Genomic DNA, 243,793 nt, shown 5'->3' on the forward strand with positions numbered 1-243,793 from the left:
GGCTTCCAGATTGACTGGTGCTGGAGGAGGGATAGGTGGAGTGCTGCAAAAGGGAGAGAGTGTCATCAAAGGGCCTGTTTTTACAAACACAACCCCTTGACACATCAAACCGGGGCACCGGCTGCCCCTGGCCCCCAGCTCAGCTGCACCAACAACAGCGACCTGTGTGGGACCTGGTTCCACTCATAAAGCAGGACGCCATGGTGTTTTACCACGCTCGGCCAGCCAGCAACACGACCCCACTGCACTTTCTCTCCCCAAGCGCCACAGTCACGTCACATGTTTGGAACCATAAATACTTCACCCCAATTCTCCTGACCCCCCAACCCCCTTGCATCGACTTGAAGGAATGCTATTAAATGCCTGTTGACTTGCAGTGATAAACGGTGTGGTGGGTGGAATGTGTGTCAGGAAAAATGTGATAATGGTACTCCAGGTGAACATCTTACTGTCGTATGAGATTTAATAGGTTGGTTTTTGAATCTGATACCAATAACATGGAATGGTGCTGCCAACAAATGATATACATGTTATGTATTGTTATAAATAAGTGGATTGTTCTTGCCACGGAGGAATGTCCTCTGAAACAGCAGTTATATCGACATGAGATGCCCAAGTATCCAAAATAGCCTCTAAAGCTCCGAGCAGTCACATAATATAATTTATAATATAAATTATATTATTTATAATATAAATTATATTATTTATTTTATATTATATATATAGTTTACTCAGACTTCTCTCAGACACACACTGAACTCTGGATGATAAACACTTTTCTAGTCTTGATGACCACTCAAACTCTCCATACATTGCACTGCATCTATGTGCAGCAGTTTCTCTAGCCCTGCACTGAGCCGGTTTTAGAATGACAGCAAGACTTTAGCTTTTCCACTAAAACTGCCTGAAAAGTCCTAGCCACAAAAACAGCTGGAGAATGTTCAAATTAGGACAGGGGGAGATAACTTGCATTCTTTGTAATATTTTGGATGGAATTGGTGTCCGATTATATCCACTGAGGGTGTGAAAAATTATATATAAATTCTCAAAGCCATGCAGCAGTGTGGAGACAAGATTGTTCAGGACCCTCAACATGTTTTGTACCAATTTCCATTTTACTGTATTTTAGTGCATCTTACTGTTTTTACTGTAAGTATGAATATCGTGCATCTAGTTCCAACACGTTGCAAGAGAGCAGTCATCTCTCACAAGTACATCTCAGCATTAACAAAATAATTTATTATTTTAACAGACAAGTTAGCAAGCATCATGTTAGGGGCTGCTCAATAGGGGATTTTTAACAAAAGGCCAATACAGGAAAGGTCTTATTTCATTTAAACTATACTGCATATAAATACCTAAATAAATAGTCATGCATTAATGCTGCATTGTCTCCTTTCTGGGAAACTTTTGCAGTCAGATAACTTGACTCATTGGGAACAGCTGCAGCGGAGAGAAGAGAACCTCCTCCTGACAGCCAGCTGCAGTCTGCTGCAGAGGCCTCTTATTATTAACTTTTGTTTGTGCGAGTTAGTGCTTTATTAGATGGAGCAGAACAAGCTGGTTAAGTTTGTATATTGTAGACAAGTTGAATGCTTAATGAATGCTTAATGAACATGAAACCAATGACCAATGAATGGGCAAACTGTGGTTTCTGTATTTTTCACAATCTATATTATTTTATGTATTAATTTAATTTACTTTCCCCTAACTGACCACTTTATAAGGAACCACTGCGCACCTGCTTATTCATGCAATTATCGAATCATCCAATCATGTGGTGGCAGTGCTGTAAATATAATCCTGCACATACAGGTCAGGAACATCAGCTAATGTTCACATCAAACATCAGAAAGTATTTTTGAGAGAGCTGATCTCCAGAGGTTTTCACACACAACAGTCTCTGCAGAATTGAGCCAAAAACAAACCAAAACAATCCAGTGAGCAGCAGCTCTGTGGACAGAAAGACCTTGTTGACAATTTACAGTTCACAGACCCAGTTTGTGACCTTTGACCCACTCGACTCGCTGTGCTAAGAACCATGTCTTAAGAACCTAATGGTTTCTTTCTTAAAGATATGTAAGTGAAGAGCTCATAAGTTTTGTATCAAACTTAATCTTGCTTTTTTCTATAAAGACAATGGAAATATGTTGTTAATTTAGATATTTAGAAAGTCGCAAATAACAGGGTAAAAATACGTAGAAACCTCAGAGAGAGCCACATGTGAGGGATCCCTCTCCCAGGACGGACAGACGTGCAATAGATGTCAGGTGTAGGAAAACATCATCAAGATTAAAGTTTTTAGCAGCATTGATGATGGTAAACATTTTGAAGGACAACTTCAATACTAAATGTCAAGCAGTCCTGCTGCAATCATAGTCTATGATCAGCCACCGCCTCGGCCGTGGTACACCACCCGTATCTGATGCCAACGCGACACAGGATCCTCCATTACCACTAAGATCAGCCCGCACGATATAGAATCCGCCATACTGGATCCTCCATTGCGACCTCTGATGCGCGATCCACAAATTGTAATCCATGGTCCGGCCACAGCGGACCCGGATCTGCGGGCGATAAAGCAAAGGGTCTCTGGGAAGGGGTCAAGTCAGTAACTACTGATGAGATATGACTTACTTCAATGTGATAGGGATGGAGAAGAGGAAGGAGAAGCTGGAAAGAGAAGCTCTGTGTGTCGTGTGTCATGAATTCTTTTTGCGTCTTAGCGTCATCAGGGGTTTTTGCCTTATTGATCAGCCATCAATACCTCTATGCCTTTTTAAACTAAACGCTTCCTATTTTAGAACATAGGACAAGTTACGTTCTGCCGCACTAATTAGCTCTTAGAGACTTTAGGGACAACAAGTAAGCCTGAGTTCTGGGAGCGGAGTGCTCTAAGGTACTAACAGCTCTTTAAGGTAAAATGGCGCCATATTATTCAGCTAGTGAACCAGACAGCTTCAGAGGTAAATTAGTTGACCCTTATCTTCCAGAGAAAAGCTACTGTAACCCCCCCCTTCCCAGACTGGTAGCAACAGTATTATCTTTCATGTGACCCTAAGTGTGACCTCTAGATAAGACCTGCTCGTCTTCCTCCCATCCCACCGCCCTCCTCCCCATTTTTGCCCTCCTGAGGACCCTGATCGTCTTTCACTGCTACAGACAGTTTGAGGAACCAGGACAGGTGGAGTGATGTGTCAAGAGAAGTTCAACAAATGGTCCCCAGTCACATCCGGCTTTGGTCTCACCTCTTATAATGAAGACGATATAGAAATAACTTTGCTAATTATTCATTCGAAGATTCCTATTTGTCTTTACAAATGAAATGGCACCCCATCCTGATGTTGGACATTCATTCCACCTGGAAAATAAACTCCCTGAGGCTACATAGAATTAATATTAAAAAGAAGCAGTTGATTCTTGATGTAGGGGGCTGATGAGCTGGTGTATCATCATCTCCCATGGGATCCTCGAAGCCCCCCAAACAGGCCAAACATGAAGTCAGCCCCTGTAATACAGGAAGTCGACTCACACGCGATGATTCTTTTGGAGAAGCCCTCTGCAGTCTTTAATGTCTACCGTGCTGAGCACCAACCCATGTCTGTCAACTTCCTTCTGAGTTACATGGGACCTCCAAGCCACGGTCGCCGGAGCTCAGTGTAGCTTATCGCGCCGGAGAAATCTTAAAGTCGCCCATAAAACCTTGTCTGACATGATGTAACAGATGAGGCTAATTGTCTGGTAATGAGGACTATAAAAAGACTCATCCGTTTTAGCCTTAATGTCATTTTTCGTGTTCTGGACATATCCTCTGTGTTCATTGGCACGCGTTGTTGACCTGCTCCTTTGTCTGTGGTGGATGTTTTATGTTAACTGAAGAAGTAAAGTAGAGCCTGATTCCTCGTTTTTATGACTATATCCTTCTACAAGGGTGAGCATAGGACATAGAGGGGGCAGGTTATTCAAAACGCTGAAACTAGTAATCATTTTAATTATTCATTCATCAATTTTTTTACTTATCAAGTAAACTATTAATAATAAGATAATAATAATGTTCGGCCATGCGCTGGGCGATGACTCGAAATTCCATGTTTTCTTTTACAAACACCCCAAAACCCAAAGATTTTCATATTAGAACAACAGAAGTTAAGAATTTTCACATTTATGAAGCTGAAGATACTGAGGGCTCAATTACTGCTAGATTACTTAAAATACGATTATATAATTTATGATCACTTGAGTGAGATTTTCAGCAGAAAAAACTCTAAAGACACTGTCACCTTACAACATGAGCATTTATTTGGAGTCATGTGTATCACATATTAAGACCAATATTTATTTAATCGGTAGAGCTCCTTAACTGTGCCAGTTGTACGGCTGTGTGCTATTTGCAGTACTTGCTCTCATCATTGATCTTTTTTAAACTATCCATGCAGACAGTCAGACCTCCTAGTTTCAGCTACAGTTGTATACATCCCTACAAGTGGTATGTAATGCAGTTGTCTCTCATGCGCTAAATTGTCTTTCACTCTTTAGGGAACAGTCACACATACGCAAATGCAAAGCTAATATTGCAGGTTCACGTTCCCCAAAGTTAAACTCCACCGAAAGAGATATATAGAGATATGAACTGTAACCAAGGCTAAGTTAACTGTTCGTGAACAGTAAACACCTCTGAGGAAGTGGTTTGAAGACATATTCTGACGTTGCTGAGCTGCTGTTCTCCCCAGATGCATAAATACTGGCATGAATGTGTGTTTCGAATGGTGGCTATTGTGTCTGAAAATAGCCATCCCCAGTCTGTGGTCTATTGAGACACATTACTTTACTTACATATCCCGTGAGAGGTCAACAGCTCCCGGGCTCAGCCCTGTCTGGTCTGGACCAGCAGTCCAGTTCTCATGACACCTGACCCAGAGCATATCCTGTGGTCAAACCAGTATCTGCTCATAAGGAATCTGTAAATATACGGTACGTTATTAGCACTGTTCACACTACCCACTGTTACATATGAGACATATCAATCAAGTGCTTTACACCCTGTGAGAACTCATAATGGATCACTATAAACACGTGTAGCCATGGACATTATGCAGCAATATTACCCAAAATAGCTGAAATAAAATAATATATTATTAAAATAAAATGCATCCAATTAAAAACATTATAAAACCAAATAACTGTCTATTCTTAAAGCAGCAGAGAGGGGGATATGTATAAACAAGTCAAACTCCACAACAGCTGCACCCGACAAACAGAGCCAAAACAAAACAATGTTAGGAAATGCACTTCAGTAGTAATAAAAGCTATCCTGAATGTCTGAACGTCAGGCGTCTGCAGCAAAAGACCTCCACAATCTGCAGTGAATACAGCTTCTCTGCTCGTGAATGCTCAATGCAAAATATAACCAATTTTAAATCAAAAGCCAGTCCACTCAGAGTCTCGGTCTCACTGTAGAATAAAACCAGTCCACTCATTGTCCGTGTCTCAATGTAAAATATAACCAGTCCACTCATTGTCCCGGTCTCAATGTAAAATATAACCAGTCTACTCAGTGCCTCTGTCTCACTGTAGAATATATAACCAGTCCATTTAGCCCCTACAGGCAACTGAAATAGTGCGTAGTGATATGTGGATTACTCTCCCATAAAGGACACAGCACTTTCATCCAACAATCTCTGAAATGTAACAGGCCTCTTAGGTCAATATGACTTATCTATAGGATTAAAGTAGTAGACCATGAAATGCTAAAAAAATATACTGCTCCAAACAAGCTTTGTTGCCATGATTATTCAGTCAGCACAGCCAGCCTCCTTCTTTATATATCAGCTTTGTGATAGATCAACAAAGCATGCAAGCAGTTAATACATTTTGAGGTTTCCCCCTGCTGGACCTCGTGGGAAACTACTTCCGTCTGTTTAGCTTGATCAGGTTTACAGATTGAAATAAAGATTGAATTTGAAGCCAAAAAAAGGTGTAATATTAATTATTACTAACATTACTGGTGAGGCAGAAAGGTGTACGAATAGAACAATGATAATTTTACAAGGTTTTTGATACATCATTCATGAAATAAAGTATTGTTGTAAAAGCGTTCAAATGTGTGTTTCATTTTTGTATATGGTATATCTTTCAGACATGAGTAAATGGGGACTTTCAGCAATAATTCCTTTTCATAATTTTTTATTGTCATCACCAAATTGATCAGACAGAGAAATATAGTGTGTCAGAATATCTTTTGGCCTTTGTTCTCAACAAATCCAATTCATGATTTCTAATAATTCCATATTAAATTCACAGATAAATCAACCAATGATAAATTATAAATATTAAATATTGGCAGATAAATAATTAAATAAGTTAATTCATAAATATACAAATACATAATTTAACAAATCAGAAATGTTTCCGTTAACTTAAGAGCTAGTTGGCATTTAAAGTAATACTGATATGTAAATTATTGCAATTTAATTCATAAAAAACAATATAAATATATAACATTTCTGATCAACACTGAGATTTTTAGGAATTTCATACACACTTCCTGAATTGTTTAAAATGAGGTTACTGCTCATATCAAAGGGCAGGATTATGATGCATGCATGTGACAAGCCTGAGAAGCTGCAACTTTTCTCTGAATTATAAAAAAATTGCGGGAGGAGAAATGAAAAAGAGGAATATTGAAGATCAGTCGTCAGCGCTGCCGTCATCCTCTGCCTGGTGCTCTTTGAAGCAGGCTGACTCGTAGTGCTTATTCAGGTAGGACTTTAGTGCAAAGCTTTTGTGACAGCGCTTGCAGGAGTAGTGCTTGAAGGCCGAGTGTGTCTGCATGTGGGCGCGCAGGTTGGAGCGATCGGCAAAGGCTTTGCCACAGTGGGCACAGGCGAACGGTTTCTCTCCTGTGTGGGACCTCATGTGGCCCTGTAGCAGCCAGGGCCGACTGAAGGCTTTGCTGCACATAGTGCACTCATGCTTCAGGTCGTGGGTCAGCATGTGCATGGCCAGCGCCGGCATGGACACGTACACCTTGTGGCATGTGGGACACTTCCTGGCCTGTTGGCTGTCCAGACTGCGGTGAGTCTGCTTGTGTCTGCTCAGATTGGAGGACGTGGCATAAGACTTGCCACACTCACAGCACATGTAGTGCCCTTTGGCTTTCCCTTTGGCAGGGCTGCAGTCTGCTGACCCAGTCTCCTTGCTACTGTCTGACTGTCTGCCTCCCTTGCGTGGACACCGCCGGCTGGGTCTCCGGCGGGAGCGGCCGTCAGAGATGAGGAGGTCATTGATGGTGCACGCCTCCAACTCAGGGCCGCTACTGTCTGACTCCACTGTGGCAGTGGAGACGGGGCTGTCCGGGTGCTCCATGTCATGGTCGGAGAACTCTTCCCCACTGCTGCCACCTGGGGAGTACAGGGGCCCTGAGGAGAACCCGGTCAGCTCCCGACCTGGCTCTTTTGTGCTCTGCAACATGGAGGGGATGATGTAATCATGGATGTAGCCTGAAAAGGAAAACAAAGATATATAAATGAAGATGGAAAATATATTTCCATTTGGAACAAATGAAAACCTCTGATGACACTTGTTCTCTTGCTTATCCATCTAATCAATACGAAACCTGTACAGAAAGCTATTTGTAAGTGCCAGCTTCAGCCGACCTTGAAAGGAAATCTTGACTCTTTGGTCGATGGCTCTGCTTGGATCAATTCTACAAGTGCTGTAATTAAAAGAAACTAAATGGAAGGCCATTGTCGCTATATATAAGTCATACTCAATGTGCTGTCATTGACAAAACAGTCACAGAGCAACAGTTTGGCTCCCACGTGTTACCAGGCCGCAGCAGCAGCAGCAGCTGAGAGTGTCTCAACAGTGAAATCCCCTCAATCACTAAATTATTTTAATCAGATCATTTCCCATCTGTGGCGTTTCTGAGAGTGTTCATGAGTATGGTAATGGGAGAGTGAGTGACAGGTGTGGGGCTGCGACTTAGCAAAGAGAGACAGGAGGGCCAAGGGGTGTGTTTGTGTGTGTGAGAGAGAGACTGGTGGTGTTAGGGGGCGCACACACGCATACACACACACACACACACACACACACACACACAGTTTGGAACACAAAGGGAAGCAGACAGCTGGCATCCTAAATCTGGGGAACAAATGATTCAACTCAAGCAGAAGATCTGTGATGCTGGTGGTGGGTGGGTGAATCCGCTCAAAGCACACATTTCTTTGGATGTCTCTCAAAGCCAAACACACACACACACACACACACACACACACACACACACACACACACAAACACACACCACTTTTGTAGTGCAGGGTTGCTCTGGCAGCCTCTGAAGAAATCCCACAGATGAAACTCTAATGTCTGCCAATGTACTGCTCATGTTGCACTTTATTGAATTACCTGCAGCACTCTCTATTTTCCAGTCAATACCCATCCACTAAAAACCCTGTCCCATCACCTCTCACTGCTCCACATATGGATTGTGTTGCTGCAATCCTACTCCCGGTAGCTATCTAACATCCTGCAGGATCAGATGGAGAGAGATGGAGCGATGAGCGAAGGGGGTGGAGGGGTGGGCAGATGATAAGAGGAGAGAGACTCAAGGGCAACTGCACCATCTAAGGACAACATGGTCCCAAGCGGCTATCTGCTTTCTGCTGAGCTTTTTTCCCCCTTCTATCTAGTTCGACCTGACAAAAGGTTGAAGCAGATTTTGTGCTTAATGCCCGCGTACATGTATATCTCGTCATTCATGCACACAATAGTATTAAAGCCAAACGCTGCTGTGCGATCTGGTTTGATTATTAAGCTGATTGAGCCAGCGTGACCTGAATACTATTTAGCATCCGCCGATTTAGAAAACAAAAGTCCTGAGACATACGGGAGGGGGGTGGGTGCTGCCTGTGGAAGGCTTTGTGGGGGTTTGTGGGGTTTCTGAGAGCGATTAGGTAGGAAAGACAACAACATAAACACCACTACAGGAAATCCCTATCTGTTGTTTTAGCTTTTGGTTGCTGCATGTCTGTGAGAAAGACCATGTGGAGCATCTGTAAACAAAGACATACATACATCCATACCAGCAGGAATGCACAAGTCAAAGCAAAGTGGAAATCACAGCACAGGTCAACTCACCATTTTCAGTCAAACGCACCGCCAAGTTGGTGGCTGACTCAGTGATGGCATGTGTCACAGAAAAAGAGCTGTCCCAGTGCTGCTGGTGCTGATGGTAGTAGTTGGAGGATGAGACATCGTGGACCTTCGGCTGCTTCACCAAAAAGGAGCGAGGCATTTTCTTGTTGAAACACTGATGCTACAACCTCATAGAAAAATGTGAACAGACATGTGATCTAAAAAAATTAAAACATAGAAATACACTGAGCTTCCAGGCGGAAAAGGCCAAACAGAGGATGAGTTGAAGAAAAAGAAAAAAAAGCTTAAAAAGTCTGTCCTGGAAATGCTTCAAAGCCAGAGGGAAAGAGAAAGAGAAAATATAGTGAGAGCTGAGAGAGAGAAATCAGAGGACAGGGTGGATGGAGAAAGAAAGTGACATGGGAGAGACAGAGGTAGAAAGATATAGACAGAGAGAAAGCAAGAGAGACAGAGGGAGAGAGAGAGATGGCTGGACTAGCTGAGCTCAGCACTACTGCAGCCTTTTATATGTGGGGCACGAGCCCCAAAGATCAGGTGGGGAGCGAGCTGCTTAGCATTAATCCATCAAACATCCCCAGGGACACACATCAAATTACCACGAGCCGTCTGTGCCTCTCCCTGCAAGCACACACACACACACACACACACACACACACACACACACACACACACAGAAATATGCACACACAGCAGTCATCCACCACCACCTCCTCCTCCTCCTCCTCCTCCTCCTCCTCCTCCTCCTCCTCCTCCCATATCCTCTTCCTCCTTTCACCCCTCTCCCAGGGAAGGAGAGAAGACAATAGTGGTGCAGAAGCACGTGGGTTAGACTACACACAACACCTTGTCCTCCTTTGTTTTTCAATGAAGTAGCTCACACAGTTTATGTTGCTCCCAAAACCCCCCCCCCCCACCCCCAACCCTTCTTTCCTATTGACACCTCCTTTGATATTTCACTATCATCAGATTATTATTAAAATATTAAACTACAGGAACAGGGCATTTGTATACAAGTCAGAATACAGTGCAGGTTCTTTGTATTAAATCCAGTTCTGAGTCTGTTCACTTCAATCTGTTTTCAGATTTCTTCATGTGTCTCTGACAGGCTATGTTAGTGTCTGTGATTTTAGAAGTAACCAAACAGTGTGTGTCAAAACCTTTGGACCAAAAGACGACAACAAGTTCAGATTCTTCTTAAGTGACATGTATTCTCTGATTGAGTGATATTTAAATTTGTATTCATTTCAAATCCTTCCATCCAGCTCCTTTTCCCTCCAACAATCAAACATTTTACAATGTATGATACTAAAGTGTTTCACTCTCCTTATGCAAGATCCAATTCGGAGAGGAAACCCTGCCAGATTATTTGTTCTTATTCATTTCTACCCATCTGGACAGTTCTATAATTTTATAATCTAAAATTTTATAATTTGGTTTAGGTTTACATGAAATCTTCTATAAAGTCGTACAACCCATGTTTTAAAAAATAACATTTAAATAGTTTTCATGCAATTGACTATTCTACCTTTAGAAGACCTTTATAATACTTGCAATTTTCTGAATGATTTGGGTAGAGAGGGGGCTGGCCAGCTGCTAGTTGGCATGACTAGCAATGTTAGCATAGCGAAAGTGATGATCTCCTCCAAGGTGTCGAATTAACATCACTGCTGATTGGATTTGGATCCAATGGCCAATGGTTTCACAGGAAGGGACTCACATGCACTAACGTGTACATCTCGGTTACAAAACACACTGATTTCATTCTTTCCTCTCAACGCCATTACTTAGTAACCTAAGGTAGTTTGTGTTGAACAAATTAGTATTGTGCTCCTGTAACACAACAAGTAGCCGAACCAGAGATATTATCTTTTATTCGCTCCATTGTTCTTCCTTGTTAAAACCTAACTCCTCCGCTATGGAATTTTTTTTTATAACTCCACATCCACAGATTTATTCTCATTTTCAAAGTATTAATAATGTTCGAAAGTTTCATAGAGCTATAAAGTATTTTATGGCTTGTATTTCTTTTTATCACATATACGTTTTTTTTTGCCAAAAATAAACAACAATATAAACAACCAGTTTCACCCATTCTAGAGACAAAATCTTGAACCAATCTTAATTTCTGTATTTGTTGTTTCTTCTTCGGAACAGACAAGAGACAAGACACCAGTCCTATAAAGACACCCTACTGTGGTGCTGATGTGCCAAAAATATCAAGTATCACCTTATTTATAAAACCAATGCTAAAGTGTCACTAAACAAGATGCTCAATATTCTTCATTTTAATGCAGGCAACACAGATATGCTCATGTTGATATATTTTTGCTTGTTATACTACAACTTTATTCTCAACAATATTGACATAATATTGTATTTTTAGGATCTTAGGTTCTTCTAGAAAGGAACTGATGTCATTGAAAATTCTTAGGAATGTTTGTGAAAGGGAAATTGGTATTTTGTGCAAATATTGAGAGAGAATACTGTGGGTGTGTGGTGAGTGTGTACACTTAAAGAACTGTCTCTGTGGAAGAAGAGTTTCCAGTAGTAAAATGGGTTTAAGTGCATCAATGTTACTTTTTCCACTCATTGAGATTTTGCAGTTCCTCAGAACATTATGTCTATTTCCCCTGTAATCAGTAAGATGTTGCAAAATGTTTCTTCCGAAAATTCGTGAAAAAGTAGAAATAACAATACAAATAAGAACAAAAGAAGTAACAAACCCCTATAAAACACTGCAAGCATAATTTTTGTTAAACTCTTAAACAATTAATCAAAAATATTAATTTGCCCATTTTACTGATTCTGTCCGTTTATGTAATGACAGCCTGAAGGTCTATTTTTCACTTCCACCCTCTGTATGGTCCCTGGCAGTTTTATGTCCCTCTGAAGACCCCAGCCTGCCAAACTAACCATATAACCCTCATCTGGATAAAAAGCCTCCCCCCGTTGACTTCCAGTCCATCGGCTGTGACAGACTGACCTCTGTGTGCATGTAGGGTCATGGGGTCAAACTCTGGTTAGCAGCTGCAGCTTAATACAACCTAGACAACTCACTCACAGATGGCTCTGGAAAACACGTTCAGTATGAGTGGATCATGGAATAGTATCACCGCACACACAGCAGACAGTAATCTCCACAATAAAGTATGACCTTGTGATATTATGTATTCTTATTAATGTCAATAAATCCCATGAAAAGGCTCAAAACAACAACTATTCTGTGCACACCCACACTATGTTTATCTCATACTATAAATTAGTACAATAAACATCATTTTGGCAAAGTCTCACATACACCACCCTGCAGCCTCACATTCTCACTAGAATTCTCAAAGTTTATTAATCTACAGTTAAAATGGTCCCCGACAAATTCCTCCTGTTTGAGCCGAACCAGCATTAGTTATGGACATCCCTGACAGTCGCCTAGAGCGCCACCAGCTGGTGTGGCACCAAAGATGAGGAAGAAATATTTTGTAGATACTCATGCCCTACTTTTAAAAGTTTTATTCTGACGTCTACATTTTTGTTCACATTGCACTTCACAGCTGTAACTTGCAAGAGACTCCAGACTGACTCTGTAGCCGAACTGGTTCACTGTTCACCGCTATTACAGAACTAAAAGCAAGAATTATACATTTAGCTTGTAATTGTATTACATTGATCACTGATCACCAATTAGTCCTCAAAATTGTATCTTCTAAAAATAAGTCTTAAAATGTGCCACTGGGGTAAATAATATAAAGCAAATGAGTCTCTCAGCAGCAGTGACAGTGAGCATTGCGCATGTGAGGTTCTGGTATGATATCATCAAACTAACTAACAACACTAAGCATATTCTGACTCCATAAATCTTTAGTTTTTTTTGTAATTATATTTGTTTTGAAGGCACAGGGGGAAATGATCCAATCACAAACTGAATATTTCTTCTAGATAAATCTAGTTATTGCGTTTTTTGTGTAATCTGATTAAATGCATGTTGAGTAGCGCTGCACAGAATGAACCCAGAGACCGTCTGTCTAAGAATGTTGAGCTGTGATAAGTGAGCTAATTTGTGTTAATCACATCCAGTCATTAGAAAGCCATCTGAAAAACAAACGCAGGTCCTTTTCAGCACCTCCACAGAAATCTCCACTCGGCCATCTGACAACGAGGGCAGCTGCACACCAGTGAATGAGAGTGATTGTCTCTTTTCTTTTTATCAGCACTCAGTGAGTGAGGAAAAGGAGAATTTCCCCTCTTCACTCTGTATGTTTCTCAAGGGTTTATTGTGGTTCGCTGCAGAGAACGACTTGTGATTTATTTTCCAACATGTTTCATACTTTGTCTTTTAACCAACCAGGTTTGTGCAAATGGTGTTAGGAAGGAATATCTCTGCAGAGGCAATTGACAAAACACCTCTAGAGTCAATTTGGAAGTGACTGTTTAAAGTCTAACACAGTCGGCCATATCCGCACCATGTCACCTCGTGCAGGCAGGCAGGATGAGGGGTCAGCAGGGAGATGAGGAGAGGACTCCCAGCTGTCAGGTGAGGAGACTGACAGGGGAAGGAGTGGGGATGCCAAGGAGGCCAACAGGGGATGCCAAAAAAAGCAGGGAGGAGGCGTTGTACAACTGCATTTTAATCTAGTCAGACCCCAAAACTGATAAAAGGAATCTATCCATCTCTCTCCTCGCTATTGTGTTGGTCCTCAATCCCACGTGTCACTAGCCTCTGCTCTTGTAGACGTCAGAGTCTCAGGGGAGAAGCCGGGTGCAGGCTACAGATGCTTTCCGAGATGGAAAACCCAGAGCAATGAAGAGGGTGCAGTATGATGACATGCCTGGTGGTAGATGAAGATGCACAGTAAAACAACAGGTGTATCATATGTAGTACACATATTCTAAATTATAAAACAGTCCAAGCCTTTTTAATCTGACAAAATTATATTGTGCAACATTTTGGGTATATATATGTGTATGTAGACATGCTTCTTTAATTGAAAGTTTTTTTCTGCCAATAAACAGACAGTGATGGTTGCCAAGACCTTCATCCATCATATACAAGCCAAGATGATATATCAGTGTTTCTCATTATAATCGCGATTGTGGCCTGTTATATTTTAATACCATGAGCTATAGTATCATACTGAACCAAAAAATTTTAACACAGTCACTCTGAATCTGTTGCGAGTGAGAATGACCTCCATGCACATGCACATGCACCCCCGATGCTGCCATCGATTGAATTAATTCTGTGGGAAATGCTGGGCTGTCCATAGGGCAGACTGTATTGTTAGTACCAAAGCAGAACATTTGTTTGGTTGCTGCAATGCTTTATATTGAGTTGAATTGCAGAGCTTTTGATTTGAAGTTGTGAATTTAGGTCGGACAATTGTGTTGTTTCCTTATCAGACCTCTCAAATAGCCATAATGATATGTATGAAAAAATAACAGTAGCTCAAAAATATCATGCAAGCTTACATATAAGCCACACATTCGAAATGTAATAAACCAAATTAAAAAACGCTTCATGCTGGCATGGTTAGAACAGACACCATAGTTTCCCCTAAATGCAAAACCCTTTAAAGGAAACCCCATGTTTTAGATACTACATCTGGAACATTATTATGTTTTATGACACAATGCTAAAAGTGTAATTTGGGTGATTGAATGCATTTTTTGATGTTTCTTTTCCTGTGCTCCTTTACAGGAGCTCAATCTGTACAAGGACATCGTCTTGGCATGTTGAGATCATTTCTACAGAATGTGGGTGTACCCTGTTGCAGGCTGTAAAAAATGATCATGCGGCACACATTAGTGAAATAAGCCAGTTTATCACCTCACAGTCCCTGTCCTGGTGTCCTTGGCACCTGGTATTGACAGAGACCTCCACAGCGCACTCTTGAATTCACTCTTCCCCAGACACTTGCCTTGGACTTTGCTCTGCCAATAATGCTGCATATTTCTGGCCGGAGGCCTACACTGCTCACCCATTTCTGTTCAATACACAATCAACTGATGGTGTCAGTGGGGGTGACATTGTCTCTACAAGTGTCATTTGCTGGCCTTGAGAGCACTTACATTAAATGGCTCTTCACCAAATAGCCCTTTAGCGCTGGCCGGTTCAATTGCACTGTCAAAAGGAGAATTACCTGCAGCAGGGCCCCAAATGGGAGCTCTTGTCTGATAAAGGACACAAGGAATCATTTAGGCTAACGTCTCCACATTAAAGGAGTTCGTCTCGCTAGTGAGAAATCAAGGCTAAATCACCATATCTGCATGAATAAGGGATGGCATCGTAAGCACTGTCAATTTGTCGTAATTGAGAGGCACGCGCAAGGAAGTGTACGAGAGCTTTAGGGTCAGGGAGGGTGGGTAAGAAAGAAGTTTCATAGGGCTCCAGCTGTAACACTATAGCAACAGACTGTGGGGCTCACTCGAAAAATGAGGGGGTGTGCGAAGAGGTGGAGGCCTCTCACACTCACACACCTTTTGTCTCTTGGCCATCTGCTGGGGTTTCATAATGGCCGTGAGGGAGAGTGCATATGTGTGAGGAAGGGAGTGGAGGGGGTGGAGGATTCTATTGGGGGGGGGGGGGGGGGGGGGGGGGCATTCCGTCACCTTACAACCATCCATGCTGCACAGCCATAATGGGCCAGGCCAGGCCAGGCCACAGGAGGCTGCAGACACACACTGGTAGAGAAATTTACAGCCCCAGTGACCCCCACTCAGATAACTCCTTTTCCCAAACTGACCCTGGTTATATGGCTCATTTTGTTAAGGCTGTGAAAGGTTATTAACAACAACACCAATAAGAAGAGTAGATGTGTTTTGAGCAAGGAACAAAAACGTGAATAAAGTTTACAGAGTTTGGAATGGGCTTTCTTTTTTTATAATTTTTTTTTTAATTATCCTGTATACACACAATAGTTGACCAGGGTTCCTATCCTGTGTTTAATGCGTGGTTGTGAGAGGGAGGATGACTTCTTTAATATTTATTCTCTCAACCTTCTTCAGGTTGCGTTTTTTTGTTTTATACACACAGAACTGTCAAAAATGTGTCTCAGCTGCCATGAGAAATTATTATATAATATTGATATATATGATATATTATTCATATATAATTAACATAAAACAATGAACGTTGACAGTAAATGTTTATGCAGATTTCTTCACAACAATGTGAAATCACATATACTCTTGTCTTAGTAGTATCAAATTGTAACTTAGAGGAGACTTGGAATTATCAGTTCAAAGCTCATCTTCGATTCGGTGATCAGCGTCTGATAGATGTCCAAGCTACCAAAATGATGACATCATCCAAAGCATGTTAGTTCATATCAACTTGTTGATGTGTGTAAAAATATGTAATATCTCTCTAAAATATTGAATATCTCTTTTTTTTCTAAAATGACATAAAGTTAATTTGCTGTAACTTGTATTTAAGCTGTTATACTGTGTATTTCAACCAGGCAATCTGCAAACATGTTACAACAATTAGATAAAAAATTGTTAATCAGAAAAAGCTCAAACTTAAGACTGTGTTTTTGTAGTGACCAACTTACAGCCTCTTTACAGTACATGTTAAGCTAGCTCATAAGCTAGCTCGTAAGCAACATATTCTATTATTATCTGGTGTATAAAGTGACAAAAAATATTACAGCAACTTTCTCTCATTATACCAAAGTGTTATATTACTGCTGCTGTTTTAAGTGTTTTAAGTGTTTGGACAGTGTTAGTTCTACAGGATCTCAGCTTCAGCTAATTTCATGTGAAGATGATGAACATTAAGTCTCAACTTTGATTAAAGTAGGTTGAATTTAGAACCGTGCTGGAGATAAATCCCTAATATAATGCAGTTCTACATTTCGAACCGTCTATATTTTCTCCTCCTGCTTCAGCTGCCATTGTATTATACATTAGAGAATGTATATGAATCACAATCAGATGAACTAGATATAGGCCTATATAGAAACCCCAAAGGAAAGAGGGACAGATAAAGAGGAAAGGAGATGTGGGCAGTAGAAGAGAGCATATTGATGGATAACTTCACTGCAGTAATGGGGGCCACCTTTTTATAAATTTGGCCCTTTGGAGCCTTAATGGTTTTATTATTTGTCTCTTACAGTTTCTATATTCTTTGTGATTCAAATTTGTACATTACAGTGCAGCATACCACATAACAGATAGAGAACGGAGGACGACTCACATTTAACATAAAGTGAGAAGAAATTAAATAAAACTGTGAACACCTTGGATGTATAGCCAATAATTCATATGCTGAGATCTTAATCATTTTATTATTCCATTCTTTAGCTATGGGAAATCTAGGGTCTTGCAGCCATGATAAGACCATTTTTTTAAATTATGAATTTGCTGTATGTTTTATTGGATATACATTTTCTGTCGCCAAGGAGACGAAATCATACACTGTAAGAAAAATCCATTAAATACAGGGAATTTGCTACAGTAAAGTACAGTTTTTCTTAGATACAGGTGAATACTGTAAATGATGAGGGAACATTTTACAATATAATACATCATTTTTTGTTCTCCCACCCATAATTCATTTTGACACCTCATGCTGATCAAGTCTGATTGCCTTATTTAGCAATGTCAATGTATAGGAAAAAATTATACATAAATACTCAAGATTGATTTTTATACAAGAAGGAATATTAAAAAGAGAAAGAATTGAAGAATTGATTTCCATTTACTAGGCCGATCTACTGGTGCTCATCCATCCTACTCCTGGTTTACTTAACAGGGTCAATCCAATCTTATTTATAGCACACAGCAAACAACATCACAGACAGCATTTCCCTCTTTTGTCCTTTTTGTTGAATTTTCATTGTATTGACTGTTTTTGCTGAAATTATACAAGTCAAATTACTGCTTGATATTGACATATCCTACTCTTCTCTGTATGTCTACACAGAACAGCAATCCTATCAACATACGTTGGAATGTAAGCAGACATAGTGGCATCATCAATTTATCCCATTACGCAGCTGTCAATCTGCAAAGAAAACCAAGCAATAAATTAAAACGTGTTAGTTATCTTAAATCTAAACGATGGCTTGGCTTCAAATATTCATACTGTATATTATCCAAAAAAATAGTTTTTTCAATGCTGAAATTGTGCTAAAATGAAAAGAGCATTTATAGCAATGCAAAAATGTGATAGGCAATAAAAACTATTTCTGCTAAACTAATGCCACAACAACAGTACTTTAACCACTTAATCCACAGGTTGTAGTTACTTAGAACTCAATTGGCCTTTTCATTTTACAGTACACTCACACTGTTGTAGTTTATTCAGATGCCTTGTCTCTTTTCCATTGGAATGAAAAGGAGAGCAATTTAAAAGTATTTTAGAAATAAAGAAATCTGTCCTTAAATGTCTTTAGAACCAGAACAATCATGTCTGACAGTGGAATGCTTTTATTTTACATCAGGCAGGGGCCTTAAATACCTTTGTTTCATCCTCTTTTATTATACAAGCCTTTACCAAGCCAATTGAACGTAAAACACTCCTCCCCAGTCCCCAAATATTATTGCATTTAGCCTATCATATCGTTAATATTGCTTTGGCTCATTGACTCCTGACTTCAGACCAACACCAAGGCCTGTGCTAGCCTTGCCATCCTTCCTCATTTATGACAGAACCTACAGTTGCTACAACTCCTTGTTACACTGGTACACTGGATGGTTGCAGCACATGGGGTAACTCCTTATGAATAGGATTCTGCATGGTACGTTGTATTGCTGTTAGTTTAGCATGGTATACTGTAAGTCTTGTTCCACCTGTACTTATATATAATGCTCAATGGGTGTTTCATGTATTCACTGTCCTACTGTCATGAAGTCAGTAGTGTTGAGTAATACTATTATTACTATTACTCATGTACCTGTAATTCAGTGCATAAGAAAAAGTGATTTTTGCTAAAAAATACTGATTGCTTTATAAACGTTTCTGTTTCTAGAGTATTAGAGAAATCAAGTGCACAGGCTACTGGAATATAACAATGTACTCTTTTTTAAATATTAAAAAACTCCGGACTGGGGCATTACAGCGTAAGGTGCAACAAGCACATTGCACTTTGGAAAAACGAATTCATGGGCAGAAAACATGATAGATATGAAAACTGCAAAACCGTGACTTATCTCTCCGTGACAGTTGGATGTTGCAGGCATTCTTATCAAATAAATCACAGAACCCTGCAAAGGTAACAATATACTGTACATCCATGATGTGGCTAGTACACTATCCTGATAGCTCTTTCCTCTCATTTGTATTTTTGGCTGAAAAGTCCCCCTGTGCTTGTTTGTCCTCTGACTGTTTGGTCCCTGACAGTATTTAGTAGCGGGGAGGAAATGGTTAAATCTTGAAGAAATCGTCAGTAGTGCAGCGCTGGCTGAGCTTGTCAGACTGGGTGAGCAGGCTGTCCCTCCACTGAGATTTACAAAACTGAGCTCCACCTGTTGCTGTAGTTGCTCTGCAGCTACTCCTCAGATAAAGTCAAACAGTCATTACTACTTACTTAGATATAAACTAAAGTTACAAATGAGAGCCACGTTGTTTGTATATTACATTAGGCAGGGAAACTAAATTATAAATTCTCTGTGGGTCAGTGTTTAAGACTTTTGTAAGCACGATTTTTTCATTTCAGCCCAATAATGTAAGATTTCAAACCATGTGCCCTCAATAAACAAAATGCAAATCAGAACAGAGCAAAAAAGGATGTCTCATTTAGCTAATTGGAACACTCAGCATGTGTGTGTGTGTGAGAGGAGAAAGTGTATTGACCCTGTGAGCAGATGGCCTCCTGCACACTGCTCTACTCAGGCCTAAACACACAACGGGTCAAGCCGGAGAATGGATGTGGGAGTGTGTGTGTGTGTGTGTGTGTGTGTGTGTGTGTGTGTGTGTGTGTGTGTGTGTGTGTGTCAGCAACCATCTGACACCTCCCACAACTGCATTACACTCCAACTAATGCTTTACATGTGAATGTAACAAATTGAGTGCAATCAGGGCAATGGAGTTAATTACAGCGACGGTGTGTGAATGCAGATTTTCACTTGATAATCAGTCACATGGTCAAACTGCAGGAATTCAGCCTAAGGAAACTAATGGTGAATATTCGGCATCAGTGTACAAATACTACATTCAATAAAAGGTGTAAAATTACCAGCGTAACAAAGACATTCTCTATCAGGTCCTCTTACACAGTTTCATCGGACTTCTGTCACTTAGATGATTCCATAAAGGAGCCTCGAGGCCTCAGCTGAGAGGAAAACATCTGATATGAGATCTGTCTTGTGGGTGGAGTGTGTTCTGGACTGGTGGAAAAACTGCTCTCACTGCCTCTCCATTACAGGCTTCTCTGTGACTCATGACTCCACTGCTGAACACTGAATGAAGTGAGTGTTGGCAAAACCGGTCAGTGTTGCCAACTCCTCAGTAAGGAAAGTAGCTATTGGCTGTCCTAAAAGTCACTAGATGTCGCTAAATGACGTCATCGCCTAATTTGCATAATGTAATGGTCGCTATAGGACGTCCACCATAGATATATATAAAGACTAGATGTCTTCCGGCGGAGCCTAGAATGTCATCACTGGCGGCCATCTTGCCACAGGCAGGCTTTCTGGAAGGATCTGTGGTACCTGAGGTAGGGTCAGTGATCTGCTCAAACACTTACACTCTTATCTCGCTGAAATCTTGACGGATTTACAAATGGTTTGGTTTCTTACAAACGTTATTAATGTGGTTATAATTCTGGAAGCTTGAACATTTCTCCGAAAAACGACTTAATCGTTCAGCTTAGTTGTGTACCACGGCTAGGCTAGGCTAGTACCGAGTAATTTTACATTTATGGGAGAGGCAGAATTGTTCTTTCTTTTCAATATAACTTAAGCTGCACATGATTTAACTGAGGTTTCACATGATTTCCAATGGCAATGAAGTGAATTGTTTGAAATGTGGATTTGTGTCTGCCTTGAGAAGTGCTGCACTGGGAGCATTCACTATTTTCAGCCTATACTATTAGTTTGCATCCCTGCTTTCTTGTGTCCTGTTTTGGCAAAATCATCATAGTAATACAATATTTGCCTTTGAAGGTTCCTCTCTGTCCTGGGCTACATCATAAACATTGACACGTTGCTGGCGATGGTTCCTGTGCTAATTGAAGGACAGCGATATGTCTTGACCTACAGATTCAGCCAGGACCACTTGGAACTTCTCCATCAGAGCATCTGGTAGTGTTAATAATTTTTATTTACCAACCGCAACACTTGATTGATTTTATTTTATTTGGACATGGACATGACAATGTCATTGGACGAACCAGATGCTTTGTTTACAGTGTATTAGCATAAATGCTAGTTTACAACACCTGTCCACAGGTGGTGACCACAGGTGGTGACCACAGGTGGTGACCACAGGTGGTGACCACAGGTGGTGACCACAGGTGGTGACCACAGGTGGTGACCACAGGTGGTGACCACAGGTGGTGACCACAGGTGGTGACAAGCTTTGTGTCACTTGGTGACACAAAGCTTGTATTGTTTTCAGTTGGTTGGTCCATATGTTTTTTTTTTTTCTGAATTGTTGGATAATGTCATTCCACTTAATTTATTTGGAAAGATCATTCAGGGGTGGCTAGTTGTCTTTTTTTTTAAGCATCAAACATTTTATATTCATATATTGAATATCTGTGTAATATACTTGAATATCTTGGTTTTTTTTTAAGGTGGCTGGAATAACAACCCTAATGCCAGCCAGTTCAAGTACATCTTTAGGAAGCTGATGGCCCGGTGTGGAGTTGTTAAACCATGCCGAGGCAATGTGACAGCGCAGGATGAGACAGAGTCCCTACCAGCGGTCATCGACACCTCTACAAGCCTATCGGCTGTAGATATGTCCTTTGCAGCAGGAGGAGAAGAAGATCTTCCATCCCCGTTTGCTGACATTCCTGACCTAGTACATGGTAAATGGTAAATGGATTTGTATTTATATAGCGCTTTTCTAGTCTTGATGACCACTCAAAGCGCTTTACACTACAGTTTCACATTCACCCAATCACACACACATTCATACAGTGCATCTATCCCAGCACTTTGTTATTCTATGGGGGCCATTCAGGGTTCAGCATCTTGCCCAAGGACCCTTCAGCATGCAGATTGTTCAGACTGGGGATCGAACTGCCGACCTTCAGGTTGGAGGACGACCACTCTACCCCTCATCCACAGCCATGACCACAGCTACCTTCCTGTCCGCTTCGATGGTCTTGTGGACAACGCTCTTGTGTACATTTCAGGTAAAGGCTGACTGAATGTCAATTTCGCCTATAACCGATAGAGCCAATAGTCAAATCTGTGGGAAAACAATCTGACGATAGTCCAAAAAGAGAAATGTCCCCTTTATTTCTCCACGCTTATTATAAGTTATGATATTATTATACCAACTCAAATTTCAGGATTTGTTGTGCGACGGGCTCTGAAGAAGCTGTCTTTTGATGTCCGCCGTGCCAGCCTGGTGACAGACGCTGCATCTGCCATCAAGGACCAGAGCTACCACCTGTTGTCTCTAAGAAACAATGGAGGCCTGGTGATTCCATCAGAGGGCACAGTGAAGGTCGTCAGGGCAGCAGAGTGGGTCCTTCGCCAGGCTTCATCGAGTTTCGGACGATCACAGCCCATCAAACTGCTGTAGGTCATGTGCGGAAGAGGATCGGGTCAGAGGATGTGTTTGTGCTTGGGGAGCACATCGCCGACACGCAGTATGGCATAGACAGCCACCACCATACGCTGCTGACATTGGTTGTGTCACTGTTTTTTAAAATAAGGCTACACCACATCGCTTAAATTGCTACACTGAACTTACAGAGCAACAACATGGGACAGCAGCTCAATAAAACAGTCCTTTTCAAAGGGCATTAGCCAAATGTTACCACGGTTTTACAGAACTGATCTTTGCACCACACTTTTGGTTCCCTGCGCTGTTTTACCGATCAGCGTCAAACAAAGTTATTTACAGACGTAAATAAATCCTTTACCAGTACAGCCAGGTACTAAAGCAACATATCGTTAAAGCTATGATTTTTCTGATTTCACTGATGTAAACCATTTCAAGATCCGATCACCACAGCCGGTACAATCAACGTCTCAGTCAGACCGCAAATAGAAAAAATAACGTTTACAAAGTCGATGCGACTCACCTAAGAATCACCATTATCATATCATATCAGCGTTTTAGGCGTATATCACCAGCCTCTTCAGAGGTTAGTAAATATTATAGATTTCCATTGATTTCACTATCTGGGTCATTTTTTATGTCTGTCCTCCATCTGTATACCTCCCCAGTAGTCTAGTTCTCTCTAAAGGGGAGGATTTTCAACATGCAGCATCTCTTTATGTACATTTGTAAATGGAAATCTTACACCTTTTTTTTACTGCAAATAAATGTCACTTTTATAAAAAGAATGTTACTAATATAATACAATAATTTGAATTATTACTTATTTTAACTAAACATGTGATAATTCAAATTATTTTATTATATTAGTAATATTGCTATTATAAAAGTATACATATATCTCATGTTGCCATTCTGTATGTTGAGTTTTAGTAGCCTATATATTTATTTAACATAAAAACCTTGTGCATGTGTGTATTTATTGCCCCTATCTGTTCTGTTTAATGATATTTCCATATGAAAACCCATGGTTATAATTATTATTATTCATAATTATACATCTCATTTGTAGAGGGAAATCTTGTACCAATTTTTAAGAACATTATTCAATTTTTTAGAACATAACATAATTTTTAATAAGTATGCAGTGTCATAACTACATCTCCAGCATTTATAACAAACCAATTCGTTTAAAAATCGGTTGAAAATTGAGCAAGTTATAGTTAATTAAAAAGTACCAACACAATGTTATGGGTGAGCGAGCTGCCTGTGGCAAGATGGCCGCCATGTGCGGACGTTCGACTCCATTGGCTGGCAACGCGGACGAGACATCTAGTGTTTATATATATCTATGACGTCCACAAAGTGAGAAAAAAACACCCTAAATATGTTTAGAACTTAAAATAAGCTTTCTTCTACAGAAGCTTATTACATTCACTTTTCAATTATTCTGTTTTTCTGGGATAATTATCTCGGAAATTCCGAGACAAATGCCCCAAAAAATGAAAAATAAAAGTGAATGCAATACGCTTCCTTATTCTTCTGTTGATTCTTTTTTTATTTTTTATCTTGCCATTGAAATAGGCCATCACTTCTCAAAATAACTTCATGACTTTAATGCTGTATCTAGACCGACATACATAAATTGATTTCGTCCTGTATTGTTAAATGTTAGAATAACAAATTTAATCAAAAGGCTGTTATGTGGGGTGGAACTTCTAGCTATAGTTCCAACCCTCCTCCTTTGATGTGCGGGGCAGGATGATGTGGGCCGCAGGATGATGTGGGCCGCAGGACAATGTGCGCCGATGTGTGCCCCTGGACAACCCAGTCTCATCAGAAAACGTTCAGTGGCAACATTGGTCCACTTGGAACGACGTTACCATCTCACAATCTGACCTCTCAGAGTGTGAGATGGTAACAATTTGTCCGCCCATTGTTTTGCATTGGTGTGTTCTCACGTCACGTGACTCACAAGCTCCCGTCTGCGGAGAGGAAAACATGGCGGAGATTCCTTGTTTTTTCAGCTAAAAATATAATTTTGTAACTTAGTTTGGGCATAAAAATACATTCTGACACCATTTCTAGCGAGAAATGTGCTCTTTGCTTCCACAGTCTTCAGCCAGTTCATGCTTATGATAAATATTTTAATAGTTATCACGAATGTTTTTATCGTTGCTATGATGGTTGCTATGACGCTGCCATGCGGAAGACCAGGTCACAGCCTGCTGTTTAAATCACCGTCCCTTCGTGGTGTCGTTCAGTGATCTCGAATGTTATTCACGTTATATAATATTAATATTTGAGGCTAGATTACACCTCTAATGCGAAGGACCCTGCGGGACTGTTCATACCGAGAGCTCCACGGACCGAGAGCTCCACGGACCGGGAGTTCGCGAGCGGACATGACGTGTGGGTTGTAAACATCCGGTCCATTTAACTCAGTGCTGAGCCGAATAGCTGGTGCGCTTGGAAGAACACGGTGGCATCTTCCTTCTGTCAGGTAAGTAGTTTATTGTTTTTAAAGATCGTTACGATCTAGGTTTACAGTCCGAGTGCTGAGACAGCGGATGCGGAGTCCGTTGATACACACAATGGATGCTATTCTTCAGCTAATACGCCATTGATAGCCACATGCTACAGCCCACCGTATTGAAAACCGTGTTGAAACCAGTTCAAGACGCTTAGCTCATCATTGAGGGACATTACAATATAAATATAAACATGAATTTGATTTATGAATGCTTTAGATTAATAAGGAGTGTATTTCTCTACCATTACTCCACAATATCGGATCAATTTAGTTTAATTTATAGTATGCAGTATGACAATAATGTTTCCATGTTATGGAGTTGCGATTCATTTTATAAAACAATTGCTATGTTATGTTTTTTAATCAAGGAGGATCCAAGTGAAGCTACAGGAGTTTCATTAACGTCAATAACTTGGACCGAACACTTTGTTTTGCTTGATGAAGAGCAGGAAGGGCAGCCTGGAGAGAAAGAGAAGCCGGGTTGAGCCCACTACCATCATCCACGTACCACGAGGAAGATGAGGGAGAGAAATGATCCTACCATGAAAGAGGTACTTTTAAGTTGCATACCAGAAACACCATTTTATATAATGTGCCAAATATACATTTTTATTAAATCCCCAAAGTACGCTTGCTGAAATACAAGTTAATATCACACTGAAAGAATTTTGATCAATCATGCTTCCCTGCTGTGATTGTTGAACTGGGAAAACAACTTTTTCCACAGGAAGGCAAGTAAACTTAAGGAATACATGTGCAAAGTTTTCCTCTGTTATGTATAATGATGACCCCCATCAAACATAATGTTAGCAATCTTTACACCTTTTAATTTATATGATTATTTCTTTCTACATGTGTGAATTTGCCTTCATTAGTTTCAGAAAAGAGCAATGATGTATCGGTCAGTGGGCGGCAGCAAGAGACTCCGCAAACTCGTCTGTAAGCAAAGTAGACGAAGGCATTGAGGTTGCGGCCTGCCATCATTGTTATTTTGCTTAAGGGACTGAATATGTTTCATGCAGAAATATTAGCATTTCCCTTATATCTACCAAAACTGCTTGTTTCACAGACTGCAGTTTTGTTTTGATCCGATGTGGTGTGCAAATACAACCGTATCTGCAATGGGTTGTGGGGCATTAACATTTGTAACTCTAATTTTGTTTTGACAGACTGTGAAAAGAACGTTGAGAACATCACCACTCTACAGGAAGACACAGTCCAGTAATGGGTGTCAGAAGTTCAATAGTGAATGACAGGTACTGTGGAACAATGTACGTTGACTCTGTTTACACAAGGTCAACACAAAAAGGTTTGATTGTAAACTGATATTGGTATGAATTCATGTTATTCTCCTCTTCACAAGAAACAAACAATCAAAATTACCTGCAGAACGCCCTTGATGGACGCTTCAGCTGCATCGTCAGACTGGCGAGACAGCAAGATGCCAACTTTAATGCCAATTTATTTGTGTAACATTCTGTGACCAAATGTATAGATAACTTTTTGTAGATTGTAAAAAAAGATAACCCATTTATTTAAAAAAAACTACACTAGAATTACCGCACTGCGTTGTATGACTCCGCTAACCAGTGCAGTGGCCGTCTACATATTTCTACATATTTTCTCTCATATAAATGACACTGTATCTCTTGACAACTGAAACCATAAGATGAGGTCAGTGTGGCATTGACCTTTTGACTTTAAGACAAATACACAGTTAGACAATCCGAAAACATGCAGTAATTAGTGTAGTAGATTGGATTTTATTGGTATTACATTGGACATCTTGTATTGGTACACCAAAAAAATATATTTGGTTTCACATTCAAGATGGCAATAAGCAGAGACATCAACTCAGGAAAAATATTTCTGTAGAAAAGAAAGCCCTATATGTGTGTATGTATACGCACTATTGAGACGTTTTGTTTTTTATCATATATTCTCAGGAAGCACTGAGGTATCGACTGAGCCGGGACGTGAGGGCCTACTCTGCATGCTCAGAGTTCAAGCCCAGCAGGCTGCAGCAGGCCTGACATATTCTGGAACAGCAGCACAGTCTTTGGATGACTCCTCTGAAGAGGGAAACATGGCGAGGTACTTCTCCACTGATGAAGAACTGTGAGGGCTGTGATTAGCTACACTCTGTTGCTACAGGGCTACTCTTGCTACTCCCTGGCAGCCTTAGGAAGGCATTAGCTTGCTGTTGGGTAGCTGTTAGCTTCAGCATTTTTAGTTTTTGGCAGCCTGTCTGACGTTTATGTGTAAAAAAAAAAAAATCAGAGGGAACCATCTTCATGATTTAACCCAATGGTTTGTTTCTGTCCTTCAGTTATTCTCAAGAGAAGCAGTACAGGCGTGCCTCAGCTCCACGGTCCCTACTGCAGCGTCCGCTGCTGATGCTAACCTCATGTCTCCATCACACCAAGCAGCAGACCTGGATTGACAGACCTTTCTCCAGAGCTGCCCCCTCCCTCTGAAACCCCCCTCTCCAAAACACTATTTGTGTAGTTTTTAAAGTCTTATTTGCATGAGAATTGTTGATCATAACATTTCCAGCAGATGCCTTCATGTAATGTTTGTGCACAATAAATGACATTGATCATAACATAATGGTATTTCCTTGCACTTCTACTCCATGATATTGGCAGATAAGATGCTGATTAAATTAAAGCAGTGAATGCTCTGCTTTAAGCAACATAAACACAAAATGATCCAATGGATCTGAAGTAGAATGGGCCCATTACATTCTTTTTAGAGAATGCCTCAGTTATTGAAGTCAGAAAATAACTTTCTTCATCTGAGGTTCCAGTCATTTATAGTCACAGCAAAGCACACAGGTCGGGTTGTCTAGGGACACCCATATCATTGTTTAAGATGTGTAACATCAAGTTTGTGTATCAGTGCAAAATACACTAAAATTAGGTGACCCAGATGTTTCACAATGCAATCTGATAAGGTCTTGAAAAAACATTCTTAACATTAAAGAAATGAACACAGAGGATAGCAATAGATGTTTGACTCAAATCAGTAGCTGGTATTCGGCAGCCTGACTTCTTCAAACACATTAATACAATGAATGAGGCGGGGGGGTTTTCTATCTGAAATCAACTATATCGTCACATTAGGTTTCTCTTGAGCTCAGTGAAATGACCTTCACATTCAACTCACTGTCACCTGAACCATACTGTTTCTGTATCTACATTGACTTTTAGGAAAACATATACTAGTGGGCAATGTATAAACATTAATACAACTTATTTATATAGAGCTTTTCAAGAAGTGCAAGTACTTCACTGAGGGAAAGCTAATACAAACAATATATACATATATCTTATTTCCATGTACTAGGACAGCCTCACACTTGGATGTAAACCAATTTTAGAACACATTTGCTTATACTGGAGATCTTTTAAATGAATGATCCAGAAATGATTTCTGATAGAAAACCCCTGCCTCATTCATTGTAGTATTAGAAGCCAGATTGTGAGATGGTAACGTCGTTCCAAGTGGACCAACGTTGCCACTGAACGTTTTCTGATGAGACTGGGTTGCCCTGGATGATGTGCGCAGCAGGATGATGTGCGCTGCAAGATGATGTGCGCTGCACGATGATGTGTGCTGCAGGATGAAGTGCGCCACAGGACGATGATGTGCGCTGCAGAATGACGTGCGTCGCAGGATGATGTGTGCCAGGACGATGTCGCTGCAGGACGACTTGCGCCGATGTGCGCCCCAGGATGATGTGCGCCGCAGGACTACGTGCACTGCAGGACGACCTGCGCCGATGTGCGCCCCAGGATGATGTGCCCCGCAGGATGATGTGCTGCAGGATGATGTGCTCCGCAGGATGATTTGCGCCACAGGATGATGTGCACTGCAGGATGATGTGGGCCGCAAGACGATGTGCACCAATGTGCGCCCCAGGATGATGTGCGCAGCAGGATGATGTGCGCTGCAGGATGATGTGCGGCGCAGGATGAAGTGCGCCACAGGACGATGTGCGCAGCAGGATGATGTGTGCCGCAGGACGATGTGCGCTGCAGGACGACATGCGCCGATGTGCGCCCCAGGATGATGTGCACCGTGTGCGGCGCAGGACGATGTGCTGTGATGATGTGCGCCGCAGGATGATGTGAGCCGCAGGATGATGTGCGGTGATGATGTGCGCCCCTCGATGATGTGCGCCACAGGATGATGTGCGCCCCAGGATGAAGTGCGTCCCAGGATGATGTGCGCTGCACGATGTAAGGAGAGTAGCTATTGGCTGTCCTAAAAGTCGCTAGATGTTGCTAAATGACGTCATCGCCTAATTTGCATTATGTAATGGTCGCTATAGGACGTACAGAAAGTGAGAAAAAAAACACCCTAAATATGTTTAGAACTTAAAATAAGCTTTCTCTACAGTAGAGTATTACATTTCTACATACAGTATGAAATTCCGAGACAAATGCCCAAAAAAGTAAAAAATAAAAGTGAATGCAATACGCTTCCGTATTCTTCTGTTGATTTTTTACACTAAGTTGTCAGGGGACGTTTGTTGTTCAGTTGAATCTTGCCCAAGGTCACTTAAGCGTCAGGGAGACCAAATTTTTAAAGATTATTTTTAATGAGACATATTATAGAAATTAGGCCGCATGTGCATGTGTGTACATGTGAAAAGGTTGTTATTTTGAGGGGACCACACCCTTCTCCAAGTTAACATTATTTGTGGTAATTTGTTAGATATTTCGTGTTTAAAATAAGCTTCTGTATTCAAAATATTTGTATATATACGCACATTTTAATAATCCTGCTCTATATCAGAAACTAGATAAAGGTACTGTAGGTGATGTGACAGAAGGGAACCACTACTTGTTAGCCCTTTGTACCCAGAGTGAGTCACGTGGACCCAAGGGTGAATGGCAGCTGTTCTCATATGATTATGCTGATTGAGTGAGACACCATGTTGTCTCTTGCTTTGTCACTCTTTGATAGTGGACTTGATGGGAGAGCTTGTCCATCAAATCAGATACAATTAGAGTGATTGAAGGCTTGTCCTTTTATTATTGCCTCTGCCCCCCACACACAAACACAGCTGACATTATGGCCATTAGAGGGATTGGATGTGAAAGTTTTTTTGTTGGCTTTACTATAAAAGTGACATATGATAAATCTTTTATAAAAAGCCATTACTTGTTTATTGTTTATCCAGTATTGATTTCATTCAGTATAGATTTCAGTAGAAGTTGTATTGTATAAACATATGGAAAACACTGAAGAAAATCAAGAAACAAACGCATGCAAAAAGTAATAATGTTTAATTCAAATAAAACCATGCAACAGGTCATTAACACCCTGATTAGATTCAACCTGTTATAAAACGAACATCCAAAGCCATACATTGTGTTCAGTGGGCATACACTGTATTAGAGGAGGTGACTCCCTAAAGTATACATGGATCAGCCCAGAGACTAAAACAAAAAAAACAAAAAAAAGAAACCCCCGCCACCACCCTCCCCCTGCTAATAATCAATCACCATCACAAAGAGCTATGAACCATATGGCACACTGAAGACAAGTCTGAGAACATGAGTGATGAGACAGCAGTGCCCTGTTGATAAATACGTAGCTGAATATCTAGTAGCAGTTTATTCCCATGTACCAGACATGCACTCGCTTAAAATAGGCGAGTGCATGTGAAATTCACATTGTTGGGATTGCAGAAACTGGGGGATTTGAGACTATAGCGTCGCCTGGAAGACCAAGCACTGTGGTGTTTTGAGTCATTATCTTTGTTTTTTCTATGTGAAGGAAATCTTGATTCAGCATACAGGAAGATATGTTGGTGCCAGCTGTTTGAAAATATAATCCAAAGTATTGTTACAATCAACATCCACATTTCATTCGGGATTATAGCAGTATTTTTGTGTTGCTGTGCGAGTTGATTCAAATCCCTTACCACAATACCCCATGTAACAAGCACTTACTGTCCTCAGTTGACATGAAGAATCCAGTGTGCACACACACATAATTGATACACCTAATCTGGTCATTGTTATTTTACAATCTGTATGTAGAACACAAAGGTAATACAAAAATAACAATATTAAGATGTACAGTATTTTTGTTTCATAATGTTGGGTCTGCTTCGTGAGTTTTCATGGATTACTGGGCACTGGGTTAGGAGGTCTGGTTCACCTGCACCTCCCTCTCTGTCCAATCAGAGGCTCCAGAGGAGAAAGCAGAGTCGAGAGTCTTGGGTAACATGAGTCAGCATAAAATGTTAAGGATTCTCTTTGTGTGTGTCTCTTTGCGCGTGCGCGTGTGTGTGTGTGTGTGTGTGTGTGTGTTTGTGAGAGAGAGAGAGAGAGAGAGCACAAGGAGCCTCAGTTGTTGTACACCTGGCTCTCCGGCGGCTGCGAGAGCCTGTTGTTCTCTTTCATCATCATGTGCTGTCGCAGCTCCTGCAGCACCATGCGGATAGTGTAGGTGGTCTTCCACCTGGACAGCAAAGTCATCGATTTTGTCTCCACCTGCAGGGAGAACAAGTGGCCGAGGAAGGAGAGGATGGGGTTATTTAATGTTGCCCTTCCCCCAAAAAACACTTTGCAAGCCCATGTCAAAGTAACATACTTAGAATGGACAAGATTTATCTTATTTTTTAATTACAATTGGGTAAAAAAAAAGTTTATAAATAGTGAGCAGAAACGCCTAAAAATACAGGTAGTGTCAGCACTCAATTTAAGATCAAAGACCTGTTCAGACCTGGTATTAATATCTGTCCTGAGTGAACTGATCACAAATGGACAACCCTAAGTACAGGTGTGAATATTCGATCTGTCAGATAACATCCGGTCTGTGATGCATGTTCTTTGTCTTTGCTCTTTTCGCTGTGTCCTTGGCCACATTGAAAAACCGCCATAATGAAACTGTAGTACTTTTACGGCTACTCACTGCCCCTACATAGATTTTTTTTAGGCTAAATTAGGTGGTCAACACTGACCAACAAATACTGTTTTTTTTTTCCTATTTTTTTATTTGCTCTACTATTCTATAGTAGAGCTGCGCACAGCACTTTCATTGATTTACTCCTTCTGAATCTGCACTCTTTCCCACTGGTCAAAAACCCCAATAACATCCACCATGATCTGGCTTTTGTCAGCAATGGGAATGGAACCAATCATTATTCACCTTAATGACTCTGCAGTAGACACAGGTTTTTATGGCTCTGATGGAAACCTCCTATACGAACACACTAATTTGGCAAGACAGCGAGACCATAGAGCTTAACGCTGTCTGTGCATTCCTAACATCACACATGACCCACCAGGGGGAAATAATTGAGAGGCGAACTGGTAATTCAACTGGCAATTAGAGAGGAATCAAATCCCTTTTTAGCACTCAAACTGCATTTTTTTTAAACTGTGTATAATCTGTTTCGGTGTCAAATAGGGTTATCTCTCGCTTATGCCAACATACTGACACACACATTGACATTGGACACATCTGTAAAGTCATACTAGGTAAACAACATTATTTGATCTTTGTAAACAGAAATGATGAATGTGTTTATTTCCATGTAAAGCAGGAACATGAGATCTGATGTTCATATCAGGTGTGCGTAGGAAGTAAATTCTTTCACTGAGACTGAAGGTAGAGGTCGAGTTAAATTAAACAGGCAACAGAAGATTTATGTTTTTGTTTTGGTAAATGGGAGTACTTTCAAAATCTTATTCAATTCATAACATATCAAAGAACACTTACACTGATCCAAGTGTTGATTAAATGGAACATATATGTAATGAAGCTCTGATACTCACCGCACCAGTGGAACTGTTTATACCGGTCAGGTTGATCTTGTTCACAAAGCGGACCACAGGGGCATGCTCTGGGTATCTGGATCCACATTCTATTTTCAGACAGTATATCCTGTTTTCATAGACGGTCTGCAAGTTAGAAAACGAGGGCCAGGTTAGTCCAGGACCTCCTGTGGTGTGTAGTGCCCATCACTTCTCCACCGATATAATTCACTTTGGCTACATCCGTTTTAGTTTTCAGATTATAAGGATCTCTGTCCAAACAAGGGTTTTGGCTCCATATCAGTTATAAACCCCATCCATACTTACACCTGAAAAAATATCATGTGAACACTCTTTTTTCACATGTTATTACTGTCTTTAACTCCTTCTTTCTTTTGCATTTGACAACAGACTAGAAAACATGACAGGTTGTTATGCTGCCCATGTAAATCACATTTCCAGTATCTAGAACATCTACCATGCCATTTGATCCCACAGCACTGTAGAAAAAGGGTTAGCCATTGAGTATTCAGAACTTTGTCATTAACCTTGTACCAAAGTATCAGATACATTTTTCATAGCATTCACAGTTGACATACTTGCCCTGTGCTGTACTAACAGCAACACCACAATAAGAGATCATGTTGACCTTGTTGATTTGCAAATACTTAACTGTAGCAGTAAGATTACACCTCCTCATGTTCTTCATCAATGACGAGTGAGTACAAAGAGCTGCTACTTAATTGTAAGCTAAACCTAAGTGAAAGCGTTTTTTAAGCACACACCACTTGAAAGAAGTCGTCTTACCTGATGGTAACTGTTCGCTAAAGTATAGCTCAGTACAGGTCGTAAGTGGACAGTGATTCAGTGGCACACCTGCAACTAGGCGAGGATTTCCTTGCCCTGGTTTATTTTACAGAGAGCAGCACACCCACAGAGCTTAACACACTTAGCCTCTGTTTGATATACTGTTGGCAATGCAGTGATTCACTAGAACGTGGTAACACACACCTTCCTACACTGTTTGAAATAGAGAGAGCTTTATTCATTGAGGACAAAACCCATACTGCAGCATTTGGGGAGCATCCAAAATTTCCTATTTTTCATGGTCCCGTCTGTCTTTGTTTCAAAGGCGACAAATGGACACTACAGTTTTTGACCGATTTTCTCTCTGGTTGATTTCTTCAGTAAAGTCGTCAGCAGAGAACTCGTTTTTACTCGTCATGAGTTAACTTCCTCTGTGGCAGCAGAACATGTTGGAGCAGCATAAAGACACTCCTGCAGGCTATGCTGGACTAACCAAAGACTTTGACGTCTGATTAACACTGAAAAAGTCAGGATAGACAAAAAAAACGTGATCGCCTAGGAACACTACAATTAAAAATAACCATGATGCACCACTCTGTAAAAGACAATAGTTACAGTGGTATTTGTTATCTGTTGCAATTAATGAATACTTGCGTTGTCCTGAAATCAACCCAATTATTTTAACCCTAACTTTGGTTTAAACAAATATTTTTCTTATATGTGGGATTGTTTCTCCACAGAATAGTAAAGACTGTTAAGTTTAGGCACTGTGCATAAGTCATGAAATACAGATAGAGAAAACCCTTCATTTGTTCCGGTTCTTCAATTAAATATAATGCAAAGCTGCATGCTCTCTTTCCAACTGGAGATTAGTATCATTATGGATTATCATAACACTTACTCTAAGAACTATGGTGGCTCACCTTGGGAGGGCCAATGATCATGCCATCCCAGTATGTCAGCGACATGTCGCCATCATCCACAAGGCCCCAGCTCACTGTGCCATCTCCACCTCCCTTCTGACCTTCCTCCAGTTCCTCCAGCAGACGGAAACTGCGAGGAACTGCGACGCCTTCACACAGGCAGACACACACAAAGAAACACAACAGCAGGGTTAAATTACTTATATCTGATTGCACCCAGAGGAAATGTCCCTGAACATTATGCTTGCCAAGCCAAGCTAAAGTTATGTGTTAATAAAACAGCACTGGAATGATAAGGCTGTATTATTTTCATATAATATTTGTCAGTGAATTTCCCAGTGACAAAGAATAATTTACCAATCTTTTAAAAATAGGATGGAATGCATTTATTGTTGTAGATTTAAAACGTTATAATATATATAAATAAAATTATAAGAAAGTTAATATACTCTACAAAAATAAATACAAGATAGTACTTGAGTTGACACAGTAGGTTATTATTATTCATAGTTCAGTTTATTCAAATTGTTGACATTAATGTGTGGATGGGATCTGAGATGTATTTGTTCTTGAAGGCTGAAAACAGCAGCTGGTCAACAAATGTGAGCGACAAAATAACAATAACTTACAAGGCTCAATACATTTTCACACTATGACAGTTGTGACAAAACACAACGTTTGACATTGATGGCCAAACACACAAGCTCTTCCTGTTTGACAGCATGTTTAATGACCTGGTCGACCAAGCTTAAAGCGATACCGTTAGCTTTGGGCTAACAAGGGTGAGGAACTACGGCTGGCTGATTAGGAAGTTTCAACTACTTAGCATTTAGATGTAAAACATAAAGCTGAAGATGTTAAATACGCAGAACGAATGTGTTTGTGTTGTCAAACAGCATGTTGACAAAAACACAGACTGACGAGTTAAACAGGAGCATTTCCTCCTGAGAATCTGGGCTCCACCGGACAGCTAACGTCCCCTAAGCAGTCAGCTCCTCCACTCGTCGAGCTGGTGGCGGCTGAGCACAACAACACAGCGGAGGAACATGACCTCTGGTGCGGCCTCGGTCCCTGCACCTTGATTCTCTGGCGGGGAGGCTACACACTGGTCAACGGAGGCTGCCGCAGATTGTCCACTGTGGGCCAGCCTCAGCCACAGCCTCAGCTAGCTGCCGTCATTAATGGCAGCACTTTGTGTTCCTGATCCAGACACAGCCGCACTACAGCTGCTCTCTTGTACATTATAAAACCAGCGAGCAGCTAACGTGACATTTAAGAAAAGCTCATTCTTCAGAACTATGGAAGAAAAGCTCCTAACTCAACTGTGATGAAGTACTCTTACCTGATCCGGCGGCGGCCGCCATCTTTGTCATTAGTTTACGGAAGCGCGCGTGTGACGTCTTTTTTCACTCACGCGCATGTTCTTCATCTACGCGGTCGTGTTTATCTTCTTCGATTTGCATAGCGGTACCAAAACCAACGTGAGCGGTGCTACCGCCATCTACCGTCTAATTTTGAACAAAACATGACTGAGCAAACTCAATCTAAATATACACAAAATAAGAACTAACACAAAAATCTGAGATTTGAGACAATTCCAAATAAAAATGTATTGGTTATTTTTTTTCAAATAAATAAAATATAAATTGAATCTGAATCATCCTCTGTCTGGGGACTAACTACATTATGTTTCTGTGAAATATCTATATAATAGTAGGGCTTCCCCCGTTTCAAAGAATCTGAATATAGTGATTGTTTTAAAATACTGTGTTTTGTGTAGCGTATCAAATATGGACAGATTATTTATTTATTTTCTTCTCAATATTTCTACAATAAGAACTAGACAATGGTGTGTTGGATTGTTTGGACTTTGTGGAGGTATGCTCTCTATGAACCTTAGACATTTAGTCTTCTTCTCATACCTGGCACTTTGTCATTCAGTCTTTCTCAGTCACTCATTTACATCCTACAACCCATCTGAAACTATCATGTCTAGTAGTATGTTGCAGCAACATTTTCTTCTCAGCCTTTTTTTTTAAATATTGCAAACCAAGATTTGGTTCACTGGTGTCATTATTCTGTGATGAAAAAACTATCATCTTTCTTCTGATCTCCTAAAAATAAATTCTAAAAAGTTGTTATTTTATTGGTTTAGAGCTTTTTTAGCCAGTTTCACAACAACCACATATTCTCTGACAACTACTGTACACTCTGAAAAAAGAGGTTCTAGTTAAAACCAAAAGTGGAGTTAGGTGTGTTTTGAAGAACTCTTGTTTTGAACTCAGTTCCCCAAAGATCCATAAACAGAATAATAAAAAGGTTCTTGAGCGAGAAAAGGTTCCCGTGTGAAGAGCCCGTCTTTCTTCGAGTGCACTTGGTATGTAATGTAATCTAGATTACTGGAGGAGTTTTTCCTGGACTAGATTACCATGGTGGAATCTGAACAAATCACAGGTTTAACTGTGATCAAAACGAGTTTCTACCAACTTAGAGTGATTTCACGCCTCAAAACCTTCCTCATAAAGACCTGGAGATAGTAATTCATGCCTTTATTACATCACGGCTGGACTATTGCAATTCGCTCTACCTCGGCCTCCCCCAATCCTCACTCAGACGTCTACAGCTGGTTCAAAATGCAGCTGCACGTCTTTTAACTGGCCTCCTTGCACTGGCTCCCCATTCTTTTTAGGATACAGTTTAAAGTTTTATTATATGTTTTTAAGGCACTCAATGGGCTGGCCCCAGCCTACATCACTGACCTTGTACAGCCCCAGTCAGTCCAAAGGTCCCTCAGATCCTCTAGCAAGGGTTTTCTGCACGTGCCACGCTCACGGCTCAAGCAGAAAGGTGACAGGGCCTTTGCTGTCGCCGCTCCACGTCTGTGGGGCCAGCTCCCTCAGAACATTAGATCCGCCCCCTCCATTTCTGCCTTCAAATCTAGGCTAAAAACCCACTTTTACTCCCTGGCCTTCCTTTCCCCCTAACTGTTCGCCTCCTGTTATTGAATGTTATTGAATGTTATTGCACTTTGTATCGGTTTTTAGTACTTATGGTTAATTTGTATTGTTATATTGTATTATTTGCCTTTTATTGTCATTGTACAGCACTTTGGTCAGTTATGCTGTATTTAAATGTGCTCTATAAATAAATTTTACTTACTTACTTACTTAACTTCAATTCCGTTAAGTATCCTTGTAAACTGTTTGAAATTTGTTAAACAGTTCCTTTGTCCAACCCTGGAAAACAGTATATGCCTTCTCCTTCAAAGTCAACATTTGGGTCGTTTGATCCATCCAGCTATTTCCTTGACCTCACGATGTTCTCTTCTACCCAGGCCCTGCATAGACAATATGGACTTTGGAGTCCGCTTAAATAAGCAGTTATTTATAATGTAGTTAATTCGAAATCAGAATCTCTGATGTGAAACTACATATTAAAAACAGTCATCTTATGTGAAGAGACAAACTGCATTTATTTATGTTAAGTTGCTACTACATGAAAGGCTGGATGGACTTTGATTGATCACAATGTTTTATATGAAACATTAAACATATTCTGTAAGAAGCTGTCTCATTAGATAACCTGTTTTGATCAATAACATGATTATGAGTTATATGTTCTACAAATGCCACTAGGGGGCAATGTTGGATTTGGAATCTCACCAAAATACAGTTAATTTCATCATTGGCCCCTGGGTGAACTTATCACCCAATTTCATTACATCTTTAGGGAGATACCCTGCTGACAATAGGGTGGGCCTCTAATAGTTTACAGGATGTCTAAAAGCCATTTAGCAGAGTTCAGTTAAATTCAATGGCTCAGCACCTGATTTATTCACAGTAAGCACAGAGATTCCCTTCAAAGGCTGTATTCTTTTAAATATATGGCCCATATTTCAGAGACACCATGCATACACACAGTATCAATAATTAATAATAACAATGATGTTTTCATCGATTGAACTGATTATTTATCACTCCCCACTAAATATGGTTTGACTTTCTTTATTATGGACGTTGATTTTGTTCTGACCACTTTTTCAAGAAAAACTACATATCATACATCACATCAGTCACAATTTAAATAAAATCCTTTGCAATTAAATAGTTAGTAAAGCTGTTACCTTTGATTTTCTATGAATTCATCAATATGGAAGCTGCTGACTGATGTGTGTTTGCTAATCAAGTGTCAAACACACATCAGTAAAGCTGTTACCTTAGATTTCCTATGAATTCATCAATATGGAAGCTGCTGACTGATGTGTGTTTGCTAATCAAGTGTCTAGCAATGGCATATTCCATGTTACGGACTTCACGTGTCATTTATACACTCTATAAGAGTCACTGAAATACACAATTAAATAAATGAATAAATCATCTGTACAGCTGACAATGAATTGAGTAATAATGTCAGCTGCACTCTAGCAATATTCTTGTCTCGGTCCCTTGTCTGTTTGTAGGATTCTTGAATCATTCAGCTGTGGAATAAAATGCTATGCTTCAAACATGAATTTAACCAGCACCTTGCTTGTTCCTCCATGAACCTACAGTGATGGAAGAAAACCGAAAGGTTTTTTTAAGTAAAGTTGATGTTTTAATCCAATCAGTTTGCATTAAATCACATTCGAGCAGAGACTGAAGGGTCCGTCTGTGTTTCGCTATTTGATAATAAACATAGGAAAGTAGTCCTGCACCTCCCCCCAACCATCCATTCACTAATAGAGCCAGCATGCCCAGCTCCCCTCTGAAGACAAGTTGGTTCTCAGAATAACCAAGAGCAGTGTGTGTGTGTGTGTGTGTGTGTGAACTCTGTGGATGAATGGCTCAGTGTTTCTCACAGGAACATGAATGCAGTGTGTTGCTGATGACAGACAGGCATGCTCATTCACACCCTGCTTTTCCACTTTCCAACTCACTTCTTTGTCACCCTACTATGAATTCAGGCCTGTGCTCTGAAAGATACACACAAACAGCACCACAGAGAACTGAGGGGTGCCACTAGAATTCCTGGATGTGATGGTATCAACTTCAAAAGATACTCCACGCATATACTATGTTTTTAGCATGTCGGAAGTATGCACATAGTGGATTTAAGTTGGAGTTCTTACAACTTCTAATTTGTTGCCACTCAAATGCAATGTCCATTATTTTCTGTCTTGTATTCTTGGTTCATATGCTTAAGCCAGCTGTTGACCTATGCCAAACATCCCCTTTATTTTCTTAATTCCCTGAAAAGTTGTTGAAAAGAATCATTTGAATTTGTTTTAGAATTTTCAGCCAGGATTTAAAGAACCCTAAAGCTTTGGTGAAAGTTACCAACAATTCCCACATGGCCTCAGACAATGGACTTGTCGTTCTGCTGGATCTCAGATTTGATCACAGAGACTGGAACATGTTATTGGGATTTAAGCAAACATCAAACAGGTTGATTTGGGTCATACTTATCAGATATATTCCAGTTTGTTCATGTTAACAATGACGATTTCATACACACAATAAATATCCATGGGGTTCCACAAGGTTCTATGCTTGGGCTGATAGTTTTCACCATAAATATGCTTACTTTAGCCAAAATTATCATAAAGCACCATATACATCTCTATTGCTATGCAGATGACTCACAGTTGAACTTATCTATTTAGCCAGGTGAATGTAATAACTTATCTCCAGGAATATCTATTAAGGCCTAGATGCGCTGTAATTTTTGTAACTTTTAAATTCATACAAGACTGAGGTCAGTCTTGGCCATAAACACCTCAGAGAAACATTAACTGATCAGATAGTTTCTATGGACGGTATTACCTTTGTCAATAATTACTGTGAGGAACCTTGGAGGTATATTTGACCACAACCTGTTCTTCGACTCACACATTTAACAAGTCTCAAAAGAACCCACCAGCACAATTTTTATTATTAAAATGTACCTTTTTGATAAAGCTTGCAGTTAGGGCTGGATTCAGATGAGTCCTGAACCATATGCTGCTATAGATCCTGACTGCTGGGGGAGCTCCCATCATGCACTGAGCATCTGGACTTTTATCATTGTATGCTGTAATTATTTACATAATAACAACCAGTCAGACAAGGCTTAAAGAGTATATACAGGTGTTACGCGTCATCCTCTCTTCTCCTCTTACTCTACCCTCCCCCACTTCTTTCCTCTAAACCCGACTGGTTAAGGCTCAATCAAGTGGTTGTTTATTGTAGGAACCATCTAACTTCTCTACATGAAATGTTACAGTCGTATTGTACTTTGTTAAGTGCATTGATGTAATGTATGTTGTTATTTAGCTCTAAATACTGTTGATTAAACTGAACTGAACTGAATCAAAAAATAATAAACTGGTGCTGTGGCATAATTCCCCCCTTTCCGGTCAAAGGTTTTTCAAACACGGTATTTTTCCTTTTTTAAATGGGTTATAAAAGACCAGCAGGTAAGGTATGTAAAACAGGTAGGCTATTATAAAAACTGCTGGCTTAATGTTGTGTGAATTACATAGAAATTCACCATAATAAATGATTTTAGAGACATAACAAGTGAGACAGACAGATCAGTACTAGACATAGCAGCTCATTAAATAATTCGATGAGCATGAATCATATGCTATAGCCATTACAGTGACCCCAACCTGTGTGGGCGGCTGTGGCTGAGGGGTAGAGCGATCATCCATCAACCTGAAGGTCGGCAATCCCCAGTCTTCCCCCTCTGCATGCCGAAGTCTCCTTTGGAAAGATACTGAACCCCAAATTAGCCCTCATAGAACAACAAAGTTCTGCTAATAGATGCACTGTATGAATGTATGGGTGAATGGGTGAATGTAGAACTGTACTGTTAAGAGCTTTGACTGGTCATCAAGACTAGAAAAGCACTATATAAATACAAAACCATTTACCATCCAAGCATTAATAACAGATTTCGGGGCAATGTGTTGGCATAGCTCTCCAGCCCCTTATCAACTGTTTGATCTTCAGACTCCTGTCCCCTCCCGTGGAGTTTGATACGTCATTGCCAAGGAGCATTGAAGGTGCTTTTAGGAGGATCATGTTCCAACACACCACAAGAATGGCAGCTATAGTTCTACTTGACTCAATTTCAGTCTGGTGCTCTGTCTTGAATAAACCACTGAATATGATGTGTATGTAAAATTTTTGGAAAAGATGCAGTCAAGTATTAAACAAAGAATTCATGTCTTTTCTTATCACAACTCAAAATAGCTTTAAATGTTGATTGCAGTAAATACTGATATGTATCAATGTATAAAGGAGTATATTGTGATAGACGAAATAACCGTTGTGGTCTTGTCTTTGAACTGGGAAGGGGGTAGGTGTAGGTGTTTGAAGTGGGTGAAGTTTATCTAGCTTCTGTTCTACAGGAGAATTAAAAGGCCCTCTCTCCCCCTCTATCTTTGTCCCCTCTTGTTAGGAGAGGGAAATGAGGTAGAGGAGGAGAACAGAGGCTTGATGCATTCACTTGTGAAAAAAAGGTTTTGTTTTGCTTCTCCAAAATAATAACTTTAGTCTCAGAGTTCCAACAAAAGTTTTCTTTCCAACAACAGCTATACTTTACTGAGTTAACAATGAATAAATAATAAAGAAGCAGGATTTTCTTTATTCATGAAGTTGTTTCTCAGATAATAAACAAATTCAGACAAATTTAGCTAAACATAAATTTGTCTCAATCGAATGCCTCACTCTTCCAAAAGAGAGAGCTTCTTTAAAGAGAACAATTGTGTGCAGCATTTTTTGTGATCTGTGTGTGGCCTCCATTGAAATGCAGCTGATGTCTCAGAACAGGAGATGTTCCCTGTAAATGGAAACGTGCAAGTAGTCTGGGCCCTGAACAACATCACTGAGCACAGGAAGTACACAGAGCTTCAGTTCCATCAGTTCCAGTCATACTAGCTTAATTCTTTATGGATGCTTATTTCATGCTAAATTATAGTTAAAGACTGCTTCTCACTTTAAAATAGCAACGAAATCGCGCTGCCTATTAACTTATGTATTAGGTGACTGCAGTTTGCATACAGTGTAGCATTGTAAACCTCATCTCTTGGTTGGTAGATTGCTCCAGTTTCTCTGGATTGTGGGTAAGCGGGCTACAACTTCTCTTTAAAAACTGGGTTTTATTCTTATTCTGTCAGTAACAGTACATAACTCTAGCAACACTACTTACAATCATTCCTGTACTATGTGAAACAATTCCGGTAGACACCAATTAACTTCTTAACAAGGGAACATGCAACAGCAACTTAAGTGTTACACTTGAAAATATATATATACAATACTAATTAAAGTGCTCTAAATGACTGTATTCTGCATTTGTGCAAAAATGTTGTGGAAAACATAATTTACTTTCTAAATGACACAGCTGTATAAGAAACATACAAATTACTTTCACCACCATTGGACTGCACTTCAACATTTTTTAATCTCAACTTTACAATATTACATTACATTTCATTTAGCTGACGCTTTTATCCAAAGTGACTTACAATAAGTGCATTCAAACCCGAGGGTACATACCAAGGACGACAAGAATCAAGAAAGTACAATTTCTTCAAATAAAGCAAAACTACAAAGTGCTATAAGTAAGTGCCATTTAAGTGCTACTAAAGTGTTAGTTTCAAAAAGTTGTTAGTGTTTTTTTTTAATTTTTTTATTCAAGGTAAAGTCGGAAGAGGTATGTTTTTAGTTTTCGGCGGAAGATGTGTAGACTTTCTGATGTCCGGATGTCAATGGGGAGCTCATTCCACCATTTAGGAGCCAGGACGGAAAACAGTCGTGTTTTTGATGAGTTTTTAGCTCGCAGTGAGGGAGCAACGAGCTGATTGGCCGAAGCAGAGCGGAGTGAACGGGGTGGGGTGTAACGTTTGACCATGTCCTGGATGTAGACTGGACCGGATCCGTTCACAGCATGGTACGCAAGCACTAGTGTTTTGAACTGGATGCGAGCAGCCACTGGTAACCAGTGAAGGGAGCGGAGGAGAGGAGTAGTGTGAGTGAATTTAGGTTGGTTAAAAACCAGTCGAGCTGCTGCATTCTGGATGAGCTGCAAAGGTCGGATGGCAGTAGCAGGTAGACCTGCCAGGAGGGAGTTACAGTAATCTAGACGTGAGATGACCAGAGCCTGGACCAGAACCTGCACCGCCTTCTGAGTGAGAAGGGGGCGTATTCTCCTGATGTTGTACAGCATGAATCTACAGGACCGTGATGTTGCAGTAATGTTGGCAGTGAGGGAGAGTTGGCTGTCGAGTGTTACGCCCAGGTTCCTAGCTGCTGAGTGGGGGTTAACACAGAGTTGTCAAAGTTAATAGTCAGGTCGTGGATGGGAGAGTCTTTCCCTGGAAGGAAAAGAAGTTCAGTTTTGTCAAGGTTAATCTTCAGGTGGTGTTGAGACATCCACTGAGAGATGTCGGTCAGACAGGCAGTGATTCGTGCTGCTACCTGTGTTTCTGATCGGGGAAAAGACAGGATTAGTTGGGTGTCATCGGCATAGCTATGGTAGGAAAAGCCGTGTGAGTGAATGACAGAGCCGAGGGAGTTGGTGTACAAAGAGAAGAGGAGAGGACCTAGGACAGAACCTTGAGGGACCCCAGTAGTGAGGGGACAAGGTTCAGACACAGACCCTCTCCAAGTTACCCTATAAGTGCGTTCATTGAGGTAGGAAGAGAGCCGGTAGAGAGCAGAGCCTGAGACACCGAGGTCCTGAAGGGAGGAAATAAGGATCTGGTGGTTCACTGTGTCGAATGCAGCAGAGAGGTCTAGAAGGATGAGGACAGAGGAGAGAGAGGCTGCTCTAGCAGTGTGAAGCTGCTGAGAGACAGCAAGGAGGGCAGTCTCAGTTGAGTGACCTGCCTTGAAACCAGACTGGTGAGGGTCAAGAAGATTATTGTGGTTAAGATAGGAGGAAAGTTGATTAAAGATAGCTCGCTCAAGAATTTTGGAAACAAAGGGAAGGAGAGAGACAGGTCTGTAGTTATTTACTTCAGACGGGTCCAGGGTGGATTTCTTCAGGAGAGGATTTACTCTTGCCTCCTTCAGAGAATTAGGGAAACAGCCAGTTGACAGGGAAGTGTTGATTAGATGGGTAAGAAAAGGAAGAAGGTCAGGGGCAATAGACTGGAGAATGTGAGAAGGGGTGGGGTCAAGGGGGCAGGTGGTCGGGCGGGCGGAGGTTACCAAGGTCAGAACTTGATTGGGAGACAGGGGGGTGAAAGAGGAGAGCGAAGGGGATGAAGAAAAATCTTTACTGTGCTATATTCATCTTTCTGTGCAATATCAACGGTTCATGTAGAATCCATACATTCTGTAAATATTCTCAAACTGCATCTATTTCTTCCTGTATTTACACTGTATATACTAGTTTAATTACATTAATATTTTTCTGTATTTCTATATATTATATTATATTCCTAATACTGAAGTATTTCATGTTACCTATTGGTTGCTGATGCCTTCTTGACTGCTGTAACACTGCAAATGCACCCATTGTGGGACTAATAAGAGACTTATTATTCTTATGTCATTAAAAAAAAAAAAATGCGATGTGTACTAATGTACCATTAATATGGTTGAAGTATGTAGGGTTTGAAAACTCTAAAGTATGGACTGTGCTCTTCCAACATTAGTTTCTAAGATGAATAAAATCTTAAAGTAATACATTTTTAGATCATAGAGTTTGCACCTTCAATTGAAACTAAAATCTCCACTTGGCCAGAAGGGGTCTCCCATTCACCACTCATTTTATACAGTGGTAATGCCAGCTTAATGTGAGGACACGGTTTCAGTGAATACTTACTGTAACAGTCTGTGATCTTTAATAGTCTATTCGATCCACTTGAGAGTCCAGCTCTCTCTGCATATATTATTCACTTGCTGCTGTTTAATTTATAATTTGCCGCTATAATTTTGTGTATCATGAAACGGAAATCTTTCACTGGCCCTGAGATACGGCTGTTGTAGTTTGTTGAACACAATAACCACTGCAGTTTTTGAACAGTCATAACTGCACAGTGTGTAGCATTGTATTGCATAACATAGAAATACATTTATAAATGAGCATACAACGAGCATCATCCCTCTCTCTAAATCCAGAGCAGCACGATCCAGACCTGCACAACTGAACAACCACAATTTATTTTAATAACATCTAAAAACACTTTTCCTCCTCTCCTCTCTCTTATTCCCAGTTATCCCCGCTCACCACAACCGGTCACACCAGATTCTAGTTTAGATTCAGCTCGAGGTTTCTTCCATTGAATGAGTTTATTTATCTTCCCAGAGCAAAGTGCTGCTCGTTGTGGGAACTGTGTTGTCCCTGTATCATTTTATAAGGTTATTAGATAATCTATGTTACGATTTAGCGCTACACTAAATAAACTGAACTGGATGGAAACTGAATCCCAGTAGTAACAATTGGTACCTACATTTTGCTTTACGATATGGAATGCATAACTTTTTCGGTTATAAACATATATAGGCTGTTGTGGGTGTCTGGAAGTGTCGGGTTTAAAGATTTTCTTGCTTTATGTATATATTTATGTTCTCTGCAGGCTTTGCTCTTTGGTTTTATTTCACAAACAGCCACCACACATGCATAGTGGTATAAAGTCTGAGCAGCGCTTGAAGGCAGCATTGTGTTCCGACTGTGAAGGGTCAGTGAACGCAGCAGTGAGCCAGTGAGCGGCCACATGTGGAGACACCGACACCTCCTGCTGCTGCTGAGAGGAGCCGAGCGGAGCTGAGCGGAGGAAACTAGCCAAACCTCCTCGTTACTGACCGGATAACTACCCTGCTGGATTTCCAACAGGCAGTGCGGAGGGTGCACCACTGAAAGTTTGATGCCCCAGAGGAACATTCTCAAGTTTGTGCTGAGCGACAGAGGAATGTGTGATCCCCTGACCTCCAGGAATAACGTTATATTGTCGCCGGAGTCGGGACTAAGTGCAGGCGCTGAATGAAACCAGTGAAAACCGGCTTGCTTCGCTTGGACCGAGGAGCAGCGTTTTCTTCGCCTGGCTGAGGAATCGTAAACCGGGTAAGGTGAGTGGCACTGCGGGCTGTGTGGTCCTCCGGTTATCCCACTTTAAAGTACTTGTCCCCACTTGTTTACCCTCAGTCCCCCCGCCTCTGCTGCTGGTCTTCACTCCCAGCACATTTTGTGCGCGTGTTCAACCCTCAACCACTTCCACGGTGTTTTCACTCTGACTTGTGTTTTATTAGAAAGTGTTGATGCGCAGGTTGATATTAGCCACTTTATAGCTAACGCAGAGTTAGCCCCACCAGTGGCTCAGTGTCTGGAATTTGCTCACTTTTGCCTGAACAAATCCCCCAGGCGTCGTCCACACTAATAACTATTTCCAACCATTAAGTGGTATTTAAATAAACTTTTTTCAAGAGTGGCCCTCTCAGAAACCACAGTGTTGCTTAGCTTTCACAAATAATTCAGAAAATAGTTAAAAGTTAACTCATTGCTCTAGTGCATCGCGTCAGTGGGACTCACCTGTATTTCTGTCTTGCTTTATTTCTTTAATTGTATCATTGGCAAAAACAATATATTTTCGACTTTTTTTCTATTATTCGTTGTAACCCCCAGCACGGTTTACGTAATGGGTGGGTCGTTATTCTCTTATTGAGAATCAATCAGTATTAAAAATGTGTCTTCAATGTATTTAAGTTTATATTTCCGTATCCCTTGGGCGCCAAATTTACCAGTAAAACCCAAGAACCCAGAAAAATGTGCATTTATTTCCAGTCTGTATTTGTACTTTTTTGTACTAAATAACCAGTAATTGGTCTTTTTAGTGGATGTTCTGTTCATGGAACATAACTGTGCAATATGAGTCAGAAACAGCAGCCGAGGACCGAAACTATGTGATGATGGTGTCAGCACATTCAAAAGTCTTATTTGTTCAGCTGCATTACCGCATGTCAGATAGTTAGTTAGTATGATCAATGGTAAGTCACCAGAAGAGAGTCACACTGACTGATGAGGGGAGCTCTTCTGTTGTTTTATTTTCTCCTCAGCTGTTCATATATATATTTAGATATACATACATTATTTCCTATTTTGATATTCCATTTTATACTATTTCTCTTATTTTATTGTATAGTGTGTAATTACTTGAGCATTGTTAGAAGTGAGCCTGAGACTCAAGCATTTCACTGCCAGCGACTGCTTAATGTTATTGTTGTGCATTTGACAAATAAAATCTTGAATTTTGAATCTTAAATCTTGAATCTACGAGGTTAGAGGTCAAACAAGGGTCTTCATGCCACTTCTATTACCCCAGTAACTTGTTAAATATTTTTAATGACAGAGTGTGTGTGGAAATCTTGACCACACCTCACTGTTGTGCCGTCTTCACCCACGGCCATCTGCTCCCATTGTCTCATAACGTAATTGATGGCTTAGTGTAAGCCAGGAAATTAGATTGAATATCCCCTCCTGATGATGATGATTGCTCATTTATTTGGATTCACTCAAATGATCGTCTGCACTTATTATTGGAATTTGTTTTTCAGGTTTGCTCTTAATTATTTATATTCCCAACATTGAAGAAAACATGTAAGGCTAACGAAACATACATTAAAGCAGTGGAAAGGGAAAAGCAGAGGTCCTTTTGGAGCATTGTAACATGTTTACATTTGTTGTGGACACAATTCAAATGTTTTCTTCAAGTTAAAGTTGTGGTTCATGTCAGATTACAAGTGAATGCAAGTATAAAGAATGTTTAAGTGGAGTTGCTGAGACTTAATGTTTTCATTGCCACCGCAAAGTGAATGACTGTTTTTTATTAGTAGAATAGTAGCCAGCATGTTCTTGTACTTGTGCTTGGATAAAGTCAGACACCAGGACCCGAACTGTCTGGACTTGTAGATTGACCTTTGACACTGTGAATAAATGCCATCATTACGGTTGGCTCATTTGACCTTAAAAGGCTTGGCCTGCTGTTATGTGAATGGGATTAAAAATAAACTTTTTCAGGTTAGGATATTTCTTGTTTCTGTCATTTACGTTTAGAAAAAGCATTTCAAGGAAATTGATCATTACTCACATGAATTTCAGGGTCAGTTACTTATTTTGTCCTCTGTTTTGTTATATCAGTGAGGTCAGCAAACTTAAGGGGAAAGTTAAAAGGTAGTCATGATTCAATTTCTATAGATATTTCAACATATGAACTGATTACTTGCATGAACTAATTATTTCACTAAGCTAATAATCAGCAGACGTTTCACGGAGAGGACTTGTGACCACAGAGGTGTTAAAGTACTTCTCCAATAAACAAGATTCACCTCACAAATTCTGTTGGAGTCAAGGTGCCAAAGGTCAAAAGGTTAAGGAGTGGGTGTAGGCCGGCCTTGTGTAGTGTTTGTGTGTGTGTGGCAGCTGTGGAGGGACTGCAGGGGGCATGTGGTGTTAAAGTCTTCAATCATCACACAGCTCTCAGATAAACAAATGTTCTAAAAAAGCCAACTAATTCAACTCCAACAACATCCACCAAAGTGAGGCTGTGAAATTAGGGATCACTCATGATTTGTGATACTCAGCGTTGGCTATAACATCAAGGACAGACTGTGGGTTTGATAAACCATGACAGGAGGGTTGTGGCACTAGATCATCAGCTTGGGTGTTGATAAAGTGTCTGCATGCTGTACAATCGGCTCAGCAAAAAGGCTCTACCATATTGTGTTAGTGACGCCAGAGTTGGCACTGTAGTGATCATTGAGAGGAGCTGTGGTATCGAGGTGCAGCTGATACAATTGTCTGACCATTCACGAATCAGTTTCAACCGTCAGTCATGACGTCTCCTATTGTTTTTTCCCCCCATCTTTATTAGCAGAAGTACTTGATCTCATGTTCAGATTTTGCTCTCACTCAAAATCCTGCACTCACACTCGAATAGCCCCTTCTTGTGCTTAGATTAGCTCTGCTTGTGCTCAGACTCATATTTTGTTGCATAGATTCTTTCTATTCTTCACTCCTCTACTTCTGGTACTTTTTGTACGACACCTTAATGGCCTTCAAAGGGAGACTTTTGGAAAGTGTGAAACCTATGAGCGATATGGAGATTTTCTGTTCTCATGGGAACCTTTAGTATCCCACGTTCAAGTGTCACATTTATAATGGCTATTCATATATTTGACTTTACTCAGGGTTGTATGTCAAATGTATTTGATTCTCTTTTCAACCATACAACAACCTTTTTCACACATTATCTTAAGCCTTTCAAAGCGCTTCATTTGCTTTGTTGATAATGAAATACTCAGAGGTGGAGTCACCTGACAGGAAGTTGGGTCAGTGGACATTTTCTACAACTAGTCTTTTTTTATTTTTATCTTGTCTCTTGAACAGGATGATTGCCCATCAAGGGATCAAATAACAAATTGTTGGGAAGGTCAGGATTGATATTTGAATGCTTGCCATGCCCGGCGGGGGTCCTGGTCTATTCCACTACCATTGCCAGATTAAATTCCCAATTTAATTATGTCACTAAGCATTAAGTCAGTAACCTCATCATAGCTGTTTATTGGGGTTTGTTTTGTGAGCCAGCTGACGCACCAAGATTAGTGACAGTGTACTGCTGGTACAAACCCTGAGCTGAGGGATAATAGATGAGCACAGAAACTGATACCGCTCCTACTACATACTGCCACCACACTTTGGGACACCTCTCGATAGCAGACATTAAATATAGCCTCAAGCCTCTACAGTGTATATTCCCTGTACACTGAAAGTGTGGCTGGGAAATGATTTGAATTGTTGTAGTGCACCAAATTGGTAGTTTCAAGCTCTTCTGTTGGCATAACATATTCTATGGCATGTCCGTGCACTGATTTAGCAAATTTTTACAGACAAACATTTTCTTGGATAACAAGATAAGCAATAGCACTCCTTCAGGATTCCCAGAGGATTTCATTAGACAGTGTAGCCAGTTCATTATTCAGATATGTAAATGGAGACCCAGATACATGCAGTGCTGTAGAATGTTAAACAGTTTGTGTTGAAATCTCTTTGAAACTGCAAGTGAAGTACTCGTTAAGAGTGTGTATTATTAACTCATCATGGTGCGCTGCTGCGTACCTCCACCACATGCCGCTCACGGTATGTATGTGTGCTCTACAATTGTTCCCTCATGAATGAAGCTGGTGTGTTTGCCTAAGGTCAATGTTGAAGCCAGAGTACACGTGATGCTGATGGTTTACCCGAGCACAGTCTGCCTCCTTAGCCTGAACTGGACTGAGAAACAGAAAAACATTATTGACATACATAATGCTTGCATGGATTTTCTACGTCGAACTTTGAACTGAACATGATTTACCATTAGAAGCTGCAACTTTATGATTGAATATATTATCGAATTTAGGCTAAAGTATACAGGACCTTCTTTAGTCAAAGGGTTGCTCTTTGTTAGGATATTACTGATTGTTAAAAAGTCCCTAAATTATTTGTCGGAAAAAAATGTACGAGAGTGTAGAAACCGCTTACTTGGTGGGCATATTCGGAAATATATGGTGGATCCTGATAGTGGTGGTGGATCGTGATGGTGTTGGCGGCTGATCACGGACTATGACTGGTTGATATACAATATGCCTACTCACATATTCTACCATTACTGGCAATAACTCCACCATTTCAATTGACATCTCTGCTCCCTTCATCTCAATCAGACATTTTCTTAAACATTGATACACCGTTCCATTATGCTAACATTTTTTTGTTTTTCCTCACTCTTGTTTAGGGTTAAGGGCAGAGGATGTGGCACCTTGTTAAGCCCTAGAGACAATTGTGTTGCGCGAATGTTGGCTATACAGATAAATTTGATTGAATTTGCCAATGTGTTCCCCAACCCTGTGTCTGCATGTACCAAACTTTAGGCCCAATGTTATTGTTGTGTTTTAGAGTCAGCTATCATAACAAACTAAAAAAAGTGGAGGGGTAATTAAGTCTGTGCCATAAACAGAAAAAGAAACTCCCTTCAGGGAAACCTTTTGAAATGGTAATTTACAGTTAGGAAATGTACGTTCAGAACCTAGAGCTCACTCTGATCTTAGCACAACCTGTTCGGTTTTGTTCTTCACATTCTGCGTATATGCTGTTTTTCTTTCTCACTTAGCTCTAACTTAACTTCCCCTTCCTTATAGCACGCTTTATCGGAGAACTGAAGCAATTTCCTCTCTCCCTTCCTCTCCATAATTCAACTCTTCTAATTTAACACTGTCCGCAGCTCTCATTTCTGTGTTCCCTTGCACCTGCATTCATGCATACCTGCGCTCCCGTATCATTTCCAATCTTTCTGTGGGGCTGAGGTAGCTGTTTGTGGAGGGCCCTCGGAGAAAGAGGCCCGGCTAGCGAGATAGGGTGACATGGATGAGAAGGGCTTTGTCATTGCACTTGCAGTGAGAAGATGAGCCCTTAACCTGGGGTGGTTGAGGGTGGAGGGAGTGCTGAACACACACAAACATGCATACACCATTGTTCTTCTTTCCTTATGAGGTATTTCACAGGAAGGCATGAATTTCTCTACCCCTAACCTGAACCATAATCAACTCTACTGTCATAGTTTAATCTAAATTTGATCCTAATGATAATCCAAGATAAATGCTATTAGATAAGGGGCTTATATTCATGTTATGTTTTTCTTGACCCAATATTTGATTCATCTCACACTCACATAAAATATGAATGAGAAAACTATGTAGTTTTTAATTTTTTTGGTATTTGTGTCTATGAACAGCTGAACAATTGAGATTCAATACTCACATATCACACAGAGTTTATTTGTTTCACTCACTGTTTTCTCTGTGTAAAACCCCTATGAACAACAGGTCCAGACTTGTTTGCCTTGTGAGGCTGAATGTCTCAGTATAACTCAGAACAGATGGACAAGCAAATTTAAAGCTCTGAACACAGAAAGGAAAATTGCAGCATTTAAGCATAAGCCTTCCGTTGCTGTGATCGACACTAACTCATGATATCTAATAGTGTTAGTGGATCGCAGGTTGAAATAAAATACTTAAAAGTCCTACTCCTTAGGTCCCTGCCTTTACTTCTGACCTTCATTTTTAACAATTAACTTAAAATGCCTTAAATTAAAGGGCCTTTGATTAAAGAGTTACAAGGTGCTGGACCAGAAAAAACAGTGAAGACACCAGAAAGTTGAAAAGAGCAAAGCTGAAAATTACACTGTCAAGCTGCAAAACTGTTCTAGAGACTTTAAGGTTCAGTCATGTTTTTGTGTTGTTTTTAGTGCAACTGGAAGGTCTATATCAGAAGACCTGCCTTGACGTATAGATAATTAACACGGTTTTTAAATCAATTCTGCGCTCAGTCTGTGTACAATGTAGAGGCTTATGCTGGTGTAATGAATAAACTGTGTCAGGTCTTGGATAAAAGCGTAGAGCTTTAAGCGAGTGAGTGTCTCAGAACAGTGAACAGTGCATCACAATAATTAAGACCTGGAAACAAAAACAAAAATATAATTTGCATCAGGAGTGGATTACTTGTGTGACTGTCACTACAACCGAGTAAGAGTCTGTGCTGATCAACAGCCAGGACTACAACATAAGGGTACGTGTTCGCACTCGCATTCTACACATGCTTAAGAGAGAACATGATGGTGACTCCCTCGGGCAGGAAGATGAGCTCCTTGGTTGGTTGTATTCACCTGTCAGTCGGTCTCCAACATATGACCTTGACCTGCAACACTTCATGTAGCCACTGTCACGGCTTCTACCTTGGTTTCCATTGTTCCCCACTTGTTGTGATGATGAGTCAGACATTGCTCAGGAGATGATGCCAAGTGCAAGGTGCATTCTCCAACTGATGATATTGCTATGTCACACATCAAGGATGACTACAACAAACACAAAAGAAGAGAGGTCGACTGATGTGGTTATTCAGGACTGAGATTTATAATTGATATTTGGACCAGCTATGCATGGATGTAGTAACAATTTTAATACTGGTGTCAGAATATAGAAAACACAGAACTACTGCTACATAGGGTGTACAGACACCTGCTGTTGTCTACAGATTTGTATTATTCTGTCCAACACAGTTGTAGCAATGTGGGCTAAACAACAAATAACTCTCTGTACACACACAATATAATCACAATATCTTCCAAAATGACGACAATTAAATCAACAACTCTTTTAAAATAATTTTAATAGAAACTGAACATCGCAACCATTATGACATTGAACCTTTGGATGGGTCATAGCTCGAGACTCCATACTTGGATCTGTTATTCAGTCGACCCCTTTAAGAGAGATCATGATCTGTAACGTTGCATCAGAATCCATAAAAGAGAACTCTTGGCTTACAGATCTTCATTAGTATTTGGGCAGAGAAGGCCAATCAGGGCTGCAGAAAATAAAAAATAAAAAGAGGGGTACACCACAAGATGTGACAAGATTATAGAAAAATTAATGTTTATAGTGTGTGTGTGCATAATGGAGCAAACTGCAGTGCTACAGAATATGTCATGTTATTTTGCGGCAGCCCAAGCTACTATGGTTTCCTGCTGACTCTTTTGCTGTGCTTAGTCTCTGCAGCTTTGAAAGGGACGGTCTGTAGGTCTTGAACCCCCCCTTTTGCTGGTCTCTGTAAAGGGGAAAAAGAGGGAAAGTGGCCCTGCCTCCTTTGTTTCTTTTGTTGAAGAGGAGGCTGTAAAGACCAGCCAACCAGAGAGAGTGATTTTGTGGGGAAAAAGTGGAGGTTCGAGATGTAAGGCGTACCTTGAGGAGAGCGGGGGAAGGGGAGAGGACAGCGAGAGGTGGGGAGAGTGTCTACTCCAATGTGTCAGTTGGAAAACAGCTGGTGTTGACTGCAGACTCCTCTTCTGTCTCCTCAGATGAAGGACAGGTGAGTGGGTTTGGCGTAGGAGGGAGTGTCCACCATCTGGAAGATATCCCAGAGCATGCAGGCTACGGCTTCCAAACATTTCCTTTGAAAATAAACCTTGTGAAGTAAGCCTGTAAGTTAAGCAGATGTGTTAGTTTTGCAACGTGAAGATTTTTTGGCCATTTTGTTTGCAATTCATAGCTGTAGTCAGACAGGTGGCCATTCATCCTGGCTCACAACCTGAAATGGAATATCATCTGCATGACGTCAGGCAGCTAGCTCATGGATTTTTGACTTAAGAGGCAACAATACAAGAAGCATCTGTTATGGTGACACCAACCAGGCTCATTTTCCTCATTTCATGTGCATGTGTACGGCTTTCTGTGGCACGCTGACTTGCGTGAAAAGCAGCGTTCTGAAATGCCGACAGCATGCTGTTGCTAAGTGGCAACAATGAAAGCTCTTGGAGAACAGTGAGCTCTCAGTCTCCCCAGAAACGCCCTTTTTCTCAGGACAGCTCTCCCTAAATTGACTCACCCCTCCCCTTAACTCCCCTTTAACACCCTAGGTTGTGGGACCCTCTGTCCTGGGAAAAAGGAAGAGGGGGTGGGTTGCCATGGCAAACTAAAGATGAATGTTGGATAGGCATGTTAAAAGTTCAGGACCTTGTCCAGCTGCTGGTGGACTCCACAAGTTCAGAACAATGTTCCCTGGAAACTACCTTACCTCGCTGTGGGTATGCAAGCCAAAGCTCACTGTTAGTACCTGAAAACAAGCTGTGCCCTTTGCAACATTTTCATAAGCTTAAGTCATAAATTTGTCGAAGTCCACAAAGCTGTGTAACCTTAAATGTAAAGTTATAACAAAAGTCGTTGTTAAAAGTCAGAATCATCAGTTAACAGCATTTAAGCCTGCATTCTTCCAAAGAGATTCTTAATCCACATCTGTGTATTTTTGGGTTTATCAACAGGAATACATTTTGGATCCAGGGAATTGTCACATTCACATGATTTTTTTAGGTCAAGGTTGGATACTAATGACATACATCAGACATATGCAGGTGCTGGTACAATATCTAGTTTGTATTTTCTAATGTGAATGCGGACAGAAAGATTTATGATTGTTTGGCCTTGGTAAAGGTGCATGCCGTACTAGTTTAGCATTGCAGTCATTTAGGTCATCAAATGTTTTATTTAACTTGTTATTTTTCATTTAAAAATCAACATGCATAACACAAGTTACGAGAGCTTACTCATCTCACTGTAGTGCGAGGAATCTCTTTCCGTCTGTTTGCATGTATGTAATTCACAATCTCATGATCTCTATATCTGTTCCACCTCAAACTAGAATTTGGTGCCATTTGGACACACCCCATTCAATATCAATATACTTTAAAAAAAAGCACCTTGACTTTGATTTAAGGGATATTACACCCAAAAATGAAAATTCACTCTGTCTGATCCCCATTATCATGATATTCTGTGATCCAGGCATGGACACGGTTCCAGAGTAGGAAAACAGCAAACATTTAGGCTTAAAGCATAGTGTAAATGACGCCGTTGGGAGTCAAATTCTAATGCTGGGGCTTACAGACAGCTTTTTTTTTTCTTTTTCCTCATTTTGTTTTTTATGTCTGAAAATGGGATCCCATTGACTTAAATTGTATCTGATTTAGCTGCAACGCTGTTGACCAGTGAAAATCCAAAAGTTTTCAGTTTTAAGTCAAAATCATCACAATTTGTAGTTATTATTACTGTTATCACCTGGCTGTAAGAGATACTGTAACCATGTGTTGTCAATGGTGTATCAATTACAGACAATTTACTTTGCCCGAGCAGTATTTTTACAAACTGCCCATAATGTGTATTTTTACCATGACACCTCCTTTGGGTTCACGTTCCAAAAGGGGTCACGGGGCTCCTGATATACTTGCATATACACCAAACTCCCTGAACAGAGCCTCCTTTTCTACCCAATGAAGCATCAAACACCACTGAGCTCATCTTAGACTTATGTCTGTGACAATTACAATACTGTCATACTACCAAACTACATTTGTGTTTGAAACCAGTGTTTTGAGCATGACAAGTCAGCAAAGGCTACGTCTTGAAAAGACCCAATCCTCAAGAGGTTTTGAGTGTCTACGTCATAATTTCCAAACACTTCAGTTTCTCCGTGTCCAGACTAAAACGCAGACCCAGAGTTTTCAGACTCAAACAGGTCCTAAACTGGTCTGTTTTACTGGCTCTAAAGAAGTAGTGAAAACCCCAGGCGTATCTATAGCAGCTTTGATGCATTTTCAAATGAAAACATACAAGTGTAACCTGTCAATGCATTTGTTTTTGTGTCTACATTTGTGAATATGAACTCCTGATGACACCTATTTTTGTACACCATTAAAGTATACTCAGTATGGACATATTGAGTATTATTATGCAACACAATTAGTGAACGTAACAAAAAAGTGATTAAAGAACCAACAATTGCCACTTGCTGGTAAGATGAGCAGCAGTATATGACCTGATTAAGATTAGATTAAGATTAGTTTATTTATACCAAACACATGCACAGACATGCACAACACACTCATGCAATGGTAGGTAAATTTATCCTCTGCATTGAACCTGGTGCAGGACACACAGAGCAGTGAGCAGCCATGTACAGCGCCCGGGGAGCAGATGTTGGGGGAGTAAGGTGCCTTGCTCAGGGGCACTAGACAGGGTAGGGAGAATTCTCCTGGATTTTTTGGACAGATCAATCCAGGTTCGTCTTTTGTTGTCTCTCCGTGGAGTCGAACCAGAGACGAACCAGAGACCTTCTCTGACCATAGTCCAAGTTTCTACCACTAGACCACCGCCTCTCCAGCCTGACTATTCCCCTTGGATTTGCTCAGCTTTCATTTAAACATTTCTTAAGCTGATTGGAAATTTTGGTTCTATCTCTCATTTGGTGAACTGTTATCCTAGTGAGTAAAACTAGAACCACGTTGTGCGATATATTCTCAGTTGAGAATGTGTACTGTGCGTCTGCACACAGAGAGCACTGGGCTTGTGTCGGTGAGGAGTTGCAATGTAATCGCTCAGCTTACAACACACTAGACTTCTGTGTAGCAATGAGCCTCGAGGTAGCTTTCATAAATAACACTCCCCTCATTGTTATTAATGGAGAACTTACAGGTTTTTTGTTTTTTTTTCCCACCAGGAATAATCTTTTCCACCCGCTCCACCTCAGTAGCTTTAATCTGGCTGCAAAGGAACCAGGCCTCTGTTTCTACAGTTATGGTGCATCAGAGGGGGTTGGGGCTTTTGTGAGTGTGCTTAGTGTGCTGTGCACCCCTCCTTCAGAGTTCATGTAATTAAACGGCAGTTCATTCTTTTAATTTGTTGTTTCTCCGTGAGAGCAATTGTGACAAAAACAATTATATGCCCAGTTTATTTACACCAAACTGCATTAAACTATTATCCTGCTGCTTCACTCTGTAAAAAAAAAAAGTACTGAATCTATAGTAAGATCGGACAAAGAACAATTATTGTGACTGTTCTAATGTTAACCAAACAGACTGCCTCAGTAAGCTCCTCCACTGTGTGTTTGTTTGGTTTCACTACTGTACCCAGCTAGCATATTAGCATAGAATAACATAGCCTGGGGTACTAAATGTTAGCAAGCCTGCTCTGTTTGTCTCTGTATTTCCATTCATACTTTTTTTGTGCATACGTGAACGTAGCTCCTAATAGCCTATCAGAGGACATTTAGGCTAAAACAAAGTATAAATGACCATGTTCGAGTAGAATAGGACTGTCTAGGCTTGTGGACATTAGGATGACACCACAGGAGCAATATGAAGTCATTTTGTGTTTTATTTGTTTTGTTATGTCTAGCCAATTCTTCCGATTTTACCTGCAGGTCTGAAAACGGCTTTAGACACAACCGTTACTTGGAATTATGAATTATTGAGTAAAAAATAAGTAGTTTAAACAACTAGTAATTATTGCACCAATAGAGAACAACAGATTGCAGTTAGAATGGCTCTAGGTCTGGAAGAAATGTTCTCATTAAACGCCATTGTCGTTTCTGAAAATAATAATTTAATCCTCGAACAGGTTGTAACGGATACAAGATGAATCCTGGCCTTAAAATTTGATTTAAAGCAAATTAATATTGGTAAACAGTAAAAAGACAAAAGCACAGTTAAGTAACTATGCCTCCTATAAACAATTACAAATGATCTCTTTACAGATTGTTACCTTATTGTTAGTACAGTGATGCAACATATTGTTCCAGCATATGTTTGGAATGCTCCACACGCTACACGTTGAATTTCAACCCTGCACTGTGCATTTCTCCATCACATGTGCAGTGCATTCTTCCATCAAATGCACAGATAATTCCCAGCATCCTGCACACTACAGCAGAGCTATTGAGCCAAACTACTGCATTAGCACAAGGACTAGTTAAGGAAGTTTTGATGATATTACTGGGAAAATATATTAGCATGCCGATTGAGGATTGTTAATCTGTTCATCTAGCCCAGTGGTTCCCAAACTTTTTACAGTCTCGTACCCCTTCAGACATTCAATCTCCAGCTACGTACCCCCCGACGCACGTATACAGCATATAACACTTGAAACTTTGAAATTGTCAGGGATTTCAGGACTCGGATGGAAGTTTAGATCAAACAGAGTTTATCTATCAATTGTCAGTTATCAATCAGTTGTTAACCATGATTGTCAGTTCCTAATCGATTGTTGGGAGAATTAACGACCCAGTCAGAGCCAGCTCTGTCTGGGTCCGAAGGGGCTAGCTTTGGAGCTAGACCTACTTGAAGAGAGCAGTGGACTCCTCAGGCGCTCATGGAGACGTATAGCTTCGCAGTGTTGGCAGTGAACGCAACAGAATTAAGTCTATGACAAAATGTCATCTAGGAAATTCTTAAGGATCAATTAATCGATTGTTGATTAATTATGCCCATCCCTCGTTTTTACTAACAGTCACTAACCTACCTGTAACTTTTATTGGCAGTGTAATTATTTAGCTGAATATGGGTATAAATGAGTATTTTTTTGGCAATGCGACTTGGCTATTTAGACTATTTAATATTGCATGATTATTTATAAATCAGTTTGAAAATGGGCTTTTTCACTTTGAAAACGCAAATAAAATGTTCTCCCCATGTACCCCCTGAACCACTTCGCGTACCCCTGGGGGTTCATGTACCCCAGTTTGGGAACCGAGGATCTAGCCTATTTCTATTCATTTATCCAAAAGACGATTCCAATTGTTTAGCTAACTATTTATATCTTTAGCATTGCATTAGTGTTTTTTTACAAGCTTTGTTCTCATCTTATTCTACAGAACAATGCCAAGTGCCCTATCTCATGTGTTGGGACATTTCAACCCAGCCAATGTAGAAGGAAAAGTTGTGTACATTTGCAAAGACCTACGTTAAGAATGCCACAAAGATACAGAAGCATATAGCCAAGTGCCCAAAGCTTCCTCAGGGCTCAAATCAGCTTATGATAAAACAAAATGTTTATATTTATGTCTGTGTATGACAAGGTAAATACAGTTAGTATGAATTAAGGTGTGTAAAAGAGCGAGCGGGAAGGCTGATGAATGCATGCACTGCTCTGAAGAAAGATTCAACTTATTAAAAACATACTTTTTTAAGAGTGAAGTAACTATGCATCCTATAAACAATTACAAATAATCTTTTTCCAGATTGTTACCTTATTGTTAGTACAGTGATGCAACATATTGTTGCTGGCATCTTGTATCCTATATATGTAGCCTTCCATAGAGTGTATAGTGTTACATTGAGCCATTCAATCTTAGCCAATAGTTGTAAACATTTCCATGGAAACCGTGTGGTCCACCAATCAGGAGGATTATCGGTAGTATAGTACTTCTCCTTGACTTTGGGAATGAAACAGGTTTTTCTCAAAAAGCACTATTTTTGTTCATCCGAGGACATAGAAGTAGATTCGAATAGGTCTGCTTTTTTTAATCAATATAGAATGTATTATGTGTCCAAAATCGCCATTAACAATTCACATGCCAAGTGTGAAGTTGATGAGATAAACGGTTCGCGAGATATGTTTTCCAAATACCGCCAACCAATGTGGAATTAGAAGGTAGATAAGGTCTTAAGACCCAGCATTGTAAATCTGTTCTTGGATGTCAACACATGGAGTTAAAAAAAACAGTGTGACAGCATAAATGCAGACAGATGCGTTTTTTAATGTATTAAACACAACATTATGCTCAACACCATCAACTCTATGCAACAGTTGTATGTAAAATTGATAACTGTTGTTATTTGAGTCTGCAAATTAAAGCAAAGATTTGAAGGAATCATCGGCTGAAGTCAAGAATATAAATGCTCTGCCAAATTAACATTTATTATGCAATTTGATATGTGTTTGCATTTCTTGTGCATTGCAGACATCTAGAAATATTGCAGTGTTTAGGGACACGTACAATTCAACAGCATTGGTAATTAAACTTTGTCCACATAGAAACTCTGGCAGAGGAAACAAAACGCATGTTGCTGCTACCATTATCATATTATTGGTTGAAATAATGAGTAAACAGTTGCACTCGTTTTCCACTCATTTGTTTGTCCTTCTGCACACAAAGAACAAGGCTGTAAAGTGTGTAACTCAGCAGGAGGGAGGATCAGTGATGGGAGCTGTAAAAAGTTTTACAGCTCTATAACGACTCCTCTTGTTTTGACATTGACGCTGTGTTTTACAGAAACACATTAGACATTGTTTCCACTGGAGGAGTTCAGACTCATTGTCAATTATCATGTGCCTTAACTTTCCCTTATTTTGAGAATGAGCTCATTTTACAGTCATTGGCACATTGTCTGCTATTGTTATCCTGGTTTTCTAAAGGTCTCTTGTTTCAGGTCACAGGGTTGGATAGAGTTAAGTCTCAAGCATTGATATGAGCGATATTTTCAATTTCATTACATTTGGTACAGCCTTTCAAAACTTCAAAGCATCCCTTCCACATAAGTACTTTATTATTTTAATGACCCATCATATGCCCATTTTACCACAGTTGATATGGTTCCTTGGGGTCTTAATGAAATGTCTGTAACATACTTTGGTCAAAATACCACAAGGATAATTTAAAACGGCTACCTTTTTACCCTGTCTAAAACAGGCCTCCTCAGATTGCCTGCAGGCGAGGCTAGCGGGATCGTACAGAGTCATTGACCCGACATGAACCGACATGATCCGGTCCACCCAGCAGGGAGAAGCGTTAGAGTTGATGAGGATGAGTGTGTTTTGAGAATAAGTTCCTCCACTTAAGATATCTAATGGTATGTAAAGTTGTTTCACTCGCCAACCCATTTGACTTGACAACGTTGCACAGCTTATTATTCTGCAGAAACAGATTTACTGTGATCAACTGAAACGTGGGTATTTAAAGTCATATCTGCATTTTAATAGTAGCTGTTACTGTTAGTAACATAACGTCTCCTAAAGCTCTTTATTCAGAGTATTGATGTTGATGTTGATGTGAATCTATGTGTCTGTCTAACCTTTTTACTTTGTTGCAATCATTTTACTTTAATGCTGTATTATAGGCAACATCTTTGTGTCGCACTATGAAATATGATTTCTGCTCCCTGCTGGCACTCAAAATGCAGCCGTAGTATATCTTACTGGTCTTTATAGGCCTACTGCTTATGATAATCAAGTACCTCCATTTTTGTGACGGTGACATGACATCATGCAAAATTGCCCCACCAGAAATTTCAGGCTAAAATCGCCACAGTTTTCCGGGAACTCTCCATGGGAAGTTAAGCTCTGGAATTTTGAAAGAAAAAATTACACAAACTGAACCCTGAGCAATAAAAATGTCATTCAGAAATCTATATTAAAGATGTTTGGAATGCTCCACGCGCTACACGTTGAATTTCAACCCTGCACTGTGCATTTCTCCATCACATGTGCAGTGCATTCTTCCATCAAATGCACAGATAATTCCCAGCATCCTGCACACCACAGGAGGGCTATTGAAGCAAAACTACTGCATTAGCACAAGGACTAGTTAAGGAAGTTTTGATGATATTAATGGGAAAATATATTAGCATGCCGATTGAGGATTGTTAATCTGTTCATCTAGCCTATTTCTATTAATTTATCCCAAAGACGATTCCAACTGTTTAGCTAACTATTTATATCTTTAGCATTGCATTAGTGTTTTTTGCAAGCTTTTTTCTCATCTTATTCTACAGAACAATGCCAAGTGCCCTATCTCATGTGTTGGGACATTTCACCCCAGCCAATGTAGAAGGAAAAGCTGTGTACATTTGCAAAGACCTACGTTAAGAATGCCACAAAGATACAGACGCATATAGCCAAGTATCCAAAGCTTCTTCAGGGCTCAAATCAGCTTATGATAAAACAAAATGTTTATATTTATGTCTGTATATGACAAGGTAAATACAGTTAGTATGAATTACGGTGTGTAAAAGAGCGAGCGGGAAGGCTGAATGCACGCACTGCTCTGAAGAAAGATTCCACTCATTAAGAAAGTCATTGATCGTTATATGATGATCGGTGTTGGTATTATGGGGTCATTTCAAACAAATCAATAGTTAAACTCTAGCAAGTCAGCTAAAAACTTTATCACTAGAAGTTTCCACGGTAGAACTTTGTCAGAGGCGCCTCGCAGTTCTCTATTGGCCAAATATATTGAAATCAAAACGTGAATGCATGGCGCATGGAACACCTTTTATCGCAGTTTATGCCATCTTTTGCGATGCGTATATCTCGCATATTGATATCACAATGACCTATGTTCGATATATCTTGCAGCCATATTTTTAAATATAATACCCTAACTCTAAATGTATAGAAATCCAAGCTGAATGACCTTTAATTCAGACTGGGATGTCTCATGAAAATCCCAAAACCCCTCTGGCTGCTTTGTCTGTAGTCTATACCAGCCCCCCCAAGGCTCTTATTGATCATGCATATTCATTCTGCTGCCTATTGATCATGAGTATCCATAATCCATTGTCCTGATTAGTAGAAGGCAGTTAATGTGGTACAACTTCATTAAAATAAATACTGCTCATTTTTTGTTTTTTTATATAGAGAAAATCTGTGTTAAAATTTGCAGTCCTGTGGTGAAATTGCTTTTTATGCTGCTAAACTTTAATTTACAGTGCTTTGATGTTCCTCCAGAAAGTTACTTATATTTTACTTTGGTTTTCCTTTATTTTGTTGTTGGACAGCTTAATCTAGATATAGATTTTTATTTTAGATAGATTTTGTATGGGATGACAGATTAGCAGTTCACACCTGGCTATTTTTTGTTGTGGAATAATGCCTTGCAGTGCATACTTTGTGTGTTGTCAGTTTATTTAAACATTTTTATTTTTGATAAATTCATTATTATGTCATAATAAAAATAATCGTTAGATGCAGCCCTTATTTATATATAGATATTATATAATCGTTTTGTCTCTTTGAGTCACTTTACATCACAATTTGAAATGTTGAGCTTCTTCTTCTGAAGTGGTTGTGCTACTCTGCTGAATGAATTTTGTGGAAATACAGAATGGACGTGATTTGATTTTCTCCACATAATTTGAAGGAAATGAAAATTAAACAACCATATTCCCTTTATTGGATTAGGTGAAGGCCAAGCTCTGTGTTTCCAAATCCCACAGATAAACATGCAAGTCATCCATGGAGAGATTTTAGTGTAGTTTGGCTGTGTTTTAAACTATAGATCTCTTATAGAGTGTTGGTCAATGGAAGTGCGACAACTGAACTAAATAAAATGGGTTTGCCGCGCTGGCATTGGGTGACATCTTAATTAATTACCCCTGGGCAACCGCCGCTGCACATCCGATTCATTTTCTAGCTTCATCTTAAAGCAAAGCACAACTTCACATTTAACCTGTGTGCCACTTTGCATGACAGTCAAAAAGAGTTTCTACAATAGTGCATCTGTTGCTGCAGATGAAGATTTGTCTGGCGCCTGTTCTGTGAGCTCTACAGATGTGTGAAAGTGCTTGGCAGGACACACCAGGCTGGTGAGCCCGAGGAGGGGAAAAAGCCATGAGGCGTTAAGGATACGCACAGGTCATAGCCAGAGGGAATGTGACCCTATCCACTGATGCCCCCCCTCAAACAGCAGATAGGCTGCCATTCAGCCCACATGCTGTTACAGCAACATGAAGGCAAAAAAAAATAATTGTGAAGGCCAGTGAACATGATTCAGACGAGGCTTGTATACAAAGGTTTGATACGGACCAGAAAACTGAACTTCCAAGACTGGTCCCCACTACAGACTCAAACACCACTAACCTCTTACCATCTTAACAAAAATCATGTCAAACTATATATATATATCCTTATTTTCACGGCTTTTTTTTGACAATGATTCAGATTTAAACTCCTGAGTGGATTTAAAGTATATGAGACAAATATCTTAATTGCTAAATAATTTGCCATTGAGGTGTATTAATTTGTATGAGGAGAAATGTGCATATGGATATATATGATTAACACATTTGAGACTTCTAATCTTTTAAGAAATGTCTTTGTCACATGGTTTAAAAAATCTCACTGAGGAGGAAAGCATTGGTAATTAATGTTGGCCTATGAGACGTAGCTTATGACCCCACTGAGTGTTTAACCCACTGACTTAAAAAAATCAATCACTGCTAATACGAGCTGGGGGAATTGGCCCACATGCTATGTGTGCCATGTGTTGTTGTCTGATTACGAAAATGTTTTTACCCTGTTTTGCAGGCCATTAGAAATCAGTCCAATTTAAAGACTCAGCACATGTTCATCCTCTATCTCATTAAGGATTAGAGTCTGTCATTGCTTCAAAATCAAGTCGAAAGATTAAACCTTGTTCTTACATGGCTGTAGAAAGCCTCCGAGGAAGTTGTTAGATCACTTGATTCAGTAACACATTTACCTCTGGCTCTCAGGAATTCAACCACAACATCTGCCATGTTTATGATGGCATTTGTTGGTCAAACTTTAGTTCACTGTGAAGTGGAATGACCAGCTGTGGGTAAAGGAATGAAGCAGGATGGCAGCAGTGCCAGTGATTTTTAATTACAGAGTGGCCGTGACCAAAGGCACACTGACAATAGTAGTTTCAGGACCAACAGCTTAACAACCTCAGGAATGGTGGCACTGTTGGTTTGGGTGATGCTGCCTCATTTCCTCCTGTGAAGAACCAAGTTTTTTGTTGTGTTTTTGACCAGCTCCACAGAATTGACAAAATTACGGGGCCAAAAAGGAAAAGAAGAACATTATGGTGCCATCTCGTGAACCAAAATATGCTACCATTGCCAAGTCAATGGTGAATGCTCACACTATTTTTAGGATTTTATAATGACTGGAAATGGTCTCTTTTTGAAGTCTGTTTTCTCACGAGAATCTGCTTTGTGACCATTTTAGTTGCGATGAATGAAATGTCTCTTGTTTTATAGGAATAATGCCTTCCTGCCTCCACTGTGCTGTGGCAGTGGAATTTGTCTTTCTCAGGTTAATCTGACCTAATTTGAATTGAGCCAGGTCCCTCTTGTCATTGTCAAAAGATCCTTATGCATTTGTAGGATTGGGCAGTTTCAGAGGATTCCTGGGTGTTAGGTCCCTCCCCATAGAGTTTGTCAAGGGAGGGGGGCTGTCTGACTGCCCTTTTTGGCTGGTGACTCAAAGGGTTTTGGCACGGGTGAGCGAACATGCCATGTTACTAGTTGAGTCTCTGTAAAATGTTTAACAATGAGAGGCCTGGCTTAAATTGGCAAAGTCTCTTAACGACCATAAAGGGATCCATGGAGGCCTTACTATATCCGGATTCAGCTCACTCCCTTCATGCCAGGGAGTGCTTCTTAGTGAGTGCTCCTACACAAGGCTTCTTTATTTTGCCTTGCCTTGAAAAAAGCCGTTTGCTGAGGGACACAGCTTCCCTGGTTCTTATCTCCATAAATGGAACATCTCCACAAATTCTCTAAGAAAAAGTGCTCTCGGCTCTGTGATAACTCATCTGCAGCCGTTTTTGTTTGCTCAACACGAAAAATCACTGTCATACAGGTCAGCTTAAATCCTTGAACAAGGAGTCTCTGAAGGGGGCACTGATTGGAGCACAGAGTGAAATCTTCCTGTTCCCGTCACATCAATTATTTCAGCCCAGATTGGAAACTAGACCAATCAATGATCTTGTGTTTTGCCCCCTGCCCATTCATACCAGTTTCCACATGTCCTGAAGCTGGTTGGGAAAATCTTAACCATTAATTTGAGATGGGGCAGGCTTGATACAGTGACTGTCAGAGGAGCGCTGCTGAAACATAAATCGTCACGTCTGGGGAGTCTGCTACTGTCCTTCTCTGATTGGTTGTATTTCTGCAATTGTAGATAATAGGCATTGGAATTTAAAAATGAATCGAGAGGTTGGAAACCATCTACAAAAGTGACACCAGGCTACTATCAATCTTGCCCAGATTTACACCAGATTTCACTGTACTCACAGGCTCAAAGTTGTCACTCTCTCATATTCGTTCTATTCATCATTGACCAAGTGTTTTGTGTCTGAGCTAGCTTCCGACCTGTGGGAAGCATCACACAAAAAAGACGCAACACATCCTGGGCAGAGGAGTTGCTGGAACAGTTGGTAGAGGGCTATAGAGCGTAAAACTTGTTATTTTTTCCGCAATCTTGATACTTGATTTGAGAAACTCCTGGTTTGACCAAGTTTCATCCAGGTTGAGGCAGAGTTCCTTGATAATGGATTATCATTTATCTCTCCTGTGTGAAGGAGATCAGACAGCCTTTTTATGCTTCAGGACACCTGGACCTCAAAATACGCATACAATTAGAAATGAGAATTGAAAGTAGTGAAATCTGATGAATTTTCAGGCATTCATTAAATCCGTTTTCCAGAATTTGGTCCAGCAGCTTGTGTTTGAGCCTGTTGATAAACTGAATTCAATTTAATTGATTTCAACCAATGGTTTATTAAATATTAGTTTATTTATTACTTCAATAAAAATTTTAACTTGAGCTGTGAACAGTTACACTCAACTCTCTGAGAGGTAAACACAAGTTATATAAAAGCGGAAGTTGAGCGTGAAATTAGTCTTTTTGCCACTGCCTTTAAGTGTCTCGAATAATCTTTTGGTACACCACATTCATATTTTCATTTCCATATAGTTTCACTTCAAATGCTAGATGTATTGCTAAGCTGTAAGCTTGCGAAAAAAAATCTGGGGAAGTTGAGGAATGCTGTTTGAAGTAATTGTTTTTGTGTCAATTGATTAGATTGATTCATTTCAGTTCTAATCATACTAAACTCATGTTGTTAAGGTATTTGTTCTTTGTTAAGGTGCATGAAGTGTGTAACTTTCCCTTCCTTTTGAATGGTAGAGTTGGTAAATTGTTTCTGAAACACTTTTTGTCTTAATGTTGTCTTCACATACACCTATGAAACAGAGATGATAGCCAGAAGTGGGGTGGGGTTTGATTCAGATATTTTTGACAGTCAAATTGATGTGAGACAAATTTCATTTGACAAACATTTAATTTGAATGTGTGGTTGCATATTTAATGAACCATATCTGTGAATCCTTTTTTCATACAATACATTTCAGATATTACCTCACAGAGCAAACTTCATAATCCAACAGTTTTTTTATTTGCTTTGGTAGATTATGATTGCTGTGTTTTCAAAGTGTTAGAGCAAAGTAATGTTTAATGGTGTTTAATGTCTTTTTAAAAGGTCACTTCTGTTGCAGCTCTTCTCTCACTATGTTCAGCGAACAGTACTTGCCTTTTACAAAGAATGGACACTGTCACCTGCATAACATGTATTAAGAAAACATGACAGGCGTTACAAATGGCTTAAGCTGAACTTTTAACCGAATACATTACAGCCACTGGCTCCTGCTCTCATTATCTTTTACCACGTTTCCTCATTCCTCATAGACCATTTTGTGTTGTACTATGTGACATTCTTTTGGCTTTTAAGAGAGAAGGCTGTACAAATATGCTGTATTTGACTTTCCATCCATCTTCCTCCAGGTTTTGAAAGATCCTCATTGGAACCATGGAAAGTTTGGAAATGGCAATAAAAGAGCAGTAGACTTCCACAGGTAGGAAACTAAATTTCTCTAATGCTTCACTAATGATTCCTGGAAACATGATGCACAGTTCACACAAATGATATCGTTAACTCATTTTTATTCTCATGTAATCACTGTAAATTTGATTTATGTTTGGCTGTTGCCAATGCTTTACAATGGAATAGGCAGATATGTCTTTAGGGAGTGATCCCTCAAATGTTATTTCTTTCAGTTTGACTGAATAATACAATAGCTTTTAGGATTTTAGTTTCTTCATACTGCTGTCTGAAGTCCACACACACCCCAAACCACATCCCATCACTCTCCGCAGCTATTTAAAGAACCAGTGGCAGCTCCCAATTACTCCTCCCCATGCCAAACCAGAAGCTCAGGCCATGCAAAAGGAGGCCTCCCCACTGCGACTTCTGTTTGTTTTCTTATTCCATTTCCCTCTGTCAGCCCTCCTCCTTTGTGCTCTTACTGTTTTTGCCTTCACCAAGGATTATTGTGTTTTTACTGCAGCTGAACTTGGTTATATAAACTAACGCCTGATCCCCCTTCCTTGATTCTCCTCCCTGTCCCACTGCTCTGCCATGCTCCTGTCTTTTTGGCACTCCCACAAAGCCCAGTGTTTTGATTACATTGTGAAATTGGAGCCAAGACTATTTATTCCCATGCTGGGGTAGTGCTGAGGACCTGGCTGGAGGAAAAGCCAGAGAGGGGGAGGCCAGGAAGCTGTTGTGGTTGAATCAGGCGGATGGTGATGGTGGATGAACCGCTTGTGTCTTCTCATAACCTCCTTATGTGGCCGTGTGTCCAGCCAGCTGTTTTAGATAAAGCCAGGGTCGCATCATACTCTCAGCAGTTTCTGCACATAGCCCTAACCCCTTCTCCCTGCTTCTGCCAGGGCAGGGTGGCAGATTAGCTAAGAGAAGTTTAGTTTGAGAAGTGTCATTTAAACTGACAGCAGATCCCCACTTTGAGCTTTACAGCCAAAATACTAGTCAGTGAATACACTCACTGACAACAGGCTAATCGTGTCTACTGAGTGTAGATGTGACCTGCTGATCCTCAGTGTGTGTTGTCAAATATTATTTAGGCACAGCAGTGAGTAACTCTGAGTTCACGCACTGAGGTTGGATAAACATGATTTGAGGCAGAGGGCGTAACCCCAGCTCTAAAATGTAAAGTTGTCTCCCCAGGCTCCAAATCTAGCTTGGCAGTTTCGCAGAGAATCATCTTATCCCTGCTCATAAAGTTTGTTTAGCAAAATTACTTTTTATTCACATTTTACAGTTCACATGCATGTAGTTTTAGTCGCACATGCAAGCGAAATGCATGTACTGACGACCTCAAAATTCACCGCAACACTAAACTGTAACACTAATATCATAAGTTTGATGATGAATGACACCTACATTTGATGTGGTAGGGCCAGTTGGGTGAAATGTGACGGTAACTAACCTTAGACTGCTATCAGACATTCACTAGACTCTGTGAACGCAAATATCTGAGTGAGATGCTTCCAAGTTTCAATGGACTTTATCTGCATGGCCCCCTAGTATAAAGTCCAGAGAAATCAATTTGTGACCAGCTGGATTGATGATGCTTCTTACACGGGCAAGCAGGCAAGCAGCGGATCAAGTCCGTACTAAATTTTCCTGATTTTCCCGGGGGCCATGTCGGAAAACAGTAACTCCTATGTCATGCATAAATACATTTTTAGGCTTCTTTTCCCCTGCAGCTTTTTTTTTGATATTTTTTTTTAAACGCTGCTCCTATAAATTCTTCTTTTCTTTTTTTTTTTGTGCATGTTTGCACCCCACTGGATGATATCAGGAGATTATCTGTTCAGTCGACATCTGAAAGCAGCTTGAATGACTTGAGTACCTGGTAAATAACTTCCCAACCCATATATGCCTTTTGACTGCAGCAAAGAAATTTAAGAGCTTTTGCTAAATGCAAATGTGGCTTGTGAAATATGTCAAAGCTTTTATTTTTGCACCAGGCCTCCTGCAGAACCAGTATTCTGCACAGACAGAGCAGTGGTCCCTGCACAGACCTCTGTTGGGGGTGGGTTAGGCTGTGGCTATGCAGATTAGTGTGCATTTAAGCCTATCAGACATCTTAACCATCATTGACTTGATAAAGAATTTGGATGGATACCAAATAAACCTGCTTAAATGAGCTCATACTGTGCCAAGAGATTAGCTGAAGTCACAGACGAGAACTGTCCAAATATTCTGTTTGGTGTTGAGTTTACAAAACTCAGTGTCACAAGACTGGTCCACAGGAGGAAGGGAGGGAAGCACAGCATGCACATAATGTGAAAAACAAAGTTAAACTGTTGTTGCATGGATTCAGATCTACCACTTCAATCATGTAAACACAGTTGTTGTAAGCTTGAGTCCAGTTTTATTATAACTAGCTAACTATATTATATCCAGGTTATATTTTCCAAAGGGATTCTAATGGTTTCTTACTTATCTGTTCATTACATCAATATGTGCTCTTTATTAATTATATAAACGGTTTTCGTCTAACATATGCTAATTAGTTGCACCAAAGTTGCATAATGTAACAAAACATTTTACACTTCTCAATTGCTGCTTTGTGTAGCTGTGTGCATTGCTGTATGCTTGCACTTTTGTCACTCCAGGCCTCATAGATTAACTCCAGCTATGCGCGTACCTGCACGTATGTTGTCTACCCCAAAAGAAACAGATATGACAAAGTGCAACTGTCTTCTCAGACTGATGTTAAACTGAGCTGCCAGCGAATGTGAGTGTACTGAGTTTGACTCTAAGCAGAGTGAGACCTGCTAATGATGACAGTAATGACGAGAACCCCATGTCTCAGTGCCAGAGTAAAAACTAATTTCTTCCCTTTTATAAAGAGGTTTTTGGTTCATGAGGTAAATTCTCTCTTTGACTCCACTAATGCACTAACACGGTGGAGTGATTATTTATTTCACTCATTCCACCATTTTTATATTTTCTCTGATATTGACTGTTTTTCATGGAAAAACCTTTTTGGTAATATTCTGTACCAGGAACCCACTTAAACAACCAGAGAAGATGATTAAATCCACTTGGTGCAAATATTTACACAGTCATCACACAAGTTTTGAGATTGTGTTGCTGATAGGGCTGGGCGATAAACCGATTTTATCGATTAACTCGAGTGTGTAGCTCACGTCGACTTGTTTAAATGAAAATCGGTTTTCTCTTCAACATCCGCGAACGCCCTCTCAGCTCCCGTAGTTCGGAATGAGCTCACCCCTCCCCCCGCACAGAGCGCGCATTTACCAAAGTGATACGCGAACATGGCAGCGAGTAGGGAAGAATATGTTCCTAAGAAAGGCACGGTGTCATCCGTCATTTGGAATTGGTTCGCGTTCGAAAGGTCAGATTTAGAGCAGACAACACCCCGCTGCAAAGTCTGTTTGAAGTCTGTTGCTAGCAAAGGCAGCAGTACGACAAATTTACTGCAGCACCTCAGGCAAAAACATCCCGGCGAATGGGAGAAATGTTGCGCGCAGCGGAATGAGAGAGACCGCGGCACCACAAGCACCACACGCACAGCTAGTAAAATACAGACAACCCTCACACAAACCCTTGCCCACTGCATCCCATATGAGAAGAATTCGCCCCGCTGGAAAGCCATTACTGATGCGATTGCTATGTATATAGCAAAGGATATGGTGCCGATGTATACGGTGGAAAAGCCAGGCTTCATTAATATGCAAAAAGTTTTGGACCCCAAATATGTGCTACCAAGCCGAAAATATTTCTCCGACGTTGCCTTGCCCCAACTATACAATAGCACGAGAGAACGGATTGCAAAGGAGTTGGAAGAGGTGTCCTTTTATTCTGCCACCACAGATTTATGGTCAAGTCGGATGATGCAACCATACATGAGTCTTACTGTGCACTTTATCAGAACAACCTCTTATTGTTATTAATATTTCATGTTTACAGAAATATTTTATTTGATATTTTATGTATTTTACATTTTATGTTATGTTACATGTTACACTGTTTACAAGGGCAGGGCCTGCCATAATGCCAGCTTGGCTAGTTGTTTGTGATTGCACTTAAACCCCAAGGGGGGAAATCAAAATAATAAAAGGAAATATATTATTTTGGAACAACTAATTATTTGTCCTCTGCATATGATTTTGGGGGGGGGGGGGGGGGGGTAAATCGATTTAAATCGGAAATCGGATTTTTTGGGAGAAAATCAGGGATTTTTTTTTAGGCCATATCGCCCAGCCCTAGTTGCTGACTGTCAATTTGCTTCTTTCATGACTAAATGCTGATTTTAGTCTCCTAGTTGAAATCATATATTTCAGTATGTGAAAGGGTGTGGTTCAATAAAGCTTTTCTGTTCAAACCGTTGCCGCTTGGAAAAACTGTACACCCACTCTTAGTTCTTTGGTAAATCTGATCATCATTGCAGCAACATTAATAGAATCACTACCTGTGTATTACCACAGACTAAGCAAACAGGCAAGTTTAGAATGGGAACTGCAGTCGTAACATATAAGAAGAAAAATATTCGGTATGAATGTTACTTCTTTGTAAAATAACAGGTCAAGAAAACAACCAAAAGTCCCCCCGCTCGTTTACCTCCAGAGGTGACCATGAGGGATGTAATGACTTTAGTAATTGACACTTTACCGAGTTGAAGCCGGTCAGTAGTACATCCATTATCACTTGAGGTGTGTGTGTGTTGTATATATGCCAGAAGGATGTGGTCATCTCCCTAAGTGACTGCTAATCATAAATCCATCTCCAGAGGACTGTAAATTAGTGTCAGTCCATTTGTTCTGTGGGACTAAATGTTCATGATGAAAAAAGAGCCTTTTGGAAGGTAGCAGTGTCAGGCGGCAGCTCGAGAGCCACACACACAACATATGTGTGTTATGTTGTTAGAGCACCTCACTGAGCCATGTGTTCTTATATATGGTAAAAACACTAAGCTAACATTAAGCAGTGAAAAAAGGACAGTTTTCTAAACCAGCAATTTAATCCCATGAATCAATTAATTGCCTGAAGATGACGGTGCCTCACTTAATTTGCCATTCACCATGGAAGGTTCAGCTTCCCTAGGGGTAATAATGTCAGCCTGCAGTATTTACCTTAACCCTAACCAGGTTATCAAACATGGTACAATAATCATTGATTTTTTTACAAATAAATAGACCTTGTGTTTGACCCAGTGTTCCCTCATGATGCCCAGCCTTGCATTTTGCATTACAAATATTGCTGCAAGAATTGTCTGAATAAACCTTAAGTGTAAGCTAACTTGTCACTGCTTGCCATCAGCTAGCAATTGCCCCGACTCAGCCGGTCAATCTTCACAAGGGCATGTAAAATCAGATCCCTTGAAGCATTTTGGGACTTTTCAATGGGCTTGATAGAACTTGTCTCTTGTCTAGTATTTCTCACATTTGCAAAGCAGTAAATGACAATCAACAGCAGTACAATTTGAATCACCTTCCAGGTAAACTGTTATAAGCGTCATCTTCATTGTATAGTGTTCGGCATTGTTGCTGCAGGGTGGACTGGAGTCAGTTGTTTGAATGTCAAAAGTTGTGAATAACCGCACCAGGAAAAACACTGGAAAATGATTTTAAACGATATTAAAGACATATTTTATATGATGTAAATGATAAAATATGCATCCCATACTTTTTATACCCCTTCTGTTGTTGTCCTGGAGTTAAAATTTCCCCAATCACATAATTAAATGACCCCCTCTGCCCATCCACTACATTACAAGCACACAGGCAGATAGACATAGAGAGAAGGGGGGGGGCTTGGGGCTATGAAGACCATCATCATTTACCCCCAAACCAGTACAGTGAACGGGTTACATACAACAACAAACGGAGAAAGCAGAATCGTTGGCTGACCGGCGCTGAGAAAACCCGGCGTTACTTAGTGATATTGAAGAAGAACATTTGTTATAATGAATTGAAATTAAACGTTTTAGAAATTGAAAAGATAAATTCATAATTTGTGTGGGTCCGACGCGTCGGTTTAAAATATTGATGTCGACGCATTTTCAGCGCCGACGTCATCGAAGACATTGACTTATCGCGGCAGCCCTAAAACAAACATTTGATGTTGCCAAGTACAACCGACCTCCCTTATCTCCTGACGAGACAAGGTGACTTTCCTGGAATAAAGGAGATTAAGCTCACAGCAAGCAGAACAGCATAATCAAATAATGTCATTTAGTCAACCTCTTTTATTGGCCTGCATGAACATGAACTATGCCTGTATTTCACATGACTTTAGCCAATGAGACAGAGGAATGCAGCATAGAGGCCAGTCGCTCATTTAACTGATTGTGTCCTCTCTTTCTTTTAAATTTAAAGTCACCTTCATCTTGGGCTTCCCAGACAAGCGGAGCAGTGTGCTGAATCTAAATCACTTCTTGACCATTTCCGTGACATTCACTACCCATCTCAGACTTTTTAGCAGCCTGAAGCTTTTTTTCCCCATTTAGCTCCATATCCTTCTCTCTAATGCCTTCCACCTCTTCCATGATGCTCCAGACCTCAAGGATATTAAGGTGATGATGAGTGCTTTTAGTGGGTAGTGGGCTGCTTTTGATGTTGGAATCCTGAGGCGAGAGGCTGTGAAAAGGTGGAAGAAAAGTGGGTCATCCATGTGTTTCTCTTCCATATTGTGTCTGTCTTTTGAAAGGGACATGCTGAAACAAGGATGTTTGTATTAGAGGAGCTTTAACCTTTGTTTATATCCTCAACTCTACAAAAGAGCTTTGACTTTAATCTTTTGTGGTCCACTATTCAAATTTGTAAACCCATTTTCGATGCAGTCCTTATTAAGTGTTCTCCTCTGGACAGTGACCTGCATCACACTCTGCTTTTTGCTTATCAAATCTATTAAAATGAGAAGATGCTGCTGCTTTGCTGGGGTTTTGATTTTTAGGGAGGTTCTGGCTTAGCATCCATGTGAAATGTTTTGTTTTTAAATTGTTATGCAAGCAGTCTTCTTGGATTTCTACAATTTCAACCTATTTTTCTTTTCTTATCAACAATTCTTCTTATCCTCTAAAAAAACAAATGCTTTTGGTCAACAAAGAAAAATAATGCACACAGGGAGACAAGTACAAAAATATTTTACATTGTAAGCTGTCTGCTAAAGGCGATCTGGCTGTTTTTCTTAAGTAGATCTGTTTTTCATCAGACAGGGATGCACAAAGATGCATGAATGTGTGTGAACTGAATAATGAGCTTTGAGTGGTCCTCAAGACTGACGCAGCTACATAAATACAGAGTATTTAACATTTTCTGTCACGTATCGTTGCGTCAGTGATAGTAACGTTAAACAAGCTGTGACAAACTAGCAAAATAACAAAAAATGTCCCTGTCTATGAACCACTAATAACAATCAATATTGATGCATAATGAATACTGATGTGGGCATCATTCACCATGGCAACGGTCAAAGGTTTGAAGCATATGGGTCGCCCCTGATTGTTTCCCTCAGGGTGTGGGTTCACTTACCCTCAGTGGTTACACTATCCAGTCACCAGTGATGGTACTTTTCTGTCAATGACTCCATCATTATAACACAGATTCATGAGAAAAAATAGTTTTTTTAATTTCACATAATGCACTTTAAAGATAATTATCGTACCTGACAGTATGTCTGATGTAACTGCTTAAAAAAGAGTTGAGTTGGGTACGAACTGATGACAAATAGTTAAATGTTGGTATACCCAAGAGGAGATGAAATACAAAAGTGTCTTATTAATCACTCAAATTGCTTTACTCTACAAGTCAAGATCACCTATTCACACACTCATTCATACAGCACATACCATTCAAACACTGCAGAGTATTTGTCCAAGGACACCTCACAATTTGAACTCTAGAAGACTGGATCAAACTACCAAACTTCTTGTTGAGCCCCAGTCACCCAAGCCATTCAGTGCATTTCATTAAGTTATCCCATCATGAACAGTTTTTTTTATCATTGAATTATTGTCACCACAGCCACATTCATACAGTCTATGGCAGTAACGGGTCACAAAGGCCATGCTCACCGGCCAGATTCAGAGTAACAGGTACACAGACTTGAGAGTTAAGAAAGAACAACTTTGCATGCCACAACTGCTTAAACATAGCTAAAGGTAGCATGCAGTAAAGCGATCACTGGGAATAGTGCTACAAACGCATGGTTAGAGATCTCTTATATTATTATTATTATATCAAATATATTATGAGAATGCCATGGCAGATTGGTTGTCCCAGTCCAGCCCTGATGAGAAGCGTAAAAAAACTCTCATTGTGGAACTGTGGCAGGACAAATTGGAACATAGTGTGTCATCACAGTCAAGAGAAGTAATGGGAAACACTTGATTTGAATGTTTATTCCAACATGCATTGTCTTAATTAATGGTAGAGGGTTCCCTGATGGACTTATTGGAGAACACTTTGTCCCATACTCTCACCCCTGTCTCCAGTGGCGATTTAGCATGACATTTCTGGTGGGGCAATTTTGTATGACGTCTTGTCACCGTCACAAAAATTGAGGTAGCTGATTATTATAAGCAGTAGGCCTATAAAGACAAGTGAGATATACTATGGGCTGCATTTTGAGTGCAAGCAGGGAGCAGAAATTCTATTTCAAATACATTACCCCTTTTTTTTTTTTCTGCTCAGCGCGACACAAAGATGTTGCCTATAATACAGCATTAAAGTAAAATGATTGCAACAAAGTAAAAAGATTAGACAGACACATAGCATCACATCAACGTCAACATCGATACTCTGAATAAAGAGCTTTAGGAGATGTAATGCTACTTTAAAACAGCTGCTCTTAAAATGCAGATGTGACTTTAAATACTCACGTTTCAGTTGATCCCTTCACTGGTTACCAGTGGCTGCTCGCATCCGGTTCAAAACACTAGTACTTGCGTACCATGCTGTGAACGGATCCGGTCCAGTCTACATCCAGGACATGGTCAAACGTTACACCCCACCCCGTTCACTCCGCTCTGCTTCGGCTAATCGTCTCGTTGCTCCCTCGCTGCGAGCTAAACACTCATCAAAAACATAACTGTTTGCCGTCCTGGCTCCTAAATGGTGGAATGAGCTCCCCATTGACATCCGGACATCAGAAAGTGTACACATCTTCCGCCGAAAACTAAAAACAAACCTCTTCTGACTTTACCTTGAATTAAAAAAACAAAAAAACAACAACACACTAACAACTTTTGAAACTAACACTTTAGTAGCACCTAAATGGCACTTACTTATAGCACTTTGTAGTTTTGCTTTATTTTGAAGAAATTGTACTTTCTTGATTCTTGTCGTCCTTGGTATGTACCCTCGGGTTTGAATGCACTTATTGTAAGTCGCTTTGGATAAAAGCGTCAGCTAAATGAAATGTAATGTAATGATCACAGTAAATCTGTTTCTGCAGAATAATTATCATTGTAACGTAGTCAAGTCAAAAGGGTTGGCGAGTGAAACAACTTTACATACCATTAGATATCTTACGTGGAAGAGCTTATTCTTCAAACACACTCATCCTCATAAACTCTAACGCTTCTCCCTGCTGGATGGACCGGATCATGTCGGGTCAATAACTCCGTACGGCCCCATTAGCATCGCCTGCAGGCTAGCGGAGCTCAACTAACAAGGTACTTGCTCATCACTACTAACACAATGCTAAACTTGACTTACCACAGAAATGGGAGCGCAGACGTCTCTAGCTTCTCTGTCAGGAGAACAATCCGTACATCAAACCCTATTATTCTTCCGATATGTGAGTGAAACCTCTCCACAGACTCTGGTCGTGTTAGCCTGTTAGCTCAGGTAGAGCCGAGTAGGCAACAGGCTAGGAGCTGGAGTCGCGTTTCGCATTATTCGCGTCGAGTTGCTAGGCAGATTTCGTGGGGCACATCTGAAAAAGCCCCAGCTCCGCCAACCACCCAATGTTAACTTTGGCCTGTGTGGTTCACGCTCATTAGTGTTTCCATGGCAACAGTCTTAAGCTTGGGCTGTTGCCCACAGAGCAGAGATGGATGGCAAGAGAGAAGCTTTTCGCAGAGCAAGCACACAGAGTCACACACGATTTAAATGACTCCAAAACTAGACTATAATGCTTGTGAGTCAAGTTTATTCACACACACATTCACGCTACTTTGCATATAAAATAAAATATATTTAACCACAAAGTACAGATGTATTGAGCTTTCTGCACAACAGCGCCATCTGGATATGGTGGGGCAGTGCCCCACATGCCCCTAATGAGGAAACGCCACTGCCTGTCTCATTTAACAAGCCCTCATTCTGTCCTCCATCCCCCTCTCTATCTAAGTGAAAAAGAGCAAAGATAATGTGACACAGGGAGCTAAGGTAGATGACAGGAGAGACCGAGAGAGACAGTAGAGGGGAGGTTAACGCATGGAAATTGATGGAGCTAAGGCTGATGAGAGAGTGATGAGATGAAGAGAGGGGAATATGCTCAAAGAGACAATGGACAGATTAGGCGTGGAGTCTAAATAATACCCAGACATACAGTTAAACACACATGAGACCAAACAATAAGGTATTCAATCCCAAGGGGCACACGCACACACACACACGCACAGAGCCACATACTCTATGGGATGAAAGGACAATACACCCATTTTGCGCCCCTTCCCCCACCTACAACCTCATATACATTTACATACAGACGCATCAGTGGTCTCTGAGGTTGAGGCAGTCGACAGATTGGAACCTGTCCTTCCTATTTTTTTATTTGCTTATTTACATTTTGCACTGACCGATGGGAGTTAAAACAGACGATGACTTTCTGCTTCTGAAATGAACAGTGGCAGTGATCGATGGAATGAAACACACATTTTTAAATGTTTGTGTGCTGCATTGGCCTCAGAATAGCAGAGGGAATTGGAATCACAGGCTAACACTGTTGCAATTTTGTCGTTATACATGCGATATTTATAATGTACATTAAAAGGGATTATAATCATGCTATTACAGTAACGGTTAAGATAATGTCTCTTTAAAGACGTTTTCCCTTTTTTTGTTTTATAGTTCTATATTGTAGTAGTGTGGACAACTGAGGTTAAGTTCAGAACTGTTCAGAATTCAAATTTGTATGCATTTAATTGTTAACATGCTCATGGCATGACCTGCAATTACAAAATCATGGCCATAGTGCTGATCCATCATGTCTCTTACCTCAATGGTTTATCCGACCCAATCACATTCTCTTCCTTCTCTCGCCAAAACACACCGATAATCAGGCAACCCACTCAACCTTTGACAGTTTCATAAGTGGGTTACAGTTCATTCTTTAGCTTGTATCCACAGTGTTTTAGAATATATTCAAACAAGTTTAATGTCAACTTAATTCAAATCTGATTTTATGATAAAGTGATCAATAATGATCACTGACCATGTCACACACCAAATGTGTTTGGAGATCCAAATGGCTGCAATTGAAGGCCTGAAAGCCATAACATTATATGGATTTTCAAACGGTCTCTCCTGGAATGTATACATTGTCTTATATTTGGTTGTTCACATTCAAAGTGCCACAAAGGGTTGGGTAAAAAATGGAAAGGGAAGAGAGCTAGAGAGGGGTGTAATTTGTTGCTCCTCATCTCCGCACAGCCAGCTAATCACGGTGTGAAGTAGCTGTTAATGTCAGATCCTCGGTTTTGAATAGTTACATGAAATGGTGGACACTGACATCCCGCAGTATAAATTCGGCTTTAGACGACCAGGATGTTGCTGGGCCCCTCTCTTATGGCCTGTTGCCCAGTAGGCCTAATTTAGTTAGAGGACATGCCACATTTGATGACTGTGATTTCTGTGTCAGCCAGACTGACATTTAAGAGCTCATTGAGTTCTCACTCTCCTGCAGTAGACTTAAAATGAAACAAACAAAAACAAACATGTTTCACAACTACTTGTTCCAGACAAGACTGAGAGCTTGGGCAATTAAATGGGTGTTTTATTCTTCACACGGCACTGGGGTGCTGAGGCACCTTAATGACTTTGCCAATGTGGAGGTTCTTTAAATCCACAAGAGAACAAAACGGCAAACAGTGGGACTGTTTGAGCACATGGCCTGAAGGAAGCTGACTGCGTGGCGTCAGTCGTGGACAAGTCTAAATTATAGTTGCAGAGGTCAGAAAAGCGGACTCACTGCTGTGAAAAATGACTTAACTAAGACGTTTGGGAATTGGAGCAGCACTGAAGTGTGACCCTGTGTTTGTGCTAACACAGTGATTAGATGTTTCTGTGTGTGTGAGTGTTGGAGCGTGTAAATACTGGTCTCTAGTTTACTACCAGCTTGTTACCTGACTCTCTCAAAGCCCACCTATCCAACTGTTCTACAACCAGCACCCTGTGAAACCAAATGCCCTTTATATCCTTGTCTGCTATTGACTAGCCTTGTAGACCCATCAAGAGGATGCGTGAGAAAATAAATAAAAATGTTTGCTGCTTAGGTACAAACTTTTATCGCTACAACACAAGTTGATTAAATTGATTACCTAAGTTTCGCAATTCCTTGATCCTCGCTGTCCTGTCTCTGTGGCGCCACTAAAGAGATGTGATGTTCTTTTTTTATGCTTGGGAACAGAATTATTCTACATCTACTAGTAGACCATAACAGAGAAAGGAGTCTACAGTGTTTTTTATTAGTGTTTTAACGGGTAACATTTATCTGTGGAAGCTTACCACAGCAGAAACTAGAATTGCACTTAGTAGAGTGCATAGCTTTGTCAAGGCCCAACAGTCCTTGTGAAACAAACATTTTATTCACATTATTTTATTTCCCTGTCAAGGGAAAGACCCCTGAAATTGATCCACACCAAAGTTTAATGGGTTCTTCCTCATCCTTCCACGAAATTTTTTGCTAATCCAGGCACTCAGTGGAGAAATTATGCAACTCTCCTTGGTCCAAGCTGGGTTAGTTAAACTCTTATCCCGGCTCTCTTCCCTTTCAGTCACTACTTAACTGCAACCATCCACACACTTTGTTGCTGACTGAATGGCGGCTGCAGCAACTTGCTGATTGTTCCCTCAGTCACCGGGAGAGACTCACTTCCCACACCAAACTTGCTGAGTTAGCTTTGTCATTACTTTGTCACTGTAAAATAATGAATCTATATATCTATATTTTCCTAGGCATCCGCATATGACATTGTTCGGCTGTTTTAAAGAAAGTTTGAGGCCACTATATTATAAAATTGATTCCTCTGATAACTGTACTGTAAGACCCCCTTTCTCTCCTAGACCCTTTTTCTTTCCAGCTTGGAAATTGTTTCCAGCCATGAACTACATTTTTGACAGTTGCTTCTTACACCTGCAACCGGTGGTGGCTCGTTAATACGGTGCACTAGGGCAGTGATTCTCAAATGGGGGTACGTGTACCCCTGGGGGTACTTGAAGGTACTCCAGGGGGTACTTGGGATTTTTTTTTTTATATTTTAAATTATCATCCATTCAAAAATCCTTGAAAAATTGTTATTTAACAAACATTCAATAAAATATAAGTGTAAGTTCATGAACTAAATTTTATATTCAGTAGGCTTTTCAATTTAATTATCCTAAAAAAACAGAATCTCCCCCATACCGATGGTTTGACCCAACCTGGCACACGCCACCTGTCATCACCTGTCATCACCTGCCTTGAAAACTTCAACAATGGAGTCGAGTTGAAGTGCAGCAGCAATGCTGCTGAAACACGGAGGGACAAGCGCCAAAGAAGGCGAAACCAGAGCAGAGAGCCTTCCCTAAACAACACCGTGAGAGCTTGTGCCTCTTCGAAAGGGGCGCTAAAACGTAAACGTTTTCCGTTGTGAAGTTAATGATTCATAACAAGAAGTCCGCGTCTCTACCGGTATCCTTTCAAAATAAAAGCCTGTAATACAAAAGCGGAAATGAAATTGTATGACCTTAAAGCGAACAAATATTTCACAATAAAATAACAGAAAGACACTTCACCAATATTAACATTAACATAGATTGGGTTATTTACACTTTTTGTTTTTTTCTGTGGGGAGAGATTAGCCAACAGTGGCATTAAGCCACCACATCTTCAGCGGTATCTCCAGACAAAACATGAAAGTCATGTTGGTAAGCCACCTGAGTTTTTTAAGAGGAAACTTTCTGAATTCAGGTCATCTCAAGACACGATGCGAAAAGCCTCCCAGAAGCAAGCGGAAACAAGCTACCTGTCAGTATTCTTTTCGATCCTTAAAGAAGATATTTTAAGATGATAAATATAAAAAAGATATGTTTTGAGCTAATCTTTTATTTAAAACTAAGTTAATGATTACTTTTTTGGAAAGAAGTGTTTAGCTATAATTAAGTTCATGAGTTCAGTTTGAGAACATATCTTTATTATGATCCCAAAATAGGTCACTTTAAGTTGATAATTATTTTGATGTTCACAAATCTTTATTTATATTGAGATAATAATAAAAGTCTTTAGTTATTTTTATATCTTTTTATTTCCAAATAGTTCAAGAGAGACCATTACAAATGAGCAATGTTATGGAAATTGATGGAGTTTTAAATTTGAATGTGTCTAGTTACAAGGATTAATAAATCACATTACATCTTTCTATCAACCAAAAATGCTTTGCGCTGGTCAGGGGGTACTCGGCAGAATTTTTTCTTCAAAGGGGGTACGTCACTGAAAAAAGGTTGAGAACCACTGCACTAGGGTGCCCCCCTCCAACATCCTGATAAAAAATAAAAAAGCCTATTCAAACATGTTAAAGATAATTTAATTATCTTTAACATGTTTATTAGCCACCTGTTGACAGTAGGTGCCTGTGAGCATTCAATATAAATTGTTTTTGGTTATTTTCTGTCTAAATACTTATACCTCCTTGTGTGGGGCGACGGACACATAAGAGTGAATGTAAGTCCATAAAACTTTGGCAACCACAGGACCTGAGGCTGCTCTTTAATTGAGGACGCGCCCACTTTTAATAACAGGGAATTGGTAATGATTTAAGCGCTATCAGACTAATTGTGATTTGTACATATGAGCGTTACAAATAGAATGTCATCGATTTTATATTTTTCCATTTAATGTGATTGGTCAACCCTCGACACAGTCTCACATCCACAGTCACTGAGTTACATCTGCTGGAAGCTAACTGGCAAAGATATGTCTCCTGGTAATGTCTTTACAAAATGAGTTGCCTGACTGTGGTCAAAATCTGGCTCAAATTGCTAAATGTATGCCTGGCTTATGATGAAATCAAAAAATGACCTTGTATTCCATGATTCAAGATGTGGTTTACAATGCATTCAAATTATTATTTGTAACTTTCCACAGTCCATAGTTTTAGATTTGAAAATTATAATTTGAATATATAGTCTAAATTAATCTATCATATATTACCCCCCCAACCGCCCCACACTCACATTGCTCCACAGCAAATGTCTTGATAGAATAGTAGACATTGACCTAAGGCTGCTCGATTAATCGAAATTTAATTTAATTTAAGTGATTACAATTATTGGGTCAAACCATCTCCAAACTACCATAATCGAGTTGAAACGATTATTTGGCATTTTTTTTCGAAAGAGACGCGAATGCACAATTCAGTCCTTTCCCCAAAGCATTCAGTGGCCCAGCTGACTGGCACTCACTCTCAAGCAGCTGTAAAGTGAAGGAGGAGAGTTGTGTGTGTGGTGACTGGCGGTGAAAAAAACAGCGCGAGTGGAAAAGCAGGCAGGGCAGCCCCGTTTGATTGACAAGAAGGGTCGAAAAAGTTCGAACAGCAGCACACCATGTAGCGACCGCGCCGCGCACCGCTATTCTCAATAATCGTGATTATGATTTTTTCCAAAATCGTGCAGACCTACATTGACTTGTTCAGTGTTATGGTTGTTTGGAAGAAAACAAAATTCCGTTTACCAGCTGAACGTAGCCTCCACGTTAACTAGGTATTGAGAGAAATATATAGGATTTTACACATGCTATGTCAAGAGTAATTAAATGTGTCATGCAAAAGTTGTGAGTCTGACAGACTGTAGAAATAGACTGTCAATCCTTCTGTATGAATCCATTAACACACACACACACACACACACACACACACACACACACACACACCATGCAGATTTTGGTACCCTCAGATTTAAAATAATCTCAATCCTCCATAACCGGTTGGTTCTGGATGTGTCTTTCATTAGCTTTAGGCTAGAGTTAGTTTTGAATCTAATGAATACATTCAATATTCAGATTCATGCAGACTGTTAATGTAAGACCCAATATCTAAATATCGATGATAATATGAAATGTCAAAAATCATTACCATGAATTCTGTTGGCTATGATCTGATATTGTGACAGCCCTAACCTGAACCTAGACCCACACCAGGCTGTGTCCAAATCATATTTGAATGAGGTTGAGTTTTTATATCTAACACTGGAGTGGATCTGACCAGCTCCTTTGGAATAATGCTGACAGAAGAAAAGCTGCTTGTTTTGATGTAGCATATCAAAAGCCGTAAATTATCTCAGCTGGGCTTTGTCACAAATTATCGAAAATCTTACATGGGGATGGCAGCTAGTTCTATAAGAACAGTCTGGAGCCTCCATCTCAGACAGTTGCATTCCCACGTACAGCCCGTGGAGGGAATTTTCATGTAATGTTCACAATATGTCAGTAAACAGCCATACTTTTTGCCGATGTTGTTGTTCTCTGTCCAATAGAATATTGTCCTACCGTTTAAACAATAATGTATGCTTGAATATTTTCTGAAGCTTCAGTGAGTGTGAGCAGTTATCAGTCTTCCATGAACTGTAAATTTAAGAGAGGACAGATTCTCCCCCTGTAGACGAGAGCAAAAAGAGATGGGCTTGTCTGTGCCAGAATCAGGGTGTGGTTGTATTCTGTGGCTGGATGTGTATTGTCTGATTGTGTATTTGTGGGCCAGAAACACACAGACACCTCCTGTATTTTCACAGCCACTATTTTCCTGCCACAGGGGAGGGGGAGGAGGAGGAGGATGCAGAATGGAATCACTGATGCATTTTGATCTGACTATGACTGTTTGGATGAGTCATAAATCAAGCCCCGGCCACCCCCCGCCCTATCCCCATACAGAAATGTGACCTCTTGTCTTTCTTCTGGCTGCGTTTGGACCCTGGTCATGCTGGGAATTGACTGAGACCATCATTACATGCAGACAGAGGGCTGAGGTTCACCAGTGGCTCCTCTAGACAGAGCTCTAATGAGACCACCACATTATGGATCTCTCTTTGAGTGGAGCGCTGTGGGTATTAGTTTTTACCCGCTGTGCCCGGGGGAGGCGACCTAAGCACGCTGAGTGGGAAATGCATGTGTTTGAGGTTGTGACACACAAACAATGACACTTTACCCCTCACCCAGTTTATCGGTGTACGGCCAGCTGTGGACCTGAAGCTGAGTGATCTCACTGATCCCATTATCAACAATACTCAACCAGTGCATGCTTCAGAGCTGCCTATGCTGTTGTAAAAGGAGATGCTGGATGGGATGTTAAGTACACTTCATCACTTCGATCCTTCAAAGGGACACTTCTCAGTTTTATCTTCTCTAACTAAATCTAGTTTAGGGATTGAGGGGGAAACTGCCAGCCTTATTCAATCAAGTGAAAATCGAGTGTACAACCAGGGTAGCAGCCCAGTGAGCCATACAGCACATATGCAAGAGAAATTCTTGAATATTTTATACATTGGTTTTATTTGATCTTCCTGTGACCTTAATCTAATATATGTATAATTGACATAAGCAGTTGGTGGCAGTAGTTAATCCAGGGAGCTCTATTGTTTGTCACTATCTGAACAAACTGAAATGTGAAAATGCTTTTCATTTTAGAAAGTTTTTTTGTGGTTTAGGCTGTAGGCTCTGATGTTGTGTGTCCACATCTTCTACAGTAGAGGTGGTGATTTCAAGCTTTTTGCACAACACATGATGAAATGAGAATATAACCAGTTCGTAAATATACAAAGGTAAAATGTTTACTGTGGTTAGTATCTTAGGTCAGAATGTTGACTAGTTGGCATTGATGGGGACATGAATTTCTACAAAAGTTTTATTTATTGCAATTGATCTGATACTTTATTGCAATTGTTCTGATACTTACTAAAAATAAAACCACTGAGTGTGCGTCTCTGTGTTTGTGTATGAATCTGTGATTGCACCAAAAGCTGATTTGAGCTCTTTAGATGTATTTTGCTGCCTGTCAGTTCTTCCAATATTAACATAATATAATTTTCTTTGAAAACATCTGTACAATACTATAATTAGACTTTTGACTTTTTCACCAGGACCAGTAGCAGAGGTCTTGGCTGCTCACCTTGGCACAGTGTTTTGTTGTATCACACTGTGTTCCTGCCTTCTGCATTGATGAAAGTAAACCTGCCTCCCAAAGTCAGGTCACTCAGACCTTGATAAAATGCAAGTGATGATTCAGATAATTCAGAGTAGAGGTCCCCCACCTTGTGAATGTGTGTCTGTTTGTGTAAGAGTCTGTGATTGCACCAAAAGCATATTTGAAGTCTTTAGGTGTATTTTTCCACCTATCTGTTCCCATATAAACTAGGTATGGGCATAATTAATCGACGATCGATTAATTGATCATTAAGAATTTCCTCAAGGAAATAGAGATGTGGTTAAGTTGTTGTTTAACATGATGTTTTTTATATTATTTTTATTTTATTTTTGAGAAAAAAAAAAACGATGGTCAGTTGTGTTTAGAAGCTCCGGCTTCTAGCTGTCGGCTCCGCTGTTTAAGATTACGGCAGCGCATATTTTGCTCATCTTGTAATAAAGATCTCAATGAGGAAACACGCTTTGTTTTTTCACTTCATTTTAATATAGCCTATAAATAGTGAATTTTTAAACTTGAAAATATGAATGATTAATAGAAAATTCGTCATTAATTCTCCCGACGATCGATGAAGACTATTTAATCGAACGCCCATCCCTAATATAAACATATCATTTATATATCAATATTAAGGATATCATTGAACAACCGCACAAAGAATTATGCATAAAAGTAATGTATTTCATAATAGTTCTTTTGATATAAAGCCATTACTCAGTTGAAAATACCAAAATGTGACTAGCTTGACAGCGTGAACAGTCAAGCAATAAACAATAACATTATGTATATATTCAACCTCAATTAAAACAGGCAATTCCACTGTCTGCCCCCCCCCGATGAAAAGGATCATGCTCTTTTCATTTGAAGATACATTTACAAGACCTATTTTTGTCACGGATATGGTGAGGACCCAAAAGCAGCACAGGCAGACTAAATACCAGTCGGTAATGACCTTTATTGTTCACTGCAGTCTTTAACAGTTGCAGGGTGAAAAGTCTTTGCTCATAGTGATCATCTGCAAGATCTGAGCAGGAGCGAGCCTGGTGTCGCTGACTGAAGGTAAAGTCAACAGCTGGTGGGTTACCTAGCTGGCAGACAGGTCCAGTGTTGAGCTGTGTAGCCACAGAGCAGAGCAGGAGCGTAATCCAGAGGGAATAGGCGAAACTCGTGGTCGAAGACAGAAGGCTGAGGTAATATCCAGGGCAGAGACGAGGCAGGCAGGTCGGCAACAGGTGATCAGTCCGGGGAAAGAACGCTGGAAAGTCAGGCATGACACAAGAACAATCTGGCACTGAAGCAGAGACAGGAGCAGGCTTAAATGCAGCCAGGGCTGACACAGGTGTGGAGAGTTGCCCTGATGAGGAGGTGTGGCTGACTGGCAGAGTGGAGCAGAGACAGGGGATTGGAAAAATACCAGCAGACAGGAGATGAGCAGACTGTGACAGAACCCCCCCCTCAAGGGACGGCTCTCGACGTCCCAAGACGAATGGACCAAACCGGGTGGGAGGCGGGGGGCCCGGAGGAGGGCAAATACTCGTCTGATAGTCCAGCGTCCATCTCCACCTCAATGGTCCCGGGGAGAGTGTCGTTGTCCTCCTCAGAGTAGGGGGGACCCGCCCTGTCCTCGACGTCGTCGCTGTCGTTCGGGGACTCCGTCGGAGGATGTGGTCTGGGAGGTGGCCTGGTTCTGGACGTTTGGGTGAGGTTGCGTCGATGGAAGTCCCTGATGAGGGTGTGGTCCACAATGTTCCTCCCAGGGACCCAGGACCTCTCTTCAGGGCCGTAACCCTCCCAGTCCACCAAGTACTGGAACCCCCTCCCACGCCGACGAGACTGCAGGATGCGACGGACAGTGTAGGAGTGACCTCCATCGATGAGGCGAGGAGGCGGTGGAGGCGGCGTGGCAGGGACCAGGGCGTTTTCTCGGACCAGTTTAACCTTGGAAACGTGAAACGTGGGATGAACCCGCATGGATCTAGGGAGTTTGAGCCTGACTGCCACCGGGTTCACGATCTCCTTGATCTCGAACGGCCCGATGAAGCGAGGAGCCAGTTTCTTGGATTCCACCCGGAGGGGAATATCACGGGTGGAGAGCCAAACCTTCTGACCCGGCTGGTAGTCCGGGGCCTTGGAGCGGTGGCGATTGGATGCCGCGGTGTAGCGGTCAGCGGCCCGGAGTAGAGCCGCCCTGGCTCGGGTCCAAGTCCTGCGACAACGGCGGATGAAGCTCTGGACAGAGGGGCAGGACGCTTCTTTCTCAAGTGCAGGAAAAAGCGGTTGCTGGAACCCATAGGTGCACTCAAAGGGGGAGAGACCGGTGGCTGAACTGGTCAAGGTGTTGTGGGCATATTCTACCCATAAAAGTTGTTCGGACCAGGAAGTAGGGTCTTGAGATGTCATGCAGCGTAGTGCCGTTTCCATCTCCTGATTTTTGCGTTCGGTCTGGCCATTGGACTGGGGGTGGTACCCTAAGGACAGGCTGACGGTGGCTCCCAGGAGCGAGCAGAACTCCCTCCAGAACACTGAGGCGAACTGGGGACCCCGATCAGAGACCACGTCCACCGGGATGCCATGGAGACGGATGACGTGGAGAAGGAGTAGTTTAGCCGTCTCCTTGGCAGATGGAAGTTTGGGCAGGGGCACGAAATGTGCCATCTTGCTGAACCGATCTACCACCGTCAGGATAGTAGTGTTGCCGCTAGACGGTGGTAGACCGGTGACAAAGTCCAAAGAAATGTGCGACCAGGGACGATGAGGCACAGGCAGAGGATGTAGAAGACTGGCAGGGGCATGGTGAGCTGGCTTGTGCTGGTTGCAGGTGGGACAGGCATTGACAAAATCCCGAATGTCCTCACCTAGTGACGTCCACCAGAACCGGCGCTGTACGACGTCTTTGGTCCGTTGGATCCCTGGATGACAGGTAAGTTGAGTGCTGTGGGCCCATTGTAGAACCTCGGAACGGAGATCAGGCGGGACGAACAGACAGTTGGGAGGGAAGAAGGCAGGATAGTGTCTGGGTTGGTCCTTTCCCCCTCCTCTTCCAAGAACTGACGGGACAGGGCGTCGGCTTGACATTGCGGGACCCCGGTCGATAGGAGAGGGAAAAGTTGAAGCGGGTCAGGAAAGTGCCCATCGAGCCTGGCGGACGTTCAGTCTCTTAGCGGACTGGAGGTACTCAAGGTTCTTATGGTCAGTCCATACCAGAAATGGCAGTTTAGTCCCCTCGAGCCAGTGTCGCCACTCTTCCAACGCCAACTTGACGGCGAGGAGCTCTCGGTTCCCAATGTCATAATTCCTCTCTGCCGGGGTCAAACGTCGGGAATAGAAGGCGCAGGGGTGCAACTTCTGGTCGGAGGCCGCTCTCTGGGACAAGACGGCCCCCACTCCTAAGTCGGTATCGTCCACCTCGACCACAAACTGCCGTTCAGGGTCCGGCATTTGGAGGATGGGGGCCGAGGTGAATCGTGTCTTCAGGGCCTGAAAAGAGTCATTGGCGGCCATGGACCAGAGAAAGGGCACCTTGGAGGAGGTAAGAGCTGTGAGGGGGGCCGCCACCGAACTGTAGCCTCTGATGAACCTCCGGTAGAAGTTGGCGAAGCCCAGGAAACGTTGAAGCTGCTTGCGGGAATCGGGGGCGGGCCAAGTGGTGACGGCAGAAACCTTGGCTGAGTCCATCTCCACGGTCCCTCTCCCTACGATGTACCCCAGGAAGGAGACAGACGAGGCGTGAAACTCACACTTCTCGGCCTTGAAGAACAGGGAGTTTTTCAGGAGACGTTGGAGGACCTTCTAGACGTAATGCACATGTTCCTCTCTGAAGCGGGAGAAGATCAGAATATCGTCAAGGTACACGAAGACGAACCTGTTGAGCATGTCCCTGAGCATGTCATTAATCAGGGCCTGGAAGACAGCAGGGGCGTTGGTGAGGCCGAAGGGCATCACCAGGTACTCGTAGTGACCGGTGGGGGTACTGAATGCCGTCTTCCACTCGTCCCCCTCGCGGATCCGGACCAGGTGACAGGCGTTGCGCAGGTCAAGCTTGGTGAATATGGTGGCCCCCTCAAGGAGCTCGAAAGCCGAGGAGATGAGAGGCAGGGGATACCGGTTCTTGATGGTAATGTCATTTAATCCACGATAATCAATGCAGGGGCAGTGAGTGTCTTGTCTTTTTTCTCCACGAAGAAAAAGCCAGCTCCAGCCGGAAATGAGATGAGGAAGGGCGGATGATGCCCGCCGCTAGACCGTCATTGATATATGTCTCCATCGCCCTCCTCTCAGGAACGGACAGGGAATACAGGCGTCCTCTGGGCGGCGTGGCCCCGGGCTGGAGGTTAATGTCGCAGTCATAGGGCCGATGTGGGGGAAGGGAGGTTGCCTTGGCCTTGCTGAAGACCTCCCTGAAGTCCAGATACTCAGGCGGGACCCCCAGCACATCGGTCGAAGAACTGGTCCCGGCAGAAGATCGTGGTGGGGCGGCTTGCTTGAGGCAGACCTGGTGACAGGAAGGACTACACCCCAGGATCGCCCCTGTGGTCCAATCAAGGTGTGGATTGTGACGTCGGAGCCATGGGAACCCCAGAAGGAGAGGATGACGAGGAGAATGCAGGATGTGAAACTGGAGTGTTTCATGGTGGTTCCCAGAGATTAACATCCGTATAGGCGCTGTCAGGTGGGTAACAGTTCCCAGAAGTCGGCCATCCAGCGCGTTTGTGGAGACTGGAGCTGGCAGGGGAATCTGACCGACACCCAGCTGCAGAGCTAGGTTAGAATCCATAATGTTGGCATCAGAGCCAGAGTCAATGAGGGTTGCGAGGGTCTGGGATCCCTCAGGCAGTAGCAGGCGGACCTGGCACAGGGATCGTGAGCTGGAGGAGGAGCTAGATGTATGACTCACCAGGAACTCCTTCCTTCCTGGTGAGCCAGACCCTTTTAGCGGACACCCGGAAGCTGCTGGTGACGGGGCGGGCTGGCGTCGTCCTGTGAGCCCCTGATGTCTCCCTTGAATGCGACGGTCAATGCGGGACGCCAGCTCGATGATGCCGTCGAGAGAGGAGGGAAGTTCCTACGAAATCAGTTCGTCCTTAATGTAGTCAGCGAGCCCCATCAGGAATGCGTCGCACTGGGCAGCCTGGTTCCACTCGGTGGAACTAGCCTGGGTGCGGAAGTGGATGGAGTAATCGACCACTGAACGAGACCCTTGGTTCAGACCCAGAAGCCCTCCTGAAGCGTCCGGACCTCGGGAAACTTCTCCGAACACTTTGCGGAGCTCAGCGGCGAAGGCTTGGAAAGAGGAGCACACCCCCGGCGTAGCGTTCAGGAACCCCCACACGAGGCTCCGAGACGAAAGCAGAGGCAGAGGCAGCCAGGGCTGGTGGAGGCTGAATTGGTTTTGGAGGCAGAGGGACAGCTTGAGCAAAAGCTGAGGCGAGCTGTTGGACCTGCAAGGCTAGCGAGGTAAACGCCTGCTCCTGCTTAGTCACCGCCAGTTGAACCTCTGCTGAGTTTGAAAGCAGCAGCGCCCTGTGGTGCTGGAGCATCGCCTCTACATTCTCCAGGCGATCCATCGGCGTGTGTGCTGGGTCCATGTCTGGACAGATTGTACTGTCACGGATATGGTGAGGACCCAAAAGCAGCACAGGCAGACTAAATACCAGTCGGTAATGACCTTTATTGTTCACTGCAGTCTTTAACATTTCAAACAGTTGCAGGGTGAAAAGTCTTTGCTCATAGTGATCATCTGCAAGATCTGAGCAGGAGCGAGCCTGGTGTCGCTGACTGAAGGTAAAGTCAACAGCTGATGGGTTACCTAGCTGGCAGACAGGTCCAGTGTTGAGCTGTGTAGCCACAGAGCAGAGCAGGAGCGTAATCCAGAGGGAATAGGCGAAACTCGTGGTCGAAGACAGAAGGCTGAGGTAATATCCAGGGCAGAGACGAGGCAGGCAGGTCGGCAACAGGTGATCAGTCCGGGGAAAGAACGCTGGAAAGTCAGGCATGACACAAGAACAATCTGGCACTGAAGCAGAGACAGGAGCAGGCTTAAATGCAGCCAGGGCTGACACAGGTGTGGAGAGTTGCCCTGATGAGGAGGTGTGGCTGACTGGCAGAGTGGAGCAGAGACAGGTGAGTGGAAAAATACCAGCAGACAGGAGATGAGCAGACTGTGACAATTTTAATGTTTTACTGTCCATATTGTTTTGTGTAACAGAAATGATATAGACCCCTGTTGAGCATTTCACTTTGCAGACAGTTCCATCTGACATTTTACATGTCAAGAAAAACAGAGTGAGCTAGGGTTGTCATGAATTTCCAACTAGATACCGATACAAAGCAAAATACTCAACACTTGATGGCATTTTCAAAACCACAGGGGGAAATTACAAAAAATCAGGGACATACAAAATGTTTTAATAGAGATTAGAACAAAAGAGACTATAATATCAACATCACTTTAGCGTTTTTCATTTTCGACTTAAACTGGTTGCAAAGACTCTTCAGCAGCAGGACTTGCCATGTTAAGTTTAATGCTGGCGACAGCAGCTCAGTGTTGTGAACGTCAACTAGCATCCATGTGTTCGGCTACTGTTGAGGGGCTGTGTGCCTGCCTGTCTGCAGCTGTGCTGTGTAAACTTTTGTGCAAAGACACACTGTATACTGTTGCAAATTAGTTTCTAAGCTGTGACAAATTTGTATTTGACAAACCTAGTGTGAGCTTTTAACATTTGTGATGATTCACACAGCCCAAAATGCCTTGTGCGTGAAAAAAGCTCTACTGATGCACCAAAACTAAAGTTTTTGAAAATCTGCACAATGGATGGGGTTTCAATCTGAATATTAGTGTCTAAAGAGGCTCTATCCATGGAGGGAATAGTTGTTTTGTTAAAAAACATATGCAGTACTATGGACAGGGTGTTAGACTCTCTGTCCCTGTCACAGACAAGGACTGGGGAGGAAAATCAATCAATCAAATTGTATTTGTAAAGCCCATATTCACAAATCACAATTCGTCTCAAAGGGCTTTAACATGGTGTGACATACTACTAAAAACCCTTTTTAACAGGGTAAAAATAAGTAGAAACCTCAGAGAGAGCCACATGTGAGGGATCCCTCTCCCAGGACGGACAGAAGTGCAATAGATGCCAGGTGTAGGAAAACATCATCAAGATTAAGTTTTTAGCAGCATTGATGAGGGTAACCATTTTGAAGGATAACTTCAATACGATATGTCAAGCAGTCCAGCTGCAATCATAGTCTATGGTCAGCAACCAGCAGGATCATGATCCGCATGGCGGGCGGACGTGGTTCAAAGGGTGGGTGATAAGGAGGGGGCATAGCGTCTCGCTTCTCATCTACCTCAGCCGCCAAATAATCCGATTCACAGACATGTTCTTCAGACCCTCACTGTAAACCTCAGGCTTGTAAAACCGAAAGGTGAGAGAAAGGAATATATTCTGTCTGACACACGAATACACGCACAAAGGGAAGTAAATGCATTCTCTTCATGTCTTGACTCCGACAGGAATGCAGCGAGCTCCTATCTACATTAGTTTTTTTATTTACATTTCTTCTCCATTACACTCTCTGTTTTTCAGTTTTCTCACACCAGCATGCTTTGCTGCAGCCGGTAGTGGCTGTAAACAGGCGTGCCTACTAGTGGCACAAACCTCGACAGCTAGTCCACATGGCACAGCAGGTTCGATGTTAGAGATTACTCACAGTTTTCCGGCAGGGTCAAAGTTCTTGGGTTATATTACACTGAAGGGTAACTCTTGTTGTTGTTTTGCATTATATTGTGTGATACCTTTTGTCCTAGACACATACACACTACACACATACCACACACTTCAGTACAATACTGCCCTGTAGGGCATGTTCTAATCATATGAACTTGCATAGATACTTAGAAATGCATCCACAGAGACAAGAAATAGTTTCCCTCTTGTGCGCACGCACACACACACACACACACACACACACACACGATCCATATTCAGGAATTTTGACTACATTTGCATTTTAAGCAGCTTGTAAACCATCCACCTCCTGAGCTCCACAGGAGGCCGTTGGGCTGTGGTTTCCTCCCCCAAAGCGATGAGGCTGGTCTAGAGGAGCAGCAGCAGATCCAGCTTGGCTATGCTCACCTCTAAGAGGAATCCCTGGCATTTGACATTGCCTGGTGAAGTTAGGTGGCCAGCTTGGGAAGACAGAATTTGTCCAGGTTTATCCCCATGTGACTTCGGAGGACCTACATGTTTCTACTGCTCTGAGAACAAAGTCATATCGGTTAAGAAACAAGGAAAAGTCTATGGTCAACCAACAGTTTCATAATGGACAGATCTTACCTGTTTGTTGAGCTTCATAAAAAAAGATCTATTAAATTTTGGATGCTGTTTTTTTTTTGAGAGAAGGTTACGTTTTGCTGAAGCACTTTCTTTACAAATAATTAGTTATTCTTTTTATTAGCAAGTGTGAGAGTCTGGTTCGATGTTTTCTCAGTCTGTTTGTGTCTTTGTACTGACAATCGGCCGTCGGAACGTGCCAGGCTCTTATTTATAAGTGTAGATAGGCTGGATGGCTTTTCCTTTGCACCTCCAGTAGGATCATATGCTCCTCAGTGTTGTACTGCTTCTTACTCACCTCAGTATGTTGTGCAACAAGCCTGGCTCCATAAGCAACACACACCCAAAGTTGTATTTAGCCAACTATGGAAAAGCAGCATTAGGAGCATGTTACCACAAAGAGGCTCTTTATATAGCAGCTTGTCACACACACACACACACACACACACACACACACACACACACACACACACACAGTGTTCAGCAGAAAACACAGCAATCATACTGACATTTACCCTTCACTCTTGTGTAGTGCTCTTTTTCCTGCTCAGACAGGCGAAGAAAGGAGCCTTTATATTTGGTCTATTAAGAGACTCTTCAGACCCCTTCACTTCGCTTTTTTTGTAGATTTAAAGGTAAAGTAATACAATTCAAATTTTGCCCAATCGATCTACACTGCACTTACAAAGTTACAACTCAATGCAAAAAAAACCTTTTGTCTAAATTCCTACATTTTCTATATATTCAGAGCCTTTACTGTGACAGACTGTGTTAAGTTGCATCCTATTTGATTTAATTATCCTTGCATTTGTGTCCAGAGTTAACCTGTGGTAAACTGAACCGAGTTGACATAGTTTAGAAAGTCACACACCTGAATACATAAGGTCCCACAGTTTATACTGCATGTGAGGGCAAAAACAAACAAACCAAGACATCCAAGAAAAACTCTCTTTAAACCTCCATGTCAAAACTTGAGGTATAGATCTAAGCAAGGATATAAAACCATTTGTAAGTCTTTAAGTAATCCAGCAGCACACTTGCCTTACTGATAGTGAAATAGAAGAAGTTTGGAGCTAGGGGGCTTCCTGGAGTTGACCTTCATGCTAAACTGAGTAACTGTTGAAGAAAAGGCTTGGTCAGGGAGCTGAGCAATAACCCAACTGCAGAGGTCCTCTGTACATATGTGCTGGAAGGACTATCATTTCATGTACTGTACTTTAAACAAAAACACATGATTTCCAACGTGTTTGACTATGTGCAAATGAACAAAATTCCAGACCCAATTGTGTGGACATTTTCCAGAGTTCATGTCAGACAGCTGTTTTGGAGTTAGCCTTTAGGCAGAATTGCAAACGATAAAACCAAGCTCTGCTCATCACCTGGCTAATACTATCAATTCTGTAAAGGATGGTGATGACACAGAGCGACTGGTCAGATCTGAGGGAAAGATGAAGGCTGCCTTATACAGGGAGTTTTTGGAAGAGTACTTGCTCAACACCTGAGACTGGGGTGATGGCAAACAGCCAAAACAACACTGTAGTGTCTTCAGGAAAATTCTGAGTGTCCTTGAGTGACCCAGACAAAGTTCAGACTTAAAGCCTCTAGAACATCTGAAGAGAGACCCAAAGGAAGCAGTTTAGTCACTTTGCATCCAATCTTATGGCGCTTGAGCAAACCAAGGTGGGCAAAGCTCATAGAGAAGCAAAACTCTTACTTCTGCCAAAAGCACGTAAACAAAGCTCTGAATCAAAGGATGTACCTTTTGTAAGTAAGATTTAGTTTTAAGATTCACAGACACGTTAAAAACACAATAAGGTGTGGAAAAAAGGTGTGTGGGTGCCTGTTAGTGTGCATCACATGCTCTCCACAAAACTTCCTGTCTACTGCCCTACCCTTAGGAGCACGGCCTTTAATATCCTCCTCCGGCTTCAACAGCTCTCTCTTCTCAGAAGAAAGACCTGTGTTATAACGAAAAAAGGATTATGTTACAGGTTACAGAGAGAGGGAGAACGGTGTAGTGTGTGTGGGTGCTGGGAGGTGAGCAGCATGTCAGTCAGGCTTGAACAGTGGTTGGAGGCTAATTTTGTACTGAGCTCTGTCTTTTTCCAGAACCTGAACATGTCCACTTCAACCTCTCCTCACCATATATGAAAAAAAAAGGTCATGTCAGTGCAAAATCTAATTCCTAACATATTTATATATAGGGGACATTATGCTCTTTTCCAGTTGCATATTAAAATATTTAAATGCTTTAAAGATTCAGTATGTAGAATTTAGTGATATCTAGTGGTGGAGTTTCAAGTTACAGCGGAATCCGGTTTTTAGGTTGTCCAGTTTGGGCTACTGTAAAAAACATGGCGGCCTCCACAGAGAGGACCCGCTCCTGATGTTAATTTAAAGTAGTTACAAATAATTGCCCATTCTAGGGTAAATAAAACAACAATTCATACAATTTAGATGAAACGCATCAGTGAAAATATCACTAGGATTAGATTTTAATTCATTTCTGCCAATAGATCCCGTTCACCTAAATATTACACTGTAGAACTTTAATGTTCATAAATCACATTACCTTTACCCCAGTGTGCTCTGATTAGTCGGCCTCCACCAGGAAAAGACTGTAACTGAGTTTAGCATCAATGCTATTGTGAACTTCACCATAATAAGTACTTCTAAACAAAAATATAGACATCTGCAGATGTTCATGCGGCAGTGTGATGTGAAATTGGGATGGAATCAAGGGCAAGAAACAAAGATTATAGGTTTCTCTGATGATTTCCCCAGTACATAATATTTTTTTCGAAATTCACGCATACATTCTCAGATACATGAACATAAACAGCTGAATGTTTAACTTTAGGGGAGCCAGTAAAATATGAAATCAGTGAAAATGGTAAGAAAATAAGATATGCAAAATGAGGAGTCAGGAAAAATCGATAATGGAAAGAAATCAAAGTAACAATACAGTTTGTAGTGTAGCCACTGTCCCCAATGGACATGTTAGTTGCATCAGACCATTTACTGTCATTACTCCTTAACTTCCAGGTTACGAACTGTTGTGCTCAACCATATCCACCAACTATTTCCGAACAGAATTCAGACTGAAATGAGGCACCAAAATCTGTGTTATGATTTGGTTGGTAGGAACAAGCAATGTAGGAACTGGTGCCTTGTTGGCTTGTCACCAGATTTCGAGATAACCCATATTTGCTTTAATAATCTCTAAGTTAATCAAGTTGCCTTGTTATTCAGTCTTCCTCAAAACTGTGTATATTACATGAAGCTTCACCACCCACATTGCTACAGTACTGAGCGGAAGCCTAAAGAGATTAATAACAGTGACAACTTTTCTCATGATTGTGTATTTGTGTTAATGTGTGCGATTGTGGTTGGTTCCTCCAAAATCTCTTTGTGCAGCTCATTAGTTTCAACTCTCCCCTGATGGTGCCAGAGCTCAACCTCTCAACTTCTATCTTCCATCCATCTGCCTGGCTGCTGTCCCTCTCCCACTACTAATTCTAATAATAGCTTGTTTTTGTGAAGTGCCAGTCATGACATTACTGCTCCAGCAGAGTCCAAATATTGGTCTTTCTTCCTATTGCCCCCCCTCCATCAGCCCAAACATCTGTTCACTGCTTTCTGTATCTCTGTAGTACATCCTCTGCCTCTCCCCCCATTTCTTTCAGTTTTTTTTTAAAGCTCCTTCCCTCACTCGATAAAACCTTTCATAAAGGCATCCTTCTCTGCACATGTCGAATAACAGTTGTAACTCGTTAAAATCCCTGTTGTGACCCTTCAGTCAGAGTAAATAAATATGCGTGAGTCAAGATAAGGCCAACAAATCAGCAAAGTGCCCCCACTCAAAAGCAAGATATTTGGTTTGTGTGACTATTGTCAATAGTCATTATTTATAGTGGAATTTGACTCTGAATAGTCTTCCTGATTAAACCTTATTTGAAAAGAAAAAGTTGCATGTGTTCCCAGCAGCTACACTTTGATGGATCTGGGTTTTTGATTAAATTGAATTTGAGCTAATGCTGTGTCATACAAAGATAGACACTGGGACAAGTTCATATCGCATATTACCAGAGAAATGTCCAAAAATAAGTTTTGGTTAAAAAACAAACTATTCAGCTTCGAATGACATGAACCAGTTGCTCAAATCAACCACTCAAGGGATGGATTATTATTCTGTTAACAGCCATGACCCGATGAGATTTGATGCATTCTGCCTGAAACAGGAAAATAAACATACTTAATGGGCAAATGAAAAACTGAGTGCAGTCACAAAAATTCATCCAATTTATAGTAGCAGACAGTGGATAATCCCAGATAATTGTCTATCTGAAACCTCCTATTTGCAAAGCAGCATCAGACAATGACCATTATAATTAAACCACAGAAGAATGTAGAATAGTTAAAACGGACCATGCCCAAATAGTGCGGACAGAAAAAACTATAATCCCTGACACACACAATTTTCTCAGCATTTCTTTTACCTCACTTTCTTGCATATTTATCTGTCAATAATGCGTTGCCTGCATTTGTGTAGTCAAGTCCCTTGTTTTTGTCTAATTCCTTGGTAGAATATTCCAGAACATTTTGAAGGTTGACGAGCAAAATTATTATCCAACAAACGTTACCAAACAAAATGATGAGGACACCCTCACCCCATAATCGTTCATTAATTGTAATCCAGGTAAAAGTTTGAAATAATCTTGATATTGATTTTGAAGTCATATTGCCCATTCCTACCACAAAGGATCCCCAAAGTCCATCTTGAGGTTACCGTACATATACAGGGGAACAGTTAAAAACGGATATTGCTGACATACAAAATGACTTTAAATAGCCCTGACATTTATCACTAAAGATCACTACATAAATAGAAGAGAACATTCATTAATGTGATTAGGTTCACATGTTTTTACCTTCTATATCCTGCCAAAATGGCTGCTGCGAAAAATCTCTTATGTCCACCTCTGGGAAACTGAATTGATTGGATGTAGTTTAGAAAGACACACAAACCCAGAACTCTGTGTTACCATGAACACAGTGGGCTCCAACTGTGAAAGGGAACCAGGACCCTTCCTAGAGGTCACCCTTCAGGCAAAACTGAGTAATTGGGCAAAGAGAGCCTGGGTCAGGGAGTTGAGCAGGAACCCAATGGTCACTCTGACAGCTTCAGAGGTCCTCTGCTGAGATGGAAGAATCGACTGCAGGGTCAGTCATCTCCAGAGCACTCCATCCATCCGACCTTCACTGTTCCCGATCTAGATGGCCATGTATCCGTACACATACGAAGATAGACAAATAAAATATAGCAAGGACAACAAAGCTGAACAGTTTAGGGTTTTAAATCCCATGTTTAAAAGTTCCTCCCTGCTTAATGTGATCAGAGAGGAACAGCTGGAAACAAAACAAATAAACAAAACACAAAAAGTACTAGAGAGAGCATTACCAAGGCTGCCAACCGTGGGGCCATCCAGTCAGGTTCAAGACGAACTAAGGATAAATAAACCAAACCCGATGCAGCTGAGTACAGTCTGTTTCACGGTAAAGCATCTGAATACTTTGGAGAGATTCAGATTCAATTAGAGATTCGATAAGATTTTTCTGTTTTCGATTTTAATTAAATAAAAAACAAAATTGCCATATATTCTGACCAACGACGACTGCCACACACAAAGAAGGTGTCTCTAAGGTCGTCTTCGACAAAGAAACGTTACTCCGCCTAGTGTTCTGGCGGTGATTTGCTTTGCAGCACGCGCAGCCCTTGGAGAACCATAAATTAAAATGAGTCCGTCGACACAGCTGCGTGAAAAGCCGCAGGCGTGGTTGCAGAAGCATGTGCAGGCCTTAACTGTCTCAATCGCCCCCTGATGGCTGGCTGCAGTATAGGACATGTCAAATGGAATTTTCACAAAGTTTTTATGTCATACGTATCACACTGATGTTTGTCCAAGTGACACATTTTACAGCTAAGTTTTTTGAACTCTGATATATTTTGATATTATAAAAGCAGGGTGAAACCTCACGAATGTCAACTTGGAATGACTTGATTGGTCGAGAGCGTGTACCGATCAAACCTCACACCGGCGGCACCATCCCCTGATCAAAACCCTGCTGACCACAATTTCATCCATGTGTTCTTTGCAGTACACTGAGACAACTATAGCTCCGTTTTCCATCAGCCTGTCTGCCCATTACTGCTGTTTATCGAGCTGCTGAGATTGGCACAACAGAAAAAAATAGCTGTTCTCCTTCCTACTTTTCCTCTCTGTCAGAGAAGTTTCTGCATTCTTTCAGTGAATGTGTGCATACTTCTCTCCACCATAATCAGCATGTGAAAACATAAGGTGTTATTTGCCTGAACGCATTGTCCACACATAGGCTCTCGTCAGAGTAATACAAAATCAAAATGATAATTTGCTTTAACTGTAACAAAATGTTTGCTCACTGGCCTTTGTAATCAATGCTCAAGTAGGAGTGTTGTAGTGATTTTTACATGTTGCCAGAGATAATGTTAAGTAATTCACATTATGTGAGGCTCAGTGTTGTAGATGTTTACAGATTCTCACGACTAAAGAAACATTTTTACAAAGTTGCTCTTCTTGGTGTTGAAGCAGCTTTGAAAGGAATTGGGAAACAAGATAAGAACTGCGTATCAGCCAACCAGCACTCGATGTCTACTCTAAACACACAGCCCGTGTGTGCAAGATGGCCGACAGTGTGGCAACTCACTGGGCCCAAACAATGCCTGCAGTCACACGCTCGTGTCCATAACTGTCCCAGGATCTGCTGCGGGTAGGGCCAGAGCTGCTAGGACAGAGCAGACCAGTGTCGAAGGTTGTGTTTGGGTAATTTGCCTCAAGATAACTGCAGCCTTGGCTGGAACAGCAGAACTATTCACTGCAATACCTTCACTAAATCTTCACTATGAGCCAGATTGCTGTTGGCTTAAGGTGGTAACGTGTTCAGTGCCTCCTGCTGGAGGTGAATTAATGGTTTCAATTAGATGGTTGAACTATAAAGTCGAAGCCAAATTTCTCTCGTCTAATGATCTTCTGGCCTGGTCAAGCGTCTCCTCCTGCTGTCTGCTGCTGTCTGCTATTGAAATCTTTGAACTCTCAGACCTGTTGAAGCTCTTAGAAGCTTAAGTTAAATGCAGTGTTCAAGAGCGTGTCTCAGTTTTCTAAGTTGGTAATGATGGTGTGTGTTTTTTTGGATCACTGTGTCTCCACCCTTCTATTCTGTGTCAGTGTGAACATCCCATAGGACAGCTGACACACGAAGTGACTGCCCTAAACAATGGAATTATACACTAGGAGACAGAAAACCCACTCAAACTATCCAATTTACTTTGCTCAAACCACTGTGGTGTGGAGACCATACTACTCTCTGGACCTGCAACTATAACTACAAAATCAGCACATTGTGCACACATGATACTAGCCTTTTACTAAACAAAAGAATCAACTTATTTTAACCAATTAACAATTATTTTTTATGGCCTGAGAGAATCGACTATTTGCTTTATTTAAAGCAAAGTTCATTGTGAACTTGCTGCAGTTGTGGCATTGACAGATCAGTATATGCTTTCTGTGATAAATACTGAGAAATCAGACAAACATGTTTTTGAGCTAACTAAAAAGGGGTTTATATAATCTTTTACTTTCATCTGATTTTCAGATTGGTTTAAATAGCGAGGCATTTTTTCAGAATGTGTTTGTATGTTTCCTTAAGCGGGGAAACACTCCAAGTGTGTCCTTTCCAAGAAATGGTGACTTGGTTTGAATATGGCCACAACTTCTGCTCATGTACGCATGTTCCACTATAGTTTACCATTGCTTCACTGATATAAGGCGGATCCTAGCGCAGGTTATATTTTGCAGTGGGATCATCGAGTGTGTGAACCTGAAATGTGTCTAAGATCTGGTCTTTCTTTGTAATAAACACTTTTAAGCATCTACACGTTAGAAATCATTTAACTGTAATACTCTTTATTTAAATCAGTACTGTAAAAATACAGCCTTTGGCGATTCATTTGCCATGTTAATATCACAACATTCACAGCTGTATGCAGTGTTAATTTCGTTGACGAAAACTATGACGAAATATATTCGTTAGCGACCCTTTTTCCATGACGAAGACGAGACGAAGACGAGACGAAGACGTAACGAAAACGGATCTTTGAAAATAAAAACAAGACTAAATCTATTTTTAACTTTCGTTGACGAGACGAAAATGTTGGTGGTTGACTAAGTCACAATAATTTTTTTAACATCATCATATCAGGCCGTCATGAAGTATCCGGAGCGGGCGAGTGAGTCTGTGTGTCTGTGTGTCTGTGTGTGTGTGTCCTCCCAGACAGCGCACCGGTCCGTAGCTCCGCCCCCCGCCCGCGCACTCGCTCAGAGACACAAGATCAGAGCTAGTGCACGTGAAGAAGCCTCTCAGTGACCCACTGCTTCTTGACTATGGAAACAGTGAAAACACAGAGTTTCTCTGGTCTCAGCTGATCAGAGATCAGCGCCTCAGCTTCTTGATCAGAGCAAAGGCTGCAGTTGGTTTCTACCGAGCTGCAGTTTCTTTGTTTGCCTGCAGTCTGACCTGCTCTCCCTTTTTGTTTTCACATTTAAAATTAAATATACATTTTTGAGCTATTAGGCTCCAGCTATATGTTTTCATAGAAAAGGAGTTTAATGTGGCTATTAAATGAGACTAAAACTAGACTAAAATGGAATTCGTTTTCGTCGACTAAAACTAGACTAAAACTAAGAAGGATAAAAATGACTAAATGTGACTAAAACTAAAATGCATTTTCGTCAAAAGACTAAGACTAAGACTAAATCAAAAATAGCTGCCAAAGTTAACACTGGCTGTATGTAAAGAGTGGAGTGTGGGATAAAGGCAGACATACACAAGAGGTACTGTCCGTTTGCTGTTTACATGTTTGTTCTGTAGTGGGTTTTGTCTCAACTTGCCTCTTTTCTCTTTGTTTCACGGCTCAACTGTAATAGCAATGAAGACCCCAACAAAAGTTTTTCTCAACGCCAAATAATATCAATGTTTGAGATATGGCTCTCCCTAAAAAAATAGTGTGTCACTGCTTGAGTGCATTTAGAAGTTATTGCTTGTGCCACTGACTTGTGTGGTGCCAGCCGCACCTGTCTCCATCCGAGTTACGGCCTTGATAAACTCTACAGACTTTTATAGTTTCCTGTCCGGCAGCTGTGGCTGATTGTTTATGATAGCTCCAGTGACTCCCTACTTGCTCTCATTTATGCCCCTCAAAATCGAATTCCACAGACCATCACCTACATCATGTTGACATGACTTAAGGGACTATTGTAGTGTGGTTGGAGTCGTTGCTCATTTCTCCCTCTTCTTTGTTTGCTTGATACAATATGTTTACACTACTGCCAATAAAATAGAATAAACTGATAACAAATTTTGGGTGATTTTTTTGAATTGTCAACTTTTAAAAGTTCAGTTTTCATCTTGTTTTACCTGACCCTACCTGGTAGAAATATTGTTTTATTTCATAATGTTTTTGTTGGTCCTTAGCAGGAGTATTTCACACTAATACTCAGCAGGCTTGCAAAATGCAGTTGCCTTACATTTACTTACTCAGTTAGAGGTCTGTGGTGACATTCTCTGCTGTTTTCAAAGAAACTCTGTCAGAGTAGGATGTTAGTCATAATTGAGATAGAAGTCTCTTTCATTAAGTCAAAATGAAAAGTAAAAACAGTCACAGTTGACATGAAAAGCGTAAAATGTAAATCGGGGTTTAACACCATGCATTCATTGTCCTGTGGCCTACATCATATTTGACATGAACAATGCTGATATTTGAAGAAGAAAGAGGAAACGCTTACCCACGTTTGGTCAAAGCCATTGAGACTTGGATATCCATCCTCCCTTGTATCCAGGCCTCTATCCCCCTTGCGTGATTACTGTGGGGCCATACAGTTTAACAACCATGGGAACTTCCTTTATCCACCCAGCTCCTGCAGCAACAAGTGGCTCTTCCCTGACTACTGAAACATGTCAAGAAGAGTCCTCTGTCATGTCATATTGAGCAACTTTATCCCTTAAAAGGGCCTGATTGTGAAAACCAGGGAACTTTCATGTCTCAATTTCTGGAAGAGAGCGCAGGGCCCCCTTGTGTGTCTGTAAAGTTCATCAGCCATGGAAGAATTTGTTCTTTTAGAAGGACAGCAATTGTTGGGGGTTTCTCTGTTAATAACATTTTGGGAGCCAGCCCAGCTCCAGTGCCAATGGGCAGACTATTGAGGCTAAGTTTTGTTTTGAAACAGTAGAGTAAAGTAATGATAGACAATCTGAAGGGATCAGAAAGATAAAATAAAGTTCAGGTGCTTATGTGTCAGCAGTCTGGTTTTGTTTCATTTTGTCATACAGAAATGGCATTCTCACACTTTATATTGAATAGCTGTGCAGGTACAGGGCGCAGCTACAACATCTTCATCAGCAATTTTCAAGATACCGCACGCTAAGTTAAATGGGCCTGTTTCAGTCATAATATGACTCATGAATCTGTTATTATTAGTCACTCAAGAGCTTAAAGGGGATATATTATGAAAATTCCACTTTTGTAGTGCTTCTACACGTTAATTTGGGGTCTCTGGCATGTCTACCTTCCCAAAAACTCTGGAAAAATAACAACTCCCATGATTTGTTGTGGTTCCTCTATGTCAGAAACGATACGCTAGAGTGCGTTGAATGTGATTACGACCCAAATTGACGTCACAGTCTGTCTACATGGCATAGCCCCCAAAAAATTGTAGACATTTCATTTAGACCCCAAGGAACCAAAAATTGCTATTTCATTGTATTATTGTTCTATAGTAGGATTACTGGACTAGCAAACTGCATGAATGCTTCCAAGATAAATAACAGAAGGTTCATCCAGTTTTGCTGATATGGCCTAAATGCAGCTTAAGGATTCTGCTTTGTATGAACCTGATCAAATTACTTAAATTGGTTAATTTTTTGATTCATGGTCGTTTTCGATGAATTTGGGAAATGGATTGTACCTTCATAGATTACAACTGTTTGAGATATAACACTGCAGAAAGTAATACAAACAGCCTGGTTCTCTTCAGAACAGGTCTAGACAGTTGTAGTGTAGATTTGGTCTGTCTCTGAGTATCCAGAGGAGAATTACTTAACAAGTGACCTAATTTATTCACCTTGTGGATGAGTCTACTTGTGCATGTTTGATTGTTTATGCTCACAATCATGTTACTAATTACAAACTAGCTTTGCATCCTCTCCCAGTCTATCTCAAAATGACTGCCTGTTGAATAGAGTATTAAGGGTAGGCACCATAATTAATTGCCGCCTCATCCTCCCTCCCTCCCTCTCTCTCTCCTTCTCTCTCTCTCTCTCTCTCTCTCTCCCTCCCCCCCTCCCCCCCGGCTTATCATCATTAGTCACATTCCATCAGTTCTCTGGGAGCTCTGAGGCTTGCAAGTACTTGTTTACGGCGAGCTCACCCCCATCTTCTCCTCTCACCATTGTCTTCCTGTATGTCCCTGTGCCAGTCTTTCACCTCAGTTATGGTCTGTCCCCCCTCTCTACTGTGGTCCCTTCTGGTCTCTTCCAGAATGTAGGATAGCTGAATTGAAAATGAATGAAAGGCTGGACTCAATGTAGCGTATGATGGCTCAATTGAATGTGCCTCTCAGGAATGCTCCTTTTTGTTGTGTAGTCTTTTGGCTGCAGCATCAGTCCACTAACTTTATTGTGGACTGTGGATTGTAGGTTTTGGTTTGCCTATACTTCTACTCCTGTCCATCTGCTAAAGGCCCCAAGATTACCTGTCATCTCAACAAGTCTTGGAACAACTCACGAATGTATGTTCTCTGAACCACCATCAACATCACGCAGTTGTTCTATTATTCTCACAACAGTTAAAGTTGTACTTTTACACAGATTGGCTGCAACATTCAAAGTTAATCCTGTTCCAGTTTCAAAGCTTTGTGGAAACCATCCTCCCATGAACTTTAATTTTGAATGGCTTTTTCAGTGTTACAAAATAGCTTTTCAGTTCGTTAGCAATGGAGCATCAAATAAATGGCAAAGTGAATCAAGTGGTAGTGGAAAAATATACACCTTCAATGGTATAGATGATTCAGCATTTCTTTTTTTTATTAAGATTTATTTTTTGGCATTTTTTATACTTTTATTGATAGTGTAGAGAGACAGAGTTAAAATGGGGCAGAGAGGGGAGTGACATGCAGAGATCGACCGCGTGCTGGAATCGAACCCGGGTCCGCTGCTGGCCTAGGCCCATGGGGGGGACGCCCTACCAACTGAGCTAAGGGCGCCCCCCATGATTCAGCATTTCTAAGCAACACTTATCACCACCTTCAAAAAGCAATACTTTAATAGCCAGAAAATGTTGTATTTTAAGGCCTAAAGTGATATTAAATTTGGAGAATATTGAAAAATGCTGAAATGCATTGGGTAGGTTAAATATGGTGTAATGCATATAGAGCCCATTTGAAATTAAATACTATCAAGGAAGGCCACTTTTTCAGATGCTAAAACAGTGCACAACAGTTTATATAATATTAAGCAAGGCTATTACAAGTTGTCAATGTGGTACTTAGTAATTTGAAAATAAAGATTGGAAGTACTCATTGTTTTGGCAATCCTACCCCTGAAACTCTTCACTATGCCAACAACATTTTTATTGTATTCTTTCCTGTTTCTTTAGTTTGTTGGAATATCTGCTGCATATCCCATTAAATGAATCAAGTTACTGTTTCTGTAGACTAAGCTGTTACAAAGTGGATTAACTAAATGTAAAGGAATATTTAGATAAAGCAATTATAGGCAAACATTTCCTCTTCTCACTTCACATCACACTGATACCTTCAGCTGAAGTCACATATAGAAAAACTTCCACTTGGACGAAAAATGTGATTTATTTATTTATTTCAACGTGAAAGAATTTAATCAGGAGTCCATTGTCTTGTTCTCATGTTACTCAAACTCTGAATGAAGTTAAACCTTATTCAATAATTCAGTGCAGGAAGAGGGACACCTGGAGTGATGGCATGGATTATTTAATTTTTTTCCATATTTCACCAAATTTTGAATTTCGAAAAAATGAGGACCTAACTGCTCTGTTATTCTCAGATAAGTAGAGTGACAGCCTGCCAACTGTGAGCGTTATCGGAAAAAGGCTACCCAGTGCTCAAATTGGACAATGTTACCCACAATGCATTATTATATGTGTAGCTGGCAGTGACCGTAGGCTGGTGGGTAAAGTGGGGAAACACTCTGTTGAAGTATTTTTCTAAAGTAAATTCCTGGACATTCTGAGCAGTCATTTGTGTCTCTGCCTCCTCAGGGCCTGAGCTGGTTTCTCAGGATTATCTGCACCAAGCTGTAAAGCGCTTTCCACCAGAGAATTGTGACATGCTCAATACAGAGTTCACCAAGTTATAGAAACTTACTCGCCTCACCTCAAAAGGAGAAGTGTAAGTTTTAGTTTAAGCAGGATTTGTTCTATGTCTGAACTGCATATCATCTAACCTTGGGAGGGGGAGTGACTGTGTCGACCATTTTCTGCAAGTAGAAAACTAATGTTTTTTTACAAAAAAAATGTTTTCATTCTTAACATGCACTTTTGCTTGGTTATGTCCCTATGACTGTTTTTGTTTAAGTATCATTTGTAATCCCTGTTCAGAATAGCACACGTGAAGAGGCACACAGGAATTGCTTGAATAATAGCTTGTCTCCTCCTAAACAGTTGAATCATTTTAATATGCAGAATTTAACTTCATAACAGCTGTTAGCAAATACAACAGGGTCAGCAGTACCTGTATTTCATTACCCATGTTGTGTTCTACACAGGAAACCAAGGCTAATGTTTGTAATTCTCCAGATGGGGTCATGTTATAGGAGCCTGACAAGTCAGCAAAGGCTACTATGTGACTGAAAAGACCCAATCAGCAAGTGGTTGAGAAAGTCTACATCATTGTTTCCATACATCTTCTCTTCTGCCAGTCCACACTACAACACAGCCTCCCAGTTTTCAAACTAAAATGGGGTCGGCAGGATTTCCAAACTCATTTTTGGCCTCCTGCCAGGTCTTTACCCTCATTCTCACAAAGAGGAGATTTCCACCTACAAAGTAAGCTTTCTAATGCTCTTAGTGTGGCAGGAAAACGGTGCGTGTGTGAGTGCATGAACGCTCACAGGATGAGATTTGGTCTGGGAGTGAATAGTGTCTTTTTCAGCCTGTCCCTGTCTTTTTCCCAACCTCCCCTTTGAATAAGCTCACTAGAGATCTGCCTGAACTCGAAATGACTAATCCTGCTTCTGTGTCAGTGATGCAAGACTAGTAGAAGGAAAGGTGGATAGAAAAGCTTGATAGGAAGCAGAAAGAAGAGGGATATGCTCTATATGGCGTGAAAAACTGAATTGTCTGTTATTTAGCAGTTCAAATTAGAGGAAACATTACAGTATTCCACCAACTAAGAAAAAAACAAAGAGTTGGTAGCAAAAACAAAGGAGCTCTACAGCTCTCAAGGTTCTTTTTCAACACAGCAACTTGTTTTTCTGGCAGGGACACTGAAACCAAAGGTTTTTGTACCTTTTATCCTGGCAATGAAGACGGATTGTATACTGGGACAGTATGTGGGGGCACTGGGTTTTCCTGAAGATTTTTTCACTGACAAGAATTACAATGGGAATGAGCTTCCCATGACTTTTAGTCAACTGCAGTGATGGCAAAAGAGGAGTTTGAATGTCTGTGTTTGCAGTAAACACACAGGCATGTGATTGGCCCACAATAATGTCTTTTAGGACAAGGTTTGCCATCTTTGCATTTACAGGATGTCTAAGTGCAGAGTCAACTCATGTGTCTTCTCTCTCCCTTGTGTTACAGGTTTTGTCCAGAGGGATGTGTTTTAAAACCCATGCTGCTGGGAGGTCAAGAGGTGACTTGCCTCTATAAAACACCACTGGAAACAAATGGTGAGGCACTGATGTCTCAGATTTTGAAGGAGCCTCCTCAGACTGTTTAAAGTAATGAATGCCACTTGATATAGTTGCCGATTTTAAAAGGGAAACACATGAATATTTTCTTTTTCAACAATTGTTTTATTTACGTTGTTTTTTATTAACATGGTTTATCTGCAGAAGAAAACTAATCAAATCATGAAGGGATGACTATTCAATTTGAACCCATTTGTGGAACTATTTGAGCTGAGATTACACCACATGACTTGTTGTCTATGGATAGGGAGTCTTCATTCATTTCAGCACACTGCATGTACTTTCAATACATCACTCCATCTTTCACTCAGATTGGCTTAAGTTCTTGCTGACTCCAACAAGATTTCCCGTAAGTTTGAAATCAGATGTCTTCGCAGTGTATTCGCCGTGTCATCGCCACGTCCATGAGCCTCTCTAATCTAGGAAGTCTTTGAAGAATTCATACAGAGTGATAACTGACTGCTGATCTAGTGCCGATCAGGAAAACTTGTCTGCGACAGAGAAATTGGGCTGAAAACTGTGTACTATGAATCAGACTTTCGTGCAAGAGTTAGATGTGAGATCACTTTGCTTGGCCTATGTACTGGATAGTGGAATATTGGAACTGTACAGTATGTTCCCTGAGCACTTCATTAGGACCATCTGGACAGCTGTTTATTCATTCGGTTATCCAATCAGTCAGTCATGCAAATTTGAAATGCATAAAAGAGTGTTTATATGGAGGATTGTAACATGGTAACTCCTATAATGAATGGAGACATGGTTTGTAACAACTTTTCTTGTCGTCTTTCCCTCAGCTCTGCTGCCATGCCTCCGGGGACGGTACGTGGTCTTTCCGTGTTAGCAGTTCGGGCCCTGCTGTCTCTCCTGCTGCTAGCCATTGGCTGGCCCTTGGTCTCATTACCATGTGGCGTTGTCCAAGGGGCAGACTCCTCCCACTCAAGTCCTTATCCCACCTTTGTCCGGAATAACACTGTGTTTGAACACTTGGCCCTGCATCCTAACCCCACCGTGGGTTTGGTCTATATTGGGGCCCGAGATCACCTGTTCCAGTTGAATCGATACCTCCAACATGAACGCCAGGATGACACTGGACCTGTCACGGACAGTCGGGATTGCTTACCTCCTGTTACTAAGAGTAACTGCCCACAGGCTAGGACCACTAATAATCACAACAAGCTCCTGTTGGTTGATCCTTACTCCATGGAACTGATCACCTGTGGGAGTGTCAACCAGGGAATATGTCAGAAACGTAACTTGGAATATGTGGATGAGATACTATTCTCCACCACAAGGCCAGTGGATACCCAATATGTAGCAGCTAACCACCCCAACGTCAGTACTGTTGGGCTTGTTGTTCGGTCCAATCCTGCCAGGCAGCCAGTTCTGTTTGTGGGCAGGGGTTACACCAGCAGCCATCCACCTATTTCTACAAGAAATCTCCTCCAGGAACCCATCTTTTCTTATGAGGAGACTGCTAAATTGGCTGTGGCTGGCCGTCTCTCCGAATATGACCATCATTTTGTGGCCTCGTTTGCCCACCGTCAGCATGTATACTTCCTCTTCTACAGACGGGACCTCAAGTCACAATCACGTGAATACCGCACATATGTCTCTCGAGTATGTTTGGACGACCAGTCCTATTACTCATATGTAGAAGTACCTTTAACGTGCCGTTCCAGGCCTGGAAAAATGTATAACTTGCTCCAAGCTGTTCAGCTCGGGCTCTCCAAGGATGATGCTTCTAATCAAGACTCCGACATTCTTCTCGGTGTCTTCTCCACTCATTTGGCCTCATCAACTCGGCTCAGTGAGGACTCTGCCCTCTGCATGTTTAATCTAGTAGATGTTGACCGCAGGATCAACTCCACCAGAGACCTTTGCTACACACAAATGGGTAAAGATGCAGGAGTGGAGGCAGCCTATATTGAGTATGAAGTCAAGTCCAACTGTGCCAATCTGCCAGAGGTGAGCTCATAAGGTTTCATTTGCTTGTTTTTGTTGTAACGTTTCATAAAACTCAACCGCAATGAATTAGCATTAGTAATTGGTTTTAATGAATTTGAGTACAAACCTTTTTTCCTAATCTAAATTTGTTGTAGACTTGACATTGTGGGGAGCAGTCATATAACATCATCTATGTTTTTTCCATCTTATGATACATTTCTTTGATGATGGTCTGAGCCAACATAGCCTCACTATGATGTATGGCAGTTGTTTAAAATCACAGTTCTGCTCTTTCCCCCCCAAAGGTTTATTTCATACAGCTCTAAAACAGTTAAATAATCTTAGAAGAGGTGGTCTTTCTCTTCAGGCTGGGACACCCACCTCCACTGCTAATACAAAGTAAATTACTATAAAAAACCCTGGATTACCCATTCACGATTATCACTCCAGCACAATCTGCTAGTTTGTAGGGCAGCGTCCTAAATATTGATGATTTGAATCTTCAGTCAAGGAGACCCTGAGTCAGATCTCATTTTGTCATTGGAGTTACACACCGTTTAATTGTAGCTGTGTCATTTACACAGACGTAGGCAGCAGATAGGAGCATGACAGGCTATAAACTTTTATTAGACTGAAATGACAGGATTTGACTTATAGTCTAGTCTCAAAATGACCTGACTATCAAAGTAATTTGAAATGGAAATGGGGTGATGGAAGTGCGACTTTCAAAGTAAAAAAAACAAAAAACTCTCCTGTCGTCCACTATGATTAACACCCTTGATTCTTTGTTGTGCTAATATCTTTAAACAGCCACAAGACCTGGACAGTAAGGCTTTAACTAATGACTATTTTGATAGTCGATTAGTTATCGATTATTGAAACGATCGACTAATCGGATTATGAATGACACAAATTCAGATTTGCTCTTATTTAGCAAACAACTTTTAAATTTAGCTTGAGGTTGTTCGAGGCATGTGATGACTGAAAATAAAGACAGTAAAGGTTGATACTTCATTCAAAAAAAATTCTTGCTGCATATAAGGGTATTGTTGACAAAAAAGCAAAGAAAAATCTAGTAATTGTCCATTTAAAACCAAGGACAGGCAAAGTGCTAATAAAAAAACAAAACAAAATCAAGTATCCATTTTTCCTGTTAACAAAAATGACAGGGAAAGTAACAGCAACAACAACATCAACAAACAAAACTATGGTCTTCTTCGGATATAATTGTGATTAAAAAAGATGTTTGTCAGGCAATAGGATAACATTACGCTTTTAAACTCGTTAAAAGAAAGTTTAAACCATATTTTGTAATGGATTCTAGAATCGTGCGGACAAGTATGAACGTTTAGATTTAACATCTTACCGAGGTGAGTCCGCATCGTCTACGTTACGATGTCAAACGTGCCTCCTCCTCAAATGCGCGTGCGATGCTTCCATGGAGAGCAGGTCCGCCGTACAGATATTGCTGATAGTTTTTTCTGGGCTATGTTAATGGTGAAGTTCCCCGAACTTTTGAGTTCCTGGTGCGCGATGGAACGGACGCCGCCATTGGTCCATTTTTTTTGTCGCTATTGCACATGCGCGACTTTCAGAGATAGGAAGGAAGCAAGATGTCTCACTCCTCAGCTACTTCCACCAGCCCCGGTAAAATGACGTTAAGAACAGCAGCAGGGCACTGTTGCTCTGTCTTGTATGTGTATGACTCTGCTTTTTTACTGTGAGATATTTATTTTCTTTACGTTTGTTTTTTCATTTTTCTATCTAGAATTATCATAGCTCCTTGTGAATCTAGCGGGCGATCCCCTGCTGTGCGCTCACATCAACTCCTGCAGACTTTCTGCTGACTATAACACTGCTCCAAAACACTAAATCGTCTCAGTATAAAACTGAGTCAGTTAATCTTCAGGGATACCAATGTGTCCACAAGTGACAAGTGATAATGAATAGGGTTAGGGTTGGGGGGGGGGGGGGGGGGGTAGTCACAGACTCAAAAACTTAAAGGAATCATGATGTTAATGTGTTTCTTTTAATGATTTTGAACTGTACATTGAATTTCTGAACTGTACATTGAACTAAACTAGAATTATCACAAAGCCCTGTCAAGTGTAAAAAATGTTACCATAGAATGGTGTGCCTTTAGGCACTCAATAAATTTGGTTATCAAAATAAAGTATAAAACATTAATATTTAAAATATTAATATTAAATCATAACTTTAATTGGTTAAAGTTCTCGCGGGGCACCACCCTTCATAGAAGGGAAAAGATAGCCAATTCATTGATTAGATCAGTCTCATTTAGATCTAGTTCAATTAGAAATCTCAATATTTTACCATTAAAGATTATATAATGAACAATGAAGGTTATGGAGTTCTTGGCAAAATTCACTTATGCAATATTAATGACAGATCATCTGTCAGAGAAGAACATTTATTATGAACATAATAAAGTATAAAAACTCAAATTACTAAACAATCAAACTGACTAACAAGGAGGTGTGTGAGTGTGTGTGTGAATGTAAATAAGCATGCTTTAAAGAATGGTCCCTAAGGCAAGAGCCCCCCCCTTCTTCTGAGGTTGCTTTACGGCCGTTGCTTTACGGCTGAGGGGGAAGGTTTAACTAGGTGAGATACTATGCGTGTCTGTGTGGATGTTAATCAGATAATGATAGCCAGGGACAAAGCCTGTGGCGAGCCTAACTATTAATCATTTAACTTATGCCTACAACGTCACAGCATATATCAAACTTGTAAACACACCGAATAGAGTAAACAGTCTTGCTTAGCATGTATAATTATTAAGCCCAGATTATGTTACCAGTCCGAGGAAAAGAAAGTTGCTGTTCAGTTTGCAGTTCTGTGACGTCTCCTGGCTTTGTGGTCGTAGAGTTCTGCATTCGTGATTCTGTCGAGTCGTGTGCTCAGATGCTGGTTGAAGTTTTCCTGCAGGACATCGCGTCGCTACGAGGAGTTTTGTAGAGCTTGAAGGGCGAGGAGATTTCCTTGAGAAGGGTGAGCTGGGAGCTGCACCTCTGACCTCCGGTTGTGGGTTGGATAGAGAAGGAAGCTGGATCAGAGCTTGAGCAGCCTTCCGCCCTCAGAGAAATGGAAGAAGAGAGGCTGTAGCAGCCTTCCGCCCTCGGGAGGATTGGAGAAAGAGAGGCTGGACAGCCTGCTGGCCTTCAAAGGATTGTAGAAAGAGAGAGAGCTTGGGGAGACCTCTCCTTATATTGGCCCCGGTGACCTCACGGGTCTTGGACCAGAGTGACCAATAGGAGTTGACCCTGGTGGTTCTTGACACCTTTGTGTGACATTGCCCAGACCCCAGGACATGCAGCATCCTGTTACATCCTCTGCGAGACTGAGTTCCTGGACTTTCTAAGATCAATGGAACCTGTGGCATCTTGGGGGATTGAGTCCACTCCAGCACATGCGCCATGTTTGTTACAAGTTTGACTGAAAGGAGGCCTGTGGTTTGCACAAAAACCATGTCCCAACACAAGAAAACACAGAAACGCTGGAGCAGAGTGGTTCAAATCGATGTAAAGCGTCATGGAGCATGCGCATGAAGTGAAAGAAGACGAAAGTCGAGATCCTACTAGCTGAACGACTTCTCTACCACCTGAAATCACTGTTACCACAGCAATCAAACAGGACTAGTTAGAATCGAGCACTTCGCCATAACCCTCGTTTGTGTTAAGTTACCGTTTTGAAACTTCCATCTATATTACAAATCTTTTCACGTAAGATTTGGCCGTTTTGAACAATGGTCAGATGAGAATAGATTAAGCAGTGATAGATTAAAGTGTTGCCTGTTAATGTCATCCCTTTCCTAACCAGATTGTTAAAAACATTGATATGGTTTATGTTGTTGCTATTATGAATAGACGCAGCAGGGTTAATAAGGGTTCAGGCTGAGGTTGCAAGGGGAGCATTGTTGCCAACTTAGCAACTTTGTCGCCAAATCTGGCGACTTTTTAAATCCTCATGGTGAAAGCTACTAGCGACAAATCTAGCAAATTTTTCTGGTGTTATGGAGACTAGCTCTGCCAGAGTGTCTCTTTTGAATCATTTTTCTGGTCCCAAGCCCGGATAAAGGAGGAGGGCTGGACGTAGAGCTAGCAGTTCCACCCCACATAACAGCCTTTTGATTCAATTTGATATTCTAACATTTAATAATACAGGAAGAAATGTATTTATATATGTGGGTCTAGATACAGCATTAAAGTCATGAAGTTATTTTGAGAAGTGATGGCATATTTCAATGGCAAGATAAAAAAAAAAGAATCAACAGAAGAATACGGAAGCGTATTGCATTCATTTTTTATTCATTGGGAATTTATCTCGGAATTTCAGAGATAATTATCACAGAAAAACAGAATTATTTTTTAGTTTAGTGAATGTAATACTCTTCTGTAGAATAAAGCTTATTTGTAGTTCTAAACATAGTTAAGGTGTTTTTTTTTTCTCACTTTTTGTATGGCCTACAGCGACCATTACATTATGCAAATAATGTAATTAGGCGATGGCGTCACTCAGCGACTTTTAGGGGAGCCAATAGCTACTTTCTTTACTGAGGAGTTGGCAACAATGGAGGGGAGGCGTGGTGTGTTCACGGTTAAATACAACAAGCGGAGAAAGCAGAATCGCGGGCTGAACGGCGCTGAGAAATGCGCGTCCCGTTTTAACAGCCAGGCGCCTGCGCGCTTGAGAATTTCGCGATGCTGCGCTTCGCCGTCTTACCGAGATCAGTCTTGTACAGCCAGGGGGAGTATTTCCCCTCTAACACCCAAAGTGGGTCAAATCCTGTCATCCGGTGGTGACCGGAGAGATGCTTGTCAGGGGCAGGGCGTGCAGCACTTGGGCTCTTCTCTGCACTTGGACCCGGAGCAGGAGAGCTCCTCCGGCTGCTACTCGCAGGAGAGTGGCTGTTACCATCATAAACCTGGGAGCGTCAGGTGGTTCATGAGACATGTTCTCAGATGCTCTCTGTCCGCTGGTGGGAGGTTGCTCACCTGTGTTGGCGCGCACATGTCAGTGTGTGCGCGCATCTGGATGGAACTCCGCCGTGCACGATACAGAGAGCAGAGATCTAAACACGCGACCATGTAGAGACAGACATGACATTCCTCTGGCGATCTGGCGCTTTATTACAAAATAAAAAATAAAATTAATAATTAAGTTGAACTTCCAGGGGGGGCGGGAGGTGCCGTTGGCGGGGCGGGGCGCCCCCCTTGTAGAACGGTAGGGGAAACACTGCATATCCTAGGAGGGTCACAGAACTCCATGTCATAGCCAATGGTAACCTGACTGCTGTTAAGTATGGGGACTAAATCCTTAGAGCGATTGTCAGACCTAACGCTGGTGCAGAGGGCCCTTGGCTACTCCTGGTGCAGCGGAATGACTGGCCTCATGTGGGCAGAGTTGCTCTTCAGTTTCTGGATGACATAGACATTGATGCAATTGACTGGCCCTCAAGACCTAAATCCATCCACTTGAGCACCTATGGGATGTTATGTTTTGGTGTATCCGACGCTGCCAAGTGCAGTCAGAGACTGTTCAGGAGCTCACTGATCCAGGTCTGGGAAGAGATTCCTCAGGAGCATGCCCCGAAGTTGTTGGTATGCATACAGTGTGGTTTTGAATCCAGCCCTTAATGGGTTGATGATTTTGGTTTCCTCTCACCTGGACATTGTGTTCACACATGCACCTCCCCTGGACAAAATGTGGAGAATCTCTGGAGTTCAGTACATGTCTGAAAGCAGCCTAAGAGAACAACAACTGTCTAGTTTGGAAAAAAAATAAAAATTCTATGCTTAAATTTGATTTCAAATGTTTAATAAAAACTGACAATCATAGCTGCAGTCATTGTAGTGTCAGAATATTAGAAATCATTCAAATCATAAAAATTAACTGACGAAATCCTCATTACTATTACCTCTCAATAACTAACACTCAAAGAGACTCAAGATGTTCAGAACTCTCACAAGTCCTTTTTAGAAGGATGTAAAATCGTTGGCTAAAGTGTCCTTCTGAATGGAAACTAGTGCTAATTTTGGTTGTGCTGCACAGTAATTAACGTGAGTCTTTCAATGCACAGTAATCCCTCACAGTTTTAATAAGAATTAACATTTGAAACCAGTGTAACAACTTTCAAAGAATTTCACCGTTGTCGACTGTAAAGGTGGAAACAGTTTCATCCTTAAAAGCTACTTACCCGACACTTTCTTCAGTGAAACCACATAGTTGTGAACATTATGAGCTAGACAGCAGTTAGTCTTAAAGACTGTGCTGAATACAAGGTTTCATCTGCAGAGAAGTTTCTGTACTTTGGAAGCTGTCTATGTCTGTCCCCCTCCAGCAAAGTGACCTCTGGATCAGAGAGGATGAAATGTAATTTTACGTTTTCGTAACAGACAAATGTAATTCTGTGGAGGAGGGATTGAATTAGATATTAGATTGGCCCTCTCTCAAGACCAACGCTAGTGATCCATATTTTATGTGGTGTATTCATGTTTCTTGGTGTCTATCACATGCAAGAATTGCATTTTTATTAGTGGGCTACTTTGACATCTTTATTATCACTTCCTCCTGAGACGAGGACATCAGGCAGCGCTGACCCCTCAACCTGTGCAGCCATGTACAGCAGATTGGCTCAAAGGGAGAAGGTAGTGCGGGCGGTGTAATTTAATAGGATTTCTGGTCAGGGAGCGATCGATCAGCTGCATTAGCCGCACTTAGTGAGGTGGGGCTGAGGGTAATCTTTAACAAGGCCTGACAGGGATGGATAAAGACACACCAGGCAGAGACAAGGCTCTGAAGTAGAAAGGAAGAAGAGATTAAGGGATACAGATGCACAGCGGAGCAGAAAACGTGGGGTGGGAAAAAGAAGGGACAGACCAATATGTGTCTAAAAGTAAAGGTAAAGAACTAAGTGCATTGTTTTAACATGTGTTAGACAACCTTTTAATCACAAGTCATCATGGATCATAATGAGTTTGAAAAGAGAGAATTATTAGAGCAGCCTCTGACGGCTAGTCCACTCACTGGAAGTTCGGCAGTTCGATGCCAGTCTCCCACATTCTGTGTTTTGAAGTATCTGAATATACTAAATCTCATATTGCCCCCAAAGGCTGTGCCAACAGTGTATGGGTGATGTATAATAAACCAAGTAAATGGTTATGTATTTATATAGTGCTTTTCTAGTTATTATTACCACTCCAAGCTCTTTACAGTACAGTTTTACATTCACCCATTCACACACACATTCATACAGTGCATCTATTAGCAGCACTTTGTTGTTCTATGATGGGGCAATTCGGGGTTCAGCATCTTGCCCAAGGACACTTCGGCATGCAGATGGGGAAGACTGGGGATCGAACTGCCGACCTTCAGGTTCGAGGACGACCGCTCTACCCCTCAGCCACCGCCGCCCTTTATGTGCTGCACATAGGGTTGCAAAATTCCGGGAATATTCAAGTTGGAAACTTGCCATGGGAATATACAGGAATTAACGGGAATTAAAAGGGAATAAACTAGACATTTTGTGGGTAATTTATACTTACTGTATTTGCCTAGTCATATACAGACTTAAATATTAACATTTTGTTTTGTCATAGGCTGATTTGAGCCCTGAGGAAACTTTGGTTACTTGACTATATGCTTCTGGATCTTGGTGTCATTCTTAACATAGGTCTATGCACAGTATTTGAAAATGTACACAGCCTTTCCTTCTACATTGGCTGGAGTGAAATGTCTCCACTGTTTCTAAAAAAACACTAAAGCAATCCCAGAGATATTAGTTGGCCAATGGAATCGTCTTTAAAAATATTTTACAATTGATGGATAAATGAATAGAAATAGGCTAGATGAACAGATGAACAATCCTCAATCAGCATGTTAATATATTTCCCCAGCAATATCATCGAAACTTACCTGACTAGTCCTGCACACTACAGCAGGCCTCAATAGCCCTGCTGTAGTGTGCAGGATGCTGGGAATTATCTGTGCATGTGATGGAGAAATGCTCAGTGGAGGTTTGAAATTCATTGTGCAGCGTGTGCTGCATTCCATACATCTTTAAAATAGAGTTTTGAGTGATGTTTTTATTGCTCAGTGTTTAATTTAATTTGTGTATTTTTTTTTAAATTCCCGAGCTTAATATTCCCATGAAAAGTTTCCGGAAATTTTCCGGGAATTTTTCGCCCCTTTACAACCCTAGCTGCACATAGATGCAATGTAGTAATGTGTGTGAATGGTTGAAAGATTAAACTGTACTGTGTAGAGCTTGAGTGTTCAACAAGACTAGAAAAGTGCTATACACTGTAAGTACAGACCATTATACCATTTACCATCTTATGCCTTAAACACCCAGTGAACAGCAGCAGAGTAGTGACGCCCTGGATTTAAACCTTGAACTGTCATGTGATAGAAGCCTCATCAACACAAGTTCAGAGCATGTTTGAAAGTATCTTAAGTTAAACCATCTTGTGGCATTAGAGGATACATTAATTTCAAAAAAACAAGTTGCACTCAATTATCAGATAATCCTTTTTTTTTAAGATTAACCCTCATATTTTTGCAATGAGCCAAGCTTCATCCGGATGTTTATTATTGTTTATTATTACTATGTTTAGTTATTTTGTGTCAATTTCGTGGCTTGCTCCTGACTTCTCATGTATGAAAGCGTTAAATCTGATTTGAAACCTGTTAAATCTTTGAAAGGATTTGGACAAAGTTCAAAACAGGGGTAGGTGACTTTGCTGGAAAGACGCAAAATAATCACAGGGAAAAATTAAGAAGTACTTATCATTTATTTCCCTACCAAATACCAATTTGTCTGTCGTTATTATAGCGCCACCATTAGGTCAGCTGCACTGCATGATTTGCCTGGGTGTTTTTATCTAATAATGGAAACTAATCATGATAAGGGTAATCCTCACAATTCCAAGAGGATTCCAGCACCTACAGTGATTGTATTCTGAAAAAGGGAAATCATAGTGAACCATATGGCGCAGAGCAAAACAATGATGAGACATCTGGAGCTGAAAAGAGATTTACAGTCTGATTAGGATGTCAAATCTCAATTGGATCCCTGTACACAAACAAATCTGCCTCGGCCCCTATTCATTCTTTGCTCGAACAATTCATCTGCACCAGGGATGGACTCTCACGCGAGGTCTAATCCGTGGTGAGTGACCAGGATTCAGGATGCAAATTTAGCTATCTTTGCTGTTTATTTTACTCCCTGGTGGTTATTACAGCCTTTGGTATTCATGGACAAAAATGCACATGATTGCAGTCTGCAGTAATCACAGACTCCAATCAGCCAGTCCAGTCAGTCTTTGAGCGTCCGAACCATGTTCCTAGACTGTACGTCATGACTTCATTACTATTTCCGTGTGCATACTGTATTTGAGGCTATTCTTAGCATGCAGTCATCCCTGCTTGTTTTCCTCTAATGGTTAGGTTCTCGTGATGTGGACAAAACAGGCTGTCTAAACTCTCTGTCGCTACACATAGCTTAATCAATGCTGACTATATTTAGCTGTAACGGACAACGTTTAACTATGTTATTTCAGGCAAGTTAGTTTAGAGCTGTGGTGAGATCAGAAAAAAAGTATTTGGTCTCTTATCCATTTATATTGTATGTGCCTCAGCACTTTCTATTAAAGGTTCTCGTGATCCGACCTGTCACCTGTTTAAACACACATGATACATACACAGTCACTCATATCAAATTGGTTAATGCCCACATGCCCTCTGTTATGGTGGTTGAGGGACGTTCTTATAGAAGTGTCTGTGAATTCTCACAGCACCTGAGCACTAGTAGCTGTCATTGAGTTTTCTCAGTGACAATGTGCTAGTGGTTATTAAAAGTTAATACATTGTGGAACTTTTTTACAAGCAGCAATACCACTAAAGACGTATTCAACATCGCTATTTTTGTTCAAGCTAGTTTACTTTGGGTAGAGACAGTTATCTATGTGGAGTTAAAAGGGTCAAATGTGGTGTCATAGACTATCACAATAAAATTGATCCTTGCAGGTGAATCTGCAGTATTCATTGTCATTTTAATTTCAGATTTCTCCAGGAAAAAACACATTAGTTTTCACCTGCTGCCTGTCCATCTTTATTTCATTTTTACCCATGCCTGTACCATGAATTTATATAAATATATGTTCTTCTTTACTCTTTTTGGGGGTTACCTGTTGGGGAATTGACCCGGTGCAGGACTCTGCTACCTGTGATGGTAACACAAGAAATGCTGCATTGCACTAATAAAGACAGGAAGAAAACCACATGCTAGATTAAAACAAAGTGTTCAAAATCTGCTTTATAAATGTTTTAATTGGAAGGAAATGATCTTGCAAGTTCATTGCCTCTACTTCCTATTGTTAAGATTACGAATGAGGAAGTAATGACCCTGCTATCAAACGTCTTTGTGGAAAAAATAATATGCCTCGAAGAAAAAACAACAGCCCTCCCCTCTGCAAAACCGTGGGAACAAAAACAAAATGTCTATAAGCTTTAAAGCACAGAGCGTAGAATTTTGTTCCCCACCCCCAGCCCCTCCATAATAAATCCTGCTGGGAGTACACAATCTGCTGTTATTTAAGTGACTTCTTGACTTGTTCAGAAACTAATGACAAATCTCTTGAAACCCATGTTACAGTCTCTGATTTTTTTTTTCCATGTGCCCCTACCATTAGAACACGCTGGACGCCTACCCCTGCGGATCTGACCACACCCCTAGCCCAATGGCCAGTCGAATCCCTGTGGAGGCCGAAACCATATTGGATAGTCCGTCTGCCCGTCTCACCGCTGTATCGGTCAGCGTAAGGGCGGGACATACCATCGCCTTCCTGGGAGACTCCAAAGGGAACCTACACAAGGTAACAGTGTCAGAGATTTTAATGCTTGCAAAGACAAAGAGGAATTGTCATTAACGCTTGATTTAGGTAACATATAGTATATTGAGTATTTCTCATACTTTGCAGTACTTCTTGCTTCACATGCGTGGCAGTTGATCCTGCAGACATCCAGTTTAGTTGCTTCTTCTGTTAACTGCCAGATGCCGGGCTCCATCCATTCTCTTGCCAAAGGTTTAAAATAGTCTCGCTGCTTAGAGGCAGACATAATTCAGTTCTACAACAATAATCTCTGAGCTCTGAGCTGAGTCCTGCTGCTTGTGGAGTTTATATGTTATTGTTAGAAGGATGCAAGATTTTGTGCAGACTTTGTACTAATTTAATCAGGTTAGGGTTAATCCAGTAAATGATGCAAAGATGGATTGTCAAAAACATCAGTGTGTAACTTGTACTGTTATGTCACTGACTAATGACCAATAAATAAATTCAGAGTAGAACTTTTATAAGTAAATGCATTAACAATAGTACCTCCAGAGCGACCTCAAGACAGTGCTGGATTTCTGACCATTCTTAAAAGGGAGCTCAAAAAGCTCTTAAATTGAATTATTAATGGACTTCATAGTCATTAAAAAGTTAACTTTTTGAACTTCAAATCTTGTGGGCCTGACTGCAGCGACCTGTTCACCAGACCGTCAGTTTTATTTCCAAGGTGTTGTGGTTTAACATAGGGAGTCCTGGTTGAGTCACAGAGGGGTTAATTAAGACAGTGTATTGTGGGTTCAGGGTCAGGGTGACAGGAGAAAGAGGATAATGAAGAAGATGTAAAGAAGACAATAAGCATAAACCTAAACATTTCACATGAGCATTTGTGTATGTTTGTAAGGATATAGGTGGTGCAGATTAGTAAATGAATATATATCAATACATTTTTATCAACCTTCTCAGTAAGTTTATCATTTTAGTCGTACAGTCAGTTCTTGAAGTTAATCAGCTGGAAGCAGGAAACAGGGCAAGCATGAGAATCAGTGGTGACTTGTCGTAAACTGTGGAGGCTTGACGACTTGTCAGAGCATTTCCAAAACAGAAGGTCTTTTGCTTTGTTACCGGTATGCAGTGGTTAGTACCCTCTAAAAGTGTTCAAGGAGGGATGACCCCTGAACCAGCAACAGTGACCTTGGGCAACCAAGGCTCATAGATTATTGTTGGAAAAAAGGAAGGGCCTTATGGTCCAATCTCAGAGAAGAGTTAGCACAACTTAAGAAGGAGGCTGTAATAACACAGTGTATAGCAGCTTGCTGTGTATAAGTCTGTGTAACTGCAGACCGGTCAGAGTGCCAATGGCTGACCCCTGTCGAAAGTACCTACAATCAGCATGTTGGAGCATTGTCAATTGTCAATTATGCACCACTCATTTGGCATCTTGTATTTTTTACTTAACAAATGTGTCAGTGTATTTTTCAACATTAGTTTAGAAAGAAATGCGTCCAAACTAACATACGGAGCTCCTGCTGTGTTTCCTCTTCCATTCCTGAAAAGCAGAATTTCATGTAGCCACTTGTGCCGTCTCTGCTGCGTAGTCTCTGTGTTTAGCTTTCTCCTGAAAATAATGCTCCGGGGTATGTTAGATACCTGATGAAAACAGTAGATTCTGTAATAGCTCTTTTATTGGCTTGAGTGATTTTTGGTTTTTTATCTAGATCTTCAGCAATGTTTTAGCATTTAATCACACATTTACACGATGCAGGTTTGAAAATATGAAATAGGACTATATCTGAAAAACGACCTACTTATTCCAGAAATCTTTGTCTCTCTGACAATGGTAAGAACCTAAATCGTATCAATTATTTAAGTGCAGTGTTAAGTTTGGTGTGATTTCGAAACACAATAAATGTAATATTAATCAGTTTTGAATAAACAGGTGACCAGCGCTCTGTAGCAGCAGCGACTGGGACTAATCAACATAAGTTACTTTGTCGGTCACTTCAGTTCTGGGTTCTTATTACTGAGTTGAGCTTGGATAATCGGGTGAACAACTCTTTGTGCTGCAGTGGTGGCTTCAGGGTTCTGTGGCCTGAGCCCAGTTGCTGGTCTTTTGGTGATGCAGCTCACCAGGTAACTTTCTAATTTCAGCGAGAAGCTGCATTACCACAGGTTTAATGCTCTAACTTAGGAACAGAAGGGAAGATTGTGACCACACTTCCTGCTTCTTTACTGGTTGGTGGAGGCAAACAACCACAAAGGAGTCTTGATTCTTTATAAGTAATTGACCCTGGAAATAAGTGACAGAACAATCAGAATTCAAAGCCTACCTAAATTTGTGTACTTTCATATAATGTTATATAGCATTGTCAAATTAAAGTCTTATGATTGCCAGTCTTATGACTTTTTAAAGCAATTTGCATTTTCAGTTTGTGGCAGTGGTGCTTGCCAATTGGCTCTCCAACACACAGCCAGAGATGGAATTCTTCCTTTTTACAATATTTATTTGTCACCACACACGTGTTCAAAACATAAACTGAAATCACACACACAAAGTGACAAGCTTTCCAGCTTTAGTCCGGCTTCCCTCAGTCTCTTTAGTCTGTGAGTCTCTGAGGCGCCATGAGGCAGAGAAGCCGCTGCCTTTTAAGTGTTAGGACCAATAAGCTAACAGCTCTCACTAAGCTCTCACTAATCCTCTGGGGTGCAGGTGAGGGTTCTCTCCCAGCCCCCTCACCTCCACACAGTTGTCGTACAGTTTGTATTTATTTTCTTGTCAATTGATAATGACATTGATTTGTGTGCATTTCCTCAGGTGTTCCTGGGGCCAAACGGTGAAGTGGAGGAGTACTCTGTCATCACCATTCAGCCGAATGCAGCCATCAGCTCAGACCTCATCCTTGACCAGAAAGAGGAACATCTCTTCATCATGACCCATAACATGGTACTTCCACACACACAGAGATACAACATACAGCAAATGGACTCACATTTTTTGTTTTTATTGCTCTGTAGTAATAAAGCTATAGAGAAATAATGAAGACTGTCTGCCCCAATTCTCCTCCATCACCAAGGCCATCTGTAGTTGCAATTATTCTAATGACTATATTTTTAATTTACATTGTTCCGCTGACAAAAGTGGGCCACCTATTCTTTGTAATCAGATTTTTGGGAGCTTAGTGTAGATGTCCTGCACGACTGAACATGATTGTGTTGTCCTGGTTCCAGCTGCAGAAGAGGCCAGTGGCTGAATGCCAGCAGCACCCAGACTGCTACTCCTGCCTGCTGGCCCACGACCCCTACTGTGGCTGGTGTGTCCTGGAGGGAAAGTGAGTTAAACGCCAGCCGTCAACCCTGCCTTGGATATGTCCTCTTCTAGCTAAATGGATGAATTACTGGCAGTGTGTAATAGAATTCATCAAATCAACTAAATGATTTGTGACAGATTTCATAAGTGTCACGATACAATTGTCACAGTCAAGATAAAATCTGAAACAGTCACCGAATCTCATATGTAACCCTAGACACTTGATCACATAAAGAGATACTGAAGATAGTAACCAGATTAGAATATTATTTATGTGCATTGTTAACAATGTAACTTTTATTATAAAAATAACATGGTTATTTGATGCCTAATACTAAAACGTAGTAATACAGTTGAACAAGTACAGAAGATTCAGTGAAATGACACATCGATATCGAATTTTCTTCAGCGGAGATCAAACGATACAATTTGCCAGCGACCAAAGAGTTTTGCAAGTCACTGAGAAAATCCCCTGATTGGCGCTCTCCTATCGTTTCTGGATAGTAGGAGGAAGTGGATACATATCGTCCATCTTTTCTAACATGTCTATGGTTCACACAAATGTTGGCTAACATAAGCCACTGTATGCTACTCATTAGACAAAGCACAGCTCCAGCATCAAAATCCCTCTTTATGAATTGTGTTTTTCCAGGAGGGAGAGTGTTTCATTTTTATTCCATAAAGATAGTTACGTGAAAAATAATGCGCCTCATCTTATAAATGATTATTATCATAGCATACACCATATTATACTACTGATGTGAAAGTATTGTTCTTCTTATTTTTAATCAGGTCTAGTTGAGAAAAAAATAAGTTTCAGTGCCAGCTTGCAGTTGAGTATCCTCAGACACTGATGTTGTTCAGAACTCCAGTTTCCTCAAGGGAAATCATGTTTCAGCCTGATGAAAGAAATCTACCACATCACGTCTCTGTCACAGTCTGCCACTCTACATCTGTGCTTCCTCTTTGCTCTGCCTCAGCACCTGGTCTCCCTCCTCCCTCTCACCTAGATCATTCCCTTTCTCACTCCTCTCTTTCGCTTTTTACTACTTTTTGGCTTCATAACAACCTTCCTCTTAGATTCATTTTAGTTTTTTGAATCAGTTTGTCTTTCCTTGTCAACTTTTTATTAGTTTCACACATTCCTTAGGTTAGTTACGGTATTTTGTCTAGTCCAGCTGAAGTGGCAACCAGACTTTTTTACAAGTCATAAAAACATGTTGACAATCCAGGAAGGAGCTGGTGTGTAGTTTAACAATCCTAGTATGATTTATGAATTTGCATTATACACAGAAGATGGCTTTTCGTAGTTTAATTTGATAACAATTTCTTTATTGAGTGAGAGACATAGAGTTTGAGAGTGTGACTACATGTGTGATGTAACAGTGCAGCCTGGGCGGTGTTTTCATTGCAGGTGTGTGTTGCAGTCTGAGTGCACTCGTGGGAACCAGGCAGGTCAGTGGCTATGGAGCTTCGACATGGAGCAGCAGTGTCTGACCGTCCAGGACCTCATCCCTTCCAACGTCAGCAGCGAGGAGAGCAGAACGGTAAGAGTGTAATACATTAACTATTGATGCTCCGTGCACATGATCGGACCACATCCTACAACGTATATGAGGGAGCATGAGGATCTTTGTTTATGTGTTTACAGAAGCGTTTGTTTTATAGTTTCTGTTGACTCAAGATTAAGATAAATATATCCTTCAAGCACAGACAGATTCTTGCACTGATGGTACAGTATGTCCATGATCATATTCTGCCCGTGCGTGCTCCCACATACCAAAATACCAAACAGATCTCATTCCACAATCCCATATCAGCTGAGCTTTGTTGAGGTTTACCGCGGGCTGGTTGGTGGTACTGTTTGTGTGTAGGTTGTGTGTGTTTTTAAGAGACAGGGAATTGAGAGAAGATCAAACACTGGTTCATCAGAAGAAAGGATGATATAAGAACAGAAAAGTAAAAGTAAATAAACTGGGGATATTATGTAGATCAGGTTGGGTCACGCTAAGGTTTCCCTGTGACTATTGGTGAGATACAAATAGCTTAACTAGCTAAGTGTTGGGTGGGTTTCTTCATGGGTTTAGCCAATATATAAATATCATGGATGATGTCATAGCCCCTGACAGCTTCCTCCTCTCTTACAGAGGGTCTACGGCATTTCACATTACCACTCTTTACAACTGAGGTGAGCCGAAACATATTGAGCATTACCTCAGACCAACTACAACAGTAGAGACCACGTCAGGTTCCACTCCTCTCAGGCAAGTGCAGAAATGTGAAGCTGCAGTGACCCAGCCTCACCAACACTGAATGGTTTAAGACCGAAAACATCTGCCTGGTCTGAAGAATCTGGCTTTAAGTATTTATCCCATTATTGTCACAGTTGGCAATCTTCTAATGGCTACTTCTTGCATGGTAGTGTTCCATATTGAAAAAGTATAAGTCTTAAACTGGATTTAATAAACGTGACAGTGAGTTCAGTGACCTAAGTCACCAGAGATCCAGTTTTCACATCTTTGTAATGTGGTAGAACATGAATGTGCAAGTGATAAAACTGCTGAGATTGTGTGATGCAGTTTGGCAACATGGAGCAGAATCTCAGAGGAAAATTTAAATTTCTTGTGGAATACATGTGTGATGTAACATAAATGTGTGGTGTCCTAAAAAAGTGGTCAATGAGTGCAAGGTCCTATCAGTTATACTATGTCTCATGACTAAAGCAAAGTCATGAAGTCCAAGAAATTCATTGCAGACCTTTTTTTAATAAAATGTGGCTAGGTATAGATCTGGGCGAGGGTCTACACCTGTTTTTTAAGTTTTGTCTGTTCCATGCAGCACAGTGACCTCAATATCTGTGAACTACAAGACATTTGGAACCAGAGTTGGATTATGTTGGTCACATAATCCAGAAAACACCACAGAAACTGAAACATCATCTTCAGAAAATGCAGCACAGAAACAGTCCAAACTCAGAACAAGATGGTGCATTATAACTACAGGAATTAGTTTGGTGTCATTCATGTTCCGGCAGCAGGGAAATCCAGGAAATCTAGTCTTGACGAGAAGCAGGGGAGATTTATGTGTCAGACAGTTGAATCACTTACTTTCATTTTTAACTTCACTGTCCTCTGCCGCAGCACATGTGTAGACTCACTAATGCTGCTTTCTCTGTCCACTAACTCTGGAGGCGTTATTGTCTAATTCTTCATAATTTTGCAACTGGATGTGACTATCACAATCATGAGTTTTAGCATCTACAAATGTGATATAGATGTGGTTTCTCACATGCAAACATGGAGCTTGTATGGATTTGTCTGTATGAAGTGATTTACCTGCAGTCTGAGTCAGTGTCACTGTTTAATTTTCCCTCAGGTATCTCTGTCAGTCCCAGGTCTGCCAGTGTTAGAGAAGGATGAGTCCTACACCTGCCTCTTCCAGGACAGCAAAAGTCCTGCTACTGTCACCAAGACTGGGGTCACCTGCCAATCGCCCGACACCAGGACAGTACCAAAGGTGCCTTCTGGACATGGTGAGCATGCTTTAACTCCATAGTTTAATTTCTGGCTTGAACTATTCACCTTTGTAATTTCAGGGTTTGGCACTGTTCTGCAATGAGATGTGTGTGTGGGGGCAGGGAGACATAACTTACATGTATACACTCCAATCCCTCTGTCCAGGGATCTAGGCTAAACCAATCATTTTTCTAAGCCAGTTTACACAGCAGGGAGTAATCCGTATTTTAAAGCATCCATCCATTAGCTATACTGCTTATCCTTTGAGGATCAGGTAGGTGGGGGTTTGCTGCAGCCACTCCCAGATGACACTCGCCGAGAGGCGAGGTACATCATGACAGGTCAAAGGTTAAAGGGTAAAGCATAAATTTCCCCATAAATCTGTTTCATCTAGAGATGCGATGCTGTGATATGTGCTTTGGTTTGTCTGTGGGTTGATTGTTCAACATGCTGACAGAAGCTTGGTGGTTGAAGTTAGTCAGGGACAGGGATAAAATAAAATAAATTGAATTGTCTATAGAGGTCAAACTCACACAAACATTCAAATGAGTCATGTTTCTCTCGGTTCTTCTCTCTCTCTCACACACACACAAACACATGCTGGTTCCCATGCCTGCATTCCTTAAACTTGCAGCTTGTTGTAGTTCTCAGGGTGCGGGGCTCAGGCAGAATCGGCCTGGGGATTTACTGAGATATGGACACACAGGCTGCATTAAAGGATCGGGTGGTAGCTTACTTTTACTTAAACAGGGTTAGTGCCTGCACTCTCTTAATAAAAGGGGCAGCTCAGGGTCTGTAAGACCAACTGATGCTTTAAAATTGAAGATCACATTCTCACCTGACTTCTGACTGTTAGGCATAGATTTTGGATCAGGTTAAAAATGTTTTCAAGCTACGTTATCTTCACCTGCCTAGAAGTGTTGAATTAAATAATATTAATTGAGCAGTGAAGATTTTTTTTTTTTTTTTACATTAGAAGACAATAGTCAAATACTGCACAAAATAATACAATATCATAAATTACTCTCAGAGAGTACCCATATGAACTCAGGAGAAAAGGTACCTTTATGAAAGCAATGGTGAAGACGAATATAAAGAAGAGGTGTGGAACTAAAACAAATTAGTTTCCTACGCAAGTTCAACATTTAAAAAATTTGTACCAGATTTTTCTTGCGTAGAATCAACAAAATTAAATTAACTGAATAAATGAATGAGAAGGAAGATGCCTGTACTGTTAAAGGAGCCACGTGTCATCAAGAACCACGAGAGATGATTTTGCAACCCACAATCTCTGTTCAGGTTCACTGTTGATGTGGTCAATGTTATTATATTATAATATGTCCAGATGTTTTCATTGGTTTGGCATCAATATATATACATATGGGTCATCTTTATGATCTGTTGTACTTTCTATCATGATTATTTTTAATAAAAATACACTTTCATACAATTTAATGTTTTTTATAGTTTTGGATATTATTTATATTTCTAATAATAACATTGTACACGCAAGGTTACTGGCTGAGATCAGAGAAACATGATAGTGACCCCGTTCAGACTTGGTATCCGATCATAAATGGTCAGCGCCAAGTTCAGGTCCGAGCGCACACAAATCCGTCCTGAGATCTGATCACTCAGAACACATAGGGAGGTGGTCTAGGACACATTCTTTTCAATCGGTGAAAATAAATGCGTCCTGGTCCACATATGAAGGAACACTTACTCAGTGGACATCTCTCACCCGCTACATTCACATTTTTATTTGTAAAACCCATATTCACAAGTCACAATTTGTCTCCTAGGGCCTGACAAGGTACAACATGCTGTGTTCTCACACACACACACACACACACACACACACCAACATCATCATCAGACACATTTGTAAACTCCGACTGGGTGAAAGCAACATCATTTGGTCTTCACAAACACAAATGACATACTTGATTATGTGCATACAGAGAGGGCAAAGTGAGATCTGATCAAGTGGTCACAGGATACACACTAAGAACACATGTGTGAACGGTGGTCAGATTTCTCAGGACAGATCTTAATACCAGGTCTGAAGAGGGCCAGTGAGACTAGATGGCTGGCTGCAAAAGAGTTAACACTATGGACAAATTTATTGAGAAGAGAAAAATGTCGTTGACGATCCATCTCTTTACTGATCCACTTCCTGCTTCAACATTTTCATACAGTGCTGGCCACTCTTCTTTTACTATAAGGGATTATTACCAACATTTCAGGTCTGCCCACTTCATTGTTAACTCCAAATAAGGAGACTCAGATAATCTGGATAAAGTGCTGACTTGTTAAACCCTGTCTGATCCTCTGAATGCTCCTGTGTCTGCGGTGTCACCACATTCTCTAATCTCAGCAAGTTATTTTGGGGTGTACAGTGTGAGCATATATGGTAGAAATGTTGACCAAATTAGACTGAAATTCGTGTGTGCAGTGAATCGTCATGCAGCTTACACTTATTTAAATGAGGGAAGTCTCCCTGTGTTTACGTCTGCTCTCTCATTGGCTGAGGCCGGAGGGTACACATGGATTTTATTAGGCTTCCATGTTTTGGCTGCCTGGAACAAACGTTCTCCCACTCTCCCTTGCCATGTTTTGAGGAACATCGTGCTTATCCCAGACTTTCTTAATCAGAGACGATAATCCTGACCAAATATTTTCAGAGCGCTGCCTTCTCAGCTCTGTGCTGTGTTTTTTTCAGCTCTTCCTCACGCTGTCTTTCTCTCTGTGTTTTGTTCTTTTCAGACTTTGTCACAGTCATGTTGTCTCTTCGTTTTGGCAACGTCACGGTCACATCAAGGGATTTCATCTTCTATGACTGCATGGCTGTGAAGCGGCTGTCTGGCAGCATGCCGTGAGTTACCTCCAAGGATTTATTAGTACTGCTCTCCTTGTCGTCTCCTGACCTGCTCTCCTCATTTTTGTCTGGAGCAGCCTCCTCTCCCAATTTTTATCTTGGTCATGCTTTAGTCTCAGCATCAGCACGCCCTTCACCTGTCTGTCTGATGTTTGCTCTTCCATTTCTTCTTCCTGCTTTTCTTTTAATTACTCTAAATATTACTCCAAGTACTAAAAATATTCGTAATACTTTCTTAAGCTATATAAAGGTTTCTTGTCTGTATATCTTAGCTTCAGCTCGGAGCCTTTAACTTTCTGTTTATAATGCCAAAATAACTCTTTTCGACCTCTCAGTTAATTTGCAGGCCTTGGTCATGATAAAAAAGTGAGCTGAATATTATCACATCTGACCTAATTTCTTTCATACCTTAAAGGTAATTTTAAGAATTGTTGTTAAAATGAGCAAGTTTAAGGTTTAGTATTCAATACCACTAGTGAAGCACTAATTGATACTAGAAAAACGAATGATCCATGATCTAGTACTTTTGTAGGCTCACCATTATTATTCATTATTATCTGGCAGAAACAATTGCACAAGGGTTCTTTCTCTATTTGACTGCTTTTAATATGAAGTCTGTTAGTCTGCTATATATGAGGGTATCCATAGTAAATATGGATACCCTAAGCTATATGATGTTGTCAAATTTGATCAGATAACTCAAATATATTTCCTCATTAATCTATCTATAATTATAATATATTTTAGTCAAAAATAATAAATGGGCTGTATAAAAAAGAAATGTAATGCCTTATACTTTTCCCTTCTCCTCTACATACCCAGTACCTTCAAATTAGTTTTTTTCCAACCACAGTATTATCTAAGTCTGGAGACTCAGTTACATTTAGATACACACGTGTCAAAATTGTTGGTACCCTTCTGTTAAAGAAAGAAAAAGCCACAATGGTCACCAAAATAACCTGAAACTGACAAAAGTAATAATAAATTTAACTGAAAATTGAATGATGAAAATCAAACAATGCTTTTAAATTGTGGTTCAACAGAATCATTTTAAAAAACAAACTAATGAAATGTAAATGGTTTTGTATTTTTATAGCGCTTTTCTAGTCTTAATGACCACTCAAAGCTCTTACATTTTACGTTTTCGTTTTACATTCACCCATTCACACACACATTCATACATTGCATAGGGACACTTCGGCATGCAGATGGGGAAGACTGGGGATCAGTCAGGTTGGAGGACGACCGCACTTCCCCTCAGCCACAGCCGCCCACACTGAACGTAGCTGAACTAAAAGCACACTGAGCGGCAACCTTTATAGATATCTACAAGACTGGTGCGGACATCTGCTGTGAAGCTACACCACCCAATGATCGAATCAGTTGATTTACCACAGGATTTAACTAAAAGTTGTACTGTTTTCTACTGTGAGACAGTTAACAAGAGTTCTGTCCTGCAGTGGTGAGGTCAATTCACAGGATATATCCAATTACAGAGACTTTATAGATGAGAAAAAAAAAGATGTTTGTTTTGAGAAATTAAAGATGATTAATAAAAGTGACCCCTCTTAAAATTGGAGGAAAACTTCGTACATCATTGTGCTTAGTTTCCCTCCTGGTCTCCTTCAGCTTGTTTCCACACATGCTCAACCTATCAGACTCTCTCTCTATTCCCTTTCTCTTTTGATAAAAGTCTGAGGCTAGATTCATTTAGACCACTGACCTTTCTTACTACTGATTGGCAGCAGATTTGCAGCAATTGGAGTATTTTGTGTGGTCTCGCCTCTCTTTGTCTAAACCGATCTAACTCTACATATCTATCCCTCTCTCTTGTTCCATCTCTCACTTTTAGATAAAAGTCCATACCTCTTATTAGACCTTTGCACTTTTCTCCTCATAGCCCATAAACTGGATTAATTTTCTACATCTGTCTCGCTACAAGCTTATTATTTGTTGTTCCTTATCCCTATATTCTCTTATTTATCTGCAGTTGTCACGGTTGTGTTCTGAGCCAGTGGGGCTGTAACTGGTGCGTTCACCAGCACTTGTGTACCCACAAGCCCACCTGTGAGCAGGGGGTGATCATCTACAACCAACACGTAAGTCACCGCCTTTTACAGCTGCAAAAAAGTGGAATGCACTAAAGTTTCAAATACAAAGATTTACATGGTTTATCGTTGAGTGTTCACAATTCTCAAGCTGCTTACAGAAATGTACTGAACTATGGATAAGGTGGGGATATTCTCCGGAGAATACATATGTGTTTGAATGAGTGAGAAGCTCCTTGCCTTCTATGGAGCTTCTCCGACCAGCCCCCTAGGATAAACTCCAGTTTGTTAATAATAATGAGCCGATGTGAGAACACAGGAGATCCTCCACCCGGGTGGGTTGATGATGTTTCTAACATGCAACAGATGCTTAACTGGGGCGTGAGGGGAAAGGGAGATAAGATCTCAGGATGAAAAAGCGGTGCCACACATGTGTGAGGTACCGATGGAGCTATCAAGAGAGCTTTGGTTATAGATTTGGTGGATGTAATGAACGGAACAACACTGACTGCAATGTCTATTTGACTCAGATTTAAAGTTACAAAACTCTTAAGTCTCAATTGCTGTTTGGATTTGGCAACAGAAGGTGCAGTTTACTACTTTGGCCGTTACCTTGTCAGAAATACAACAAACTGTTATACCTGTGTGTGGTGCAGCCAATCCTGCTGCACATTGCACAAGTAGTTTGTGGCACAAAAGCAACATGTTGTCTTCATGTTAGAACTGGTTTAGGCTGTTCCTGACTTTTCCATTGCTCCAAGCTGTAATTACACCTTACACACTGTCAAGAGTTAATAAACATGGCCATGTCTTGCATGTCCTGTTGATGCTTCACGATATTAGTGGCGTAAGCATTAGTTCAACAGTCAACAGTGAGGTTGACAGCAATGAAATAACAGGCACAGGAATGGAGGAGAACAAACTTTACTCCATAGTGCTGCTAGTGGTCAAAAAAATACTGAAGCAGGCAGAGAGAACATAGCATACACTCAGTTCCCCGAAGATTTATAAGAACTCAACAGGAGTATGTATGAATGGTCAGTTTTTCATTCATACATTCATTAAACCTCATGATGTTTTGTTGTGCTTCATTCGTCAATACAAGCCTGCATTATTTGAAACAATCATCATTGATCTGCATGTATCAATAACAGCAGCTCATGTGTGTAACATCACATTTAAATTCAGTTATTGGTTATTTCCTTTTTTGTGTGTGTCTCACCCTATCCTCATTCCTCCCCCCTTCCCCAGTTTGAGCTCCCCACCTCAGCTCCTTCCCCAACTAAAACTATTAAAGTCATCACAACAGCCAGTACCACAACAGCTGCCCCGACAACCATCACTATGACAACCACCATCACACCATCCACAACAACAGCAACTGTCGCCACAACGACGACAACTGCAGCCCCCGTCACTGTAGCAACCACTCACGAGCCAACCACGCATACCACGCCCACTATTCCACCCACAACCACTAGCAGTCCTGAGCTGACCACCTTGCCCCCTCAACCGGTCGCCACCCTGCCACCCACTACAGCAGCCCCCACCACGCTTCCAGAGGGCACCACCATGAAGGAAGAAGAGACAGAAGCGGTAGAGCACATCATTGTCACTCAGAGTGTAACTGCAGGTCCTGTGGTTACACCCACTGTTGCAGTGGGGACTGCAGAGTTACTGCCTGTCACCATGGCTGATGGTCTAAGTGGAGATCTGGACCCTGCAATGCCTCTTATGATACCAGACTCCTTCCCCCTGGGGGTGGTGACAGAGTCCCCCCCCAACGAAAAAACCCAGGAAGCTGAGGGAGCACTGAGCCTGGCTGAGCCTCCCACCCCCAACTCATCTGGCTTCCCCCTGCCAACGCCCTACCCAGTGGATGAACCAGCTTACTCTGAGCCCTCCTTCTATGTAGAGCGGACCCATCCGCCGATACTGATGCCCACGCAAGATTCAGAGGGAGGTATCCCAGCCGCTGACCCTGAGGTGCTTCTCTGGCCAATGGAAGAAGTGGATGTCCCTGCTGAGGGAGCTGTCCAGTCAGAAAATGACACAGCCACATTTTCAGCTACCACTGTGCTGTCAGGTGATGGTGAGGTTGACCAGGCAGCCCCATCGTACCCCCACCTGTTGAATACTGACTCAGAGATGGACTACCAGTATGATTCGGCCGATGCCTTCCTCCCGGTGAGTTCAGCCGCCTCCAATCACGTCCTTCCTTCTCTTCTCCTCCTCTACTTTTCCTCTCAAAGCTTCAGCAGCCTCTCAACGCTCTCAGCTCCTGAATGGACTTTCTACTCCTGCTATGGGACCAAAGCTCAACCAGCTTCCTGCTCTGCCTTTGTTTCCCTGCTCCTCCTTAGCTGTCTGACACCTGTGCTCTTTTTGTTATTTTTCTTCATTAACTGATTTCAAAAAGGACAATTGTGTGAGTTTGAGATGAAAATGAATTGCACTTGACAATAACTAAATAACTACAGCAAACAGTTTTTTAAAAACTTTTATCGGAGGGACATACCTCGTATGTGTATGAAAGTATAATGATAATAACAATAGTAACTTTTTTATAGAGCACTTTTTAACACAAAGTACAAAGTGCTGCACAACAAATGGTAAAAAATCTAGAAGGAGGTACATAATTAATGATGATAATAACAATAATAGAGATACAAGATCAATAATATCTAGATCATCCTAGAGTCAGGAAGTGGCAGCAGACCCTTACCTGAAAATTGCAAGCAGTGCAGAGGGAATTAGGGAATTAAAAAATTCAGATGAATGAAGAAACCTAAAAATAATCATCAGTACATTTTTAATCAGGAATTTTAGGATGAACATTAAGGCTGATAATACATTATGCCTACAATAATCTGGCACTGGTAAGTATTGGTTCAATTGTGAATCTCTCAGGACAGATGAGCACAGTCTCAGGGTTCCCAATCTACTGTTTAAATAGGGAGTTGTTTAGACTGGTTTATTGTTATGTACACAGTGCAAACTTTGAAAAAGTATGCCTCCACCATGCAACCAGCCAGGTTCTGAAAGACTGTTCTAGGTGAGCTAGTTTCTTGTTTAGATTCTGTGGTTGGAGCTACAGGAAGCAGTGGCCCAGGTAAATGGAAGGAGGTGAAGTAGGAGGGAATTTCCAAAGGAGGAACCCTTGAAGTACAAAGGACTTAATCTGTTCAATAAGACAAAGTCGTGGAGATCAGGTGAAGACATGCCTAGTAAGTGCTAGTTAGACATATTGCCAGGAGAGGATGTGAGTCTTCAGGAGGCTCTTGAAGACAGAGGGACACCTACTGTTCTACCAATCAGAGAACCACAGCGGAGAACAGTGTGGAATGTGAAGGCTCTGTGTGAAGGGATGAGAAACTGATGTTCAACGGAATGTCTGTACGCTTCCTTATCTTCTACTAGAACATTATTAAGGCAGCTTTCTCCAGCTTTGTTGCTTTAATGAAAATAAATTCCCAAATTTAGAGCCCCCTCTGGCTGTAGTATGCAAACAATTTCAAAAAAGCATCTACTACAGTCATGCAAACAAGAGATTGAGGACGAAAGGATTTGTGTGTTCATACTTTGTGTGTGTGTCATAAACAACAGGGGGACGAAGGCTCCTTCGTCAGCTGGGGTTCTTCAGCTTGTCCCTGTGTGGAGAAGGTCCAGGGTTCATCGTTGCTCCCTGTCAGAGTGGAGAGGAAGATCACTTTACTAGCCCGCAACCTGCACCTCTATCAGGTAACACACACAGCATGAACATACTGTATGTGAATGGCAAACTGTAATGTAAAGTGCTTTGAGTGGTCATCAAGACTAGAAAAGCGCCATATAAATACAGACCATGTCATAAATGATCCTATTAACTGACCAGTGATTTCTATCATATACGTCTTTTGCATGTTCAGGACACAGACCTAGACTACGAGTGTGTGTTGGTCATTGAAGGGCAGACGGTGGTGGTGGACGCCTACGTGGAAACTGATGATATGAATCCATTCAACTTTGACATTACCTGTCAGCTACACCAGGTCTGATAATGTGCAGCCACTCATTGTCACATATTAATGTGTTTTATTGTGACTGTGTAACAAGAAGCAGATGAGTGTCTCTTTTAATGAAACCATTTGCTGTTTGTCCAGTACACGTACTCCGCTCCAGTGGAGGAATACAACGCCATGGTGTATGTGAAGAGGAGGGACACCTTCCATGTGGACAGCTCTAATGATCTCTATGGTGAGGCCAAAGTTACATTTGATTGTACTTTATTAGATTTTCATTTATTTGAATACATATTTTTATTGTATTGTGTTATTTTTATTATCTCCAAAGACCCAATGTCATTTAATCCTCAACATACACTATTCTGTCTCTCCTGCCATCAGTGACTTTGTACAACTGCTCTGTGGGCCGATCTGACTGCAGCCGCTGTCATACAGCTGACCAGAAGTATGGTTGTGTGTGGTGTGGCACTGCTCAGGCCAGCTGCCTGTATTCAGACTCCTGCAGTGAACCTGCACAGCACACATGTCCAGCCCCAGTCCTCCATTCTGTGAGTACAGGCCTCACTGACCTGTTTACTCAAGCTGCTTTCAGACATGCACTGAACAAATAATCAACGTTCTGAGGAGGGGATTCTAAGTGAGAGGATTCCTCCGAGCGAGTCGGACAGGAACAAAATAAAAAATATACACGTAGAAAACACATATGAAGATGTCAAGAGAGCTTTTTGTTATAAGGCCCAACGCCAGTGTCAATGCGCTGTAAACAAAAACATGTGATACCTGCAGCGCAATGAATACGTTACATCCTGCTTCTACATGCTGCACCTCTCTCACCTGAACACTCTGGAGATATGTGTTGTTGTGAACACACCTGGTTTCATGTCTGAAAACGGCTTAGTGTTTCAAAATTAAAATGTGCTTACCTTAAAATAAATCATTAAAAGTAAAGATACCCCAAACAATTACAAAAGTCTTTGTACCTGCCTCAGATTGAGCCACTCTCTGGTTTGCTGGAAGGAGGCACCAAGGTGACCATATCCGGCTCCAACCTTGGCCAGAAGGCTGAAGACATCCTGGACTCTGTATTAGTAGCTGGCGTGGCCTGCACTGTCATCCCCAGCCTCTACGAGGTCTCTTCCAGGTACACAACACCTGCTGTGTTTTTTTTAAGGGATTTTGTAGAATTCAGTGTGGATTAAGCAGCATTTTCAATACTTTTGTCTGAACTACTTTATGTAATATCAATGAATAGTGAATTGAAGAGGAAGGCTCCTTACCTGATGTTCAAGCAAATAAAAGGTGATGTCTGTCTTCCAGGATCGTATGCAGGACCAAAGCCAGTGGAGGAGAGAAGGTGGGCCTTGTTTCTGTGAAAGTCAGTGGAGGAGATTTTGGCCTGTCCAGCCAGTCATTCAGCTACCAGGTACATTATATTCATTCAAATTACTCTGCATTAGATTTGGTTATGTTGAACTGAATTGTAGCATAGGTGAAAAACAGGAAATGGAATGAAAAAACATAGAGCTTTCTGTGACACAGAAAATGTATAAAGTTTCCCAATGGACAACGTGTGATTTTTCCACAACAGTCCAAACCCCAGAGATAATTGAATTAGAGTGATCTGCTCACTTTCATAAATATACACAGGATATACTGGAGCCTCCACAGCTGTCACATACCCTTTAGCCTTATTTAGTTTATACAAGAGAAGAAACGAGGGGCTTAGTTTATTTTCATTAAAAATATGTACGACCAGTGAAAATGAGGGCCTGACATTCAACAAATCCACTAACACTGATTCCCTTCTAGCCCTGCACCAGTCAGATGAGCAGTGATTTGTGTTGTAGTGTAGCAGCAGTGCTCTCTGGTGGACAAACTGGTGATTAAATGGCTCCTGCACTTACCTGCAGCCTTCATGAGTGCCACTTATTTTCGATTGGCTTAAGGCAGCCAGTTCAATCAGGCTCTGGTGAAAAGTAAGTGCAGAGTCCAAGGTAAAATCAACTGCTGGCACAAACTTCCGGTGGTTAAAAACTTCTCACTATGTCAAACACATCCCTTATTACTCCCATACTCAGAGTTCTATTCAATTGCTCCCCATCACTTACAGAAAACTGTTCAAAATTGTCAGGCTTACTAATCGATCACTGCACCATCAACCCCCACGCATCTAACCAATCTCCACCTTTACTCATCTGCTCGCTCTTTCAGATCTTACAATTTACATGTATTACATATCCCATGCACCTGTCCGAAGACTTGAGATGACAGGCCTTTCATAACAATAGCATCAAGCCCTACCTACATCTTGTGCTGTACATCTTCTATGATAACTGATTAAACATTTAATATCTCTTTAAAGAGGTATTCAGGTGATTTACGTGTACCAGATCTTGCTTGAATAATTTTACTGGACTCTGTATTAATCTCTTTATTTTGTATTTGTGTGTGGTTGTTTGCTGTTGTAATATTTGTATGTTGTAACTCAGTTTTATTGGCTATGTAAAGCACAAAATTACTGTTAAAAGTGCTATACAAATAAGGTTTACATACTTACTTACCCCAATTTGAGTTCCTGTGTGCATTTGAGTGGCTGATGCAGGTCTCCTTCCATCCTCTCTGTCCTGTCAGGACCCATTCGTGATGGGGGTGTCTCCTCAAAGGGGGCCCAAGGCCGGAGGAACGTCCCTGACAATCACTGGCCGACACCTGCTGACAGGCCGCCCCTCTGACCTCAGCATCACTATAGGAGGAGTGTCCTGTAACATGTGAGACAAACACACACAGGTTTTTTGGCTAAATGATGAGTCGGTTTTTACTTTAAAGTTATATTCAATGTAGTTTTTGCTATTACACATTTTATCACTCTGACCTCTGACGTCCATGCACCAGAGAGGAGGAGAAACTATTACACTCAAAGAAAGTATCAAATCACTTATTATCTGTCTGTCTCTTCCTCTTTCACTACAGTGTATCAGAGGTGCAAAGTTCCAGTGTTCAGTGTATGACCGGCAGCAGTAACAAGACAGGAGATCAGCGGATCACCTTGCATTATGGCAGCAGTCAGCGTCACCTCCACTCTCCATCCTACCGCTACACCCACAACCCTAACATCACCCACGCTGCTCCAGCCAAGAGCTTCCTGGAGTTAGTGACACAGTCCTCAACTTTGAACTCCTGTTCTTTACTTTAGAAAGGTCTTACTGTGAAAACTAAAATTGTTTTCTTGTTTAGTGGTGGTCGACTGATCTATGTGTCGGGGCACAATCTGGACGTGGTGCAGGAGCCCCGGATGGTAGTGACGGTCTCTCCCTACGAGTCCATCAGCCAGAGCAAAATGAGAAGGAGAAGGAAGAGGAGGACTGAACACAGGGAGGACAGAGAGAAGATACCAAGAAGGCCAGTCAGGATGGTTGCAGACCCTGTCTGTCCTGGAGACTCACTCTGCTCTGTCAAACAGGTCAGTGTGCAGAAGAAGCGCATTGGGGGGGGTAAAGTTGAAAGCTAAAGTTGAAGTTTTAACCCAATCTGAGATTAAAAATGTGTTTGATTCTGATGTCTAAAATATATAGGTCAGTTACTAGGTTAACTATCCATAGAGTTGAATGGATTCTCAAGGACGCCGACCATTATATTAGCAAACTAAATATTTCTCCACTCTCTTTACTGATCGTCTTCTCTGTATCGTCAGTTCATGGAACGCTGTGAGGTGAACTCCTCCACCCTTATCCTGTGCCACTCTCCAATGGTGGACTCCTCCGTCTGGCAGTCAAAGGTCACAGTGGAGTTCCTGCTGGATAACCTGCACTTTGGATTCAGCAGTTTGAACCCACAGTCCTTCAGCTACGAGCCCAACCCTGTCCTGCGCAGCCTAAACCAGCAGGAACCTCTGAAGGCCTATCGCTACAACCCTGGCAGCTTCATCCAGCTGGAGGTCAGAGGAAATCTTGTTTTTTACTAACTGACAAGGGTATTTATTTATTCATGTCACTATTGCTTCTATAGGGGGCAGGAACAGAAGTTACTCAAATAACAGCAGTTTGGTCTCAATCTCTCGAAACACTTTCAATTCAACAGGAGCCTATAGTCCATGCAAAGTAGCGATTTACGACGTGACTTTGAGTTTATATTCAGCATATTCGATTATTGTATAGCTCATTTGTATATTAATATTCATTTTCAAAGAAACTTGTAATACAAAAATGTTTACTTTTCATGGGTACTTTCATTGTGTAAAGTTTCATTTTGATAAGAGTAAAGGAAAAATATAGCCCCATTGGGGTGCATTGTTGCCTGAACTTATTGGCACACATCTCGGATTGATGAGAATTAAATATATTTCCTCAACGAGGATTTATTAGGATTTTAGTATGTTGTTCTGGACACCACATAGAAATTATCTATGCTGAAAAAAATTATTTTACAATTAATTCGATTTTTGGGTCCAAAATGAGTTACTTTGCCTGGACTATAAAGCAGAAACAATATAACCTCTGCTTTACGTGTTTTCAGGGAGAAAACCTGGACCTGGCCATCACTAAGGACGAAGTGGTGGTGTTGATCGGGGAGGGGGTGTGTGCTGTGAAGACCTTGACCAAAAACCATCTGTACTGTGAGCCTCCACCTCAGCAGCCCACACCAGGGCTAAACGGCAAGAAACGAGAGGGTTCAGACAACCTCCCAGAGTTCACTGTGAGTTCACCTGCTTTCACTCTGCAGCCACAGTAAACACAGGAGGGTGGGAACAGTGTGATCTCTGCTGCTGTAAGTCTCTTACTGTTTAATTGAGTGTTATGTGTATGTGTGTTCCAGGTCCAAATGGGAAACCTGAACTTCTCTCTTGGTAAAGTTCTGTATGACAACCTCAGCCCGTCCACCTTCCCCCTGGAGGCTCAGATTGGAGTCGGAGTCGGAGCATCCATCGTGGCCCTCATTGTCCTCATCATCGTGCTCATCTACAGGTCAGTGGATGGATTGTGTCTGTGTTTGATTGTGTTTACTGCGCAGATAACATCGGAACAGAAAACTGACACATAATCTGTTCTGATTGTTTATTTGTATGGCGGAACAGGAGCGATATTTTGAAGACATTGAGAACTAACTAGTGCATTGCAAGTAGCTCCATGGAAGCCACTTTATAAAAGCCACACCATCCCTATGGTTAGTCTGGTCAGAAATATATATTTTTATTATTGTTATTGACTAAAACCCAGACTAAATAAGTCTGTAGTAGAAAAACCTTTTGAATGCAGTGAAATATAAATGTTAAATTACTTCTTAATGTTGTGTCACATGTGATACAGTTACCTGAACAAGTGTTATTACAATGACACCAAGTAAGTGACACAGAGTTTAAAGTGGGAGAGCAGTGTTAACCACTTTGACCTCATTTTCTGTCATAAAGGACCACATGAGAAAATGTGAGTTCAGTACACTCACCTCTGGCTGTCACCAGTGTTTTCTTTTGACCGAGCTTGCCCTTGTGATAAACCACACCAGAAACTGAGACACTCTCTCACCTTACTGTCTTGCTATTGTTGCATCTCGCATGATACAAAGAAACAAATCGCTGTGTGTTCTTCGCAAGTACAAACACATCAATGGTTATTATACGTGCCAACAACCAGAAGTTCAGTTTGCATTATAACTCTGCATAGGAAATGTCAGCATCTTGTCTGCCAAAATATATTAGAAGAAAAACAAATTTGAATATTCATCCGGGTGTCAGGTGTGTGATCTAAGATGGTGCCGCGGACGGCTGCCTCTGTGTTTTGGTGCGTGATGTTTTGTCTTGTTTTGTTAGTTAATTCAGTTGTTTGCTTACTTATGTGAAGTACTTATTGTGTTTTTATGTTTTATGTTCAATGTATGCACCTTTTTACCAAAGAAAATTCAAGGTAGGTGTAAACCTACTTGGCAATAAATCCTTTCTGATTCTGATTCTGGGCAATGAATCCATTCTGATTCTGATAACTTCCAATCATCGCCAGAGCTGTTTAAAACCTGTGTCTACTGCAGAGTAATTTGAGCCGGGAATGAATGCTGATTGAATCCATTCCAATTGCAGATGTAAGCAAGATGTTTGTGGGTGTTGGTGTTTTTTATACCAGTGGTGAAAGGGCTATAGTCAGCCTTTCTCTAAGTCTAATGTACTACCACTGATCCAACATAGAAGTGGTTTTAGTGGCCTCCTCGCCTCTTCCTCTCCTGAGCCTGTGCTCTTGTCTGTGTCTGTCAGGAGGAAGAGTAAGCAGGCCCTGAGGGACTACAAGAAGGTCCAGATCCAACTGGAGAACTTGGAGACGAGCGTGAGAGACCGCTGCAAGAAAGAGTTCACAGGTAAGAGAGTGTGAGCCAGAGTGAAGTTACATGACCGAGAGGACATCCAGACGCAGAGGAACAATGTGGTTTATTTTAGCTTGTGGATACCAACAGATCAGCATTATTCCATTTCATCCCAGTTCCTGGATTAAATGTTCCTCACATCCTCAGTTTAATTTTAGTCTTTCACCACTGTCCAATGTCAATATTTACCAGCTTTTATCTGTCTATCGGTGCATTTCCCAGCACAACATTTAAGTGTAATATAAAGGAGAAGCTTAAAACTTAACTAGTCCCTCTGACCCCTGAACCTTCACCCTGTCACAGACCTGATGACAGAGATGATGGACATGTCCAGTGACCTAGTGGGCTCAGGGATCCCTTTCCTTGACTACCGGAAGTATGCTGAACGCATTTTCTTCCCTGGCCACCGAGAGTCTCCACTGAGGCGGGATTTGGACGTTCAGGAGTGTCGGCGGCAGACGGTGGAGCAGGGTCTGGTGCAGCTATCCAACCTGCTTAACAGCAAACTGTTCCTCACCAAGGTAATCATCAAAATTCAGCTTTCTAAGAGCGACTTTCCTACCAAGAAGAGATAATACACCTCCTCTCTTCTTTTTCTAGTTCATTCACACGCTGGAGAGCCAGCGGACATTCTCTCCAAGAGACCGAGCCTATGTGGCCTCCCTGCTGACGGTGGCGCTTCATGGCAAACTAGAATATTTCACTGACATCCTCAAAACTCTCTTGAATGACCTGGTGGAGCAGTATGTGGCCAAGAACCCCAAACTGATGCTGCGACGGTAAGAAGAGGGAGGAGGAGGAGAAAAGTCAAAAGTATGGCTGTCGGTTTTAAAATATTTTGTAGTGTTATAACTTGTGTGTTTTTCTCTGTAGAACAGAGACAGTGGTCGAGAAGCTGCTGACCAACTGGATGTCCATCTGTCTTTATGCTTTCCTCAGGGTCAGTCCACACATATTTTATATATAAATATATATCACATATTTGTGGATCATCAATTAACTGTAATGAAACCATTCAGGTTAGTGTAGCTCTGAAATAGATGGATTTGGAGTTCATTGGCCAAAATACTGACATTTGTGAAGTGCATAAGTAATCTTTCATCACGCTGAGGGAAGATAAAATGCATAAAAAGCCAGTGTCAATTTAGTTGTTAGAGGTTAATTAAAATGACCCAACTATTCAGCCTCTTGAGCACAAAGTTGCAGTGACTAATATAAAGGGTGTAGAAGAGCCTCCTTGTAATTGGAGCCCCTCATTCTCTCCTGAAGTGTGAGTTTGGTCAGTACTAATTGTTTGTGTGTGTCTGTGGGCTTGTGTTTGGGTGCGTGTACAGGATTCAGCAGGAGAGTCTCTCTACATGTTGTTCAGGGCCATAAAGCACCAGGTAGATAAAGGACCAGTGGACGCTGTAACAGGCAAGGCCAAGTACACTCTCAATGACAACCGGCTGCTGCGAGAGGATGTGGAGTACAAGACCCTGGTGAGCAGAACTCTGACTTCAACTGAAATTTGCCTTTTTGTTTAATTTAGGAATCTCAGACATCTAGTGAGACTGTCAGAAAGTTGTATTCCTGTTTTCTGCAGCACTCCTGTCTAACATTCTCACACCTCTGCTCATCTTTTGCAGACGCTGAACGTGTTAGTGCAGGGTGGGAGTGTGAATGAGAACCAGCCACTGCCTTCCAAAGTGCTGGACTGTGATACCATCTCACAGGTGAAGGAGAAGCTGCTGGATCAGGTTTTCAAGGGCACTTCCTTCTCCAACCGACCCCATGGCGACTCACTGGACCTGGGTGAGAATCCAGTCACACCACATTGTTTTTTAGATAGAATGTTTAACTTCTCCACATTAAAATATCTAAAAACGACCAGACTTATGTTATATATTATATTACTTGCGTGGTTTAAGTGTATATTTGAGCCAGGTTAGGAATTTTTGTCGTCAGAGTCTAATCCTTGAGTTGATGATTAACACAAACCTCCCATGTTTCCACATTAAGCAAGGGCATCAATTATTTTTTTTGTTTGCTATTATGTTAATTGGGAGTGGCAGATGATAATTTGTATACCATAAAATCCATGAAAGTCTTTTTGTGTGAAAAGAGAGAAATTCTGTACATTAACCAACAGGGCTTTTTTTTTTTACATTAATTGAGCTGCAGTGCCCCCTAAAGCAAGACAAAAGTAAATACAGGGAGATTTTCTTATGTAGTTTGTCTTCCACTGCACTGAATTGAATTGACACTGCAAAACATTGAATGTCCAAATTTAGTCACTCTAACACACTCACAGAGTTGTGGTGGTGCATCGGTTGTGTCTGTTTCAGAGTGGCGGTCTGGTGTAGCCGGTCATCTCATCCTTTCAGACGAGGACTTGACGTCTGTGGTTCAGGGCAACTGGAAGCGCCTGAACACACTGCAGCACTACAAGGTCAGAGGCCATAATTCCCTTAAACACTTCCTCTGAGTAGAAAATGCAAGCACACATTTACAATTTAATAGAAATGCTTTTAGATCTGTCTTACTAACTGTACATCTCTTGTTGATCAGGTCCCAGACGGGTCCACAGTAGCACTGGTTCCTCGCCACAACAAACACATTCACCATGACAACCATGACTATATAGCAGGAGAGAGTAAGTTCATATGACACAGTGTTCTCCAATTACTTTTATAGTAATGTAGTCATGTTGAAATGGGCATAAGTTATTGAACACGGTCTCTCTCACTCCTGGAGTTTTAATCTGCATGTAAACAGAATTGTCTTATCCCCTCAAGTCATTCAAACAATAAACTGTGATTCTGTAAAAAGTTAATCACTTCAATTCTCATTGAATTTGATGAACTTTCTGTATATCAGACATACATGCTCAGTAAATCTTAGCATTTAAAGATTGAAAAACAGTGATCTGTGCAGAAACACCGATGCTTGAGGATGCAGATGAGGGTGGAGTGCGGCTCTGGCATCTGGTGAAAGCCAGTGAAGAGCCAGAGTTGCCCAAACACCGCAGAGGCAGCCTGAGGGAGAGGGAGAGGGCCAAGGCAATCCCTGAGATCTACCTGACCCGTCTGCTGTCCATGAAGGTACACACACGCACCTAACACAAAAACAATCACACATGTTTCTTCATACACATACATGTTGACCACGGGCCACAAAGATCTTATCTCACCAGTGAATGACACTAGAGGTGGAACTTCTTCACAATGTCCTCAGTGGTTGTTGTTTGACATGTGACCAGTGTGAGTGAGTGAATGTGACCTATTCATGATTACACTGGAGTGTAAGGAACAGATGAATAAATAGATGTGACCATTATTGCACAGTACAGTAAAAAACCCTCTCTTCTTACTCCTTCAGGGCACATTGCAGAAGTTTGTAGACGACCTGTTCACAGTGATCCTCAGCACCAGCCGTCCTGTCCCGCTGGCTGTCAAATACTTCTTTGACCTGCTGGACGACCAGGCAGGACATCATGGCATCTCTGACCCAGAGACAATCCACATTTGGAAGACCAACAGGTACAGAGAGCCTTGTTGTCACATAAAAAGTCAAGTAGGACAGGGAATACTGAATATGATTATGTTTTCAGGATGTCTGTCCCATTCTCATGAATGGGATATCTCTTGCCTTGAGGAAATGTATTCATATTTGGCACAAACATTCACTTGTACTCAAAAATGGACTGATTAGATTTTGGCAACCTAAGGTCATGGTGGCCTCACAAAGTATGTTAATGTGTTTCTTGATTATGATATCTTAAAGGGATTTTTTACCCAAAAATTGAAATTCACTCATTATCTACTCACCACTATGCTGATGGAAGGGAGGTTAAGTGTTTGAGTTTCAGGGGTTAACAGCGTTGCAGCCAAATCCAATACATAGAAGTAACCGGTGATCGATTCTTCAAACGTTAATAAAAAATAAAAAATGGTGGCATCCAAGAGTCTGTAAGGCCCAACATTCAAATTCAACTCAAACACCCTCTGTTGTCCTCCTCTCAGTTACTGCAGCAGTGTTGAGAGGATGTTTTCACTAGTGTGTTTCGTCTTAGTCCTACAAATTATTGTTTTATTTACCCTAGAATGGTCATTTATATTTAAATGCTTTATATTTACATCAGGAGCAGGTCCTCACTATGGAGGCTGCCATGTTTTTTACAGTAGCCCAGTTCTGGACAAACTTAACACCTTTTGAGTTTTTATGACAAACGAAGGCTACCACAGGTTTTCTTTCATGTTTGGAAGGGTACGGTGAGGGGAGGGGGTGTATTTAGCTGTAACATGACACTCTAGCACTAAATCTTTGACACTGAACCTTTTTGGAAGTCTTTCTTCACCCTCGCTCTCTTTCTATCCTGCAGCCTATAATTCATGCTCACACACAGAGATTTAAACGGACACACACACACACATTGACATCTGTAAACTCAGACAGGGAAAAACAAAATAAATTGGTCTTTGGAACACAAATTACGTACTTTATTATTTGCATATAGAATTGGTAAATGAGATGTGATTACAAGTGGTCATAGGAGAAACATTCAGGAAGTATTGTAATGCAAGATGGGAACAGACAAGCTTCGGACTGTGCACCTGTGGTTGAATTTTAGAATTAGAAGGGTGTTTCATCGGTGCTGTTTCTGTACCCTGGTGTTCTTAAGTCATGACTGAAAATCGTCAACTAACTGTTCCTCTGCAAATACTGTGATAATGGAGAGGTGTGATATTAATATCTGCTGTTTATTCAGTCTGCCTCTGCGCTTCTGGATCAACATTGTGAAGAACCCTCAGTTTATCTTTGACGTCCAGGCGTCGGACCATGTGGACGCTGTGCTCTCCGTCATCTCTCAGACATTCATGGACTCCTGCACCATCGCTGAGCACAAACTAGGACGGGTGAGGAGGATTCTGGGGTGGAAGCATAAAGAAGCTACTTGCACATAATACAGATTTTAATTATGACTTATTATATAAACATTTGGATACGTTCTTACTTCTTACTAGTATTTGCTTCTCGTTCCTTTTGTTTGAAATACAGGACTCACCAATCAACAAGCTGCTGTATGCCAGAGACATCCCCCGATACAAGCAAATGGTAGAAAGGTGGGTTCAGGCTTATTTAAACCCTGATCTCCTGCTCCTCAGACAACACAATAGATTTTAAGAGCAAAATCTATCTTCTAATGTTTAGTTTAGGTTCTGCTTACCAAGTCAAGCTTAACCTAGCTTTGAATAAACAGGTGAACAGCTCTTTGTGTAGCAGCAGTGGAGCAGCTTGATGGTTCTGTGGACAGAGTCCTGCAGCAGGTCGTTACATGCCGTGGCTCAAAAATACTGCAGTTCACTTTTACCGTTTCAGAAAGAAAGCTACAAACATCCCATTAGAAACAGGCAGGTTTAGAACAGGCACTGTTCTAGTATTCTAAGGTGGAAAAAGTAATCTAAATCTCACTAAATGTACATTGTTTATGTACATTGTTTATATATTGCCATTGTCTTTGCACAGACAAAGAACCAAAGTCTTTTTGCAAACTCACACGGCCTAATAAACCTGACTCTGATAAACTGTTGTGTCTGGCATTCTGTCTTGCAGGTACTATGCTGACATCAGACAGACCATCTCAGCCAGTGACCAGGAGATGAACTCTGCTCTTGCTGAACTGTCCAGGGTGAGTTCAGACACAGCTTACAGCATCACACGGCAGAGGAACACACCGACACAAAAAAGACATAATTTGACATCTAACCTGATCGCTTTGTGTTTCAGAACTACTCTGGAGAGCTGAATTACCTGGTCGCCTTGCACGAGCTCTACAAGTATATAAACAAATACTATGACCAGGTGTGTTAATTCCCCCACACAGTCACACACACACACACACACACACTTAGCCTGTGCAGGGCAGGATACTGAGCTGCAGTTATAGAGGGGTCAGGTTTTTAGCGGCTTCGGTTAGGTTCCTCACTCGAGGTGTAATAGACTGTCATCGCACAGAGGAGTTGAAAATGTATCATAATTAGTGCTGTCAGTTTAACGCGTTATTAACGACGTTAACGCAAACCCATTTTAACGCCGTTAATTTTTTTATCGCGAGATTAACGCAGAGCTGCCAACTCTCACGCTTTCGCCGTGTGACACACGCTTTTGCATGTTGGTGGTTGACTAAGTCACAATAATTTTTTTAAATATCATCGTATCAGACCGTCATGAAGTACAAGGAGCAGGCGAGTGTGTTTGTGCGTCTGTGTGTGTGTGTGTGGTTCCAGATAGCGCACCGTAGCCCTGCCCCCTGCCCCAGCGCACTCTCTCAGAGAGACACAGTGAGATCAGAGCTCAGTGACTGACTGCTTCTTAACTATGGAAACAGTGAAAACAGAGAGTTTCTCTGGTCTCAGCTGATCAGAGATCAGCGCCTCCTTTTCTTGATCAGAGCAGAAGCTGCAGTTGGTTTCTATCGAGCTTCAGTATCTGTGTTCGCCTCCAGTCTGATCTGCTCTCGCTTTTTGTTTTAATATTTCGCCAACTTAAATATATATTTTTAAGCTATTAGGCTGCAGCTATATGTTTTTATTTATTTAATAAACAGGGTACTTTTTATTTCATACGTTTTCCGCAAATATGGGGAGGACGTAAATAGCCCTACACAGTTCTGTGTTTAATTTATTTCAAAGTAGGCCGACACTTGCCTGTGTATTTTGTTTGTTTGTTATTTTGTTGCTTGTCTGTTTGAGCCTGACTGCTATGTTCACAGCAAACTTGAAAAAAAGAAAATATTAAGCCATGGTTTAACTGCACTATAGGTTGCAGAAACCTATAGTGCAGAAACTAACGCTAATAACTTTAACCTGCTTATGGTCCTTGTTTACCTGAAATGTGCACTTTATAATATATTTTGTAGCGCCCTGTTTGGCAATGTTTTTTTTCAATAAAACAAAACATTTGCATAAAGCAAGCCAATCCACTTGTCCATGTTGATAGAGCATTAAAAAAAAAAAAAATGATGGGGAAAATATAAATTAAGGGACATTTAGAATAGATACAAATTTGCGATTAATCGCGATTAATTTCGAGTTAACTATGACATAAATGCGATTAATCGCGATTAAATATTTTAATCTTTTGACAGCACTAATCATAATATTAAGTATTTGTAATGATATATCAATGTATAAAATCAACCTCTGCTAGTAAAAGTAACAGATGTAGATATAACCTAATTTTGTGCCCAGCAGTGCTAGTGTCAAACAGCATTTGTGACGCTCAGTTGAGGATATTGCAACATATCACGTAATTAATGTAGTTGGGCTTTTTCGCTATAGATTAATATTACTTAATGTATTGCATTGTGGGTATTTTAGACTTATGAAGTATGTTTATTCATTAAAAGACCACAACAGATAAACGAACAGCCCCTTCATTAATAGTTACTGTTAATAGTAAAGCTGTGATGAAAATGTTCACTACATGATTATCATGAGGAAAAGGAATGTCATATATAATTGTTATTGTGATCTAAAGGTATAATAATAATAATGGGCAAAATCATCTCAAACATTTTATTCTGTGGGATTTGCGACTGTTGGCTAATGAATATCAATATACTATATTATTTTATGCAATTTGTATTGTTTTAACTTTTACTATTTACAAATCAATGTTAATGTGATGACGCTATTGTCATAAACACTATCTGCTAGATTAGGTAATCCTTCACTCCAGTTAGTGAGTGATGCAACTAACTATCAGGACGGAAGACAGTGGGAGAGATTGGATGTTGCTGTAGCTGATAAATTTAATGTTTAATGAAACTGTGTCTTGAGAAAAACAGAAGACTTGGGAGGATGCTAGTGTTGTATTTATTTGAGTTTACAGGAATAGTACTTTTTTGTTTATCATTTACATCTCCTCAACCTTTTCTTCTCTTCACCTCTCTCTCCTTTCATCCACCGACTTGTCGTCTTCTCACCAGATCATCACAGCGTTGGAGGAGGACCCCACGGCCCAGAAGATGCAGCTCGGCTACAGGCTGCAGCAGATCGCTGCTGCTGTGGAGAACAAGGTCACTGACTTGTGACAGAGGAGACGCCCACTGGTGTGGCAGCAAACAGAGTGGGGTGGGAGTGTGGGAGGCAAAATTAAGAAACCTGCAGTCTTCAGGTTGAACTGAGAAGCAGGACAGAGACGGACAAATGAGCAAGGGGCTTTTAGTTATTTTTTTATTTAAAGAAACTTTTTTTCAGATCAGAAGATTTTAGTTGGCATTAAAGTTCATGTCCCAGCACCGTTTGTCCTCTTGTCAATGAGGATGCAATTGTGCAGTCCAGAGACTGAAGAAACGAAACCGCATGTAGACACTGAACAAACTTGGACGAGGAGACACCAGTCAAACCTGCTGCTGTGCTGAATATGAGGAGAAGTTTGGATGAGTAGAAAAAACGCTGGACCTGACACTGTTGTCTTTGACAGCAACTCATGTAATAGAAAGGAGATGAGTGATCTGAACAGGGACAGGGATTTGACGTCAATGTTTTCCCCTCTGTAGTAAACTTCACCAAGAGGTACCTTTTTTAAGCCTTGTGTGCTATTCACTGCTGTATGATCACAAATCTGTGTGGGTACGTGCGTGCATGAATATGCGTTGTCCATGTTGCACTGGTTGTCAGTCTACATCTTGCATTTGTGGCTCTTCGTACAAAATACTGAAGTCAGTGGTTGTGATATTTTGTATGATACAGGGAGCAGTATTTTGAAAATGCAGCAAACTGATCTAGAAGTCACTAGTTTCACATGCTTTAAGAAGGAATCCTATCACTCTCTACCTCGCCTGCTGCGCTGCATTACATTTGCCCTAATTTCTTTGATGTTAAAACCCCAAGAAAAACACTATGTACCAAACTTCCATCGGAAACCACCAGTGCAGCAGCATTGTTAACATCTGTCCTCGTACAACTAAACAGCAGTACCTGCTGGACATCTCATTTGGAGTGGTACGCACGCACACAGAAACACACACAGACATTTCCTGTTCATTAATGTTCTGCTTTTTTAAAGATTGCGAGTCAGAACCTGCTTGTCGGGGCATTTTAAGGTACTTAAAACCAGAGTGACACTTTACGCTTTTTTTTCTTGCTTTTCGACTTATTCAAGTGGGTATGTGTATAATGTACAAGTCACTGGAAAGATGTTAGTGGAAAAACAGAAATCCTTCCATAAAAGAAACTCATATTATTGAAGTGGAGTCCTAGTGCGTGCTGTAGTATTTTATTGTGTATTTTTCGATTTTGTTAATTTTTTTTAACATTCCTTTTAGGATTTGAACAGTGTCTTAAATCATGGTTCACCTTGTTCTTCAAGCTTAGGCAGTGGTACATGTCTTTTAATTTGTTGTTGGCATTATGGTTGGTATATAACTCTTGCATTGAACACAAGGTGGCACTGCTTCACGTTCTGAAGGTCTGTATGGCATTTTGTTATGTCAACTTATTCCAGGTTATGTATTGATTCTACTGCTATTGGTTCAGTAGGTTTAGTGGACATCGTCACACTGTTCTGCTTCTTGCACAGAGACTTTTCATACAAGCTGATGTTTGCTGATGTTTGTTTTTATTTAAATTACACAGACTGATACAGTTTCCCTTTTTAAAAGTGTTTCGGAAGTACCCTGTATGGTTGGGGGTGGTGCTTAATTTGTCTTGGTTTGGAGTCACAGAGATCACTGACTGGGCTCAGCAAGAAGAAATCTATGTCGACTGGAAGACAGACTTTAACACAGCGAAGGTACAGATCCTGTGCTGGTTTCAGATTTTAGATAGTTGGATGTTGACTGAACACAAACAGCTGCTCAAGAGTTAAAAAACACAATATGTATGAGAAGACATGACTGAGACTCAGACTAAATACAGTGCCAACAATAATAATCAAAGTTATCAATACTCAAATCAGAGCTAAAGACACAGTTCAGTCACAGACCCCACAGTGTTAAGGTTTGAGAGCCTGCCCTGCTCATCAGTGATGTGCGTCCACTGAGTGTCATTCCCAGGTTTGAGCAGCGTGTCAGAATGTAGCCCGTAGGTTTGTCACTACACAAGCTGATGGTTCAAATGAACAGATGGTTTGCTGTGTCACGTGCTGTTAGCTCAGATGGGACTGAGAGCTCAGTGATGATACAGACAAATCGGCCTGAGGGAAAACTCTTAACTGTTATTAGGTTGTAAAAACTTGGCAATGTAGAGGATGCTCTACAGGGAGCAGCTTTAAGGATATTTCTTATTTTGTGTTAATATCATTTTAATTTCAAATGTAACTGTAGCGATTTAACATGTTTAATAAGAAAGGGTTCAAATTCTCACATGCTGATGTAATAAAGTATTCTTAAAATGATATGTGAGGTTTGTTTTTCCATTTCAAAAACCTGTCAACGCACACAAGATATTCACATGTGCGGGAGTGTAACTAAAACACAGGAAGGTAACAGCTGTGGTCCCAGCCGTAATAAAGGACAGGATGCCACTGGTTGGATTTGCTTGGGGCTTGGTTATCTAGTTACATGCATGTTCATGGGCCTGAGGTTAAAATAGCAGTCAGGACACTGAGATGTACACTCATCAGTAGGGTCGGCTGAGTCAGTGCCTTTGGCCGTATTCTCAAAACATCCCTTCTTAATACAAAATTACACTAAAAGTTCCTAACAAAGCGGTTCCTCCAAAGAGCTTTTCACAATGCTGCTCAGAGCAAGGCTGCGTTCGAAAGGTCAAGTAGAATACCTCTTTCCATAAACAAATCTTGACTTCAGTGAAAATATGAGGTCAAGTAAACTTGAAGGATTCATGAGCTTTGAGGAAAGAGACAAGTGGTCAGGAGCACAGGCCCTAGATGAAATCCGATGTATCCTTTATATGACCCCTTTAAAAAAAAAAACTTACTAACAAAAATTTGCACAATTTTAGATTTTATTTATTTTCTAAGCTTTTTTGAAGGAAACAATGGAAAATTGCATAATGTGTTCAATGATGTGTAGCTTTGCACAAAGCAATGGAGCTAAAGCTGATTTCAGACATGAAATCCGGAATTTGTCCGAAAAATAAGGTCTGGACTTTCTCCTGAGTTTTTCTTTCACACGTGAACAACGCAGCAGAAGACTACACTGAGATGCATCCACAACCATGTTAGAGACCTCAACACATTCACTGGGTGGCGTGACACTCCGGGCAAAGACTGGACATTTGCGTTAATTCGCATTATTTGGAGTTTGGGGCATGTCTGCCCAGGTCTAAATCAGGAAAGTTCCTCAACACTAAGGCACAGTTTTAGTGCTTAAAGGTTCAGTGTGTAATGTTTGGAGACATCTAGTGATGAAGTTGCATGATGCCGCTGAATACCCCTCAGCTCACCCTCTCCTTCCAAACATGAACCTGTGGTTGCCTTCTTCTATCATTAAAACTAAAAAGGTTTCAAGTTTGTCCAGTCTGGGCTCCTAAATAAAATTAACTCTTCATAGAGAGGACCTGCTCGGCATGTCAATATAAAGTATTAAAAATGGAAAAGGTTAATTTTCCGGTAAACAAAAAATCTACAATTTAGATGAAACACACTATTGAAATCATTAACAGGATTATTTTATATTCAGTTTCTGCCAATAGATCCCTTTCACCTAAACCTTTAACACTGGAGCCTCATTAAAGTTAGAATCTTAAATTTAAACTGATGACACCTTTATCTGACTTGTTTCCTCAGTCAGTCAGTTGGAAGCCACTTCAAGCACCTGACCTACACGTTCAGTGCATCTCCATCTTAATAATGAATCCCCATCTTGGCTGACGGGCATTCAAATCTTCAAATCATTATGAGGTTATAATAAATATGTCTGTTATCAATAGGCGCCATTGCCCGGGCGTGGACGCGCATAGAATCAGCGCAGAATTGATATGAGCAGAGGATCCGTTACACCCGCACGACAAGAGGCGGCGCGCGGCAGTGCTAACAAACACACTGGGTCCAAATGGCGTAACGCTGCGTTCAGTACTCGACGGGAATCCCACTGAATGTAACTGCCCGTCCACACGCACGCTCCTCCGTCCACACACCGAAGGGAAGGCACCGTTGTTCTTTCTATCAAGCTAGCTGCGCAGGACAGGTAAGCTAACTCAGCGATGTACGGCAAAACACAACTGCAGACTGAAGCTAGTCCAGTTAGCTTGTAGCCACTAATGCTAACGTTAGCTAGGTTTTCCAACCACATCTGTCTGGCAAGAAAGGCTGCCTGAATGAAGTGTGTGGAGTAAACCGAAATACTCAATATGCCAGTGTGAAATAACAAGTATCCGCACTGAAATGGCCCAGCGGTTTAAACGATTTTTCTTAGCGGGAGAAGCATTGTTTTCGTTGGATGAAAGGCGTGCGACGTATTTGGGAAGCTAATAGCTGTCACCTACGTAGAACCGGCCAGCTGCACTTTGTCTTTTGACAGCCACCGTTAACTCATGACTAGGATGTTGCCATTTTAAGCTAACATCCTATTCACTTGTCTCATAACGCCAAGTCACACTTCATTCAATTTAGGACGAGCCTTGTTTGTGAAGTACTTTAATTGGGTTCCTACATGACACCACAATGTTGGATGAGAACGAACTGTCCATCGTTACAGGTCATTTGTGTCCAAGTCCCCCTTTAACTAATGCTGTTAAAGCTCCATGCTCATCTCGGTTTATTCTTTTCGCTTGTCATGATTGTGCTAATAACCTCTTCATCTTTTCATCAGATCTGCTTCCAGGGGCCTGGTGGCTGTGTGTGAATACCTGTAAACAATTGACCTCTAATATAGTAGCTTATTTTATCTGTTGTGCCATGTTTCATGAGGATCCGTGCTGCACAGAATATTCAGTGTTGGTCTCTGTTTTCCAGTGAAGAATGGAGCCATCAGAGCAGTCAGGCCCAGGCCCGGAGTCTCAGGATGTCAACCCTGTGTTTCTGCAGCAGCTGCGGGAGCTGGACATCCCAGAGGAGGCAGCCAAACAGGTGAGACAGCAGAAACTCAGAGCAGGGTGCTTACATCCACGTTCATTCATTCTGTCAATAACCCATTAAGTCACCAGTTACCAGTAACAAAATATCCTGAATAATAATTGGATATTAATTGAGCAGTGTGAGTGAAATTATTATTTCTCTGCCATAATTATAGCAGGTGTTAACATAAACGCTCGCTCTGTTCCCTGACCTTTGTTGTTGTTTTTCATGACTTCAGGCCCTCCTGCACACTCGGAATGTGTCTGCCGAAGAGGCGGCCATGTACTACTTCAACAAGCTGGAGAATGAGGTGCCCATAAGCTAGCCTTAGTCCCCACAGGTACACTTTGGTACATTAGACCTTGTGGAGTTTGTCAAAAACCAAATCTCAGTTTCTCCTTTCGTCTGCTGTGACCCACAGGAGGAGGGAGATGACGACCTCATGTTCAAGATGGTGTTTGTGGTGAACATGGACCTTGCCATGGGTGTTGGGAAGGTTAGTCCACTGGGCCCAGTGTGGACCGTGTATGCAGTGTGCTCACACACATGATCCATCTAGAAGAAATTGTTTCCCTAATATTTAGCAGTTGCTCAGTAGTCGTTTCCTGTTCAATTAAAAAAAGAAGAGGTGTAACTGTTCTCGGTCTTTTAGCTTTTAAAGGTTAAACCCTCACATTTTAAGGTCTTACCTTCACATTTAATTATACCTATCTCTGGTTTTACTGAGACGTAAAACTGCAATGTGCTCTGTTATTTCACAAGCCCTGTCTTTAATTTGAATTAGTCTAGAATTTCCCAGGTCTTTAAGAGCAGCGGATTATTATGTTCATGTCTTTTTGCACTGAAACTGTTGTGATTCCATGCAAATTACATTTTTAGGTTGAGTTTGCATGGTTATAGATATTTCTTCATTATTTAAAGTCCATTTCTCATTTTCAAGATTAGCATGTAACTTTATTCAGAAACAGAACATAGAAACATGGACAGTATGGCTGAAAACGTATGTGTTTTGTTTGTTTGTGCAGGTGGCAGCCCAGGTAGGCCACGCTGCTGTAGGGTTGTACCAGGCTCTACAGGAGAAGAACAGCTGGAGGGAGATGGCCTGGAAGTGGGACCACAGTGGGTACGTTAGTAGAAGTCCATTAATGATCTTGTTTTAGAGTTTAGGTAAGTCTTTTGTTAATTCCACCTAACAAAATTGAAGGAAATAAAAAAAAAAAACAAGTTAGCAAATTGAAAACAATTAACAGTAATAATTTCTTTCTTATTGTTGAGGTTTGCTTGAACACTATTTACACTCTCTTTAATAAAAAATTGCATTTCCTTCATCTATGTCATGATAGAGCTGTGTTGCTGCTTTTTGTTGTCTTATTTTTCCATGTGTATGTTCTTCCATTATTGTAGGCTTTGTCAGTTTGGTTTTTAGAATTACTCAGTAGCTGAAACTGCTGATCCCAGAAATACATTTTGATATACACTCACCATTCTAAATTAGGAATACCATACATATACTCCAACCAGTCAGAATATTCAGCCCCAGATCTCTCAACAACAAAGGTGCTTCTGTCGCACCTTCACAGAACAGCTGCTCACTGGAGGATTTTTGTTCTTTGCTCCATTTTGAGTAAAACTCAGTCATGGGGTGTTCCTTGAATTGAGGTGAGTCAGAGGTGGTATCACCCTGATCATTTGAACACATGTTCATGTACTTTGCCTTCAACTTGATCAAGCAACATATCTTAGGAGTTCTCATAATTACATCACTCATTATTTTATTAACAACAAAATAAAGGTAATTTGTTGATTACATGTTCTCCCTAAAGACAAAACGAAGATCAACCGGTTATTAAAGATATTCCAATTATTAAATGTAAATTTAAAAAAGCTTTGTTTTTGATGAAAGTACTGTAAAATATTTAAATCTAGCACAAATAAGGTGTCCACTGTGCTCCAGGAACTGATTTCAAGGATTATTTCTCTCCCTTGACAACCACACTCTTTGTCCTCTGGGACCTCCTGATGTACAAATGAAGCGCTGCTTTAAGGTCTTTGCAGCTATTACTGTAAAATTGATGGCTGAGGAAAGATGATTTTGTTTCTATACTACAGAGCTAATAAAAATTTTAGCGTGCAGAGTGTGCCTTAAAGTCTAAGGACCAAGTTGAACATGTCTTCTTCTATATCCTCAGATATACTACTGCAGCAGTCAACAGCTTGGTCAAAATCGATCAATATAATTTTGATTGATGCATTATTTGTAATAATGAATCATATTTTTTAATTTTACAGTAAAAAGCTATGATGTTTATCTGATGCTCCTGACCTGTATCTTGAGCAGGGTATTTTACACTGCAGTGCTGTCATATGATTGAATTATTGCTAGAATAATCAGGTGTTCAGAATAGTGTTTGGTGAATGTTTTAATAATATAGCTGGATAATGAAATGAAATCTTAATTTATAAATGGTGTCATGGTGTTGACACAGAGCCAAGAAGGTGGTACTCCAGGGCACCAACGTGGCTCATCTACTGGAGCTGCAGGCCCTGGCCATGAGCCTCAGCCTGCCTACTTACTTGGTCCAAGATGCAGGGCTCACTCAGGTGAGGAAAACATATCTTTTGCAGTTTTGCTGTCAGAATTATCATTGATTTTGTCCTCAGTGTGCATTGGTGTGAAAATAAAAAATCAATCCCTCCTGTTTGTGGCAGGTGGAGGCTGGGTCCCGCACTGTTCTGGCCATCATGGGCGAGGAGGAGATGGTGAACAATGTCACTGGGAGCCTGAAGATACTCTGAGAGGCTCGAACCCACAGTGGGGGAGGAATGTCTCTGCAGTGCCACAGTGCAGCCAGCAGGGGGCAGAATTTCCCAGCAACGGGAAGTCTTGGCATGCAAGAGTGTAAACCTTTAAAAAATCTTTAAAAAAAAGCAGACCCTAAAGAACGAGGGAACAAGACATACCCTAACACCAGAAAACAAACACGATGGCCATTTGTTTCCCTTTCATTCTTTGTCTGAGCCGCTCAGTCGGCCATTGAGAGCAGGAGGGGAGAGAGAGATGGGTTCCTCACAAGGGAACAAGATATAGGCAGTTAAAACGTCTTTCTGTTCTGACCTTTCCCTTTTCTACACAGGCCGCCCACATAGTCTTATTAGAATCTTAATCATTTTTCACACACATCTAGTCTGATGTCCAGTTTCAGATAAGGCAAAGTCAAATCAAGTAGTTTAGTTGGTTAACCAATATAAACGTTCTGCTTCTTGAATGGGCTATGTATTGTACACTAAGGCATAATGTATTTAGAATGAAACCCATAGCAGATGTAGTATGTGACTGTTGTATCCCTATTCCTGAGTGAAGGGTGATGTATTAATCGATAAGGTGAACACTTATTTTTGACATTACAATCATTTTGTGTCTGTATGCAACTGTTCTCCCAAAGATCCTTGTCCTATAGACTCAGTAACATGACGTAATATTGATAAATTAATATTTTATATGCATACCCATGTAAGAGCCCTATACTGTATAATGTGTGGTGTGCACATTTACTGGACTTTGCTGTTGTTTTTTTTCCCTTTGTGAAAAAGAAAAAATTTCCAAAATAAGAATTTAAATTGGTAGAATTTGATGGTGGGACTTTGCAGGCCAACCAAAATGTCCAAATATAGTGCAGGTCTGAGCTGGGCCTAACTGTATGCAGTCTGATAGCCTGGGGTGGATAAGTTACAATAACAAATTTGATCAACTTACAGCTCGAGAAAATAGAAATTATCAAGTTGATGACAATTGTTACAGACTAGTCTGGCACACTTATAATCTGAATACACGAAGAATGCGTGATCTGCTGTGTCTTTTGTTCTCACTGACAAATATCTGTGGGCATGAGATGCCACTCCCAGAATGCTTAGCCCACTGTCAAGGATTCTATTTGTAACACAAGCCTTGTCTGTGACGTGCATGCAGTATGAAGTGTATATTTAAACAGACATTCACTAATATGTCCACACTTTGATACCTCTTGTGTCATGCAGTAGTGTGTATGAGTGCTTTCAGACTGGAGAGAATTAAAACGCCTCCAGATGAAGTAAGGAGCAGTGTGTAATCGTGTGTACTGACGGTGGTGTGGGGGAGGGTCAAACTCAGCCATGTTGCAGCAGAGCTGGGTTAGACTGGTGATATGACACTGCTGTTTCACTGCAGTAACAAAGGCAGCATTGTGGAGAACTGCATGGTTACTGGTCAGCATGGCGGCCGGCGGGGGTGGGGGGGGGGGGCTGAGGGAAATCAATGTGGTGGTCGTGCTTATTACACAGGCGACAAGCAGGAGGGAGCAGGGAGGGGCGAGGAAGCGGATTCTCTATTTTAAGAAAAAGTAAAATGCACTGGGTTACAATAAACCTAACGTTAAGAATAAAGATATGTCGATTCACTTACAGCGAGATGTTTTTTTTATACAAGACATTTATTCCCGTTAAGGATTAAACCTTTATTCCCAGTTCATGGCAAAGTGGTATTTGGTATATCAGGCGATTTGCTGCAACATCTATATTTGTTGGATTATAGTTTAAATATTGTGTTAAGAGTGTAGTGCACGTACCGAAAAGCCTGCGGATGTGCTGCTTATTTAAAATAAACTGAAGACGCTCAGAGTACATTCGTACCACAACCATATACCTTTATTTTCGTCTAATACACACGTATTTTAACGACGTTTACTGTTCGTGCCCACTACCTAATGTTATGTAAGCTCCGCAGCCGCAATGTAATATTTTAATATCCAGGTGTCTCATCCCATTGCTCGTCAGACCTCTGCAACAAATGACGTTGGCGTATAACGCCACAGCCAATCACAGGGCTCCCCTTAGGGCTCATGACATGCCATGAAACCAATCGTGTCGCTCTTTTCTATGTTGATAAATATCTCAGACCTTTCATCAGATGGGTTCCTTATTTAATATTATCTGTGGGGAGATGGCATGTCCGTCTATGGGGTCAGTGTGTTTGGAGGCTTATGACAATACTCAACAATGGTGATAAGGTTTCTGCCTTGAAGATGCTACCATCTCACAGCGAGGTGGCGCTTATCATTGTTTCCACGCTTCCGCTGGTGGAACTCCAACGGTGCGTTCGTTTTATTAGCCCGCTGCTGGTTGTGGGGACATCTTTCCTAGTGTCGGTCTCTACTTGTAAAAACATGCCTGGATTGACAAACCCTGGATCTGTTCGAAAAGTCAAAAGAGGACTCTCCCTACCCCACCGTCTAAGTGCCCCTGAGCAAGGCACCTTACTCCCCTAACATCTGCTCCCCGGGCGCCGTGCATGGCTGCCCACTGCTCTTTGTGTCCTGCTATGTTCACCAGATGGGTCAAAAGCAGAGGACACATTTCCCTTATATGCATGTAGTGTTGACTGTGCATGTGTTTGGGATCAATAAATGTATCTATCTTACTTTTAGTTTGAGCCAGTGTGTGAAGAGAGTGATATCGGTGTAAAGCGGAAGAGGGACCAGTGATACGTTGACGCAACCAAGGCGCTCGGTTCAATTTCCCTATCCACCCCTCAGCAGAGGCTGGCGGAGCCACTCATCTGACACACCGGTAGGTGAGGCTGACCCGGCGGGCTAACCCTGCATCTGGAGCTGGGTCCCACATAGCCCATATGGCCAACGCTTCTCCCTATGTGCTGGTACCTATGACTGGTACCAAAGCTCCTTCAGCAGATGAACGTAGCCCTCAAATCAAAAAAACAATAATCCCGCTATCGAATTCCAATTAACTCCACGGCCATTTGAACTAAATAATGAGCGTTTTCCGACACAGTGAAGGTACAGATCCTCTGCAAGGGCTCAGATTGTTTCCCGGGTGCAGCCACCCGCTGCCGCACTCCTCCCTGTTCGCCACCGGGACCCAAGTACATGCGCGTGATCGAGGATCTGATGGTTCGCTCCCCCTCTCTAAGCAGGCACCGCCCCCTATTACGTGGGTGACGACAACAGAAACTAAAAAACTCAAATGATCGGCGTCGAGATGAACCAATGAGGTGCGTGTGTATCATGCGTCGAAAGGGACTTGACTCCTTGCTGTCGAATCGCCGGCGAGAGGCTGGACTTTGCAGCAAGGGCCGCCCAACTAGAGAGCCCCTGCACGGTCGCCAGGGAAACCCCGTCGCGTGGCTGTGTGTCAGTTTCAGTGGAGCCCGCGGTTGGTGCCGGTGCGGAGGGGGATGGGCGCCTCTGCGAATGTGAGCACCCGAGATAGAACCAGAGCCCTGGATCACATAGAGCAGCATATACCCCATTAAGTAAATATACCACACACCAAAATATATGGATTTACCCACCAAGGACCTGTCATAGACACTGAATTGATGCACTGCACCTGGACAGACAGGGGATTTAACTTTACGCCTGTGCGTGGGAGACACCAATAAGTTTGTTTTCTTCCCCTGGAGAGGGAGCTACTTTTAAGGGCAAAGGATACAGGAGACTCCGAGGCCTGCGCACAGGCCTACTAGGATTTGATGTTGGGATACTCTGATGACTCGCTACTGTGTATGAATTTACGTCGTTTGTACACCTTTGGAATGCCTCTTTAGGTGAGTACTTTAAATATGTGATACTTATAAATACTACCATCGATACACTAAGGCAGCAACGTAAATATAACAACCACAAACTAATCAACCATGTTTCCTCTCAGCCAAACATAGCCGTTGAGCTAAGCAACTTAGCTAGCTGACCACTTAGCGTCCAGCTAAGTTTATTTGAAGCAAGCTTGTTTCTCCCACATTCTTCCCACTGTCCAGTGGCTCTCTCCCTTAGCTAACAAGGTCCCCGTGTCGGTGCAGTGCCTCGCGGGGTGGCTGTGTCTGGACTGATCCTCGATGGATTTTGGTCAGCTCTTCGTGTTGTTTTCGATAGCCAGCTTGTTAGTCTGTGAATCCAACACATTTCTGGTTTTACAATGGTCAACGTAATCACATTATTTCAAGCAACCGTGTTCCCAGAGCGCTCAACACAAATCCCCCAAGTTTTCAGGAGCTTTGACTCGTACAACGTTAAGTATTTAAGGTTTGGCCTCACTTCAGTTTTGTCCTTCTTCATATTCCAGGGACATACCAGTGACAATTTTATACATAATTCGAGGAACCTTTTCCCCCCTTAAGTCTACTCGCTACAAATGGGTGTCGTTTTGAAACATTAATAAATAAATCTGCGTTTGCGTAAGTTTCAACAATGTGTTTCCGCAGAGCCGTAACATACACTAACGTGACATAGCCAAAACGAGATCAGCACATTGTAGGGGCTTAAGTCGTGTATGTTGCATCGCTGTTGTGACGAAACATTGAAAAGTATTCGACCCGGAGCCCGTCTCCTGGTCTCGGAAGTTTCAAACCACGTAGGCTAATATCCGAACTTGATGTGATCTAAAACAAGTAGTTGCGTTGTGATTTGGGTAGCATAGATTTCGCTGTGACTCGTCTTTCCACGATACTGTAAAATGTTATAAAGTCATCAACCACACAGGTTGGATCATTACTGTTGACTCATGTTAGCTAACCAGCCATCTACTGTGTTGTTGAACGTTAGCAGACGAGCCACAGGCAACAAATGCTAAACTAGCCTGTTAGCTAACTTTTTGGATGTTTTCCAGTCGATTGTGTCCTTATTTCGAACCGGTGCGTCGCAGGAGACACACCGTGGACCTCGCTAAGTGTAAACCACCTAATAACATGAGTATAACACAGTCTCTTTATTGACGTGGACAGTTACATGTTACACTGATAATGGTGTCCTGTGGTGTTTGGCTACATCATGTTAATGCATCTGTCTTTGGCAACATTCCTAACTTTGCTCGGGCGTGTGAATCGGGCTGAAAGCTTTGCAGTGTTTTCTCTATTTGTGCTTGTTATTTTTTTCTGCATGGGGGCCAGATCTGCTGGGTAGCGACTTGCTGCCCTTCACCTCCCCCACCTACCAACCCCCAGCCTCGGTGGCGGTGAAGAGAAATGGGTGGTATTTTGAAGGGGAGCTCTTGTTTCCTTTTTTAGCCTCCATTTTTATTTCAACGTGTGATCAAGCGTGAGAAGCGTTGTTGATCCGGAATGTAGCAATCACAAGTTTCGACCAAGTTAGACACACAGTATCTTCGGAGTGTTTAAACACATTTGTGTCGTTTTATCATTCGGATCTGTTCTTGTTCGTGAGCAAATGCTACGTGTTCCCTTATAGCTCAGTTGGGCTGATTTCAGGGATCTAAACCTGGTTTCCGGATGACTTGTCATTTTCTTGTGTGGTTGATGATGTTATGACATAATGTAAAACGGCATAAGAACCGAGTTCCAAAGCTGACGAGCCATAACAGCAAAGGGCTGCGTGTTAAAAAGCTTGTGAGAGTTCTTTATTTTACATTTAGCATTTTTGGGCAACGTGTTATCCGAGCACAATGGCCGCCCTAACCGTCGCCTAAGTAGCCGAGCTCCAGGCAGCTGCTCTGCGGAGAGTGGAACAGTGCGGTGCGCGCAGTGTGGACAACGCAGGAGCAGAGAAAAGAGACGCTATTTTGTTCAGTTAGACTTGGCTCCGTCACATAATGTGCCCCCGCGTGCGACCACCTCTCTGCGGTTGTATTTATGGCTGACGTGTTGTAGTGCATCTACAACACGTCAGCTGGTCATGCTTCAGCCATATTTTTTCTTCCTACATGATCAAACCATAGACTGTATGGATCAAAAACGTTTTATTGGATAGATGAGACTTGAAATATAAGCGCATAGTGTCAGTGTGGATGTTGCTTGGTTGCTGACTAATCTGGGGTATTCCAACCAGATTAATGTACATCTATTGCGTTTGCAAACTGTTTGTGCGTAGTCTCTTAGCCATAGTCAATCCAGCTTTAAATGGACAAAGATTACAGGTGTTCAGCCATCACAAGTATTTGGATTGATCTAAAGCCGATTGGAAGCTAGACTGCAGTGAGCTGAGCCTTGTTTCCCCTGGTTGTGACTGACATTCACTGAATATGTTTCCCATCTTTTAATAGACTGTGTGGGTTGCAGCTTGCAAACCTGGCCACTCAGAACCATTGGAAACACGAGCCCCTCCAGCAGTCCCCTTGACCTGACCCTTCTTGTTATCTTGAACAAACTTTGTGCACTAACAGAGAAAAATGTGTGCAGCCAAGGAAGAAATGGAAGGAGTATTTGGAGCACAGGCAAGCACACCATGGTGTGCCTTCTTAACTCAACCTGCCACCCTGGGAAAGCCACTGTTTGGTTGCTTGTTGCGGCTTTGTTGTGTATTAACTGGCCATGTTGGTTTTGAAGGCCTCCCCAACAGCTTCAGATTATGTTTTGAAGTGAAATGCTTGTGTAAGCAATTTTTATTTCAAATATTTGGTAAAAGAGGACTGTGTCTGCGTGTGCAGGTTTTAGACCCTTCTTTCCCACTGTGGGCCTCTGAAACTTTGGAGATCTTTGGAATCAGCAGACATGTAAGGTTAGCCTGGATCAGGCTGTTTACTAAGGAAATATCTGTCTCATTCACTAAGTGCATCAAGAAAATGTGATCGTTTGGTGAGATGCCCTGCAAAACAAGTTTCAAATTAGCAGAATACTGTGTTTGAAAACGCATTAGGGCTGAGTGAAATGCCAAACAACTTTTACTGCAATTGTTTTTGACAGATATTATAGTAAGAATCATGATTTTGGTCCTGGCGGTGATATTTTTTGCACTCAACGTCCCCAAAAAATATTTATGCTGTGTTTTGTACCACAAAGGATATTCCCTCGCCCTTGATTTGTAAGACAGGGCATTTTTGTTGTACCCTAATGTTTAATTTATATGGGTATGTTGTCATGTTTTACCTTCGTCAAAGATGTGCAGCTCCTACAGTTTGAATATTCCATTTGTCCATGTTGCAATTTTGATAATAGTTGAAATAATTGTGCAGCTCCGGTCTGGATCTCTGTTGCATACTGAATTTTAACCTAGGTTTATGTGTGTGCTTTTACAAGAGGGAGTGAAGTTGGATGTTGGCCCATTTCCAGCAGCGCCGATGCTTGGAGGAGAGTGAGAGAGAGCAGGGGGTAGCTGCTGTGAGGAATAGAAATAGGAGGGAGAAAGCCCTGTCCTTTTAGCTTTTCATTTGTATGCTGATGACACTCTATCATTACAAGGAGGGCAGGTGTAGCTATTGATATGTTAATACGGTTTCATGTGTGTTGTGCCAAACCAGTGTTGTGCATATATACCTGTATGGAAGCATAAAGATTAAATTCACATGGGTGAGAAGAATTCATGGAAATATATCAAAAGTCATAATAACCTTTTATAGAAATTCTCTTTATTTTCTCAGTATAGGAAAAGTATAGTTGAATGTAAATAATGCAGATTGTTTTAATCATTCTGTTTGTCAAGAGACTGATTAGGGATGCCCTTCCTTTTAAATGTGGGGAACAGACATAGCACTATCTCCATCTACCTTCTCCGCTCTGTAGCTGCTCATCTGCAGCTGCTGTGTGTTGTATGCCTTCTGTCTTGCACAATAGGGTTAAAAACAAGTTGCTCTGGCCTGCTTCATTGGTGTATTCCTATTGGTGCAGAAGCTCAGGAGTTGCACCAATGGGGCGCAGCATTTCCCTGGCACTGGGGGAGTGGTGTTGCAGAGGGCTGTGCTTGGTAATTCCGTTTTGTGTTGAGAAGCAATGCTTCTTGGGAGAATAATGGAGGAGGAGGAGGAAGTGGCTGGGGAAAAAAACAAGGCCAAAAGGGGGTGAGGCAGGCAGGCAGGCAGGCAATCTACGTAATCATATCTCTCTCTCCCTCCCTGTCCCTCTCCTTCGCACTCTTGTGTTCTTGTTTTAATGCACCCATATGTTTTGTCCTTCATTTCCTTCTCTTTCTCTCACCGCCATACTGCCTGTCCCTCTCCCTTGCGATATTTCCCACAGTGTTTAGCAGAACCAAAGCTCACCAATATCCTGAGTTTCAGTGTGTGCACCTTCTGAACTGCAAGTAGCCATTTTAGGCTCCACCACATAACCCCGTCTCCTTTTTTTTCCTCTCAGTTCTGACTATCTCTTTCTTTCATGAAACTAAGTAGGAGAATAAAGGAGACCGAATGAGGTGAAACCCAAGATTACAAAATCTACACGCATGTTTGCCCTGAGGGTGTTGTCAGGTAGCTAAAAAGATCAAATAAAGAGCAGCGCAGAAGAAAAACAACCCCAACAGAGCTTTTCCACCAAAGTCAATCCACCTCGTCCTGATACCAACCAACAGCTGCCCTCTTTTGTAATGTGCAGCATCAGTGCCAGACACAAAAGGGGAAGTAAATATCTGGTGCCAGGTTCTTCCTGTTCCTAACCACCTTGCTTTGTCACCTTGAGCAAATGGTTCCTTTTGGGAAGAGGTGGGAGCTGTGTTGTCTTTTAAGTAAACAGACTTTTTATCTGTGGTCTTTCACTTGTTCTTTTAAAATGGGTTCGGTCTTAAAATAGAGCACTGCTTCTGATCCTCTTGAATGTGTTCCTACTCAAGGATCGGCAGTTGTTTACTCAAGCCCCCCCACACTTCACACACATCTTCATCAGAGTTTTGGTTGTCTTTCCTCATACCTCAAAGACATTTTAGTCTTTTCGGATTCATTTCACTAACTTCAAAGTGTCAGGGAGGGTAAGTCAAAGCCCTACAGCAGTTCAAAATGGCTGCCAAGTCTCTGTATTCTTTTTTCTTTTGAGGGACACCCAACAATCTTACATTGGTAAGCAAGTTGTAGCCAGGGCAAGTTGTCGTGTCGCTCTCGATAATACTGTCAGCTAAAAGAGGAAATTCAAATATCATGTAAATGTGTTTGTCATGCAGCAACATCATGTGCTTATTGACAGAGGGTGTTTCTGGTTTATGTTATGCTGGAGAATGAGCTTATCTAACAACAAAATCCTTTTTTTTGGGACTCAGGCCGCTGCTAGACTTCTATTTGGATAACATCCCTCCCTACATTTGGTAACAGACATGCCTCAGTGGGAATTCTGCCGTTGTGAGGACAAAGTGTTCTCCTCTCTAAAGCTCTTTAAATGCTACGTGTTAATCAGAATCATGTGTACAGCAGCAGAGATTTGAAATTGGCATTTGACTCCAGTTCCTCTGATTTAGAATTTTTGTTTTAACATTGCACCGGTCTTGGTTGGGTATTCAAAAAGTGCCCATTTAAGAAGCTTGGTGTCAGGTTGACAATGGGTAAAAAAACGGAACTGGAGCAGGTCAGACAGAGGTAGTCAAGCCCAAACAGGCACCTGTATTTTGCTTAGACCTTCCTTTTCTTCCTAGGTTACTGAGTCTCAAACAGACAGTAGCTGGCTTGTTTGCCCTAAAACAGATGAGTGATTTTGTGTCATGCTGGCCCTGCTGTCAACTGCTCTGCCTCTCTCCCCCACTCCTCTTATAGCACTCACTTGGCCTTTGTTCTCCATTGTGCGTCTCTCATCCCCGGTCTGGTCCGGGTCCATTCAGGCAGCTGGACATTGTTATGTTAATGGTGGGCCATGCTGCGCTCCCAGAACACTCAACCCTTCGGCATGACCACAGCCCACTGTTGGGATTCAGACTTTACCCAGAAACGATATAACTCTGCCGCAGGCTCTTTGAAATATAGTTTACATTTATAACTGCCAAAACCAAATGTTTGCCTTATTGCCTCACGTCATTTGTTTAGCCCCTCGTCTCCAACTTGTTTAGGCTAAGCTTTGTTGTTTATATTTGTGTGCAGTTGGCCGGTGTCAAAGTGCGGCCAAATCTTGCTCCGGGAGTTTTTTCAACTGGGTGTACAGCAGCAATATCTTTCCTAGAGGTGCTATATTTTGTAATTGTCATTGAGAGATGGCTGGTCAAGCGGCTGAATGTTGCATCATGTGTGGCTTTTATTTAGTCTGGCCCAGAGAGTTCTAGGAAGACAGGAACGTTATTTGGATAAGATAGTGATGGATGCAGTGTCGTAACAGCACAGTGTGTTTTTTCTCTGGTGCTTTCACTTAGCTACCCAGTTAATTTTACACTTATTTTCTTTTCCTCACCTTTATTATGATCAGGTTCCCTTGTCACCATGACAAGGGAAGCCATGGGGATCATATTATGAAGTGTATCGACTAAATGTAGATATTCAAACACATGCCCTTTTTGATAAATATATATTATCACACTGAAGTCCTGTTCCAGTCATATGTTTTCCATTTGTGACACTAAATAAGATATTAGTAAGATATATTTAATACAAAGTATGTTTGTTATCCTTGTGATATTGTAAATGAGTGTGAAATAAGATCTACAATAAGCTCTGCTTTCTCCCTGGCCACATATCCCATTGAAGCCAGACCCTATTGATTCTCTGATACCTCATCTTCAGTATCCTTGCGTTGTAGCTCAGAGTGCAGCTCGACCTGCACAGTGGTGGGGAACAGAAGATATATTCATATGCTGCCCTGTACAGCAAGCATGTGTGCGGGGGCAGACTGAGGGGGCTGGTGTAATCTCACTTGAGTGAATGTGTTATGGAGGTTTGGCGAAGCACAGGCGGACACTGTGAATGTGGACATGCTGATCAAATCCAAATTATGTATTAATGTTCATGTCATGTGTTCTAGCAGCCCCCTTGAAGCTTTATGAAGAAAAAATTGTTAATATGCCAGGTACTTGCTCAATTATTGTTATATTAAAGCAGTGGGGAGGGGGGGGGGGGCAGCGGACAAGACGGATTCTTATTTGTTACAGCAGTGTTTCTTTAGGTTGATAAGAGCTGGTTATATGCTCTGTTGTTCAAGGCTACATCTCAAATGACCAATATCAAGATATCAAGTGAGTTCAGTTTATTGTATCAGGTTATCTCTGATATATTTGTGCAGTCACCTAACCCAAAGCTGTCTTAAGTGTTTAAGTATAATGTGTTTAAGATGGTTCTACTCCAAACTGAACATGTATTCATTGTTCCCTTGGAATCTTATTATTCTCACGATGGAATCACATTTGAAACAGTATTTAACCATGCAACACCAAAGCTAGCCCTAAACTGTAAATGGAATGGTCTGTTGACAGAGGTTAGGAAAATGCAGTGGGAAAGGAAATCCACCAAAAATGTTATCACTTTGTGCCTTATCAACCATTTGCTCCATCCATTCATTAATAACAGTACTTGCTGTTAACTGCACTTATGTACTCATTTGACAGCTCTTCAACTAAATCACAATTGAGTTTATAATAAATACAATCTTTTAAACTAATAACCCCTCATTGTACAGTTAGTTTTCAAATCATTCAAACATTCACGTAAAAAAATTTAATTTCAAAATTCAACAAACGCTAACTGGTCAGGAATATATCAAAACTGGAAGCCAGTCATAGATATTAGACTTGAGGTGAGTTGGAAATACTTAAACATACATACATTTTGAGTTTAATGTTCACAAGACACTTGCTGATGTGAAACATGCCTTGCCAAAAAGAGCTAGCAGAGGACTTGGGCTCAAGAACTGCTGATTTGCATAAAACCTAAAAGGTGCCTCCATACTGCTCGTGTGGTGTCATCCAAGTGTCCCCAAGCCCCAACATTCATAGTTGACTTGATACAAGGTAATTTACACCATGTTTTGAGCCTTAAAGACCATGTACAAAAGTAGCAAAGCTAGCAGATGTAGCCACACAAACACTCACCCCACACATGTTCCATGTGCCAGAGTGTACCTGAACGCAGCTCTGAGGAGCATATCAGAGGACATTTAGGCTAAAAACATTGTTTAAGTGAGATTGTTTCGAGATGAATATGAATGTCGGGGCTTGTGGCAGTTGGATGACACCACAGGAGCATTATGGAGGCACGTTATGTTTTTTTTTTCTGTTTTTAATTACATCTGAAGAAGGGGTTTGTTTTACTCCAATTCTATTGGATTAGGCTACAGCGCTGTTTACGTCTGATATTCTAGAAGGGTTTTGTGGAGTCAAACACGTCATCCACCAAGTGTTTCAGAAATAATTTCTCTGCATACTAACGGGTCTTAAAACACGTTACATGACCATTCATATTCACTGTGGTATGTGGCATGTTTACTTTATTTCTGGGAAAGGGTCACATGATAGCAGTATGACAAATCAGGGCAGGATACATTGTGACTTATAAGACCAATCAGGAAGTGAAGGTACGAGACTTAGTCAACTTTTCAAAATTTCTCAGTTTCTACCCCTCCAGACTAAATGATAAAACCAGAGATTTTGATCTGAACTGGTGCATGCAGCGTTTCCAAAAGTGTCTGTTCTAGGGGCTCGGGGACTCCAGAGTTGTGTAGATACCAGGCCAAAACATAGGAAAAGGGTGTTCTAAAAAATAAGTAACTAAATATTTACCATTCCACAGACAGTGAATTTGACTATAATGACTATAAATGGACAAAAATTGACTTGTGTAAATATATTCCTTCAAGTTGACGTCCAGCTGTTTTGACTCAAGCAGAATTTTCAGTGCGGTAACAATGACCCCCTAGAGTAAATGGCTTGAAGAAGCTATTGGACTTGTTTAACATCTCTGTTCAAGGTAATATGATGTCCATGGTAGGAGACCTCTGAGGAAGCTGATGATTTCCAAATCTGGAAAGTATGATGTAAACAGGGAGCTGCATAACAACAAGAAAATGTCATCCCAAAGGTGAAGTAGGATGATAAAGAATGTCTTTAACTCAAATTTTACAAGGTGTTGTGCCTGTGAGTTACTAGACTCCCCTAGATGGATGGTTAACTGTAAAAAGTATGACTGCTGAACATGTTAGCTTTAACCAGTGATTGTGGCTGTATTTATAAGCTGCACTTATATATGAGTAAATGAGCTTAAACAAGTATTTAATGGCCCTGGTATCAGTTTAACCCACCTTTTTATGCTAAGCTAGGCTAACTGGTTACTGGCTGTAGCTTCGTATATAACATTCTTCAGGGGCAGCTGTAGTGTTGAATGTTTCCTTTAAGGTGAATGTAGGACAGGGGAGTGTGTAGACAAAAGGCAGGGTGTATAGATTCCCACTTAAGTCATTGAATCTGTTATGGAACTTACTGAATCATAGGCTTCCAGATGTTTTTCATGTACTCATTTCTTTACTTTGACGTTTTCCTCTGGGACATAACTTCTCTGAGACCCTTAAGAGAATGGGATTGAGTTAAACCAGTTTCAGCTGATCTATCTGGCTGTGTGAAAATTTAACAATGTGACCTTCATTTTCAAATATAAGTTAATGTTTCCCTTTTGATATCTCCATCCATACCACCCCAATAGTCTGTTCATCACAGAGAAGCTTTTAAAACAACGGCCAAGCCGTTCATACCAGCCATAATTAGCCAACGCTAAATTAGCATCCCACCGGCTTCACTTCAGCCAGAAACTCTTGCCTCTTAAATCTTAGACTACATGCTGTGGGTAATTAAAATTTCAGCTCCTGCAGTTTGAAAATTTAACAAATAATTTGTTTGTTTGCTGAGCATTGCTCCACATGGTACACTGAAGACATACTAACATGGTAAATGTGCTTTCATTAATTATTGTCATTACTAATTAACATTTTGCTAGAGTTTTTTTTCATATCTGTCATTTCAGGAGAAAACTATGGCATTTACAAAACAAAAAAAGGAACATTATATGAACAATTACTGCGCACATTGTTCTATTTTGGAATTTTTTGCGTATATTGGATTAAATGTATTTATTTAATCGTTTCTTTCAAAGTGCAGCCATTAATGTGGGGTTGGTCCTGACATGTCTCAGATGGTGTGCACTTTTAAACAACAGATTTATCTTTGCCGCTATGCTGCAATGGAAAAATAGCCAGGCATTAGCTTTGTGTTTTATTTCTGTTGTAAAATCACATTGTTGTTTAATTTTCATGTTGCCCTTATAACATCCACCATGAATCAGTGTTGGAAATATAATGTAATATTGAGTTCATGGGGCTGGCTATACTGTCTATAGGCCCTATAGCTACATGTGCATGACATGTCTATTTTTGTCCCCTACAAAACCTTGCTGTGCTGGGCTCTGTTCAGACGAGGTGTGGCATTTTGAGTGTTCATGCCTTCGAATTGCTGAGCATATGCTCCCATGGTTGGATTTGTTTTGTCCCCCTCACTATGAAATATGATTACTATATTACCTCAGGGACATATTAAGATATTGAGGTAGAATCAAGTAGCTTATTTTAGGATGGCATAATACACATCTACCAGTGATTTAAAATCTTCAGAACACATTTAAAAATAAATAGATAAAGGAGAGTGGAGTAATGCGAGAGATGAAAAGAGAGAGGGGTATTTTTTGCTGTTCATTTTGTCTGCATGTCCCTCCCCCTTTGGCCTTGTCCCCAAAATGGCCTCTGTTCTAGTGGAAGTGAAAAGAGTTTGTTGAGCCTGCTGGTAATTTGAGTCGGTATTCATGGCCAGAGGAACGAACAAGGAAGGGCGGGAGGTGGTGGGGGAGGAGGTAAAGAAAGGCTTTCCTTCTTTGTATGGAATTTACCTCCCTAGTTCACCGTCTGGCTCTTTTGGAAGAGGCCCAAATAGTGACTCACTTTGTGTGTTAGGCAGGAGCGAGGTGGCTATTTTTGGGAGGCAGCAATCGTCTGCAAGGAAAATAAACAGTTAGTGGTTTTTGAAAAAGCACCACGAGATCCACTCCATGTCTAAAAATGTTACAAACCTATGTTAACTTTAAGACTTCTACCCTTTAACCCCTCATTCTGTTTGCCCCCATCTGTGTGTTACTGTTCTTATTGAGGCCATTTGAGTTGTAGCGGAATGTTCTGCTCTTATAACCAAAAGCAAAGTGACATTTCTGGTTTCTACCTATCTATGTGTATCCAGCTGGATGGCTCTGACATTCTCAGTTTGACAGTGAGCACGGTTGAACTGACCTTGACATTATTGGAAGTCCCCTGCCTGGCTGTGGTTGCCTCGGTGCTGCAGAGTGAGGGCAGCAGTTGCTGTAAATAGGGGACCTCTACAGAAATGGCATGCGTCCTGTTGCTGTCAATTTTGATTGCTTTCTATTTGTAAAGTAGCCAGTTTAGGCTAAACTGTTTGAATATTAGTATGCAGATTTTATTGTACAAGTGAGGCTGAGCTTTTATGGGCTTGTACTAAGTGGAATCTGATCATATTGTTTTTGTGAAGTAGGATATTTGCATGTCTTTGGCCGGTGGATGACCTTGCTGTAAAGTGTGTGAATGGTACAGGAGAGCCCGTTCCTCTTTCTGCAGCCTTGTGGCTGCTGCTTCTCTCTGTGTCTGCGAGGGTGTCTGAGTGAATGCAGAGGAGTGTGGGTCAGTGATCCAGCATGGGGGGGGGGGTCACATGACAAGAGGGCTGGGCCTCATGTTGGATGACTCACCCCTCCTGGCGTCTAGGAGGAAGGCGTCTCCTGCTGGTTGTATTTGATGGTGCATCCTATTGGGAATGTCAGCAGAGCCGTAAAGCCCCTGGTTGTTTTTCCTCTTTATGAATAGCCTCCCCTCCCCTCCATTCTGGAAGCCTCTATGTGGATGTTAGACAGGCCCATCGTTCAGTCTCTATATTAAGTTATCACTTTCGATGCATCAAAACTCTGCTGCTCCCCACATTGTCAACATGAGTCAGCACATTTGTTCCCTCCTTTGGTGTGTAAGGGTAGTTTCCTTGTAGTGTTGGGGTAATGTGGTCTTGACAACCCTTTGTTCAGTGTCAATGACCTTTGCTAAAGAAACCCTGTTATTATTTGCTTCCATTGCATTCCAGTTCTGTTCCAGCAGACTCTCCTTTTCTGTTTCAGTAGATAACTCAGTCAGTTAACAGTAAGTAACTGCATTGTTTCTAATTGATGACTGTCTGATGGTAGGTTTTGATTTAAAATGATGTGGTTTATGGACCAGGTTAAATATTTGCTAGGAGATGGCATTGCTAATCAATGATTTGCAACAGTTGTTTTAATGGCAACACTGTGCTGCATTAATTGTCATAAAGAAACGGGGTTAGACTGGGTTAGTGTAACAGCCGGACCTTCAACTTTGTGCCAACAAAAGAGGATAGTGAGTAGTTTTGTAATCATGGCAGACATTTTGCTGTGTCATTGCATTAAAGAAACGGGTATAAATGCATTCCTGTTAACTGCACTCATTGCATGTTCCTTACTGGTCCGTTTTATAGTACATGCTAGAAAATGTTTGCTCATGTTTATCTTCTACGTTCTTCTTACAATCAGTACTAACATATTTTGCCGTGTGGCAGATATGCAGCAGTTTCTAAAACAGTGGTTGACCCATCGCACTATTTTGTGATGTTTCAGCTGCATTGAATGCATATTGGCAATGTCACAGCCCTTACCCAGAGACTTCATTATCACCTGTAAACATTAGCTGTGGTAACAATATCATATGTCCTGCCCTAAGCAGTGGTCAGGCAGGTTATATGTTCATTTTATGTAAATGCTTTAAAAAGCCAGGTCTCTCACAGAGAACTATGGCCTTTGTAACTAGCCAGACCTTTCTCACGTAAGAGAATAAATAAAACTTTGATCCTCAAAGGAAAAGGACAAACCCAGAAGCATACTATGGGCACTTTAAGGCACCATACGTATACCTCTTTTATTCCAAAGTTTCCACTCTGTGAAATACTGGTAGGAGAGGTCAAGCAGCATTCAATCAAGTGGTTTCTCTGTATCCACGCTGTGTATGTGTGTAGAATTCATCGTCTCTCCGTCTGTCACCCTCTCTCTTCAGGTCCCCCATGACCGTGAGCCGTGGGCTGCGGCTCAGTGGCACCCCACTTCTGGAGTGGTCTGCTGCTATAGCTGGGACCCTGTGATTCCTCACCCCACTTCTCCATCTCCCCCGTCCCACCCTGTCCCTCCCCTCCTTCTACCACCTCCCTTCCCCTGTCTTCCCCCCTCCCACGCGCCGCTGTGCTGGACGTCATGAGCATAGTAATTGCGCTGGGAGTCACCACACCTGAAACGTCTTACTCAGATATGGCTGCTGGATCCGAGTAAGTACTCATATTACCTGCATGTGGGACTCTAGACTTGAAGAAAGATTCAGTATATTTACAAGTCTTTTGTTTTCTTTTGCCCAATTTACGCAATCACGTTTGCACGCACACAAGCTCTGACACCAAAACTAAACTTCATCAGACCAAAATACAATATGTGATGCTTCAGTCTGGCTGGCTACACAACATTTCAAAAGAACTGGAAGTGAAGCCATAACCTGACCCCTTTTATAAGGATGAAAATTCTGGATAGTGAAAGTGGCCTGCTGTTGTCCTCACTCTTTTTTTATTGGGTAGTTTGCAAAGGCTGTTGTAACTTGATTTGAAATGATCACTATCTGTTTGAATAATCTCACTGTTTCCACAGAATGAAGCAGCGATTTCTGTTTTATAATACTAGTGAAGGTTTCAGTTATTGTGTAATTTGCACATTTTGTCCAGAGGGACAGGCCACCCTTAGCCTAGTTATCATTCCAGTTATGTTTGTTTAGATTCATCCTGCCCCGGCTCTGTCAGACAGGTAGAGTGGTATCTTACCTCGACATCAGGCCCAGGCTGTTTGGAGTAGTGTCAGAGGGAATGTCCACAGTCGGACTCAATAAGAACACACTTGCCACCTCTCTGAAGGTGACCCTGCTTATGAGGCTGAAGTTATGTGCAATCCAGTTGGCCTCTCTCTATCTACCCTTGATCATGGCCCCAGTTTCCTCTGCACCTTAGCCAAGGCGACTGATTCTAACACAGGGGAAAAAACAAAGTCTCTGCTGAGATAAACAAAATCCTGTGTAAAAAATCTCACATTTTTCAGTTTGATTTCTCTGACATTTGAGTCTGCGCCAGCTTAGGAGGACGAGAGGAAAAAGGCAAGCTTACTCTGCGTCTGGCCAGACCTCAGCTAAAGGGCAAAAGGAGTCGCATAATGTAATAGCGGTCAACATTGTATTTCCTCAATTGCGGCATTCCCACACTGGAGAGAAACTTCAGCATATTGGTGCCATCTAGTGTCTGATTGAAACATTTAAAAAGTGTTGGTAATTTAAAAGCAGTGGAAAATATCCTGGTTTTTTTTGTTTTCAAAAAAGCTCTTGTTTTATCTTTATTCTTAAAGAAATAATTTTCAAATTTTCCAGCCCTGAGTCAGTTGAAGCAAGTCCTGCCGTGAATGAGAAAAACTACAACAACCACAGCTGTGGGAGCGCACAGAGCCATGGGTATCGGGGACTGCCATATGCTGTGAGTTAATACCGCTCTTTTCTTATCACCAAATCTAATCATAGCATATGTCTTATTGAACAAAATAAGTATTGATCTCTATTAATCAATGATAAGTTTTCTGCCGCTATGAACATGTTGAAAGCAAAAATAATAACACCTAATCTATCCATTTTTTTTTTTACAATCTTTTCCACTTCCTTGTTCTAAAAATAGAACAATAAGAGTATGGATTGGTTCTAATTTGATTGAATCCAAGAATGTCTGTCCTGCTGTTAGTCTGTTGTAACCTCAGACTGCTTCTGTTATTAACAGCTGTACTGTTTCACATACCTGTTTTTTGCTCCCATTTTCATTCGTCTCTATTTTCCGTTTCCCTTTTCACCTGAACACCCGTTGTTTGAAGATGCAACAGTCTTCCGTTGTGTGTTGTCAGGATCACAACTATGGTGCACCCCCACCCCCCACCCCACCTGCCTCCCCGCTTTCCCAAACCATCATCCCCCGCATGGATCTCAACGGCGTCGTCCTCGGCTCCCACTATCATGAAACTACAGAGGACAACTCAGCAGACAGCGACAGCTCCTCAGACGAGGAAGGGGCCGTGGCCGGCTGGTGTCACTGCAGCCTGACGCCAGATGGCCTGCTCATCAAGTGTGACAACTGCAGGTAAGAAGGGAAAACTCTAAGATCAATCGATCTGTAGTTCAACATTGATATCCTTTATTACATATGTGATACTACTCTGCAATATTTTAATACTTCAAACAGAGAAAAACATTTTGAAGCTCATAAATAATTGAGGTGAAACTGTGGGAAATGCTCTTTCCTTCTAACTTTAAACACTGTGTCAATGATTTCAGTTTTTGAAATACTTGGTTCTCATTGTTGTTGCAGAGGACTTGACAGGAGGAAAGAAGCAGAGGGCCAACAGAGAAAGACTGAAAATATCTCAGGTATTTGGCTCATATTTTTTCTTCATCCGTGCTTAACAATTTGTAACTTGGATTCGTGAAGCACATCACCGATCGATGTTGTTGCCCTACATAATTTTGTTTCCCTTTGTAGCTGGAGAAAGTAGTGCCACAGAGAGTGGTGATGAAGAGGTGTCGCCGTCCACCGTCTCCTACACCGCCACCCAGCACACACCCACCAGCATCAAACTCATTGTCAACCGGGTCAAAAGGAGCAAATCCAAAAAGAGGAAGAAGAGCACAGAAAAGGCTCGTGGGACACCTAAAGGCAAAAAGGTCAAGGTATGAACACTTATAAATCCATTAAATTAAAATCCATTTGATTGAGACCCAGTGTATTTATAGGCTCCTCATATAGATAGATAGATACATATATAGATAGATAGATGGATACTTTATTAATCCCGAGGGAAATTCAGAGAGAGCCTCAGTTTTCATATTAAGAAAGCCTCAGTTGTGTTTTTTACTGAGGAATAGTATCTGCTCAATGAACTGATTTGTGTTATTTTTCCTTCTTTCAGGCTTTTAGAGAGGGTTCCCGGAAGTCCATGAGGATGAAGGTAAGATTAGAGTTAACCACTTATTTACATGTATGTTTAGATTACAGGGTTAAGCAGGTATCGTAATTCACTTTTTTCTGCACAGCAACAGCATGGCAAGCATTAGAAGTGTCGGTGAATCCCTGCACAGCTTTTTCTTCTGCTTGTTTACAAAATCAGGATATCAGGAGTGACTGCTGGGTAACATAGGTTGTGATTTAGTTACTATGTCATACTTTTCCAACAACCTGAACATTTACAAACTACAAATGTGGACATGGGGAGACTTATTGGGAGTTTGACTCTAGTGAAATACTTTGTATTTGAACACAGAGATTAAAAGAGTAACCGACAGATTAATGGCAGAGTTTAGCAACTATCAGTGAAAAGTGGTTTTAGAACATATGCTACTCAATTTCATATTGACCCTAAACAGTCTGAACATCTACTATATTTTAACCTTGTCTCATCTCTAAAGAAGGTTTCTTCTTCTGTACAGAACTCCACAACAGAGGCCAGCGTACTGGATGAGAACACAGCAGAGGGCTGGGAGAGCAGGATCCGCCAGTGGACAGACCAATATGAGGAGTCTCTGGCAAACCAGTACAGCGCTGATGTCCAGGAACTGATGCAGCTCCATCTTTCTGCCAGCACCCCCACCCCCAAAGAGGGGGGTGAGAGTGGTACCACAACGCCTTCCTCCACCACACAGATCCACACCTCTGTTGATGCCATGGACACCATCAACCACACTGAGCTGGCCTGTAACAACACAGTGCTGGGCTCACAGATGCAGGTTAGCCCCATTCCTCATCCATTAAAATTATAATGATTGACCTTATTTGTCACTGTGCATGCATGTAAAGCAGCAGCATTGGAAAAGCTGCAACGTTGCCAATAATAACACCCTAATTACTATTCTGTAGTAATCTCATGATGCCTTTAATATTTTGCAAATAATGACTTGTGATTGGTGTTTTGTAGCTCCAGTTAGGGCGGGTAACAAGGGTGCAGAAACACAGGAAGATCCTCCGAGCTGCCAAGAGCCTGGAACCAGACACACTCATAATTGAATATCGGGGAAAGGTTATGCTCAAACAACAGTTTGAGGTCAACGGGCACTTCTTTAAAAAGTAAGACATCACAGTATTTGAGTAATGGGCTATAATGAGTGTAGTATTTTTGTCCAACAACAGCTGCATACTTCCTCAAAGTCCATTCTTTTCTTAAGTGTATTTTGAGAATAATAAAACAGTTCCGGTTTTTGACGACATTTTCTTCATGTTTTTCCAGACCCTACCCCTTTGTGCTGTTTCACTCAAAATATAACGATGTTGAGATGTGCGTTGATGCACGGACCTTTGGAAATGACGCCCGCTTCATCAGAAGGTCCTGTACTCCAAACGCTGAGGTAAGTCTTTTAGCTTTTCTTATTTTTATATATATGTCAGTAATGGAGAAATTCGTTTTTCCAAGTGTGAAAATCAGAGTGCTCTCTTTTCTAAAATATCCATCTGTTGCCTTCTACAGGTCCGACATATGATTGTTGAGGGTATGTTCCATCTCTGCATCCATGCTGTCAGTCACATCACAAAGGACACTGAGGTCACCATTGGATTTGACTATGAGTTCAATAACTGGTCAGTACTGATCTCCTATCACAAGTAGTCCAATTCCGGTCTAGAGACGTAAAGTAGATAATATGAATACAAAACATGTAGGTGTCAGTCGAAAGCTTTTATTTGACTTGAAAACTGTCGGCTTACTGTTCCACCTCTGGCATTGTTCATTGTCTAATTATCTTATCTTTGTTACAAACCACCAGTCATTACAAAGTGGATTGTGCCTGCCCTAAGGGGAACCTGAATTGCCCGGTGCAGAAGCACAACCTGAGCCCCAAGGAGAACTTTCTGAGTCCCCCTTCTCTCCTGCCTCCCTCTCCTCTGATTGGTGCCGAGACCCGTCGGAGAAAAGCTCGCAGGAGGGAAATCGAGGGCTGTTTGACCAGCGATAACAACCAGACCCTAGATGAGCACCAGGAGGCCAAAGAGCTGCCGGGGACAAGTGATGCAGAGGTGTGTGTTTGTGTGTAGCTTCCGCTTAAGACAAATGGATACCCATAGTATACCTGGTGTACTTAATCTGTGTTTTTTTCTCTTTATGTGCTGCCTGTGTATGTGTATTAGGAGAGTCTATTGGATGAGATGAAAGTGGAGGACGGAGAGGATGGAGAGGTGGACGAAAATGGGCTCCCCATCTCCAGTAAAAAAGTACGGCATTTTTTTAGTACTTTCCTGAATATCTATGTCTAATGGACGGGTGGAACCAGTTCCAATAAGTCAAAAATCAGTCATTTACAAGACCACATTTAGGGCAATTCTCTGCCTTTGTCACTCATCTCTTGTGTCCCTGTTTGTTCATGTAGACATTAAACAGTCTGGTGAGTAGGAGGAGGAGAGTGGGAGGAACAGAGATAAAGGAGGAGGGTGTAGAAACTGAGGACGGGGCAGGAAACCCCACAGGGAACACCTCCATACCTCACAGCACTGGAGTAGGGGTCAGCACGCGACGTACCACCTATGTGATGGTCAGTGAGGGAATACAAGTAGTTACTCATATGTCTGTTAATATTCCATTAATGTTACTGTAAATTTTTTTGCTCTAATCATGCCCTATTCTGTTACAGGAAGCTTCATCTATTGAAGAAAAGACCTCATTACCCTACCCCACTACCCCAGTTGCCACTCCTAAACCTGCACGACCTACAAAGCCTCGGCCCAAAAGTCGGATCTCTCGCTACCGGTCGAGTTCATCACAGCGGGCCCGGCGGCAGCGTCAAGCTCTCGCGCAGCAGGCAGCGGCAGCTGCCGCAGCTGCAGCATTGGCGGCTATGCCATCGTCAGCTGAGCAAGGGGCTGCTCTGGATGAGGAGGGATCTCAGGGTCCATATGGCGGCGAACATGGCCACGGAGATAGCGGTCTAGGGGGTCATCTACTTGATGGAGACAGTCAGGGTCTAAACTGCATAAATAGAGGCAACTTGCGCGACCCCAAAACCAAGAAGGTCAGTAAACATACAATAATTAGTAGGATTTTGACTTATCTGTGGTCAAGTCAATCTTTTCTAATCATCTTTGTGATTTTGAATTTTCAGTACCTTGTGACAGAGTGGCTGAATGACAAGATACCTGGAGGGGAGAAGGTCCAGCAAGAGGTGCTTGTTGAGCGCCCCCTGCGGATAACCACTGACCCCACGGTGCTGGCCACCACCCTGAATATGCTGCCAGGTCTCTCCCACTCTTCGCTCATTTGCACCGCACCCAGACACTACGTCCGCTTCGGCTCCCCCTTTAACCCGGAGAGACGCAGGCCCCGCCCACTCCATTTGGATGGCACTTATGGCTGCTACAAAAAGGTAAGTGATGCAGTGAGGCATCATATTCTGTGCTTTTTTCCTTAAATTGACCATGAAGTTAATCAAACCTTTCCATAAAGACACAAACTTTACTGTATATGGGAGTTTTTCTCTACAGTCACCAAAGTGCTTGTTGGCTGTGGGACGTGTTTTTATTTATTATTTATAATTTTGTAAGATATCACCCTTACTATGTAAGGTGCTTTGAGATAATGTATGTTATGTCATATAGTTGGTGCTATACAAATATATATTTTTTTATTGAATGAGACTTTTAGGCACACACTATTATGAAATATGTTGAATTCTATCACCTTTATAAAAATCAAGGTATTTTAGCAAGTTAAATCTGTATTATTTTTATGTGAAGCCTAAATATGCTTATTTAGTTTAAACAAATGTGTCACTTGTTATTTTTAACGAGACATTACTCTTGTTTTGACACAGAGATGGATAAAGCAGGTGGAGGATGAAAGCTGTTCAGCCAGTATAGAAGATGGCACAGAGTCCACCTCCTCTCAGCAAAGTAACAGTAGCAGATCCACCCCCAACCCCCTGTCCACTGGTACGTACAAACCCAATCAAGGTGATTTATTTACTGCTGCGTCCACTCATGGTGGAAAAAGAGATTTACATCTTATTCAGTAAAAAGGAAATGTACGTTAACCATTACAACATTCACAGCGTTGGCTGAAAAAGTAAGTGAAGAACCTGCACATCAGACCTGCACTGGGGAGAAAGGAGAGAGTTCTTAATACTGAGCTGATTCAGCTCAGATATGCTCTCAGATTTCTGCTGTGAATGTTTCTATTGAGCTCATTCCAAGGCTTCTGTGTTGAGTTAATGTCTGAGCTCTGCGGCACACTGATTTTCCTAGTTTGAAGTCATTCTGTAGTAGATTTAATGTACTTAAATCATGCTCAAACTTTCAATTGCAACTTTTTGGCATGTTCCACTTCAAAAGTTCACACATTCCACCCCACTCTTTTTAATCAGCCATTAACAATGACAGAGGAAGCAACAAAAAAATATATATCCAAGTGCAGTGAAATAAAGGGCTGTGTATTTTTGCTGCTCCCTGTTTACAAGTCTTTGCGTTTACTTTGTAACTTTGTCCAGCTTCATGCAACTTTTATAATACAGTTTATAATGTCAGAGCCTTTTGAGATCTTTGTTTCACATCATCAGGTGTTTCTTGTAAATACCTTATGTAAAATATTGGAATGTTTTTAAAACTGACTGTAACTCACAGGTCCAGTCTGTTTGTTGTTTATTATAGTTTAGTGAAGATCTGATTATATTTAAACGTGCAGGTCCACTTACTTTTCCTTGCCACTGTAGGTCAGCACTAATCAACTGTCTTTATGTCTTTAAAATCTCAGAGCTCAATCCCCCAATTAAGAAGCGTCTCTCCAAGTATACGACAGAGACGACACCAGCTCCCTCAGACAACCTGCTTCGCCCACTATCACCCATCACTCCGCCACTCCCAGAGGACTCCCCCCACCCGCTGCTCCATACCCCCTGTGGCTCCTTGCTGCCCAATGGCCTGATCTACTCACCAATGCCCTCGCTACCCGCAAGCCGCTGCAACACACCACTGCAATTTGAAGTAAGTGCACATCAACATGCATCTAATACCACTAATATCCATCCTCACCAGTCGTATATAGCCAACACCAACACACCGTTGATGTACCTGGATGGATTCTCCAATTTAATTAATATTTTCTGACACACCATTTGTTTGAGACTGTGAAGTTCTCTAACAACCTTTGCTTCTCTCCAGAACATATCGTCCCCTGAGGCGTCTCCTGTTCATCGGCCAGAGTCCATCTCACCTACGGTACGTTCCCAGCTCTATGCCACTAGCTCCTAACTGCAGTTATATACCGTTACATGCTGCGTACTGCTGACTGGTTACTCCAATTGGTCTGAATAGTTTTGTCTTTCCATTCTTTTGTTCCTTTCTACCTTTAGCCGTGTCTTCAGACAGACTTTGAAGTCCCTCGGCCTCAGTTCCCGGACCTGTCCCTCCCCTCCAGTTTAGAGAGCCCTGTGGCCATGACCTCAGATGACCTTTCTCTTCCTGGATGCTCCTCAGGCCATGATTCCCAGGGTCCATCATGTGTTGGGACCAGCTCCCTAAACCCAGTGCCCTGTGCTCCTTCGGACCTAAACCCCCAAAACAGAGAGCAGGCCTTCAGGACAGAGTTCAACCTCATATACACCTGCTCACCCCTTAATGCAAACCTGGGAAACCCTGTGGCCCCCGATTGCCGCCAGTCCCTGTCAGAGGGAGGCTTTTCCCCTGCAGAGTCCTTCCACAGTTCTATAAGTGGCCAGGGGATGATGGGAGATATGGGCCCCGGCTCTATGTCACCCTACGGTGAGCCTCATTATGGGGGAGGCTACCCAGACAGTGGCACACCTCCTCACACCAGCAACCCACCACAAAAGAGGAAGGCAAGTTCTCCGACTTTTAAATCTGATTGTGAACTGTTTTTTTTATCTCTGGTTGCTTTTGGGTAAATCTTGAGGAGTTTAATCTTTTCTTCTCAAGTTGGAATGATTTTGAGTGTGATATGTGCAAACTGACTAGCCGAACGTCATGATGTGCTTCTCCCCTTGCTCTATGTTTGCCCATTGACTTTGTCTTAAATATATCAAATGGTCCTTTGTGTCAGGCAGACACATCCACAAACATTAGACATTTAAATGACATATATAAGCATTTCCTGTGTATATCTGAAATTATGTCCACTCTGTAGCTTTGACCCTCCCCTCCCTCTCCCTCAGTCCCCTCCCTCCCCCTCGCTGTTAGTTGACACTTTCTGCCAAGTTTCTCTTCCACTTTTCTTCCAAGGCAGAGGGCCAACCAGCATACCATTAGTCTGCTGACAGGGAAGCCAGATTACCAGGCTATAGCTGTAAGAAGTGAATACAAGCCAGTACAAAATATGGTGAATATTCTCCCTACAACTACATATTTAGAAGTGTGCATGTAAATATTGTTTCTTTGCATCTGCATACAACAACCCACCCCACCCTCTCCTCCTCAAAACCTACATTGAACTCTGACTCGTTTTGAGCAGGAGTTTTTTTTTCTTTTTTTCTACCATTTCAGTCAAACTCATAGAAGTGAGTAAGAGTTTCATCCATCACCTTCAGCACAAGATGCTGATGGTTCATGACAAGATGAAGCTCATGCGTATTTCCTCCATCTCACCCATGGCTCATTCTAAACCAATCATCCAGTTCTACCACGGTACCGTGGGAAAGTCTCATGTCTTTACTGGGGGTTCTGACACTTGCTGGGATCAGGGATTTTACTTTAATTTCATTAAATTGAAGATAATGATACCTGTAAAGATTCTCAGGCTGCATCCACACTATGTTTTCATTTTAAAAGCATCAACTCTGCTAAGGATGCTCCTAGCGTCCACACTGTTCCACAGTGTCAGAGCCACTGAAACCGTTTGGAAAGTTTGGAAACGCTATTGGCCCCATTTTATTTTGAAATCTTTTAGGCTTTGTTTCAGTCTGAATGAGCAGAAAGTAAGAGGTTTTTTAAACGGTGAAATACACTCCCAACCGCCTGCCGATTGAGTAATTTCGGTCAGGATGAAGCTTCACTAATTGGTCTGCCTTTCTATCAGATGAACTCCTTCCGGGAAGTAAATGTAATTGATTATCCATGTTGCTACATCCATGTACATCCATTTACATGGATAATCAATTAGAAGCGTTTGTGACCCTGTTGTCTTTGCTAACAGCTGTTGTACATTTAATTTCTGTATTTGACAATGATACAACTGCTTACATGTGTAGTAGACAAGTTAATTATTTCAGTAATCTGCAACAATTCTGCAAATAACAACCGAATGCTTCCCGTTTACACAAGCATGCGTATGCCGAGTGGTCATGTGATATGGTTTTTCAGGCATTTTATTAAAGCCAGGGATTTAAACTGATCTGGAGCTTGTCTGGACAAAACATTTTTTTAGTTTGAAAAGGGCCCTTTTGAAATGAAAACATAGTAGTATGGATACAGCCTCAGTCAACTAGGTCATGGCTGCCTCAATACACAAATATACATGGGAAACTGGACTGACGAGGCCTCTGAGATGATTGGTTAATGATGGATGAGGGTGTTATTAAGACTAGTTTGTTAAATAGGTTGACCATTTATCTTTTTCAAAATAACACAAATATAAATCTATAAAAACAGTAACATAGAACAGAAAATAGATAAAATAACTCTTAGAAGGTTTAATAACAACTAAATACATGAGAGGCATGTAAGAGTTACCTTAAACACAGCTGAATCTGTAACCGTGTCTTCAGGGGCTGTTACCTTCAGAAGCTTCAATTGATGATCGATTGCATCACAGCAGGGCAACTCGGCTATCCCATTTTGCAGGCTCCTTCAAATGCAGTCAACAAATGCGTCCTTCAATCCCTGAGAAGCAATGGCTCCATTGGGCGGATCTGTCTCGACCCAACGTATTCCAGGATTCATTTAGCTTTTTTCCCAAGAGGTAATGGCATTTGCAAGCAATGAGACGTCAGTTGCTTGAGTGTCACGCTTCAAAAAGCCAAAGGGCATTAAAAACCTTCTCTTGTGTCCAACTTCACCTCTGTTACTGAAATAAGGCCAGGACGTCCTGGTGACGCAGATCACAGACTCTGTAGGCCAGCCCGTCTCATTTCGGTCCTGTCAATGTGACCACTGACACTTGGAGCTTTATGGTAATTTACTTGCTGTACTACCATCTGCAGTCTCCTCTGCAATCTATCTATGTAATCTTACACCATTAAAAAGATTCTGACGAGCCATCCATTACACACCCTCTTCTCCCACAAGCCTATCCTGTGTCATGACAACGTTAAACTGGGTCGAGTGCTCTCATTCTCATTGTTGAGGAGTATGTGTTTAAATGTTGTGCGTGTGCTCGAACTTTGTGTGGACGTGACATGAGTGTTTGTATTGTTGTTTCAGCGTGGTTGCAACATGGCCTGGTGCATTCAAAGTTGCCTGCTTTCTTGTCAAAGCTTCGGATGCTGTATGTTACTAATTCAGAATGCATCAAGTGATAGACACTGAGTCTTTCTCATGGCTACAAGTCTGTTCATGTAATGGAACCAAATGCATACAGTATCATTTTCATGTCAGAGATGGTTTCCATGGTGATTAAGGTGTTTTTCTTTTTGTTAAACCAAATAGTGTGAAATACTTTTTCCAGGTGAGTGCTCTCTGGTGTGGTGCATGCGGTCTGCCCATCACTCAGTTAGTTTTTGTGAATGATGTTATTCAGTCAGCAGCCCAACATCTGTATGAATGACATGAAGTTATATCAGAGTGTGTGTCCGTCCTTCATCAGCAACTGTTTAATATCACTTCTCCTCCCTCTGCTGCCTCAGGTGTCTTTGCTGGAGTACCGCAAGAGGAAGCAGAGCAGCGGTCGAGACCCAGAGCCCTTTGGCAGCAGCTCCTCCCTGGGTGGCACCCCCTCCCGGCCTGGCTCCCATTACAGCGAAGATTCCCATCATGCCCATTCCCATCAGCAGATGCAGCCTCCAGCTACCCCACACAGCTCATTCTCTTCCTCAACACTCATGAACCCTATCTCACAGATAGAGGAGGTCAGTCCTCCAGACCACCAGGGCCCGTCTGCGGAGCCCAGGCGCCAGTACAACAACCAGTGGTGAGGGGCTGAGTGTGATGGCTCACTAAGTTTAAGATGTTCACCTGTCAAGCTGTAGTGACAATGTTCCTGATTAGTTTGCGATCAGAGCTGAGCGGCAGATAACCTTTGGATTTGTATCTTATCCAAGGATGGTTCCCACTACTGTTGAACGTCTAAGGGAAGGCCAGGGCGCACTCGAGCGTGTGCTTAGAAGCATCAAAATGGAGCGGATCTACAAGAGGAGTGACGGATCCACAGAGAAGGAGTTTGGTATGACGATAACAAATCTAAAGGTCAAACTATAGATTCAAGTGTATAATTTTATCTTGGCTAGTGCTGGAGCTGATCCACCTTTTCTGTGATTTCAGATGGGGATCGATATGAGATGCAGGCAGCGTCCATGGCTTCTCCAATCAAGAGTCCCCACAGATACAGTCCCTCCGTGTACTCACAACAGGTAGACACACCAGTATGATATATTTGGATATTTATGTTCAAGACCTGATTCAACATTGTAATTAAAGAGGCAGGTGTATTATGATCATGCCTTGAGGGCATTTTGGCAGGATTGATAGCTTAAACATTTGTCTTTCGTTCACAATTACCTTCTTCTCTCTATGACATGAAATCTACCTTCAACTTGTGTCATTACAACAGAATAGTGAGTGTGTGTCTCTGTGTTTAGTCATCAGAAAGCCACCGGCAGACTGACAGCCCGTCACTCCGTCAGCAGACCTCCACCTCTCCATTCCCGGGATCCTACAGTCCCTCATCAGGCCAGAGCTTCTACGCATGCCACCCCTCCCACCCTGGACTTTCCCAGGACCACCCTCCATCAACCTACCCCAGTCACTCCCCCACCGCCACTTCATCCCCAGACTCGCGGCCACCCGCAGGGTCTCTACACCAGCAGAGTAACAGCAGTAACGCGGACAGAGCCCATGGCTACGGCAGCAGCCACTTAAAAGCAAGTCTTTTGAACAACAGTGGCCTGGCAGGGGCCCCCGCCCCAGGACCCAGGGCCCATGGGCAGACTAAAATAGACTCGGGCACCCTGGCCTCCAGAGGGGGTCAGCAGCAGGCGTCTCGCAGCCTGAAATCGGGCAGCCCGAGCCAAGCAACACTGCAGGCCAGCCCAAGGCTGCTGTCGGCCTCTGGATCGACACACTACCCACAGAGAGGGACGAACCTCAGCCAGTTCCAGCACTCCCCCCTCCAGGGACCCGGAGTAAGGACACAGTCAGGAAGCTTTTAGGACCTTGTTCAAGTGTCTTTGTGTGTGTGAGCGTGTGAGTGTGTATGAAGCTGTGTACCCCCTCAGCCCCTGAAGCTGTGGTGAAATGGGGCCCAGGGAGTGTGAGGAGGGTAAATGTACAGACCTAAGAGGAGCAAGGACTTCTTTAAGGATTTCTCCTTTTCTTTTTTTCTGTCTATTCTTTCTTTATTTTCAGAAAAAAACAAATGACCACATTCTGCACAAAGCTAATCATTGACTTTGGATATCATTATGGAATCAGTGGAAAAGCAATTTAGATAAAAAACACAGAAAAAACAACAAGAAATCACATGTAACTTGAAATTGTTCGCTGATGTGCCGGACTGTGCAAACAAGCTCTCTGTCAAAAGCCAAAACATCCTCACAAATGTCTGTACAAAGTTATAAGAAGTGTACCTGTCGTCATGGCACAGAGGTTGGATACATGCTGAGATGCATATATATGAGTCTGTGCTGCAGTTAAAGTGATTTGATTAGGAAAAGGGGGAAATATTACAAGCAGAGGCAAATTGTTAATCATCCGCTCTCGAGATATATTCGAGGCATGGGGAGGAGGAGGGGCGTTTCCTTTATTAGGGTCATTCCATATGATTACCAGCCTCCATGTTCTCTCACTAAACATGACACAGCCCTTTTTTCCTCTCGGTTCGGTCCGTTCCACTCTTCTGTTGTTTTTTTCTAAGTTATCTTCTGTTCTCTCACCCCCAAAGGACTGTTTTGATATCAATTTAGGACGACTCCACTGTAGAATTCTGATATTGTACTTGAGATATACAGGTCTTATGATTCATGGTGCTGCATTGTTTTTTTTGTTTTTTTTGTTTTCAATAAATTTGAAATCCAGTTATGTTCCCCACATTTGGCTGCATTCATCTTGTCATATCAGTTAGGATCCGTTAAATTGTTCTCCTAATTCATACTGATCATATGTTGTAGTGATGGAATGCAGGAACAAAATAAGGGGTAGATAATCCAACTTTATTTCTCAGTTAAAATGTTAGTTTTTTATCATACAGGAGTTTTTAAAATAAATATATATGTATTTTTTTCTGACCAATCATTTGCATTCCGTGTGACACAGAGGGAAACTGGGCAAAGGAATCTTTAAGGGGGTGTTTGAATTGTTTATAAAACCTAGGTTTGAAAAAAGCTGCTGTGTTCTTGTGAGAACTGCTACGATTTCCACAGAATGCTGTATTTTAATTTCTCACAGACTGACTTTAATTAAAGCAATGGTACTCCTGGTCACTGCAGGGGGACTTCAGAGCGACGGCAGGCTGTCAGCAGGAGTCGCTCTTTCCTCCCAGACTTTTTTTTTGGTGCGGATGTGGATTTGGAAAACCGCTGCATTTGTGTGACTACAAAGGACCAAGGGTCCAGTCATGTGACTGGGCCCCACCTGCCCAACAGCAGCCCCCTCCACCACCATCACACAGAAGGGTACTCATGTTACATGAATGTTTGACAGATTAAAAAACAGTTGTGACCCAAAATTAACCAGCACCTTAAAATGAAAGCGATCCACCCTAAGAAGTTTGATTGTGTTTACTTGTATAGAAATGTGATATAGACTTGTATGGAGAAAATGTAGTACACTGAATTTATCGCATGACATTTTTTTTTAGGGTCCAAGTGACCAACTTTTGTGAGATGGTTGGAAGCTAATCATTTGGTCTTCTCCTGGGTTCCTCCAAAAACCAGACACTGCATACTCTTTGTTTTTTGTAAAGGTCATTCTGTTGGTTGTTTTTTTTTTTTTTTACACAGATCATAGTAACTATTTCATTGTCCCCTCCAAAAGATTTAAAAAGCAAGAGATGTAATACCTTTTTGATAATAAAATAATCATGATGGTAATGTATTTTGAAAACTACCATTGTGATGTGTCTTGAGGCAGTTGCTTGCATGTATTTGCACAAGTTGCTTCAGATCATGTGGTAAGATGTTAGTATGTCATTCATTTTTCCCTTTGTTTCAGGAAAACGCTGCAGTGACTTCGGTTTGGTTGTAGATCCAGTTATGTGTTTATTATAGTACGACAAAAAACATCAGATGAAGATACATGACACCCTCATCTAGGATCCACAAATTTGAGTTTTTTTCCCCCTTATTAATTCTTGAAATTGGACAATACGTGAGACTACAGTCACAGTCTCAAAGATGCAGGGAGATCATTAATATGCTGTCAATCAGCAATAAAGATAGTATTTATTTTTTAATTAATGCTGTACAGGATCATTCCTAGCTGCTGCTACTGTTCTTCATTGCAGTCTCTTGACCACCACCCCACCAAGGCTAACTCCCCGTCTCGCAATTTTCCAGAAAGGGAAAAGATATTCTTGGAAATGCCCCTAATCAAATCCACTCCAGAGACCTGATGTGTTGTTCCTTGGCTCAAACCCCACCTCTTATGTGTCAGTAAACTTGGTTCAGTAGTTGTTTTTTTGCATAATCCTGTAAGCAGACAGACGCAATGAAGCTGTAACCTCCTTGATGGAGGTAATCTGTTTTTATAAGACGTTGTTCAGTGTTAGCAACAAATCATCAATATTGTCCACAAGGGGGGAGCATTGTGTGAATGATGAGACGTGACTCATTTACCTCATTTAGACAGGTTCACTGTAGCTGAGATTATTCTCTGTCAGGATAAGGGATGTTGTGCTTCTGGTTTATATTCTCATGCTGCCTTACAAATTCATAATCCTACAAATCAGCATCACATCCAGGAAACAAGAGGCTGTGGGTGTTTTTCTCATGAGGATCACTAGGGTCATATGGTCGTTTCTCCTCTGATGTACTGCTACATACAGAAACAAGATGCTTCTCATCCTCGAGAAGCGTTTCACCCACACTGAGGTCAAACATGACTCTGAGCCCAAGTTGTTGTCAGAGTGAGACCATCTGAGCCCGATCTCCCTCTCAAAGATGCAGAGAGCAGGTGGAGACGTCTTCAGTCAGTGTGCAAGCAGACACTGACTGAATTGAGTGCATGCACAGTCATGTTGGTGGGGTATGTTGTCTCGCACACAGGGCTGCTGGTGTGAGGCCCGTCATTCTCAGCGCTCCAGACAGCCCTAAAACGCCATCCATCGAGCACAACTCTGCACAGTCCAGTGATAAGAGCAGCGACCACCCAAGGAGTTTGTGTCACCACTGAGTCTTATGTTTATATTAAGAGATATTTGTTCGAGTGAAAACCTGATAGTAGATATATATTTTTTTTATCTCGGGTACATATTTTGCAAAGACTGAAATACAACAAAAGCATTCAGAGCATTTAGACAGTTTTAACTGTAGACCTGTTTCTTTCCTTATCCTTGATGTGTCTCTTGACTGCATTCTACGTGTGTCAAACTGAACCGACTGAGGGAAGAATGAATGCAGACTAATACAGAAACACAGAGAATGCAAGGCAGTGATTCACCTTTAAACAGCACAATGAACTGAAGCAAAGATCCACAGTAACACTGTAATGTCTCCAGGACAAGTCCCTGAGAGACCCAAACGAAGAGCAGACCTATCCCATCAGCACATCTGTGGAGAACATCCGTGGAGATGATTTACTTTAGTAATGAAGAGATTTCAGGGTAAGACATTTTATAGATTTGAAAAACATGTTTTTTTACCTTGTCATGATGAATCATTGAGAGTAAACTTCATGGTACATTTATAACTCTTTAGTTGTTTAAGCAGCAAACAGTCACTATATTTAATATCCACGACTTTCCTTGGGATCCAGACAGCTGACATAAAGGGGTATACCTAGTAATACCTCTACCTTCAAATGAGCAGTCACATTTAATGCTTGAATGAACCTCTCAAGGTCAGGTCTGGCATCAGGTTGAAGTCAAAACATTGTGAGCTCAACAAATCATGCAGCTATTAGCTGCCACATGCATATACAAATGTAGCAACAAAGAAAAGACCATACAGGTCACAGTAAAAGTGACACAACAACAAAAAATAAAACTCATTTACACAGTTCACTGAATAAAGGTATTGGCCAGTTTCCACAAAAGGTAACTGAATAATATAAAATATATATTAATTATGTTAAATATCTTTTCATTTGTAAAGGACATTTGACCCTTACACTTAAAGTCCCAATGATAAATATTTATCCTCTGATCTTCTTCACACTTGTTGGGTGTCACTGTGGGTGTGGTTACCTGAGGAAGTTCAAAGTTGAAAATGAAATATTTAATAGTCAATGAGTTTATTAACTTTAAACAACATTGATAAAACAGGGAACCAGCTGCCATGGCAACCCTACACAAACATAACTTTTTTCACATCACAGCATCCCATAATAAGACAATGTAGAAAGAGAAACGGAGGAAGAGACTGAGAGGAGATGGAATATATATAAAACTACAGTTTCCACCTCTCAATTTGACACAAAAATATGAAGGAGCAGACTATTTGTTAATATGGAGACGAGTAAGCCCCATTTATTCATTCATTTGATTTATTCATTCATTCAGAGGGATTAACTATGACTGATGAAACTAAAATGCCACTGCACGAATGATCACACCAACAAAGAGAGACACTACTGCCGAAATGAAAAATATGCAATAAAAGATTCATGAAAATTGATCCCAAAAAATATTCTGCTCCAGATTCCAGTCAACCATGTAGCAAAAAGCAGACTTGGTATTAAAGCACAGCTACATCCTTATTGTCAAAACATGTTATTCTGTGAATGGAGCTAAAAACTCTGAGCCCTAAAAGTAATAAGTTGGGAGTTTTTTCTCTAGACTGAACAAAAAAATATTGTCTGTAAAATATCAGAATGCAGACACCGCTGCCATGTTTGTTGCAACTAGTTACTGCTGCCAACATCCGACAATTTGCTTCCTTTGGGCATCCATTGTTGTGATAGAATGTTGTTGGAGTTCACTGATTTTTGGTCACAACAGAGTTTTGGTTGGTCTGGCTGGTCACATTAATCCTGCCCCCAGACTTTGACCGAGGTGGTTCTTTCTTGTAGAGCTGCTGCCACACTGGAAACAGTTTTTCAGTGGCAGTTCTTTGGGTGTCCAAACACAAAGAACTGGTTGGAGATAAGGTATTTGCTTCAAAACCGGCCCTGGAACTGCCTCTGTGGAAAAGGGGTATCTGTGTTGCTGGTTAGTCCAGTGGTACTGAGGGTTTGAATGCTGCGGTGAATACTGTGTTGAGTACTATGGTGAATACTGCGGCCTTCTCTCTGACCTGCAGCTGCTGACTATCTGTACTTGAACTGCTTTTTATTCTCAAGGGTGTTTTTCTGAGCTTATTCTGAATCGGTCACATTTCGGTCAAGTTCAGATGTAAGAAATTTGAAACACTCATCTCTTGTCAGAGAAGCGTCCTGTGAGTATCCTTGCAGAGCGACAGCACAGTGCATGGTGTGTGTAATGGTAATGAGAGTCGCTGCTGGCTCTGTCGCTCACATCTGAGTTGTGGACTGATGGACTGAACAAACCGTGGATCCCTCTGAGCGTAAACAGGAACCCTCGTTTTCCCAAGCCTGAGAGAGACGCAGCACGAAGGGCTTGTCCTGTTGGAGGAACATATGAACAAACCCGGTCCACTAGAGAAGAACTCAACACAACTAGAGAGGGGTCGGCTTGGGGACAAACTTCAGTAAACAAAGAGAAAGACAGAATGCACTGAGAAGTGAACTGTTGGGTCATGGAGGACATCTCTCTGCCTCGCAGCTTGTTTGGTCATCAGTGTAGTCTGGGCTGTAGAGGCTCATTTGTCCTCAAAAGATGAAGAATTCAACTCAAAATCTAAACCCCCAAAACTCAAATTCAAACTGAGGCCAATGAGGCTCCTGGGATCTTTAGGCGAGGAAAAGATCAAAATCAAAGGTCGAATGTCCACGTGAGCCTTGTGTTCTGGTGAGGTTTATTGTACCATTGTGCAAAGCAAACAAAATGAAGAACAATGGTATGTCTCTTGCCCTGGTAGAAAAAAACTGAAAAACATTAGCCCTTCCAAATGCCCCTACGTCGTATCCCTGCCCACCCGTTCATCAACTTTCATCCATGCTCACCTCAGCCGCTCCAGCATCCTCAACTAAACTAAAGTAACCATACCAATGGTATAATGAAAACAATAATGTATATCTATATATATATATATCTATATAATGCAAAAATAACCACCAAATAAGCAACTGAACAATTTCCTCAACATTGCAAAACAGAACAATAGCAAAGAGAGGGAGCTGACAATCACAAAGACAGACGACAGGACAGTAAAACAAGTTTCAGAATTTCACAGTTTACATGGTTTTTCATGTATAGGGTCAAAAAGTGCTGTTTCAATAGAAACCTCTCATTGACATACATGTTCAATGTTGGTTGTTCCTGGGATCAGCCATCGTCAAATACAAAGAGAAGCAGAAAAACACAAAGTAAATGTACAAAATCCTCTTTTCATGATTTGTCAGAATTAGCACCTGTGGTCTGTTACACAACCTATTTATGTTACTTTGAAAAGTTGGATAAGGCTTATTTCCTCTCATTAAAAATACAATTAATTAAATACTCCTCCTGCCTGCATTATTATCATTATAAGCAACACCCTAATCTTCATTGCCAGTAATAGCCCATCTTTGAAATGATAACCTCCTGACTCCAGTATCACAGACTCTGATACTCATCATGTTTCCGCAATATTAAACTATTACATTTCATATTAATTTGACCAACTGCTGGACTTTGGTCTCAAAGCCCAAAGGTTTTTAACCTGAGGAGAAAAGAGGAGGAGTAGGACAGAGGGAGGAAGGGAGGGAGGGATAGGAGATAGCGAGCTGAAAGAGGAGGAGAGGAAATGTGACTCAGTGGAAGCGCTGGATTCCAAATCTTGCATCCCGGGTTTCTCGGATTATAATCTGGAGGAGAAACATATAGAGAAAAGATGCAGCATCAGTTTGGCTAAAACTGCATGTTCTTGGACTGCAAACACAAAAATGAATGGATCTCCAACTTTTTTGGGGTAACCATGACCATTTTTATTCAACATTTTAAAAGTTATGCTTAGTTCCAAACACCACAGCAGTGTGAGGGAGTCATTTGTACCACAAAGAAACTCCTCTTGTGTTCCAGGCTCTGTTTTCATAAAGCATCTTCATTACAATAAACAGGTCACCTCCTCACTCCTGCTTTGTTTGGCTCAAATCGTGCAGCAGAACTGACGCCGCAGGAGCAGTTGTGCCGTTGCCATATTTAAGCTCTGTCAGACTGGTTGTTGTGGTTGTGTAATAACATTATTGAAAATGATATTTATAGATGTAATGAGGTTGTTAATGATAGCAGCACCAGTTCAGTCAGGCAACTCACGTTCAAATGTTTATTGCAACAACAGAACATGTAAGTGTTTGGTGTCTAAACTCCGACTTAATCTCTCCCCAAAATCTGATTATAGAGGAACGATGAGAATGAGGAGCAAATACTTATAACCCCCCGTCGGAGCCTACAGGTGGATGCTAGGGTGGTGAAGGGGCTGAAGCAACTGGCAGCAATACTGCAGCAGGTGCAGGGCAAGCGAAGGGAGAGATGGGACATTTTCCCTAAAAAGGTGGGTGTGTATTATAGATGATTGTGGAGAGTGAGGTATGTCACATGATTTAAAGGGGACATATTATGCCCATTTTACCACAGTTGATATGGTTCCTTGGGGTCTTAATGAAATGTCTGTAACATATTTTGGTCAAAATACCACAAGGATCATTTAAAACAGCACCTTTTTACCCTGTCAGATTGACCTGTTTTGAGTGTCACTCTCCTACACATATATTTCTGTATCCGTTTGTTGTGTTTCTTCATCGAAGCTACAATTTTCAAACTACTACACCTTCTGATAAAGATGTACATTATTTAAATACATGCATTAGATATGTGTATACACTATATAATTGTATGTGTATACTTATTCATAGAGGGCATATATTCTGAGCGCACACACACGCACGGATCGTGGAGGGGCTACAACTTTGGAGGCTAACACTGCTGCAACTTTTTGCGGAGAAATGCACTTAAAACCCCGGGTATGAGTTTATTGAGCGACGGAGGCGGCAACAAGCTGCTGGTGACCGGCACCGGTTCGTGGAGCAAATCTGTATGGGCCACAAAAGTTATAAGCCCCAGCTCCTCCTCCGCTTCGCCGCCCGTTCATCACCGGAGAGGCTGTCCACTAAGCGAGCGCCTAAGCACGGGTACAATGCAGCCGGAGACCGGGGGGGGGGGGGGTTGGACACGTTCCGGTGCTATTTTCACCCACACACACACAAGCTACGACTCCGAGAGCATTGTTCCTCCACTCCGGACCCGAAATGGGATCTTTACCCCCACCTCCCAGTCCGATGCTTCCCGGCCGGGGTTCCAGATGCAAAACTGCTGTCAATACGTTCACAAGCAGCCATTACAGAAAGGGCTGTAACTTTAAACACAAACTAGTGTTTTTTGGACGGTAGACATGCCAGATACCCACATTGACGTGTAAAAGCACTACAAAAGTGGATTTTTCATAATATGTCCCCTTTAAGTCACATGATGTATGTCACATAATTGGAGCAGCACAGCTCGAGTTGGCTGCCTGAACTGGCTTGCAAGCATCGCTCCATTTAATGTATTTCTACACTGAATCACACACACACACACACACACACACACACACACACACACACACACACACAAGGTAACAAGAATAACAAAAGGTACTTACCCTTGATACAGCAAAGTCTGTGGAAAATAACAAATGAGAAAAATTAATCATATTCGTTTATTTTAATCGACAAAAGGCGACAGGATCAAGACATTTAACACAGTCTTACAGGTGTTCAGGAGTTACAGGGATTCAACACCAATTCTTTCTAAATATCAACATAGATTTATTTCGCTCTACAGTTGTTATTTCATTCATTTAACTTTTACACTCTTTACTGTTTATCAAACAAAGTTGCACAAACTATTTTGTTTTCAGTTGCTCATCAGTTAAGAGACAGATTCCTCATGTTCATACTACCTGCTTTACAGCTGTGCAACAGTTTTCTTATGATACAGAATAACATTTGAGCTTCCCAGCCTGAGCATCAGAGGAGAATAGCTAACTTGTGATTGAATAGCAAACTTAGTTTGCAGTTAATGAGCTTATTTTTTTAGCTGTAAACTTTATGATATTTATGTTCTTTGATGAAGTACCTCAATGCTGGTTTTAATATCACATGTATTAACTACTTTAATCAAACATGGCTGATGAAGCCCCCCCAGTGTTTCAAACCGTCTTGGACCTTGCCCTTGTAGCATCAACTGTTCGATACGTCTCTACGCCACCAGTGACCACCTGTGAGTGGGAATCTGGAAAGCCACACTCATAGGTAGCGTACTCTGCGTTCTTTCTTTATAAACCGTTATTGGTTCTCAAGGCATTTTTTGAATTTCCACTCAATTAAGACAAAACCTAGGGCTGAATTCGACTTTTAGGACTGCATTGATTTAAATTTCCTTTGTGTGTTTTTGACTAAAACTACTTCTGACTCGATTTGTCACCTCTCACCTCTGCTGTCAGCCTTCAGCTCCTCCTGCACAAACTCACTCTGACGGTTCCCCAGCACAAAGGCCAGGAAGGAGAGGACGAGGGCGTCCAGGATGCCGACAATGGCAAGGATGTAGGCCCAGCGTACCGAACAGTTGCCCAGAGTATACCTTCCTGTGTCCTCTCCGCACATGTCCCGGATCACTTCTGCGTCCCAGCCGTTCGGGAAGATCACACAGCCGAGCACCAGACAAACAGCTGGACGGACGGATGGAGACAGCAGAAGACAGAGTGGATGCAGCAGGGATTTGAAAGATTGATGATGAATGTTTGAGTACGGTGTCATGATGGATGTGGTACAGAGCAGAGGTATTTGGGTTTTGGGGTATTGCATTTTGTCAGACAGCGTGTGTAATGAGGTGTGGAGCAGAGGGTCGGAGTGACAGGGTTGAGTTCCAATAAAAAATGAAAATCAATACAGGAAAAAGGTTCAGTCGTAGAAGAAAGGACAATTGAAAGTGAGGGCAATGGAAACAGGAGGGAAAGGAAGATGAGGAGAGGAAATAGATTGAGTAGTAATCAGACATGGGCCAGGCAGAGTGAAATGAAGTTAACAAGATTGAAATGAGAGGAAAGAGGAGAAGCAGAGGAGAAAAGACAGAATAATATTTATCCATTTCATCCTGGGTTGTAAGTGTGTTGCACTGGTGTTTCCACTCTCTGCCTGATCCCTCAGAAACATTGGGCTGCACCGTCTTGAGTCGCAGATTCAGTTGTTGACTCCCTATGTTTATAAATATGTGTGTGTAAATGAATGGTACTAAGAAAAACTAAGGAATCGTTCCAATAGATCATCTCTGCAGGTGCACACTACAAAGTAATTTTATGTTGGAGGTATGTGTTCTACTGAGTGACATTAAAGTGTGTGGATGAGACACAGAAGGAGAACCTGAGGAATGCTTATGTTGGCCAAACAAGAAGGTACAGCGGCTGTTGGCACTGCACACAGGTCTCGACACCAACACACTTTGTTGCCATTGAAATCAGTGAATACAAAATGTAACCATGAGCCACTGATAACTTCTGCAGCAAATCAAACATTTGAGCTCCTCCAGCTAATTGTCACAGTCCAATGTCAAGGAGGAAATATCAGTCACACTCATTCACACACAGTCAGTGTTAACGTTGTAATGACTTGAGATAAAAGTCCCCAGCAAAAAAGGAACTGCACACTTTCTTAAGAAGGTCAAAGACCAATGTCTTCATTGAAAAAGTGTTGTTTCTTCTTCTGTATATGTGTTTGGCATTGAGATCATTCAGGAGTGCAAGAGACTTTTGTTGCTCAAAAACTAAAATCTAGAATTCAAAATATTACACATGCACATATTATATCAGGCCTTGTGGATGTGTGCATGTTCCCATAAGGCCTTAGTGATCCTTTGGTGTGTAGGGGTGCAGCTGAGCCCACGTTGGCTCTAACAGATGGGTCTCTCAATGCTTCACTTACTGGACCACTGCTACTGTAGAGCCATGCACACACAAATAAAACTCAGCTGAGGCACGGGTTTCAGGGTTTGGGTGTGTACTTTGTGAGGACATTTTGGCCCGTCCTCAATTTTTCAATCAGCTGTTACAGGGTTAGGGTGAGGGTTAGGCATAAACACACATGTGTGTGTTTATGTGTGAAGTTCTGATAAATTTCAAAGATTTGTGGAATTTCATCGAACCTGTGGGTTTGCATTTATCAATCAGATATCTGTCTTTAGACTTGTGGGTGGAACAGCAACGTTTCAGTTTTACACACATTCACAGGAAATCTTTAATAGTTTGTTCGATGATGTACATTTTTCTATTTTTGCATTTTATTTTATCAACAGATATGTTTATAATAACAGATAATACACAGTAGTGTTGATTACTAGAAAATGTATACAGTTTCAATAAATTGTTACATTGGTATATCAACAACAAGCCCCCTCGTTAGGGTGAGGCTCATTTTAGATGCCTGTCCTTTGAATATGGACGAGGAGAAGATCTGCATTAATTCTGTGGAGTCCCTCAGCTCTGCAGATGCATGCACTCTAAGCTGAAGGCCATTTCACAGTCGGTAAACTCCACAGAGTCACACTTCACCTCCTGCAACTCCCCTGACAGCACCAACCAGGAGGCAATCCCATCCCCAGCGAAAACCACTGAAGCATGTTTGTTCATAATTTTCATTATGTGATGATAGAAAACATGTAGAACTGACAGACAGCTGATTGATTCACTTTCCAATCAGCTAAAATCAAGACAAATCCGGCTTGAGGGCTGTCCATCACCTTGTGTTTAAGCACATTCAGTCAACAAGCAGACAGACCTTGTATAAGGAGTATACTAAATGTTGTTGCATGTTCAGTAATGACCCTGTGAGTTTTAGCATCATACTATAAATGACAGCTACATCACAGCGGGATGTCAAGAGCAACTCACACACTGCAGACACTAGTGCCACATTGTCTTTTCGGCCCATTTTAGATTAGGAAAGTCTTGTGTGTATTTGCATCTAATAGAGTATATTGTCTAAAGTCTGATATAACTTCACACTGTATTTACTTGGACTAAAGCCAACCTGCACGTCCTTACTAATAGAACTATTCAGTAGAACACCAAACAACAGCAACAAAGCACAACTTTGTTCTGTTAGAGATTTATTTAGCTGTTTTTTTTTTTAAAACTGATAAAAAAATCGATGCATTATTATTATTATTCATTGCCAAAACCTGGTGCTTACATTACCCAGACTGCAACTCAATTCCTGAAAATTTGGTCAATGAATGAATGTACACATATTCATTCAGTGGAGGCCTTTAATATAGTTCCAGTGATGAGGTCAATGCTGTTACATATTTTTCAATGGAAGAAACGTTTTTCCAGCCTTTGTTTCACATCTACACGACTTCAGCAAGATTATTCAACCTTGTTATTCTTGAGGGGCTATGTAATGTCTGGATTCAGTGGGTCCAGTGACCTGTGTGGAAGACTGCGAACGGCCGGTACAGCTCGCTCATGTATCATCATCTTCCCTGAAGCAAACACAAGATCTGGGTCGACTGTCAGTATCGCAAATGTCTCAGGCCATTTGCAAAAACTAAGCAGCAGGGGCTTATTTGAGCAAAACAACTTTTTCGTTAGGCTACTTCCATATGTTTATAAGCTATACAATATCTTTGGTACACAAAACCCTGAACCAGAAACATGTTTCTATTTCAACATACGCCAACCCTTGATGGAGATCAGTTCTCTTGTAAAAATTCAAATAGTCTCTAACAGAAACATCCGTCTCCTCTGAAGCAAAAAATACAGTTTAAGAAGATGGTCCTGAGGCCTCACTCTGTAGTGTACATGTCTAACAAGCCAAAATGAGAATATCTGTACAGGAGCTGCTGAGTGACTGAAAGACCATACCAAGAAGTAAGGTGATACAATACATTTTGGGCACATGCAGTGGTATAAATGTGGGGTTGTTAATTTAGTGTATGAACACGTGCAGTATAGTGCATTGGCAGAATTAGCTATTTGAATATGCTGACAACTCATGTTGATGTTTGGCCACTGGGAGCAAAAGAATGAGATGTAAATACAACATTAACATGTTCTATTTAAAAAAAGTTGATATAAGCATCAGTATCACTTCCTTGGAGTTGTGTGTCTATCAACACAATGAATGCTGTTTCAGGGCCAGAAAACCAAGAAACTGAGCTTGTGTTGAGCTCCAGAGTCGAGGATTCTCTCTGGGTTGGTCAGCCTTTGTTTTTTCCTCGACATAACTCATTAACTCTAATTTTGTGGTTTATTTAGCTTGACAGTGTGTTATTACAGTTTTTCTCAGTTGTTAACACACAAAAAGCGAAAATTCGGCACAATTGCACAACCATTACTTCATGTACCAATCACTCGACCCAATTTTTCATTCTTTACACTCTGATGTCAATTACACATCACATTGTTGTCAAAACACTACACACAAGATTCAGTTGTTGCACACACTTCTCAAGTAAAATCTCAAAGCATCAACCTACAACAAACAAATACTCAAATCTCTAAACATTCAGGTCTGTTGAGCAATTTTACGTCATTTACACAGCCGAACAGGAGACTGAAATTGTAGATATGGTTTGTGTGAACAACGCTATCACACTCAGACAAATAAAAACTAGGATCCTGGCTGACCATGCTGCATTTAGAAACGTCCAGACCGTCAGCCTCTCTACATTGGACCGTATTCTTCATAGGACTGCCATGCTGATGAAACAAGTGTTCAGGGTCCCATTTGAACATAACACAGGCATGAAGGAGTTACAGTGAGAGTTTGTGCTTGTAAGTTCCAACATTCAGCACTGACACATGCATGTATTGTACCTGTAATCCAATATTGTTCCTTTTCTACAGTGTCTCACTGTAGCCCACTGTGTTGACCTCTCTGTGTCCATACTGTAACTTGCATTCTCATGCTGTCAGATAGATGACCCACAGCGGATCGATCATGTTGTCATCTGGGACAATGTGAGCTTCCACCGGGCTGTTCAAGTGCGTGAGTGGTTCCAGGACCACCCAAATTTTTCCGTTCTATACCTTCCACCTTATTCTCCTTTCCTGAATCCTATTGAGGAATTATTTTCAGCTTGGAGGTGGAAGGAATATGAACGGAACCCACACGTGTCGAGGCCTGTCAGCATTTTGTGTGTGAAGTTTTCAGCTGCCTGTGTGCAGTTTTGAGAAACCCTTTATTGTTTTGAAAAACGTGTGTTAACAATTGTGAAAAACTGTAATTTTTGTGAAGGTTGGGGGGGGGGGTTGAGCAGGCCGGTTTACAGTACTGTACTGTTCTCTGTGTGTACCGAAATAAACCTTTTTATGCTGCATATTTGTGTGCTGTTTTATGTTTGACTATGAAAAAAGTAGGCCTACACTGAGACCTTTTACAAAAGGAGAAATGGCTCATTCTCCAGAGTCACTGTCATTCATATGGTGTGTTCCATTTTGATGATTGTGTTTTCAGTTTTGCACTACAGTGTGTTGTAAATGCTTGGTAGTGTGCAAGCAAATGCTTAGTTGTGTGTACTCAATGAATGGTATGTGTGTGTCAATTGAAAATATGGCTGTGTGTACCAAATGAAACCACAAGTTCCATTTTGTGAACAGGTAAGAGATTTGATGGCAAAGAGTCATCTTGCAAAGGGAGTGTCAGGTTTAGCACTTTGTGTGTGAGGTTTTCAGTTTTCTGTGTGCAGTTTTGAGAAAGCCGTTATTGTTTTGAAAAACACGTGTTAACAATTGTGAAACTGTAATGAAAGATTTTAATGATTTATAATGAATTTGTGATCATTTTCCAAAACATGTATTTTTATTTTGTAATATTTAGTTACTGTGAGTCACTTATAGACATAAATGAATATATAATATACTGAACAAGAGATTAGAGATTCATTTTGGTAATACATCTTAATGCTCTGAATACTGTAGCCACTGCATCATATTGATCCTATTGAGATCCCAAATTATGATCAATGAAAGATGGCAGTTGAACCTATGAAAAGCAGAAAAATCGAGTGAGCATAATTGAGAGAAAAGTAATCTTCAGATTTGATACGAGAGGACGTGTCTTTACATTTCAACAAGCAGTGTGGGAAACATACTTCACAAACATCTCACAGCCAACATTTCTTTTTAACCCTGATCCTCTTCTCATCCAATGAGCTTGAGTTTGCATGTATTTGCATTTGATAAAGAAAAAAACCAACCTTGGATTTTAAACCATCAAAGAGTAAAACCAGGCGTCTGCTATCACCACACAGAGGGACACTGATTAAGATGTCAACACTCAAGCTGTGAGCAGTAAATCTCTGGACGGTCAGCATGCTCAAGAATATTTCCAACATACATGCACAAGTCCTTATTCAGCAAAGTCATGCCTGGTTTGCTGTTGGCTCTGTAGAGAAAAAACACACATCATTAAATATATTTGGCTAATTGTTCCTTGTTCATTACATCAAAGCATAGAAGACAAAACAGTGAGATTTATTGCATTTTAATCTGAGCTTGCATTTATTATATACCTAATATATATGAATGCATTAAGCCCTGTGGATCCGTAAGAAGCAGTCAGCTGTTCTCTTAGATACAACCAGCGAAATTCCTGAACGGAATTTCCTGATGCTTCAACTTCATAAATTTTCAAATCTAAATCCAAACCTTCTTGAAAGTATAGTAATTTGCATAAAAGCAACATAACATACTTAACGTATTTGCTTAATTTTTTATACCTTCATCAATTCCTCAGTATTATAGTTTAGGTTTTTGTGTTATCATTTGGTGTGGTGTACAGCAGCTGTCCCTCTGGTGATCCTGACTGGGCAGGCGTCTGTTGGGCCGACCTACACTCTGCTGGCACTCAGCAGAGCTCCGTCACAAGGTCCAATGACCAGGAGAAGCCCCAGCGTGGAGCTGCACCACAGAGCTGATTAAACCATCACCAGTATCCGGTCAGAGAGCATTAGATAAGGCCCTGCAGCTCCAGTCCCATTAGACTGCTTCCTCACTGACAGACACACACACACGCACCCCCGCCCCTCCCTTTAAAAATCAATGCTTACAAATGACAAGAGGATCATGAAAAGATTTCTATGGACTTCATTCTAGGAGGCCACCCAGAGAAAGTCAGCAGAGACTGTGAAGCGTCTCACTCTGACATTTGCGTTAACACATGCACCTCCTCCTGGGAAAATTCGGAGGGGCTGCGGAGTCAAGTGCATGTCTGAAAGCAGCTTATGCTACCAGCTCCATGAGGATGTAATTCTCATCAAACAGCAGAGACCAAAGTTGTTGGATGGATGAAAATGAACAAACAACAGAGTGATGTGTTACTCAGTCCAGCTCTGTAGTGTCCAAGTACTCAAGATCTGAGTTCTAGCAGAAAAGTAGACTTCAGAAAGGGGGATGATTCCATTAGTGTTTCAACATGGTGATAAGGCTGCACATGTAGGAACACATTCACTGGTTGCACTCAGCTGATTCACGTGCAAAATGTCAGAAATAACTGTGAAGCAAAAAGAGAGCTAGAGAGATAAGGTCAAATTTAGCTAATACTACTTTCTAATACTACTTTCTCAATTCTGCACAGATGACCAACCAAGGTCAAGCAAGAGGTGCGTGTGAATCATCAGTTTCAGAAAGTCACAAAATATCCCTCCAGTCATTTGGCCCCTTTACGCTGCCACATGTGTACATCACATCTTCTGTGTTTAATAGAAAATAATGTCTTTTATATTAACACCTTGCTTTTCAGCAGTGGCTGTTTGTAAACCATCTGATTCCTGAAAAACGGTGCCTGTAATGGATGTAAGCAAAGTTACAAGTGCTTAGAAAGCTGCTGAGATGACACACAGTCACAAACCTACTGGTTGAGGCTGGTTCCCTCCTCTCGACCCCAGTCCCCAAGCTGGCCAAGTCTTACCCACATTTTCACTTTTGATTGTCTGATAGTAATCTGTTATATGCTTTACATATTAGCTTACCACCCAAATGGTGGTAAGTAGAGCATGAGGGAGGGAAAAGGTCACATCTCCAACATCGCATATGCTCCCCTTTAGAGCTTCCTTATAAATCCACTCTTTCTGTCATACATTTTCAGCACCTGAAATCTTTTGCAGACATGGTTTTTCATTGCTCGAACCTGAAGAATCTGTTGGGGGACATAAAACTGCCCCATTGTGTATTTTCTTGCACCTTTTAAAGCTGACAGAGGAATTTTCAGAGAACTTAGAAAAACTGTTAAAAATCATAATCAGATGAGACAGCATTGTTTAGAATTTGTGTTTTCAGAGAAGTGTTAAACTAATTCACAATTAGCGTTTTGTCCGTTTCACACCTCTTAAGTATCGGCTGCTTCTCGGATGTGTCAAAGAAACAGCAGCAGGCTCGGATGGAGAGCCTGGGAACACGGGAATTGTCTGGGAACGACTGAGGGACACTGTGAGTGGGAGATACCAAATGGGGGAAGGGGGTAAGGACCTGTAAATGCCACATAGCTCTTCTATTTATAGAACCAGAATAGAGGCTTGTCCATGTGGAGACTTCAGTGCAGCATGAGCTAAATGTTTCAGCGGCACTGTGGTGGTGTATATTGTGAATTGGGAGTGTTATCATTGTTAGATCAAATGCTCCTATTAAAAATGGTTTGTAATCACAGGTTTATATTATCATGTCACCTGTGACCCATGACTCTGTTTCCCATCAGCATCAAGCTCTTGATGAAGATCACAAGTGTGCAACTCATGCTCATCCCAGCCCATCTACATAATATTATTTTATCTCCCGTCATTCTTTGCATTCTTTAAACAACATTTTGACTGGTTTCCAGTAATTTTTTTCCTTTCTAAATAATAGAATGTCCATATTTAAGCCATCATGCATTTTGGCAATTATTTTCTACCCATCTTGCCTGTTTGTAAATGGTCAACTTATCTGTTGGATTGCTATCCTGTTTTTTTGTGTTCTGTCTTTCAGCTCCTCTCTCTCCTCCATCTCTTTATTTATTTGTCTGCTCATGTCTCTCTTAGCATTATGTCTCTGTGAGAGACACTGAAGTCTGTGATTTCCAAAGGTCCTGAATCCACCACCATCCACATTCAGCTGCCTTGTTGGAAAGAATAATCTGGCCTCCAACACGTCCTCTTAGATAATGTCAAATCTTCCACATCATTGCACAATTAACATCCCAACCTCCACCCCTTCCCTGCACATACACCATCATAGTGTATCCCATCACAGAGGAAGTGAACTCATGCTAAGCACAACGAGAATAAAAACTTCAACAAAAGCCAAATCAAACCCATCTGCCAAATAACTCAGCATCTTTCATTAGTAGTTTGTTTGATCATGAGTGTGTCATGGGATGTCTGCTGAGCTGAGACACTTGTGGGCTCCACCTGAACCAATACTATAATGGACGAGTAAAAACCACGCACACACACACACACACACACACTCACACTCACACTCACACTCACACTCACACACACACACGTACACACACACACACACACACACACACACAGAGTATCAAATTTAGGGTTTTAAAAGTCAGTCAAAAATGAACAACAAAATCTTTCGTTTGATTCAATATGAAAAATGTAATCCACGGCTTCTAACATCAGCGTCAGAAGCTGTGGAGTCTGAGTCTTCTCTCCAATGTATCACTTACACCTCCTGATATAATTACATAATTCAAAGCGTTTACATGGTGCTCGTTCCGAGTTTCGCACAGATGAATGGATGCACTTCATGGGGATAAATTACTGCAATGCATGTACCAGATCATGCATAATGTAGGCTAATCTGGAAGGAAGATCTGGCAACCAAAATAGAAGCTGTGATCGTTGATGCAACCCTGCTGAGGGCATTTCATTATCATAATTCCATACAATTACACACATTATTTCAAGAGGCTGGATGAAAAAGAATGATAAATAAAGCTTTAAGGCCTCTTACTCGTGGCAAAATGTGAAGTAACACAGTGGGGTAATGACTGATGACGCAGATATTATTTTTTCAGTTTGATAAAAACATGCAGGACACCAAGCTCTCAAGAGTCAAGGTGTCAAGTGCATAACATGACTCCGGATAGGCATTTTGGGAACTTTCTCAGATCTTTTCACGTTCATGTTTCAGCTATCTTCAAAGCTAAGGTGAACAGGCTTGCACTAACAGAGAGAGAGGGAGGGTACACAGATGGACGAATACTCTCCTGCTTTGCTTAGTCTGTGGAGGATCACAACCATGATGATATTTCCAGGCGTAACCTAACACATAATGAGGTGAGGTAGGCTTATTGATCCTCTTGGTCAAAAAGTGTTGGCAGACCCCCTGCATTGCCCAAGCCTTGAGCCCCAAAATAACACAAATCTCCCACCCTTACCACAAAGCAGCTGTGTCCAGGCACACGTCTTGTAGACCAGGGCGGTGTTGCAGAAGAAGAAGAGAGTAAAAGAGCCGATGCAGCTGAGGATGAGCACCATGGACATCAACACAAAGACGGAGGCCACCTTGAAGGCTCCCGACGGGATGGAGCTGAAGTCATAGAAGCTGCCCTGGCACAAGAAGTCCCTGTCCACCTTCCCATTGCCCACGCAGTAGTTGAACAAGCCAAAGTAGCCAGCTTGGGGGGTGCTGACACTGTCACCAATCCAGTAGGGCTCGATGAAGACCACCACGTTGATGATGGCCAAGCAAATGGTGAATATGGCCCACAGGACACCGATGCTCCTGGAGTTGCGCATGTAGTTGTCATGGTAGATTTTGGAGGCTTCCTGTGAAGGCAGCATTTTTGTCTCCCAACCCACTCCCCTCCTCCCTCTCCCCACACAGTAGTGTCACCCAGTGTTCCTGCTCCTTTTGATCTCCCTCCTTTCTTCTTCTATCCGTTATGTAAAATGGATGAAATGGAATTATATTAAAAAACGAAGATGCTTCGACCAGCAGATCTAGATCCTGCTCCTCTTTTGGATTAGTCTCACATCTGGAAGACCCCCTCCATCCTTCCTCCCTCCTTCCTCCCCTCTGTTCAGTGAAATGAATTCAGTGGCGAACTGTGATTCACCTGATGGGGAAAGCCTCTCCTCTCTTCCGTTCCGCTCAGCGTTTAAAGGCACAGTAAAGCCGACAGTCAAGCTCACAGTGCCAAACACAGCAGCCAAATATAGACAACGAGCAGCGCTGTCTTCAGTCAGCACTTCACCTCCGCTTTATACTGTTACGTTATCTGCTCTGCTGTTCATTTTGACGCAAGACAATCAGTGTCCCTGAAATGACGATGAGTCCTCTGCGAATGAATGGATCCAAAATAAACAAACAAAGACAGGAGTAGAGCCAGTGACATGCTTCACTGATAATTCAAAAGAGAAAAAATAAATCAGAAGAGAAAAAACATGAAAGAAACTCTTGCCTGACGAGAGCCTGAGTACACATCGTGCAGCACTGCAGACACCAACAACCCCGACTGTGGATTTGGTTCTAGTGGCTCTCTCTTTCACTCACTCTCTGGGTATCTCTCCTACCGCCCTTCTAGGTGCACCCTCTCTCTCTCTCTCTCTCTCTCTCTCTCTCTCTCTCTCTCTCTCTCTCTCTCTCTCTCTCTATCTCGCTCTCTCTCTCTCTCTCTCTCTCTCTCTCTCTCTCTCTCTCGATGTATCTTGCAGTCTCTCTCTCTGTAAATGACAGCAAGTGCACTGTTTTGATATTGCAGAAATGTGAATATACCCCCTCATAGACTCCCCCTTTCCCTCTACAGTCATAAACATACACACAAACACACACACAGTGCATGGACACCTGAGAGTGTTGAGAGAGATAAAAAGGTTTAACTGACAAACACAAAAAGCTGATTATTTAGTTAAAAGAACATGAATCATAAAGGAGCACAATCCAACTAAAATTATAACATGTCTGTGAGACACCACGACAGGCCACAGTAACAAGCCAAACATTGGAACATTGTCAAACACACAAAGACAGCATAAAGGCTAAAGCAGTAAAGTATTGTCTATTGTCCATCAAAACATTGACTCACATAGCTATCAGGAGGTGTTCACTAAACACTATTGGACCACCTGGAGCAATGCTCTGATTAGTGGTTAGAATTTGGAGCAGGTGACTGACAGAGAAATAACCAATCACAGACGAGTTTGCCCTCCAATCTGTCCAATCTAGAACCACCCTAGATATAAATTCAATTTAAATTTAGCTCACACGGTATGCTGGCCCCTATTGCCTGGGGCATGTGGGGGAATTGTATTCTCTGTGAGTTCAAGAGCTTTGGAACATGCACGGAATCATGGTCTACGCTCAAGAAAATGGTTCATGTTTTCTCCAACTATTCTGTTTTTAATGTTGTAACGAATTATTAATAAAATACTTTCACAGTCTGATACATAAGGGCGATCTGGGACAATTCAGTCTTCTTCTTTGTCTTTGGAGTCATTTTACAGCTCCAACATGTCTGAATTACTCCTATAACCTATTACCACTTGCTATTATGTTTTGGACAGTAGCTAGCGAATCAGAAAACCAGACATTGTGTGTTTGATGAGAAGAGTCGGAGCTGCAGGCAAGAGGCTGACGGTTGGGCTTATGGGGCTAATTCATAGAACAGTGAATTCAAATGAGGGGCAAGTGTGGAGTTCCATCACCAATTTATTTTTCTCGTATATATATATATAATATTCAAGCGCAGAGATTAGTTTTTCATTTTTGATTTCCTTTAATCTCTCATCAATCAAAAACATTACATTCCATTGAAACCAATTGCGTCACTGCCAAATCTTCGCATAAAATGTTTATATAAATTAATGTGTTTTTTCCTCTGTATTTAAAATGACTCCATAATTGTTTCCTTTTACAGTTGTTTTGAAATTTTTGCCAAGCAGCTGTCAAACCTTCGAGAAAAGGCCCTAACTCACAAAGTCATAGACTGTGCAACAACTTGTAAGAGAAATGTGCAGTTCCACTGCAATCTATGGTCAAAAGTATGTCACTGAACACTACCAGTCAAAAGTTTGAATACACCTTCTCATTCAATGTTTTTTCTTTATTTTTCTTTCTTTCTACATTGCAGATTAATATTGAAGAAATCCAAACTATGAAGGAACACATATGGAATTATGTGGTAAACAAAAAAAATGCTCAACAAACCAGAATATTTTTCCTATTTTAGATTCGTCAAAGTAGCTGACTTTTTGCTTGCATGACAGCTTTGCACACTCTTGGCAATACTAAATACTGCAAGAGAGAGTCCTGTCTCATCGTCTGATCTCTGGAGGACTATCTCCACAGACATCACTCCGAACAATATAGCACAAACATCCAAGTTAGCAATAAACACATTTATAGTTCAGGGAAGGTCATCTGCACAACAGCACCCCCAAACGACAGAGAGAAGTAAATTTGAATTGATGTAAACCACTGTAGCTTATATTTATGGGGAAGGCAGAGCTTGTGTGAGTTTTAGGTTGGCTAAATGGTAAATGTTCTGTATTCATAAAAAGCTTTTCTAGTCTTGATGACCACTGAAAGCATTATATAGTAAAGGTTATTGCCATTCAGCGTTGGTTAAGTAAACAAAGTGTTGCAGCAGCAGTGGGTTAGTAAAAAACTTCCCCCTTTTTACTTCTTACATCTATGTCAAGTGGGTGCCAGTTACTCAACGCATTGCACAACCTTGTTACTGTGCAACTTTTGATTACTACAGAACTAACCCTAACCATAACCCTAACCCTTTTGGGTCAGAATTTACACTACCGTTCAAAAGTTTGGGGTCACTTAGAAATGTCCTTATTATTCAAAGAAAAGCACTGTATTTTTCAATGAAATCAACATTAAATTAATCAGAAATACACTCTATACATTGTTAATGTGGTAAATGACTATTCTCGGTGGAAATGTCTGGTTTTTAAGGAAAAATCCACAAAGGTATGTCCAGTGTTCTAATGGTACATTGTGTTTGCTAATCGCCTTAGAAGACTAATTGATGATTAGAAAAACCTTGAAAACCATTTGTGCAATTATGTTAGCACAGCTGAAAACTGTTTAGCTGGTAAGAGAAGCTATAAAACTGGCCTTCCTTTGAGCTAGTTGAGTATCTGGAGCATCACATTTGTGGGTTTGATTATTCTCTCGAAATGGCCAGAAAATGAGAACTTTCATGTGTGTACTACTCCCTTCAGAGAACACCACAAACTGGCTCTAACCAGAGTAGAAAGAAAAGTGGGAGGCCCAGATGCACAACTCAGCAAGAAGACAAGTATATTAGAGACTCTAGTTTGAGAAATTGACACCTCAAAAGTCCTCAACTGGCAGCTTCTTTAAATGGTACCCGCAAAATGCCAGTATCAACGTCTACAGTGAAGAGGCGACTCCGGGATGCTGGCCTTCTAGGCAGAGTGGCAAAGAATAAGAAATATCTGAGAATGCCCAATAAAAATAAAAGATTGATATGGTCAAGGAACACAGACATAGACAGAGGAAGTTTGGAAAAAAAATTTATGGACGGAAGAATCAAAGTTTGAGGTGTTTGGATCACACAGAAGAACATTTGTGAGACCCAGAACAGGTGAAAAGATGCTGGAAGAGTGCCTGACGCCATCTGTCAAGCATGGTGGCAGTAATGTGGGTGGGGATGGTCTGTGGCTGCTTTGCTGCTGGTAAAGTGGGAGAGTTGTGCAAGGTAAAAGAGATTTTAAATAAGGAAGGCTATCTTTCCTTACACTTCACAAATTGGGTTTTTCCCTTACGAGATCGTAGACCCTCAGAGATGGTACCAATCGATTGGGAGTGCTCGCATAAGTGGGGGTAAAGCCTACTCGCAAGTCTCTATGACCTTCTTAACCATAACAATAAACCTAGACCTAACCCTGACCCTGACCCTAAGCCTAAGCCTAACCCTAATTGCAACCCTAACCCTAACATTTCACAAATTGTGTTTTCCCTTCCAAAAACCAAACCAACCAAATTGGGGATGGTACCAATCAATCAGGAATACCCGCATTAGTGGGGGAAGAGCCTACTCGCAAGTTTATACAACCTTATATTTTCAAAATGATCACAGGTAACAGGTTCTTTGTAATATTTTTAACCATAGAACACTAACGTACAATTAGAAACACCATCACTGACGTCGGGTACATTTGACCAAATATAATATACCCGTTAAAAAATTCTTCTCATCAAAATATATTAATGTACAACAATAGATGGCAATTTGAAATACTCTTCTTTTATATCCTCCCTGCATCATTTACAACTTATATTGTATTCAACAAATATTCGGGTAAAAATAATCCGAATTTAGTGTTCTAGGGCTAATTATATCATAAGCCCCGGTAATCTTATTCCTATTCTGCCTACACCTGTCCTCTGTGATTCCTTTCTTACATTTTTTATTGAAGAAATGTAGTTTCTTAGATCATCCTTAACTATGTCAACTAACCATCAACCCCCTATCCCTCCCATGATCCCAACTGACTTTGGTCAATTCGAGCCCCTATCAATATCCTTCCTATCCGAGGTGGTTCCCCATCTGCGACCCACAATCACCGTCTGTCTTCTTAAAGAAGTCATTGACACTGTTGGCCCATGTATTATGTCAGTGATTAACACCTGTCTTCTCTCTGTTAGTGTCCCAGCTGTCTTAAACATGCTGTTGTACAGCTCTTGTTAAAGCAGGAAACCTTGATCCCTCTGTTCTCTCTATCTTCAGGCCCATTCGTTAACTGCCCTTCCTGTCCAAAATCCTAGAGAAGGTAGTTCTCACCAAGTTGCAGACATTTCTTATCAACAATAATGTAAATGAAAAATTCCAGTCAGGTTTCAAAACCGCATCACAATACCGAAACAGCTCTTGTAAGAGTTTTTAAACGATTTGATTTTAACTTTTGATTCAGGAGATTCTAACACTAACCCTATTAGGCAGCTGTGGCTGAGGGGTAGAGTGGTCGTCCTCAAACCTGAAGGTCGGCAGTTCGATCCCCAGTCTGAACGATCTGCATGCCGAAGTGTCCTTGGGCAAGATGCTGAACCCTGCATGGCCAACCCATAGAATAACAAAGTGCTGTGAATAGATGCACTGTATGAATGTGTGTGTGAATGGGTGAATGTAAAACTGTACAGTAAAGCGCTTTGAGTGGTCAGCAAGAATAGAAAAGCGCTATATAAATACAAACCATTTAGTACTCCTAGACCTGACGGCCGCTTTCAACACAGTCGATCACGCAATCCTAGTATCACGCTTGGACATTTTTTGGGGGATTAAAGGTACAGCACTCAGGTGGTTTGAGTCTGACTTAACTGATAGGAGTTTCTCTTTCCACCTGGGTGAATACTCCTCTGGGTAGGCCCCACTTACATGTGGGGTTACTCAAGGATCCGTTCTAGGCCCTGTCTTTTTCTCTCCATACATTCTGCCCCTAGCATAAATATCTGAAAAATATAATGTCTCCTATCACTGCTTTGCAGACGACATTCAAATAAACTTGACCCTGAACCATACAACTAGGACATCACTGCAGCCCCTCCTTGAGTGCTTCAATTATGTAAAATCTTGGATGGATTCAAACTTCCTCAAATTAAACAACAATAAGACTGATGTTATCTTATTTGAACAATCAGAACTGCAAGATGTGGACAATCTTCAGCCTTTGGCTTCTTATACTCGATCCACTCTAGAGGCTTTTCATTTTGAAAAGCAAAGTTCGTCAGATGTCAGAGGTAGCTTTTTTCCACTGCGAAAAAATTGCCAAGGTAAAGGCCTACCTCCCGCAAAAAGACCTAGAGAGAGTTATCCATGCATTCATAACCTCCTGTCTTGACTATTGTAATTCCCTGTATGTAGGCTTAGACAAATCCTCCATTAAACGCTTGCAGCTAGTCCAAAATGCTGCTGCTCGCCTGCTGACTAGGAAAAAAAAGAGACCATATCACACACATGTTGCGCCTCCTACACTGGCTTCCTGTTGGTCACATGATCGTTTTTAAAAACTTACCTTTAACTTTTAAATATTTTAACGAACTGGCACCATCTTACTTATCCGAAATTCTTTTTATACACACTCCAGTTAGGGAAACAAAAACTCACCGGTTCTCCCAGGCTTTCTCCTCGAGTTGAGTATATGTTTCATCGTAGCGGATTTTTTTATCCTATCGTATATCTTATATTTTATAAAATGTTTAGTTATTTCTTATTTTACATTAATAATTTTATTTTATTTGTATTACTTACACTATGATGTATAACGTTTTACAGTCCTTTTGTTGTACCATTAGCACAACCAAGTTGTTTTTGAATGTGCTATATAATTAAAATTGACTGACATTGACATAGATCTTATTGTTAATTTTTAGAGGAAATTTCTGGAAGGAGCCACACTTTTGTAACTCACACCCAAGGTAAATTTTTTTGACTCTAACCAATGAAAAAATATACCTGTAGGTTCTGCAAAGTCTGGGATTCTCACGTGTTTCTATTTCACAGGTAGGACTTATTCCTTTTTAATAATCACACGTTGTTCTCGGGCTTTGCTAGAGTGTAGCTTTCTCTTTTCAAAGTTTGTTTAGCCAGGAATGATTCCTTTGATGTCTTAGTATACACAGCTCCCACTGTCCCACACTCTAGCAAAGCCCTCGTCTGAGTAAAACACAGTGTGGCAGCAACATTGGGGTAGTAAACAAAGTGTGGCAGCAGCAGTAGGTTAGTAAACAAAGTCTGGCAGCTGTATTGGTGTAGTAAACAACGTGTGGCAGCAGCAGCCCTGGGTTAGTAAACATGTGGGGCAGCAGCAGCACTGGGTTAGTACACAACGTGGGGCAGCAGCAGCACTGGGTTAGTAAACAACGTGGGGCAGCAGCAGCACTGGTTTAGTAAACAAAGTGGGGCAGCAGCAGCACGGGGTTAGTGAACAACATGGGGCAGCAGTAGTCCTTGCTGTGACTGAACACACACGTCATTAAAAAGCGAGACGGCTGGGCTGTCACGTGGTTGTGTTCACTTCCTGTTTACTCTCTGCATGGACAGGCTGGAGTAAACCGATTGCAACACAGTTCTCTGGCTCTCGTCCTTCACTCCAACACCAGCAGCAGGTCTCTCGGCCTCTGGACAGACTTCTGCACAACTTCAATCTTTTCGCTGCTGGGATCGTGGTTACCAGGAGACATGGAGACGTGACATTGAGGAAACGTGAGCAGGCCGGGAGGGATCCCGGAGCTTTCCTGACCGCAGCTGACGAACTGCAGTTCGGTTGGCTGCTGCTTGGAGCCGGACATTACTTCACCTTGTTTCAGACCAACAGGGATCATGTGGTGGAGGACTACAAAGGTCTGAAATCGTGTCTAATGAGTTGTTGAGGGCTTCGTGTCAGTGGAAACGGAGCTAACTGAGCCTGGGCAGCTGAAGCAGTGTGTTAGCTAGCAGTGCTAACTGCGCGGTGCGAGTGGCTGCCTGTGGGGGCTGGCAGCGGCTTCTGTGTGGAGAGTGTAGCCGCTCGCCGGTGCCCTGACTTCACGAAGAGTCCCCGGCTCCGGCCCCCTCAATCGGGCAGTCAGGAAGAAGCTGGCTGGGAAGGGATGGCCTGGTCGGTCTTCCCGAACGAAAGGACAAGGTTCTGCGGTGTTTGAAAAAGGTCGAGTTCGGCTAGAGGCCACCTCCTCGGGTCGAGGCGCTATGATGGCTGCCTCGTCCTCCCCGGCCGGCGGCTTCACGGGCTCCGGGCTGTCGGTCAGAAAGAGCGAGGAAATAGCGGATTTGATAGATTTGTTTTCTAAGACGCAGTACAGAGCTAAGGAAGTCACTCCTCGGGTAAGTCTGTGCTCATCAGTACACACAAGCAGCACTATTATTCAAGGATGTCAGTGTTGCCATGTGTTGACACTAGGAATGTAATAACCCTCAAACCGAAACCGCGATACAAAAGTCCACAGGCACATGTCACGGTACAGGGTGACAGAACCGCAAAACTGCAAATCAAACCCAGACATTTTTTTTTACCATAAGAGGTGGAGCTCTTTGACTAAGCTGCACCTCTGAGAAAATAAAAGTTGTATTATTATTTTGGCGACATAAATATGAGTAGCCCAGTAGTTGCTTAAGTTTGACCAAATTAAATCCGATATCCTACATAAATAATAGATTTGAAAAAACGGATGCAAAGTGAATTCCTATGCCTCTCATCCTGTGACATTGTCCAAAGTTACATTTACATTGAGAATGGGAGTTTGCAAAATTTCCTTTTTGAATTTGAACTCAACATAATGTCAACTCATAATGATTTGATATTTATTAAAGGTTCATACCTCAAGGCACACAATCAAATCACTGCTTAAACTAGTTTACAGGTAACTATCTGCACGAATTTAGCGTGTCCCTTTTTTCAGATTAACAACAATGGCCCCTCAGAATGTTTGCATATCCCTTTTTTACCAGTGTAACTAAACTTATTTACATTTCAAACTACAACTCATTCAAACTACACATCCTTTTTCTAGTTAAAGTTCAGGACAAGCTAAATTTTAAATTTGCATGTGTCACGATAAAGTTTGGGGTTTTGAAGTAGCTCAACAACCCTGAGGATTTACCTTTGGGCAGAACCTAGTCAGCAAAACAAACAAACAAACAACAACCAAGTCTGTACCCATACGTGGATTTGAGGCATCGTTACAACCCTAACAGAATAGATACTGCTTTCAACTTCTCACCATTAGTTGTTGATGCTGCTTCTTGAATCTTTACGGTGTGCATTCATATCTGAAAGGAATGATATTCTGTCAGTGTTGTTAAATTCTCCTTATATTTAATCTTCATATATAGTCTTGTGAATTTTTGCAGCATCTCTCAGAGTACTTTGTCTTATCAAATGCTGTAGTTCAATTGACAATTCAATTACTTCATACATCTTCAATTCAACATTAGGTTACAAAATGGGCCAGCTGGATCAGTTCACTTTACTGGTAACTATGCCAAAATCTGAAACAGAACTTGTAGCAGCAGGTGTTAATTCTGTAAAGATGTTTTTCATGACTGATAACTTTCTGCTGGCTCTTTGCTTCTTTTCAAACCACTGACATGTTTGTTGTTGTCTTTCTTCAGGTAGAGGCGATAGAGAGGCGTTGTCTGGAGTTATTTGCCAGAGATTACAAGTACAGTATCATCCATAACGCCAATGGGGAAGTGTGCGGACATTACCCACGACAGATAGTTTTCCTGGAGTATGAATCCACAGATGTCGAGAGCAACAGGTACCTCTCAACTATTTTGCCAATTCATTGTTTTCCAATACAAAGTCCAGTCCACTCAGTTACCTATTACCTCTTTTTTGTTTGTGTCACTCTAATCATACACACCTTACTGTGGTTCAGAGAGCAAAGGTCACTCATCTCCTGTCCCTGTGATCAGATCAAGAGAGCAGAGAGCTGAACTGAAAGTTCTGTCACACAAGTGCATGTTGTCAACTGAAATAGGAAAACCATGCAGTCAGTGGAAAAAAGGGGGGCAAAGTACAGACACCAGCCTCATGCTACAGATAGTCATATTTAATTTCTAGGTCTGGGTCAACGTCACTTGCATGCTGTGATTTGGATATAAAATAATGAAAGCTGCTCAAAAGACAGTAATAGGAAAACAATCCTAGAAAATCTGTTGCCATTAAAGCTCGAGAGCTAATTTGTTTCACACATTTCGATTTGGCCACTAACCAGAATAAATTAATTAGAAAAGGAAACACTCAAAACTTCAGCAGAATCATTCCTAAAATGATTAATTGGTTGACTGAAAAATAACCAGCAACTGATTGAATATTTGTTTTAATTTTAAATTAAATAACGTATAATATTCTCTGCTTTCGCTCAAATGTGGCAATTGGTTACCTTGAATACATTTTTTGTCATGCAGTGATTTAAATACCTTTTTAGTTTTTTGTTTGTTAGCCAGACAAAACAAGCAACATGGAGACATCACTGTTTGTATGGAGAAATTATAAATTAGATCTTTTATAATGATAATGATGAAAAGCTCTTATATTGAGTAGGTGTAGAAGAAGATATACAATGGTTATTTCTGTCCATTGTGCAATAAATGATTGTTTATAGAGGGTAGAAAATAGGGCTGCTCGATTAATTGAAATTTAATCGTGATTACGATTATGGGGTAAAAGGATCTCCAAACTGCTATAATCGAGTTGAAACGATTATTTGAATTTTTTTTCGAAAGAGACTCGCATGCGCAATTCAGTCCTTCGCCCAAAGCATTCAGCGGCCCAGCTGACTGGCTCTCACTCTCAGCAGTAGTAAAGTGAAGGAGGCGAGTTGTGTGTGTGGTGATCGGCAGTGAAAAAAACAGAGCGAGTGGAAAAGCAGGGATGGTAGCAGCAGACCATGTAGCGGCCGTGTCGCGCACCGCTATTCTCATGGGCGCTCCCGTCTGGCTGTTCAGACCGGTCAGACCGGACCCAGATTTCTCCGCGCCGGTCAGTCGGTATAGAGTGTTAGGGTTGCCATCATAAGGGTTTGAATAACCGGAAACGGATATCCTGGTTTCACGGAGGAATAAGACACGCAGCCGTCATCAGTGTTTACCGGAACCGGAAGTGATTAAATAAATAAAGCACAGACTTCGTTTGAATAATCGTGATTTTGATATTGTCCAAAATAATCCCGATTATGATTTTTTCCATAATCGAGCAGCCCTAGTAGAAAAGTACAGGGGTGAAAATCCTGCACAGTCATCTGCTTATCCTTGATGTTGTGTATCATTCATTGTAAATCAGGCACAAATATGACTTTTGTCTGTTAAATTTTCACCGAAACTTGTTTAATTGATGATTTGATCATTCAAATGTTCACTAGTTAACATTAACACTAGTCCATCCACCCAAAACACTCATTCAGTCCATCTATTAATGGTTGTTAAATTTTTATTTGTGGCCGAGGCTTCATTTCCCACAAAACTGTAACCTACATCTGTAGCTAAGAACAGTGGTGTCAGCTGTTACCAAGTTAGTGTGTAGTGAACAATAGTTGTTAAATTTTTATTTGTGGCCGAGGCTTCATTTCCCACTAAACTGTAACCTACATCTGTAGCTAAGAACGGTGGTGTCAGCTGTTACCAAGTTAGTGTGTAGTGAACACCAATTGTTGATGTCAAGTGTTTTTTTATTAAATTGTCTCTATAACAGGCTAAATTCTAGTTTTAGTAGGCTTTCTAATGGATAACGTGGTACTGTGTATGTCCAGGTTTGAGAGCACATTGCAGATCAGCAAGCTGCAAGACCTAGTGAACCGGAGTAAGCTGGCTCGCTGCAGAGGAAGGTTTGTCTGCCCCGTCATCCTCTACAACGGCAAGGTACTGTAACACAAATGTAAACTACACGCTCTCCTCAGGGCTTTAATAGTATCTATGATAATAATTCCCCTCAAAAAAGCTTAAACGTTGCATGACAAGCCTCTTCAGTTTCTACATGGGAAACCCAGATTTCCAATCAAAAGTAAAACGTGACTGTAAACTTTGAAAAAACATAATATATGTTCCTTGTGTTTAGAGTACATAGATAAATTAGAAATTACCTGAAAGAAAACATGAATGCTCCAATCAATGACTGGGCACTTAAGCCTCTTGTGGTCAAAAGGAGTATTACAAATATAACCCCAAAATATTTCACATATTTTCACAGTTGACAGCAAATCATTTTCCATTTTTAATCACCTTTCAGAGCTGCTTTACATTTTATTGGGGTTAAGATTTTGTTTTTTTGCAATGAACCTATTGATGGGATAACCATTGAAATCATTTTTAAATATGAATCAGAGTGGTTTTCTGTCCAGTTCTGGCTGAAAGTTACAAACGCATCAGTCACACTAGTTGCCTTATTCTTTGTGGGATTTTTTAAAGTTCTCTTGGCATGGGTGCTGCTGCTGATGATTCAATGATGAAAATGTTAAATTAATGTAACTGATATAGTCATATTTGCTATAGTCATACAAGACAGGGAATTATATTAGTTCAGGTGAGTGCATGTTATGAAGCTTATACTGACCAACACTGTTAAAGAGAAAGGACCATGGCTGGTTTTGGACATAAAATGAGAAATATCTTAGTGCGATACCTCTTTGTAGAATGAAACTTTTTTCTGTGGCCACCACTTCCTACTTTTTACATTGTGGTGGTACAGGTGGCAGGATATAGATTATTTCATGATGGAGCGAACAGTAAAACGTCACTTTCTGATCTTGTATTGTCTTTTTCTTATTGCAGCATATTTGCAGGTCGTCCACTCTAGCAGGCTGGGGGGAGTTGTATGGACGCACGGGCTACAACTATATCTTCTCTGGTAGGATAAATACACAGTTGCACACACAGACTGACACACAAAGACACACAAACCCAATTTTAGCAAAAACATGGGAAGTTGTGGCTGGCTTATTGTTCCATGGATGTTTCAGTTCCCTATGTGTTCTCTGACCTGAGAATAGTTACAGCAATTGTCAGACACCTATTTTTTTTCCTATTGGGACTTAATGTTCCTCTTAGTTTTACAAAAAATCTTTTGTTACAAGCAGGTACTGTAACCATTAAAAGAAACCAAGTATATTCACAAGTGTCCATCCAAAGGTATTTACATTTTACCAGAAAATCTATTTATTTATCTTTCCATCTGCACCAAACCACAACCAAAACTATGTGGGAATATAATATATCTAGAGTAGCCCTTGGAAATGCCACTAAGGCCCAACAGTCCCCTTAAATCATATCAACTTGCACAAGATTGCACACACTCATAAACCGCCATACCTATAATATTTCATCACGATCCATAGATTATTCCCAGTTATAATATATAAAAAAATTGAATGGGTTCCCATCCTTCTACAAAAGTTTGTGGAAATACATTCCATAATTGTTAAGTAATCTTATTGACAAACAAACAAACAGAAAAGGGTGAATATAAAACCTCCTTGGTGGAGGTAAATATGACACTTATGTTTGTCTCATGTATTAACTTTCAATTGCTGTAATAAAACATTAACATGAACATAAATCAGGGTCTGAATCACAGACTGTACAAAAACATTGATGTAGACTCGGATTCCAGAAAGTTAAACGAATGTTGAGATGCCTGAAACCTGTAATCTCTCAAAAGACCAGCAGAGGGCGACGCCACTAGTCTTAAAAATAATTATTTTTCTATAGAAGTCTCAGAAAACGACTTCACTCCTCACTTGAATTATAACGTCAGTTAACATTTTCCTATGACGTTTATAGTTTTTATTTTATAGTTATTTTAAGTTTAGAGTCAAATAGACGATAAAGCATTGTATGAATAGGGGCTTGGATAGATGGACACCTATAAAAAGCATGTAGGTGCAGATTGCAGTGGCATGTGGGGACCGGGTGCAGTCAGTCAGGCCCCACCCCCTGCTCCTCTAAATGTGGTTCTGGTTTAAAAAAAGATGGTGCTGGACAGAATGTTAAACTTGTCACACCCCTTGACTATGACAAACAGCCCCACTGGATTGCTCCAGGATTTTGTCAGGGTTTCAAATCTCATAGTGACTCATTTAGTGATTAGCTCACATCTCGCAGAGAGATGATCTGAAGGATAGAACCCCTTTCTGGTGTTCCTCTTTCCAAAAAAATTGATACATGAACAGGTTTTGTTAGCACATGAACTGTTCTGCTAATGTGTTGTGTATATAGAATGTTCACAACTTGAAATAACAATATGTCTGTGTGTATGTATTTATGTATGTATGTATATATGTATGTATGATACCTCCGGTTCACCTTGTATACATGTGTGTGTTGCAGGGGGCAGTGATGACACGTGGACAGAGTCCGAAGAGGTTCTAGAGGATGACAGTGCCGTCAGGTAATCTGATTACTCACACAAGATTAGTAAACAGTGAACACCAGAATCTAGTTTGTTCTGAGTGTGACACTTATTACTTGTGATGGCTGTAAAACAAGCAAGCAAGCGACTGACCCCAGTGAAGGTGCATGAAAAGTGATGTACAACAAATTCTTTATCCATGCATGACACAAACTAAACTTAAAATGTCTCTTAAAATAAAGACATCGACCAAAGAATGTACCTTTTTTCTGGCAGAAGTTTCCTTATCTCAATTTGCCTCCACTTTTGTTGTTGTTGTCCTCAGAAACGGAGACTCGCAGCTCTTTGACAAGGTCCGAGGCCACGACATTAAGCTGCTCCGTTACCTCTCGATTCGTTACATCTGTGACCTGATGGTGGAGAACAAGAAGGTTAAGTTTGGCCTAAAGTAAGGAACAGCATTCACACTCTGGCTGTTATTTAGGTTACTGTTTGAACTTCTCTTTGTAGCAAGAAACCACAGGGAAGGAATCTGACTACTGGCTAGGGCTGCTTGATTATGGCATATATCCTGATTACGTTTATTTTGGTCAATATTGTAATCATGATTATTTAACGCAACTACTCACCGACTTTGGGAAAACTAAATGCGCTCATTGAACTTTAAAGAAAAATTATGATGTTAACAGATTAGAGTGTTTAGACTGCCTGAGTGAGCAGCGTAGTTTAGCTCCTCTGCTCTTTTTTAATAAACTACACGTAGAACTGATCTTTATAATAAGCTTATGAATTCCTTCATGGATAAGCAGGGCGTTGCTTCTTTTGCAATTATGAGGTTAAACACAGCACTGCTACTGACTCAGTGTATTGCGTATATACTTTAGATTTATGCAGATTAACTAAGTCAGGATAGGGCACTTGTGCTGGTTTTAATTTCTACACAAGAGAGACTTGGGATTTAGTTGTTTCCTCCTCCTGTTTGGGATTAGTATTTTAATACAGACATGACCTGATGTTTTTCAGAGATGCACAACGAAGCGAGAGGTTCTCATTATTCAGCTGGGTGAAATAGACTGAGGCAGAAAGTAAAGTATTAATTAACTGCGGAGATCACGTGATTTTCTTGACAAAAAAAAAGATAATGGAGTCAGCAGTTATCACCTCAAACTCTCATGAATTTTCACAGGCGTCTTCTGCGTGTATGACACCACTTTTTCCCTCGAGAGATATTTACTTCTTTTCTTTTTAGTTTTTTCAAATCATTGTACAGTTCTTGTTTATATTAAAAACATCAATCGATCATTAACATTTAGGTTGTACGCCGTATGTCAACCTTTCGGCTAATTATGTCAACAAAAGCTAACAGTCAGGAATTAATCAAACCTGGAGGCTAGTCAGACTGGAGGTGTTAGAAAAACTTCACAGTGATAAAAAGATAATAAATCTGTTTATAAGGCATTTACATGTAGCACTTTTAGATTGGCCTTTTTGAAGCAAATTGTACTTACTTGATTCTTGTTGTTCTGGGTTTGTTCTTTCACGGTTGATGCACTTATTGTAAGTTGCTTTGGATAAAAGTAAATGAAATGTAATGTAATGAGCATCTGCTGATGTGAAACATGCCTCGCAAACAAAGTCTCAGAAGATGCTCAATACAGAACGATCAGTGATGTAACAACAGAAATCTGGAGAACACGTCTTAGCTGAGGCAATCTCAGATCCACCAGTTCTATCTACTGAAGACGAATTTGCCCCTGGAGAAGATGAGCAATATTTTGGAGCCTCCGAGGTAGATGGCTAATATCTGGGCCATGGTCTTCCGTTATTGTATACTTTTTATTGCCCGACTAGTTTATTTTATCCAGTCGACCATTTATCCACACAAAGCACAAGCAGTGATACTTTTTTTGGGTATTTCTGGTCCAGACAACATTTTGGCTCATCTCTATACCAGCTTTGTGCCCATGAATGCAGAAAGAGCTTGTTTGTAGTTCTTGCTGTGAAATGACCAGTTATTAAATTCCTTCCCTTTTTTACTCATACTGGGTTTGGTGGGTGAATTACATAGATATACAAAATATTATAAAAGTTGAAATTGCTTGTGTTTTATCAGATTAATAACTTCTTCATTTTTCATACTTGAAGGAAGATCAAATCACATTTCATGACCTCCAGAAATGTGTCTACTTACATGTGTGCATAAATATATTCTGGTCCATGTGGAGAAATGCTTATGTCTCCCTGTCTGTGCAGTGTTACCTCATCTGAGAAGGCAGACAAGGCTCAACGCTATGCAGACTTCGCCTTGCTCTCTGTGCCTTATCCAGGTAAATAACTGTATTTCTCAGTCACTCCACTAGAGACACATACATACATACATACATTTGCTCATCAGATAATTGCGCCTACATTTGTATAAGCGTATGCATTTGCAGATAGGTATCAAGGAACAACATTCCCCAACTGAAACCTAATTTAAATTTACTAGATGGGATCTGCCCCAAATTGAACACACTCGAATGAATGATTGAATTATTCTCTGAGAAAAGGTTAAAAAATGCCCATGTCGCAAAGTTAGATAAAGTGATACATATTCCTTGATCAACCCCTGATACGGAGTAGCACATTCTTCCACCATATTTTGTGGTAATCTGCCTGGCTGTTCTTGCATCATCCTGCGGATAGATAAACAAAATACAAAACAGAATCTCATTGGCGTAGGCAAAAACCTGCACAAACCACATAAAAGAAAATTGTCGATATTATGAAACCATAACTGTCATCCTCATAAAGTTGAAATGCTCTGCGATTAGTTTTCCAACCATAAAATTCGTTTATATTCCTCACTGTGTGTGAAAACCAGTGAAGTTGAGGCTTAGACACAGACATGTGAGGGAAAGCTTAGTCTTCCAGAGATGCTCAAAATTGTTATGTGTTTCTTATCATCATCTGTCATTTTGAGATATGAGTTTGGAGTTTAATCTGTGACCATATGATAAATTACTTTTTCATCTTGTCTTTATTAAGGATGTGAGTTTTTTAAGGACTACAAAGACAGAGACTATACAGCTGAAGGTCTGGTGTTCAACTGGAATCAGGTACAATCAGTCTCTTTGGTGGTCATGTGGGAGGTTCCTTAATCCATATCAATAGTTAGTTAATTGTTAATAAATTGTGACTTGCAGTAGTTATTTAGGCTTTACTCGAGAACATACAATGATTCAAACATAGTCATAGAACATATATTCGTTTCTAGTTTATCTGGTTTTAAAAAGATAATTTGTGTACTTTATTTATAAGATGCAGCTGGAAAGAGCTTGAACAGATGTCATGGGGCAGCACAAACATAATCACACCAATTTAATCAGTAAAACCAGATTTAATGTAGTCTAGTTTAGTATTATCACAAGACTCAGTTATCTTGCAAAAATGGACAGCTGCCACCTCTGTAGAGTTTTCACAACTTCATGCTGCAGTGTTCATCAACACGACTGCCACAGCAAACAGCTCAGAACAGCTTAAGATTTGAGCCGTTTTGCAAAGAAAGCACACCTAGTGGTGCAGGCGATTACTAGAGTAAACTACAGTAACAAATACTACATGTCCTCATTTCCCCCATTGTCAGCTAATTAGTCGTCAATTGTTTAAACCATTAGTGGAAAGATAATTGATGAATCATTGAAAGCTCTGTAAGTCAACTTGTCTCTGTTGTACCAGTCTGATTTCACACTGTCTCTTTTGACAGGACTATGTGGATGCTCCTTTGACAATCCCTGTGTGCTTTACTCAGAACTTGAATATTGACTGGACTCAATACCAGGTGACATTTTCTCCTCTCCTCTCCTCTCCTCTCCTCTCCTCTCCTCTCCTCTCCTCTCCTCTCCTCTCCTCTCCTCTCCTCTCCTCTCCTCTCCTCTCCTCTCCTCTCCTCTCCTTTCATTTGTAATGTGTCACTGCCATCTGTTGTCCAACCTAAAAAGTGCTTTTGTCATAATTCATGAGCATTTGCACTGCACACCTACTGAAATATTTACATTGTAACCACACTCTGAAGCTTTGTCGAAACCCACCCGCTCTACCTTAACTTTAAAATTCAAAAACACCATGAAAGTCAGTCTGGATTTTTTTACATGTGATTCCAATTCTTCAGTTTTACCAACAGCGTACTTATTCTGGTGTGTATGTGTGTGTTTTTTTGTTGATCAGTCGTGGGACCTGGTGGAGCAGACCCAGAACTACCTGAAGCTGCTGCTCCACTTCATCAACAATGATGGTAGGTGGCGTTTGCGGCACTAGGATCCCAACCCTTCAGTACACATTGCACAGAGTCCAGACTCAGCTGTAGGGTTGCACACCAACATCCCCACAGTATCTGTATGAGTGCTTAAGGACTTGTAATTTGTAACTTTTTATTAAAATTGACATCACACCCTTGTCGAAAAGCTGAAACTTTAAATGTAGAAAAACAACAGAAAAAATTCATCAAATTCTCCATACTGATCCTGTGGTGTCATTCAAGTGTCCGTAAGCCCGGATATTACAATTCGATTTAAAACTGCGTCCTTGACACTATTTTTAACCTAAATGTCCACTACCGAAAGTAGTGATGTTCACATCAAACAGACTGGTTCATATTCACAATCCTTGTATGATCCTGTGGCTGAAGGTTATTTTGTATGTTGTTCCAGATCAGAGCGGCCTCCTGGTGCACTGTATATCAGGCTGGGACAGGACTCCTCTGTTTGTGTCCCTTCTCAGGCTCTCCCTGTGGGCAGTAAGTCCTCCTTCTCCTTCTTTTGCTATTTGTCAGTCTCCTTTATCCTCCTCTGGTTGCTCTTCACAAGACACTCAGCGACCTGGAAGATCGTTTAGCTCCTCCAACACTCATTAGTGAGTTGCCTAATGCCGCTGTGAATCCATCTGCCCAGGCCCCAGCGCCCCTTCTTGCTCATTTCATTTCAAACACGCACTTTAATTACACTCTTCTGTATTCAGCACCTTTATTAAAAATCTAACTGACATGTCATAAATGTGCAGCCTTTTTCTCCAACATGGTGAATACCGGAAGCTTCTAATGTTGTCACAGGCTGCACTTCAAAGTGTGTCCGTAGCTGCATAATATGTCATGTATAATTAGACTCTGGGGCATACGTATCTATATATCTTGCATACTACTTCCACCGTGAATTGTTAAACTAACCAGCTTTATGCTTTGCATTTAAAATTTAAATCGCCAGAGGAAGTGCAGCGCAGATTTTGGTGCAATTTGGATACGCGATACGTTCAATATTTATACAAATTGAATAAACACGTGACCAGCGTGTAGCTGTCAGTTTGTGGATGGGGGGGGGGGGGGGGCGGTGTGCTGACAGTCACTTGGTGGACTGAGATCTTCTATGTTTTCTACTACAGCAGTGGTCAGTAACTGGGTCAAACCGAGGGTTACAATGTCCTTCAGATAACTATTTTATTTAATGATATCGAACTCGTATATGAGCCAAAGACGTAAAAATAAATAAATTCAGTTTCATTATATGAAAAACATTGTCTGTTTATAAAAAATTTCTGTGTACACTGCATCCATCAAACAAACAATAACAAGTTACAGTATATTGCAGAACTGTTTGAGGAGGACTCACTAATGACAAGGAATAATTCTGAAGTAGCTCTGGAGCATCAACACAGGACAAGCTAACAGTCAAGTTTAGAATGGGCACTGCTCTAGTATTTTTAACCATGGGATATTTGACGGTTGTGTGACTCACTTTTTGTCATGTCACAGGACGGTGCGGCGCATGCCAGCCTGGAGCCAGCTGAGATCCTGTATCTGACCATCAGTTACGACTGGTTCCTCTTCGGGTAAAGAATTTACATAATCCCCATCATCATTTCATGACTTCCCTGGGAGCCGTAACTGAAAGGGCATAAGATTGCATGAATACTTTAGAGTTGCATTTGCAAAAATCTTGTTGCCATCTTGTTTTAGACACGCTGTGTTTGTATAATTAAATAGGGACTGGTTAATGAAGCACTGGGAGCATCATGAGAGGAGACAAATGTGACTTTGCTTTTGACCGCATTCTCTATCCTCTCTCTTTGTCTTTCTTTCTCACTCTAACGCACAAACTCACGCACGCAACAACACACCCACACACACACACCCTTTTGGGATACTCCATTCATAATTACTAGCACGATATCTCCAATTAGAGCTCATCAGAAGCAGAAAAGGTCTGTTCACTGTCATCTAGCCTATGAGATTCTACATCAGCAGGCTTGCCAAAACCCTTAGGACATTGGCCAAGCAGAAGACTAGTGTGTGGGACAACACATTATAGTTTTAATTATGGGGTTTACATGAGCTGCTAGTTGAATATTCCACATGTTACTGAGCATAATCTGATAATTATAATTATTTGCGTCAATACATCCAACGTTGATCTGCCAGTTTTAAAACACCAAAATTGAAGACTCCAATAACACGTTTTATGTAGACATGTACATGTCTACATAATGCGACTACAGTCACATTTTTCTAATATATTTGGATTTTTGCCTATTCAGAGTATGAACTTTTTCAGGTTAAGGTCATCAGAAAAATCTCTTATTCAGGTTGTTGGCCTAATCAGTTTAATATCAGATGATGTCCATGTGAATGCATGAGTGTCCCCTCCTCCCAATCACCTGTAGCCAAACTTTGTTAATGCTCGTCAATACAGTGAAAATTACATTTGAACATTTCTTAAGGACAAACAAAGGAAGTTGAACCTGGAGGGATGGTTTCAATGAGCGTTAAATTTGTTTGGACTCACTTAGCTAAAAGTTTCACTTTTACAATACAGAACACTTGTTTTATCAAAAGTGAATGGTAAAAATTTATTTTAATGCCACTTGTAGGATTTTAATTCAACATCGAAGATTTAATAATAGGTGTCTTAGCTTTCACAATACAGGGCTTTGTTGAATAGTTTGTTGACAGAAATAAGAGTCAGCTGATATTTATTTTCCATTGTTCTCTTTCTATTTCCAGTCACATGCTGCCAGATCGACTCTCCAAAGGGGAGGAGGTAGGTTTACTGTGGTGATGATGATGATGATGATGATGATATAGCATCCCTGATGTGTTAACTCAGATTCAAATTGATGAAGCGACTTCTAAATACAATTCCTTTTTATTTTTGAGGCTGAAATGCTTGAGACCAAACATTGATTTGTTCTGAAAGGTAATGATGAAGAGACTTTAACAATGGCATCTGCAAATGAAAGCGACAGCGTTTCATTCAGCCTCATTCAGACTGGGTCAAAACAGCATAATTTGGTCTTAACACATACGACATACATGTTCATTTGCATGAAGTGCTGGGAAGTGAGATCTGATACGATGATCACAGAAGACACATCCATTACACGTTTTGATGCCAGGGTTGAACACATGTACTTATTGCTGGCCACTCATAGGATATTTCAAGACGCATGTTAATATCAGGTCTGAACAGGGTGTGAGAGCACATGCCTCAGCCAAGGCCCAACAGTCCCCCGAATTCATTAGAGCTTGATTTTGATGTGGATCTGCACCAAAATGCACACAATTATAACTATTTTTCATCAAAATACATAAATGTTTCTCTGTGAAAATTTTGAAAAATACCTCAATATGTCACCAAAATTGAATGGGTTCTTTCCTGACACACACATTCTTCCACAAAGTTTTGATGGTAAACTATCCAGTAACTTTACATAATCCTGATGTCCAACAGTACAACCATCACACATATCTCGGTCACAAGCAAATTTAGGGGAATCCCTAAAATTATTGTATTATGCATTTATACAGTATAAAAGAATAAAACCCGATATGTTGTCAGTCATGCTCAAAGTGTGACTTCACTAAGAGTTAATATGGAGAAACACTATCACTAATAGCTTTCCTACAAAGGGAGAAATCTATCAGAGAAGCAGCAGAAATAACATGTAAATGCAGAGAAGTTTCGGTAGAGCGAAATGAAGCTACATCAAGTTTAACGTACTGTTTGTCTCCTCACAACTTTGACCAGTAAATAAACTAAGTGTTTACTCCTCTTAAAAATCGTGTCCTCTCTCTCTCCCTCAGATTTTCTTCTTTTGCTTCAATTTTTTGAAGCACATTGTCTCAGAGAAGTTCTCTGCTGTTAAGAAACAGAGGTGTGTACCGCCTTTTTTCTTTCTTTCTCTCTTTCTTTGTCTCTCTCTCTCACGTTTTCCCTTGCTTCGGTTGTGTAATGTGTTCACTCTTAAAGTGAATAACCAGATTCTCTCTGTTCTTTTGATCTGATGTTACTTCATCACATATTCTTTTTCTGACAGAAGGAAGAACTCTCACCTCAAAGACAGTGATTTCACTGTGGAGGATCTCTGCCAGTTAAGTAAGTCAGTGTGTCTCATGAGCCTCCCTCTCTATGTGACTGTACAGGCACCTCTCACACACATATAGTGGATGTAGCTCATTTAGCGTTCAGATTCACCTCTACCGACTATATTATATATATATATATATATATATATATATATATAGATACAAGTATGTTTTCATGTTCTCTTTGTGTCCGTGTGGGCTCTCTACACTTATATCGATTGTGGTTAGGTTTAATTGGACACTCTAAATTATGAACGCGATTGCAAATGTTTGTTTGGCCCAGTATGTTGGCCCTGTATATGCTGTAGACCTGTCCAGAGTGTGCCAAGCTCCTCGCCCAATGTCAGCTGGGATTGGCTCCAGCTCCCTTGTTGAAGCTATTATTATCAGTAACTAATAAAAAATACAGTTTGATAATAATTTAAGAATGTGTCTTGAGTTCAGGATCTAATGTCTTGGATTTTACAGGATAACATTACATCAGGATGGTTACAGTGGAAAAAAAAAAAAATTTTCCCTATGTTTTCATCATGACCTACTTACATTTGTTACAACTCGATAGAGCACATTTGATAATTCGTTTTGGTGACGTATTTGTGAGAGTATCAGCAGCCCCTGCCACTTGCTTCTGGTCTGATGCAATGAGGAATAACAAAGGTTGTGAGTGCTGCGAGCGCACAGTGTCAGGGTAGACACAAAGCAACGAGACTCTGGGTGATAACATAACCCTTTCATGTCTTTTGAATTGTGAGGCTTGGATTCAAAACATCTTGCATCACCAGCCTTACGTCTGTGGGCAACAAACCTTCTGTATAGTTCTATACAGTGTTTGGTTAACTTCTTTATGTAACACTCTCTGTTTCACAGGTGTAAATGGCGTCTTATGAGGTCTATTATATACCAAGTTTGTGTTGGAATGCTGAAGAAAACTCAGTGATAATAACCCTCACACACAATTACCAGAATAAACTTCCATCAAATGCTATGGAATTTGATGGAAGTTTATTTGTTGAAGATTAATGGTTGAGACCCATTTTCAAAATCTACTGTCAAGCAGACAACATCTTTTATTATTTTAACGTAAACACACAACAGATCGAAAATATTTCTGAATTCAAGTTTTACAGGTTGAAGCAGAACTAACAGAGCTTTGCTGTGTGTTTTGCTACAGAGACGAAGGATCGTGGCAGTGTGACCAGTCTCAGCAGTGAGTTCTCCCTCATTACTGAGGAGGTGAGCAGCAGCTTAAACAACGACACTGTGGACCTGTTCTCCAGCCAGCCCCAGGCCTCCAACTGGTCAGTATCACATAAACGCACATGCCAACACACACCCACTTTGAGGAAATTTGATTGTGAATATTTTATCATTAGTACATTGTTTATATTTTCATCAACAACATACTAAATAACTCCATCTAACTCAACATCTGTCCACATGTGACCACAGTTCTCTTTACGTCAGCTCACACTCTGCAATAGAAAGGGTCAACCGCCATCAGCCATCAGGAGTATTGTGGGGTTCAGTGTGTTGCGTAAGGACTATTTAGCATTGTGTGTCTTCATAGAGGGGGGTGCGACAAGAAATTATGTGAAAATACGGGACTATAATGCAAAAAAATGACTGTTAGTGTGGTCGCAATCTTTTCTTTTAAGGTTGTTGTGTAAAAAGGGACCATAATACCTTGCAACGATATTGCAATCATTAACGTAATGTTTAAAACCTTATTAATGGAGAAAATATTACATTTGTGGGTGTCTCTCCCAGCTTGCCGGTGATTCACAAGGCATTCTGGGTACCACAGGTATTGGGACAGCCTACCCCTACATGTGAACGCACAAAACGAAGGGGAGGGCTAGGGGTTGAAATGGGATTTGGCCGGAGTTAATATTAACCATCTACGACGTGAGACGTTCTCTAAGAACCAACTCCCTAAAACCTGAGAAGAACAATAAACAGTGAATCTATTTTAATCTCAGTTTATTAATGTGATTTATAATTTAAATTCAAAATTTTAAATGTGAGTTTTTGGTCAAAGGCAATGATTTACTATAAACAAACAAAGAAGTTTGCATCAGGTCAGTCTTTGCCTGTAGTTTGCGATAATACTGACACTTGCCAAAATATATTATTTTACTACTATATAAATATTAACTTCAACTTAATTCATAACTTCATATAACTTTTTAAGGCAGCAGAGAAACTTACATTTTAAAGTTGGACAGTGAGGGCTGCTCCTGGTGGTCACTGAATCAACATCACTTACAACAGTGTATCACAGGATGACAGGTCATTTGAATTGAGTCACGTTCAACTTGACTTTATTGCTGCTTCAGGTTTGTGAAATATAACTTCAGTCTTTAAGTCTGCTGTTCTCTTTCCTTCATTTCATCACCACTTGATAAATCATTTACATCACAAACTGTTGGTACTGCATATGCTCCTCCTCTGTTGATGATGCATTCTCCTCTCCTCAGGAGAAAAGGCCCCACCTCCTCTCCTCAGATGGTTGTTTGGAATAAGCAGCACCCTCTGGAGGAGCACCTCTCTCATCCACTTAATGAGGCCAGGTCTTCCAGCTCCTCCTCTTCCAACCAATCAGATCATGCTGTCATGCGAACCGGCAGCAGCCCTTTGGCTGTCCCAGGGAGAAGGTGAGGGAGCTGGAGCCGATACAACTTTGTCTGGCGTTTAAGTTTGCGTGACATGTTCATTTTACACACACAATTGAGCAGTGTAAATTTTGAATGATCACCGGAGGCACAGAGCTTCAACTTTGCAGAATCTTCATTTAGTCATAAGCAGGTCGACAAACCAACAGAGCAACATAGCAGAGACATAACCTCCAAAATACTGTGCTGCCTCCATTTTGTGATTCATGAAGGGTGCTCTCTTTTATTATATTATTGAAGTTTTATGATGATTGTTAAGGCAATAAAACCTAAATCTCTCACAGATCATAAGCTACTTATTGGCAATATAATGATAATGTCTTAAACCAGCTAAATATCCAGATAACATGCACAGTGCACCAGAGATGGATATAAACATGGATGGTGCCCATCATGCTGAATTCCTTTTTTCTTTCTTTCTTTCAAAACACAAAAATCGGGAATAAAACCCAAAATTTTGTGAAATTTAACAGAACAGTAGCAAGAACCATGGTAAGTTTATTTCTAACTTTTTTTGGTGTGGTTATGTTCAGTTTTTCTTTCTCTCTTTGTTTCCCAGGTTAGCAGCAGAGTACACTCGGTCAGGTTCCTCGCTCTCTACAGAGTATGGCAGTTGGCAGATAGTTTCTGGTTGTGGAAGCATCCACGACCACGCTCCCTTCCCTCCGCAACTAGCCTCCACCTCGTCAGCCGCGGCTGCTCCCTATGACTCCCCTCTGCCCTTCAGTTTTAGAGATGACGGAGCCAGTGGGAGAATGTAAGTAGCGCTGCTTTGTTTTATTGAAGTGTTCTGAATATTTCATTTTGAAATCGGATGCATAATGAACCGGCAGTGTTAATGGCAGCTGCATGTGTGCAGTATTGGCATGTACAAGGTTTTTCCTGGGATTTTGCGCTGCGTACGTGCTGTGACATTATTCCAATCTCTGCTAAAGCACAACACAGGTTGTTGTTTTCACAGTGCACTCAGACATTAGCTTACATTACATTTACATTTTTCATTTAGCTGACGCTTTTATCCAAAGCGACTTACAATAAGTGCATTCAAACCCGAGGGTACATACCAAGGACGACAAGAATCAAGAAAATACAATTTCTTCAAATAAAGCAAAACTACAAAGTGCTATAAGTGAGTGCCATTTAAGTGCTAGTAAAGTGTTAGTTTCAAAAAGTTGTTAGTGTTTTTTTTTTTTTTTTTTTTTTTTCATTCAAGGTAAAGTCGGAAGAGGTATGTGAGTGAATTTAGGTTGGTTAAAAACCAGTCGAGCTGCTGCATTCTGGATGAGCTGCAAAGGTCGGATGGCAGTAGCAGGTAGACCTGCCAGGAGCGAGTTACAGTAATCTAGACGTGAGATGATCAAAGCCTGGACCAGAACCTGCACCGCCTTCTGAGTGAGAAGGGGGCGTATTCTCCTGATGTTGTACAGCATGAATCTACAGGACCGTGTTGTTGCAGAAATGTTGGCAGTAAGGGAGAGTTGGCTGTCGAGTGTTACGCCCAGGTTCCTAGCCGTCGGAGTGGGGGTTAACACAGAGTTGTCAAAGTTAATAGTCAGGTCGTGGATGGGAGAGTCTTTCCCTGGAAGGAAAAGAAGTTCAGTTTTGTCAAGGTTAATCTTCAGGTGGTGTTGAGACATCCACTGAGAGATGTCGGTCAGACATGCAGTGATTCGTGCTGCTACCTGTGTTTCTGATCGGGGAAAAGACAGGATTAGTTGGGTGTCATCAGCATAGCTATGGTAGGAAAAGCCATGTGAGTGAATGACAGAGCCGAGGGAGTTGGTGTACAAAGAGAAGCTTGAAGAAGAAAAGTTAAACAATGTCCTGTAGAAGAAGTTATTCTTCACTTGTTTGTGAATAAGCACTTAGCATCATACAAAGGGACATTGCTGAATTTCTTCTCATCCTCCCAGAAACCAGAATATTTGTTGAGCTGGACGTGTGTAGTAACTGCTGTTTAACCTGAACAAACACATTTAGGACTCATTCAATCTGAAAGACTCACTGACAACACACGTGAAAACACTTGAGTGCTGTGATGAGTGAACACATGATTGTTTAGTGCGGAAATATAAGACCGAATATTGTCCCATATTAGAGTGAATACAGTTTCCTTTCTCTCCAGAGTGATGGAACTCTTTCCATATGGATGATGATGATAATCAATCAATCAATCAATCAATCAAATAAATTGTATTTGTATAGCCCACATTCACAAATCACAATTCGTCTCATAGGGCTTTAACATGTTGTGACATCCTCTGTCCTTAACCCTCAGCAAGAGTAAGGAAAAACTACTAAAAACCCTTTTAACAGGGTAACAATACGTAGAAACCACAGAGAGAGCCACATGTGAGGGATCCCTCTCCCAGGACGGACAGAAGTGAAATAGATGCCACGTGTAGGAAAACATCATCAAGATTAAAGTTTTAGCAGCATTGATGAGGGTAAACATTTTGAAGGATAAGTTCAATACTATATGTCAAGCAGTCCTGCTGCAATCATAGTCTATGGTCAGCAGCCAGCAAGATCATGATCCGCCATCCAGATCGGATGCCACTATAGTCCACAGTCATTGTCCACTGCCGCCTATTAGGATCCCTCATCAGCCGCCAACCTCGGTTGTGGTCCACCACCATTATATGATGCCAATGCGAAACAGGATCCGCCATTACCACTACGATCAGCTTACCACTACAATCAGCGCACGATTGTGTGTGAGCACTTATCTAAAATTCTTGTGACTTGTCATTATTATAATTTGAAACCCCTTTTTTGCAAGCTTTTCTCTTCTGTCTTCTCATCTAGCACACTCTTGTTTCCTCCACCTCCTCTTTCCTCTCTAGGTTTCCCTTCCCCTCGGAGCGCCAGGCCCGTCTGGAGGCAGTGCGGGAAGTCTTCCTGGCAGCCTACAGCTCCACCGTGGGCCTCAAGTCTTCAGTGCCGAGCCCCTCTGGCGCCATCTCCGGACTGCTGGAGCAGTTTGCCCGTGGGGTCGGCCTCCGAGGCACCAACGCCATCGTCTGAACCTTCTCAATGTGACTTCAGACCCTCCTCCTACTTCCTTCCATCCACATGTCTGGACTCAGTACAATAAAGTGCCAAATATCTCTGTTCAATTCAGGGGTGACACATAATTTTTTTTTGTTGAATCTTCTTTGATTATCCATGCCCTGGATTTAATTGTTGTCCGAGCTGCTCCAGCTTTTCTCCAGATTTTTAATCTTACATAATGATTTAATCTGTCACATTCAGGAAGGGACATGTTTTCAGCCATTGTATCAAAAAGGGATAGTTGGAGGGCTTTGTAGCTGTTGAAATGTAACTGGCTGAAAAACGGGGGTTGGTAACGGATTCTTCCTTCCTCTGTTCTTTCCTTATTTTTATTCCCTGAGGAGTCCTTGCAGTGAGAGTGCAGCTGTCCCATGTAGAGGAAGCAATATGTTTTTATTTGGTTTTTTTTTGGGCTGCTATTCTTAACAGATCCGTGCACAGGAAGGTTCTTTAGGTCAGGTGGATTTGCAAAGTGAGATAAACACAGCACTTGATTTGTTCTGACAGAAATGGCACTGAGCTGCTACTTGGCTGATCATTTGACAAAGAATCAGTTTTAGATATTACAGTCTTGGGTCAAAAGGATGGATCAGACTTTTTTTTTGTCAGTGTTGGTCTATAATGCAATATTTATATACAATATGTACACTAAGAGTTGTTGGTCACTTTAACTATTACTCTCAGTCCATGAAGAGGTCTTTTACCAGTGCGACTAAACTGTAGGAAATTGAGGCTGAATTCCACGGTTCTTTTCCTTTGCAAATGTCCATATAAAACACAGCTCAAGTGGATAGGTTCACTGCTGGGGTGTTGCCCTGATCTAACATAATGTCATAGTGGTACAAGGTTTAAAGGGCTCACTATGTAGGTCATTTGTGTCATCTGATCACATCTGAAGGCAAACGTTTATATGGACGTTTAGAGTCGTTCTAAATAGTTACACTTGAGTGTTGGATGAACAGCCTGCTGTTGCAGAGTGGCAAGGAACAATGAATTGTAAAAACGGGGATGTTGCACTATGTCATACATGAGATAAGTGATGGAAGTAGTAAAGAATGGAAAAGAACAGCTTGAGAAAAAATCTTGCACAGTCGGTTATGGAAAGTTATAAAATTTGTTGTCAATTTAGTTGTGCTACAGAATGATCTCTTCATAGCCAGGATTGACGGGAAGAATCATTAGTGACCAGTAACTGTTGAGATGTACATATATGAAGAAAACAAATCTGATCCTCTCTTTAGTTTTATGTGTATTTATAAATTTGGATTTGTTCATTAACCATGTTCAGGGAAAATAGGTTAACCAATAACCATAACCAAGGAGATGAAGTGCTGAACGTATCAGAGCTTTTGATCTCGCCAGTTTATCATCTCCATGTCCACTAATCTGTTCTGTTCTTCAGTAGCACTGACAGGGTAGCATGACATGTGCTGAGCCTTGTGCTATTAAATCTCTTTTTGCTCTCTCTCTTGTTGGACTCCGGTGAAGCGAGGTTCACTTCAGATTTCTGCCCAGACATTTTCACACATGCATGTTGTTCAGAAACATGTGCGCCTTCTTCCAGGTTACACTCGGACACACATTTCTTAACACTATACTCTTTGGTTTGGCCACACGTTTAGGGGATTTTCTTTGCAGAAATCTGTTGAGAGAGATTTTATTTGAAACTATGGTTTTGACGGCTGCTGTACCTCAGGACTGTTGTGCCTTTGTTAACCTTGGTGACAATGGATCTGGTCTACTTTCAGGTCTATTTTCTGTTTCTTAAACAGTTTTACTGCTGATCGTCAACTGTTTTGACTAGAGCATCGCAGCGTTAGCTTTGTGTTGTTCACCCCCTCTGTAGCAAGATAGGTCTTTGTTGTCGTACAGTAACACAAAGCTGCTGAGTCTTATAAAGAGTCTTGATGAAGTTGACGAGGGGTGATTCCTATCAAAGGACCGATCCATCATTTGCCCCCAGAAGCTTGAGACACAAATAAGTTTTTATTATCTCCCTTTGAAAATGACTGTAGCCAGAGAAGATTTTATTGATTTACGGTTTAATTAGCAGTAATTTTGGGAAATATATTTGTTTACTTTTTTATCACTTAGATAAAAAGATTGACACTATTGTCATGTGTGTTTGGGACAGAGTCAGAACCAGATTGTGTTTAGCTTGCATTGGTATAATAGTGAAATCCGCTAGTGTACCTCATTTTAAAACTGTAAAATACACACAGCAACACCTCAGAAGATCATTGGTTAACATGATGTATCTAGTTTGTTGAAAACAGAAATGTAGACGGAGCCATTTAAATGTGTAAGGGAAGTAAAGTTGTGTCACTAATCAACACTTAACTTTTAGTTTAACAAACAAGATACATGTCGATCAGTTGAGTCCGTTTCAGATGTGGTGCATTTTGGTCTGGCGTGTAACAGCGGAGTCAGCTTGAGTGGGAGAGTTAGTTTCACCATTGAACAAGCTTGAGACAACCTATTGGTACCAGTCACTGTTACATCATTATGAAGTCTGACACTTTTCTTTTGGCAGCTCCAATACGTTCACCTATGGCAACAGTTCCTCCAAGAACTACATGCCTGTCGAAGGAGTGCGCACAGCTAAAACAGAAGCTTGTGTAGACTCGGTCTGAGCGGCCCGGCAGGAGAGACGCTCACAGTGCAGTATGATTTAGTTACTGAGCGACGATAAAAACGCTGACTTTATGACCATATATCATACAAAAGGAATAGACAGTGAAATAATTAATTTAGCATCCCCATACAGTTCAGCCATACACTAGTCAGTCAGACTGTACTTAACGCGCAGACATGAGAGTCGATCTTCGCTTCTCACTTTCAGAAAGAGAGCATATTTCCCAAAATGTACTTCCTGTGGTAGAATTCAGTGTTCTGCTAGACTAGGCCAAAGCCTGCTTTCTTTATACCACGTAAAACATTTGGCAGAACTTTTTTAATTCATGTGAGTTTCCGAATAGTTTTTTTCTGACCCAGTAAAACATTCATCAACATGTATCAGTTCTAATCAGGACTGTCAATATGGTTTTATTTCAGTAACTCCAGATGAGCTGACAGAAGACCAGTCTGTCCAGCTTTAAAGCCACACTTTCCTTTTAAGACATCTTTCTTGTACACTTCAGATTTAGTCAGTATTTCATATCATCTTATTTTCATTTTGTCATCATCATGTGCTCCTGCAGCTGCCAGCCACTGGACACTTGCGGGAAAACCTTTTTATTTTCAAACTGCTGCAAATGTTAAAAAAACCTGAATTACTTATCATATAAATTTCTCTTTGTTTGGACTCTTTCACTCACTGGATTTGCATGCCATGCTCAAAGTTGATCTCGGTTTTGAATTATTATGATTTTATTTGTTTTACAAAGTGCTTTTTATTTCAGAAACTTATATTGAAATGCTGCATTGCACTTGTCCTGATGTTTTCTGTGTAAAGAGTTTTCTTTGTACTATTGATGCATTTCTAATTGTTTTTTTGTCATGAACTTTGCTTAATTATTGGCAGGCAACGGGCTTTGATGAAAGATGAACTGAGCACCCGATGGCAGTTGTGAATAAAGAAAAAATGAATGACATTTTTTCGTTTTAATTGAATTTGTTTTTGCAGATCATCTCTGAAATGTGCTCCTGATTTATTCATTATAATCCACAGTGAGATGCATTAACTATTTACACATAATCTACTTCCCTAAGCAACAGATCTGACGTTAAGTGTTTTTTCTTAACACACGAGTAAAGTTTGGCAAATGAGATTTCAGTTTCTTATTTAATGTGATTGCATAAAGCAGTTATATAACTGGATGTTTCAAATTAACACTTTAAAGCTAATTCAACTGTGTTTCACTTGAACTCTCTTAACACATCTGGTGTGGTGTGGGGCATACATTCTCTATTCACTCTCTCTAACATCAGAGGTCAAACATTACATTACATTTAGCTTTTATCCAAAGAGACTTACAATAAGTTCATTCAACCATGAGGGTACAAACCCAGAACAGCATGATTCAAGAATGCCAATCTACAAAGTGCTATAAGTAAGTGCCATTTAAGTGCTACAAA

The 243,793-nt window shown here is 41.2% G+C and overlaps 7 protein-coding genes and 2 long non-coding RNA genes across 15 annotated transcripts; 5 read left to right on the forward strand and 4 right to left on the reverse strand.

The window, feature by feature from the left end:
- Positions 1 to 6,451: 6,451 nt before the first annotated feature.
- Positions 6,452 to 9,307, reverse strand: LOC133973952 (transcriptional repressor scratch 2-like). The gene is made up of 2 exons (XM_062412025.1): positions 9,139 to 9,307; positions 6,452 to 7,499 (listed from the first exon to the last, which is right to left on the reverse strand). Exons 1-2 carry the CDS (start codon positions 9,293 to 9,295, stop codon positions 6,688 to 6,690), a joined length of 969 nt encoding a protein of 322 aa, XP_062268009.1. The 5' UTR covers positions 9,296 to 9,307; the 3' UTR covers positions 6,452 to 6,687.
- A 15,971-nt stretch (positions 9,308 to 25,278) lies between these two features.
- LOC133973788 (uncharacterized) lies at positions 25,279 to 28,142 on the forward strand. Its single transcript, XR_009924610.1, has 5 exons — positions 25,279 to 25,337; positions 25,736 to 25,918; positions 26,537 to 26,623; positions 27,314 to 27,461; positions 27,697 to 28,142. It is a non-coding gene; the product is annotated as an uncharacterized LOC133973788 (long non-coding RNA).
- A 2,507-nt stretch (positions 28,143 to 30,649) lies between these two features.
- Positions 30,650 to 36,311, reverse strand: LOC133959325 (ubiquitin-conjugating enzyme E2 variant 1-like). Its single transcript, XM_062394463.1, has 4 exons — positions 36,218 to 36,311; positions 34,876 to 35,024; positions 33,167 to 33,292; positions 30,650 to 31,879 (listed from the first exon to the last, which is right to left on the reverse strand). Exons 1-4 carry the CDS (start codon positions 36,246 to 36,248, stop codon positions 31,733 to 31,735), a joined length of 453 nt encoding a protein of 150 aa, XP_062250447.1. The 5' UTR covers positions 36,249 to 36,311; the 3' UTR covers positions 30,650 to 31,732.
- A 10,274-nt stretch (positions 36,312 to 46,585) lies between these two features.
- Positions 46,586 to 155,893, forward strand: plxnb1b (plexin b1b). Of its 2 annotated transcripts, none has more exons than XM_062394487.1 (39): positions 46,586 to 46,916; positions 68,793 to 68,863; positions 110,507 to 110,595; positions 111,414 to 112,584; positions 123,276 to 123,458; positions 126,229 to 126,357; positions 126,642 to 126,742; positions 128,135 to 128,267; positions 130,096 to 130,252; positions 133,002 to 133,110; positions 135,104 to 135,212; positions 136,413 to 137,348; positions 138,768 to 138,902; positions 139,070 to 139,192; positions 139,304 to 139,397; positions 139,547 to 139,713; positions 140,155 to 140,306; positions 140,483 to 140,588; positions 141,797 to 141,933; positions 142,136 to 142,312; positions 142,400 to 142,625; positions 142,857 to 143,099; positions 143,678 to 143,857; positions 143,978 to 144,126; positions 145,404 to 145,504; positions 145,814 to 146,031; positions 146,111 to 146,289; positions 146,384 to 146,450; positions 146,845 to 146,991; positions 147,139 to 147,304; positions 147,838 to 147,941; positions 148,061 to 148,145; positions 148,427 to 148,593; positions 148,871 to 149,031; positions 150,261 to 150,408; positions 150,551 to 150,615; positions 151,106 to 151,181; positions 151,280 to 151,354; positions 153,483 to 155,893. In XM_062394487.1, the coding sequence occupies exons 4-39, from the start codon at positions 111,424 to 111,426 to the stop codon at positions 153,585 to 153,587; spliced, it is 6,771 nt and encodes a 2,256-aa protein (XP_062250471.1). In that variant the 5' UTR covers positions 46,586 to 46,916; positions 68,793 to 68,863; positions 110,507 to 110,595; positions 111,414 to 111,423; the 3' UTR covers positions 153,588 to 155,893. The 2 variants fall into 2 exon arrangements, with proteins under 2 accessions (XP_062250471.1, XP_062250478.1); XM_062394494.1 differs by having other exon boundaries at positions 46,586 to 46,911.
- A 1,540-nt stretch (positions 155,894 to 157,433) lies between these two features.
- Positions 157,434 to 162,359, forward strand: si:dkey-19e4.5 (UBA_like_SF and PTH2 domain-containing protein). The gene is made up of 7 exons (XM_062394506.1): positions 157,434 to 157,646; positions 158,414 to 158,527; positions 158,754 to 158,825; positions 158,937 to 159,011; positions 159,541 to 159,638; positions 161,002 to 161,116; positions 161,225 to 162,359. The coding sequence occupies exons 2-7, from the start codon at positions 158,420 to 158,422 to the stop codon at positions 161,309 to 161,311; spliced, it is 555 nt and encodes a 184-aa protein (XP_062250490.1). The 5' UTR covers positions 157,434 to 157,646; positions 158,414 to 158,419; the 3' UTR covers positions 161,312 to 162,359.
- Positions 162,360 to 164,678: 2,319 nt separating this feature from the next.
- setd5 (SET domain containing 5) lies at positions 164,679 to 193,559 on the forward strand. 5 transcript variants are annotated; one of them, XM_062394518.1, is made up of 25 exons: positions 164,687 to 165,113; positions 178,290 to 178,554; positions 179,688 to 179,790; positions 180,176 to 180,438; positions 180,667 to 180,725; positions 180,838 to 181,025; positions 181,265 to 181,303; positions 181,782 to 182,078; positions 182,267 to 182,415; positions 182,576 to 182,693; positions 182,813 to 182,922; positions 183,108 to 183,357; positions 183,469 to 183,552; positions 183,708 to 183,869; positions 183,969 to 184,346; positions 184,437 to 184,697; positions 185,145 to 185,262; positions 186,080 to 186,309; positions 186,487 to 186,543; positions 186,678 to 187,163; positions 187,568 to 187,660; positions 190,122 to 190,405; positions 190,536 to 190,657; positions 190,756 to 190,844; positions 191,073 to 193,559. In XM_062394518.1, the coding sequence occupies exons 2-25, from the start codon at positions 178,484 to 178,486 to the stop codon at positions 191,640 to 191,642; spliced, it is 4,581 nt and encodes a 1,526-aa protein (XP_062250502.1). In that variant the 5' UTR covers positions 164,687 to 165,113; positions 178,290 to 178,483; the 3' UTR covers positions 191,643 to 193,559. The 5 variants fall into 5 exon arrangements, 4 of the variants coding, with proteins under 4 accessions (XP_062250502.1, XP_062250511.1, XP_062250518.1 ...); XM_062394527.1 differs by having other exon boundaries at positions 180,838 to 181,019; XM_062394534.1 differs by having other exon boundaries at positions 180,206 to 180,438.
- Positions 193,560 to 197,544: 3,985 nt separating this feature from the next.
- lhfpl4a (LHFPL tetraspan subfamily member 4a) lies at positions 197,545 to 212,234 on the reverse strand. 2 transcript variants are annotated; one of them, XM_062394579.1, is made up of 4 exons: positions 211,153 to 212,234; positions 201,255 to 201,452; positions 200,385 to 200,401; positions 197,545 to 198,552 (listed from the first exon to the last, which is right to left on the reverse strand). In XM_062394579.1, the coding sequence occupies exons 1-4, from the start codon at positions 211,556 to 211,558 to the stop codon at positions 198,499 to 198,501; spliced, it is 675 nt and encodes a 224-aa protein (XP_062250563.1). In that variant the 5' UTR covers positions 211,559 to 212,234; the 3' UTR covers positions 197,545 to 198,498. The 2 variants fall into 2 exon arrangements, with proteins under 2 accessions (XP_062250563.1, XP_062250554.1); XM_062394570.1 differs by having other exon boundaries at positions 201,216 to 201,452.
- Positions 212,235 to 213,554: 1,320 nt separating this feature from the next.
- On the reverse strand, positions 213,555 to 220,975 carry LOC133959410 (uncharacterized). Its single transcript, XR_009921788.1, has 4 exons — positions 220,840 to 220,975; positions 220,473 to 220,521; positions 216,688 to 216,806; positions 213,555 to 215,428 (listed from the first exon to the last, which is right to left on the reverse strand). It is a non-coding gene; the product is annotated as an uncharacterized LOC133959410 (long non-coding RNA).
- Positions 218,747 to 243,309, forward strand: mtmr14 (myotubularin related protein 14). Its single transcript, XM_062394556.1, has 19 exons — positions 218,747 to 219,576; positions 220,864 to 221,012; positions 223,005 to 223,113; positions 224,023 to 224,098; positions 225,577 to 225,637; positions 225,924 to 226,046; positions 227,852 to 227,925; positions 228,626 to 228,696; positions 229,344 to 229,418; positions 229,805 to 229,871; positions 230,287 to 230,372; positions 231,381 to 231,457; positions 232,629 to 232,665; positions 233,709 to 233,779; positions 233,942 to 234,000; positions 235,162 to 235,288; positions 236,468 to 236,644; positions 237,222 to 237,419; positions 239,509 to 243,309. Exons 1-19 carry the CDS (start codon positions 219,442 to 219,444, stop codon positions 239,687 to 239,689), a joined length of 1,953 nt encoding a protein of 650 aa, XP_062250540.1. The 5' UTR covers positions 218,747 to 219,441; the 3' UTR covers positions 239,690 to 243,309.
- Positions 243,310 to 243,793: the final 484 nt, after the last annotated feature.

The sequence above is a fragment of the Platichthys flesus genome, chromosome 2 (genome assembly GCF_949316205.1).
Source record: "Platichthys flesus chromosome 2, fPlaFle2.1, whole genome shotgun sequence".
Lineage (NCBI taxonomy): Eukaryota > Metazoa > Chordata > Actinopteri > Pleuronectiformes > Pleuronectidae > Platichthys > Platichthys flesus.

Excerpts from the sequence above, each read along its gene's own strand:
- plxnb1b (XM_062394487.1), top strand. The coding sequence starts at position 111,424 with ATGCCTCCGGGGACGGTACGTGGTCTTTCCGTGTTAGCAGTTCGGGCC. Across the intron at positions 126,358-126,641 it reads TCATCATGACCCATAACATG|CTGCAGAAGAGGCCAGTGGC; the intron begins GTACTTCCACAC and ends TCCTGGTTCCAG. Across the intron at positions 147,942-148,060 it reads ACACACTGCAGCACTACAAG|GTCCCAGACGGGTCCACAGT; the intron begins GTCAGAGGCCAT and ends CTTGTTGATCAG.
- LOC133973952 (XM_062412025.1), bottom strand. The coding sequence starts at position 9,295 with ATGCCTCGCTCCTTTTTGGTGAAGCAGCCGAAGGTCCACGATGTCTCA. Across the intron at positions 7,500-9,138 it reads GGTGCGTTTGACTGAAAATG|GCTACATCCATGATTACATC; the intron begins GTGAGTTGACCT and ends TTTCCTTTTCAG.
- setd5 (XM_062394518.1), top strand. The coding sequence starts at position 178,484 with ATGAGCATAGTAATTGCGCTGGGAGTCACCACACCTGAAACGTCTTAC. Across the intron at positions 182,694-182,812 it reads CCTGTACTCCAAACGCTGAG|GTCCGACATATGATTGTTGA; the intron begins GTAAGTCTTTTA and ends TGCCTTCTACAG. Across the intron at positions 184,698-185,144 it reads CTTATGGCTGCTACAAAAAG|AGATGGATAAAGCAGGTGGA; the intron begins GTAAGTGATGCA and ends GTTTTGACACAG.
- lhfpl4a (XM_062394570.1), bottom strand. The coding sequence starts at position 211,558 with ATGCTGCCTTCACAGGAAGCCTCCAAAATCTACCATGACAACTACATG. Across the intron at positions 201,453-211,152 it reads CTGGACACAGCTGCTTTGTG|CTGTTTGTCTGGTGCTCGGC; the intron begins GTAAGGGTGGGA and ends CCGTCCGTCCAG.
- mtmr14 (XM_062394556.1), top strand. The coding sequence starts at position 219,442 with ATGATGGCTGCCTCGTCCTCCCCGGCCGGCGGCTTCACGGGCTCCGGG. Across the intron at positions 229,419-229,804 it reads TTGACTGGACTCAATACCAG|TCGTGGGACCTGGTGGAGCA; the intron begins GTGACATTTTCT and ends TTTGTTGATCAG. Across the intron at positions 231,458-232,628 it reads TACGACTGGTTCCTCTTCGG|TCACATGCTGCCAGATCGAC; the intron begins GTAAAGAATTTA and ends TTCTATTTCCAG.
- LOC133959325 (XM_062394463.1), bottom strand. The coding sequence starts at position 36,248 with ATGACAAAGATGGCGGCCGCCGCCGGATCAG. Across the intron at positions 35,025-36,217 it reads GGCGGCCGCCGCCGGATCAG|GCGTCGCAGTTCCTCGCAGT; the intron begins GTAAGAGTACTT and ends GCCTGTGTGAAG. Across the intron at positions 33,293-34,875 it reads TGATCATTGGCCCTCCCAAG|ACCGTCTATGAAAACAGGAT; the intron begins GTGAGCCACCAT and ends TCTAACTTGCAG.
- si:dkey-19e4.5 (XM_062394506.1), top strand. The coding sequence starts at position 158,420 with ATGGAGCCATCAGAGCAGTCAGGCCCAGGCCCGGAGTCTCAGGATGTC. Across the intron at positions 159,012-159,540 it reads TTGCCATGGGTGTTGGGAAG|GTGGCAGCCCAGGTAGGCCA; the intron begins GTTAGTCCACTG and ends TTGTTTGTGCAG. Across the intron at positions 161,117-161,224 it reads AAGATGCAGGGCTCACTCAG|GTGGAGGCTGGGTCCCGCAC; the intron begins GTGAGGAAAACA and ends TGTTTGTGGCAG.